The sequence below is a fragment of the Schistocerca nitens genome, chromosome 8, assembly GCF_023898315.1.
Source record: "Schistocerca nitens isolate TAMUIC-IGC-003100 chromosome 8, iqSchNite1.1, whole genome shotgun sequence".
NCBI classification, from domain to species: domain Eukaryota; kingdom Metazoa; phylum Arthropoda; class Insecta; order Orthoptera; family Acrididae; genus Schistocerca; species Schistocerca nitens.
The window spans coordinates 125,953,608-126,227,176 of NC_064621.1; the positions used below are offsets into that span (position 1 = coordinate 125,953,608).

At 42.9% G+C, this 273,569-nt stretch overlaps 1 protein-coding gene across 2 annotated transcripts; it reads left to right on the plus strand.

Moving 5' to 3' along the window:
• Nucleotides 1-43,205: 43,205 nt before the first annotated feature.
• LOC126198895 (acetylcholinesterase-like) lies at nt 43,206-229,650 on the plus strand. 2 transcript variants are annotated; one of them, XM_049935513.1, is made up of 11 exons: nt 43,206-43,306; nt 55,900-56,040; nt 82,112-82,228; nt 96,897-97,053; nt 111,121-111,306; nt 117,035-117,240; nt 145,007-145,172; nt 149,736-149,917; nt 185,821-185,956; nt 196,228-196,360; nt 228,607-229,647. In XM_049935513.1, the coding sequence occupies exons 1-11, from the start codon at nt 43,253-43,255 to the stop codon at nt 228,854-228,856; spliced, it is 1,728 nt and encodes a 575-aa protein (XP_049791470.1). In that variant the 5' UTR covers nt 43,206-43,252; the 3' UTR covers nt 228,857-229,647. The 2 variants fall into 2 exon arrangements, with proteins under 2 accessions (XP_049791470.1, XP_049791471.1); XM_049935514.1 differs by lacking the exon at nt 111,121-111,306 and having other exon boundaries at nt 228,607-229,650.
• The last annotated feature ends 43,919 nt before the right edge of the window (nt 229,651-273,569 follow it).

Sequence of the window (273,569 nt, forward strand, 5' to 3'; positions counted from 1 at the left end):
ACCTAACTAACCTAAGGACATCACACGTATCCGTGTGCGAGACAGGATTCGAACCTGCGACCGTAGCGGTCGCGCGGTTCCAGACTGTAGCGCCTAGAACCGCTCGGCCTCAACGGCCGGCTAAACTGGATATCTGGACTAATATCGTCACAAACGAGAATCGGATGCCTTGGCTATTGGAGACTTCGATAGATGCCAGCAGAAGAAATAAAATACCGAAAGGCTGCTTACAAGCATGATACCATGATGCAGCTTCATGGAAAATATTATCATTAAGTAAAATATAAATAAAAACGGTAAGTTGTGATGGTATCCCTGTCAATGCCAGAAATAAACTCGACAATTTCATTTCACGAACTTAATATTATTCGAAAGAACGAAGAAAGATGTGACTTAAATATCCCGTTGACAACTAGGACGTTCGCCCCATGTTCTGACTGGACAAGAATGACGTAGGGCACTGAGAATGCCCTTTCCGAAATAATCGTCCCAGTTTCTGTTATTATTTATACTGATAGCATACGAAGAGCATACAGTCTACATCCAGTACGACTACAGTGTTAACCACTGCGCCACCTACATGTGATAATATTAAAATTTTACTCAGCAAAAGTTAGTGTCTATTTTGCTAGACTCCAATGAGCTTTTGGATAGCTTCTGATTGTTTATAAAAACGTTAAATGTATCATACTTAATATAAATGTATCATACTTAATATAAAGGATTAGTGACTAACATTATTCGTGAGCAGATCAGTGAAATATGTGACTGAAATATACATGAATCAAAACTAAAAAAATGTCTTATATGCCCGGAAACAAATACAAAACAGACATTCTGCCCTTCGACAACTACCAGTCAGCTGTGATTGGAGGAGGCGCCCAGTGTAATTATCAATCACTGTACTCCATTCCGCCCTCCTCCTGAACGAAATAATCGTAAAAAAATAACTATGGGACACTATAATAAAGTTTTGACCTATGTAATAAATTAATGAACTCAATCTAACTGTTGTTGTTGTGGTCTTCAGTCCTGAGACTGGTTTGATGCAGCTCTCCATGCTACTATATCCTGTGCAAGTTTCTTCATCTCCCAGTACCTACTGCAGCCTACATCCTTCTGAATCTGCTTAGTGTATTCATCTCTTAATATAACTGTAGCAAGACGAATGAATTTTAGTTGAGCAGAACGCACTTTAATAGAGCAATGAAAAAATATAGGCATAACCTCGAACAATTCAACACTGGTGTACCTGAAACACACCTCTAATATTTCAGGAATAGTGAGTACATGTTAACGATCCGACTTGTAGCCAGTTCCGATGCAATGGGGGTTTCAAGTCAGTTTCTATGATTAAAGCAGTCAAGTATGTAACTGATCAAATACACGTCCACAGAATCCCGCACAGCGTCTCTTCAAGTAGCGACAGCGTGATGAGCTACCTCATTTCCTTCGAAATTCATACAACGAACGGGAAAACGTAATGTTCAAAATAGGGGATAATACTTGTGAGAGGAAAATTTAACTAAATTTAACAAGCGCAATTGTTAGATGAGTCAAAGGTAGCGTCTCTTAACATGCGAACATTTAATATTGGCAAGATAAAGGCTGTGTCAAATTCTACTTAGCTGTCATATACAGGGTCAATCACCTAAAACTAGCACGCAGATATTACAGAAATGGAAAATGCTACTGATGTGCTGTTTTCATAGAATGCATTAGTTGTCAGAGGCTCGTATTGTTAGCCGATCAACAGATTGCAATAATACTTAGAATCTATACTTTTTGAGCAAACATGCAATTCTTAAATGGAACAATGCCTATTAAGGCTAAAAGTTAAAAATTGGGTAAAGTACAGTGTTAGTGGTGGGTGTTGCAGGATTCTAGTGGTTGTTTACGGGATATATTTTGAAAAGTTCCCAAGCCGACACTTGTTCGCGTCGTTCTACCGGCGTAGTTGGTAGGTACAATGTTGTCATGTTAGCTTATAGAGTGCTTGTGTGTTCTCTGAGTACACTGCGATTTGCTAGTCAGTTAGTGTGTGACGGTCTAAGCAGTATGTTGTGAGTGGACGATGAGATTTACGAAAGCAGAAAAAGCCGAAGTGTTTATGGTGCATGGAGAGTGTAGGAATGTTGCAGTTCGTTCTTGTACGATGTATACAGCAAGATATCCCAATAGACGTCAACTATCTCGGCAGTTATTTATCAACCTCTTCAACCAGTTACGTGAACGTGGTAGCGTAACACCTAGACAACTAACAGAAGGAAACAAGAAACTTCAAAATGGCTGGTTCAAATGGCTCTGAGCACTATGGGACTCAACTTCTGAGGTCATTAGTCCCCTAGAACTTAGAACTAGTTAAACATAACTAACCTAAAGACATCACACACATCCATGCCCGAGGCAGGATTCGAACCTGCGACCGTAGCGGTCTCGCGGTTCCAGACTGCAGCGCCTAGAACCGCACGTCCACTTACGGCCGGCAAACTTCAAAAGAGGGGGAATGTAACGCTCTTGTTACTGATGCAGTTGATCGGCACGTTAGCTCCCACGCAATCGCACGAGGAAGTGGCATGAGTCTGCCAGATGTACTACACATTCTCAATCGACAGAGGTTCCATCACTATCACATCTCTCCCCATCAAGAGCTGCATGGAAACGGTGGTGAGGATCGTGTTAACTTCTGTACACGGGCACTGAGACAGGATACTCCAGACGTATCATGTATCTTGTATAGTGATGAAGCCACATTTACCAACAATGGGCAGGTAAACCGCCGGAACAAGCACTGTTGGTCTGTTGACTATCCCCATTGGTTTCGTCAGGAGGAACGTCATCGTCCATCGAGTGTAAACGTGTGGTGTGGGATAGTGAACCACCAGTTCATTGGACGTTTTTCATAGACGGAACACTGAAAGCGTACAAGTTCTGCAGCCTCCTAAGAGACCATCTTCCACGGATGCTAGAGGGCGTTCCTCTGCGGACTAGGATGAACCTGGGGTATTAACAAAATGGCTGTCCAGCCCATAGTGCAAGAAGTACCACAGCATGTCTTCACAAATTGTTTCCAAATCGTTGGATTGGACGCAGCGGACCTGTACCTTCGCCAGCCCATTCTCCGAATTTAACTCCTGTAGAGATTTTTTTTTTTTTTTTTTTTTTTTTTTTGTGGGGATGGCTGAAAGACGTTCTCTACAAGGACATAGCAGTTACTCCGATGATATGAAGCGACATATTACTGCAGCCTCTCGGACATCACTGCTGAAACGTTAGTACGTTTGCAGCAGTCGTTTCATACCAGACTGGAAGCGTGTATTGCCGCTGACAGTGGTCATTTCCAACACAGTCAGCGACGGTCAGTTGTCTCGTTACTGGTCAGACTCCACATGACTAGTGTATGCTCTTGTGTCGTTCAGGTATTATACAAGGGTCAGTTTGGGAACTTTTCAAAATACGGTATCTCATAGACGACTCGCATTAGAATCTTGCAACAAACACCACTGACATTCTAATGTACCCTACTTTTAGTTTTTTGACGTCAGTGTCTTGAAAGGAGGATATAAGATGAACATCAACAAAAGAAAAACGAGGATAATGGAATGTAGTCGAATTAAGTCGGGTGATGCTGAGGGAATTAGATTAGGAAATGAGAAACTTAAAGTAGTGAAGGAGTTTTGCTATTTGGGGAGTAAAATAACTGATGATGATCGAAGTAGAGGGGATATAAAATGAAGACTGGCAATGGCATGGAAAGCGTTTCTGAAGAAGAGAAATTTGTTAACATCGAGTATAGATTTAAGTGTCAGGAAGTCGTTTCTGAAAGTATTTGTATAGAATGTAGCCATGTATGGAAGTGAAACATGGACGATAAATAGTTTGGACAAGAAGAGAATAGAAGCTTTCGAAATGTGGTGCTACAGAAGAATGCTGAAGGTTAGATGGGTAGATCACATAACTAACGAGGAGGTATTCAATAGAATTGGGGAGAAGAGGAGTTTGTGGCACAACATGATAGGAAGGGACCGGTTGATAGGACATGTTCTGAGACATCAAGGGATCACCAATTTAGTATTGGAAGGCAGTGTGGAGGGTAAAAATCGTAGAGGGAGACCAAGAGATGAATACACTAAGCAGATTCAGAAGGATGTAGGTTGCAGTAAGTACTGGGAGATGAAGAAGCTTGCACAGGATAGAGTAGCATGGAGAGCGGCATCAAACCAGTCTCAGGACTGAAGACCACAACAACAACAACAACAGGTCTTTTTCATTTGAAAAAGTATTTTGGCACAAAAATACACTTTCTAAGTACTATTACAATCTGTTGATTGGCTAACAACACGAGCCCCTGACTAACAATCCATTCTGTGAAAGCCGCACATCAATAGCACTTTCCATTTCCGCAGTATTTACAGAGAAATTTTTAGGTGATTACCCCATATAGGATCAGACAAGTTAAATGAGGACTACTTAAGCTTAACATTACGTAAATAATACAGTGTTAAGGAAACAGAGAAACACATGACTTCAAAGCATTATAAATACATGTGATGTAAGACATAATACAAATCCCGTTCTATTTACAATACAAAATATTTAAAGAGCTAAACTGAATGGAAGCGGGAATGAAGTTGGTTTCTGTACCACCCTGTTGCGAACTGATTTTACCAACTGATCTCATGACACAAAGACTTACCAGCAACACGAAGAGTATAAGGCACTGATACCAATTTCGCTCCATATACACTCCTGGAAATGGAAAAAAGAACACATTGACACCGGTGTGTCAGACCCACCATACTTGCTCCGGACACTGCGAGAGGGCTGTACAAGCAATGGTTCAAATGGCTCTGAGCACTATGGGACTCAACTGCTGAGGTCGTTAGTCCCCTAGAACTTAGAACTAGTGAAACCTAACTAACCTAAGGACATCACAAACATCCATGCCCGAGGCAGGATTCGAACCTGCGACCGTAGCGGTCTTGCGGTTCCAGACTGCATGTACAAGCAATGATCACACGCACGGTACAGCGGACACACCAGGAACCGCGGTGTTGGCCGTCGAATGGCGCTACCTGCGCAGCATTTGTGCACCGCCGCCGTCAGTGTCAGCCAGTTTGCCGTGGCATACGGAGCTCCACCGCAGTCTTTAACACTGGTAGCATGCCGCGACAGCGTGGACGTGAACCGTATGTGCAGTTGACGGACTTTGAGCGAGGGCGTATAGTGGGCATGCGGGAGGCCGGGTGGACGTACCGCCGAATTGCTCAACACGTGGGGCGTGAGGTCTCCACAGTACATCGATGTTGTCGCCAGTGGTCGGCGGAAGGTGCACGTGCCCGTCGACCTGGGACCGGACCGCAGCGACGCACGGATGCACGCCAAGACCGTAGGATCCTACGCAGTGCCGTAGGGGACCGCACCGCCACTTCCCAGCAAATTAGGGACACTGTTGCTCCTGGGGTAACGGCGAGGACCATTCGCAACCGTCTCCATGAAGCTGGGCTACGGTCCCGCACACCGTTAGGCCGTCTTCCGCTCACGCCCCAACATCGTGCAGCCCGCCTCCAGTGGTGTCGCGACAGGCGTGAATGGAGGGACGAATGGAGACGTGTCGTCTTCAGCGATGAGAGTCGCTTCTGCCTTGGTGCCAATGATGGTCGTATGCGTGTTTGGCGCCGTGCAGGTGAGCGCCACAATCAGGACTGCATACGACCGAGGCACACAGGGCCAACACCCGGCATCATGGTGTGGGGAGCGATCTCCTACACTGGCCGTACACCACTGGTGATCGTCGAGGGGACACTGAATAGTGCAAGGTACATCCAAACCGTCATCGAACCCATCGTTCTACCATTCCTAGACCGGCAAGGGAACTTGCTGTTCCAACAGGACAATGCACGTCCGCATGTATCCCGTGCCACCCAACGTGCTCTAGAAGGTGTAAGTCAACTACCCTGGCCAGCAAGATCTCCGGATCTGTCCCCCATTGAGCATGTTTGGGACTGGATGAAGCGTCGTCTCACGCGGTCTGCACGTCCAGCACGAACGCTGGTCCAACTGAGGCGCCAGGTGGAAATGGCATGGCAAGCCGTTCCACAGGACTACATCCAGCATCTCTACGATCGTCTCCATGGGAGAATAGCAGCCTGCATTGCTGCGAAAGGTGGATATACACTGTACTAGTGCCGACATTGTGCATGCTCTGTTGCCTGTGTCTATGTGCCTGTGGTTCTGTCAGTGTGATCATGTGATGTATCTGACCCCAGGAATGTGTCAATAAAGTTTCCCCTTCCTGGGACAATGAATTCACGGTGTTCTTATTTCAATTTCCAGGAGTGTATCAGTAAAACTTAACACATGAAACGCATATCCCTCATGAGCGCTTAACAAACTCGCTTTGCTGATAGGCGAAAGTGGTTTCGTTGATCTGTTTGCTAGAATGTCATACTTCTCCCCTCCTCTTTCCTTATGATGTTATCAATGACATCATGCATTGTTACCAGATTCCCCCTCCCTCTTCTCTCTGACGCCACAGAAAAATTTCCCTGTGTGTAAAATGGTAGGAAGTTCAAAAATTCGTGGAATATTCAAATCAGCCCGATAGTGCTAGGGGAATTTCCTCCAATTGTATGATGTCACTAAATTATCCTAAGTTTAAAATGACAGGGAATTCAAAAAATCCAAGATGAAGCATTGTCCTGTCAGTCCAAAATACGACATATTCAAGATAGTGATCCAAGATAGCTGACCTGAAGATACTGTCAGAGTTTTGGGATTTGTCCAGCCCTATGATGTCACATTCCAAGATGGTAGGCTTGAGGATACTGGCACAGCCTACATGGTTGTGATTTTTCCATCTCAGTGGCACAACCTATATGGTTGCCATGTCACCTGCTTTCGAAATATAGAATCCAATTCTAAGAATTAATTGATAAGATATTCAAAAAGCATAGGTTTTCCCTGATGCTACAGTTCAGTTATGCTAAGTTGAAAACAGTATAGCCTGCGTGTTTTAATAATTCCCCCATCCGTCTTACACGTTTAATCACCCAGTTACAAGCCCACTCATGCAATTTAAATCATTTTCACTGAAGTATGGAACAAAAGACCTGACTTGTTCTAATTGAAGTCCACTTATCCTATGCTCATACATAATGTGTAAGCATTTACAACACTGTAGGAATATTAGGTCTTTATTTAAACCAAAATGCTAGAGAGTCTAATCCACAGGCACTGAAAACTCAGATCGTCACCTATTTATCACCTGTGAGGTCCATGTTACCAGCCACATCATACCACTGCATCAGCCGCTGCCTATGCTGCTGGCAGAGAGGTCCCCTCACATTTTGGTCTGATTATACAGTTACAGAATACAGTTTGCAGTTGATGTACTTTAACCACAGTTAACATAGGATATTTACATATCCTTGTGAGGCATAATAGCAAACAAAATACAATCTTCTGAATATTGCCATCAGCAGTGAAACTAAACCTTGCGTGGAGACAATGTATATAAACTAACAAACATAATGTGCACTCTAACCAGCATAAATAGTATGCTCTCACACACAAGGTGTGTAAACAATATAACTTGCTCATATAATATGCAAAACAAACTAGCTCACACAGATCGTGTACAATCTATCTTACGTAGACAATATATCTGTCAGGCAAACACACATGCTCTGTCATATACACTTACAGATACATAAATATATACTCCTAAGCAAATGCTATGATAAGCTGATCGTACAGTTCCACAAACATACACACATTTCCACTACATATACAACACAAACATACATGCTTATGCCATATCATTCAAGTGCGCATATTATAGAGTTCCAATACCAGCCACGCGAATGACACACTCCTCATCATGTCCTGAAGACAGAATCTTAACTGTGATACAGTATGCACTTCATGTCTTTGGTAATGAATACTGACTTGATGCACCATACGTGGAGGGAGCCAGCACCCTTGCTATGGCACTTCAAGCGATTTTCAACCACAGCTGCCACTCAGATTGCACACCACACATCCTTAGCATATCTAAGGGTATCACCTGCAACCATGCGGTACGCATACAACCCATCTGCATTGTCATTCGTCAAGCCAAAAACATTGTTGTCAGTCATCTTTATGCCATAAGGATTAACAGATTCATATCTAGATGTGTTGAAGGCATCGGAGTGTGGAGTTATTATTTCATATGGATTGAAACCCTTCACCCAATACAAAATGCTGTCTGTGACCCTATGAAATTACTTTGGGCGAGCAAAAGAACATTTTATAAGCTCCTACTGGAACAGGTATGTGTAGAATTTAGATAGGTGTAATATATATAGGGTGGTCCATTGATAGTGACCGGACCAAATATCTCACGAAATAAGCATCAAACGAAAAAACTACAAAGAACGAAAATTGTCTAGCTTGAAGGGGGCAACCAGATGTCGCTATGGTTGGCCCGCCAGATGGCGCTGCCATTGCTCAAACGGATATCAAATGCGTTTTTTAAATAGGTACCCCAATATTTATTACACATTCGTGTAGTGCGTAAAGAAATATGAACGTTTTAGTTGAACCACTTTTTTCGCTTTGTGATAGATGGCGCTGTAATAGTCACAAACGTATAAGCACGTGGTATCACGCAACATTCCGTCCGTGCTGACGGTATTTGCTTCGTGATACATTACCGTGTTAAAATGGACCGTTTACCAATTGCGGAAGAGGTCGATATCGTGTTGATAAATTTGCTATTGTGATCAAAATGCCCAACGGGCGTGTGCTATGTATGCTGTTCGGTATCCTGGACAACATCATCCAAATGTCCGGATAGTTATGTTATTTAAGGAAACGGAAGTGTTCAGCCACATGTGAAACGTCAACCACGACCTGCAACAAATGATGATGCCCAAGTAGGTGTTTTAGCTGCTGTCGCAGCTAAAGTGCACATCAGTAGCAGACAAATTGCGCGAGAATCGGGAATCTCAAAAACGTCGGTGTTGAGAATGCTACATCAACATCAATTGCACCCGTACCATATCTGTATGCACCAGGAACTGCATGGCGACGACTTTGAACGTCGTGTACAGTTCTGCCACTGGGCTCAAGAGAAATTACGGGACGAAGACAGATTTTTTGCACTCGTTCTATTTGGCGACGAAGCGTCATTCACCAACAGCGGTAACGTAAACCGGCATAATATGCACTATTGGGCAAAGGAAAATCCACGATGGCTGCGACAAGTGGAACATCAGCGATCTTGGCGGGTTAATGTATGGTGCGGAATTATAGGAGGAAGGATAATTGGCCCTCATTTTATCGATGGCAGTCTAAATGGTGCAATGTATGCTGATTTCCTACGTAATGTTCTACCGATGTTACTATAAGATGTTTCACTGCGTGACAGAATGATGGATGTCCGGCACATAGCTCGCGTGCGGATGAAGCGGTATTGAATAGCATATTTTCTGACAGGTGGATTGGTCGTCGAAGCACCTTACCATGGTGAACACGTTCACCACATCTGACGTCCCCGGATTTCTTTTTGTGGGAAAAGTTGAAGGATATTTGCTATCGTGATCCACCGACAACGCCTGACAGCATGCGTCTTCGCATTGTCAATGCATATGTGAACATTGCGGAAGGCGAACTACTCGGTGTTGAGAGGAATGTCGTTACACGTATTGCCAAATGCATTGAGGTTGACGGACATCATTTTGAGCATTTATTGCGTTAATGTGGTATTTACAGGTAATCACGCTGTAACAGCATGCTTTCTCAGACTGATAAGTTCACAGAGGTACATGTATCACATTGGAACAACCGAAATCAAATGTTCAGACGTACCTACGTTCTGTATTTTAATTTAAGAAACCTGCCTGTTACCACCTGTTCGTCTAAATTTTTTTCTTTATGTACTACAAGAATATGTAATAAAAAATGGGGGTTCTTATTTAAGAAAAAAGAACGCAGTGGATATCTGTTTGAACTATGGCAGCGCCATCTAGCAGGCCAACCATAACGCCATCTGGTTTCCCCCTTCAAGATGGACAAGTTTCATTCTTTGTAGTTTTTTCGTTTCACGCTTATTTCGTGAGATTTTTGGCCTGGTCACGATCAATGGACCACTCTGTATATACCTACATTGCCGGCCGGTGTGGCCGAGCGGTTCTAGGCGCTACAGTCTGGAACCGCGTGATCGCTACGGTCGCAGGTTCGAATCCTGCCTCGGACATGGATGTCTGTGGTGTCTTTCAGTTAGTTAGGTTTAAGTAGTTCTAAGTTCTAGGGGACTGATGACCTCAGAAATTAAGTCTTACAGTGCTCAGAGCCATTTTTCTTATACCTACATAAACAAGTAATGGGAACTCTACTTCATGACGTCCAGAATGACGAATTTTTTATTGAATACTGTGACTCATTTAAAATCTGACCTATTGACCTCAAAAAACTAAAAGTAGGGTAAATTAGAATGTCAGTGGTGTTTGTTGCAGTATTCTAGTGCGAGTCGTCTATGAGATATCGTATTTTGAAAAGTTCCCACACTGACCCTGGTACAGTACCTGTGGCAGACACACTAAAGAACATACAAGTGCACACACTAGTCGTGTGGAGTCTGACCAGTAACGAGACAATTGACTGTCACTGGTTGTGTTGAAAATGACCACTGTCAACGGCAATACACGCTTCCAGTCTGGTATCCTGGGGGATAAAGCTCCTCCAGTGGGTGACAAGGTGAATTTCGCAGTGGCCTCTAACATTCCACATAGTTTTCCTGAAACATGCATTACTCATATATATTTATAAAAAAATTTCTGAAATAAACACATCAGGAAACTTAACATGTGGTGTTTACATCAATGTATTCTTCAACTAGGGATGCTGATTGAATGAAACAGTGTGGGTGACTCTATGCAGTTTCAACGCTAACTTGAGGCATTGCTGAATATTTCGAAATATACTAACGCAAAAAATGATCGTAACACGAAGAAGATATTGCACAACATAAACAAAAGTCGGTCATCGTCCTACTATGAGGATGCAAATCAGGTTTTCTTAAATCCACGTTCGTGAGCGTTAGTTACCTTTGAGACTGCACATTGTGAATTGATGTTAGAGGATGCGTTTAAGGCTACAAAGACGCCATTGTCGACACCTCACTGAGTTTAAACGAGGTCGTGTAATAGGACTATGAGAAGCTGTATGTTCCTTCTACGATATTGTAGAGAAACTTGACAAGAATGTAGCCACTGTACATGGCTGCTGGCACCAGTTGTCACGAAAGTCTATGGCCGCAAGAAGACTAGGCTCTGGATGGCCACGTGGCAGTACCTAGAAAGAAGGCCACGTTGCACTACCTAAAAGGAAGACCATCGTGTTCGGTGTATGGCTCTGGCGGATTGTACTTCATCTGCATCAGCAATCTGAGCAGCAGTTGGCACCACACTAACACAACGAATTGTTAAAAATCGTTTACTTCAAGGACAGTTCAGAGCCAGATACCCTGTAGCATGTATTCCATTGACCCCAAACCACCACCATTTTCGACTTCGGTAGTGTCAAGCGAGAGTTCACTGGAGGGCAGTGTGGAGGTCTGTTGTGTTTTCTGATGAAAGCTGGTTCTGCCTCTGTGCCAGTGATGTCCATGTGCCGGTTAGGCGGAGGCCAGCTGAGGACCTGCAACCGACCTGGACTTATGCTCTGGGAATCGATTTCGTACAACAGCAGGAGCACTCTCATGGTTATAACTTGGACAGGATTTGTGATTGGTGTAAAGAATGGCAGCTAACTCTAAATATAGATAAATGTAAATTAATGCAGATAAATAGGAAAAAGAATCCTGTAATGTCTGAATACGCCATTAGTAGTGTAGCGCTTGACGCAGTCACGTCGATTAAATATTTGGGCGTAACATTGCAGAGCGACATGAAGTGGGACAAGCATGTAATGGCAGTTGTGGGGAAGGCGGATGTTCGTCTTGGTAGAATTTTGGGAAGATGTGGTTCATCTGTAAAGGAGACCGCTTATAGAACGCTGGTGCGACCTATTCTTAAGTACTGATCGAGCGTTCGGGATCCCTATCAGGTCGGATTGAGGGAGGACATAGAAGCATTTCAGAGGCGGGCTGCTAGATTTGTTACTGGTAGGTTTGATCATCACGCGAGTGTTAAGCAAATGCTTCAGGAACTCGGGTGGGAGTCTCTAGAGGAAAGGAGGCTTTCTTTTCGTGAATCACTACTGAGGAAATTTAGAGAACCAGCATTTGATGCTGACTGCAGTACAATTTTACTGCCGCCAACTTATATTTCGCGAAAAGACCACAAAGATAAGATAAGAGAGATTAGGGCTCGTACAGAGGCATATAGGCAGTCATTTTTCCCTCCCCTCGTTCTGTTTGGGATTTGAACACTGAGAGAAGATGCTAGTTGAGGTATGAGGTACCGTCCGCCACGCACCGTATGGTGGATTGCGGAGTATGTATGTAGATGTAGATGTAGATAACACGTACCCTGACTGAAAATGTGTTCGTCAGTCTGCTTATTCGACCTGTTGTGCTGCCATTCATGTGTAGACTGTGTGATCAAAAGTATCCGGACGCCTGTCTGAAATGACTTACAAGTTCGTGGTACCCTCCATCGGTAATGCTGGAATTCAATATGGTGTTGGCCCACCCTTAGCCTTGATGACAGCTTCCACTCTCGCTGGCAGGTACTGGAAGGTTTCTTGGCGAATGGCAGCCCATTCTTCACAGAGTGCCTCAGTGAGGAGAGGTATCTGTCAGTCGGTGAGGCCTGGCACGAAGTCGGCGTTCCGAAACATACCAAAGGTGTTCTACAGGATTCAGGCCAGGACTCCGTGGAGGCCATTCCATTACAGGGTTGTTGTCGTCGTGTAACCACTTCGCCACAGACCGTGCATTACGAACAGGTGCTCGATCGTGATGAAAGATTCAATCGCCATCCCCAAATTGCTCTTCAACAGTGGGAAGTAAGAAGGTGCTTAAACCATCAGTGTAGGCCTGTGCTGTGATAGCGCCACGCAAAACAACAAGGGGTGCAAGCCCCCTCAATGAAAAACACGACCACACCGTAACACCACCACCTCCGAATTTTAATGTTGGCGCGACACACGCTGGCAGATGACATTCACCGGGCATTCGCCATTCCCACACACTGCCACCGGATCGCCACATTGTGTACCGTGATTCGTCACTTCACACAACGTTTTTCCACTGTTCAATCGTCCAATTTTTACGCTCATTACACCAAGCGAGGCGTCGTTTGGCAATTACCAGAGAGATGTGTGGCTTATTAGCATCCGCTGGACCATGAAATCCAAGTTTTCTCTCCTCCTGCCTAACTATCATAGCATTTGCAATGGATCCTGATGCAGTTTGGAATTCCTGTGTGATGGTCTGGTTAGATATCTGCCTGTTAAACATTACGACCCTGTTCAACTGTCGACGGTCTCTGTCAGTCAACAGACGAGGTCGGCCTGTACGCTTTTGTGCTGTACGTGTAACTTCACGTTTCCACTTCACTATAACATCGGAAACAGTGGACCTAGGAGGGTGGATATCTCACTGACAAACGTATGACACAAGTGACAACCAATCACCTGACCACGTTCTAAGTCTGTGAATTCCGCGGAGAGCTCCATTCTGCTCCTTCACGATGTCTAATGACTACTGAGGTCGCTGATGTTGAGTAGCTGGCAGTAGGTGGCAGCACAATGCACTTAATACGAACACCGTATGTTTTTGGGGATGTCCGAATCCCAGAGGGTATTTTCCAACATCACAGGGAAACGCAGCTTGAGTGTGATGTAAATCCTCCTGATGCGTCAGTCGAGCAATTTTCTGTAGTGGCGTCTGCATGAATCTCATCAAGTCCAGTACGTTCAGCGTAACTTTTCTTGGTGATTCTCTTCGAAAACGAGATATATTTCTCTGTGCTGTCAGGCTGGAACAAACCTGGCTATTGGGTAGAGTGAAATCAGCAAGGGCTCTACACGGAAATGAGTCCCATACCCACATAAAGTGTGGATGAAAATAAGTGTGTGTCGATAGCGTTTGTAATTCACATTGTATTAATTGTGTGTATCAGGATCGAATTTGTTGATTAGTTGGCATCGATCACTATACAGTGTTTCAGCTGTATTAGATAATGTCTGCCCACAGACATGGCAATCAACTGCATTCTTGTAGAGTGTACTGTTTTCCTGGGTGTAAATCGTAGGAATGCATGTTCAGTAAACTTTCCTTCCAAGCTCTTCATACACAGAGATAACCATCTCGCACGATCATTTCAAATATAGGACGCAAAATGTGTACGACTAGTTTATTGCCACAAAACATATGTGCCGTTCTGTAAAAGTAATCTGTGAGACAGTGTCGTCACCCCTACATCCCACCACAGAAGCGAGAAGGCACTCAAATTTGGTGTGTATAGCAAATGGTGCTCGCTCCTTATAGAGAAATTTCTTAAACTTTAAGAATTTGGTCAGTGGACATTTATACATATACCAGGACTTGGGAAGTGCGTCCTAGCTGATACTGTACTAATTGAGTCCAGGCATCTAGGACAAATATTTCGTTTGTGTGGTGTGCATACCGTAAGACCTTCGGTACGCACACCATCAGATTATTTGACTTGTCGTTCTAACGAAGTAGGCGAGTGTCAGCAATATGTCTCGTGGTCTTATCGTGGCGTGTTTATCCTCTGCCGTTAGGTCAGACGATAGAAATGCCACTTGCACGCTTAGAGTAGCAGATTGACGGTGACCAACTTTGAACAGAACTTGATTAATTTTCACACACATTTATTAAAATAATAAAGGCATATATATTACGTAACTTGATTCTGGATGCTGTTTACAATTGACAATCTGAAGTTCCTTTGGTCTTGGTGCGTTAATCTTATTCTCACATATCGATGATACTTGACAAAGTGTCTATACATTTCTCTTCATGGCTATGTACAGGAATATGATAATATTATTAGGCGCAGACTGAAACTTGATTATAAACTAATGCAGACTAACGTAGACTGACTAATCGGAGGTCTGTACACTCGTTATAATACCTCGAGCGTTCAGATATCACTGCGCGAGTGTGATCCGCGAGGAGAAAAGGTTCTACGTTAGCAGCAATCTCATTGGCTGCGTTACATATTAATACACAGATCGGAGGAAGCAGAATTTGGTCCGTCTCTAAGGCAGCGCCATCTCGTAGTGCGGAGACGGACGAGCGCTGCACCTGCGCTGTTGTGCTTAGCGGGGCGCGCTCTAGTGGGAAAGTTGTGTACGCGCTGACTACGCGCTTAGAGTAGCAGATTGACGGTGACCAACTTTGAACAGAACTTGATTAATTTTCACACACATTTATTAAAATAATAAAGGCATATATATTACGTAACTTGATTCTGGATGCTGTTTACAACACAACACAACTGTTTACACAACAGTTTGTAACATGTTTTAATCATTAAGTGGAAAAGAAGGATGCTCATGTTTCTGACTCATGAGTAGCGTTGTTTCTCATCCCTGGATATTAACAACAAATCTGCCTGTGACACAATCTGTCTAGCAAATATGAAGAAGTGAAAAGATCCAGTAACTTTATACAAAACATTTCCAGCATTTTACTTGCATTCCTTCAGGCTGTCTGTATGAAATGATACGTAGGGATTCTCCCTCTCAAATTTACCTATGTCCTTAAGGCTCGTGGGGAATTCATCACCATCATATTTTTAATACTAATGAATATCCACTTAGTATTCATTGTAAGCTTTGTATGTTAGCCGACAAAGCAATATTGTCTATATTTTGGACATTAATAACGCTCTTCCTTGCCGCTACATGCTTTGGGAGAGGGATATCGGAAGACCGCCCATGTATTGGACCAAACGCAAGCACATAAATGTCCAAATACAGGACTCTCGTAAGATCATTTCCAGCATCACTTTCTTGGCATTCTGAGTCAGGCGTGTGATGGTTTCAGGATGAAGTCCTGACTCTCTCGGTAACTAAGCTGCCCCATAATTATTTCGGATTTATCATCTGCTTAATGCAACGGCGGCTTGGAGACACACTCCTTTGGTGGGAGAACAAACACGCAGCATGGTGTTGTACTACACTTAAATACGGCATACCGCAGATTGTTTAAGATCTTGGATATTTCCCTCTCCAAAATGGGCAGGCATGCACTTAGGAAAAGCGTAACGTCATGATGCCAAACCATATTACAGATGTAAGGAAAGAATATCCTTTCCACAAGTACACCGAAACATTTAGTATGGCAATTATGCATGGCATAAATGATCACCTTCCTCCTATCAGGATAGGCAGAGGCGCCTCCATCTGACCGATAGTTAATCATCACTAAAGCTATGGAGACTCCACCAGATTGTCCGAGTGTCAGTAATGGTGCTGCTGCTCGCAGTGGTCCAAGCGCTGGCGATGATGCCACAGGCAAACCAGGCAAAGCAGGCCTTGGCTCCAAAGCTGGCAGCTGCCGTAGTTCGGGCACGTCATGTGCTGCAGCCGCTGGCGATACCGATGGCATTGTCGACAGTGAACACCAAGGTGATGGTGTAGGCAATGGAAATAGCAGTTCCAATTCGTCCAACATTTCTGAAACAGCACAACAGTCTATTAGTATCGTGCGAAAAAATGTTACACATGAGTAGAGAGATAGACATATACTTACATAAAAATGCTAACTCGCGAAAATCAGTCATGCGTGCACAATCCTACTATTCCTTCTCTGGTATATTCGTTCATCATCTGTGACATTCGGTTGCCGATCATCGGCATCCAATAAACCACCATGAGATGGTGTCAATTGATACTCTGGGATGCAGCGATCCATAACGAAGAGTCTGCCCCGTGTTGGAGGTTTCTGGCTCAATAGAACAAACAAAGTAACAACTTGCACACATATATAGAGAGGCAAAAACATATATTACTTGCCATCTTCATCATTAAGCGCTGGAATGGTGCGGCCAACACCAGTATACTTTAAAACATCATTCCTCTGATACTGGAGAAGGCAAGAGCGGAGCTGTTCACACAACAACAACGACACAGGGTAAATGAAATGTGATAAATAGTCATTAACACAGATATGTATATATGACATCTTGAAAGGGTGTTGCCAACATCTCTACGCGCAGATTAATATTGGTGAAGCAACGTATGGTGTGGCCGGAAAAACCTTGAGATTTTGTGACCATATCCGCAGGGTTTTCCATAAAAATTATCACTATCTAATGTTCCTGAAACAGTAGCAGCCTATAAGCATCAAAAATTGACACTCACACGCACATACATATAAAAAATAACTGCTAATTACGTGCAAGATCCTTATCTGCACACATTCCGTATGTGTATTCATCTAAGAGGAGTGATTGGTTGTTATTATCATCGTCCCCCTTGATAAGACAACACTTGTTCTCACTGATGCTGCTGCTGCTCCCGTCTACCTTCATAATTATGCTGTTTCTGATGCTAACGACATACATGAATGCTATGAAGAAAATGAAGTGCAACATGCCCTACTGGCTGACCATACAAATCCGATGCAGACAATCAGCTGTGTGAGTTGGTTCAAATGGTTCAAATGGCTCTGAGCACTATGGGACGCAACATCTGAGGTCATCAGTCCCCTAGAACTTAGAGCTACTTAACCCTAACTAACCTAAGGACATCACACACATCCATGCCCGAGGCAGGATTCGAACTTGCGACCGTAGCGGTCGCGCGGTTCCAGACAGTAGCGCCTAGAACCGCTCGGCCACACCGGCAGGGTGTGTGAGTTGTTTTCAATCAGTAGCAGTTTAGCTTTCAGTGGGGACGGACTGAATTTGCTGCTGCCGCAGGCGAGGTGAAAGCATGTAACGTACATTTGTGAAATGGTAAGATAACGAAGGTTGTTTTTATAATAAAAATTATTTATTTGTCATGTAATTTAATAGTAGTTTTATATTATCTAATACCTTTTTCATCCTAAAGAGATGCAGAGAAGATATCCACATCTAGATACCTAACTCTGGCATTCTCGTAAATCTCATATATCCATAAGGTTGCCTATTTGTTTTAGGGGAGGGGAACAAACAGGGAAGTCGTCGGTTTCATCGGATTAGGGAAAGATGGGGAAGGAAGTCGGCCGTGCCCATTCAAAGCAGTCATCCCGACATTTGCATGAGGCGATTTAGGGAAATCACGGAAAACCTAAATCAGGATGGCCAGACGCGAGTTTGAACCCTCGTCCTCCCGAATGCGAGTCCAGTGTGCTAACCATTGCGCCGCCTCGTTCGGTATATCCATAAGGATTTATCACTACCTTTCAACGTAAACTGGCGAGTCAGTATGATCAAATATTCTTAGTGGTGGCACCACATCTTCAAAAGCTAGTCCAGTCATCGTACCAGTGAAATCCATGAAAATTTCGACTTAACCAACATGTACGTTTATGCGCTTTGATGTGTTTAACGTCTCAGAAAGGTTGTCTCGAAACGACTGTTGTAGAGAAAATCATGGCAGCTTGCTCATCGTCTGTAAAAGCAATGAAGGTGACTGACTTAAATACATATTGCCCATATTCATCGAGGAAGGTCCGGACATCAGTTACAATGTGCACAGTCTGAGGTGCCATTGTGAAATAGTTTAGTTATTATACTGCAGCTGTTAATCTATACAAACCTCTGAACAGCTCTAACAAGTAGCCTGTAGTTAATGATCATTTAGTGTTACTAATTTGATTGATGCTGTGCTTTCTGAGAAGTTTTTAGAGGCTTCAAAGTCAATATGGACGTCAAGCACCCCAGTCTTCACACTTTCATTCTAGTTTAAGAAATCTTTAACGACAGTTGTAGCTAACTACATAAATTCCTTTCGATTGACCAGGCAATGTCATAGAATGCTTGAAAATCGAGCTGTAAACATTATTAGCTCAATCTTGCTACAAATTGTCATAGCGCTAGAACTCCGATTTAAGGGAAACTTTTATATTTGTTAAATTACTGTATCCAGTTCACTCAAAGCACATTTCAGAATCATGTTCCGAGCAGCTCAAAATGCGAGTGTGGTAAGCCATGCGTATCTAATTGAACTGATGTGTTAATAATCCATAACTGTAGGGATGAACTTGAACGTAGGGAATATTCATATTTAAGGGTAACTGAATGCGAGAGACAAATATTTTTAAAAGTTGTAAGCATCCTTTGTCAGTTACAGTAACAAAAGGTATTTTTCATATCAATTTCTCAGGCACAATTTTGTTCTCTACTGGAATGACACCTACTCCCTCGTTATATGTATTAACATCCATTCCACATATTACTGAAATAAGTTCCTGGTTAATATTGTTACGTAGAAGAAGGTGTAACTAGATGACTGACGAACACTAACTTCACTTAACGAAGGCTTATTCAGCACTTGCACATACAAGGGCGCGGAGCGAACTGCCTCCGGTAAGAACACATACAGTACATATAAGGCTACAGAACATTCCAGTACAACGATTCTTGACATTCGTGGATACTTCTAGAATGTACTCGAACCGAATATAGAAATTAAGATTGTACAATCTAGGTGAGTTTTGAGCTCACGACCCTCCATGCAACAGTATAGTATCATAACCACTACACCACGGTGCTCTTCAGCTTCTTCTGCGACATTGCGCCCTCCTTAAGAAAACAGCGTCTCGGCGTTACGTCCTCCTAGTCCGGGAACGAATCATCGGTCCTGCCTACTCCGACTCCTGATGACTGATTCTCGCCCTGGCGGTGATCTTCTTAGAACTTCTTTTGCCGCTACACCCTTCGTCACCTTTCCGCTTGTTGCCTGTCGCTGAAGCTTCGAATTTACCCTGGATGGCAGGATCCTTATAGGGCTTCATTCGAAGGACGTGGACTGTATCTCTGATCTTTCTTCGTCTTGTGTCGGGGTCGAAATCTTCAACTTCATAAGTAACATCAGACAACTGTCATACAACCTTATAAAGTTCAAAGTAGCGCCTGAGGAGCTTCTCAGAGAGACCAACCTTCCGAACAGGAGTGAAGAACCATACGAGGTAACCAGGCTCGTAAACAACAGGGGGTGGCTCGCATCATACCTTCGGCGATTGTTTCCTTGAGCCTGTAGCGTGCGGAGTCGAGCTAACTACCGAGTATCCTTAGCTTTGGTTAACACCTGGCCGATATAGTCGTCGTCCACATCAGGAAGTAACGGAAACACAGTGTCCATCGTCGTAGTCACCTCAGGAAAACTGGCGTAAATCCTGTGGTGTCTTGTTTCGCCGTGTTGTAGGCAAACGTCACGAAAGGTAGCATCTCATCCCAGTTGCTCTACTCAACATTGACGAACATTGATAGCATGTCGGCCAAGGTCTGAAGAAGGCGGTCACTAAGCCCGTTAGTTTGCGGATGGTAGGTAGTCGTCATGAGATGAGTAATGTTGCACCGACGCTTTACCTCTGTCACAAGATTCGATTGAAAAACTTTCCCTCGATTCATAATTAACGACCTTGGGGCACCGTGTTTTAATACAATGTCTTCCAAAATGAATTTGGCCACCTCGGATGCTTCGGCTGTTTTCACGGGTTTTGTAATGGTATAGCGTGTCAGATAATCAGTGCAAGCAATAATCCACCTATTGCCATCAATCCCAACACTCTGGAAAGGCGTTGCGGCTGGTGGAATTGCTATGAGTCGGCCAGGTGATTTCTGAGGAACTGCCTTTCTCCTCTGGCACTCTCTACAGTGCGACACATAGTGACTGACACTCCTAAATAAACCTGGCCAGAAAAATCTCTTGCGGATTCTATCGTATGCCATAATAAATACTAAATGTCTGGCCTCAGGTGTGTCATGGATTTTCTTTAGAATTTCTAAGCGCATGTGTTTAGGAACCATAACCACCTCTTCCCAAACGGATCAAAGTTTTTCTTGCAAAGTAATCCATTAACTACCTTAAATTGTCCTTTCACATCCTCCGGTTTAAGGGAAGTATATTTTGGCGTCCTTCTTCTGCTCATCAGAGAGGTCTTCGAGTGCAGCGAGACAGTCACTATCTCCATCAAAGTCTTGATGGTCGTGCACAGGGTTTCTTGAGAGACAGTTGGCATCTTGGTGTTTTCTTCCACTTTTGTTGTACACTATTGTAATGTCATACTCTTGAAGACGTAATGCTCAACTGGCAAGTCGTCCTGTTGGATCCTTAAGACTTATCAGCCAGCAAAGTGGATGATGGTCTATAACAACTGTGAATGGCCTTCCATAAAGATACTGTTGAAATCTGCACATGGCCCAGATCACAGCAAGACATTCTCTTTCTGTAGTTGAGTAGGTTCTCTCGACTTTTGTAAGTGTCCTAGAAGTATGGGCTATAACCTTATCTTTTCCATCCGAAATTTGCACCAGAACATCACCGATCCCATACCCATTGGCATATGTGTGTAGTTCTGTAGGTGTTCTGTCATCATACAGACCAAGTACAGGGTCAGTCGTCAGAGATTTTCACAGTGCATCGAAAGAATCTTGTTGAGCACCATCCCAGACAAATTTAGCATCAGCTTTTAACAACTCTTGGAGTGGTCTGACTTTGACTGAAAAGTCTTTAATAAAACGACACTAATAAGAACATAATCCGAGGAAGCTTCTCACATCTCTAATACTTTTAGGAATAGGAAATTCCGTTATAGATCTCACCTTTTCTGGGTCTGGCCACACACATTCGTTTGACACAAGGTGTTGATTTCTTTTGCTCAAAGAGACACTTTCTTGGATTAAGTTTCAGTCCGAGACAAGAACGGCCCTCAGTCTTCTAAATAACAAAGACACATCGTCCATTTCAGATGATGTAGAAGATTATCCATCATCCGTTCAAAAGTTACTGGTGCATTACACAAACCAAACATCATTACCTTAAACCCATATAGGCCCTCAGGGGTGACGAATGCAGTTTTCTCACGACCAGCCTCATCTACTTTGATTTGTCAGTATCCCGAGTACATGTCCATGGTTGAGAAAGACTTAGCCCCCCTCAGACAATCTAGTGTATCGTCAATTCATGGAAGAGGGTAAACGTCCTTTTTAGTTATATTGTTAAGCTTCCTGTAATCAACACAAAAGCGACATCCTTCTTCCTGACGAGGACTACTAGTGACGACCATGGGCTCTGCGAAGGCTGAATGATGTCATTCTTCATCATTTTCTCTACCTCGTCGCGAATTATTCGACGTTCCATTGCTGACACATGGTATGCTCTTGGGCTTACTGGTTGATGGTCTCCAGTGCTAATTCGGTGCTCCACCATCGATTTGTATAATTTGCTCTTGGTTGGTTGGTTTGTTGTTTTGGGGAAGGAGACCAGACGGCGAGGTCATCGGTCTCATCGGATTAGGGAAGGACGGGGAAGGAAGTCGGCCGTGCCCTTTGAAAGGAACCATCCCGGCATTTGCCTGGAGCGATTTAGGGAAATCACGGAAAACCTAAATCAGGATGGCCGGACGCGGGATTGAACCGTCGTCCTCCCGAATGCGAGTCCAGTGTCTAACCACTGCGCCACCTCGCTCGGTCTAATTTGCTCTTCACCTGTGGATTGAAGCATTCAGAGAACTCTTCAAGGATGCAAGTAGCTTCTTTTGTTGTTCCTTAGTGAGATCTGGTGATAGTCGAGCAAGAAGACCTTGTCTCGTAGTGGTAGGGCTAATTTCGCCCACAGATTCGGCATGGTTGGTTTCTAAGATGATCAGCAGTTCTTTAGTTAACGGCTCAGCGTTTGCTACGAACATGCGTCTTAGAAGGATCCGCGGTTCTTGGCGACAGTTAACTGTCCACAATTCACCGAATTCGTTCTTCAATGAGACGACAGAGGCTAGGATGACCAAGTTATTCTTCAGTGGTATGCTTCTCTTACATTCCACTATAAGATCCATGGGTTGATGCATGGCACGACACGTGACAGTTACCTTTCTGGCGCTGACGGTAGGATTGATTACTTCATCCAGCACACATAGTCTCCACACACCCGGATGCTCATCTTCCTGTCCACAGTATCTCATCTCGTGTAGCATAATCTTCGAGCCACCACAATCTATAATTGCCTGAGAAGCTTTCAAAAAGTCCCATCCGAGAATGACGTCATGACTACACTCTCGTAAGACGATGAATTCTAAGGGCTGTGTATGGCCACTTATATCCACACGAATGGTACATCTTCCTGTAGGTTCTACATATTTGCCACTAGTCACCTTCAGCAGAGATGTTTTGCTGTCGACGAATACGGTTTTCTGCAACTGGCCACTTGTTTGGATCTTGGCCATCGTCACGAGAGAACCCAGAAGGATGTCTCATGTGGTGGCACACATTTGCTGCCATCGTAATGTCCTCTTCTTCTGTCTCCCATAGACTGCGATTTGTTGAATATGGCTCGAACTCGAGTTTCTCGCCAAGTAAAAGGTGGCTCTGTCGTGGCCTGATGGAAACCACTGTGTTGTCGATAAAGTGCGCTATCACAAGTTCCAATACCCAGTGTCTCCACCAGAATAATGTCATGTAGAAGGTGTAATTAGATGAATGACGAACACATACTTCATTTAACGAAGGTTTATTCAGCACTTGTACATACAAAGGTGAGGAGTGAACTGCCTCTGGCGAGAACATTCCAGTACAATGATTCTTGACATTTGTGGATACTTCTAGAATGTACTCGAACCGAATATAGAAATTCAAATGGTACAGTCCCGTTGAGTTTTGAACTCACGACCCTCCATGCAACAATTTAGTATCATAATCACTACAACACGGTGGTACTCAGCTTCTTATGCGACAATATTAACTAGAATACGCTTCATTTTCTTGCAGCATCCCATCAGCATCTCGAAAGGCACGCAAGCACTAAATCCCTTCTATTTGCCAGCTGATGCTGATTTCTCCATAAATGATCCTGCATTTTCCAAACCGTTAGGTCCGATTTTGACATTGAAACTTACGTTTTTAAGTTTGATGTGGTACCTACACTCTTAGTGTAATTAGCTGCAACATCGTTCAGCTCACATTTCCTAAATCAGGTTTAAAAATGTGTTGTATTTAATATGAGATGTTGCTGTAGGAGCATCATCCTCTTTAATGAATTTCCTTCCAAATATAGGAAACTGTTGCTTGCGATATTCAAAACATCTTGGTGTTAGATCAGCACCTAGATCTCATCATTGTTCTCAAAGTTCAGTGAAGCGAAAAAACTATCTGTGAGACGTATTCTTGATTGGTTTTTTGTTCATCATATTGGACTTGAGGGACGAAATTGTTCTTGGGTGGTTTCAAGCCTAATGATTGTCAACGCTACATGTTTCGGTTGTAAAGTAATGTGCTGTTGGCTGCGTGTGCTGGTTTTATCTCATACACCCATCCTTCTTCAAATGTAGCTATATAACGATTCCTCATGAAAGTCGATAAGACGATCGTTTTTATGCACAATCTTCAACTTGAGTTGATCTAGTGTCTAACAGTTAATAGGAGGTGACTGACGTTGCTTGACATCTCTACTACTTTATATCCTGGTGAGAATGCAGGGAGGAATCCATAAATTGTTTGAATCCATTTCTCTTTGAGAAATAAGTTTGACACATAACTGCCCTTGTCTCGAAGTGTGCTAACTGGAGGTGACTCGTAAAATTTATGCTGATCCTTTAGCAGAATTTGATCCTTTGAGAACCCTAACAGCTATCTTAATGAATTATCCTTTATAAAATCTGTGATCTTCTTAGCCCATTCTCATTTCCGTTTTAAGTGTACTGTCAGTCGCATATAATTCAAAACCTGGTACATCCTATTTCACATTTAAATCATCAAAGTCATATGGCTCATAGGGTTCTTGCACAACTTCACAGCTTCCCCAGTGACCATTGTAGTATTATCTACTGATATTACGAATAGTGTTGTACATTTCTAATTCAGTCATTTCAAAACTCCAGTCCCCTATGCTCTTTCGATTGGTGGAATGTACGTAACATTTGGCAGTGTGATCGACCTTTTAAAATCAAAGCATTTGACATTGGTGCTCAAGCCCAATTGATGAACTGATGCACTTGATTGCTTTCTTGTATATCTTCTGCTTGCTTCTAGCTTTCAGGATGGTTGTCCACAGAGGTAAGTACTGAAGTTTTAGCAGCACTGGAAATTGTAGAATACATAGTTACTGGTACATTAGCATTGCAATTCTGCTAATAGCTGCAAGAGTCCAACTGAATCAAAGTAATTGACGCTGCACTGACAGAAAAACTATTGAAACCCCAAAAAATTATTTAATGTAGTGTAATGAAATTACGGAAATATTTTTGTTTGGGTAGATATTTAAGCGGTTAACATTGCAAGATCTCAGGTTAATGCTTGAGATAAAGTATTGCGAATTTGAAATCCTGGTACATTACCAACCAGTGTAACCGCCAGAATGTTCACTGCGACAATGCAAATGGGCATGGATTGTATTGTACAGGTGCTGGATGTCAGTTTTTGGGATGGAGTTCATTGCCTATTGCGCTTGGTCGGTCTGTATAGTGACGGTTAATGCATTAGCTGGATGTGGATGATTCTGGAGTTGTCTTTCGGCGGTTTCACATATACGCTTGATTGCAGACAGATCTAGTGATCGAGCAGGTGAAGACTACATGCTTATGTTCTCTACAGCACGTTTGGTTACAACAGCGTTATGTAGGCGAGCGTTCTGTTCGAAAACATCCCACGGAATATTATTCATGAATGACAGAACAACGGGTCGAATCACCAGACTGACGTACACATTTGCAGTTGGGCGTGTAGGATAACCACGAGAGTGTGAAAGTATCTAACCAAAATTGTTTCCTTTTTAATTCATGGAAGTATCAATGATAAAATTGTTTCAATTTAATTATTCAACAAACCTGCATCTGACTGTGTCCGCGAACTTGTTTCTTGCACTCCTCCATTTTGCCAGTAATGAAACATGTATTTGACTCAGCAATCAAGTTTAAGAGAATAATGCCGTTTGTGCAATGGCATTAAGATGGTACTGAAAAATTAACTTTTGGCCCTGATGTTTACTTAATGAAATAATGCCAGTTGTGCAATGGCATAAAATTTGTTATTTGAAATAACTTTGCTCTGATAAATTCAGTTATACCAAAATCGACTTCAAACCATAAACAGCACATATAGAGTCTTCATTTTCTTAATGTTCTTGCATTTGGTGGGTAACTTTCCTTTACTACTCATTTTCATATTCAATACAAGCAAATGATGTGTATTATGATTCAGGCTGTTAGATTTAAACACAATGTTGATCTCAATATATATATATATATTGTTGAAATTTTAAGTCATACACAAAACCTTACATTTCCAACATTTTTGTAGCATGAATCACTCTTACAAAAAATTTTACAAAACGCTTACTGCGTCAAACCTTGGACATACAAATCCTAACTCTGAACATTATCTAAAAAAAAAAAAACATTTTGAAATCATTATACCGGGTGATCAAAAGTCTGTATAAATTTGAAAGCTGAATAAATCACGGAATAATGTAGATAGAGAGATACAAATTGACACACATGCTTGGAATGACATGGGGTTTTATTAGAACCAAAAAAATGTCCGACAGATTGCACTTCATCTGATCAGAATAGCAATAATTAGCATAACAAAGTAAGACAAAGCAAAGATGATGTTCTTTACAGGAAATGCACAATATTGCCACCATCATTCCTCAACAATAGCTGTAGTCGAGGAATAATGTTGTGAACAGCACTGTAAAGCATGTCCGGAGTTATGGTGAGGCATTGGCGTCGGATGTTGCCTTTCAGCATCCCTAGAGATGTCGGTCGATCACGATACACTTGCGACTTCAGGTAACCCCAAAACCAATAATCGCACGGACTGAGGTCTGGGGACCTGGGAGGCCAAGCATGACGAAAGTGGCGGCTGAGCACACGAACGTCACCAAACGACGCGCGCGAGAGATCTTTCACGCGTCTAGCAATATGGGGTGTTTTTTTTGTTCTAATAAAACCCCATTTCATTCCAAGCACGTGTGTCAATTTTTACCTCTCTACCTACATTATTCCGTGGTTTATTAAGTTTTCAAATTTACACTGACTTTTTGATCACTCGGTGTATCTTCTCTCATTTACGTGCTAAAGTTTGCTCAAGGTAACAGTGCAGCGAGCACGAGTCCTACCTTAAAGTTGTCACCACACGTCTGCTTCCTCTGGGCAACTAGCTGCGACTCACGAGTTTTTTACTACGCGCGCCTGGCTCTCTTAACCATCAAAGATCCTCCTACTCAACGATATTATACTCATTCCACCTTGCGGTTGGCAACTACCGACTTTATTTTCGGGATCCACCCTGATCAGACCTTAGCAAGTGACCCAGCTGTCATACGAAATCGAACCCCAGACCATAACTCCATTGTGTTCAGCAAACAGACAGGCTGGTTTCAGGCCAAAAAGTTGTCAACTTCTAACTAGCACATGGTAATCACTGGCTCCGAGGCACAACCAGGTTTTGTCAGAAAAAACAACAGACCTACACCATGCCCTCCAATAAGCTCTCACTTGGCATCACTGAAGTCCCATGTGGCAGGGGTTTTGTGTCAGTGGACTGCGCGCCACAGGGCGTCTGATTCGGAGCTCTCCTTCAAGTAACCCACTTTTAACAGTTTGTTGTGTGACTGTGGTATTAACTGCTGCCCAGATTGCTGCTGAAAATGAAGTATGATCCGTCAGAGCCATCCGCTGAACATGATGGTTTTACCTCTAGGTAGTGCCGTGTGGGCATCCAGAGCCCAGTCTTCTAGCGACCGTACGTTCTCATGACCACCACTGCCAGCAGTTGTGAACAGTGGCTATATTCCTGCCAAGTATTTTTTACAATATCGCAGGACAAATATCCAGCTCCTCGTACCCCTGTTACACAGACTCGTTCAAACTCAGTGTTTATAATGGGTCTTTATCGCCTTAAAGGCAATCCTTACTACCATCAACTTACTACGTCCAGTCTCGAAGATAATTAACGCTCAAATTGTTACAGCATGTATTTTAAGCTTTCTAATAGTGGTGCTACTAGCACCACTCTTATGCGACAGGTGCGAAATTGAATAGATATCATTCTCACATGTAGAAACAGGCCTACTTTCGTTCATGTTGCACAAATCCTTCTTCATGCTGCGATTTTTTTCTCTCACTGTATTTTGGGCTCGTTTTCTTTTCACATATGCGATCCAGCGAGTTCCAGGTTCTTCCTGAATTTCTAAATAAATCTCTTCAGTGCAGATGCACATCAGTCTCAATCTCTTACTACAATGGACGTGATGTCGCGAGTAATGAAGATAATAGAGAGGGGCACTTCATCAGTAGTGCGTGGATGAACTGACAATTTGGGTCTATCGGTGGGCGTGCTAGGATAGTCCATGCAATGACCACTGCGTCCAGATCGCTTAGTGGTCAGAGCAACTGCCTAGTAAGAACGAGACCCAGATTCGGATCCCAGTCTGGCACCAATTTCTAACTTTCTCCATTGATTTCATTCAATACCCACTTGCTACCAATGTCTCTAAATCCTTTGCGTCTTAATTCTTAATGGCGGCTAGATCAAGATCTGAAAGAACAGACACTGGGTATCAACAGGGTGGTCCATGGATAGTGACCGGGCCAAATATCTCACGAAATGAGCATCAAATGAAAAAACTACAAAGAACGAAACTCGTATAGCTTGAAGGGGGAAACCAGATGGCGCTATGGTTGGTTCAAATGGTTCAAATGGCTCTGAGCACTATAGGACTCAACTGCTGTGGTTATCAGTCCCCTAGAACTTAGAACTACTTAAACCTAACTAACCTAAGGACATCACACACATCCATGGCCGAGGCAGGATTCGAACCTGCGACCGTAGCAGTCGCACAGCTCCGGACTGCGCGCCCAGAACCGCGAGACCACCGCGGCCGGCTCGCTATGGTTGGCCCGCTAGATGGCGCTGCCATAGATCAAACGGATATCAACTCCGTTTTGTTCTAAATACGAACCCCCATTTTTATTACATATTCGTGTAGTACGTAAAGAAATATGAAAGTTTTTGTTGGACCACTTTTTTCGCTTTGTGATACATGGCGCTGCATCAGTCACAAACGTATAAGTACGTGGTATCACGTAACATTCCGCCAGTGAGGACGGTATTTGCTTCGTGATACATTACCCGTGTTAAAATGGACCGTTTACCAATTGCGGAAAAGGTCGATATCGTGTTAATGTATGGCTATTGTGATCAAAATGCCCAACGGGCGCGTGCTATGTATGCTGCTCGGTATCCTGGACGACATCATCCAAGTGTCCGGACCCTTCGCCGGATAGTTACGTTATTTAAGGAAACAGGAAGTGATCAGCCACATGTGAAACGTCAACCACGACCTGCAACGAATGATGATGCCCAAGTAGGTGTTCCAGCTGCTGTCGCGGCTAATCCGCACATCAGTAGCAGACAAATTGCGCGAGAATCGGGAATCTCAAAAACGTCAGTGTTGAGAATGCTACATCAACATCGATTGCACCCGTGCCATATTTCTATGCACCAGGAATTGCATGGCGACGACTTTGAACGCCGTGTACAGTTCTGCCACTGGGCATAAGAGAAATTATGGGACGATGACAGATTTTTTGCACGCGTTCTATTTAGTGACGAAGCGTCATTCACCAACAACGGTAACGTAAACCGGCATAATATGCACTATTGGGCAACGGAAAATCCACGATGGCTGCAACAAGTGGAACATTAGCGGCCTTGGCGGGTTAATGTATGGTGCGGCATTACGGGAGGAAGGATAATTGGCCCCCATTTTTATCGATGGCAATCTAAATGGTGCTATGTATGCTGATTTCCTACGTCATGTTCTATCGATGTTAGTACTTGATGTTTCACTGCACGACAGAATGGCGATGTACTTCCAACGTGATGGATGTCCGCCACGTAGCTCACATGAGGTTGAAGCGGTGTCGAATAGCATATATCATGACAGGTGGATTGGTCGTCGAAGCACCAGACCATGGTCCGCACGTTACCGGATCTGACGTTCCCGGATTTCTTTCTGTGGGGTAAGTTGAAGGATATTTGCTATCGTGATCCACCGACAACGTCTGACAACATGCGTCAGCGCATTGTCAATGCTTGTGCGAACATTACGGTAGGCGAACTACTCACTGTTGAGAGGAATGTCGTTACACGTATTGCCAAATGCATTCAGGTTGACGGACATCATTTTGAGCATTTATTGCATTATTGTGGTATTTACAGGTAATCGCGCTGTAACAGTATGCGTTCTCAGAAATGATAAGTTCACAAAGGTAAATGTATCACATTGCACCAACAGAAATAAAATGTTCAAACGTACCTACGTTCTGTATTTTAATTTTAAAAAAACCTACCTGTTACCAGCTGTTCGTCTAAAATTGTGTGGCATATGTTTGTGACTATTACACCGCCAGCTATCACAAAGCGAAAAAAGTGGTCCAACTAAAACATTCATATGTCTACGTACTACAGGAATATGTAATAAAAAATGGGGGTTCCTATTTGAGAAAAACGCAGTTGATATCTGTTGGACCTATTGCAGCACCATCTAGCGGGCCAACCATAGCGCCGTCTGGTTTCCCCCTTGAAGCTAGACAAGTTTTTTCGTTTGACGCTTATTTCGTGAGATATTTGGCCCAGTCACGATCAATGGACCACCCTGTATAAATCAGCTAAATTAAATTTCTGTTTGCATAGATCTATCATTTCAGTACGACTGTGTACTATATTTAAGAACTCATTATCATGAAAGTCAACTGGTTTCATTTGTATTTTTCGGTGCACAGTCCAGTTTCAGGCCAGTGATTTGCAGGAGGATAACAGTCCAGTTATAATAACTAAAAAGGTTAAAATACATCCACATTTCAGTTTTTATGTTTCAGTTCAAACATTCCGGTATATCTGCCTACATCTGAGAGACTGTGGTGTATTCCATATCGTTTCATTACCATCTTGAAATATCTATGATAAACCTCGCCACCACTATCTGTGTGAAGATTGTCTGGGTTGGAACTGGTTGCTGTCTGCAGTAATTGATCAAACACCTATGCTGCTGTCATCACCATCTTTGTTTTCACAGATAGCACCCACACAAATTACATTTAGCTCTCAGAGTACTGCTATTCTGTCTTTCTTATACACTTCTGTCTTACGTATATTTGTACATTCTTTGGTGAACAGTCGTCGAGTTTTGTAGTTTATAAAAATATCAGATTCAGTAAACCAGGTGTTCTTTCAAATTCTCCATCACTGATATGTATTGCATTAGCAGCTGAAGTTAGAGTACCCAGCATATGTAGTTTCTCCCTACTTACTCCATTGTTTTATCTGAATATTACTGTAATTTTTAATAAAATCTCCAATAGCTTCTTCAGAGTCGTTTGCCTTCGAGAGTTAGTTAATATATTCTGTAACTGGCCAAAAATTTTCCCTGAGTGACTTGTCTCTTTCCAAACACTCCAGCATCAGCAATCATAATTTCTCTTTGATAGCCCTGCTTGCTTTAACAACTTTGTTGACATGTTGTTGCGTAATAAGCAAACTTTGGATCAGTATCAACTTATACACAGTCAAATTTTCTTCTTCTCAATCATATCAATCCTTGCATTCTATTCACAGATTAATCTCAGAATGACCTGAAGACGAGTATTTGCTTCCTTGATATTTTTGCTCACTGCTTCAAGTCTAGTAGTATGGCATTTAATACTATAGTCGAAAGTGTGAATTTTTGCGTCAATGTACAGACAAATCTGCCTAGTGCTCTCTGACTAATTGTGGGTGGATTTACACACAAATTTGTCCAGAACATGTTGTATAATTATATTATTACCAACTTTTGGATCCTTGAGTGCTTGAACTCCTCTGTGTTGGCATAAACATAAGTATTTTCATATTTGATTTTGATTTACACTACCATATCATCAAATATCAACACAATATCTATATCGACATCCACATGCATACTTCACAAGCCACTGTATGGTGCATAGCGAAAGGTACTCCGTATCACTTCTACTCATTTTCTTTCCTGTTCCAATGGCAAATAGAATGAGAGAAAAATGACTGCTACATGCCTCCAGCTTATGATTTCATGCAGGAGGACACAGTAACATTCAGAGAATGTTTCCTATGTAATAGCAATATCTGGAAGTATGTATGTATGTCCTGTAGTGACTGGTACTTGGACTCTAATAGTGTTTTTGAAGAGACATATAGATTCTCAAAGAGAACACCTTCTCGCTATTTTTTTGTGGCATTCTCAGACCAGTCAGTTACCAAAACGTTTTGTGAAGTGGATGTTTCGCCTATCCACTTACGTTGAGGGCTGTACAACAACTCTGGCCTACATTGCCTTTTATAGGATCAAAAATGGAACATAGATGTGACACAAAAAATTCATTTATTTTTACATGAAGCTGGGGACACATACATACACACTAAGAATGCAATTCCGTACCTACATCAAGTATTGTAAACTCATACATAATTCCATGTATTGGCTGGCAACGCACATCGAAATATTGGATTAAATCTTCTTCCATGGAATTTGGTATTTACTGCTGAAACGGTAAGAAGTATGGAGGTAGGGGAGTTGAAGGTGCTGGTGGTTTTGCTGGACAAATTTAACTGCATCTCTTATTAATAGAAACTAAAACTGAACTTTACACATCACTGCATGAACAAATTCACGCTGACAGATCACAGCAATTAGATCACAGAATATGTTTATGACACTAGGCTGCAAGACAGCAAATCTTTACACCTATAACATATATGAAAACATATGCCTGTAATCTTTCATACACATTATATTAAAACAACGAATAACAAACTCAGGTATACACATATTTTCAAAACACAGTTATAGAGGAAACAAGATAACTAAGTCCAAATGAGCAATATTAAACCCCAAAGAATTAAGACAAATGTTTCAGCAAATTCTTTAAAGTGATTATCCACACAGATCTTTACATCAGAAGAGACATGGCATGTACATCAGTGCACTTTGGACATCTCAAGATACTTGCACACTCCGGCACAAATGGCGCACTAAAATTAACATGTTCACAGGAAAAGTCTACCTCAGAACATACACAGTATGCACACTAATTAACTTGAGACACATAGAAGTCTTCGCATCTAACCTAAGCAGGATAGTTCTTTGCAGCAATTAAACGCCTGGTTACAGGCAACATACATGACAGCTTGCACCTAACACGAATTTTAATAAACAGGAGCAAACGAGAGCGAAACTTAATATGCTATAACACGCCCCCCTGGCTTATATGAGAGGCCAACAAACTGACATATTCAGTTTAACAAGACACAAACTCACGTGCAGCAGGCAACACCAATACAACTCAGTGAACATTACTTAGAAGATTGCTAACCCCCTCCCCCCCCCCCCCCCCACAAAAAAAAAAAAGAAACATACTTGCAAAGCATAATGAGCGACAGCACAAGGTTTCTCATATACATGATCGACCAGTAACAGTCTCAGTGAGCACCGTTATATGTCCCCAGTGTTCTGTGCTCCATACACAAAGCAGCTAGAAAATGGGAAGCCCACAGCTTATAGCTATTGCTGATGAATCCAAGCGTCCATCCAGACACAATATTCAGTACACGGCATTGAGATAACGATAGACCAACAGCATGCTCCCGATGCCTATTACTCCACGACATCCACGCTCGCCCTGTCCTCCGTGCGTGACACCAAGAAGTGGCAGACAGACAAATAGCCTGCACTCGATGAGCAGAGCACAAAAATCTCCAGCATGCTCAGCGATCGCGGCCACAAATTCAATAAACAGGCCAGCCGCTACTTGAGGCACTGCCGCTTACCATGTGCTTCCTCCCTCATTCCCAGGCACGCTCGTGAATGAGACCGTTCACCAGCCAACGCTACTCGACTTCCACCTCGGCCACAGATCACCAGCGGCACACAACACTCACAGCAAACCACTGTCAGAGAAGCTCTGGTCCGTTCAGTCATAAAAGGTCTAGGAAGACATAAACATAAGGCTTCCAGAGCGGTCTCTGTTCCAGTGCATGCTGTAGGTGCAACTGCTTTAAGGGGCTCCGGAACGCCCTATACTTGCAATGTTAAAATAACGCTCGTAAATTACATCTTTCCTCACAAAGTATTTGAGGTAGGAAGTTGAACCTTTTACAGATTATTTATTGGAATATGGGCTACAACTTAACACAGGGATTTTACAAAATTTTAGTTCAGTTATTAAAGATGATTTTTTTTTCAATTGTAATGAAAATTCACAACATTTTTTGAAATTTTTTATTTATATATTCAAAAATATACAGTGTTTTGGAAAAAGGCTGTGTTAAAATATGCAGAAGGTACTGTGCAACATTTACTGAAAGTTTGAAACAAATATGTTTGGAAGATCCTTAGAAAACATGTAATTAGTATGAGAAAATAAAAGTTTTGGGAATCGAGCGACAAAGATTGGATTAACTTTTTAGTGCATTCCGCCGGCCGAAGTGGCCGTGCGGTTAAAGGCGCTGCAGTCTGGAACCGCAAGACTGCTACGGTCGCAGGTTCGAATCCTGCCTCGGGCATGGGTGTTTGTGATGTCCTTAGGTTAGTTAGGTTTAACTAGTTCTAAGTTCTAGGGGACTAATGACCTCAGCAGTTGAGTCCCATAGTGCTCAGAGCCATTTGAACCATTTTTTTAGTGCATTCCAGGTCCATAGGATGGATTATCTTCATCCTCTGCAAACTCCTCCTCCAGCTTCCTCTTGTTCCTCCTCCTGTTTACTCTTGCTTGTATTTCTAGACTCTTTACAGCCCTGTCTGCAGCCCGAAGGCGTTCCTTGTCTAAAGCAAGCATCGCTCGTACCATGTTAGAACCTATCTTCATTCCCATATTTCTAAATACCTTTGGCTTTCCAACATTTCTCCTTTTCTTAAAAGCCTTCAGAGGATTTCTAATAACTTTACTTTTACTCATTATTATACTTCAACAAAACAGAGACTCAAGAAACAGAATTAGTTACGAATATTTTCGAGATAACGACGGAGTAAATAAACATGAAACAATCGACAATCACACCAGCGATATACACTCCTGGAAATGGAAAAAAGAACACATTGACACCTGTGTGTCAGACCCACCATACTTGCTCCGGACACTGCGAGAGGGCTGTACAAGCAATGATCACACGCACGGCACAGCGGACACACCAGGAACCGCGGTGTTGGCCGTCGAATGGCGCTAGCTGCGCAGCATTTGTGCACCGCCGCCGTCAGTGTCAGCCAGTTTGCCGTGGCATACGGAGCTCCATCGCAGTCTTTAACACTGGTAGCATGCCGCGACAGCGTGGACGTGAACCGTATGTGCAGTTGACGGACTTTGAGCGAGGGCGTATAGTGGGCATGCGGGAGGCCGGGTGGACGTACCGCCGAATTGCTCAACACGTGGGGCGTGAGGTCTCCACAGTACATCGATGTTGTCGCCAGTGGTCGGCGGAAGGTGCACGTGCCCGTCGACCCGGGACCGGACCGCAGCGACGCACGGATGCACGCCAACACCGTAGGATCCTACGCAGTGCCGTAGGGGACCGCACCGCCACTTCCCAGCAAATTAGGGACACTGTTGCTCCTGGGATATCGGCGAGGACCATTCGCAACCGTCTCCATGAAGCTGGGCTACGGTCCCGCACACCGTTAGGCCGTCTTCCGCTCACGCCCCAACATCGTGCAGCCCGCCTCCAGTGGTGTCGCGACAGGCGTGAATGGAGGGACGAATGGAGACGTGTCGTCTGCAGCGATAAGAGTCGCTTCTGCCTTGGTGCCAATGATGGTCGTATGCGTGGCTGGCGCCGTGCAGGTGAGCGCCACAATCAGGACTGCATACAACCGAGGCACACAGGGCCAACACCCGGCATCATGGTGTGGGGAGCGATCTCCTACACTGGCCGTACACCACTGGTGATCGTCGAGGGGACACTGAATAGTGCACGGTACATCCAAACCCTCATCGAACCCATCGTTCTACCATTCCTAGACCGGCAAGGGAACTTGCTGTTCCAACAGGACAATGCACGTCCGCATGTATCCCGTGCCACCCAACATGCTCTAGAAGGTGTAAGTCAACTACCCTGGCCAGCAAGATCTCCGGATCTGTCCCCCATTGAGCATGTTTGGGACTGGATGAAGCGTCGTCTCACGCGGTCTGCACGTCCAGCACGAACGCTGGTCCAACTGAGGCGCCAGGTGGAAATGGCATGGCAAGCCGTTCCACAGGACTACATCCAGCATCTCTACGATCGTCTCCATGGGAGAATAGCAGCCTGCATTGCTGCGAAAGGTGGATATACACTGTACTAGTGCAGACATTGTGCATGCTCTGTTGCCTGTGTCTATGTGCCTGTGGTTCTGTCAGTGTGATCATGTGATGTATCTGACCCCAGGAATGTGTCAATAAAGTTTCCCCTTCCCGGGACAATGAATTCACGGTGTTCTTATTTCAATTTCCAGGAGTGTATATTGAACCATCACAGGTTAGCCACAACACATACTTTATCTCACATCACTAAAATGTACCTGATGAACACGGACGTTAATAATAACACCATTTGACAGCAGTTTAACAGCGCCACAGTGGGTCACGCCCATTTAGAACACATTTCAAAAAAAATTTTAAAATAGTTGTAGTCTTCAGAATTGAATAAATTATATATCTATTAAAAGGTAATAGTCTGCAGATTCAGAAAACGCAAAAAAGTAAAAATTGAACTTTTCATGATTTTGAGCCTTTCCGGAGCCCCTTAAACAACCCTGGCCGGCCGGGGTGGCCAAGCGGTTAAAGGCGCTACAGTCTGGAACCGCGCGACCGCTACGGTCGCAGGTTCGAATCCTGCCTCGGGCATGGCTGTGTGTGATGTCCTTAGGTTAGTTAGGTTTAAGTAGTTCTAAGTTCTAGGGGACTGATGACCTTAGAAGTTAAGTCCCATAGTGCTCAGAGCCATTTGAACCATTAAACAACCCTGTTGGAAGAACATCCGCAACTGAGCATTATAGCAAAATATCGCTTCAGTTGTAAATTATTTTTACACGACCGGTTTCGGACTGTTATAAGCCCATCCTCGGGTGTCGTAGCTGTGCTGTGGTCCCTGAGCGCTGTGTGTACCAGGCGCGGTGTGCTGCCAATGAGCATAGAACTGTTCTGCGCTCATAGGCAGCACACAAGCTTCCAAGTGCATTCACCGCGATGTCACCAAACACGGATGCGACCATCATGATGCGTAAACAGAACCTGGATTCATCCGAAAAAATGACGTTTTGCCATTTGTGCACCCAGGTTCGTCGTTGAGTACACCATCGCAGGCGCTCCTGTCTGTGATGCAGCGTCGAGGGTAAACGCAGCCATGGTCTCCGACCTCATAGTCCATGCTGCTGCAAACGTCGTCGAAGTGTTCGTGCAGATGGTTGCTGTCTTGCAAACGTCCCCATATGTTGATTGAGGGATCGAGACGTGGCTGCACGATCCGTTACAGCCATGCGGACAAGATGCATGTCATCTCGACTGCTAGTGATACGAGGCCATTGGGATCCAGCACGACGTTCCGTATTACCTTCCTGAACCCACCGATTCCATACTCTACTAACAGTCATTGGATCTCGACCAACGCGGGCAGCAATGTCGCGATACGATAAACCGCAATCGCGATAGGCTACAATCCGATTTTTATCAAAGTCGGAAACGTGATGGTACGCATTTCTCCTGCTTACACGAGGCAACACAACAACATTTCACCAGGCAACGCCGGTCAACTGCTGTTTGTATATCAGAAATCGGTTGGAAACTTTGCTCATGTCAGCACGTTGTAGGTGTCGCCACCGGCGCCAACCTTGTGTGAATGCTCTGAAAAGCTAATCATTTGCACATCGCAGCATCTTCTTCCTGTCGGTTAAATTTCGCGTCTTTAGCACGTCATCGTCGTGGTGTAGCAATTTTAATGGCCAGTAGTGTATTTGTTACTCAGGTAACATCCAACGACGAGTCCACGTTCGATGTCACTGAGCTCTCCCGACTGACCCATTCTGCTGATACTGCTGACAATGGTCGTCAGCACGTTTCATACTGGAACATCCGCTTTTTGTGACATCTAGTAGTCAATTACACACTACATAGGAGTTTCTGGATACTTATGATCAGACAGTGTAATAACAGTCCTTCTTGGTTCTGTAGACAGTCCAAACAGAGGGTACAATGAGCACTTAAGTTCTCGGGCACAGTCACATACAGTCACTTACTTGATATGTCCTGAAGCCTTTGAATCACGCCACTTGATACAGTATCTGACTGCAGCTTGTTGTACGGTTTCTCCCTTTTAGTACTCGCTCTGGATTGATCTTGTACGCTTATGGTGACGTTGCTCTGCTTTGGACTCCTTTTTCTAGCTACCAACTCATGGCGTGAACTTGCTCGTTAGCAACCACTTACATCTGCCACCTGTTCCACCATTTCGTGCTATGTGATAGTGAATTTCTGCTGCATATGATTAGCAGAATAGTAAATTAGTGAAAGAATAGAATGAATTCATTAGTCATCGTTTTTTTATCGTCTTGGAGATGTCGTTAACTGGGACTCCTGAATAGAACAGCTACCATTGCACACCGTTTGAAGTTCACTAAAGGCCAACATCTTGCGACGTACTCCGCAGCTTTGTGATCTCTGGTATGCCTGACACACTGTAGGAAAGAATGCATATTTAGTGTGTGCTAATCTGTCGTAAATTCATAAATTCGTCGTGATACTCTGTGCGAAACTTACTGACTGATAGTATGTCCATTGGCTGATTCCACTCTCAATTTTATCAGTTTTATGCGTCAGCTATTGTTCTCAAGAAACCTAGTAGTGAGCCTATTGAACCTTTGAAGTTCACTGTCTCTTGTGTTGTTCTCATCTCTGTTTCAAACTATTAACAGTTGCATTTAGCTCAAATCCTTTTACAAATCCTTTTATGTCTGCACTTGAATCGTCAATGTTGCCTAGGAGCCGGGACGTATTACCACAACTTCGTCACTCCCTAGATTCTGTCTATTATTTACCTGACATGTAGCTATGCTGTTGCATGTTTCCAGACCGATCAGTGCTGTACTCCGCTTCCACGTGCTCGGGTCTACTGGTAGAAAGTAGTCTGCTTTTAATTTAGATGAATGTTCTTTTAGAGTTAGAGTGAAAAAGATAACATCTCAACCTCAGATGATGCAGTGATGTGCATCCTGCTTATTCATATGCAATTGTCAGGAGAAAAATTAGACAGATATGGACATAGAGGAATGACCTGGACTCCTGGTAGCGTCGAAAATTGTACAACAATCTGTAAAACGACTTAGTCAGTGAAATAACAACACATTTCTTAAGGAGGTCTTAAATCGCTGAATGAGTCAAAGTAGTAAATGGTATTCCGTTTTTTCTGTTTTTTTTTGTGACATATGCAATCTAATGAATTGCCTACTCCCCAGAACATCTAAACTGACAACCTCACATTCTTTGGATTTTTGGATTTCCAAATTGCTTCAGACAATGTATCCCACATAAAAACGCCGCTAAATCTAGGATTTTGTGTTTTCTGACTAGTTTAAACAGATCTATTTTTGTAAATGGTCCATCTGATAGTATCGTTATGAGCTTTTTTGTGTTTTTGTACCATATTGTGTTTTGAACTTCTTTTAATTGCTTCTCAGCATTTTGGGCATTCTTTACTTCTTGAGTTATGGCAGCAGCTGGCCTCGCTAATGAACTGACGACCAAGAGCTCAGAAAATGCAGGGATCAGAAAAGGAACTATTCCGCCGGTTGTCTGTGGTACTGGCAAAATCCTGGGTGTTTAAACACATTTTTCCTTCTTCTTTTCTGCCTCAAGGTACTTTTCGCCACTGTCACTTCTGATTCAGTGCAATCTTTTGAATATCTCATAGGTTTTTTCGTCTTCTTTAGTGTGCGATGACCTGCATTCATTATTTGCTTGAGGGTTAATTCAACCCCCTGTTTAAGTGTGACATGCACTGCCTTTTCGAGCACAAATGCAGCATTACGTTTTCAGATACCAATATCCCTTCTTCAATGTATCTGTCTAGCCTTATCAGCTAATACACTCCTGGAAATTGAAATAAGAACACCGTGAATTCATTGTCCCAGGAAGGGGAAACTTTATTGACACATTCCCGGGGTCAGATACATCACATGATCACACTGACAGAACCACAGGCACATAGACACAGGCAACAGAGCATGCACAATGTCGGCACTAGTACAGTGTATATCCACCTTTCGCAGCAATGCAGGCTGCTATTCTCCCATGGAGACGATCGTAGAGATGCTGGATGTAGTCCTGTGGAACGGCTTGCCATGCCATTTCCACCTGGCGCCTCAGTTGGACCAGCGTTCGTGCTGGACGTGCAGACCGCGTGAGACGACGCTTCATCCAGTCCCAAACATGCTCAATGGGGTACAGATCCGGAGATCTTGCTGGCCAGGGTAGTTGACTTACACCTTCTAGAGCACGTTGGGTGGCACGGGATACATGCGGACGTGCATTGTCCTGTTGGAACAGCAAGTTCCCTTGCCGGTCTAGGAATGGTAGAACGATGGGTTCGATGACGGTTTGGATGTACCGTGCACTATTCAGTGTCCCCTCGACGATCACCAGTGCTGTACGGCCAGTGTAGGAGATCGCTCCCCACACCATGATGCCGGGTGTTGGCCCTGTGTGCCTCGGTCGTATGCAGTCCTGATTGTGGCGCTCACCTGCACGGCGCCAAACACGCATACGACCATCATTGGCACCAAGGCAGACGCGACTCTCATCGCTGAAGACGACACGTCTCCATTCGTCCCTCCATTCACGCCTGTCGCGACACCACTGGAGGCGGGCTGCACGATGTTGGGGCGTGGGCGGAAGACGGCCTAACGGTGTGCGGGACCGTAGCCCAGCTTCATGGAGACGGTTGCGAATGGTCCTCGCCGATACCCCAGGAGCAACAGTGTCCCTAATTTGCTGGGAAGTGGCGGTGCGGTCCCTACGGCACTGCGTAGGATCCTACGGTGTTGGCGTGCATCCGTGCGTCGCTGTGGTCCGGTCCCAGGTCGACGGGCACGTGCACCTTCCGCCGACCACCGGCGACAACATCGATGTACTGTGGAGACCTCACGCCCCACGTGTTGAGCAATTCGGCGGTACGTCCACCCGGCCTCCCGCATGCCCACTATACGCCCTCGCTCAAAGTCCGTCAACTGCACATACGGTTCACGTCCACGCTGTCGCGGCATGCTACCAGTGTTAAAGACTGCGATGGAGCTCCGTATGCCACGGCAAACTGGCTGACACTGACGGCGGCGGTGCACAAATGCTGCGCAGCTAGCGCCATTCGACGGCCAATACCGCGGTTCCTGGTGTGTCCGCTGTGCCGTGCGTGTGATCATTGCTTGTACAGCCCTCTCGCAGTGTCCGGAGCAAGTATGGTGGGTCTGACACACCGGTGTCAATGTGTCCTTTTTTCCATTTCCAGGAGTGTATTTGGTCTGCAGTGCCGTGAGCTTTATTTGTAATGTAAGCGATGTTGTTCTTCTTGTGCGCTTTATCTAGGATATTAATTCCCCTATCACCACGAGCTAGGCACTGTTTCTGTTTCGTTACAGGTCCACAAAAATTGTATCCAGGGCTATGAAGTCTGAAAGATAGATTCTCAAGAACAACGCCTCCACGTCTGTTGATATATTTCCTAGCACTCATGCCATGTTACTGCGTAGTTTGAGGTTTGTGATTCTGATTATATAGCAAATTGTGAGTGCTCACGCTTTGATGAGAAGCCAAGTCATTTTATCAGTCCCCTGTTCCCTGAATGTGGTATGACGCGTTCTACAAGGAACGCATTTGTTTCAGAGCTTTTCCGTAATTCCTCCATGAAAAAAAAAACTTGCTGCAATTTCTTCAGAGTCACTGTCTTTAAAAGTATTCTCATGTTTGTGTGCTGCACCTTGAAAACAGTGAATATATCTGTTGACGAGTTCGGTAGCACGTCATCTTCGTGGTGTAGCAATTTTAATGGCCAGTAGTGTAGATGTTAATCCTGAACCCGCGGGTCGACATGGTTCAAATGATAACAGTTTCTGTAGAACATCCTAATGTACATGTCCTATGAATGTGAACGCCCTGTCTATAGTGTTTTAAGGTACTCTGTTTTTCCTGGACAAATTTCTTCCTCAGATTAAGACCTATGTTTGATACTACCAGAACAGGAACTTTGTTTTTTCCTGTGTTAGTCTGCTTTTTATGCCGTCCTTGCTTCGTCCGCCAGTGGCTTTTTGCTTCCAAGGCAGCAGATTCTTAATTTTACCTATTTCATGATCACCACTTTTGATGTTCTAGGTATTCTGTTTTCTTCGGCTTCTAATTAATTTCGTCTTTCTTTTGTTTACTGTCAATCCATATTCTGTACTTATCAAACTGATCATTCTAATCAACAGATCCTTTAATTCTTCTTTACCTTCACTGAGAATAGCAAATGTCAACAGCGAATCTTGTCACTGATAGCTTTTAATCCCAAATTTTACTCCCACCCTTGAATATTGCTTATATTTCATTTCTTGCTTCTCCGATGTATAGATTAAAAAAAAAAAACATCCCTGTCTTATGCTCTTTTTAATCCGAACGCTTATTTGTTAGTCTTACTGTGCAGTTGTTTACTCTTGGTTCTTTCGCTGTAGCTCACTCCAATTTTTTCTCAGAACTCCCCAGGCAACGCTAAATAATGGTCACAGAGTTAGGTGCCAACAGGAAAGTTAACCATAGCACATTTCGCATAGAGTAATGACTTAAGTACTAAGTTTGAATCATACTACTGGATATTCATACTTGTATTTGCATACTCACTCTGCACACCGAGAAAAAAATAATGCGATTCATGTTTCTAAGGAGTTTGTTGCGCAACATTCTAGAGTAACTCTTGAAGTGCTCTTGCTGCGTTATACACAACACAATCACATATACGGCACGTTATTCTTCATCGCATTTTGAGAGGAGAGATAACGAACTTCGGCCCAAATGCGAGTTATCTGCGGTACTCGTCCAGAGAAGCGCGTGACCGCAGGGACTGTGCAAAGATAGTCCGACATGTTCGCACGCTTCGCATTATCCTGTCTCTTGGCTGTATTTTCCGTCTGTGCGGTAAGTGCCAGATCCATCAGAGATGACTTTGGTGCAATAAGTATATCCAGGAGAGGAAGGTTTTTCATTAAATTTGCGTCTTAAATCAAATTACTGACATACAAAATACATTCCACGCGTAACTGGTTGAAGTATCACTTTGAAAGGTAGAATTTTAGAGTTTCGTACTTCGTCGGGCAATTGGATACCGCAATGGAACGTGGTTTTGTGAGGTGTTAGGTGTAACTCTGTTCTTCTTTCAGACAAGTAGCCTCTTCGTCAGCAGATATGGCCCCAAATTTTGTGTATTCTATAAAAAAAAGTCTTTTCTTGAAGTTTTGTCTATGGTTTCAATACTTTGTTTGAAAATTGATCGAATTATCACATTTAAATAATTTATAAGGGAATAGTTGTGCCGCTTCTTTACTAAAAACTATGTAGCTCACAGTTCCTCTCCTTTGAGGTACAACTGTAGACTTGGACGACCCCTACCAGAATAGCCGGCCGAAGTGGCCGTGCGGTTAAAGGCGCTGCAGTCTGGAACCGCAAGACCGCTACGGTCGCAGGTTCGAATCCTGCCTCGGGCATGGATGTTTGTGATGTCCTTAGGTTAGTTAGGTTTAACTAGTTCTAAGTTCTAGGGGACTAATGACCTCAGCAGTTGAGTCCCATAGTGCTCAGAGCCATTTGAACCTACCAGAATATGATGGATCAAATATGAACCCGACGATGATCGTGGTTTGGTGGTTAAAGCGACCGTGCATTTATAACCCACTTACGACTATGACCAAAATAAGTAAAATATTTCTGATAGAAAAGTAAATTTCAGTTGAGCTATTAATACACAAAGTGTTACACGATTTTTAAAAACGTTGTAAATAAAAACCTAAAGAAATTGGTAAAATTTAAAACAAAAGTAAAATGATGAAAGGGTAAAAATTGTAAGGCAGTGATGTGATTCTTCAATTCCTCCAGGCGTATTTTATGACGAAATAAATCTCGGGTGAACAGCCTGGTATGAATATGCATAGGACACAATATTTCTGCAATCGACCACGTTGCCACCATCAGGTGCGCTGATGTACTGACCGGCGGTAAAAGCTGGAGGGGGATTGTCCTATATATACGTGGCACCGGCCCACCGCCGGTCAGTACATCGGCGCACCTGATGATGGCAACGTGGTCGATTGCCGAAATATTGTGTCCTATGCACACTCATATCAGGCTGCTCACCCTAGATTTATTTCGTTGTAAGGCAGTGATTTGATAGTTATGGACTGTTGATCAGTGACTGAAAAAAGTGTGAAGCAGCCGCAGTGATGCGGATTATAGTATCCTGTCTAAGAATTTGGATGAGAGCCTAAGCCGCACACTACATATACCGGGGTGTTCCACAGTTTCTATTGCAGGCCTCTAGGGGCAGTTGAGTGGATTTAGTAGATAAAGTTTTGACCAGACATCCATGGTTGGAAATGTACCATATGGGTATAAAATAAGTTTGAATAGTAGATCACTTCAAAATATGCTGCTTTAAGGTCCACAAACAGCAGAGACAACGAGATGAGACAAGTGTGCTCTACAGGAGCCCATGGCATTGTCAACGTTTCGAGTAACCGTCATTGGATTTTATTCAACTTCTCGTAGCCCCCGGCTGCTGTGGCCGAGCGGCTCTAGGCGCTTCAGTCTGGAACCGCGCTCCTGCTCCGGTCACAGGCTCGAATCCTGCCTCGCGCAAGGATGTGTGTGATGTCGTTAGGTTAGTTAGGTTTAACTAGTTCTAAGTCTACGGAACTGATGACCTCAGATATTAAGTCCCATAGTGCTCAGAGCCATTTGATTTTTTTTTCGGAGCCTTCTAGTTGCGAACGTACAGGTTTCTAACTGCTGTTGTTGTAGTCGGACGAGGATGGTGCGTGATGTCATAAGCAGACAGAGACTGACGACGGTGACTTCTTCTCAGTTTGATTAAGTACCGTGAATCGGAATTCTCGAAAGTGATCCAGTTTTCAAAATTATTTTATTTCCAGTTAATACTTTTCCGGTTATGGGTACCTTAACTTTTATCTACAACCACTAGAAGCCTGTAACAGAGTTTGTGAAACACGCTAAATACATGACTGGCCATTAAAATTGCTACACCAAGAAGAAATACAGATGATAAACGGGTATACATTGGACATGAGTTTACATTTTCACTCAGTTTGGGTGCATAGATCCTGAGAAATCAGTACCCAGAACAACCACCTCTGGCCGTAATAACGGCCTTGATACGCCTGGGCATTGAGTCAAACAGAGTTTGGATGGCGTGTACAGGTCCATGCAGCTTGAACATGATACCACAGTTCATCAAGAGTAGTGACTGGCGTCTTGTGACGAACCAGTTGCTCAACCACCATTGACCAGACGTTTTGAATTAGTGAGAGATCTGGAGAATGTGGTGGCCAGGGCAGTAGTCGAACATTTTCTGAATCCAGAAAGGCCCGTACTGGAGCTGCAACATGCGGTCGTGCATTGTCTTGCTGAAATGTAGGGTTTCGCAGGGATCGAATGAAGGGTAGAGCCACGGGTCGTAACACATCTGAAATATAAAGTCCACCGTTCAAAGTGCCGTCAATGCGAACAAGAGGTGACCGAGACGTGTAACCAGTGGCACCCCATACCATCACGCCGGGTGATACGACAGTATGGCGATGACGAATACGCGGTTCCAATATGCGTTCACCGCGATGTCGCCAAACACGGATGCGACCATCATGATGCTGTAAACAGAACCTGTATTCATCCGAAACAATGACGTTTTGCCATTCGTGCACCCAGGTTCGTCGTTGAGTACACCGTCGCAGGCGCTCCTGTCTGAGATGCAGCGTCAAGGGTAACCGCAGCCATGGTCTCCGAGCTGATAGTCCATGCTGCTGAAAACGTCGTCGAAGTGTTCGTGCAGATGGTTGTTGTCTTGCAAACGTCCCCATCTGTTGACTCATGGATCGAGACGTGGCTGCACGATTCGTTACAGCCATGCGAATAAGATGCCTTTCACCTCGGCTATTAGTGATACGAGGCCGTTGGGATCCAGACCGGCGTTCCGTATTATCCTCCTTAACCCACCGATTCCATATTCTGCTAACAGACATTTGATCTCGACCAACGCGAGCAGCAATGTCGCGATACGATAAGCCGCAATCGCGATAGGGTACAATCCGACCTTTATCAAAGTCGCAAACGTGATGGTACGCATTTCTCCTCCTAACACGAGGCATCACAATAACGTATCACCAGGCAACGCCGGTCAACTGCTGTTTGTGTATGAAAAATCGGTTGGAAACTTTCGTCATGTCAACACGTTGTAGGTGTCGCCACCGGCGCCAACCTTGTGTGAATGCTCTGAAAAGCTAATCATTTGCATATCCCAGCATCTTCTTTCTGTCGGTTAAATTTCGCGTCTGTAGCACGTCATCTTCTTGGTGCAGAATTTTGATGGCCAGTAGTGTATATTATATCCCCATACTTAACTTGCACGTTGTTGTCCTCATAAGAAACTTCTCTATATTCTTACCTAAAATGGGTGGAAGTTCGTTTCCAAGCGAAAATACTGTCCGGTTTTCGGGACAAATTGAATCGGCTATAATTTTGCGCGCCGAGAGTAGACCGACGCAACCTGCAGTGCCATCGACTAATGAAACTCAAAGCAAGAGGATGACAACCGCAAAGAGGCTGTAAACCAGAGCAGCAATCCGTGCAGGCCTCACGCCATACCCCTCGGATTTCCCAGGCGCCACAGCCGAGCAGAATTCTAACGAATACGGCGGCAGTGAACAAGTAGTTCTTGTGTACTGCTCCGTAAGGTAAGGTGAGCTAACGATTGGTGCTGCAGCTAATGTCGTAGGAAGCTGGACAGGAGCACAAATGATCAGCGAACAAGTAAATACATGAAACAGAAGCCTTACTGGTAGCTTTCTCCAAGCGTACGAAGACATTTTACAAATGAACACGTAGCAGGTAAGTCCAGCGAATGCAATAGCAACAAGGACGAACGATGGTGTTAGAGCTGCAACTAGGCAACGTCTGTGTAGCATCAGGCAACGAAGTGGCTCCGAGTGTGAGTGACCTGTGGGGCTGCCACCAGCTGCCCTACACCAAAGCAGCAGGGGCTAATGGTACAGAGCCATTGGGGGGGGGGGGGGGGGGGGCGGGGGGGCGGGCGTGGGTTCAGCGGGCGTGCTCCATCGGGTCTGCCAGATCCCGCAAGATTGCTATCGCCGTCTGATGGAAACTTGCAGTTCCACTGCCAACTTTAAGATGTCGGTAGGGTCGTATCAATCTGTGATACCACAGTTATAGTGTATTGGGAATTCACCTCACTATGGTATTATGTGTTGAACGCTAGTGTGTGTCTCGAGTGTCGTCAGTTAGCATCGTCGAGCCAGTTTCAGAGTACTCTTCTCAGGCTGACGAATGGAATAGGTTCTTACTGTGCATCGAAAGTAAAGTGCTTAGAAGTGTTCAGTGTACTACTATATGTTACAGTACTGGCTTCAAAGTATTCGTATTTACTGATTCTGAACTGTTCATCCACAGCAGTAGGGTGGACTTGTCTTACCATCCTTACATCGCAGCAAGGTCATTTGGGGCTTGAAACCGCTTCCCGCAACTTTTGACATGCTATTGTTCTTTGGCTAAAGAGCTTTACGGACAGTTCTCAGACGATGTTTTCCCCCTCCTGTAACTTTATTCGTTGAGTTCAACAGCTGTTATTCCTAATATATAACACTACTGGCCATCAAAATTGCTACACCACGAAGGTAAGGTGCTAGAACCACGAAATTTAACCGACAGGAAGAAGACGCTGCGATATGCAAATGATTAGCTTTTCAGAGCATTCACACAAGGTTGGCGCCGGTGGCGACACCTACAACGTGCTGACATGAAGAAAATTTCCAACTAATTTCTCATACACAAACAGCAGTTGACCGGCGTTGTCTGGTGAAATGTTGTTGTGATGCCTCGTGTAAGGAGGAGAAATGCGTACCATCACGTTTCCGACTTTGATAAAGGTCGGATTGTAGCCTATTGCGATTTTGGATTATCGTATCGCGACATTTCTGCTCGCGATGGTCGAGATCCAATGACTGTTAGCAGAATATGGAATCGGTGGGTTCAGGAGGGTAATACGGAACGCCGTACTGGATCCCAACGGCCTCGTATCACTATAAGTGACAGGCATCTTATCCGCATGGCTGTAACGGATCGTGCAGCCACGTCTCGATCCCTGAATCAACAGACGGGGACGTTTGCAAGACAAGAACCATCTGCACGAACAGTTCAACGACGTTTGCATAAGCATGGACTATCAGCTCGGAGATCATAGCTGCGGTTACCCCTGACGCTGCATCACAGACAGGAGCGCCGGCTATTGTGTACTTAACGACGTACCTCTATGCACGAATGGCGAAACATCATTTTTACGGATGAATCCAGGTTCTGTTTACAGCATCGAGATGGTCGCATCCGTGTTTGCCGACATCGCGGTGAACGCACATTGGAAGCGTGTATTCGTCATCGCCATACTGGCGTATCACTCGGCGTGATGGTATGGGGTGCCATTGGTTACACGTCTCGGTCACCTCTTGTTCGCATTGACGGCACTTTGAACAGTGGACGTTAAATTTCAGATGTGTTACGACCCGTGGCTCTACCCTTCATTCGATCCCTGCGAAACCCTACATTTCAGCAAGACAATGTACGACCGCATGTTGCCGGTTCTGTACGGGCCTTTCTGGATACAGAATATGTTCGACTACTGCCCTGGCCAGCACATTCTCCAGATTTCTCACCAATTGTCTGATCAATGGTGGCCGAGCAACTGGCTCGTCACAATACGCCAGTCACTACTCTTGATCAACTGTGGTATCGTGTTGGAACTGTATGGGCAGCTGTACCTGTACATGCCATCCAAGCTCTATTTGACTCAATGCCCAGGCGTATCAAGACCGTTATGACGGCCAAAGGTGGTTGTTCAGGGTACTGCTTTCTCAGGATCTATGCGTGAAAATGTAATCACATGGCAGTTCTAGTTTAATATATTTGTGCAATGAATACCCGTTCATCATCTGCATTTCTTCTTGGTGTAGTAATTTTAATGGCCAGTAGTGTAATTCCGTTCTCTTTCGGCACTTTAAAGCTACTGTATTTGCACTTGACAGATGGTATGTATCAACTGCTGTATCAGTTCGCAGCGTTTCCTGTGTATTTCATTTATTACCTGTTTATACCTCTGTAATTAAGTTTAGTCTCTTGTTATAGGAATTTTCATTTAACTGTTTTTTTTTTTTATTTTGCGCTGTGCTACGGGCCCCTTGGGTGGTGACCGCTGCGCTGTTTGCACGTAGCGGTGTAATCACTTGACGAGTGTTGCCTTTGCAAGACAACTTTTACTTATTTGACTTGAGCACTGCGGCTCATACAGTTTTGTTACCTCTCCATGCAATGTGAACCTATGTAAGTACTAGCAGTTTGCTTTTAATACTTGTTGTGCTAGTTAAGGTTTCTGAAACGTTTGTTTTTCTCCTATGTTGATAATTTTTTTCATAGGTAACTCTACTTATTCTGATGCAGATACCCTTAGTCAGTATCGAAACCAGGTGAATGCAGTAAACTTTGTGCAACGGATTGGCTGTTTTTGCCCGTTGAAACTTAAATACGGTTACTGAGCGCCAGACATGTTCAAGGCTGATTATATTTACCACCGTAAGTGACTGATTAGGATAACTGCGTAACATGTTGATGCAGAAGACGTAAACCTTCCGACAAAAATTGGGTCTCATGACTCTACTCCAGGGACAGATGACAGATGAGCCCCATGCCACACTGTATTAATTGAATTCTCCACATATGATGCATAATCGAAGGAAATCTACTATGATGTCGACTAGAGCCCCCAAATCTACAGTTCGATGAGAGCGCAGATAGAGGGAACATACTGCATACTGTTAGCTCCTAAAGGGAAAGAGTAGAAGAACCGTATGTAGCATTTAAAAATATGGCAGTACCTTTAGCTTTCACCACTGATGACGTCCTTTCTACGTTTATTTGCCCACGTTGATCTTCCACTAAAGGAATCATTTGATCGGTGAGGTTCTCCTGCCCTTCCGCCTAGGGGGGATCCTGCGACGGTGATAGCTTAGTTGAGGGTCTGGATGGTTCTGGCAGGGATACTTGCTTTCCCTGGTCTTTGCAACGTAACAGTTAGAACCGTAAAACATAAATGGATCTACCTCTTATGACAGGTTTTGAGATCTTTTATCTGCGTCTGCGTCTTCTCCGAAGGAGACAGTGGAACTTTCCTGACACTGGCAATGCTTGCATGTTTCCTTGAGTCTGTCTGTTATCTGTCAGAAGCTCTATTATGCTGTTGCCCACGATCTCTACGCTTTTCTAGATGTAGAGAGATGATTCTTTTCGAAGCTGCGGACTTCTCTTTTTATGTTTGAGTATAGTAACATATCACACACCGGCAATTTTTAGTTTATGTCATTGAAAAATAGATATTAAATTCCTCAACGTGCACGAAAACCGTCACATCTGTATCTAGCAATTGTGTCCACGTCAGGGCAGTTTGTTGTAGGCTACTTCATGATTCGCCACGGCGAGAACAGTATCACTACTATCTGCTCCTGGCAAGTGTGCGTGCCGGCCGAAGTGGCCGTGCGGTTAAAGGCGCTGCAGTCTGGAACCGCGAGACCGCTACGGTCGCAGGTTCGAATCCTGCCTCGGGCATGGATGTTTGTGATGTCCTTAGGTTAGTTAGGTTTAACTAGTTCTAAGTTCTAGGGGACTAATGACCACAGCAGTTGAGTCCCATAGTGCTCAGAGCCATTTGAACCAAGTGTGCGTCGGTCATTCAAGAATAGCGGCGCATTCTAAATTGGACACTTTTCATGTATAAAACAAATTGAATGTAGTTTTTAACATCATTGATTATTACAAGTGTGTGTCTATACAGTGTTTGTATCGTACATTACAGTGTCCTGCTGTTTTGTCGATTACAGTTATTGTAGATATTACGAATTTCGTGCCTTGCAGCATACAAGAAAAAAAAAAGCAATTTCTACTATAAAGATGGGTCATGCAGACTTCAGTCTCTCGGCGAAAAGCATTCCTACATTATATAAGCACATTTATGATTCTATGTTTTCGTAAATTGTGTTCTTTAAATTGTATCTAATTGATGGTCCTTATTAAATTATAATTTTGCATCTTGCGTTTTTCTAATAACTTGTTTTTCATTTTCAGTCCTAACTTAAGTACTAAATTTTGCCTGATGGAGGTTCGAATGTCGTACTGTATTACACTAAACATATATATATATATATATATATATATATATATATATATATATATATATGGTTGGCCCGCTGGATGCCGCTGCCATAGGTCATAGGTCAAACGGATATCAACTAGGGTTTTTTTTAAATAGGAACCCCCATTTTTTATTACATATTCGAGTAGTACGTAAAGAAATATGAATGCTTTAGTTGGACCACTTTTTTCGCTTTGTGATAGCTGGCGTTGTAATAGTCACAAACATATGCCACACAATTTTAGACGAACAGCTGGTAACAGGTAGGTTTTTTTAAAGTTAAAATACAGACCGTAGGTACGTTTCAACATTTTATTTCGCTTGTTCCAATGTGATACATGTACCTTTGTGAACTTATCATTTCTGAGAACGCATGCTGTTACAGCGTGATTACCTGTAAATACCACATTAATGCAATAAATACTCAAAAAGATGTCCGTCAACCTCAATGCATTTGGCAATACGTGTAACGACATTCCTTTCAGCGGCGAGTAGTTCGCCTTCCGTAATGTTCGCACAAGCATTGACAATGCGCTGACGCATGTTGTCAGGCGTCGTCGGTGGATCACGATAGCAAATATCCTTCAACTTTCCCCACAGAAAGAAATCCGGAGACGTCAGATCCGGTGAACGTGCGGACCATGGTATGGTGATTCGACGACCAATCCACCTGTCATGAAATATAGTATTCAACACCGCTTCAACCGCACGCGAGCTATGTGGCGGACATCCATCATGTTGGAAGTATATCGCCATTCTGTCATACAGTGAAACATCTTGTAGTAACATCGGTAGAACATTACGTAGGAAATCAGCATACATTGCATCTTTTAGATTGCCATCGATAAAATGGGGGCAATAATCCTTCATCCCACAATGCAGCACCATACATTAACCCGCCAAGGTCGCTGATGTTCCACTTGTCGCAGCCATCGTAGATTTTCCGTTGCCCAATAGGGCATACTATGCCGGTTTACGTTACCGCTGTTGGTGAATGACGCTTCGTCGCTAAATAGAACGCGAGCAAAAAATCTGTCATCGTCCCGTAATTTCTCTTGTGCTCAGTGGCAGAACTGTACACGACGTTCAAAGTCGTCGCCATGCAATTCCTGGTGCATAGAAATATGGCACGGGTGGAATCGATGTTTATGTAGCATTCTCAACACCGACGTTTTAGAGATACCCGATTCTCGCGCAATTTGTCTACTACTGATGTGCGCATTAGCCACGACAGCAGCTAGAACACCTACTTGGGCATCATTATTCGTTGCAGGTCGTGGTTCTGTTTCACATGTGGCTGAACATTTCCTGTTTCCTTAAATAACGTAACTATCCGGCGAGCGGTCCGGACACTTGAATGATGTCGTCCAGGATACCGAGCATCATACATAGCACACGCCTGTTGGTCATTTTGATCACAATAGCCATACGTCAACACGATATCGACATTTTCCTCAATTGGTAAACGGTCCATTTTAACACTGGTAATGTAGCACGAATCAAATACCGTCCGCACTGGCAGAATGTTACGTGATGCCACGTACTTATACGTTTGTGACTATTACAGCGCCATCTATCACAAAGCGAAAATAGTGGTATAACTAAAACATTCATATTTCTTTACGTACTACACGAATATGTAAAAAAAGTTGGGGTTCATATTTAGAACAAAACGCCTTTGATACCCGTTTGACCTATGGCAGTACCATCCAGCGAGCCAACCATAGCGCCATCTGGTTTCCCCCTTCAAGCTACAGGGTGAGTCACCTAACGTTACCGCTGGATATATTTCGTAAACCACATCAAATACTGACGAACCGATTCCACAGACCGAACGTGAGGAGAGCGGCTATTGTAACTGGTTAATACAAAACATAAAAAAATGCACGGAAGTATGTTTTTTTAACACAAACCTACGTTTTTTTTAAATGGAACCACGTTGGTATTGTTAGCATTGTAAAATGTTAATTACATCAGGAGACATTGTAACCTTAAGTTGACGCTTGAGTACCACTCCTCCGCTGTTCGATCGTGTGTATCGGAGAGCACCGAATTACGTAGGGATCCAAAGGGAACGATGATGGACCTTAGGTACAGAAGAGACTGGAACAGCACATTACGTCCACATGCTAACACCTTTTTATTGGTCTTTTTCACTGACGCACATGTACATTACCATGAGGGGTGAGGTACACGTACACACGTGGTTTCCGTTTTCAATTACGGAGTGGAATAGAGTGTGTCCCGACATGTCAGGCCAATAGATGTTCAATGTGGTGGCCATCATTTGCTGCATACAATTGCAATCTCTGGCGTAATGAATGTCGTACACGCCGCAGTACATCTGGTGTAATGTCGCCGCAGGCTGCCACAATACGTTGTTTCATATCCTCTGGGGTTGTAGGCACATCACGGTACACATTCTCCTTTAACGTACCCCACAGAAAGAAGTCCAGAGGTATAACATCAGGAGAACGGGCTGGCCAATTTATACGTCCTCCACGTCCTATGAAACGCCCGTCGAACGTGTACCTCACCCCTCATGGTAATGTACATGTGCGTCAGTGAAAAAGACCAATAAAAAGGTGTTAGCATGTGGACGTAATGTGCTGTTCCAGTCTCTTCTGTACCTAAGGTCCATCACCGTTCCCTTTGGATCCCTACGTAATTCGTTGCTCTCCGATACACACGATCGAACAGCGGAGGAGTGGTACTCAAGCGTCAACTTTAGGTTACAATATCTCCGGATGTAATTAACATTTTACAATGCAACAAACGGCACTGATTACGTATTTGTTTATATGTTCAGATGTGCTAACAAAACTAACGTGGTTCCATCTAAAAAAACTTAGGTTTGTGTTAAAAAACATACTTCCGTGCATTTTTTTATGGTTTGTATTAACCAATTACACTAGCCCCTCTCCTCACGTTCGCTCTGTGGAATCGATTCGTCAGTATTTGATGTGGTTTACGAAATATATCCAGCGGTAATGTTAGGTGACTCACCCTATATATATATATATATATATATATATATATATATATATATATATATATATATATATATATATATATATATATACGAAAAACAACTTAAAGAACTAATTAGTACCTAATAATGCTTCACATTCGACGAGAAAAGAACTACATGTCCATATTACCTTCTATACAATATAATGGAATTTACTGCCAAAAATACTTACTTGAAATTTAAAGGAAAGCTCAGACTATTTCAGTATTGCATTTGCGAGTTGTATCACCGTTCTTGTCGCGATGCGATATGTTCTGTTAGTCTTTCTTGAACCTTCCTTTAAACCAAATTTTCTGGATTCATAGTTAGATGCGGTCACAGTCTTGAAGATGGCAGCTAACAGCAACTTTGACTAAACTTCAATTACTAAAGTAACCAGACAGTCAGTTGCAGGAAATTTATTTATCTAAACTCGTTTTTGATACTACTTTGGACATCTTCTTCAAAAGCACATGTAATGCCAACAAATGACATCATGTTGGCTGGTTTCTTTGTTAACTGAGGCCTCTGACTTTATTATATGCTACACTGTGGGACGCCCATCCTACCAGGAAGAACTCAATGGATCCATCTCGTTCCCATGAGAAGTCGTGAGAATCAGAAGTTGAATCAAGCAGAATTTGGCATATTTTAGCAATTTTTCGACAACTAAGATGTGGCATATACTCCAGAGGTTGCCCACTAACGACTGTTTCGCTTCAACAGTCATCACCCCCGTCATGCAGTACATCGTAATGTTGTGAGGTTTGCCCTTATACTGGTTTTTCAAGATTCTCATTCGCTGTGACACACAACGTACCAACGCCTTGCAGTACGTTGGTGGCTGAGCGCGCCCAGAGCTTGCGGTCGCGGCGGACTGATGAAGCTCACCAGTCCCAGTTCAACTGTCCTTTGCTCGCTGGACCAGTAGGCTACACAACCAATGAAGACGTAACTCTCTGAGATTTTCACCGTTTGGCATGACCCAGGAAGGATGAGTGGTTTATGAAATTCTGTGTACGTGGCGAGCATCACGTGCATTGCTGCCAATACACCGATGATGTGTTTAATAATTGGGACCTGGGCATAAAAATGGTGAAGTGTACTTAAAATAAGGCAGGTTCTGCTGTACACGCTTGCAGATTGCGCAGTTTGGCTTCGCAACAGCAACAGATCTAGTACTTCGTCTTGCCATTCATTTCAGGACAGTTCTCGCATACAATCAACGAAAACTTTGTTTCTTTGCAGCAAGACAATAGGACCACCGTTTCACTGTCATCTGGTCTGCAGATTGTTGGCTTAAAGACGACAACCGTGAGGGGAGTCCCATACTTCAGTTTTCGTGGGATTCCTTACGCCGTTCCTCCGACTGGAAAATTGCGCTACACGGTAAGTTCATGAATGTAAGCTGCAATTTCTCTGAGATCCACTGGTAAACCAATATATTATGAACAGCCTGCTTAAAAGCATGTTCCTCTACCTTTGTAATGCAATAGAGCAAGGATTCAGCGTACCATGGATTCGACAAGTCATTGGTAGGTTTTGGAGCTATGTGGCATCAGATATCTGCGCACAGACCAAGTTAATCCCGTAAGTGCGGGCCGGTGGTTTCATCGGGTACAAATCAACCAAATTTGGTAGCTGAAGCATCAATTACTACGCTTCTTAAACCAGTGTAGTACAGTTCTGGCCTTCTGACACGGACACTTGTCCTCCTGGAAGATGCGTTCGTCATTGGGGAAGACATGACGCGTAAAGACATGAAAGTGGTCCACAATAATGTTCACAATAGTTCGTACCTGTCATGGTGCCTACGACTACTACCAAGTCCTCGTGGAAGCCCAGCTGACTGTCTCCCATAGCATAATACTGACCCAAACAGTCCGCGTCCGTGCAGTGGATGCTTTGAGTAGCTGTTCGCCTTAATGACATCGTATCTGGACATGATCGTCGACATGATATAGCAAGACACATCATTCCTCCAACCAGGGTTCAAGTTTCCGTTGATCCACGGTCCAGCCTCGATAAGATGCGTTCGTCATTGGGGAAAACATGAAGCGTAAAGACATGAAAGTGGTCCACAATAATGTTCACAATAGTTCGTACCTGTCATGGTGCCTACGACTACTACCAAGACCTCGTGGAAGCCCAGCTGACTGTCTCCCATAGCATAATACTGACCCCAACAGTCCGCGTCCGTGCAGTGGATGCTTTGAGTAGCTGTTCGCCTTAATGACGTCGTATCTGGGCATGATCATCGACATGGTATAGAAAGACACATGATTCCTCCAACCAGGGTTCAAGTTTCCGTTGATCCACGGTCCAGCCTCGATAACCCCGTGACCAATGCTGTCGTAATTGGCGATGTCGTTTCATCAAGTTTGAAAATGTTGAGGTCGGCTGCAGTGAAGCCAGATGTTCATCTCTAGTAGATCGAGGCTGGCGGCCGAGTGTTCAATGCGTTACACCACAAAACCGCTGGTCTGTGTTCGAGTCTTCGTCGTAGCACTTTTATTCGACATTTTTTCAGTGTATCTGATAATTATCTTTTGCCTTTTCTGGAGTAAAACTCGGGAGCTATGATTAATAATGAAATACGTATATCTTATTATGAATTGACAGTTATTTGCATCATGATACAAGATGCACTAGATAAAGCTTTATAGATAATGATACTTAACTGACCTGCATTGTGAAACAGATACCACCTAAATGTACCTTTCTTTGCGAACCGTGTGACATTTACTTTTTGACACATGTAAGGAATTTCATCGCTCAACTTCAAAATCATGGAATGCACAGTAGAGCAGAGAATTACAAGATAGGGCAGAAGTAGTGGAACACAGAGAGAACTGGGGCAGTTGTAATTTATTCAAGATAACGGCTCTCCCTGGGGGGGTCCTCCCTCCTCCCTTTTTGTAGATGTGTGCAAATGACATTGTTGAAATCACCACCTCTATTCCTTCCCCCTCCCCCACTTACCCACCGCTCCCTCCCCATTTCTCCTTCCTGCCCCTCTTATGAACTGGTGAAAAAAAGATGCAGTCTCTGCTGAGCTACTTGAGAGGAAGAATGGCACTTACTCTCTTTATTTATTTACTTTACTTATTTTGAGGGAGTTATCCGAATTGTGGATATTCCTACACGTGCCTCCACTCACCCCACATGTGAATTGGTGGGGAAAAAGACTGTATTGAGCTACCAGACTGAGGGAAGAAAATGGGAGGTAAATTCGAGCAACATATTGTTTATTTATTTAAACATTAATTAATTAAATGGTGGGAAATGTTGGGTTGTGGTTCTATTTATTTGGGCAGTAAAACTGGCACTCTCTCATGACATCACAGAATAAATGGGTAGCTGGCACAATAGCAATATTAAAAATGACAGGAAATAGTACATTTGCACTACCCTATCAAATTAACTATTTAACAATTTACAGGAGAGAAGATAGGTAAAAGAGATCTGGAAGGTGTAAGTCAAACAGATCGCTTAAAACACTCACCACCGCCTTATCATGATTCATTTTCATGATAAAATATATATGAGTACTTCAACATTTGAGAATCACACACACGCATTCACACATACAGTTTGCAAATTAAGTAATTAAACTCTCACCACAAAGTAGCGCTAAATACATCAAAAGTCTTGCATATACCAGCGTTTGTGAACACAAGCGCCCTCCGCCACACGCTGTCCGGCTCACCACCACCACAACTTTCCCACTTTACATTAAACATACGTGGGGAAAAAAACCTTCCTATCGCACACACACGTGATCACGAAGCATCGACTGCAGGAGCCTGGGGGGCTACAGCCGCTTTGGCTGGGAGACTACTAGAGGTTTGCACACGTGTTGGCCACACCAGCAGCTGCTCGTGCATCTCACGTTATCCACATACTGGCCGTGCCAGGCGCACAGAGGCCGGAGAGAGTGTCACGGTGACTACCCAGCCGTCAACCGATCAATTTACATGGGGGTAATAATCTTCCAGCATATTGAATCCATCTTGAATCTTCTCAGATTTCCATGTAAAAATTCGGAGATTAAATACGAGTCCGCTTCTGTCGCCGCTAAGCCAGCATACTGGTTAGTTTGCTATTCAGCCACGAAGAGGGCACTGTGATCACCGCCGTTAGGTCTTGTCCCCGTGGCTGCAGGCAAGAGCCAACAGGTCATAGCCTTTCTTTATAACTGCCAGTAGCGAGAGGCTGAGCCGTGGCTTCCAGTCACCCAAAGCATCGTGACCACTCCTGCCACTGGCTGCGAATGGGCATGCCTAAACCCCACCACACTTAAGACAGGTGCAGATTGGACATGTAGTTCTAACTGCAATTCCATCTCGATATTGACTCTCCAGTTTAAAAATATCTCCTTTAAACTATCCTAAATGAAAATCACACATCTCGAATTTCTCATACGAAGTGTAGATTCCTCATTTTTATACGAGTTATTTTCAAAGACAGAAGAAACTGGAGGATACGCACGTTTCCACGTCGCTGAGGTATCGTTACTTGTGAAAATCCTCTACAATAGTACAGCATAGGCTATATTTCCTCTCAGTACTCTTTCATCAGCTAAAATATTTGTTCTTGTCAGCTTAATATGTTACAACCTGCATCGCAGGACTATAATATTAAACGCATTTTTGACTCTTGCCCTACTTGTGTCACAGGAAGCCACGTTTTTGACTCTTGACAGAGTACTATCAGCGTGCCCTACTTGTGTCACAGGATGCCACGTTACATTCGAAATATCCTAAGGTAGCTAAATGCTTGGTCACCTGCGAAATCTCTTAAGAAAACCAAAGAGCAGCATAGAGGAGTAGGAAATATCATTTTCACACGATCACTTCATAAATAAGGTAACGTAGTTAATTTGTTTATGATTGCCATCTCTCCCTGTGTAGGTGAGCGATTGAAATTTCCTTAAAAGACCTCACTGCAACGAAAACACGTCTGATTCTGCTCCAACTCGCGAATCACAGCTGTGATACTGTTGCCCTCACTTCCACCAATCCAGCAGCGCGTCATTGATATCAAGTTGATTGACTAATTAATTAAATTAATCATGAGAGTCCCTTTGCAAGATGAGAATCTTTTTCCTGCAGTTGTATTACACTCGCCAGGTAATCATTAGAGACGCTTCTTTGACATCTCTGGGAGCTTCCCACAGGCTAGGTAGTCACTTCCTCTGATGCCAAAACTGGTGGTAACATTCGTTATGTAGCATGTAGATGTTGTGGTCTTCAGTCCTGAGACTGGTTTGATGCAGCTCTCCATGCTACTCTATCCTCTGCAAGCTTCTTCATCTCCCAGTACCTACTGCAACCTACATCCTTCTGAATCTGCTTAGTGTATTGATCTCTTGGTCTCCCTCTACGATTTTTACCCTCCACGCTGCCCTCCAATGCTAAATTTGTGATCCCTTGATGCCTCAGAACATGTCCTACCAACCGATCCCTTCTTCTAGTCAAGTCGTGCCACAAACTTCTCTTCTCCCCAATCCTATTCAATACCTCCTCATTAGTTACGTGATCTACCCACCTTATCTTCAGCATTCTTCTGTAGCACCACATTTCGAAAGCTTCTATTCTCTTCTTGTCCAAACTGGTTATCGTCCATGTTTCACTTCCATACATGGCTACACTCCATACAAATACTTTCAGTAACGACTTCCTGACACTTAAATCTATACTCTATGTTAACAAATTTCTCTTCTTCAGAAACGATTTCCTTGCCATTGCCAGTCTACATTTTATATCCTCTCTACTTCGACCATCATCAGTTATTTTACTCCCTGAATAGCAAAACTCCTTTACTACTTTAAGTGTCTCATTTCCTAATCTAATCCCCTCAGCATCACCCGATTTAATTTGACTACATTCCATTATCCTCGTTTTGCTTTTGTTGATGTTCATCTTATATCCTCCTTTCAAGACACTGTCCATTCCGTTCAACTGCTCTTCCAAGTCCTTTACTGTCTCTGACAGAATTACAATGTCATCGGCGAACCTCAAAGTTTTTACTTCTTCTCCATGAATTTTAATACCTACTCCGAAATTTTTCTTTTGTTTCCTTTACTGCTTGCTCAATATACAGATTGAATAACATCGGGGAGAGGCTACAACCCTGTCTCACTCCTTTCCCAACCACTGCTTCCCTTTCATGCCCCTCGACTCTTATAACTGCCATCTGGTTTCTGTACAAATTGTAAATAGCCTTTCGCTCCTTGTATTTTACCCCTGCCACCTTCAGAATTTGAAAGAGAGTATTCCAGTTAACGTTGTCAAAAGCCTTCTCTAAGTCTACAAATGCTAGAAACGTAGGTTTGCCTTTTCTTAATCTTTCTTCTAAGATAAGTCGTAAGGTCAGTATTGCCTCACGTGTTCCAACATTTCTACGGAATCCAAACTGATCTTCCCCGAAGTCCGCTTCTACCAGTTTTTCCATTCGTCTGTAAAGAACACGCGTTAATATTTTGCAGCTGTGACTTATTAAACTGATAGTTCGGTAATTTTCACATCTGTCAACACCTGCTTTCTTTGGGATTGGAATTATTATATTCTTCTTGACGTCTGTGGGTATTTCGCCTGTCTCATACATCTTTCTCACCAGATGGTAGAGCTTTGTCATGACTGGCTCTCCCAAGGCCATCAGCAGTTCTAATGGAATGTTGTCCACTCCCGGGGCCTTGTTTCGACTCAGGTCCCTCAGTGCTCCGTCAAACTCTTCACGCAGTATCTTATCTCCCATTTCATCTTCATCTACATCCTCTTCCATTTCCATAATATTGTCCTCAAGTACATCGCCCTTGTCAAGCATGTAGATATCCAATACCAATTATGTTCTCTCTGTTATTTGCCTTGAAGTCGCTTAGAATTCCACTATTCTGCCCATAAACTAATCCTGCTGAGATGTCAGACTGTGGGGGCAGCCAGATGCTTCACTCTCCTCTACACCATGATGCCTCCACCCCCATCCCCTCCTCCGCCTCCAGGTCGCATGCTAACAGTTGCCACCACTGTCACCGGGTTGCAGACCTCTGCGCACACATTAGGGCTGTATCATTCCTGGCCTACAAGCCACGTCTCACCTTGGACAACTGTAAATGACTCCGGACTCAAAAAAGTTGTCCTATCCTTCTCAGAAGAATTGGATGCTTAAACGTCGCTGACCGTAAATACCAAGATATTGAACAATATGCTTCCAATCCTCCCACCTGCAATCCGAAACATTGTCAGATGTGATTTTGAAATATGCTGGAAAGGTAGACCCATTGCGCAAAAGCAGAATATCTGTTCGCTGACGACCCCATCCCAAATGTGTGTGATCCCTGGGCGTCTCTGAGAATACAGCTCGGAAGAAACTTTCCTATTGGTTCTCGCCAAACTAGTGGATGGATGCTTCGAGAACTAAGATAGGAAACCCTGGAGGGGAGGTGATGTTCTATTGAGAACATTTCTAGAACCGACATTTGAAGGTGACTACAGAGGATTCTACTGTCACCAATATACATTCCGTAAGATATGAGAAATTAGTGCTCGTATGTAGGTATATAGACAGTCTTTGTTCCCTTGCTTTATTTGGACTGGAATAGGAAAGGAAATGACTATTAGTGGGACAGGGTACTCTCCCGCACGAACCGTACGATGGCTTGGCAAGTATGCATACAGATGTAAATGTAAATATACGCTACCTATGAAGATGTCGTTTCAACTATTTATAGGCACACAAGACTGACGGATGAATTTGTCTCTTATTTATCGAGAAAATAAGAGACGAAACTTTTGCTACCGATTGTTTCTAGTTGAAAATCTTCGTATTAGCCACTAATTCTCTCAGTGCAGTCACTTTGCGAGATTTATGTGAGAGGCCCACAAGACTTCGAAACGTTATACAGTTCACTTCTAAACTCCCCTTTCCTGCCTAATTCTCACGAATCTTCCAGTCTTCGATATATAGCATTTGATTTCCACGAGTAACAGATGTCCACCACGTCCTCCCGCTAAGTAAGAAACCCCTACTAATTCTCTCGAAACCCCATGACGTTCCGACAGCACTATTCCGTTAGATAGAAGGCTGTCTAGTTCACCACCAGGCACTAACTAGATAGAGTTCTATCACAACAAGAAAAATAGCACACTAAGGTACAAGAGGAAAATCGCAGCCATGTTGGATGTAGGCGGACTCCACAAAGAAATTCAGAAGAATAACACCTACAACTCATTGATATTGTATGGTTCCCTATAAATATCCCCCTGTACATGTCATAATATTCCTTGTCGTATTCCTATGGTTACTACATCAGAAATACGATAGTTTAATGGGGTCAGAGTCTTCGTTGCTAGCATAGTTTTTAGTGAGAAATACATCACCTTTTTTCAGATGGAGCATACCTCCGTAATACGAATCCAACAGTATCACAGAGCTTCCAGTACGCTATCCATTGAATGATTTAAATTCGTGCAACAGCCTTCCACGCGTATTTCACAACTACAGGGGGGGGATTTGGGACTCAATCACAGCATTGCTCAATTTTTACCGATCATGACACTGTATTCTGTCTAGAGCAAAGTATATCGAAACGGGTAGTACTCATAAGCGCAATGCTAGTTCTTTATTTAAAAGCACACCCACTAGTTACGAGCTTATCCAACTACTGTACATCGCGAACCAATTACCCACCAAGAACAAACAGAACAAATCAGGGTCAATGTTTCCTCCAGCAAGAGCAGTCGCCTTGGTACTTTCTACACCTCCATCTGAATTGTAGTGCAACAATCCGTATTGTGACATACTGATGGGATTCGTGGGCACTCGTCTCCTACATCATTACATCTTAGTAGGCGGATCACATCCTCCTTAAAAATCCATGCAGATGAGTTTGAGCCTGACATACTCTTCCGAATTAGCTCACCGACCTGTCAGTTGTTAGTGTTTGGATAGCTTCCCTTAAAATTCTGGCAAATGAAACCGAACCCGACATTTGCATCCTACTTCAGTTCGCCCCAGCTGCTTACTACTAGGCGTTTTACGGCAGTTAACGGTTCCAGTGACAATTATGACTAAAACAAATACACTGCAAGCGGATGTTATGCGCATGGTAGAGGGCACGTCTCACCTATATTAACGATTACTCAGCTATCCCAGTCTCACATGCTGATCGAGTAAAACATTGACTTTACACTTCCATATACACTCCTGGAAATGGAAAAATGAACACATTGACACCGGTGTGTCAGACCCACCATACTTGCTCCGGACACTGCGAGAGGGCTGTACAAGCAATGATCACACGCACGGCACAGCGGACACACCAGGACCCGCGGTGTTGGCCGTCGAATGGCGCTAGCTGCGCAGCATTTGTGCACCGCCGCCGTCAGTGTCAGCCAGTTTGCCGTGGCATACGGAGCTCCATCGCAGTCTTTAACACTGGTAGCATGCCGCGACAGCGTGGACGTGAACCGTATGTGCAGTTGACGGACTTTGAGCGAGGGCGTATAGTGGGCATGCGGGAGGCCGGGTGGACGTACCGCCGAATTGCTCAACACGTGGGGCGTGAGGTCTCCACAGTACATCGATGTTGTCGCCAGTGGTCGGCGGAAGGTGCACGTGCCCGTCGACCTGGAACCGGACCGCAGTAACGCACGGATGCACGCCAAGACCGTAGGATCCTACGCAGTGCCGTAGGGGACCGCACCGCCACTTCCCAGCAAATTAGGGACACTGTTGCTCCTGGGGTATCGGCGAGGACCATTCGCAACCGTCTCCATGAAGCTGGGCTACGGTCCCGCACACCGTTAGGCCGTCTTCCGCTCACGCCCCAACATCGTGCAGCCCGCCTCCAGTGGTGTCGCGACAGGCGTGAATGGAGGGACGAATGGAGACGTGTCGTCTTCAGCGATGAGAGTCGCTTCTGCCTTGGTGCCAATGATGGTCGTATGCGTGTTTGGCGCCGTGCAGGTGAGCGCCACAATCAGGACTGCATACGACCGAGGCACACAGGGCCAACACCCGGCATCATGGTGTGGGGAGCGATCTCCTACACTGGCCGTACACCACTGGTGATCGTCGAGGGGACACTGAATAGTGCACGGTACATCCAAACCGTCATCGAACCCATCGTTCTACCATTCCTAGACCGGCAAGGGAACTTGCTGTTCCAACAGGACAATGCACGTCCGCATGTATCCCGTGCCACCCAACGTGCTCTAGAAGGTGTAAGTCAACTACCCTGGCCAGCAAGATCTCCGGATCTGTCCCCCATTGAGCATGTTTGGGACTGGATGAAGCGTCGTCTCACGCGGTCTGCACGTCCAGCACGAACGCTGGTCCAACCGCGGCGCCAGGTGGAAATGGCATGGTAAGCCGTTCCACAGGACTACATCCAGCATCTCTACGATCGTCTCCATGGGAGAATAGCAGCCTGCATTGCTGCGAAAGGTGGATATACACTGTACTAGTGCCGACATTGTGCATGCTCTGTTGCCTGTGTCTATGTGCCTGTGGTTCTGTCAGTGTGATCATGTGATGTATGTGACCCCAGGAATGTGTCAATAAAGTTTCCCCTTCCTGGGACAATGAATTCACGGTGTTCTTATTTGAATTTCCAGGAGTGTAGTTCATACATTAGGAAAACAAGCTTCTTCTACCACCATTTCCAATTACATCAGCAGTGTAACGTCTTACACTAAAGTAATACGATGCATGGCAGGAGGCAGCACTCAGATTTTCTTTTTCTTCTTGCAACACACCACAACACAAAATCTAGTAGTTACTAGTACATGTAGCAAAGCATTTGCTACCGAATCATATGGAACTTTATAGCACACATCTTAACAATAGTGCTCTGCTGGGGGGATGAAATTATGTTTTTTTTAACCCCATGGAAGACAGCATACGTTGACAGAATGATAGTATTGTATGCCAGTTCCATGTTTCGACAAAGATCAGGGGATGTTAAGATCACAGCGTAATCGCGGCTATCATATTAAGAGCAGATCTAAGTGTGATTGATCTATGAAAACACAAGAAAAGAACGCATTTTTACGATAATGCTTTATGCTGCACAATGTGTGTTAACGAAGTATAAAAAGTACATCATAAAACAACAGTATATCTTACAGCGTCGTTGCCTTCATCAAAAATGTTCTTACCGTAGGTAATACAGGTCTCTGACACACAGCACATCAAGTAAGGGTAGCTCCACATTTAACACGAGCAGCGATATGCCTGCACGGAAAGAATACTACTTTCACGTCTTCTTCGAAGCAGATTTTACACAGGTGAGCATTGTCAGAAACTCTCACAATCACATGGTGTTCTGTTGGTGCTTTCAGGAGATTTAACGGAGTTTAACATCAGCTGCAACTAATTTTTTGCGTCTCTCTTCTGACAGATATTTCTCACAAAACCCTTACCCCTCACAAAACGCACAAACAAGCGCATAGGAAACCACACAACATGTTCAAGCCCTGGGATATTCGTTTCATCCCAATATTTCAACCCTCCAGCCACAACGGAAATACGCGGCTTCTTCTCCATCACCAACAACCAAAGAATCCAGCTTAGTTTCTCAGGACGTTGCTTAATTGCTAATGACCAATCTTCGAAAGACGCCAGTCTCACACAGTATATTCTGTATTTAGGGTGAGCTAACCTAGTCTCCCAAACGTCACACCTTGAACTGCTTAACGATACTGATTCAAGAGATGAATGTGATTGTATCTCCATTCAGCACAGATTACAAGTGCTGTGCTAGATAAACAGTTCGACCCACCGACATATATCCCCAACACCCTCAGACATCCACTATGTTACAGAGCGACAAGCTTTCAGAGCTCACTTTATATACATCCAACACTAAAGATCGAAGACGCTGACACTTCGGCTCGTGCGACCATGAAATCACTACTGGCCACATATTCAAAATTTGCTTGTAAATGTAGTACAGTTGACTAAACATAGCGCAACTGCGCTATTTTTCTGCATGTATGTATTTCAGTTTCACATGGAAAGGCTCCCTAAGCCTACTCCGGACCTACCATTGGTGAATCCACATTCAGACATCATCCCAAGCCGGCCGGTGTGGCCGTGCGGTTCTAGGCGCTTCAGTCTGGAACCGCGTGACCGCTACGGTCGCAGGTTCGAATCCTGCCTCGGGCATGGATGTGTGTGATGTCCTTAGGTTAGTTAGGTTTAAGTAGTTCTAAGTTCTAGGGGACTGATGACCGTAGATGTTAAGTCCCATAGTGCTCAGAGCCATTTGAACCATCATCCCAAACACATTGTCTGTAGATCCATCTTCGAACCCCATCCCAAACATAACACGTGGTGAATCCACTTATGAGCTCTACCACGATTCTGTCCTGAACTTACCGTTTACCATGGAGGCCCCCAAGTGAAGACAATACACGTACATGTAGAAAAATAGCGCATTTGCGCTAAGTGTTCACAAAATCATTTCGTACCTCTTCAGGGTACTATTGTTAACATCTGTGCTGTAGAATTCCATCTGATCCTATAACAAGTGCTTTTCGACGTGTACACACAACTAAGCTAGTAGCGATTAGATTCTGTATTGGGGTTTATTGCAGGGAGAAAAAGAAAATATGAGTGCTGCCTATGACCATGCATAATATTACTTTAGTATAAAGCCTTACACAGTAGATGTAACCGGAATTGGTGATTGATGGTGCTGGATGGAAGGATGATGTCATGTATCATTACTTTAATAGGGGGAGTCTACACACTGTAGAGACATTGTAGCATATTCCACTATCAGAAGGAGAAACTGGTATGGATGTAGAGGGAATATGAAAAAAATCATCTAAAGCAGAACGGATTATGCTGAAATGGACCATCACCCGTATTATTGCAGTGGTCTTCTACGAACGACTACTAGTTTATGGATTCAGATAATCAGAAGGGAAATGTGTGGCTACATAATGTTTGGGAGAAACATTTATATCTTCGTCCGCTAAAAAGAAACTGGTTTTTAAGCTCTGATTTATAGCTACGGAAATGGACTGATTGAGTGTGATCCTGTCTAAATGCTAGCGATACGGAATTACATTTCAAAAATCCGTATGGGATGTATTTGGTGCGGCAGGTTGTAGTTTCAGTGGAACATTTGTTAATTATAGATGGGAGTAACCTACACAGCGTCACTGTATTTATACAGCTCTGACAGCTGTTTGGGACCAATGTTACATGCATCTGATTCCAATGCACCATAGGATTACTGGGCATTTTTTCTTTAGGAAGATTACATTTCCAAATAATATTGGAGTCTGTAGGCATGTATATGACATGGAACACTCCAGTTTCAATGTAACATTTGTTAGTGACGCGAGGGAGTACCACATACAGTGTCACTGTCCTTAAATAACTCTGATGGGCGTTTGGAGATTAAATTACACACATCGCATTCCATCGCCCTGCTGGATTACTTGCTAAGAAAATTACTTTTCAAAATCAAATGGGGACGCATATGCGCCACAGAAGACTGTATTTTTAATAGCACATTTGTTAATGTTGGAGGGAGCATCATGCACAACATTACTGTATTTAAATAGCACTGAGTGACGTTTGGAAACTGTGCGACAGTATTTCGCAAATAACTGTGTTTGCATGCTTTGAATTCCACAATTATTGCATGCCAAATCTGTTGGAGTAGATATACCATCTTGCAGTGAATTTTCATTGATCCTAATTGAGTGACTGAAATCACTAACAGCACATCCCCATCTCAGTGCTCCCACTATCTTAAGCAAAACAATACCACAGATCTATTCTCGCTCCACTGCAGCAAATAGCACTTCCTGCAGACCATGCGTGTTCACGGCACTTTGGTGGTTTGGAAATACGTCCTGTGATGACTCTCAAGCTGTTAATTTTAACGTAGCAACACCAAGCACAATGAATATTGATGCAATAATACTGCTACTTTGATAAAGAAGGGAGTGCCGAGACAGCCGTCAACTGCTCCTCGACAAATATGTCAGTATGCTGCATAGATACCTCCATCTTCTTACCTCACTTCATATTCTCAGATTTCACTATAACTTTGAGGTCATCGTCAGTTGCTGTATCAATAGTGATACACGTAGACCCGTTTGTGATTAATAGATACATACTGGTGATCAGTAACGTCTATAAGACAGCTCCACGCTGCGTAGTCTCTATGAGTCTTGTGAGCCAGATATGTTCATGTTACGTGGCTGATCTGTGAAGCAGAAGCATCATATGGATGCTGCTAGGATCGTATATGTTGGCATATTCCATTTGAATGCGTGATGGAAAAAAAATTTCTGGAATTTTTCCCGGAAACGTAGCGGTTGTGATTACGATATGTATCGAAGTATACAGGGTGTTACGAAAAGGTACGGCCAAACTTTCAGGAAACATTCCTCACACACAAATAAAGAAAAGATATTATGTGGACATGTGTCCGAAAACGATTAATTTCCATGTTAGAGCTCATTTTAGTTTCGTCAGTATGTACTGTACTTACTCGATTCACCGCCAGTTGGCCCAATCGAAGGAAGGTAATGTTGACTTCGGTGCTTGTGCTGACATGCGACTCATTGCTCTACAGTATTAGCATCAAGCACATCAGTACGTAGCATCAACAGGTTAGTGTTCATCACGAACGTGGTTTTGCAGTCAGTGCAATGTTTACAAATGCAGAGTTGGCAGATGCCCATTTGATGTATGGATTAGCACGGGGCAATAGCCGTGGCACGGTACGTTTGTATCGAGAAAGATTCCCAGAACAAAGGTGTCCCGACAGGAAGACGTTCGAAGCAATTGATCGGCGTCTTAGGGAGCACGGAACATTCCAGCCTATGACTCGCGACTGGGGAAGACCTAGAACGACGAGGACACCTCCAATGGACGAGGCAATTCTTCGTGCAGTTGACGATAACCCTAATGTCAGCCGGTTCTAGTCGCGCAGTCCGGAACCGGCGACTGCTACGGTCGCCGGTTCGAATCCTTCCTTGGGCATGGATGTGTGTGATGTCCTTAGGTTAGTTAGGTTTAAGTAGTTCTAAGTTCTAGGGGACTGATGACCACAGTAGTTAAGTCCCATAGTGCTCCGAGCCATTTTTGAACCTAATGTCAGCGTCAGAGAAGTTGCTGCTTTTACAAGGTAGCGTTGACCACGTCACTGTATGGAGAGTGCTACGGGAGAATCGATCTGTTGTAGGATTTTAGAACACCTTTTTTGCTCGCGTATCATGTCATTTCTGGAAACCCAGAATCTACTCTGTAGGAATCAACATTGATTCCAGAAACAGCGGTCGTGTGAGACGCAACTCGCTTCATTTGTTCATGAGACCCAGAAAATATTAGATACAGATTCCCAGGTAGATGCCATTTTCCTTCACTTCCGGAAGGCGTTCGATAAAGTTCCGCACTGTCGCCTGACAAACAAAGCAAGAGCCTACGGAGTATCAGACCAGCTGTGTGGCTGGATTGAAGAGTTTTTAGCAAACAGAATACAGCATGTTATTCTCGATGGAGAGAAGTCTACAGACGTTAAAGTAACCACTGGCGAGCCACAGGGGAGTGTTATGGGACCATTGCTTTTCACAATATGTATAAATTACCTAATAGATAGTGTCGGAAGTTCCGTGCGGCTTTTCGCGGATGATGCTGTATTATACAGAGAAGTTGCAGCACTAGAAAATTGCAGCGAAATGCAGGAAGATCTGCAGCGCATAGGCACTTGGTGCAGGGAGTGGCAACTGACCCTTAACATAGAAAAATGTAATGTACTGCAAATACATAGAAAGAAGGATCCTTTATTGTATGGTTATATGATAGCGGAACAAACACTGGGAGCAGTTACTTCTGTAAAATATCTGGGAGTATGCGTACGGAACGATTTGAAGTGGAATGATCATATAAAATTAATTGTTGGCAAGGCGGGTGCCAGGTTGAGATTCATTGGGAGAGTTCTTAGAAAATGTAGTCCATCAACAAAGGAGGCGACTTACAAAACACTCGTTCGACCTATACTTGAGTATTGCTCATCAGTGTGGGATCCGTACCAGGTCGGGCTGAGAGAGGAGATAGAGAAGATCCAAAGAAGAGCGGCGCGTTTCGCACAGGGTTAATTGGTAACCGTGATAGCGTTACGGAGATGTTTAGCAAACTCAAGTGGCAGACTCTGCAAGAGAGGCGCTCTGCATCGCGGTGTAGCTTGCTGTCCAGGTTTCAAGAGGGTGCGTTTCTGGACGAGGTATCGAATATATTGCTTCCGCCTACTTATACCTCCCGAGGAGATCACTAATGTAAAATTAGAGAGATTCGAGTGCGCACTGAGGCTTTCCGGCAGTCATTCTTCTCGCGAACCATACGCGACTGGAACAGGAAAGGGAGCTAATGACAGTGGCATGTAAAGTGCCCTCCGCCACACACCGTTGTGTGGCTTGCGGAGTATAAATGCAGATGTAGATGTAGAACAGCACACGGAGGTAAAAACATGAGCAGTGCCGTGATTAAGTGGCGAATCTCCCCCTACTCTTGTAGTAGCAGTGAATTATGCGTGGAGGTGTGAAGCTGTTGCTGCTATGTAAATGATTCAATTGATGGTGTATTTGAAGCTTTGTGACACTGTTAGAATCGTACAATGTAGGTATGCTACATGTGAATACGATAGGATTCGGCAGCTAATGAAACAGTGCTGTCGGAATGTGATGGTATTTCGAATAATTAGCAAGAGTCTGTGACCTGGCGGGGGACCTCTATTACTCGTTGAAATCAGGTGGTTTCAAATGTCATATATCGAAGACTGAAAGATCGTGAGAACATGGCAGGTAAGCGATACTCTCATGAAACGAGAGTTGAGAGGTGATTTCTATAGCGCTTATTCTGCGTGTTGTGGACAAACATATTACAGTCTCTAACATACGACTTCCGAAGTGACTGTAGTGGGAAAATAAGGGGCTAATACAAAAATTTTCACCGGAAACAATCAGTAGCACAAGTTGCGTCCTTTGTTTTGTCGGTACATAAGAGACAACATCCTTTTATGAGTTTTCTGTGCCTATTAATGGATGGACCGACATATTAATTGGTAAGGTAAATTTACACCTACATCTGTTCTCGTACTTGATTAGCCATTGTGTGGTGCGTGGCGGAGGGTTCTCTGTACCGCTATTAGTCATTTCCTTTCCTATTCCGCTCCAAATAGTGCGACAGAAAAAAGACTATCTGTTTGCCTCCATATGAGCACTAATTTCTCATAGTGTATCTTTCTGGTCCTTACGGGCTGGTATTTTCCTTTTGTTCACTGGGTCTACTTTTCTGGCATACTTCGAAAATACATCTCGGAACCTTTCGGTTTGCAATTGGGAGGACTGGAAGCATATTGTTCAACATCTTGGTATTTATCCCCAGCGACATTTAAGTGCCCAGTCCTTCTGAGAAAAACTGTACAATTTTTGTGAGCCTGGAATCATTGACAGATGTTCTGCACAGGGAGCGGTGGCTTGTTGGCTGGGAGCGGTATAGCCCCGACGTGTGGGCGGAGGTGTGCGACACAGTGGCAGTGGTTGCAACTGCTCGCAAGCGATCCGGTGGCGGCAATGGGGATGTGGGTGGAGGTATTGTGGCGGTGGAGGAGAGAGTGAAACATCCTACTGCCCCCATAGACCGACGGGTCTCAACAGAATTAGTTCGAGAGCAGTACACTGAAATTGTAAGTGCTTACTTCCACCAGCAAGACAAAGCAACCGACTAACAAATCGTAAGTAGCATTGTACATCTTCAGTTATTCGACAATGGTTACTACCTATTTTGGCATCATATCAGTGACATATAGACAGGTGGGTGGAAGCGAGGGCAAGAGTATCACAGACTTCGTTCACGAATTGGAGCAGCAACTAGGTGGTTTTCGTTGCAGCGAAATCTTTTAACAGTCTCCCGCCTACGCAGGGAAAGATGGCCATCGTAATAAAATCACCTATATTATCGAATTTATACAGTGATGGTTGGTATTAACATGATAATACAACTCCTCTGTCCTGCTCTTTGGCTAACCTAAGAGATTTCGTAAGTGCCGAGGCATTTGGTTACCTTAAGAGAGTTCGAAAGTGACGAGGTATTCTGTGACGGAGGTAGAGTATTTACTTAGCACTCCGTAATGCGCCAAAAATGAGTTAATTATTCTAGTCTTGTGATGTAGAGCGAAAAAGTATAAAGCTGGTAAGGACAGATCTTTTTACTTGATGATGGAATACTTGGAAGAAATATAACCTGTGCTATACTGCAATAGAGAATTTTCACAACAAGTAACGATACTTTAGCGCTGTCTTTGAAAATAAAACGTATAAAAGGGAGGAATCTACATTCCGCACGAGAAATTCGAGATGTATGGACAACAAAATTCACATTTTGGAATGGGTGAAGTGGATTTTTAAACTGCATAGTCAGTATCGGGGGTGGAAGTGTAGCAAGAATACTTTTGAGAAAATGTTTGAAGGTTCTGAGGAAGGTAGAATGAGGCAGCTGATACCCTACTTTTTCGTCACTCTTTCTAATAAGCAGGAAGAAATTTGCATTTTTTGTGCTCCGATAGGAGCATTTTTCCGCTGGTTTTGATATCGTCTTGTGCTATCTTCTATAGATTCTGTGTCTCATACTTCGAAGAATGGCACTGAATTTCCCTTCAGTCTTTTCTTGTAGATAAACGATAGGTGGCAGGGGCAACATACAGGGAGCGAAAAGCTATTTACAATTTGTACAGAAACCAGATGGTAGTTATGAGAGTCGAGGGACATGAAAAGGAAGCTGTGGTTGGGAAGGGAGTGAGGCAGGGTTGGAGCCTCTCCCCGATGTTGTTCAATCTGTATATTGAGCAAGCAGTAAAGGAAACAAAACAAAAAATTCGGAGTAGGTATTAAAATCCATGGAGAAGAAATAAAAACCTTAAGGTTCGCCGATGACATTGTAATTCTGTCAGAGACAGCAAAGGACCTGCAAGAGCAACTGAACGGAATGGACAGTGTCTTGAAAGGAGGATATAAGATGAACATCAACAAAAGCAAAACGGGGATAATGGTATGTAGTCTATTTAGGTCGGGTGATGCTGAGGGAATTCGATTAGGAAATGAGACACTTAAAGTAGTAAAGGAGTTCTGCTATTTGGGGAGCAAAATAACTGATGATGGTCGAAGTAGAGAGGATATAAAATGTAGACTGGCAATGGCAAGGAAAGTGTTTCTGAAGAAGAGAAATTTGTTAACATCGAGTATAGATTTAAGTGTCAGGAAGTCATTTCTGAAAGTATTTGTATGGAGTGTAGGCCTGTATGGAAGTGAAACGTGGATCATAAATAGTTTAGACAAGAAGACAATAGAAGCTTTCGAAATGTGGTGCTACAGAAGAATGCTGAAGATTAGATGGGTAGATCACATAACTAATGAGGAGGTATTAAATAGAATTGGGGAGAAGAGGAGCTTATGGCACAACTTGACTAGAAGAAGGGATCGGTTGGTAGGACACGTTCTGAGGCATCAAGGGATCACCAGTTTAGTATTGGAGGGCAGCGTGGAGGGTAAAAATCGTAGAGGGAGACCAAGGGATGAACACACTAAACAGATGCAGACGGATGTAGGTTGCCGTAGGTACTGGGAGATGAAGAAGCTTGCACAGGATGGAGTAGCATGGAGAGCTGCATCAAACCAGTCTCAGGACTGAAGACCACAACAACAACAAACGATAGCCTGTAGGTCATGAGAGCCTCACTTTGCAGTTCAGATGTCCCGACAGAAGCCTGACACGGAAGCAGATCCCCGTTGTGGAATGTGAAGTACACACCTTCCGAACAATGTCGAATAATTTCTATCGATTGTATTTAACCTGACTTTTATAAGATGAGATTGCCCGTCACTAATATAAGATCAGTGGTGCAACTTCCACACAATTCTTCATTCACAATATAATGAATAGATAGTACAGTGTTCTAAAAGTAGCAGTGAGAAACATGTTCGTTAGTACGTCTTTGCCTCCCAGTACCGATAGTATCGCTGGTATGTGGGGAAAGCAATCTTTATCTGTGATTGATGTGCAGCTGAGAGTTTGACCACAAGAACGCCGGTCGGAAACGGGAGATACGTTTAGCGCAGCACATGTGGAGGAAACTCAGATAGAAGTATTGCTCAAACGCTGTACCGAGTAAACCACTGGGAATAAAATTGATGATCGAAAGAAAACAGTTATTTCTATTCATTTTACATTGCGAAACAATCTCATAGAAACGCTCGTAAGGTTTGCAAGTTTTATCACATATTCTTCTAAAATCTTCGTCGTTATATACAAGCTTACTTCTTTGTGTAATATATTACGCTACACCTCACATAATTTTGCTGTAAGATTTTTCCGCATTACGTACTTTCATTCGACAGAACGCTCTCCATTAAACATTAATTGTATTAGTACCTAGAAGATTATACAAGTATTGCTGTATAAACATTTACGTCTCTAGTAGTCAGCAAAACCTCAGGCAAGTTTGTAGGCTAATTCACATTGTAGTTAACGTTTTTATAAATTTACTGATTCCTGTCGACAATTGAAGTGTTCTCTATCTCTTCGCAGGGGTGATATGGTGTATCCATCGGACGTATTTAAAACTAATGTTGCATATAGCGTTCGATATTAATTTTTAGTCTCGAAATAATTGCAGATTATTTTATAGACTATGTAGAGTGCTACTGTAGCCATGGGATCCTTGGCTGTTACTAATCTAGATTATATCCCTTAAGCTTCTTGTGTAAGTCTGACAAGGATCTATCACAGCGCTCTTGTCCCTGATGCAGTGTACTTTTCTCCTAGACAGTCATCCTTATCATTACCTTGAGTATGGTTATGTGAATCCTTGTTTGCGCAACGATAACAAGTTATGACCGTGGTTAGTTACTTATCTGTATACATCTCTGTGAGTGACACGCTTAACAAGCCAAGCCCTTAAATTCTGCTCTGCGGGTTAGAAAAGACTCATTATCTTATTTGCTGTTCATCCTTGCGGTCTTTTACACGATCTCACATAGGACACCATGGTGCAGTCTTGATATAAATAGGACGCTCATAAAACAGAGAAAGATCTTTTACTCGCTAACGGCAATGTGTGTAGGGAAATGGAGAGGCAAGGTTTCCAGTCGATAACGCTTCACAATGTATAAGAAACTTGTAGCGTGTACACGGACATCTAGAGAAAATGACGATGGTGGTAAATAAGAGACTAATTGGTTTTGGTTTCAAGTGTTTAAACCAGGCATATTTCGTTTTATTTCAACCAAACCGGCTGGACTTTCGTAAGGCCCGAATATCCTTTAAAAAATAAGAATAGAAAAGGGTAAATACCTCAGTTCCAATCATATGAGTTGATGGAAGATGACGTTTTTATTGTCCTATCGACGTCTAAGTATCTTTTCCACAAAGTCTCCCTATCAATATAAGAAAATTACGTACTCCTCTGTGTTGTAGACTATTAGCTGCCGAAACCTCGTTTCAAAACTTTGTTCCTTTCATTTAATATAAATGGAGTCACGTTGTAAGTGACTCGTCCTGTGTATGATTTTCGAATGAGAGGTGCGTATCTTTCTGTTTCGATAGTGGCTGTGCATTAGGCTGAACACGTAACCGTAAACTGTCAAGCTAGTTTCTATGGCCGCTGTTTCATGTGACGTCTGCAGCACGTAGCTCACGTCGTACGATGTTTTGTGCACGTAGGAAGCAGGCACTCCAGATGTCAAAATTATACAGACGATAGTGCACCTCAGGCTCAGTACTTTGAAATAAGGAGCCATTGGTGCAAATGATTGTTTCAGGCGATAGGAGGTCTTGAATAAGTATTGCTTTGGAGGCCCTCGTTTGGAACCTGCTCATCTCTCTGCATCGGTTCTCTTCGTGTAGTTTTGCTGTTTCTGTAAGCGGAATCAGTATGTACAGTACGTGTTATCCATATGGAAAGAAAGATGGGAAAATGTTTGTGGAATTGCTAAGTTCGTTATGTGTGCTCCCACTTCATGTGGACTTCAGACTGTGTTTCAGAGAATTTACTAACAAACAAAAAACTGACCACTCATTAAAGAGATAACCAATAGTATAAATTTAATTACAGAACAAAATCCAATTCAATGGCTCTGAGCACTATGGGACTTAACAGCTATGGTCACCAGTCCCCTAGAGCTTAGAACTACTTAAACCTAACTAACCTAAGGACATCACACAACACCCAGTCATCACGAGGCAGAGAAAATCCCTGACCCCGCCGGGAATCGAACCCGGGAACCCGCGCGCGGGAAGCGAGAACGCTACCGCACGACCACGAGCTGCGGACTTACAGAACAAAATCATTTCCGTTTTGAGAAGAAATATTACTTAAATTATGGTTTCCCAGTGAGCTCTCCAGTATCAGGAATATGTTCATAAAACATTTACAACGAAATCATTGCTTAATAACCACAAAAAGACTATAATATTTTCATCTGGTACACACCTGTTGACGATGTAACATGTCTGGCTGGTAAACTTAAAACAGACAAGCTCCATGCAAACATAAGTAGGATATAGAACAACTTTCAAACCACTACAGGCAAAGGAAGACCAAAAAATGTTCATTTCCTGGACACAACAATAATTAGCAATGATGGCAATCACAAGTTTGATATTTACAGACGACCAACAACAACAGGCACAAAATCAGCCACAAAACCATAAGCTAGCAGCTCTCCAACGCAGGACACACAGACTGAATGAAATCCCACATAACGCACAAAAACATGGAAGACAGGTGGAAACAATTCCACAAATAAACCAAACCAATGGACATAGCTCCCATATTGCACTAAAACTCGATAACAGGACCCAGATTCAAATAAAGTTAAAAGATAACATGGAAAAGATAAGAGAACCACAAAAGACAAAAGTCCACAAGGATCACGAATACTGCAGTACACACAGTCACAGAGAACAGAACCACCGATTGAAAGATAGATCAATATCATTATATAAATTATCATACACACGCAGATCGTCACACAGGTTATTAAATGAACTGAAGAAATAATTACGAGGGTTGGAACTTAAATAGGGGCAACTATTTATTCACAACCGATACAAAAGAGTTACGTGTTTGCACCTGTTACTGTCCTTCAAAGTAGTCACCAGCGTTGTGTAGAACCCGTTGCCAGTGATGTGGATGGCGTAGTATTCCGTTAGCAGAGCCTGTTCTGTTGATGGTGCGAATGGGACGGCCTACTGCCTGTCGAATCTCTGAAACAGTTCTGAAGCGAATGCTACAAGTGGTTCCTTCATCTTCGGAATCAAATCAAAGTCACAAGGGCGTACGTCCGGGGAGTATGGTGGATGGTACAGTACTTCCCAGTCCCAACGACCAAACAGAGCAGCCACAGCTTGGGCTGTATGCGCCCCCGCATTGTTCTGCAAAATAATGGGTGGGTTGCGCAGAATGTGTCGCCGCTTCTTTCGCAAAGCTGGCCGCAGGTGATGCTCCAAAAACGAACATTAATACTATGCATTGACGGTCTGCCGTGGAGTAACGCAACCCAAGCAACATATACAGTGTCTATAATAATTAATAGTGAAAAATGATGCATTTGCCATTATCTCACAAACGGCTCGTTTGCGAATCTTATTTTATTCGAATATTTTGCTTTTGTTGTATATTTTCACCCATGTCAGTATTCAGTATTAATTACGATACATCCTACACATTCCAGTGAGTGTGTGATCAGTATATCTGGGAACGACAAGCACAAATTATAAAACACATAAGAAATAACGTATAAGAAGCTGAACGAATGAAAATCGACCTTCAACCTTTTCTGTGCCTCTGAAAACGATTGTCCATCAAGCACCAATCCTGCAACAAGGTAAAATTTTATAATAAAGAAATATAACAAAAAGCTGCTAAATATACAGGGAACTTCCATTTACAAGAGGCCTTTAAATGAATAAGAAAGCAATTAACTATCAAATTAATATAAGTAATAACTTAGTCTCCATGTAAGCCAGAGAGACAACATAAAAACCACGAGAAATAGAACAAAGCTATATCAAACTATAGCTCATACAATCTCACCAACACCGCCATCACCTCCTCCATACTTACATAAAAATAAAGCACAGACTACTATAAAACCAATATTATCAGTTTCCAGAATGAGATTTTCACTCTGCAGCTGAGTGTGCGCTGATATGAAACTTCCTGGCAGATTAAAACTGTGTGCCGGACCGAGAATCGAACTCGGGACCTTTGCCTTTCGTGGGCAAGTGCTCTATCAACTGAGCTACCCAAGCACGACTCACGGCCCGTCCTCACGGCTTTACTTCCGCCAGTACCTCGTCTCCTACCTTCCAAACTTTACAGAAGCCCTCCTGCGAACCTTGCAGAACTAGCACTCCTGAAAGAAAGTTCCCACTGTCCAAATTCCCCACCTTACCCAATGCGCCCCTCCCGCTAAAACACATAAACACCAAACAAATGAAATAAAGGAACCGTGTACTCCCAGCATTATGCATCGAAAGGCTACAGAGTAACGGTAGTCAGCAGTTGGTAATACTACAGACAGTATACACACAAACAAACTAAAAGTTTTAGAAATACCTTCGTGAAAAGGAAGTATAGATGTGAAACGTGTATGCAGGTGTCAAGAATAGGACATCGTGAACTGTACAGAACAACCAAGTAATAATTCCATAGTGGTGCATATAATTAAAAAGGACTATACTAATCGTAAACGGAACAAAAATCTGTTGAAAGCCTAGCGTAACATGTGCTGAGAAACTTGCTGTTAAAGTACATATAGCTCAAAAATGGCTCTGAGCACTATGGGACTCAACTGCTGTGGTCATAAGTCCCCTAGAACTTAGAACTACTTAAACCTAACTAACCTAAGGACAGCACACAACACCCAGCCATCACGAGGCAGAGAAAATCCCTGACCCCGCCGGGAATCGAACCCGGGAACCCGGGCGTGGGAAGCGAGAACGCTACCGCACGACCACGAGATGCGGGCGTACATATAGCCAAACAACTATAATGTAATAACATATTTTGAACTGTTTCATAACATACATAATATTTAAATATAGTGAGAAAACCAATATGTAAAACAGGTTGCTGGAGATGCATAGAAAACAAAAGCAGAGAAACATGTTTGGCAACAAAACTGAAAGCCTTCTAAAATACTCATACTGTACTTCACAGTAAAAATTGTTGTTGAACTCATATTAATTTTGACCAGTTATAGTCCTGAGAATGATTGCCATTTCTTCAATTTATGTGTTTGGTGGATTCCCTTGCTTATTCCATTTTTGATGATGTTGATTCATATACTGGTTTTTAAGAATACACTGACGTGATATCAAATGACATAAGGCTTTCTTTCTACGCCTGGAATTTCTATGTCTTGATCCTCCTATTTTAACCCTGAAATTTTCTAGGTTTTGTTGTTTTCAAATATGTGCATCTTACATAGCATTGTGTGTGTGTGTGTGTGTGTATGTGTTTATATATATATATATATATATATATATATATATATATATATATATATATATATATATATATATGTGTGTGTGTGTGTGTGTGTGTGTGTGTGCATGCTCGGTGAAGTTATAGGGTGCAGCATTTCTAAAATTATTGACTGGTCTTAGAGGAATATTTTATCTCTTTTTATGAACGTGTTTTTGATGTTTTTTAGTGTTCGTTGAATGATATTCTGGTATCTTACAGTTGGATCATTGGTCATCTTGGTAACGTAGTTATCAATCAAGAAACCCAGGATTTTGTATATTTACCCCTTTTCTTTCACGACCATCATTACATTATTATTATCTGCTTTTGTTAGTATACATTTGTGTTATTTTAGTGGCTGTTGTACCTTCTTGCATGGTCTTCAAGTATTCTGCTTTCGTTTCTTTTGATTATTCGTTTCATTTCTGCAACAACTCATTTTGTTGTCATGTTTCCATTAAAATTTGGTGTGCTGAGCCTTTCTTTTCCTTTAGATTGTGTTCATATTCCGTTAATTAATATATATATATATATATATATGTATATGTGTGTGTGTGTGTGTGTGTGTGTGTGTGTGTGTGTGTGTGTGTTCCCTTGTATGGCGAGATTTATGTTAGGCGTCGATTCTGTCATGGATATCATGTGATTCATTCTTGACTTTTTTATGATTGTGTTGAGCTTTTTGCTTTGTTTTTCCTGTTTTTGTTACAATTCCACTTACGGTTGTGTGCCTTTACTCTTTCTGTTATTTCGCCATGTTAACTGATATTTCCCAGAATTTAGTCTTCAAATACCGTTGATACTATAGCTTCAAAACAAGACATTGATTGTGTCGAAATTTTTTATTAGTGTCAGAGATGGAGTTCATACACTATTAAGGTAGTAATAAGGAACGACGGAAGATACATAAATGTATGAAAAAATAGTCTTTGGGTGAGTTATGATGCACTTATTTCCGACCAACCTAACCAGGCCCCAGTTTAAGTCTCCTTCGAAAACATGTAGAAATGTTTGCAACATGTTTTCCACACAAACTAAGAAAACATGTGGACAAGATAATAAAGAGTAAAACACAAAGAATATTTTACCAACATATTTCTTTAAGAAATGGCAATTACATATTTTCTATGGAATGAGATAGTATGAGATTTGGTAGATTCAAGTTACCTGTTATACCATGTTGCGATTGTCCAGCGTGTGATAGCTGAAGAAAACTGTGTATGAAGCTACCAAAATATTGACAAAAAGTTATCATACTGAACCTAAATTCATAGTATGAAGCTGTTCTTTTAGATATCCTAAGACGACACAATTGTATGTGAGACACTTGTCAAGCTAGGAGCGCTGAATGTCGACACAGACAGACGTACATACGCCACAGTGATTCAGCGTCTTACAAACACTACGAATAACGCTACACGGGCCGTTAGCGCTACACATGATATTGTTTGAAATTTTATGCTGTGATGCTCCGCTACCTTCTTGTCGCTACATACGATCCACTCTGTCTATTACGTTCACGCATACGTCTCCACCGTAACATTAGGCCCTGCAAGAATCAAAATATCGCTGTACGGTAAACATATTTTTCGGAGTCTCAGAATTGTTCTGTGTTAGAATTCACTCACAAGCTGAAACTGCACCCTTGGATGTCGACGAGACATAAAAAAAGCACTAGCTTTCACTTCACCACTCAACTTGACTGCTCTGCTGTAGTTGCGTTTGGCTTTTGTTGAACCAAAAGGCCGCTGCAAGGTTTACGACTAAATCAATTAACTTATTACTGTTATACATTCTTCACGCTTCGAGTCATGCGAACAAATCTAGTGTACAGTTTTATGTCAGTACGCCTCGTGATTCAGTTTCTTCTGTTTACGGTAATGCTCTGTGTGATTTCTGCAGGATCCCATCCCTTACTCGTCTAATGGCAGCGTGGAGGCACTGGAAGACGCGCCGCACTGCGCCCAAGAGAGCGGCGGAAAGGAGGACTGCCTCTACCTCAACGTCTACACACGGCAGGTCAGTGCCCTTGACGAATCTCTGACAGCATAGTGTTTAGTTCAACATTTTCGTTCAAAGCACGTGAATGGTGTTATTTGCTAAGTGGTGAGTGCTGAAATCGAAAATGTTTGTTTTTGGCTTTTGAGCTGAATTTTCTTGAGACACACTACTCTCTTCCTATAGAAATCCTCACTAACGTTGCATATTACTTACTCTTCTGTATCTTAACTTAAATATTCTGCAGATTTAATTGTCAAAAAATAATCGCAACACATACAAGCAATTACCACATATGACTTTCAGTTCTGAAATCTACCTCCAAGAAATGAAGGTGGTTTGGCAGCGCTGCCGATGAGTTTTGCTTAAGCCGTCAGCACACGGGCCGTGCTGTCGGACGTTAACGTTGAGTGTGCCAAGTTCAACGTGCTGCTGAACGCTCAGGAACGATGCGACTTGTGCATACGGTACGTGGGCCCCAACGTGGTACACGCGTTCACAACGCACTCCTGTGGCAATTGAGGGATGTTTCTAGTTCGTAAATCACACAGTATACTCAACGGGCGCGCGTAAAATTCCCACGTTAGCTGCATTAAAACGCACATTTCCTCCATCGTCCACGAAAAGGAAAGTACCATGTCCAATCAATAAGGACACAGGTTTACAAAAGTTCCATTACAAACAGTGCGTTACAAATTTGGAATACTTCTGCGCGTAAGATAAACATTATTTCATCATTCCCACATTTTAGTAAAGCCCCAAGGTCAGTCTTACTTGATCACTGTTCCTACCCAGTAGCAGAATCTTTGCAACATGTAAATTACGAAGCGTAAAAGAAAAAGGAGCAAAATATATTTATACAAGTAGCGCAAGCTGTCTTGTAGATTAAGCCCATCGAACAAAGTCACCTTCAAAAAAGGTGAACTGATATTTACATAACATCAAATATTATAGTATAGACTTATATTAAACTAATAATAAAGTATCAGAACCTAATGAAAACGCGAATGTTAGGAAAAAAAGAACTTGTAAGACTCAAGACGCGAACCACAACCCCACCATTCAATTCTTTACAGGATAGTGACGCTACTCATCACGCTGAACCAACATCCCGCCTGTACAATCTAATCATATTATGTTACCTGTTACTGAAAACCTTAATCTTAGATATGTTACTAATTGAAATTTAATTATAAAAAATTGTACGAAGAACAGTGCGTTTTGGGTGGATCGTCAGTGTGTCGCTGCCTTCAAATAGCCTACTCTCATAATACGGAAGTTACAATAATTCTTTTGCCACGAATATGATGTTTCCCATTATTTTACCGTAACGAATCACACAGTTAACAACGGGTTTTCCAGTGATTCTGAATTTGCTGGTGCTCAGAAAGGGCATATATACATGTAGGCTTGAAATGAATGCCATTATGGCGCCTCACAACTCTGTACTGAAGGGAGATGGCGTGCTTGTGGCGTAGGTGGCGTTGTGCCATCTCATTGGTCAACGTTCAGACGCTCTCTCAGAATATCTGACATGCCAGATACCGCTCTACACGTTCGGAAAGACTCCCGAGCGTGCTATTCCACGCTATGACGTCAGAAACTCGGCACGCTCAACGCTCGACGTTCGGATGCACGGTCCGTGTGCCGACGGCTTTAAAAACGTATTATCACGTTTCCACTTGCATATCAGCAGCAAGAGTTCGCAGAATTGTTACAAGTAACTGGCTGCTGTGCTAAATTCGTAAAGGTTTGTTTTAACTCAGAAGAAGAAACGCCTTGTAACTGTGTAAATAGCGCAAATTTATTTTATTATATCTGTGGTAGTTAACTCTGAAATCGCAAAAAACAGGAACATCATCTCTCGTAAAAAGGTGCTACTAACTTCATTTCGTTCTAAGGTTTGTTACTTGGACTATAAATGGGCCATCCCCCTCTCCTCCCTCACCCATGTCCAATAATAAGGGTGATAATGTGCTACACCCCCTGCACGATTTAGAGGGAATCAATGGACAACACAACGCACTTTTGTCGAAAACAAGGAAAACTGTGAGATACCGTAATTTACTATCTGCTATCAGATCTGTACATCACAGTGAAGAATTTCCGATACTAGCTCCTACTGAGAATGTGACAGTTAGGCGAAAGCAGTGACCAAACGTCGAAGAGGGCAAAGGAGATGTGCGTGACGTCCTTACGTTTCAACACCACTGTGAATCAGATGGCTCACACTTCTTGTCTCAATGATCTTGTTTGTGTTCAAACACTGTCGAAGCTGCGGGATGAGCTCTTAGGTTACTGATTAAAATGATGGAACCTGCTTCTTCAGAGTTCACTGTAACATCCATGCTGTGTTTCTTCTGAATACTTCTCCAAGAAAGGTGCCGTAGTTCTTTGTAATGTCAGTTATGGAGATTCTTGACCATGATGAGTGGTGCTTTTTCATAGAATTCCTTTATAGTCAGAAAACGGTACTTCTCCACAGTGGGATCAAGTTTCTTTCTATTCCGATTGTCTTTCGCTTAATGTACAAGAAACATGAGAACTTTAAACAGCTGTTCACACTTATTCAGACTGCGAAGTACAGACGGGGTGTATATGAAACTCTGAAAGTAACTGCAATTCTTCTCGAGATTAAACTTGAGTATACAAAGCACTGCTGCATTCTATAAAAACCAATAGTAGAAAAATCACTGATATGAGAAAATATTGCTTGCTCGAAATTATCTACTCACTGGACTCTCGTTAACTCCAAAAATGTATATCTAACTCTGCTGCGCATTAAAATTGGGTCTCCTCAAAACAAAACTCGACAAAACTTCACGCGGATTCATGAACTTGCGAGAGAAGATTTCATAGGTCACTGATGCAAAAATAAAGGAAAGAGTATTTATAATAGCCTAAATTATGGAATAATGTCTGATTATTTATTTCTTGATATGTTGAGTAAAATAATGAGTTGAGTTGAGATAATGGCATGACTGATTTTCAGAAGTGTCTGCCAAAACTTTTTAGGCAAACTTAGGGCAAAGAACTATTGCGATATTGTACAATAACTATTGAGATAATACCACCTTATGGGATCTCAAATGTCACTTAAACTACATTTCTTGAATGTTAATTTGTATTTCTTGCCGGACAAACTTGGCGCCGTTAGTGACGAACATGGAGAACTGTTCCACCAGAACATCTCAAACTGAAAAGCGTTATCGAGGCAATTGGAGCACCACAATTTTGTCCGGTAAATGCTTGTCCTTACAAAATGACGTTCGTGTAGCAAAGAATAACAGGAAGTCAGGAAGGAAACATTTTTAGGTATGATTCTTTTCTTTACTTGTACGTTACTCGTTTCTTAGATTCCTTTACGTAATGCCAGTGCTTTTTTTTTCTGTTTGCATTTGGAAGCCTTGTTGCGAGAGTGTCTCATTTTGTTGGATACATGTAATACGTATGTTGTCTAAACAAATCCATTATTTCGGAAAACTGAGGCCGATACACAAATTGTGAAATTAGATCCTGATTCAAGAGCGAATTATATTCCAAAATGTGTTTATATTGTTCTTGTAAATAAAATAAAAACAGATTTTTTATAGTTGATCTTTGAGCATTTGACGGCGAATTGAAGGGAATTTCTTGCTTGAACTGGCTACACGTATGTTCATTCAATCATTCAAAAACTTTAATAATAGCACACACATTTTGGGGTGGCGACTTTTCGGATAACTTCAGAAGTAGTGAAATTTTGAGCATCTGATTCTACAATAACGGCGGATTCACAGGCCGTCAGGTGATAACGTTGGTTCGTAAGTATCATCTAGGCGCATTATATATAGTAGGGAGGACTGCTTCGCTTCTGAACGCCTCCCGTTTTCCGCCAGAAGCTGTGCGGGGATTGAAATACTCAGCTTCGATGAAGTGTCGTTGTTCACAAAGGTTCCTCTTTCAGAGTCATTATTTCTCATTGGCAAAACCTTCGTTAAAGAGATTTCAGCTTTGTTTGAACATGTCTTCACCTTGACATATCTTTTATTCAATAACGAACTTTATGAACAGACTGACGGTGTCGCCATGGGTAATCTTTTGTCGACCTTGATGGGCAAATGCTTTATGGAGGACTTTGAGGAAGAGGCGCTGAAATCTGCTAGCTTGAAGCCCACAGTATTTTTGAGGTATGTTGATGATACATTCGTAGAGTGGCCCCACGGTGAAGATAAATTAAAAAGAATTTTTAAATCATCTGAATTCTATCCATAGACAAAATCAGTTCAAAATGGAAATCAAAAAAGAAGGATGCCTTCAATTTTTGGATGTTTTGGTATGACGCAAAGATGATGGCACTTTGGGACATGCTGTATATCGGAAACCGACCAGAACAGATTACCATTTGCGTGCAAATAGCTGCTATAAGCCTTCACACTCTCTGAGCACTATGGGACTTAACATCTATGGTCATCATTCCCCTGGAACTTAGAACTACTTAAACGTTACTAACTTAAGGATATCACACAACACCCAGTCATCACGAGGCAGAGAAAATCCCTGACACCGCCGGGAATCGAACCCGGGAACCCGGGCGCGGCAAGCTAGTACGCTACCGCACGACCACGAGCTGCGGACTGTTTTCATAACTCTGTTACACAGATTACAGGTCATTTCTGACGAGAACAGTCTAGAGGACGAGCTTCTACATTTGAGAAGAGTTTTGAAGCCAATGGATATTCTCAACAGTAGATATGTAAGAGACATGAATGAAACCAACAGTGGGCATAAGGAATGCTGAAGAAGACACGGAAAGTTTTAAATCCATAGCTTTTCTAACATACATGGGAAGCCTATCGTCAAAAACGGGACTGATCCTCAGAAGATACAAAGTGAAAATGATTTTTCACCCTCCGCCAAAGACAGCAGCACTCCTGGGTTCCGTTAAAGATGATTTGGTGCTTCGGAAGCCTGGCGTTTACAAGATTCCTTGTGAGTATGGCCGTTCATACATCGGAGTGCATGAAAGATGCTCGGAGCACCGCAGGTACACCTGGCTCTTACAACCTAATAAATCGGCGGTGATAGCACTGTGTTAACATTGGGCATTGAATTGTGTACGATAAAGTCAAAAGTTTAGCTTCCACTACATCTTTCTGCGACTCAACAGTGAAAGAAGCAATTGAAGCTCCGTTGGCAACGAATTTAATTAATAGATATAGCGGCTTCAGCATGGACAATTCATGGAATCCGGCACTTTCTGTAATAAACTCACAAAGTTGTCGCAACGGTGCATCTCGCAGTGATACATTGATACCACTGTGCGCAGCCATAGATCTGATTTCATGCATGTGTTGTACCTCTTTGCCGCCGATCAACGTCCCTGGCACCTTGCATACCTGTGGCCGCATGCGCAGTGACGCGGTCCGCAAGTTTAAATAAACGGGGCAAGTGCCGGAGCGTCAGTCACCTCGCCACTCTCTGAAGATGGCTGGACGGTATACAGCCGAAATATCAGAAGATAAAGTGAAATTTATGCGGCTGCACGCCCGAAATTTTATGAAACAGAAAAATTACCAGTAATTCGACGCGCATATCGCCGAAGTGGCGTCAAATCGAGAGACTCGCACCCGGCGAACGGCCTTCCCGTCGGGAGGGCCTCGTCACACGACATTTAAATTTTACCAATAATGCTATGGAACAATGAATCGGTCCGTTATAAAAGAGTCTTTCCTCAGAACTACTGAAAAAATTATCCGAAAGATAAGACATAGAAAGTGCTAGGCCTAGAATGTAAATGCCACAAAATTACTCATACATCTGCACAGTTTCTGGATACCACTTCTTCTGTTGACTCTCAAGACAGTCTGGACAGAAGTGGAAGACAGAGGCCAATTTCATCCCGAACAAGATTAAAGAATAGGTCGAATGTAAAGTGGTTCAGTATCCAGGGACAATACGTCGGGCAAACTGCCCAGAAATGTGTAAAACGGTTTAAATGAAGTAGTAAGAAGGCAGTGGTACCAACCTGAGACTGTTGCCCATTTGTATGTAGTAATATGACCTATTTTGAAAACGGTTTATGGCCTCTTCGTTAATACCCTTCATTTATTTATGCCAACTTCTTTGTTTACCTTTTTTGTTCGTGTATTGTAAAATTATATAACTTGCTTTGTTTTACGCAAAACAATATCTTAATATATTATAATAAAATCTAGACCATAAGGCTGCTCTAATAATAAAGTGATACACTGTACTATTTCCAGCTCCTACGGCTAACCTTCGAGATTTGGAGCAAGTTATGGCATGTTTGACGCTAACGCTCACTTCGAAGAAAGGAAGAAATATATAGTCCTATGTTCCGTCGACGAAGTGGTCTTAAAGAAGGAGTACAAGCTCATATAAGACAAAAATATGGGAGAAAGTCTACTGTACTGTTTTTGAAGGAACAATGTCAACATAAGCCTGAATCAACTAACGGAAACCACAAAAAAACTAAACCTGCTTGTTTGTATAGGGCTTTGAACTCTTCTTCTACGGAATTTGATGACCTAATCACTGTTCCACTTGGCTTAATGTTGACTGAGAGATATGTGAGGGCACTGTAATATCTGAAGAAAGCGATTTACAGGATATGATAAGACAGTAGTCGTTCGACCAGCTACTAAGATAGCCGATACCTCTGGGAACTCCACATTGTAATCTCGCGACTGTTGACTCCTTTCTGAACGTCGAGTGGCAATCGAAAATTAGAAGACGTCATTAATGAGCAACCGTAGACGATAGTTACTTCTTCCTCACAGCACGTCGTATCAGTTGGGAAAAGAAAGGAAGGATGAACAGTGTGAGCCCAAATCGCCCTCAATCGGCCACACGAATATTACAGTTATGTATATGGTTTGTATCCCATTAACAACGCAATAATGTGTAGAGTGAATGTCTTTGATGGTCATGATTTACTGCTAACTCAGAAAACCCATACGGTTATATCTACATAGATCGAGAAACATTAACTTACCGTGTATTTGTGTGTTGTATATGTCCATTATCGTGAAGTCATGCGTATGGTGTAGGCAGGAATCAGCAGAGGTAGATGAAAGGCTCTCCGAATCATTAGAAATGATTAATGTGTGTGGGATTACAATGTAAAAAAGTCTCGATAATTAGTACTCCGTTAAGGTGGCAGACAATTATAAACCCGAAATCAGGTAATGTGATAGAGGCAAGAAGCAGCGGCGCTAACAACGTGTTTGCGAGATGTTCCCCGGCACAGAGAAAATGTTGCTAATAGAAGACACCTGCCCGTCATCGAAATTAATCCGTATTGCACCTGGTCACGAATCGAAAGCACCTCAAAACTGCTAACAAGGAAACAAAGTGGTCATGTATGTGACTGGACTATTAAGACCATTATGTAAGCATGTCTTGTAATGCACGAGGTGTGACAAAGGTAGAATGGTACAGTACGTACTGCAATACGAGAATAAGCATGTTACAGATAGGGAAAGAATATTGTATGATGTGTTGAACATGGTACCTGTATCTCAGGAACTGACCGCTTGATATGGAACTGTATTCATTAGGGAAACTGACAAAAGTGGGAGAGGGGATCTAGAGGACATTGTATGAAGGATAGCAAAGGCAAAGGAGGCAGAAACCGACAAGACAAGAGTAGAAATGTAATTGAAGATGGGGGTGGGGGGGGGGGGGGGTTGGAGGGAACGAGGAGGAATCACATACAGGTATTACGGCAGAATGGCAATAGATGGAACCTCAGTAACCCTAGACAGTTTATGTCGGTGCCTTGATGATATCGAAGGAAAACAAATGCAGTGATGGCCTGAAAACTGATAAGTAAATTGGACATCATAAAAACAAACAATTCCTTCATGACATTCATTCGAAAAAACGATTTCCATTTTCAATAGGCCTGTCAGAGATGGGACTAAACAAAAGCTGTTTGTATTGTATGACATTCCTTGTATCACTTAAGAATGTAAGACGCTATAAAATGCTAAATTTGGTGGGAAAATAAGTTTCGACGAGAGCAAATATCACATCATAGAATCAGTACATAGAGTACGTAGGAGATGAGGGAGCAAGAGTGTCCCTGAGGGTTTTCACAGGATTACAAGATTCTTTCGTTGATACCGGCACGAGATGTTCAGATATGAAGTAGCTAGTACAAAAATATTAAGAGCCAAGATTAATGTACTGGTGTAATATTAATTTTTTTAAAAAAAACCTGTGTCCCCAGCAGATTTTCAATCTCCAATCATTTATTCAGGTTAGTTTCTCGTAAAACTTAGCGTCAGAGAGAGAGAGGGGCATGCTAGACCATGACCGAATCCGTTGCTACAGAGAGTGTTAATGTGTTCCACCGCCAAGCTGGATGTGGTTTCTCGACAGTTTTCTTCTAGAATACCTTTCATATGAGAGTATACCCAGAAATACAGTACACAAGATTGACAGAGACATGGCGCACGTAGCTTAAATGCCTTAGAAAGCCTAACAACTTTTATTGTAACTGACGTTTGAAGCACCTGAAACTGCACTCAGCCATAGATTTAAAATAAAGAATAAAGTGTCATCCTGCCCACCATTCTCTGACACAGCCACACCTGGTGTGGACTTTGATTAACAGATGTATTAGGATTTGTTTGATCATCATCTAGAGCGTATAAATTTTTCAGAAACCATTTGATCCCAGAGAATTTTACTTCGCTATCCACAACAACCCACGCCGCCTAATTAAAACTCAAAAATATCTTACACTAACAGTCGATCAAAAATTAAGATGAAACCCTCGTCTACCGATGCTAAAAAAGAAAGAAAAGCCCAAAACAGACTGACACTACTAACCGACGAATATGGGTGTTACATATAGAACCCTCAACCGTCACAACCTTACCTACGCTAATGTAACATCAGCTTCCACTCCTCCCAAGACTTATTGCTTCAATCAAATCCTGGAACGGCATGTACTCCGCCTCGTATCTTTTACAGCCCATAAAGTTCCCATACCTCCTGAAACAACAGAACACCTTCGCCTATATCTCCATAAATTTGAGTCCCAACATCCTGCCGTCCCTCACATCCATGAAAGCTCTGGTTTACTGCTGCACCTCTATCAACACATCCCACCTTTCCCTCCATCAGCAAACACTCCATGACCCTTCCCAGCATAACTCAGTCGCCTTTCCTTCTCAGACGAAGAACTCATCCCTGAAACCTACCATTCCCTTCAACCACAACCTACCATACCCATCCCAAATGAAGTCTAGAACAAACCCTATGCTCGTCTAGTTCACATCCCACTCATCTTCTATCACACACATTGAAAACATCAGTTCCTTCCCACACAGACACCCCACATCCTTTACCACACAACATCATCTCCAGTGCTTTCTACATCACAAGCCCTAGCCACAGTTCCGAGGAACCTCATCATATCATCTTCATAATAAAAAGATTGTACATCACAACATCATCATTTTGTCATAAACACCCTTCCTTTAAACTTATAAATTAGTGTATATTAAATTCGACACAATCCATCTTAAATGCTGGACGAGCGATTCTGAAGATAAGTGTTCTCGTTGTTTAGCATATACAACAAACCCATGTGAGAACTTAATATACAGTTACACGTTTCCTTAGTCAGGCTCCTTCTTCTCGCTGTCTGCGTTCTACTCTTCACACACTCTCACTTAAAAAAGCACAAAACAGACGTAAAATCAAAACAATTAAAGATATTTGGACATCAGGTCCTCGAGTTACTTTAATGCAAAAGCCCAAAAGTAATAATCATACTTCGGTTTTGGATCTTTAGGTAACGCATATAAAATCTTTAGAAAGCGAACAGCAACAGATCTGATTGTTAACGAGTCATGCCACCAGCATATTTATGAAGAAGTGGCCTTCAGAAGTTTAGTGTACCAGTGAGCTCAGCAGATTAATTGAATTAAACGCTGTTAAACATGGTGCAGTAACCAGTGGATATGATATAAGTATCGCGAACCGACTTATCTACAGGAGGAGAGGAACGAGCTAAGTATAAAATGATCGTTGCTGTACAATGTAATCGGAAAATATTAGAAAAATTTGTGAACATATTTAAAACATTCAATGTCCAGTAGGCATTCAGAGTAAAAACAGTTCGAAGTAGTTTAAAGCATCAGACTGGGAGCAAGATAAGTAAATCAGAACAAATGGTTGTATATCAAATAGAGTGTACATCCTGTAACACGAAATATATAGGGCAGGCGGGAACATAATTTACGATTAGGTATAGAGAGTACTACGACGCCTTCAGACTGGGCAGTCGTGGTAAATCGCTGACAGCCTAACTTATACCCTACTAATACGTTTTATGCAATCCGCATCATCTTCAAATACCATGCATGTTTTCATATTCTCTCACTCACTAGGCGCAAAATATTAGTACTACACAAAAAATGAACAGGACATTTATATAGTAAATTTAATACAGTTAAATTTTGTACTTGGATACATTTTCACAAAAGAATCAAAAAATAATCAACCTATTAAAGATTTTGGACGCAAAGTTCTTGTCTTATTTTAAAATAAAGAAGCCGTAGTTTTCGAATTATTCAAGAAATACGTGCAAAAGTGACCTTATAACGCGTTTTTCTTGAATAACTCGAAAACCGTGGCCTCGAGCGAAAACGTATCCCAGTACAAAATCTAACAACGTTAAATTTCCTACAGAAAAGTCCTGTTCATTTTTTTTTCTGTATGGACAAACAGTTTGTGCGTAGTGAGAAAGACAATATGAGATTCTTGCAAGTGGTATTAGAAGGCGTTGTGGGCTGCATAAAACCCAGCGGAAGGGGCAGCTGAATCACACCGTGAATGAGGATTTAGAGGTGATGAACTTAAAGAAAAAAAGGAATAACTTCTTCTACTTGAAAAACTCAAAATTGCAATTCACCAGATATATTTGATAATGTACAAACAGAAGAGAACAGTAACGCTCTCTTCCGCAGGTTTACTGATCTTTTTTGAGAACAGCGGTAATATGATAGGCCTATATGTAGGCAATTTGAATATACAGGGTGGTCCATTGATAGTGACCGGGCCAAATATCTCACGAAATAAGCATCAAACGAAAAAAATACAAAGAATGAAACTCGTCTAGCTTGAAGGGGGAAACCAGATGGCGATATGGTTGGCCCGCTATATGGCGCTGCCATAGGTCAAACGGATATCAACTTCGGTTTTTTAAATAAGAACCCCCATTTTTATTACATATTCGTGTAGTACGTAAAGAATTGTGAATGTTTTAGTTGGACCACTTTTTCCGCTTTGTGATAGATGGCACTGTAATAGTCGCAAACCCGTAAGTACGTGGTATCACGTAACATCCCGCCAATGCGGACGGTATTTGCTTCGTGATACATTACCCGTGTTAAAATGGACCGTTTACCAATGGCGGAAAAGGTCGATATCGTGTTGATGTATGGCTATTGTGATCAAAATGACCAACGGGCGTGTGCTATGTATGCTGCTCGGTATCCTGGACGACATCATCCAAGTGTCCGGACCGTACGCCGGATAGTGAGGTTTTTTAAGGAAACAGAAAGTGTTCAGAAACATCTGAAACGACAACCACGACCTTGCAACAAATGGTGATGCCCAAGTAGGTGTTTTAGCTGCTGTCGCGGCTAATCCGCACATCAGTAGCAGACAAATTGCGCGAGAATCGGGAATATCAAAAACGTCGGTGTTGGAATGCTACATCAACGTCGATTGCACTCGTACCATATTACTATGCACCAGGAATTGCATGGCGACGACTTTGAACGTCGTGTACAGTTCTGCCACTGGGCACAAGAGAAATTACGGGACGATGACAGATTTTTTGCACGCGTTCTATTTAGCGACTAAGCGTCATTCAGCAACAGCGGTAACGTAAACCTGCCTAATATGCACTATTGGGCAACGGAAAATCCACGATGGCTGCGACAAGTGGAACATCAGCGACCTTGGCGGGTTAATGTATGGTGCCGCATTATGGGCAATCTAAATGTATGCTGATTTCCTACTTAATGTTCTACCGATGTTACTACAAGATGTTTCACTGCATGACAGAATGGCGATGTACCAACATGATGGATGTCTGCCACATAGCTCGCGGGCGTTGAAGCGGTGTTGAATACCATATATCATGACAGGTGGATTGGTCGTCGAAGCACCACACCATGGCCTGCACGTTCACCAGATCTGAAATCCCCGGATTTCTTTCTGTGGGGAAAGTTGAAGGATATTTGCTATCGTGATCCACCGACAACGCCTGACAACATGCGTCAGCGCATTGTCAATGCATGTGCGAACATTATGGAAAGCGAACTACTCGCTATTGAGAGGAATGTCGTTACACGTATATCCAAATGCATCGAGGTTGACGGACATCATTTTGAGCATTTGTTGCATTAATGTGGTATTTACAGGTAATCACGCTGTAACATCATGCGTTCTCAGAAATGATAAGTTCACAAAGGTACATATATCATATTGGAACAACCAAAATAAAATGTTCAAACGTACCTACGTTCTGTATTTTAATTTAAAAAACTACCTGTTACCAACTGTTCGTCTAAAATTGTGAGCCATATTTTTGTGACTATTACAGCGCCATCTATCACAAAGTGAAAAATGTGGTCCAACGAAAACATTAGTTAGTTTAAGTTAGAGTAAGTAGTACTTAAGCCTAGGGACTGATGACCTCAGCAGTTTGGTCCCACAGTCCTTACCACAAATTTCCAAATTTGAATATATACTATTGGTATGTTGTTTTCTTCAAGTCCTCTGAGATTTCTCTGGAATACAGTGGGATGATTGATGACTCAGTGGAGTTACTTGGCCAGCGCATGGATAGGAGCGAGTGTGAATTGCAGCAGATGTAACTGGTGGTCAATTATGTGAAAGGAGCACGTTGTTGGTTAACGGCCGGTAGAATAGAGAAGCGAAACAAAGGATCAGCTGTTGCCAGTTTTAAAATAAGACAAGAAATTTATGTCCGAAATCTTTATTTGTTTTTGTTTTGATTATTTTGTGATTCTTAAGAGCTTTTGTGTGAAGGGTAGAATACAAACACCCAGATGACTTCAGCGTAACTGTGGATTACATTCCTCACATTTGTGGGTCGTAAGCTAAATAACGATAACTATTGTATGTAAAGCTTTAGACTGTGAGTAATACCCCTTACATTTTTGTGCTGTAGGCTAAATAATGATGGCGGTTGTATGTGAAGTTTTAAAATTATACAATAAAAAGGTCATAAGGCAGCAAATTAGGCGATGTCTGCCCTCATGTACGAGGGTCACTCCAAAAGAAATGCACACTATTTTTTTTAAATCCATCTTTTATTCCACATGTTTGAAAGTTTTGCAGTGTGTAGATACATCCTTTCTCCACATAATTTCCATCCCTCTCAACTGCCTTACTCCATCTTGGAACCAGCGCCCGTATACCCGCACGGTAAAATTCTGGACTTTCCTGTTGGAGGCACTGTTTGGCAGCGTGCACAAGGGAGTCATCATCTTCAGACGTTGTTCCACGAAGAGAGTCTTTCCGTTTCCCAAAGAGATGATAGTAACATGGAGCCAGGTCAGGACTGTAAGGCGGTTGTTTCAGTGTTGTCCATCCGAGTTTTGTGATCGCTTCCAAGGTTTTTTTGACTGACATGTGATCGTGCATTGTCGTGCAACAGCAAAACATCCTGCTTTTGCCGATGTGGTCGAACACGACTCAGTCGAGCTTGAAGTTTCTTCAGTATCGTCACATAAGCATCAGAATTTATGGTGGTTCCACTTGGCATGATGTCCTTCGGAATCGAAAATCCCCGTAGCCATAACTTTTCCAGCAGAAGTGTGGTTTTGAATTTTTTTTTCTTGGGTGAATTTGCATGATGCCTCTCCATTGATTGCCTCTTCGTCTCTGGTGAAAAATGATGGAGCCATGTTTCATCACCTGTCACAATTCTTCCAATGAATTCATCTCCACCATTCTCGTACTGTTCCAAAAGTTCGCTGCATACCGTTTTTCTTGTTTCTTTGTGAGCCACTGTCAACTTCCTGGGAAGCCACCTGGCACAAACCTTTTTTAACGCCAACACTTTCAGTATTCTGCAAACACTTCCTTCCCCTATCCCAACGTAGCGTGACAATTCGTTCACTGTGATGCATCTGTCAGCAGTTACCAATTCGTTAACTCTCCGCATATTGTCTGGAGTGTTTGCAGTACGAGCCCTGCCGCTGAGAGGACAATCCTCAATATTGCCATGCACACTTTCATCACGTAACCTGCTTGCCCACCGACTAACTGTACTGCGATCGACAGCAGCATCTCCATACACCTTTTCAACATTTTGTGCATGTTTCCCACTGTCTCGTATTCACAGCACAGGAATTCTATGACAGCACGTTGCTTCTGACGAACGTAAGTGTAGCAGCCATTCTGAAGACATGCTGTGACGGCGCCACTCTCAGGAACAGGTTGAACTAAGTTTGAAAACAAGTGGGAAAGTTTCACACATGCAGAATGAAAACTGTATTTTTACAAAAATAGTGTGCATTTCTTTTGGAGTGACCCTCGTAGTAAGGGAATATAAAAAACATTTAAATAATAATAATAGCAATAATAATAATAATGAAAAATATATGTCTGTCACATTGTAATACCACAGCTCGACGGGTCGGAGGGAGGTGCTGCTGTAATGGTGTATCTCCATGGGGGTGCACTCACCAGCGGTTCTGGAGATTCGACTGTCTACGGTCCTGATTTCTTCCTCGAAGTGGACGGTATCGTCTTCATCACCCTCAACTACAGACTCGGCGCAATAGGTAAGTACCTATGAAACATTTCTTACGTCATGCAGTTTAACTTAGTTACAATATTCAACGATCATTGCGCGTTGGGTGTGTTTTCTTCAAAATTTCGCAAGCAAGAATCCCCATGTCTTCGAATATTTTCACTTTATTCAAAATATGGAGAATATTGATATTAACATCCATACTTCAAAATACTGATTTTCACTAGCTGCGACATAGTCGTTTAATATAAACAGTGATCCAGGTACTGTCAAATGTTTTTCTATTCCAGTCTTTGATCACAATATTAAGTCCTTCGACAATGACCGGTTTTAGGCAGTAATGACCATCTTCATTACTATAAATTGTACAACAGATCTGAAGATGGTCATTACTGACTGAAACCGGTCATCGTCATCGTCGAAGGACTTCATATTGTGATCAAAGACTGGAATAAAAAATATTTGTACTGACTTTCTGTAGTCGGATAGGGCTCAAATTATGCCTTACTAATATTTCTTGTTGTCACTGTATGTTTTATGTACCTGATGTTCAGTTGCTTGAGCAAGGGGTATATCTACAATCTACATCCACATCTTTACTCCACAAGCCAATTTACTATCTTTTCCGCCTTTCATGTCCCAAAACTCCGAATAACATCTAATTTCTCTAATTTTCTTGTCAGTATCCCATCGCCAGACGTATGTGGGAAAGGTAATGTATTGTCCGATCCATCTTGCGACGTACGCACTCGGAACTTCAACAGTAAACCTCTCTGCGATGCACAGCATACCTCTTGCAACGTATGCCATTGGAGTTTGTTGAGCATCCCCATACCGCTCTCCAACCGACTAAATGATGCCATGTCAAAACACGCCGCTCTTCGTTGGAACTTCTCGTCTATTGATCCTACTCGGTAAGACAACCAGACTGATCAACAGAACAGAAGAATTCCAATGAACGTTTTATCAACCACTTCTTCCACGGGTGAATTACATTGACTTAAGATTCATCTACATCTACGTGGATACTCTGCAAATCATATTTAAGTACCTGGCAGATGGTTAATCGAACCACTTTTACAATTCTCTATTATTCCAATCTCGTATAGTGCGCGGAATGAACGAACACCTATATCTTTCCGTACGAGCTCTTATTTCCCTTATTTTATCGTGGTGATCGTTCCTCCCTATGTAGGTCGGTGTCAAAAAAATATTTTCGGATTGGGAGGAGAAAGTTGGTGATTGGAATTTCGTGAGAAGATTCAGTCGCAACGAAAAACGTCTTTCTTTTAACGATTTTCAGCCCAAATTCTGTATCATTTCTGTGTCTCTCTCTCCCATATTTCGCGATAACACAAAATGTGCTGCCTTTCTTTGAGCTTTTTCGATATACTCCGTCAATCCCATCTGGTAAGCATTCCACAACGCGCAACAGCATTCTAAAAGTGGACGGACAAGCGTAGTGTAGGCAGTCTAATTAGTAGGTCTGTTACATTTTCTAAGTGTCCTGCCAATAAAACGCAGTCTTTGGTTAGCCTTCCCCACAACATTTTTTTTTTGTGTTCCTTCCAGTTTAAGTTGTTCGTAATTGTAATACCTAGGTATTTAGTTGAATTTACGACTTTTAGATTAGAGTGATATATCGCGTAACCGAAGTTTAATGAGTTCCTTTTAGCACTCATCTGGATGACCTCACACTTTTCGTTATTTAGGGTCAACTACCACTTTTCGCACCATTCAGATATTTTCCTAAATCGTTTTGCAGTTTTTTTATCTTCTGATGACTTTATTAGTCGATAAACGTCAGCGTCATCCTCAAACAACCAAAGACGACTGCTCAGATTGTCTCCTAAATCTTTTATATAGACAAGGAACAGCAAAGGGCCTGTAACACTACCTTGGGGAACGCTAGAAATCACTTCTGTTTTACACGATGACTTTGCGTCAATTACTATGAACTGTGACCTCTCTGACAGGAAATCACAAATCCAGTCACAAAAAAATGGTTCAAATGGCTCTGAGCACTATGGGACTCAACTGCTGAGGTCATTAGTCCCCTAGAACTTAGAACTAGTTAAACCTAACTAATCTAAGGACATCACAAACATCCATGCCCGAGGCAGGATTCGAACCTGCGACCGTAGCGGTCTTGCGGTTCCAGACTGCAGCGCCTTTAACCGCACGGCCACTTCGGCCGGCAATCCAGTCACACAACTGAGACAATATTCCATGAGCACGCAATTTCCATACGAGCCGCTTGTGTAGTACAGTGTCAAAAGCCTTCCGGAAATCCAGAAATACGGAATCGATCTGAAATCCCTTGTCAATAGCACTCCCAATGAATCTGAATCTGGTATCTGATTCTCCTTCTGTCTATTTGGTCACTCCACATTAAGTCGTTCCGGATGGTTACTTTTGCGACGCATTAAATTTGGCGCCATTAGCGTAACCGAACAGCAGTGGTTCTCTTCGCCTACTTGCATGTTTTTCCGTTTAGGCTCCACTGGCAATCCCTGCGCCAAACTTCGATCCTCTGCAAGTCCTACTGAATTTCGCTACGGACTTCTGGCGTTATAACCTTCCTATAAACAACGGCATCGTTCTCGAGTATCCTCATAAAGCTTCGAATGTTATCCACTAGATCATTAACATTAACTGCTGTAAGCGGTCCTATAACTCTCCCTCGTGATACATCCCGTGCGGTATCCGTTGAACCGTTTAGCATACTCGTAACGTGGTACAGATCCGATCACTAGATCCCTGGTGATCTACGGGAACTGGAAGCTCCGTATAAGATCATGCGAATTTAAGACAAACAGTGTCATGCAATGAATAACGTCTTCTTAAATCAAAATTAGTAGGAATTGATCTATATTAACGACATAGGAGCCAATCTGAGTAGCCGTCTTAGATTGTTTGCAGATTGTTTGTGAAGTTATTCACATGAGTACTAAAAGAAATCAGCTAAATTTCGATTACGCTATAAGTCACACAAATCTGAAAGCTGTAAATTCAACTAAATACTTAGGGATTACGATTACAAATAACCTAAATTGGAAAGATCACATAGATAATATTGTGGGTAGAGCAAACCAAAGACTGAGGTTCATTGGCAGAACACTTAGAAAGTGCAACAGGTCTACTAAACAGACTGCTTACACTACGCTTGTCCGCCCTATTCTGGAGTACTGCTATGCGGTGTGGCATCCGCTTCAGGTGGGACTGATGGATGACATCGCAAAGTACAAAGAAGGGCAGCTCGTTTTGTGTTATCGCGAAATAGGGAGATAATGTCACAGACATGATACGTGAATTGGAATGGCAATCATTAAAACAAAGGCGTTTTTCGTTGCAACGGAATCTTCTCATGAAATTTCAATCAGCAGTTTTCTCGTCCGATTGCGAAAACATTCTACTGGAACCCACCTACACAGGGAGAGATGATCATCACGATAAAATAAGAGAAATCGGGGCTCGCACAGAAAAATTTAAGTGCTCGTTTTTCCCGCATGCCGTTCGAGAGTGCAATGGTAGAGAGATAGCTTGAAGGTGGTTCTTTGAACCCTCTGCCAGGCACTTTATTGTGGATAGCAGAGTAATCACGTAGATGTAGATGAGTTGTGCATGAAAGTACGCGTACCGCACATCACATGGATATACAGGGTGAACATTAATAAAACCTACAACCTCCGGGAACGGATTCCTGACTGGAAATGTAGGAAGAAATGTCTTACGGACAAGTACCCGGAAACGCATCGTTGCCACCGTTGATGGCACTGACGAATGACAGTTCCTCTGACCGAATGCCGTGTGTTCCTCGCGTGTTGGAGGTGACAGGGATAGTAGCGATTGTCATGCAGGATACACATAATCGTACTTTGGTTTGCACCATGTTGGCTGGCCACTCGCCTGGACCTTCTTCTATTGTTATTCTCAGTATTCTGTAGAACCCAGTCCTCCAGATCTTGTGTACACACTTTCTGCAGACTACTGGCATAGTCGTCTGTCTGAAAGAGCCCTTGATCACACTTCTTCTTCTTCTTTTGCTGGTGCCTTGTTCCGCGGTTTCGCAGGGTCGGCACGGTTAGGAACGGATTTGGCAGGGTTAGTTTTAAGGGGTGGCCAGATGCCCTTCCTGCCGCCACCCCGTACCTCCCGGGACAGAATTAGTGTACTCCAGCTGTCTGCGTCTAGTGTAATCCATGTCTGCGAGTCATGTAACTGAGGTGGAACGTGGGGACCAGCCCGGTATTCACCTAGTGGGATGTGGAAAACCGCCTAAAAACCACATCCTGGCTGACGGCTGACCAACACACCGGCGGACGTCGGTAAGCCGCCGGGCGGATTCGATCCAGGACCGGTGTGCTTACCCGAGCCCAGGAAGCAGTACGTATCTGTGAGAGCCGTGCGGCCTCTCGACTGTTTCCATCTGCTTGACCGAACACAGGCACCATCTCGGTTTGTTCCAGTCATGAATTCCGGACCATTCTGCTGCTTAAAGTATGCTGCGACGATCCCACTGCCTGCAACAGACGAGGAACACTGACCACTTTGTCTGAGGAACTGTCATTCGTCAGCGCCATCCATCGTGGCAACGGTGCATTTCTTGGCACATGTCCATAGGACAATTTTATTCTATTCCCAGTGAGGAATCCGTCCCTGCAGTTTGTCGGTTTTATTAACCTTAACGCTATATTTCCGATTAATCGCGAAATGGAAACCACTGTGATAATCAGAAATATTTCATCTGCAACAGTTAGCTACAGCTTCCAACCACTGCTCTACATAGTCACCACTCCGACTTAGACATTTGTCGTACCGTTGTACCAATTTTACAATACCGTCGTCATAGGAGGCAGCCGCCTGTTTTCTCGCCAATTCTCTGCGCTCATCTGCACCTCGTTGTCCGTGCGAAAATGTTGTCTTCATAGCCAGTAGTTATTGTGAGCAGAGATGAAACACAGAGGGAGCCAATTACGGGCTGCAGTGCAGGTGATCAAACACTTCCCATCGAAGACGCTGGAAGCGCATTTTCATCGCCCCTGCAGATTGCGACCGAGAATTGTCACGAAGTAGGAACCGTGTGACAGTTCTGTTATGTGGGCTGCATAGCATCAGGCGAAATCTCTCACCAGGACCTCATACTTGGCCGGAGACACTATTTTCTGCGCGTCTTTGTGTGTTCGCCATACGCTCAGAACTGAAAAGTGGGAAGTGGTCCAACCGACAGAGACGATATAAAATGTAGACTGGCAATGAAGAAGAAAATTTTGTTAACATCGAGTATACATTTAAATGTCAGGAAGTCGTTTCTGAAAGTATTTGTATGGGGTGTAGCCATGTATGGAAGTGAAACGTGGACGATAAATAGTTTAGACAAGATGAGAATAGAAGCTTTAGAAATGTGGTGCTACAAAATAATGCTGAAGATTAGATGGGTAGATCACATAACTAATGAGGGGGTATTGAATAGAATTGGGGAAAAGAGGAGTTTGTGGCACAACTTGAGTAGAAGAAGGAATCTGTTGGTAGGACATGTTCTGAGGCACCAAGGGATCACAAATTTAGCTTTGGAGGGCAGCGTGGAGGGTAAAAATAGTAGAGGGAGACCAAGAGATGAATACACTAAGCAGATTCAGAAGGATGTAGGTTGCAGTAAGTACTGGGAGATGAAGAAGCTTGCACAGGATAGAGTAGCATGGAGAGCTGCATCAAACCAGTCTCAGGACAGAAGACCACAACAACAACAACATCATTTAGGCACTGAAATGAATCAGTGGTAACAGGTGAAAATTTCTGACACACTGCGACCCAGATCCGGATCTCCCTTAAGGGCCTCGGCCATCCGAGATCGCTTTCCAGGTGATTCCAATTCCCAGCCTATTACTCGATACTGGAGTAGCGTCAAATACCTGTGATCCCCTTACTCACCATTTCGAACGCTCGCAAGAGATCTGGTTTTCTTCGGATATTCCCGTTACAGACTTCTAGCGCTTGTAGAGGGAAGTCAGTACATAATATTCTGGAACTCATGTCCGGAAATGTACTGTTTTCGTGCTACAGCAGTTTGAAAACAAGTTTGCTAAGTAGGTATTCAACAGTGTAGTCATGGTGGGGGTGGTTAGCAGGATCGGCTACAGTCGTTTGTTGTCTATCCTATCTCTCTGACCTGGTTCGAGCCTCATTCATGTATCTGTGAGTGTCAGAGCAACATGGCTGAGTATACGTTGCCAGAACACACCGAGATGATCTTTCTGAAAAATGGTGGAGTTCATGGTAATGGAGGACTGCTCGTCATCTTTATCAAGATTGTTCTCCACAACGTCTGACTCCATCGCATACCTTCTTCGACACAATTACGCTACGGCTTTGAGAAAGGTTACCTTTACCGTCAGCAGGCGTGACTGTGGTCTTCCAGAGAGTCACCACACACCCGAATTGGAAGCGACCACGAATTGGAAGCGACCATATTGCATCATGTTGAATAGAACCCGTCAAAGAGTCCACGAGCAATTTCTTTGGCTATTGATGAGTGTAATTTTAAAACAAATGGTGTACTGGGTCACTCCTAATCAATTACTTGTAGAAATAGTCGTGTTACCAACATGTTTTCAAGTGGTTGTAGAAAGTACACGGTGCATTTCAGGATATGCGTTCCAGTTCAAAATATTATCTACTCACCCCCCTGTACAAGTTCCTAGAAGTTTTGAAACGTCCCCTATGAAAAGTTATGAATGACTGCGCTTGTAAACTTCTACGTTATTTGACTTTCAAACAGCTAAGCAAAACTGAACGTACTCAGACATTTCTCTCTTTACTTATTCTGATCATCACTAAACTGACACACAATATTTTTAGCGCAACGTAGTCTGATTTTCAATAATCCCTACAAAAGAATGGCACTGACTAACAATAACCTATACCTTTCATGAATCACTTACTTCACAAAAATCTTCGTTACTCGAACTACTGCAGTGCAGCGAGCGCCAGTACTGCCAGCTAAATAAAAGATTCTAACTACTGAAGGCACTAACTACTAATAGGCATAGTTCGCAAATGAAAGATTTTGATAGAGAATAAACAATGTATTTACCTTAATAGTGTTCAAAAGTCATCATATATATATATATATATATATATATATATATATATATATATATATATATATATATATACACACACTGCTGGCCACCGTAAATGCAACACCAAGAAAGACAAGAGGTAGCACAACAAGATTTATTTTGTAGATAACATGTTGACCAAGTATCAGATGATTACGTGTACAGACGTCTGTGACATGTGGTTCCTGCCAGAATCAGTAGCCAGAGTAGCCGCCATTGTTGGAGATCAGCGCTGCCACACGTCTCGGCATTGAGTCAAAGAGACGTTGGATGTGTTTCTGGGGTACAGCAGCCCAAGCAGCTTCCACACGTTGCCAAAGACCATCTGGTGTGGCAGCTGGGGATGTAATCTGGGTCACTCGTTGAGCAGCCATGGACCACATGTTTTCTATCGGCGAAAGATCCGGAGAGCGAGCCGGCCAGGGAAGCAATTCAATCTGGTTATTGACGAAGAACCTTTGGACAATGCGTGCCACGTGTGGTCGCGCATTATCCTGTTGAAATATGGCTGTGGCCGAGCCCTGAAGGTAAGGAAGGACAACTGGCTCCAGCACCTCGGATATGTAGCGCCGGCTATTTAAAGTACCGGCAATGCGTACTAGAGGCGTGCGAGAGTAATATCCAATACCGCCCCATACCATAATACCCGGTGCAAGACCAGTGTGGCGGTGCATAATGCAGCTGTCCAGCATCCTCTCTCCACGGTGTCTCCACACTCGAATCCGACCATCGTGGTGCTGCAGACAGAAGCGTGCCTCGTCAATAAAGACAACGTCATTCCATTCTGCCCGCATCTCGTGGTCGTGCGGTAGCGTTCTCGCTTCCCACGCCCGGGTTCCCGGGTTCGATTCCCGGCGGGGTCAGGGATTTTCTCTGCCTCGTGATGGCTGGGTGTTGTGTGCTGTCCTTAGGTTAGTTAGGTTTAAGTAGTTCTAAGTTCTAGGGGACTGATGACCGTAGCTGTTAAGTCCCATAGTGCTCAGAGCCATTTGAACCATTCCATTCTGCTGTCCACATCCGTCGGTCATCACACCATTGGCGACGGAGACGTCTGTGGTTCTGCGTCAATGGTAGACGAAGCAATGGACGTCTTGCGGACAGACCACTCTGCTGTAAACGGCGTCGAATGGTACGCGCAGACACTGGATGATGCGTTACAGACGCAATGTGCTGTGCTATGGTTCGGGATGTCACTGAGCGATCCGTCACTGCCATGCGCACAATTTGCCTATCAGCACGTGCAGTGGTGCACCGAGGTGAACGCGATCGACCATGTCGGTCCGTCGTACCCTCCTGCATCCAACGGTCACATATCCGCATTACAGTTGTTTGGTTTCGTCCAACACGACTAGCGATTTCTCTGTATGATAATCCACAATCTCGGTAAGCCACTATCCTTCCCCTGTCGAACTCGGATACTTGATCAAAAGATGTTCGCTGTTTTCTACGAGGCATAACTGATCGTCTTGTGAAACAACCACAAGGTAAACACACGTGCCGAACGTACACTCGTCGAAATCGCCAAGCCTTAAATGGCGCTATGAGGTGGCGCCACAGGCGCGCGTGATGTGCGTCTGCGCTGAAATTCTAATCAGTTGCATATCTCATCGCTGCAAACCCATGGTGTAAATTTCACTTGATTCGGATGCTTCCTTCAGGGTGTTGCATTTACGGTGGCCAGCAGTATATATATATACCAGTTCATGACATCCATCTTTACAAATTTCCTTTTTCTGGCGGACACACGTCCAGATCGTTCGCTTGTAGTAACCTCTCAAAACTCTGGCATCTCTCTCTCCACATCCACCATTGCTGGTGGCTCACCTCCAACTGCCCAACGCTACGCGCTGTTCACATCCAGCTGCCCAACACTACACAAGCGGATATTCCAACAACGAGTACAACCAGCCACAGACTGCACACAGAACAGTCAGTGATTTTCATTCACAGCGCTACGTGGCGTTACCAACATAAAAACCTAAACAGCCTACTTACAGTTGCAACGGGTTTCCGATCACCCCGACAGTAAAATAAAACTTACCCACAAAGTACTTCATGCACCTTATGATGGACAACGAAACTTACATCATCCACACCCAGGGCCTATCTTGTTGTTGTTGTTGTGGTCTTCAGTCCAGAGACTGGTTTGACGCAGCTCTCCATGCTACTCTATCCTGTGCAAGCTTCTACATCTCCCAGTACCTACTGCAACCCACATCCTTCTGAATCTGTTTAGTGTATTCATCTCTTGGTCTCCCTCTACGATTTTTACCCTCCGCGTTGCCCCCCAATACTAAATTGGTGACCCCTTGATGCCTCAGAATATGTCCTACCAACCGATCCCTTCTTCTAGTCAAGTTGTGCCATAAACTCAACTTCTCCCCAATTCTATTTAATACCTCCTCATTAGTTATGTGATCTACCCATCTAAACGTCAGCATTCTTCTGTAGCGCCACATTTCGAAAGATTCTGTTCTCTTCTTGTCTAAACTATTTATTGTCCACGTTTCACTTCCATACATGGCTACACTCCATACAAATGCATCTATACTCGATGTTAACAAATTTCTCGTCTTCAGAAACGCCTTCCTTGCCATTGTCAGTCTACATTTTATATCCTCTCTACTTCGACAATTTATTTTGCTCCTCAAATAGCAAAACTCATTTACTACCTTAAGCGTCTCATTTCCTAATCTAATACCCTCAGCATCACCCGATTTAATTCGACTACATTCCATTATCCTCGTTTTGTTTTTGTTGATGTTCATCTTATATCCTCCTTTCAAGACACAGTCCATTCCGTTTAGCTGTTTTTCCAGGTTCTTTGCTGTCTCTGACAGAATTACAATATCATCGGCGAACCTCCAAGTTTTAATTTCCTATCTTAAGGCTCATGAAATATATTCCGGATCTGTTTCATTTTGCATATTTTGTACGTAATCCCCCTTCCTTATCCAGAGAAGTAGTCCCTATCGTATGTTCCTCGACTTCTCAGAACAACCGCTACTACTGTATACAACACACTGATCAGCCACAACATTACGACCACCTTCCTTGATATGAATACCGCCAGCGACGAGTCGAAACATGGAAGCAATGACGCCTTGTTAGGACACTGGAGGGAGTTGGCACCACATCTGCACATACAAGTCAGCAACTTCTAGTAAATTCTGGGGAGGGGGCGATGAGCTATGACGCCTCATTCAGGCATGTCTCAGAAGTGTTAGATCAGGTTCAGATCTGGCGACTTGGGGGACAGCTCATCAATTGGAAATCGTCACTGAGTTCCCCGAACTACTTCATCATGTCCCTAGCCTTGTGACACGGAGTTGTAAAATGCTGCTGTCGGGAAATATGATCGTCATAAAGGGGTGTACGTGGTCTGCAACGTTGTCCGATACCCCTTGGCCGTCACGGGGCCTTGCACGAGCTCTCCTGGACCCATGAATGCCCACGTGAGTGTTCCCCAGAACGTAAAGGAGCCGCCATCAGCTTATCTCCGTCTCGCAGTAAAGGCATCAAGGATCTGTTCCCCTGGAAGACGACGGAATCGCGCCCTCCCATAAGCATTCACCAGACGATGCAACGCTGTGCCATTACGCAAACCTCCAGTGCCGATGGTCACTTGTCCATTTCAGTCGTAGTTGCCGATGTCGTGTTAACATTGGCACACTTAATGGGTTTTCGGCTGCAGAGGCCCATCGATGGGGGGGGGGGGGGGGGGGGGGGTGTTCAGCGCACTGCGTGTTCAGATGCACTTGTTCTTTGCCAGCATTAAAATCTGATATTAGTTCCGCTGTAGTTCGCCGCCAGTCCTGTTTTACCAATCTGCCCAGCCTACTACATCCGACATGTGTAATGAGGGGTGGCAGCCAATCCCACAACGTCTGGACGTGGTTTCACGTTGGTTTCACCACGTTTTGTAGACACGCACCACAGCACCCTTAAAACACCCGGCAGGTCATACAGTTTCCGAAATGCTCGAGTCGAGCCTCTGGGTCACCGCAATTTGCCCCTGGTCAAACTCAGATAGAACGCGCGCCTTCCCCATGCTACGCACGGACACCACGCTGATACTACACTACTGGCCATTACAATTGCTACACCACGAAGATGACGTGCTACAGACGCGAAATTTAACCGACAGGAAGAAGACGCTGTGATATGCAAATGATTAGCTTTTCAGAGCATTCACACAAGATTGGCGCCGGCGGCGACACCTACAACGTGCTGAAATGAGGAAAGTTTCCAACCGATTTCTCATACACAAACAGCTGTTGACCGGCGTTGCCTGGTGAAACGTTATTGTAATGCCTCGTGTAAGGAGGAGATATGCGTACCATCACGTTTCCGACTGATAAAGGTCGGATTGTAGCCTATCGCGATTGCGGTTTATCGTATCGCGACCTTGCTGCTTGCGTTGGTCGAGATCCAATGACTGTTAGCAGAATATGGAATCGGAGGGCTCAGGAGGGTAATACGGAATGCCGTGCTGGATCCCAACGGCCTCGTATCACTAGCAGTCGAGTTGACAGACATCTTATCCGCATGGCTATAACGGATCGTGCAGCCACTTCTCGATCCCTGAGTCAACAGATGGGGACGTTTGCAAGACAACAACCGTCTGCACGAATAGTTCGACGACGTATGCAGCAGCATGGACTATCAGCTCGGAGACCATGGCTCCGGTGCACTTTAGGCTGCATCGGAGACAGGAGCGTCTCCGATGGTGTACTCAACGACGAACCTGGGTGCACGAATGGCAAAACGTCATTTTTTCGAATGAATCGAGTTTACAGCATCATGATGGTCGCATCCGTGTTTGGCGACATAGCGGTGAACGCACATTGGAAGCGTGTATTCGTCATCGCCATACTGGCGTATCACCCGGCGTGATGGTATGGGGTGCCATTGGTTACACGTCTCGGTCACCTCTTGTTCGCATTGACTGCACTTTGAACAGTGAACGTTACACTTCATTCGATCCCTGCGAAACCCTACATTCCAGCAGGATAATGCACGACCGCATGTTGCAGGTCCTGTACGGGCCTTTCTCGATCCAGAAAATGTTCGACAGCTGACCTGGCCAGCACATTCTCCAGATTCTCACCAGTTGAAAACGACTGGCTCGTCACAATACGCCAGTCACTGCTCTTGATGAACTAAAAATGACTCTGAGCACTATGCGACTTAACTTCTGAGGTCATTAGTCGCCTAGAACTTAGAACTAATTAAACCTAACTAACCTAAGAACATCACACACATCCATGCCCGAGGCACGATTCGAACCTGCGACCGTAGCGGTCACGCGGTTCCAGACTGAAGCGCCTTTAACCGCACGGCCACACCGGCCGGCTCTTGATGAACTGTGGTATCGTGTTGAAGCTGCCTGGGCAGCTGTACCTGTGCACGCCATCCAAACTCTGTTTGACTCAATGTCAAGACCGTTATTACGGCCACAGGTGGTTGTTCTGAGTACTGATTTCTCAGGATCTATGCACCCAAACTGCGTGAAAATGGAATCACATGTCAGTTCTAGTATAATACATTTGTCCAACGAATACCCGTTTATTATCTGTGTTTCTTCTTGGTGTAGCAATTTTAATGGCCAGTAGTGTACATGCACCGTGCACGTGTCTGACTAGCAGTGATTCCTCGCCAGGTGACGCTGCTATCGCGTCCGTGGTTTAACTGGTTTATGTGGATAATAGGTCTGTGGTCATAATGTCCCGGCTGGTGGTGGTGTAGAGACAGACAGCGGAGTAGCTCCTGTTCTTGGGGATTAAGAAGCCGCTTCAGCTGTAGTTGTCTTTTTTACTATCAGATCAGAACCTGTTTCGTGACACTGAAAACCACATCCTCATGTGACATGTAACTAACGACGGGAGGAAGATAGTGGCGGTCGAGATTTAATATCTTTATTGCAGATCGATTTCAGGTACTGTCTATTTATCTGTGAAACCGACGTTCGTTATCTGTAACGTCAAGTGGCATCATGTGCCGTTTATGAATCATCATGACTTCGAGGAAACGCACTTAACATAGCTACATGCCGGTCCGTGTGGCCGAGCGGTTCTAGGCGCTTCAGTCTGGAACCGCGCGACCGCCACTTTCGCAGGTTCGAATCCTGCCTCGGGCATGGATGTGTGTGGTGTCCTTAGGTTAGTTAGGTTTAAGTAGTTCTAAGTTCTAGGGGACTGATGACCTCAAAAAATGGTTCAAATTGCTCTGAGCACTATGGGACTTAACATCTATGGTCATCAGTCCTCTAGAACTTAGAACTACTTAAATCTAACTAACCAAAGGACATCACACAACACCCAGTCGATGACCTCAGATGTTAAGTCCCATAGTGCTCAGAGCCATTTGAACCATTTTTGAACCTTCAGCTTATAGAATGATTGCTTGGGAAATGTTTCTTTTATACAGCGATTCGGGTGCAACAGTAATGGTTTCGTGCAGTTTTTTGAGTGCAGTGTGCTTACGCCTTCTAGTGTTTGTTCAATTTTTGTGGTGTAAGTACCCTCAATGATGTCAGTACCGACTGAGATACGTTGTGACCATCCTCGTAACAATCGCCTCGGACAACTTTCCTCCTAGGCGGACAGCCAAAACAGGAATTACTCAATTTGGATCCTCATCTGGAGTGTGTTGCCTAAAATTTCATTTGGCTTGGTTTCAGCAGTCTTACCTTTTCCTCTCTGCGACAGACTTCACTTTCGCTTCACTTATCGGGTCAATACAGCAAGCGTAACTTTCTTACTGCTTTGGAAGTAGAGGAACATTCATAACGGCCAATAAATGTTCTGTCTTCTAAGTGTCCTCATAAGAAGACTAATGACGCTGTTTCTTGTGTATCAAGTGACGCGCGTTCCTTGCAATTGAGTATCTCGCTACTGCCTGCCTTGTTGGGCGCATATCTCTCTAGCTGCAGCTAATACTGTGAGGGTGTTTGACGCTTCTGCCCTGCACGGCAGGTTTCTTGAGCACCCAGGATTCCGTCATCCGAGGCAACTACGGCTTCAAGGACCAGATCGTCGCCCTGCGGTGGGTGCAGGAGAACATCGCGGCCTTCGGCGGGGATCCCGCCAGAGTGACGATGATTGGGGAGAGTGCGGGCAGCGCGTCCACCTCCCTGCACCTGATGTCGCCTCTCTCTGCAGGTAATCAGTACGTCCACACTCCTTTCCAACATACCGTCAGATCCCGCTTATAATTAGCAGGTGACCAGCTCGTAGTCGACGGGCTAAAAAGACGCGTACAATAGCAACATTCAGAGGAAAGCTGAAACAGCTTTTTAAGCTATATGGCTTGTAAACGAGCCCTCACTATCCTACTCCTAGGCCCGCTCTGTTGGTCGTGTGGTCTAACGCACAGCTTTCCTGGCGGGAAACAGCGCCGGTCCCCGGATCGAAGCCGCCCGGCGGATTTGCGTCGAGGTCCGGTGAGCCGGCCAGTCTGTGGATGGTTTTTGGGCGGTTTACCACCTGCCTCGGCAAATGCGGGCTGGTTCCCATTATTCCGCCTCAGCTACACTATGTCGGCGATTGCTGCGCAAACACGTTCTCCACGTATGCGTACATCACCATGACTCTACCACGCAAACATAGGGGTTACACTCGTCTTGTGTGAGACGTTCCCTGGAGGGGGGGGGGGGGGGGGGAATCCACAGGGGGCCGAACCGCACACTAACCCTGGGTTCGGTGTGGGGCGGCGGAGGGGTGGGCTGCGGCAGTCGTCGTGGGATTGTGGACCGCTGCGGCTGCGGCGGGGACGGAGCCTCTCCATCATTTCTAGGTCCCCGGTTAACATAACATAACCCTACTCCCCTCCTGACAGTGTCTAAAACATGAAATTCATTTCCTACAACAGGCGTTATTGGCGCTTTTCTTCACAATGACAATGAACTACTACAGATGTAATGATAGATCAAGAATGGAAGGGGCTAGCCCAACTCCACGTAAATAAGAATCGCCTACTGACTCAGTAAAATTGGAAAGGTCCGCAGAAAGATAAACAATGAAGCTCGCACTATTGACAGGATAAAATGACACTGAAATACGCGTACCTAAAGACTGCAAAGTTGCGCAGGTCACTCCATCCGATGAATTACAGACCCATACCACTGTCGATTTCCAGTATTTTCGAACATATACAGTATTTGATCGGTATGAATTACCTCACCGGGAAAACAATCTGTTGACACACCGTCAGCACAGATTAAGAAAATGTCGTTCATGTGGAACACCGCAAGGGGATCTCAGATTTATTTCATATTTCCAGATTCCCGAAAGGCTTTTGATACCGATCCTCACAAGTGGCTTCTAATCAGATTGCCTAGCCACGGACTATCGTTTAAATTGTGTAATTGCATTCGCGATTTTCTGTGAGAAAGGCGACAGTTCGTAGTAGCTTAAGGAAAGTCATCTAGTTAAACGGAAGTGATACCTGGCGTTCCCCAAGCAATCTTTATAAATGATTTAGAAGACACTCTGAGCAAACATCTTAGATTGCTTGCAGATGATGCCGTCATTCACCGTCTAGTACAATCATCAGAAAATCAAAACCAATTGCAAAATTATTCAGACAAAAAGAGGCAATTAACCCTAAGTAACGAAAGTGTAACGTCATCCACATGAGTACTAAAGGGAATCCCTTAAATTTCGGTTACACCACAAATCTAAAGGATGTCAATTCAATTAAATACCTAGGAATTACACTTACGAAGAACTTAAATTGGAACCTACACATAGATAATATACGATGCAATATGGGATCGTCACCAGATAGAATTGACGGAGGACGTGGAAAAGGTACAAATAAGTGCAGCTTCTTTTGTGTTTCGTGAAATAGGGGAGAGAGTTAACGGATATGATACATGAGTTTGGGTGGCAATCGTTGAAACACAAGACGTTTTTCGTTGCGCCGAGATCTGTTCACTAAATTTCAATCACCAACTTGCTCCTCCGAATATTTTATTGGCTCCCAACCACATAGGGAGAGGCGATCATTGAAATAAAATAAAAGAATCAGAGCTCATACGGAAAGATTTAAACATTCGTTTTTACCGCGCGCTCTTCGAAAAGTGGAACGGCAGAGAGATAAGAGTGAACGGCATTTAAAGTTTTCATGTAAAATATTCATGTAAATGTAGATAAAAAGTGCCTAGGAACAAGATAGTTATTTCCGCACCGGGGGACAATAATAGGTCACTCAAGAAAGACAACGCTTAAGTTATTTGGGTACACAAAATGAAAGTATAAAACACGTAATTGAGGTCGAGCAAGATATGTACTGTATTGGGATGGCACATGACATTCGAATGTGGCAGATTACCTTAGCGGCGGCACGGGGGCGTCGCTAGTCCGGATGCTTTAGTAAATAAAAATTCGCGACCGTAAACCTGGAATGATCTGACAGTCGCAGTTGGGTAACAACAAGGTCATTAAGTGAAACTTCCTGGCTGATTAAAACTGTGTGCCGGACCGAGACTCGAAATCAGGACCGCTGTAGAGTAAACATTTCATTCTAAGGTCATTAACTGCTCTCCCAGTTAACCGACAACGTTTTATCGATCTTCTAGCACCTGTAGCACTCAGTTAAACAGTCTCAACATGGCACCTAAAGAGTAGGACCAAATGGTCTGTAAGGATGGCTGTACGAGCTATCGAAAATACGTCTTTATGGCTGAAGAACTCTGAGCTCAATCAGGCCTCTTGCTGTGGGCTTATTTAAAATCTCCTGTTTCGAAGAAAACAGTCGACTGCACTGCTTTTTACAGCCCTTCTAACTCTGTTCATTTGCACACTTTTGAGCAAGGTGATTACTAACGTTAGGTTAGTAGAGACTGACTTATTCCAACGGCAAGAACCACTCCTTTGGTGCCTCTGGTGTATCCATACGCGAAGGACCGTTCAAATTCAGACCCTTACAACGTAAAACGCCATCTTGGTGAAAATTACTAACTTCTGAGTTAATTCCAATTATGGTCAGCAAAAATTCTGGACAATACCTCTATTCTGGTGCACTGTTACTGTCATTCGGTACCTTGTCCCCATTGGCAATGCACATAAAATCACGAATCAGATTAAAATCAAAATTAATTATTTCATATAGGACTGTCATTGATATGCTCAGAGACTTGTTAATCTCGAATTAATCTAATGATGATGTGCTGATAATGATTTGCTGCCCTTGGACGGTGTGGCACCACCATTGTATGTTCAGGTTTTCGTGGAGTACTGCATAATGTGCAATTATGTCTGCTCTGCTCGCTTTTGGGATGAATCGTAAGACTGGATGCGCAGCCCTGCCACTCGTCTTATAAACGCGCTACCAACACAGCCGCAGCAAATTCACTCGGTTGCCAGAGATGCACACTACTGTCACGCCCCCCTGTAACCAACCGACACCGTGCCACACGTTCTGCTTTATAAACGCTAGGCACTGACGACAGCGATGCTGTACCGTTGCCTTTGAGACCTGTTCCACATTTTATTCAAGTTTAAACAGCTATCACGATTAGGCAAATCGTTCATCACAAGGATTTTGATGGCTTCCTGAATCACCTAGTTGAAGAGGGATAACGCAGACATCAGCTCATCAACATTTCAATTTCGTAACAATCACTATCACGTCCTCAACTCCTGCATGTCCTATCAGTTTACTTGTTCTTCTGTCCCTTTTTGGTATGGCCAGAACGCTTCTTTTCATTGCTCGAATGGAGTCTGTCCATCTTTGAACAGTTTGCACATTCAGTGTCAATGTTTCACTTCTTTATCTTACTCTGGCGGTTTACCGTGGTTACAGACGCTCTTGAAGACGCATAGCGAATTCCAAATCAACTCGAAGACCACTCCTATTTATTCACAAAGCCTCCATCCACTTGTTCTTTTCACCTATCCTAAGTATGTTCATTTTTCCACTATTCTTATAACTTTAACAGTAATTTTTAGTTATAGGGAAAGTTGAAGAGTTTATATATGCAGGGAAACTGGAAACAACAACACTTAAATACGTAAACAAGAAATGGATTGCAGTTCATTTGGTAAGCTGAATGCACGATTTAGATTTAAATTTCTAAAATGTATTAAAAAAAACGTCTTACTGTGTTGGCACATCCAGTTCCTGGAAATTATCAATTAAAGTTACGCAGGCAGTAATATTAACATGTGTACTCGCAAAGTTTTCAGAATTCATCGAATTGGACATAGTTACTTCCTAAAATTAAAAGTTATAAGTTGAAAAAAAAATAATATACACTTCTGGCCATTAAAATTACTACACCACGAAGATGACGTGCTACAGACGCGAAATTTAACTGACACGAAGAAGATGCTGTGATATGCAAATGATTAGCTTTTCAGAGCATTCACACAAGTTTGGCACCGGTGGCGACACCTACAACGTACTGACATGAGGAAAGTTTCCAACCGATTTCTCATACACAAACAGCAGTTGACCGGCGTTGCCTGGTGAAACGTTGTAGTGATGCCTCGTGTAAGGAAAAAATTGGTTCAAATGGCTCTGAGCACTATGGGACTTAACTTCTGAGGTCATCAGTCCCCTAGAACTTAGAACTACTTAAACCTAACCTAAGGACATCACACAACCATGCCCGAGGCAGGAGTCGAACATGCGCCTAGAACCGCTCGGCCACCCCGGCCGGGTCCTCGTGTAAGGAGGAGAAATGCGTACTATCACGTTTCCGACTTTGATAAAGGTCGGATTGTAGCCTATCGCGATTGCGGTTTATCGTATCGCGACATTGCTGCTCGCGTTGGTCGAGATCCAATGACTGTGGGTTCAGGAGGGTAATACGGAACGCCACGCTGGATCCCAACGGCCTCGTATCACTAGCTGTCGAGATGAGAGACATCTTATCCACATGGCTGTAACGGGTCGTGCAGCCACGTCTCGATCCCTGGTCAACACATGGGGTCCTTTGCGAGACAACAACAATCTCCACGAACAGTTAGAGGACGTTTACAGCAGCATGGACTATCAGCTCGGAGACCATGGCTGCGGTTACCCTTGACGATGCATCACACACAGAAGCGCCTGCGATGGTGTACTCAACGACGAACCTGGGTGCACGAATGGCAAAACGTCATTTTTTCGGACGAATCCAGGTTCTGTTTACAGCATCATAATGGTCGCATCCGTGTTTGGTGAGATTGCGATGAACGCACATTGGAAGCGTGTATTCGTCATCGCCATACTGGCGTATCACACGGCGTGATGGTATGGGGTGCCGATGGTTACAAGTCTCGGACACCTCTTGTTCGCATTGCCGGCACTTTGAACAGTGGACGTTACATTTCAGATGTGTCACGACCCGTGGCTCTGCCCTTCATTCGATCCCTTCGAAACCCTACATTTCAGCAGGATAATGCACGACCGCATGTTGCAGGTCCTGTACGGGCATTTCTGGAGACAGAAAATGTTCGACTGCTGCCCTGGCCAGCAAATTCTCCAGATCTCTCACCAATTGAAAACGTCTGGTCAATGGTGGCCGAGCAACTGGCTCGTCACAATACGCCAGTCACAACTCTTGATGAACTATGGTATCGTGTTGAAGCTGCATGGGCAGCTGTACCTGTACACCCCATCGAAGCTCTGTTTCACTCAATGTCCAGGCGTATCAAGGCCGTTATTACGGCCAGAGGTGGTTGTTCTGGGTACTGATTTCTCAGGATCTATGCACCCAAATTGCGTGAAAATGTAATCACACGTCAGTTCTAGTATAATATATTTGTCCAATGAATAATCGTTTATCATCTGCATTTCTTCTTGGTGTTGCAATTTTAATGGCCACTAGTGTAGTTTCATGGTAACATAGCTTTGTGATCGCGATAAATGAGAGAATGTGGCAGTCCTGGTGGTCCTTAGGTCTGTTCCAGAGGGCCATCATGCAGTCGAGCAGCGCCCTTGGTCCGCGGGGAGTGGCCACGACAGCCCGGGACAGAGCCTTCCGGTTGGCGGCCTCCATTGGCTACCGGGGCGACAATGGGTCCTCAGAAGAACTTTTGGCCTTCCTACGGGACGCAGACGTTGCTGACCTTGTCAGAGATGATGACCGTGCTCTCTCGGATGAGGTAAGTCGCGGATCACTACGTTGCTAGCCAATAAATTTGCAGCACCGACAACGATAACAAATTGCGAAATTTTTTATTTGTTATACCTACGCATTACAAAGTTTGTAAGTGGGTTAGGGGTATATAGGGTGTATTAGTACACAGAGCTGCCACGTTTGGCAGCGTAAACAGCTCTCACGCAGCTGGGCATCGAGTTGAACAGGGCCTGGATGGCAGTTATCTACGTCACTCGTCACTCAGTCGTAGTGGTTTGTGAGCGGTGGCTTACTAGTTTCTCGGCTCCCTTTGATCACATATTTTCATTTGGTGAAAAATCTGGGGAATGTGCTCGCCTGGGTAACAATCTCTGTATTGAGGTAGGCCAGAACGGTACAGGCAACATTCACTCTTGCGTTATCTTGTTGTAAAGTAATATCACGGAAACCTCGAAGGTAGGCCAGGGCCTTAACACGTCTCAAATGTAACAGCTGCTGTCCAGATTATCGGTTACGGGAGCAAGTGGTGATAGTTTCGTGTACTCTATAGCACCTCATACCATCACACGATGGGCCTGTTGACGATGAATGACGTTTGGCAACGCTCGGTCACTCCAGTGCGTCCACACACAGATATGTGCATCACAATGCTGCACACAGACACTAGACTCGTCTGAAAAGACGACGTAATGTTACCTCAGTGTCGAGAGCGGTCGTCGGTTCGTACCCTGTTACCGTGTCAAGTGGACTGACAGTCAGTAGTGTGGCTGTAGGCTGGCTCTTAGGATAAATAAAAGGGTGGAACCGACTGACTGAGTTAACTTTGTAGCAGTATCCATTTACTGATAACAGAAAAAGAAATGTAATTTGATTTACAGTGATTTGCACTACTTAGGCTCGTGAAAATATTAGGCCGAAACAAAAAATGATGACAATGACAGAATAACAGTTGATTAAATATCTGCACTGTCTTCGATATTGCAACATTAAGCGTTCATAGATAGCCTTACTCCAAAATTCAAGACCTAACAAGACGCTTATTAAATTTTTAATTTAAATTCAGCACTGTTTTCAGTATTATAGCATAGGGGACAAACTGGTACACCAAAGTCAGAAGGGGAATTGAACCGAGAGCATCAGTATTCGCTTTGTGTATAATCAACGAATAAAGAAGAATTTTAACCAATTAAGGAGAATAATTACAACAAAGACAATAATTAGGGATGACGCTTCTCTTGGCAGGAGCCCAAATATTTCCAATCAGAATAGCGGCGTCACTTAAGTGTTGGTACTGGAACCTCAGTCCACAAGTAAACACGCACCTAAGGAAAAGTCACAGGCTATCCTGAAACAACGGAATGTTAACAACAGGAAACTAGTACTAGTTTAACAAAAATGGTTCAAATGGCTCTGAGCACTATGGGACTTAACTTCTAGGGTCATCAGTCTCCTAGAACTTAGAACTACTTAAACTTAACTAACCTAAGGACATCACACACATCCATGCCCGAGGCAGGATTCGAACCTGCGACCGTAGCAGTCGCACGCTTCCGGACTGTAGCGCCTAGAACCGCTCGGCCAACCAGGCCGACCCTAGTTTAACAAACCAACTGCTCGTCAACCATGTGCCATTCCACAAGGCTTCAGTTATAAAATAATTATCGAACAGTTATTGAACAACATCAAAATGTCCGTCCAATTCAAAGACGCTGAAGATAATCGTAAAACCTTTTTGAATAGATGAACAGTCTTGGCTGCAGAACAGGATTCATTATTTTATATTTTGCCAATAACGCGTTTCGCCTTGTTTAAGATACACTATGTGATCAAAAGTATCCGGACACCTGGCTGAAAATGACTTACAATTTCGTGGCGCCCTCCATCGGTAATCCTGGAATTCAATATCGTGTTGGCCCACCCTTAGCCCTGATGACAGCTTCCACTCTCGCAGGCATACGTTCAATCAGGTGGTGGAAAGTTTCTTGGGGAATGGCAGCCCATTCTTTTCGTAGTGCTATACTGAGGAGAGGTATCGATTTCGGTCGGTGAGGCCTATCACGAAGTCGGCGTTCCAAAACATCCGAAGGTGTTCTATAGCACTCAGGTCAGGACTCTGTACAGGCCAGTCCAGCACAGGGATGTTATTGTCGTGTAACCCCTGCGCCACAGGCCGTGCATTATGAACAGGTTTTCGATCGTGCTGAAAGATGCAATCGCCATCCCCGAATTGCTCTTCAACAGTGGGAAGCAAGAATGTGCTTAAACCATCAATGTAGGCCTGTGCTGTGATAGTGCCACGCAAAACAACAAGATGTGCAAGTCCCCTCCATGAAAAACAAAACACCACCGCCCTCCGAATTTTACTGCTGGCAATACACATGCTGGCAGATGACGTTCACCAAGCATTCGTCGTACGCACACCCTGCCCGTGGATCGCCACATTGTGTACCGTGATTCGTCACTCTACGCAACATTCCACTGTTCAGTCGTCCAATGTTTACGTTCATTACACCAAGGGAGGCGTCGTTTGGCATTTATCGGCGCGATGTGTAGCTTATGAGCAGACGCTCGACTATGAAATCCAAGTTTTCTCACCTCCCGCCTAACTTGCAGTGGATCCTGATGCAGTTTGGAATTCCTGAGTGATGGTCTGGATAGAAGTCTGACTATTACACATTACGACTCTCTTCAACTGTTGGAGGTTTCTGTCAGTGAACAGACAAGGTCGGCCTGTATGGTTTTGTGCTGCACCTGTCCCTTCACGTTTCCATTTCACTATCATATCGGAAACAGTGGACCTAGGGATGTTCAGGAGTGTGGAAATCTTGCGTACAGATGTATGGATCAGGTGACACCCAATCACCTAACCACGCTTGAAGTACGTCAGTTCCGCGGAGAGACCCATTCTGTTCTCTCACGATAACAAATGACTACTGAGGTCGCTGGCAGTAGGTGGCAGCACAATGCACCTAATACGAAAAACGTGTGTTTTTGTGGGTGTCCGGATACTTTTGATCACATAGTGTAGTTCTGTTTGACTGGCACAACAGGCGTTAAATACATAGGCTGCCGTCCATGAAAATGTCTTAGAAGGCAATCACCATTGTCAATATCGTAAGAACTATGTGTGGTGCCCTGGTATAAAATAGTGTTGAGTATATGGGAAGTCACGTTTCAAATACATATAAGACCTCAGTAGATACTTAAACAAGGCGAAATGCAATATTGACAAAATATAAAATAATAAAGCATCTTTTGCAGCCAAAACTATTTATCTCTTGAAAATATTTATCGCTGATTGATATATCACCCCGCCATGAATTGGAAAATGTTTTAATCATACAACAATCAGGCAAAGTCCGTCGTCGCATACAACTCTAGGACAGAATATTTAGTCAAGTCCTCTCGGCGCACGATATCTGAATAGCAACTAGAAAATGATGCTATACCCACACCAAGACACAATACTTCTTTCAGTCAGGTGCATACATGGATTTAATCCATGCTTCATACCTGAGTAGACGCACGATAGTCACTGCACAGTAGTCACTGCACCGCCTCCAAGCCCCATACAACTGAAAGGAATGGAAAAAGGTCTTCCTGAGAGAGCAAACAACCCGTTTCGTCTCAGGGCACCGATCAGCAACCATCTCACGCCTTTCCATGTTCTGTCCGCCACCACATAAACACTTCCGCTTCCAGAGAGGGAAGGGACAAACGACTATGAAGTATAGCCAACATACGTCTGCTAATACCAACCTAGGCATCTGTGTCATAGATGGCATAGTGGCGCCCCAAGATTCGTCACACTGTCCATGTACGTATTTGTTTTGCTGCAAACAGACGCAATTGCTGACACACGGTACAGTCCACACCAGGCACCAGCTCCATGGGAGTGACAAAACTTGCTAGGTTCTGTGGTAAGAGTTGTCGGAATATTTTAATGGTCATTTCAGTCTTGACCCTTCTGAGAGTGAGTGGACAACTAGAGAACATACGAACTGTGCCGCCTGCATGCGCGCATTTTACTGCTAAAATAGCATACATGTCTGGAACAGTGTAAATGGGTCATTATTGATATTACTGTTTCACATTAAACCGCCATTATTGTGCTTGTGACATTGACGTAGGTGTTCACATCCTTGTGTTGCTATGCGTGACTGAATGCGTGTGAGTGTTTTCTTTCGCAAAATATAGCTTACAGAAGATCGAATTAAATATTTATTCCTTTGTTCTTAAATTAATAGAATCATTTTTGAAAAGTTTTCTATATACCTGTCTTCTTCTCTTAGTTGTAAGGAAGATGACTAGAGGCCTGATAATTCTTGCAGAATTACATTGCGACAACGACGATGATTATGATGAATCTCTGAGGTTTCTCTGATCTTAAACGTAATACGCTTTTAAAAAAAGTGAATACGAAACATGTTCAGATATTATCACCACTCTTGTTGTTGAAATGGTCACTGTGAATAATGGTTCCTTTTTTTGATCTGAAAGGTAAAATCAAATAAAATGAGCAGCCATTTAGCCAAAGGAGCCCTGCTAAAAAACACGATATTATTACCACACATTCACCTGGAGCTAGGGCAACCAAGTGTTCAGATGTGCAAAAGCAGGATACAACGATAAAACTAGTTTAGAATATATTGTATAGTGCAACAATAATATAGTGAAAATTACAAAAGTCAAATAGTGGTGTATTTGGTATTTACGTATTATGTATGTGATATGAAATGAAGAAATTTGTCCATTAATTTTAGTCATGTTGACCACCACAGCTGATACTGTTAGTCTATTGTTTGCTGTTTGAGAATTTCTTACTCTTATAATAAAATAAAAAAATAAAAACATGGAACCATATTCTCCTACAGAATATCTGACGAGTGAATATTAACTCACTTCATTTCGAAAGCATTGCTGTTTATGCATTATTTGCCTAAAAAGCCAAAGAAATTTGGAATCACAGGTGGTTGCTAAAGTAGACCATAGAAATTTCTATTTGCACGCATTTCAGGGGTACGCAAAAATGCAGTCTGGCGGTTTGTTCAGGCAGTCTAATCGTCTTTCAGGTGTTCTTAAACATCTTGTTACTCACGTAAAAGATTTGAATGGGTAAAGGTCAGAATGGTACAAATAGCATAAAGGTTATTCCAAGAAAAACGACCTTAAACGTTTCAATGTTAATATAAAGTTACAGATTACACAAAATGAAATAAGAAATTTCACAATTTTTTCACTTAAAGTACATACAGAAGGTAAGTAGCTAAATGTCCAGGGTGTAAGGCATCACTGCTTAAAAAAATTAATAAACTTCGCTTGTACCATTATGACTTCAAAATGTCTTCATAGAACGTCACTTGTATCACTGTGCTTCTAATGAATACATCCTTCCACTTACTCACTTTCATTCATTTGCTGACTTTCACAATTATCAGGGTGGCATTCTTCATTACTTGATTGTGCAGAATCATTTGGCTGGGAGATGTACTGCGAATGTATGAAACATATTGTTGAGCTCTACCGTGATACAAGGATGGTTAAAAAGTCCTGGTCGGATCCGAGTTCTGTGTTGCTAATAGATTCTCGTAGGAGTTATAGTACACTGCAGGAATAAACTGTAGCAACGACATCAACTCATCAATTTTTTTTCTTTCTGCAAACGTACTGGTCGATATTGAAGAGGTGGACGATGTTCAAGTATGATATCAGGCCTACATGGACACTCAAGGTTTAATTTTCGAAATTTTATGTCTTCATTCAACTTTTCTTGAAGAAGAAATCCCTCCGTTCATCTTTTCCGAACTGCACCTATCTCATTGTCAACCAGTTAACCTTTTGCTTCTCAGTGTCTATTTTTCTATTGATCAGAAGTTCTGCAATTGGTTCCATAGATAGAAGACCATCTTTAATCATTTTATGCACATGAAATGTCGTCCTGGCATTTTTACAAGCTTCATCCAACTCGTTTGGTACAAGTATAAATTGAGTTTTCTTTTTCTTCCTCTCGATGTGAGAAAAATCAGCAGTAGTGTCAAGGTAAGTATGACGAGGCATGAGAAACTTATGATCAATAGTTTCAGTATGTGTATAGCGATTATTTGATTTCTGTTTCGCCCACCACAGCTATCACTGAAGGCAATAATATGTTTAATTTCAGATGGAAAGGAATTTACATACTACAGTAAGCATGATCTATTTCGGAAGGGGAATGTGAAGCTATATACTCAGACTACGAGTATATACATACGAAAGTGTGATCTGGGTTACAGTTATTATTCCAAGATTAAATGTCAACACGGTTCTCTCTTGTTGTACATAACACAAGGCGTTAGCGTTGGAGTTGGCCATGCTTTTTTAAAATCGGAAGTAATTACATGTGTTGAGCCTCTTGCTTGATCGTCTCTTCTTAGTTGAAGCTCTCTCTCAAGCATTAGACTGTTTCTTCTAATGCCGTCTACCTCCGCTTTGATTAAATTTTCTTATCTGTCACAATTATTGCAGTTGTCACTTATTAGGTTATAGAATAACAGATTAAATTCAGAAATGAACATCTTACGGTAAATGCAGGTCTTCACTGGCAAAAGATTTTCTTCTTCACACTTATCAGTATAAAGCTTATACGTTTTTGAGATATATAACTCCAGTGACATGTACACTCCTGGAAATTGAAATAAGAACACCGTGAATTCATTGTCCCAGGAAGGGGAAACTTTATTGACACATTCCTGGGGTCAGATACATCACATGATCACACTGACAGAACCACAGGCACATAGACACAGGCAACAGAGCATGCACAATGTCGGCACTAGTACAGTGTATATCCACCTTTCGCAGCAATGCAGGCTGCTATTCTCCCATGGAGACGATCGTAGAGATGCTGGATGTAGTCCTGTGGAACGGCTTGCCATGCCATTTCCACCTGGCGCCTCAGTTGGACCAGCGTTCGTGCTGGACGTGCAGACCGCGTGAGACGACGCTTCATCCAGTCCCAAACATGCTCAATGGGGGACGATCCGGAGATCTTGCTGGCCAGGGTAGTTGACTTACACCTTCTAGAGCACGTTGGGTGGCACGGGATACATGCGGACGTGCATTATCCTGTTGGAACAGCAAGTTCCCTTGCCGGTCTAGGAATGGTAGAACGATGGGTTCGATGACGGTTTGGATGTACCGTGCACTATTCAGTGTCCCCTCGACGATCACCAGTGGTGTACGGCCAGTGTAGGAGATCGCTCCCCACACCATGATGCCGGGTGTTGGCCCTGTGTGCCTCGGTCGTATGCAGTCCTGATTGTGGCGCTCACCTGCACGGCGCCAAACACGCATACGACCATCATTGGCACCAAGGCAGAAGCGACTCTCATCGCTGAAGACGACACGTCTCCATTCGTCCCTCCATTCACGCCTGTCGCGACACCACTGGAGGCGGGCTGCACGATGTTGGGGCGTGAGCGGAAGACGGCCTAACGGTGTGCGGGACCGTAGCCCAGCTTCATGGAGACGGTTGCGAATGGTCCTCGCCGATACCCCAGGAGCAACAGTGTCCCTAATTTGCTGGGAAGTGGCGGTGCGGTCCCCTACGGCACTGCGTAGGATCCTACGGTCTTGGCGTGCATCCGTGCGTCGCTGCGGTCCGGTCCCAGGTCGACGGGCACGTGCACCTTCCGCCGACCACTGGCGACAATATCGATGTACTGTGGAGACCTCACGCCCAACGTGTTGAGCAATTCGGCGGTACGTCCACCCGGCCTCCCGCATGCCCACTATACGCCCTCGCTCAAAGTCCGTCAACTGCACATACGGTTCACGTCCACGCTGTCGCGGCATGCTACCAGTGTTAAAGACTGCGATGCCACGGCAAACTGGCTGACACTGACGGCGGCGGTGCACAAATGCTGCGCAGCTAGCGCCATTCGACGGCCAACATCGCGGTTCCTGGTGCGTCCGCTGTGCCGTGCGTGTGATCATTGCTTGTACAGCCCTCTCGCAGTGTCCGGAGCAAGTATGGTGGGTCTGACACACCGGTGTCAATGTGTTCTTTTTTCCATTTCCAGGAGTGTATTTCCTGTTAGGGTTATGTTTACGTGAATAGTGACTTGTGTAATAAGTTACGCTTTTTACTCAGTCGCTTATGGTTCTGAGCATGTTTATCACGTTTGTCAACAGGAGATATGCTTACCATTCTTGGTTTGGTTAATGCAGATGTGGTAAACCGACTATTGCTTATAGGTCCTAGTTAGTGCCTTAAGGAAGAACCCCTTACACACTCGCTTACCATCCAGATTAATCACAGTAATTTGTGTTTTTGACTTCCTACTATTTAGTTTCGAGTTGGTACGATAGATGAAACACATGTCACTATGAAGGGCGTTTGTTGCTGCAAAGAACCAGTTTTCCAATACTACTCATGGATAATTCGTCTTTCTTATAAGAATGGCGGCTGGTCCTGGCGGAGGTTCGAGTCCTCCCTCGGGCGTGGGTGTGTATGTTTGTCCTTAGGATGATTTAGGTTAAGTAGTGTGTAAGCTTAGGGACTGATAACCTTAGCAGTTAAGTCCCATAAGATTTCACACTTATTTGAACATTTTTTTCTTATAAGAATGTCTTTTATTCATATCGGCAGGTACGTTGAAATGGCTGAATGACTCTCCCACTCATAACATTTCCTCCTGTAGATGTATTTTCTTGTACAAGAGTCCTTAGCGTTTTCCGTTATTCACTTTCCAGGACTCCACATTTCTGTTTCTTCTTCTTGGAACAATGTTTCCTCCAGTTTCTGCATGACGTGCTTCTAAGCAAAATGTTTCAGCTGTAGTTTGCATTTTGCCATTCTTATGTTTTGTTTGTCGGTTGCTGTTATCTTCGTTTTCATCTTGAGATGATGCGTCTGGGTAGAAGACATACTACATAGGGCCGATATAAAGCGAAAATCAGCATAAAAATCTAGAATGAGATTTTCACTCTGCAGCGGAGTGTGCGCCGATATTAAATTTCCTGGCAGATTGAATCTGTGTGCCCGACCGAGACTCGAACTCGGACCCTTGCCTTTCGCGGGCAAGTGCTCTACCAACTGAGCTACCGAAGCACGACTCACGCCCGGTACTCACTCCTTTCTTTCAGGAGTGTTAGTTCTGCAAGGTTCGCAGGAGAACTTCTGTAAAGTTTGGAAGGTAGGAGACGAGGTACTGGCAGAAGTAAAGCTGTGAGTACCGGGCGTGAGTCGTGCTTCGGTAGCTCAGTTGGTAGAGCACTTGCCCGCGAAAGGCAAAGGTCCCGAGTTCGAGTCTCGGTCGGGCACACAGTTTTAATCTGCCAGGAAATTTAATATAAAAATCTGTTTCACATATAAAATTCACTTCACAATCATGTCATTTTGGCGAATGTAAGTGCTTCAAGTGAATGTCAGCGTACCTTAAAAATGTTACGCATATCAGTAACACACCAGTGTAAGTGACAATATTTTCGTGACAATATTTTTCATGAGGAGCATAATTTTTGTTGGTAAGATGGAGACGTTATCACGCTAATATAAAGTGTGGTAGTGAACTAAAAAATAGTTCATGTCATTTTCATCTTCCTCAAAAGTCATTAATAATTTGGGAACATAACGTTACGCAATTGCTAAAACGTTAGACAAAAGGCATTCCCTTTAATTACCTTGATCAGGAACATTACTTCATCTGCGACTGAATAATTATCTGATAAATCTTCGTCAATCGTTTCTGAACAGCACTGAATATCTTGAAAGGTAGAATTACTCACTTTTTTACGAGAATCCGTTAATAATTGAGAACTTAACCCGTCTTTCTTGGGAGCGTCAACCATGTGTAGCTTGTACCATACTGACATTGGCTATCCGTTTTGATTCTTTAAATGTCATTATACCACATGCCGCTAGATGGCAGAAGTTAACGGGTGACAGTATCTTTCTGCTACTAAAGTGTATCCCTTCGTTCAGGTTCTGAAGTGCACTTTACTTACTTTTTCAAAAAATGTTACTTACACCGTAGTGGTTTTCTCCCATTCATTTGTGACAATCATAACCACTCGCCAGAATATTGATCTTTGTTGTTATTTTTAGCGAGAGTGTTACCACAGTCTAACATAGCAATCATGCCACGTCCCTATTTTGTTACCTACTGCGATTGCAGCGCACCATGCAGCCACGAAGTTATATTGTTGAGTTTGTCATGATCTTAATGAAAGCGAACGCGAATCGTAATTGTTCACATTGATCTGTAAAATGGTTTTTACAAACTGGAGCATTTGTAGGACAATAAACTGCAGTGACAACAACAAGAAGATGCCACATTTGTATTTTTTTAGGTTTCCTAACGATCCTAGGAAGTGTGAACCGCTAGATTGCAGAACCGTTTATTTAAGATTTTCTTGCAACCTAGAAAAATTTACGGTATTGGAGAATGCCGTGTCCTTTAAGAAAAAAAAATGCTATTAAACAGCAGGAGGCTTGATATTTTGCAGAAAGGCATCGTCCATCTACTCAAAAACAATACCAGTCAAATCAGTGAATGCGGAACATAGGTAACGTGTGTGGGATGCAATATCTCCGTTATTCAACGTAGCCGATAAGCTACCACAACTGTAACTAAAACAAAAACCTAACAGACGAGAAAATAAAAGAACAAAAGCAATAAAAGTGTTACTAACTAAAAACCTCAGCTGCCGACAGGTGTTGTTGATACGCGAGGGCTGTCCAGAAAGTAAGTTACGATCGGTCGCGAAATGGAAACGACTATGAAAATCCGATAAAGCTTTGCAAAGATGTGTTGGGCAGTGTCTCTAGTATGACTCTAGGTAGAATTATGTCGGTCTTTTCATTCCTGAGCTCTTAGTGAGCGCGTAAAGATGTTATAGAAAATAGTGTCTCCTGCCAAGTACGAGGGCCTGGTGAGAATTTTCCCCTGAAGCTATGCAACCAACATTACATAACTGTCGTGCGGTTTCTTCTTCAAGACAATTCTCAGCCTCATTCTGCAGGGGCAATGAAGATGTTCCTGCATCGTTTCAATTGAAAATGTTTGGTTACCAACAATACAGCCCGTAATTGTCTCCCACTGAGTTTCATCTCTGCTCAAACGAACCGCTGGCTATGAAGACAACATTTTGGCACAGACAACGAGCTTTAGGCCAGCGTAGAGAATTGGCGGAAAGCACTGGCGGCTGCCTTCTATGATGAGGGTATTGGAAAGTTGGTACAACGCTACGACGAATGTCTGAGTCAGAACGGCGACTACATAGAGAAGTAGCTGAAAGGTGTAGCTAACTGTTACAAATGAAACATTTCTGATTTTCACTGTGATTTTCATTTCGTGATCAATCGTAACTTACTTTCTGGACAGCCCTCGTACCTCGATGTGGACAGCTGAAAATGTGTGCCCCGACCGGGAATCGAACCCGGGATCTCCTGCTTACATGGCGACGCTCTATCCATCTTTTTTTTTTTTTTAGAAAGTCCCTTAATAAAATGGAACTACCAAACAAATAAAAAAAACCCTAAGTGCCACCGCCACTTTTCATCCTATAACAAAAAAATCTGGTCCACTTCAGGCGTTGGCTCCTGACTAAACCTACTCCAGAGAGCTACCTATATACCAGGGGAAATATGAGAAGTCAAGGTTAGGGCTAGCCTTACAAACAAAACAAAATCTTCCTTTTTCTGAATTTTATTTTTATTGTTTTTATTTTGATTTTTATTTTTACTTGTGTGTGTGTGTGTGTGTTGTGTTGTGTGTGTGTGTGTGTGTGTGTGTGTGTGTGTGTGTAATTGATCAGAGGCCTTCTGCGCCTCGCTGGTAATATGTTGAGTCACGTCTTCTCGAAATTGATGTGTCCATCTGAGCCACTGAGGACATAGATGAATAGCGTGACTGCAGGGACTTATCCCTTGCACGCTTCCCGTGAGACTCACATTCCCAACTGTCCACAATTCTACATATGTATTGTACCTTATAGACATTTGCCCACTCACTCATTACTCGCGCACGCTTAGGCGATTCCCGTAAGAGTTGGGCAACCTGTGGGCATTCGCACAGACGAAGGTCAATGGCTGGGTAGCCTTTTAAGTAATGAGTGAGTGGGCAAATGTCTATAAGGTACAATACATATGTAGAATCTCACGGGAAGCGCTATTCATCTGTGTCCTCGGTGGCTCAGATGGATAGAGCGTCTGCCATGTAAGCAGGAGATCCCGGTTTCGAATCCCGGACGGGGCACACATTTTCAGCTGTCCACATCGAGGTATATCAACAAAACCTGTCAGCAGCTGAGGTTTTTAGTTAGTCATCATTTATTCCAGGGAAAAGCGGCACGGTCATCAACAGTAACTGTTCTTTCGAGAACAAGTTACTGTCTTCGTATATATAATAAAAGTGTTTCCCAACATAAAAGAAACCAGTTCCACAATTGTTGCTGCATTTGAGGCACAAACGGAAAGAATCTTCAACATATTCGCTTTTGGAACAAAGTAATTACGTTTACAAAAACAAATATGCGTTAGAAAGTCGAGTTAAGCGCAAGACTGTGCGAAACATTAAGCACCCTAAAAAATGTTACGTGTCATTAAAAGTGCCTGTCATAATACGAACAGACAAAAAAGAAATATATTTCCCTTATGCGTGAAATATGTGTTTATATTTTCTCCTTTTTAGTGGAGTACTCTGCAATTATAAACATATTCGAAAGTATTTCATCAAAATTAAGTTGTAGTTTATGTCACTGAACGAAGGAGAGTCGGCTGTTTTTACATATGTTTCATGATCATTCATATCGGCTGTTAATTTAATGTTGTTTAGAACGCAAAAATTTAGAAACTATTCCGCTAATTAACTAGAAAAATAATTAAAAACTGACTTTAATTTTACGGCTGCTTTCTCACCGCTTGATGTGCTAGTGTCGCACCAACTCTCAGATGACAGCAGTTTTCACAGCAGTAAGCGTCGCGACGTATGTGTTAGACTGTGGAATTACGCAAAAATAAACGTGAAATACCTGCTGAGCTCCTGCCCAATAACCACAGATATGAGTGTAGAATTCACTACGTTTTTGACTGAACAAAATTTTCCATTTCGTGACCACAGAGGTACATGCTGGCAGAAATGAAAGGAAATTTTTGCAGCTGATAAAGACTGTTATCTAACTGTGACGCTGTGCTAAGGAAAATTTTGATCACACTAAAACTGGTTCCTTGGTTTTACGAGACAAATGTGTTGTGCACTGCAAGGAAGTCATAGCGTTTAGTTGTAATATAACCATACAACGTAACGTCAACGTAAATGAAGATACATATGCCCATAAAAATATGTGACTTTCTACAACTGCACTAAGGGAGGATTGGATAAATGAGGACATTTATGCAGCAAGTAAAGCGTTGGGCCCAAAACAAGCACACGGCCCCTTAATGTGTTCTAATCTTTAAATGTCTGCGCATTGAACGTCTGTGTCATTTACAAAATGAACTCTAGTAAATATACGCAAAGAATAATATTTCTCAAGGAGACTAAATCTAATATAACATAGAAAACGTTGTCAGGAAACTGCTAATAGCCATGTATCGAATATTATTAGGGTGAATGAAGTTGTTTCTGATGGGCAGAGAAACGGAATTACCTACTTAGCAGCAGTAGGAGGAGCAAAAAACACGAGGAGAACTGCGTCAACATTCTACACCCACACAGCTACTATACAAATCATACTGAAGTGCCTGGCAGAGGGTTCATCAAACCAGCTTCACACTGTAGAAAATGAAGAGACATCTTCCCTACACAGGTGTTAACCAGTGTTCACCATAGTGTGGTACTTTCGAAGGAAGTGTGTTTGAAATGCTTTCCAAAGTTATATGCACCAAATGCTTAGTGAACTGAAGTATATTAATGTAACAAAACGTTTTGTACTACAATGCTGAAATACTGTTTGCGTACTAAGTTAGATTTTCTTTATTTTGTACTTAATAATTTCAGTATTATTAAATATTTACAAGTAAATGTTGTTTGTACTTAAGGAATCGACAGTTTTTATAATTATTTCGTTTTCATCATTGACCTATAATTGTTCTGAGTGACTACAATAAACAAACTCTTACATAAAATTTCTTTTTCTTTGTAGAAATGTGATTTAAAATACATACACAAAACTGAAACATCAACGTCCAATTTGAGGACGTGTCTGACGACGTGATAGAAGAAGAAACGAGAGTCGACATGGAAGATGTAGGGGATCTAGTCGAAATGTCACGATAGCCAGGAGCTAGGTAGTGGAGTGGTGGGGGACTGGGTAATTAATAAACACATAATAATTTAAAATACATTTATCACAGACTAAATTTCCTGTAGGATAAACCGGATGTTAACTTCACATTTAATTGATCCACAGTGGACTTAAACAAGTGAGTATTTCAGAAGAAAACTCTGTCGCAACTTCTCATTTAAGCCTTGAAACACTCAATTAGTTTTAAACTCCAGAAAATTACTGTGGCTACAAATAAAGAGCTCTTACTGTGACAAAGTTTATAGTATAACTGCAAGAAAGTAACTAAGTTAAAAATTAAGTAAAACCTTACACAGGATTTTATTAAATGTATTACCTTTTGACCCACTTAAAGACATAAATTTTACACGTACGTAATGCTGCACGTTGTCTCAAGAATTACAGTAATAGCACACTTAGGCAGCACGCCCAGAGCTAGTGGGCGTAGCTACTGTCATCTGTTGACGGAATTTAAGGATTGATTGTAATAAGGGGCCACTGAGCCATGTCATACATAGCGCTCGTCAGCCGTCCGTAGAAGCTTCAGGATTCACAAGCACAATTATTAAGCTAGATGAAACACATGAAAGCAATATAAGCATTGGATCAGAACAAATTAAATCAAAAAGGAAACCCTTCAAATATCCACAAATAACGAAAATTTAACCACTTGGACTCTAGCAACTGTCGTGCTGATGGAGGAACCGGTGACTCAAAAAGAAAAGAAAATGTACCGACTCGACTCATAACAACCCTTTGAATGTATCAACGGCTGCGACCACTATCTTACACATTTATGTAATTATTTAACCACTCAGTCACCACACTTGCCCGTGCTCAGCACAATTCAGTTACTTTGCATGTCTCAGGACAATTGTTATCACAGCCCTGATAACTACACTCATCTCGTTCTCACATTCTCCACACTATCTCCTTAAAAACAAAAAAAAAACAAAAAAAAAAAATACGGTGGCAGAAAATGACAGCGCGATAAGACTGGTAGATTTCTCCATAAGACTAACTGCTTCCCGGTGAAATTTATCAGAGCTCACCAGTAAACGAAGGAACTCTCCAAAACAAGCACACAAATCAAACCAAATTCACAGGATTTTCGTGATCCAGGTGAGAAGCTACCATCGCACTTTCGTGATAGCAATCACAACACAAAAAACAAAAAGAAAATAACATCTTCCATACAATCCCCTTTCTAGGTAACATTTCATATCAGATTGCCAATGTCTTCAAACGAAAAGGCATAAGCATATCCTTTACAACAGACAACAAATGGTTCAAATGGCTCTGAGCACTATGGGACTCAACATCTTAGGTCATAAGTCCCCTAGAACTTAGAACTACTTAAACCTAACTAACCTAAGGACATCACACACACCCATGCCCGAGGCAGGATTCGAACCTGCGACCGTAGCAGTCGCGCGGTACCGGACTGCGCGCCAAGAACCGCGAGACCACCGCGGCCGGCAACAGACAACAAGATTGGACAGAAGTTACCCCACAACATTGGCACACGAAACCCATTTCATCACACAGGTGTGTACAAAATTGAATGTTTGGACTGTGACTGCTTCTCCATAGGCCAGACAGGTAGATCATTTGAGATTAGATTCAAGGAACACATGGCAGCACTAAAAAACAAAAAATACCACACATCAGCAATAGCTACCCACCTATATGAAACAAAACACCATGTTAACAACACAAGTATTAGCATCCTACACATCCAACCAAAAGGCAGAACACTAGACATCCTCGAAATACTCCAAATATACAAACACCAAACGAAACAAGCAGAATCCATCTTAAATGACAAAAATGACAATGAAACTTCCTGGCAGATTAAAACTGTGTGCCCGACCGAGACTCGAACTCGGGACCTTTGCCTTTCGCAGGAGAGCTTCTGTAAAGTTTGGAAGGTAGGAGACGAGATACTGGCAGAAGTAAAGCTGTGAGACCGGGCGTGAGTCGTGCTTCGGTAGCTCAGTTGGTAGAGCTCTTGCCCGCGAAAGGCAAAGGTCCCGAGTTCGAGTCTCGGTCGGGCACACAGTTTTAATCTGCCAGGAAGTTTTACGACAGCGAAAGGAATTGTAACCACTGAAGGTACTCTAGTTTACTTGTTTTATATTTACCATTAGATATCAGTTTAATTTTTTGTCAAAAGTAATCCTAAACCATGTTCTGAAATAGTGTCTTGTTTCTCCATTAGGCAGTGCCACAAGTTCCTACAAAAAATCGTAACACAACACACACACAAATTTCATACTAACTAATGTAAATCCATCCGATGACGGAGGTTTACCTTTGAAACGCGTCGTGGAAATAAATAAAACGGTGACTGGTAACAGTAAACTTGTTGTTTCATTTAATGTCAGTAACAGTCACGGTAAAGCCTAACCTAAAAATGTTCGCATTTAAAAATAAAGAGCTAGTTGTGTTTCGTAGGAGGATAGGGAACAGCAAAGGGCCTATAACACTACCTTGGGGAGCGCCAGAAATCACTGTTTTACTAGATGACTTTCCGTCAATTACAACGAACTGTGACCTCTCTGACAGGAAATCACAGATCCAGTCACATAACTGAGACGATATTCGATAAGCACGCAACTTCACTACGAGCTGCTTGTGTGGTACAGTGTCAAAAGCCTTCCGGAAATCCAGAAATACGGAATCGATCTGAAATCCCTTGTCAATAGCACTCAGCACTTTATTTGAATAAAGAGCTAGTTTTGTTTCACAAGAACGATGTTTTCTAAATCCATGTTGTCAATAGACCGTTTTCTTCGAAGTAATTCATAATGTTCGAACACAATATACGTTCCAAAATCCTGCTGCATAACGACGTTAACGATATGGGCCTGTAATTTAGTGGATTACTCCTACTACCTTTCTTGAATATTGGTGTTACCTGTGCAACTTACCAGTCTTTGGGTATGGATCGTTCGTCGAACGAATGGTTGTATATGATTGTTAAGTATGGAACTAATGCATCAGCATACTCCGAAAGAATCCTAATTGGTATACAGTCTGGACCAGAAGACTTGATTTTATTAAGTGATTTAAGTTGATTCACTACTCCGAGGATATTTACTTCTTCGTTACTCGTGTTGGCAGCTGTTCTCGATTCGAATTCTGGAATATTTACTTCGTCTTTGTGATGGCATTTCGGAAGGCTGTGTTTAGTAACTCTGCTTTGGCAGCACTGTCTTCGATAGTATCTCCATTAACTATCGCGCAGAGAAGGCATTGATTGTTTCTTGCCGCTAACATACTTCACATACGACCAGAATCTCTTTGCATTTTCTGCCAGGTTTCGTGACAAAGTTTCGTTGTGGAAACGGTTATAGGCGTCTCGCATTGAACTCCGCGCTAAGTTTCGAGCTTTTGTAAAGGATCGCCAAAAATGGTTCAAATGGCTCTGAGGTCATCAGTCCCCTAGAACTTAGAACTACTTAAACCTAACCAACCTAAGGACATCACACACATCCATGCCCGAGGCAGGATTCGAAGCTGCGACCGTAGCGGTCGCGCGGTTCCAGACTGTGGCGCCTAGAACCGCTCGGCCACCCCGGCCGGCTAAAGGATCGCCAATCTTGGGGATTTTGCGTCTGTTCAAATTTGGCATGTTTGTTTCGTTATTTCTGCAACAGTGTTCTATTCCGTTTTGTGTACCAAGGAGGATCAGCTCCGTCGTTTGTTAATTTATTTGGTATAAACCTCTCAATTGCTGCCGATACTATTTCTTTGAATTCAAGCCACATCTGGTCTACACTTATATTATTAATTCGGAGAGAGTGGAGATTGTCTCTCAGGAAGGCATCAAGCGAATTTTTATCTGCTTTTTTGAATAGGTATATTTTCCGCTTATTTTTCGAGAATTTGGGGATTACAATATTCAATCTCGCTACGACAACCCTGTGTTCACTAATCCCTGAATCGGTTTTGATGATCGTTATTAACTCAGGATTCTTTGTTGCTAAGAGGTCAAGTGTCTTTCCACAACCGTTTACTATTCCCATCGACTCATGAACTAACTGCTCGAAATAGTTTTCAGAGAATGAGTTTAGCACAATTTCGGATGATATTTTATGTGTACCTCCGGAATTGAACATGTATTTTCGCAAACATATCGAGTGTAAATTAAAGTCACCACCAACTATTATCGTATGAATCGGGTACGTGTTTGAAATCAAACTCAAGTTCTCTTTGAACCTTTCAGCTGTTGTATCATCTGAATTGGGAGGTCGGTAAAATGATCGAATTATTATTCTATTCCGGTTGCCAAAAATGACCTCTGCCCATACTAACTCACATAAAGTATCTGCTTCAATTTCAAGACAAGTTAAACTACTACTGACAGCAACAATCACACCACCGCCAACTGTGTCCTTTTGGAACACCGTTAGGTTGTTCGCAAAAATTTCGACTGAGCTTATATCCGGCTTTAGCCAGCTTTCAGTGCCTATAACGATTTGAGAATCAGTGCTTTCTATCAGCGCTTGGAGCTCTGGTACTTTCCCAACACAGCTACAACAATTTACAACTGTTATACCAATGGTTCCCATATCTACTTTCTCCCTGTGTTCAGCCAGCACCCTTTGTGACTGAAGCCCTTCTTGAGTTTTCCCGAGACCCTCTAACCTAAAAAACCACCAAGTCCACGCTACAGAGTCCCTGCTACCGGTTTAGCCGCCTCCTGCGTATAGTAGACGCCTGACCTATTCAGCGGAACCCGAAACCCAACCACCCTTTGGCGCAACTCGAGGAATCTGCAGCATACACGGTCGCAGAATCGTCTTTTGATTCAAACCCTCCACTCGGCTATGTACCAGAGGTCCGCAATCGGTCCTGTCGACTATGCTGAAAATGGTCAGCTCTGCTTTCATCCTGCAAGCAAGACTGGCAGCCTTTACCAGTTCTGTTAGCCGCCCGAAACCAGAGAGAATCTCTTCTGATCCAAAGTGACACACATAATTTATACAGACGTGAGCCACCACCTGCAGCTGTCTGCACTCTGTGCTCTTCATGGCATCCGGGTGGACCCTTTCCACATCTGGAATGACTCCACCCGGTATGCACACGGAGTGCACATTGGTTTTCTTACCCTTCTTGTCAGTCAAGTCCCTAAGGGGCCCTATAACGCGCCTAACGTTGGAGCTCCCAACTACCAATAATCCCACCCTCTGTGATTGCCCGGATCTTGCAGGCTGAGTGTCAGCGACATTGTCAGCCACACAGCACGTGGAACCTGTTTGTCAGACCAACCGGGGAGGCCTTACGTGCGGTCGCCTGGGAAGTCTTTCACCGCCTGCTTCGCCCTGAGGCTACCTCCTACTCGACCACAGGTGAGGGATCAGTGCCGGTGCTGGGTTGGCCACCGGCGAAGACAGATCGGAGGACTCGGACGTGCTGGACGTCCGTTGGATCTCCACAGCCGGCCCACAACAGTGGTGCCCATCCACTACAGCCTCAGACTGTGTAACCGAAGCCATCACAGCCTGAAGCTGAGAGCGAAGTGTCACCAACTCAGCTCGCATCCGCACACAACACTCGAACTCCCTATCCATACTAAAGACCGTAGAAAACTGAACTATGCAGATAAATGGACTATCTGTACGTGCTGCGCAACTCTACTGTAGGCCCTGACGAAAACATAAGAACTGTGTCTAATAATACGCATATTCAAAAACCTAACTACCAAAGCACTCAGGTGAAACTAAATAATTCGCCCCTGATTAGGAACTTGTAATATGTCACAAAATCGGTTTACTTTCCGACGCAAACGTAAACGCGAGAACAGTGGCTATTAGATATTAAATTTACATGCAGAAACTCAAGAAACTAAACTATTAAAGCACACACATCATATAATAAAATTCGCTCCTGGTTAGGAACTCGTTAATGTCACAAAAGCGGTTACTTCCCTATTGCTGCGTCTGTCTCGATCGGCTACTATTACTGCCTTACATAAAAATTGTGTAATCTAAATGGTATTTTCTCCGTCAAAACAAGCAGCCGAACTAGTAAAATTAACTAACACAAGCGTGCCTCAGTGGCGGACAGGATGTTTTCGTGATGCTGAAAGTGACTTCACGGGAAGATGATGAAGGGAAGATATATCAACTAGAGATCGAAAATACTGGTCCGGAAACCACTTAGCCAGACAATAATTACAATTTGCATTGAAATGCTGGGGATAGTGAAATTCTAACAATACTCGTACACAATTTCTTCCACATTATTCAACGTGGATCTTCGTCAACCCGGCCATTTTTTCACGCTTGCCCCCTAGCACAAGAAGTCATATTCACAACAGTTGTTCAAGTTGACATTCAAAGATTCCCCGTAGGCATCAGATTGTCATACAAAGCCACAGGCAGCGAGAATTTGTACCAGGAAATCTTCTTCAGTAGCAACATGTGTGTCGCACTCAAGGTGGTGGTGATTAGTGTTTAACGTCCCGTCGACAACGAGGTCATTAGAGACGGAGCGCAAGCTCGGGTTACGGAAGGATGTGGAAGGAAATCGGCCGTGCCCTTTCAAAGGAACCATCCCGGCATTTGCCTGAAACGATTTTAGGGAAATCACGGAAACCTAAATCAGGATGGCCGGAGACGGGATTGAACCGTCGTCCTCCCGAATGCGAGTCCAGTGTGCTAACCACTGCGCCACCTCGCTCGGTATCGCACTCAAGGCCTCGCATGATACCACAAGAAGATATCAAGTAGGGTCAGATTAGATGAACGTGCTGGCTCTCCTCTCACCATCCACCATTCAGAGTACATCTGACGTAGGTGCTGAGCTGCATTACGTGGGACTCCATCGAGTTGGAACAACTAAAGTGCATGAACATTGACAGAGGTATATTCCAACAATGTGTGGAAACTACATACGCAGAACATCGACCACAGAACGCTCCAACACCCTGTAACGACACGAACCTTGGCAGATGGGCTCAGAGCCGTAAAGTGGGCCACTTACAGCAATACTCACACCCAGAGTTGCTCAATGGGCGTCACCGGCAGACCTTGACACTTTGTCGACGCGGTATAAGGCACTTTTTCAGCCACAAAGAGACCGTTTCCACGCAAAGAAATACTGGCCCTCCAGACAGGCTCAGCATGGGTGGAAACAGCGAATCATAGTGTCGTCATAGGGGTCATAGTGGTGCTGTCCACCGTGAGGTCGCTGCCACTCTTCCGTCATCCTGACCGGACCGCCTGCCAAGCGATCCAGACACCGCCTGATGGGTCGAGGGGTGAAATGAGGCCCTCCCGACAACGGACCCACTGGGGCTGTCGCCAGGTCAGGCGCCGCCTGTCTGCAGCTGATCCGAGGTTCGCTCCCTGAACAACTACGCCCGTCATTTGCCACGGCGAAGAAGAACTCAGCGTCCCACACTCAGCCGGCCATGTCAGCCTGCCGCGTCAGCCATGATGTTGCTCAGCCACGTCTGGGCTGTTTACAACGCCTGGACCGCGCTATTCCGGGACCGCGCTAAGCGTAACTGTGGTCAAATACAACACTTCGCTGCTGTGTGGTCTGTGGGTCGACGTCAACCTTCCAGCTCCGCCTGAAGTAGGCTTGAGTTGTACTACGAACTGCCGGGTGTAATAAAGGGATTATATAGCCTCGGAGGGGCTTCTGATCCACTCCATCATCCTCCACAAAGATATTCCCACACTCTACAAACCCTTGGTTCAACACACTGCAGAAATCCCTTCAACCACCGTCGTTATGGAAGCGTAATAGGCGTTCGAGATAAGTAAGGGAACTTACAAGGAACAGCAAAATACGGCCAGACTGCAAGACAATAGTTTGTCGTTAAGAGTAAAATGGTTCAAATGGCTCTGAGCACTATGCGACTTAACTTCTGAGGTCATCAGTTCCCTTAGAACTAATTAAACCTAACTAACCTCAGGACATCACATACATCCATGCCCGAGGCAGGATTTGAACCTGCGACCGTAGCGGTCGCGCGGTTCCAGACTGTAGCGCCTAGAACCGCTCGGCCTTTCCCGCCGGCTGTTAAGAGGACCCTAGATTATATGAAGGGAAATATGCCACAGCATATCGACCCCCAAGCTTTGGCATTTCTCACATCAGCCAGATTCAAAACAAACAAGATCATAAGCAGGGAAACATTAATCCAGGAATATCATATCGAAATCGGATTCTGTAAAGGGAAGTTTTGAGTGTGGGCTACTGACTGCGGGTTAGTAGCTCAGCATTGCACACGGAAGACAAGGTTCCGAGTTTGTGTCTGATTCCAGCACACTGTTTTTATCTCTACAGTTGTTTAAAAAAATGTTTTTAAACTAGCTCACCCACAATTCACCGCGATACCTTGGAAACGACAACCGTATACGTTGAAGTGGTTCAGTACTAATAACAGTTACGATACATTGGAGCCAGAGAGCCAGACGTCCAACCATAGCTGTGGAAGGAGTATTACAGCTGCACAAAACCTGCTGCCGAACGTAAGAACACTGACTTGGTGCAGAAAATTGCTAGGGAACCAGATGTACGAACGTGAAACACTGCATTAATTTGCACGATCAAGGAAGGAATCTGTCTCAAACTGATTATTGTGGACTGAGTCTGATTGATTAGGTTCTCAGACGTGATAAGAAAATATTCAGCCTTTTGACCCAAGAGGTAAACATGTCCGGATAACTGTGCAGCATGTTAGAGTGCGGCTTCTGGGATGAGGAGATCCACTGGCCCCAGATCGAATCCTGCCAGCAGATTAACGACGAGGGTCGGTGTGCCAGGCAGCCAGGATGTGGTTTTTAGGCGGTTCCCCACATAATAATAGGTGAATATCGGGCTGGTAGCCAAGTCCCGCCTCAGTTACACGATTCTCAAACACTGCCAGCAGACTGTTGGAGTACACATGACGTGTCCCGGGGGATGACAGGGTGGCTATAGGAATGAAATCCGGCCACCTCTTAAACTCACCACGCCACATCCGTTAATGATCGTGCCAACACTGCGCCTAAGCAGGACAAAGGCACAAGAGAAAGAGAAACAGGAAACCTTAGACAAGCGGTATGGTAGAAGAATTTCAAGTTGTTGACGAAAAATGTGAGACCCAGATATTCTGCAAAAGGGTAGCAACAGACAAAGAATTACGACATATGGCAGCGAGTGAAACGTAAATACTCCCGACTCCTGACGAGTTTGTGCCATAAAAGCACGCGCATCGAACGAAATTCTGAATATGGACTTTTTTTTGGGTTCTTGTCTAAAGAAGATTTTGGATAACAATACATGTTTGTAATGTTCGAAGAAATCTCTGGCTTTCAACCAGTCGCTGTCAACTACACTCCACGATATTTTAGCTGAAACATGCTAGTCATCCTCAGGTGAGTTCTCGGAGATTGACTAATATTTGTATTAGTGGATGGATTTGGCGAGAATATGAGTCTGTACCTAAATGAACAATTGTGATTATCTGCTGCCGACCACTGAACGGTCACTTCCAAAGTGGTGCTATGGACACGGGTTTTAAAGCTATGAACGTTACTGCAGAGTGATGGTGGCAGCAAGGAGAAACAGACTGCATAGTGATTAGAGGTGTATATACAGGTTGATCAGTTGATCGTGACCGGGCCAAATATCTCACGAAATAAGCGTCAAACGAAAACCTACAAAGATCGAAACTTGTCTAGCTTGAAGGGGGAAACCAGATGGCGCTATGGTTCGACCGCTAGATAGCGCTGCCATAGGTCAAACGGATATCAACTGCGTTTTTTTTTTAATAGGAACCCCCATTTTTATTACGTATTCGTGTAGTACATAAAGAAATATGAATGTTTTAGTTGGACCACTTTTTTAGCTTTGTGGGAGGAGGGATAATTGCCCCCCCATTTTATCGATGGCAGTCTAAATGGTGCAATGTATACTGATTTCCTACGTAATGTTCTAACGATGTTACAACATGATGTTTCACTGCATGACAACATGGCGACGTACTTCCAACATGATGGATGTCCGGCACATAGCTCGCTTGATGGCGCTGTAATAGTCACAAACATATGGCTCACAATTTTAGACGAACAGTTGCTAACAGGTAGGTTTTTTAAAATTAAAATACAGAACGTAGGTACGTTTGAACATTTTATTTAGGCTGTTCTAGTGTGATACATGTACCTTTGTGGACTTATCATTCCTGAGAACGCATGCTGTTACAGTGTGATTACCAATAAATACCACATTACTGCAATAAATGCTCAAAATGATGTCCGTCAACCTCAGTGCATTTGGCAATACGTGTAACGACATTCCTCTCAGCAGCGAGTAGTTCGCCTTCCGTAATGTTCGCACATGCACTGACAATGCGTTCACGCATGTTGTCAGGCGATGTCGGTGGATCACGATAGCAAATATCCTTCAACTTTCCCCACAGAAGGAAATCCGGGGACGTCAGATCCGGTGAACGTGCGGGACATGGTATGGTGTTTCGACGACCGATCCACCTGTCATGAAATATGCTATTCAATACCGCTTCAACCGCACGCGAGCTAAGTGCCGGACATCCATCATGTTGGAAGTACGTCGCCATGTTGTCATGCAGCGAAACATAATGTTGTAACATCGGTAGAACATTACGTAGGAAATCAGCATACATTGCACCATTTAGATTGCCATCGATAAAATGGGAGGCAATTATCCTTCCTCCCACAATGCCGCACCATACATTAACCCGCCAAGGTCGCTGATGTTCCACTTGTCGCAGCCATCGTGGATTTTCCGTTGCCCAATAGTGCATATTATGCCGATTTACGTTACCGCTGTTGGTGAATGACGCTTCGTCGCTAAATAGAACGCGTGCAAAAATCTGTCATCGTCCCGTAATTTCTCTTGTGCCCAGTGGCACGACGTTCAAATTCGTCGCCACGTAATTCCTGGTGCATTGAAATATGGTACGTGCGCAATCGATGTTGCTGTAGCATTCTCAACACCGACGTTTTTGAGATTCCCGACTCTAGAGCAATTTGTCTGCTGCTGATGTGCGGATTAGCCGCGACAGCAGCCAAAACACCTACTTGGGCATCATCATTTGTAGCAGGTCGTGGTTGACGTTTAAAATGTGACTGAAAACTTCCTGTTTCCTTAAATAACGTAACTATCCGGCGAACGACCCGGACACTTGGATGATGTCGTCCAGGATACCGAGCAGCATACATAGCACACGCGCGTTGGGAATTTTCGTCACAATAGCCATACATCAACAAGATATCGACCATTTCCGCAATTGGTAAACAGCCCATTTTAACACAGGTAATGTATCACGAACAAATACCGTCCGCACTGGCGGAATGTTACGTGATACCACGTACTTATAAGTTTGTGACTATTACAGCGCCATCTATCACAAAGCGAAAAAAGTGGTCCAACTAAAACATTCTTATTTCTTTACGTTCAACACGAATATGTAATAAAAATGGGGGTTCCTATTTTAAAAAAAACACAGTTGATTTCCGTTTGACCTATGGCAGCGCCATCTAGCGGGCCAACCATAGCACCATCTGGTTTCCCCCTTCAAGCTAGACGAGTTTCGTTCTCTGTATTTTTTTCGTTTGATGCTTACTTCGTGAGATATTTGGCCCGGTCACTATCAATGGACCATCCTGTATACCAGGTGGATCTGGGGATGGGAGTGGCAGCCACAAAATCTATCATTACACAGTAAAAAGAAACTGAACATCCTTGTAGCAGTCAGAGGTAAGTTTATTCCGGAACTCAAATCATACGACTGTGACGTGCCTTCCCTCACGATTAAATGTTTAAATACACCCTATGGAAAAGTTTCTGACGCGGGTGAAGAGGATAGGTAGACACATTTTCTAATATCCTGCCTCACTGGCGATATGTAGACAGACTCGGTGAATAGCGGCGACACTATTTGTACAGCGCGTAGTTCCGCCTTCGGAAGCTGCGAATCCAGGCGTCGCGGCAAAACGTCTATTGGGAAAGGCTGTTCGCTGTCTATAGAAGAAAAGTACCCACCCCAGCGAGTTTATCGGCAGCTCGAATCTCGTCGTCTAGGCTTCCGTTAAACTGATTCTCAAATGTACCCTAAGGAAAAAGAAAAAGAACTACTGATCATGAAGGTATTATCTGAATGAGACGGAAACCGTATGATGTATTGTACTCGCACATGTACAAACATACAAATGATTACAGTTTCCTAAAAACTGGATAATTTATTCAAGGAAAAAAGCTTCACAAATAGAGCTAATCAATAATCTGGTCCTTACGCAATGAGTTATTCGGCTTGGCACTGATTCATAGGTTGGTTGGATGTCCTCCTGAGGAATATTAAGGCAAACTCTGTCCAAATGGCGCGTTAGATCGTTAACTCCCAAGTTGTTTGTAGGGTCCTCCCCGTTCTCATTTCGGGAGAGATCGTGTGACCTTGCTGGCTAACTACGATTTAGTAAGCATGAAGACAAGCAGTAAAGATTCTCGTCCTGTGCGAGGGGGTATTATTTTGCTGAAATGTAACTCCAGAATGACATGCCACGAAGGGTAACAAAACAGCGTGTAGAATACCGTTGGCGTACAGCTGTGCTCCAAGTGTGCAGAGGATAACGACCAAAGGCGTCCTGCTATGAAAAGAAATTTACACTCCAGACTATTGCTCCCGTTTGTCGGGCCATATGGCGCTCGACAGTCAGGTTGGTATTCCACCACTGTCCAGGTCATCTTCAGACACGTCTTCGCTGGTCGTCGCGGCTCAGTTCCACACGCATCGCTGAAGACAATTCTACCCTGGTCAACAAGATTCTCCCCAATTCAGAACGTATGGAGCATTATAGGCAGTACCCTCTAACCAGCTCGGAATTTTAGCACGAAAGTTGGACAAAATGCGGCATGATATCCTTCAGAAGGACACCCGACAATTCTGTCAATCAGTGCCAAGGCGAATAACTGAATGCTTAGGGGCGAGGGCTGGGCCAATGCGTTATTGACTTGTAACGCTCTTTCTCTTGAATAAATCGTACAGTTTTTCTGAAATCGTAAACATTTCTTTGTCTGTATATGTATGTCACATCCACGTTCTTTTTTGTGTACAATAGTTATGTCACTTTCATGCCTTTTCAATGGAAAAAGTATACAGCCAACCTACTGGATAAGTTTACTGCAATCGGTTGACTGTATGCTTTATAATATTGAAAATCTGTTTACGGTTGCTGCTTCAGCTATGTTTAAAACTGTCGTTCTTATGTACCTAGACCATTTTGGAACTCGGTTTGATTGAGTGTTGTTGGGAAAGACAATTCCGACTTTGAGTCACTTGTACTTATCTGGGCTCAGGTAAAGTGCAGTCTTGACGTTCACTTCCTACAATACTCTCGGCCGTCGACTTAGCATCCAATTTGCTTTTCCACACGCGACGTTGTTCGCAGCAGTGACCTTCGTTCTCAGGATACGGTAAGAAATTTTGATCAGGGTAGTATACCTCTGAATCTCATTCAGAATGTCCGTCTTCTGTGTTCCAGGACAAGAAACGGTTCAGCACATTTGCTTTCCTAGCCGTCGTAGAGGAGGAATGGGAAGGAGCTTTCATCACGGACACGCCAACTGGAATCCTGGAAAGCGGACACGTCAACCGTGTGCCGCTCCTCGCGGGCTTTAATTCTGCCGAGGGTCTGGCCACCGTTAACGGTCAGTACTTATTCCCGTTATCATCGTGCTGCTGATTCATATATTGCGGACAGTGCAATGGTTAACAGGATATGTGCAATTTATGGAGTCCTACTGCATCACCTATACAGGGTGTTCCAGCTATCTTGTCCACCCAAAACATCTCTGGAGCAATAACAGCTATTGGAAAACAACTTTCACCGGTATCAATGTAGAGCTGGGGCCCTTGAATGTACATATTTGGAAACATTCTAAAACGAAAGCATATATGTTTTTTAACACAAACTTATATTTTTTAAATGGACCTCCTATATTTTTTCTTCGGCAATCCATATCATGACAAAGCACATACACAATGGCGTTGATTGCATCGCAATATTCCCATTACATCCCGAGATATTGAGACGCGAAGTTGACGCTTGAACACCCGACATGCGCTGCTAGCGCACGTCCTGAGGCTCAGGCGTGAACCCCATGCTGCCCGTAATCGCGATGTGATTGACATGTGTAATCACACCTCCATACTTATCAAGAGGGCCGAAACGAATAATACGGTCTGCTGCAATCAACTCTCATAAGCACATAATGGTTTCCCTCTTGCGCGTTTTACGTATCTACGTACACAATATGAACCAGTACCGATCGGTGTACACCCGTCAGGTTGTCTTATTTGTCCTGCACACCCAAAATAAGGTTTATCTAATGCGTTATGTGACCCATTGTGCCTGTCGCGCAGGGCCTGGCTCTACCTAGTCAAGTGTCCAACGCAGTTCCCACTACTGCCACAGTTACCACTTCACCTTGTTTATGATTTGCGACCCATGCGAACTCCTGCACTCCACCACCCTCCGAGCATCCCATTTGTTGTTGCTTTGGCGTGCAGTACACCGCTTGCCAGTGTAGTCGTGCATCAGAGTAATCTAGTGACGGCACGGAGGTAGTACACATTGTGAATAAACGTTGTGTTGTGGGACTTATACTGTACAGTATAATGTACACACATGAAGATATGGTAGAAATGCTGCTGATCTATGGAGAATGTACGTTGACGGGAAATACGTTATGAGATTGCTTGTTTGTTGATAGTACTGTTAGCGAACATTATGATTATTAAGTTAATACGTCTGTTTTCTACCCTACTCTACACACTTGTACTGTACCCCGTTGTAGGTGGACCAAATGCTGTTCAGGCAGAACGACTGTACAGAAGACGATTCCCTGACAAGCCATCGCCTTCGCGCCGGATGTTTGGTCGTCTCACATCTCGTCTACGTGAAACGGGAAGCTTAAATCCAAGACCCCGACATCGTCCTAGAACACGCACGGATGAACGTGCTGAAGTTGCTGTGCTCGCTACCATAGCTGTGAATCCTCAAATCAGCAAACGTCAAATTGAACGTGGTGTGTCGAAATCAAGTGCACAGCGTATTCTTAAACGTCATAAATTTCATCCTTACCATGTTCATTTACACCAGGATCTTCATGGAAATGACTTCCGCAATAGGGTAACATTTTGTCGGTGGGCTCAGCAAAAACTTCTGACTAATCCAAATTTTTTTGCAGATGTTCTCTTTACCGACGAGGCATCATTCTCCAACAAAGGAATTGTCAATATGAGGAATTTGCATTATTGGTCCGCAGACAATCCAAAATGGCTCCGTCAGGTAGAGCATCAACGTCCGTGGAAAGTTAATGTTTGGTGTGGGATTATTGGAGATACCATTATCAGACCTTTCTTTATAAATGGCAGACAATACTCCAGGTTTATACGACACAATCTTCCTGTTCTCTTGGACACCGTACCTCTGAACCGGAGAATGGTCATGTGGTATCAGCATGACGGATGCCCTGCACATAACGCCTTACGAGCCCGACGACTTCTGAACCGTAAGTTCCCTGGTAGGTGAATTGGACGAGGTGGCCCAGTTAGGTGGCCTGCCCGATCTCCGGACCTTACACCGCAGGATTATTTTATTTTGGGAGCAATGAAGGATGCTGTTTACCAACATGAACCAACAACACCAGGGGACATGAAGCAACGCATTATTGATGCTTTTACAGCCATCAAAGAGGAAACAGTAGCACGAAGTAGGGCATCCTTCATCCGCAGAGTGACCCTATGTATGCAAGCCAATGGTCATCACTTTGAGCATGATATGTGAACGCTATGTTTAGTATGTAGTGCTGGTATCACAGTGGAAGTTTCTACAAAGCGCCATTTTACCCAGTGATGTTAAGAAACATTTGTTTGCAACAATTTGTCATTTAACGCATTAGATAAACATAACATTGATAATTATGTGATAATAAAACTAATTGGTTAAACATATTTACATTCATCTTCTATGTCCTACCTGAACTTCCCAAATCAAAACATTTTTTCCTAAACAACGGTAAAACTTTTAGTCCACTTGCTCGTTTCACTAAAACCATCAACATGAATTTTACTATTACGAGTGAATGATTAACTGTCACTTGTGCTACATCTACAGTAAAGTAAAGTTTTAACGTTGAACGGCATTACCTTTTTAGTAACGGATTAACGATAAGCGAAGTTAACTTTGTGACCAATGGTGCGGTACACAGATATGTTACAGAACCGCATCACCCCTATCCTATGGGATAAATACCTGCTGGAATGTACGACGTTATTGCAGGATGGCAGCAGACCGTATTATTCGTTTCGGACCTCTTGATAAGTATGGAAGTGTGATTCCACATGTCAATCACATGGCGATTACGGGCAGCATAGCCGTTATTGTTCCAGAGATATTTTGGGTGGACAAGATATCTGGGACACCCTGTATATTCTACAGATTCCTTAAAATCTGTCCTAGTTATTAATTCACAAATATTTGTGGGACATACTGTATATTGATAACTCTATGACGGAAATCCTACTAGCTACAACGTGACGTGCTGTTTTTCCGTGAGACACTTTGCAACATGATGAAAGAAATTCACGCAAAATATGTTCTAACGTGTGCTGCCTCTTCAATAAGAGTAATTTTGACGCTTCCCATTTTAAACCCTGATGCTGATCTTGATTGCTCCAAAGCCCAACAGACCATAACCAATTCGAGGTTCACCTTTAAACTTGCCCATGACAGTGTACTTACAACGTACATTATCCAAACAAATGAGACGCATAGTTCATAAAAAGTTAAGATCCATCTGATAGCACTGTTATCCTCACTATAGAGAGAAAGAATTGGAGGGCCTCTGAATGAAATAGTCAGTCTGATGAGCGTAGGATATGGGCTGTGGGTAAATCGGAAAAGAACGAAGGTAGTGAGTAGTCGCTGAAATGAGATAAGTGGTAAGCTGAACCTCAAATTTGGGGGAAACGTCGTTTATTAAGTGGTGGAATTCTGCTACCTTGGAAGCAAACGACCCATGACGGGTGAAGAAAGGAGGCTATAAAAAGCAGGCTAGTACCGGCAAAGAGGACTTTCCTCGATAAAGTAAGTCGGCTAGCGTCAAACATAGCCTTCATTTGAGGAAGAAATTTCTGAGAACGCAGCTCTGTAGCATAGCATTGAACAGAAGTGAATCAAGGTCTCTGGGAATAGCGACAAAGAATAGAATATAAGCTTCATAGCTGTGGTGTTACTGAATATGTAAATGAGTCTAAGAACGTTTCAGTTCATCGCTGATTCATTTTTACTACCTTTCAATGTTTTCGTTATTTAACAGGATTTATAAGACAAGAATTGAGAAACGTACCTGCAGGATAGTTAGGCAAGGAATATGTGTAACACACTGACAACAAAAAGGGCTAGGATGACTGGATGTGTGTTGAGACCTCATTGAATAATTTCCATGGTAGTAGAAGACGGAGCTGTAGAGGGTAAAAACTGTAGGGGAAGTTAAAGACTGGAATACTTCCAAGAAATAATTCCTGATGTTGGTCGTAAGTGGTACTCTGTACTCGAGGAGATTTGCAGAGAAGCGGAAGTTGTGGTTAGCTGCATCAAACCAGTCAGAAAGATCTTCCCTCTCCTACCCCAAAAAAAGTTCTCCTGGGCTTTCTGGTACACTAAATCTACTAGCTAAACTTGAGAAATTATGCCTCCACTATACAGCTGTAAACCCTAACTATACTCGCCTTTATTTCAACCAATCTCCTCTGGTTATAATATGTCCACATTGGACCAGACTCATCTTGCAGATAATAAAAAAAAAGCTTCCAAAATTGGAATATATATATGAAATACACTGTAATAGTACGTTATATTTCATCTCGACTTTGATGCAGATGATTGCAATCTAATCATCAAACTATTTCACCTACTCCCACTAGTAAAAGACAGTTTCTCAGTGTTAGAATGATCCTTGTGCTTTATGGTATTGTATAATTTTCGAGCCGCGCGGGATTAGGCGAGCAGTCTGAGGCGCTGCTGTCATGGACTGCGTGGCTGGTCCCGGCGGAGGTTCGAGTCCTCCCTCGGGCATGGGTGTGTGTGTTTGTCCGTAGGATAATTTAGGTTATGTAGTGTGTAAGCTTACGGACTGATGACCTTAGCAGTTAAGTCCCATAAGATATAAGATTTCACACACATTTTAGAACACATGATTTTCCAGCAAAAAACATGTTCTTGGACGAGGAGACGATCGCAGCTTTCGACGCCAGCTTTGTCGATACGATCAGCTTGGACGTCACCGCAGGCGATGAGCAGTACCGCCAGGAGGCCGCACTGAAGATACGCGATTTCTACTTTGGTGGTGTCCCAATCGACAGTGAGGACTTCAACCGTCTTGTTCAAGTGAGTAAAACACGGAGCGTTCACTTAATGAGCACGTTATCGGAAGTATTTCTTATCAACATTCATGTTGTCACACACGGCACAGTCACATTAATATGACGACCGCCTACGTTCGACGTAAGCGCATAATGACCACCCACAAACGGCAGGCGGCAGTATTGCCAATGGAGGTCATGCAAAGCGTGTCTGGGTGACGGATAAATAGTGCAATAACTGTCGTAATGCGGAAACCGAGCGATTTATTTGACGTCCAAAAGGGCATGATCATTGGCTTTCGGACCAAGGGTGGATGTGTTTCAGAAACGACTAAGTTTGTTAACTGTTCACGTGACGCCGTGGTTAAAGTATAGCGTGCATGGCAGAATGACGCTATCCAAAACCGGCACAGACGCAGTTGTGGTGCACCACGATCCATACATGACAGGGGTGAACGGCGGCTGCGCAGATGTGCAACTATTGGGCAACTGCCATCCAGGTGAACCAAGGGGCTACCAACAGTGACTCTTCAAGGACAGTTCAGTTAACATTGCTACATATGGTCCTTCACAGCAGGCTCTTGGTCCGTCCACCCATGCTGACAGCTGGTCATCGGCAACGAAGGCTGGAATTTGCACACTAAAACCGCAACTGCAAGTTCACTAAGTGACGACAGGTGGTCCAGATGAATCACAATTTTCGGTGTGACACGTCGGAGAGCAAACACTCTGCAACAGTCGTTGGAAGGTTCAAGGTCGAAGGAGGGAGCCTTACGGTCTGGGAAATGTTTTCGTAGAATTCCCTGAGTGATCTCGTCATCCTGGAAGACACACAGTGGATCAACACAAATGTGGATCTATCCTTGGGTGTCTTGTACGCCCCGACACGCAGTTTGTTTTTCCTCGGTGCAGGGGCAAGTATCAGCAGGACAGTGCAACGTGTCACACAGCTCGCAGTGTGCGTGCGTGGTTCAAAGAGCACCAGGGTAAGTTCAGCGCACTCCTCTGGCCACCAAACTCCCTGCCTTTAAATGTAATCGACAATCTGTGGGATCAGCTCGATCGCCCTGTTTGCGCTATGGATCCGCAACCGAGATATCTGGCGCAGCTGGCCTCGGCCCTGAAGTCGACGTGGCTGCACATCTACATCTACATCTATATCTACATCCATATTCCGCAAGCCACCTAACGGTGTGTGGCGGAGGGTACCTTGAGTACCTCTATCGGTTCTCCCTTCTATTCCAGTCTCGTATTGTTCGTGGGAAGAGAGACTGTCGGTATGCCTCTGTGTGGGCTCTAATCTCTCTGATTTTATCCTCATGGTCTCTTCGCGAGATATACGTAGGAGGGAGCAATATACTGCTTGACTCCTCGGTGAAGGTATGTTCTCGAAACTTCAACAAAAGCCCATACCGAGCTACTGAGCGTCTCTCTTGCAGAGTCTTCCACTGGAGTTTATCTATCATCTCCGAAACGCTTTCTCGATTACTAAATGATACTCTAACGAAGCGCGTTGCTCTCCGTTGGATCTTCTCCATCTCTTCTATCAACTCTATCTGGTACGGATCCCACACCGGTGAGCAGTACTCAAGCAGTGGGCGAACAAGTGTACTGTAACCTACCTCATTTTGTTTTTGGACTGCATTTCCTTCCAGAACCTAGTTCTCTCTCTTCTTCCTCGTGTGCACTGCAAAAGGTGATTATTCAGGCTTCTGACATGTGGTCATATTAATGTCACAGGACATTGTAACAAAGCTCTCATGAGACCGTTGTTCAATGGATTTTTCATAAAGAAAATTAGCAGACGATTTTCTGTTGCTTTCGGTCTGCTGTTTCCACATTCCACTCTGCACTTTCTGTGTGTATCGCTTCAGTTTTCTTGTAGCTTCGTGGAGACCTTTTGTCATTTGCAACACTTTCTGTAGCAAAAGAAACAGCCGAGCGCGTTACGGCGCCGCTTCGGGCAATCGAGGAGATGTGCCAGACCAGGATTGTATCCGTCTCGCAGATTAAGGACGAGAGCTGGTGAGCTGACCAACCCGGATGTGGTTTTTAGGCGGTTTCCCACATCCATCTAGGCAAATACCAGATTGGTACCCACGTCCTGTCTCAAATTCATTCTACGCAAATATTTAGAAAACGTTCCCACACTTGAACAATTTAGTCTAGGCGCAGACAGACGTGATACATAGATCACATCCAGTGGGGATTTGTGGTGTCAGGAAGGTTAACTGGCCACCAACTGCCACTAACGTTGTCGCAACTCATACAACAATGTCGACCCCGTACACAAACGGGAAAATGCAAGTGGGAAGATGGAAAAGAACAGGATTCTACAACAAGTAAGTTAAGGTGCTCTGCAGTTTTGCTGTGAAGGTTTGGCCAAAAAGGGCTTTGAATTGCTATTCGAGTAACAAAAAGTTAATTGTATTTATGTGACGCAAAATTGTCGTAAACAGTTCTTACCACCACTTGGGTGTCGAACACTCAGTGTATTCCAGTACAGTTACATGTTTTGATTGTATTTACTCTGATAAGCTAACTGCTTTTCGTAATTAACATTTGCTAGGACGGGTTTTGACCTGTACTATAATTGTCACCTATCACACGGAAACGTTGTAAAATTATCCCCTCCAAAATACGCACACAGAAACATGATTACATAAAATAATAAAAGGTAAATTTACTGAATCATTTTCTTATAAAATTTATTTCAGTGATCTCATGTATATGAGACACTGGTTCACAAAGCAACAACATCAGTAATAGAAACATAGCAGTCAGCAGAAAATACAGAAATTCATTCATGCATTCGTATCAGCACAAATACACTTCATTCACATGATGATAATAATACAGTATTGAACGCACTTAATGGTGATCAAAATTAACAACGTCCAACCACATAACTGCAGTGTAGCGGCCGTGCAAGCTTTCGGGTGCAGTGCAGTATGATTCCGATTAATATTTTGTGCCATCACACATGTAAGAAAGTTTCTAATATCTTATTCCTTAGATACGCACTTTAACTATGTGGTTAATGATGGTTCATCCATTCTGCTATTGTTGTTGTTGTGGTCTTCAGTCCTGAGACTGGTTTGATGCAGCTCTCTTTTTCTGTCAAATTCTTCACGCAGTATCGTATCTCCCATTTCATCTTCATCTACATCCTCTTCCATTTCCATAATATTGTCCTCAAGTACATCGCCCTTGTATAGACCCTCTATATACTCCTTCCACCTTTCTGCTTTCCCTTCTTTGCTTAGAACTGGGTTGCCATTTCTGCTATTATCAACGCCGATAACAGTTTTCAGTCAGGGAGAAAATACAGGTAATTCACATGGAACCACAAAGTTAATGTTCACTGCCATCACTATATTCTGAACGTATAAGAAGTTATTGAGGGATCAATTTGCAGACTGAGCAGATCCTCACTGAAATACAGCGTCCCACTGACATAATACTGTCAGCTGTTGTGTTAGTCGCTTCAGTCCGGAACCGCGCACCCGTGTGTGTGTGTGTGTGTGTGTGTGTGTGTGTGTGTGTGTGTGTTTGTGTGTGTGTGCTGGCCGCGGTGGCCGTGCGGTTGTAGTCGCTTCAGTCCGGAACCGCGTGACTGCTACGGTCGCAGGTTCGAATCCTGTATCGGGCAAGGAAGTGTGTGATGTCCTTACGTTAGTTAGGTTTAAGTAGCTTCTAAGTCTAGGGGTCTGATGACTTCAGATGTTAAGTCCCATAATGCTTAGAGCCATTTGAACAATTTTTTTGTTGTGTAGTAGGAAATGCAATCGGCGCCTCCAGTTTCGTCAGTACGTGAATCCTTCTCGTTTAGTCGACTTGGACGCCGTGCAGTACCGGCATCTTCCACGTACAAATTATCCTCTAGATATTGCTTATCAATGAACATCCAGCAGTAAATCACACGTCCACGCACGTCCAAGCCTAGTTCAGAACCTCTACTCTGTTATGGAGCGCCAGGTCTTTCTTCACACATAACAAATAGTAATACGCAAGTACGAGACTGCCTGATTGAGCACTCGCCAAAATATGCGTTTTTCACGAAGAGTTTTGAGCCTTGCGAACCCCAGTTTTCTGTCGTGTACATCGAATATCAGCCCCCCTTTGCATGTCTTTGCCTGTTGCCTAGGAACGAGACCACGCAGTTCTTCGTGGTGTGGAGCCATGGATGGTCGCGCTCTGACAAGGGGAGGCCACAACGTTTGGAACGTGGATTTACTGTAAACTTCGTTTACTCGTAGTACTCTATGAGGACAACAAAATGTGTAAACAGTAGCGCGTACTTCTCAAGCGTTACTGAGAAAATCGCAAGATAATGTCGGTCGTCAAATATATATTTGTGCGTAGCCATTTTTACCATGAAGTGGCGGCAGCCGAGTGGTGCCGGAACGGTAGCTCAGCGTGTTCTGTCAGAACGTTAGCTGCCCTTTTTAATAAAAAAAAAACTGAGCCAACTGATCAACGAATAAACTGAACGGGTGTCATCGGACGTCCACCCTGAACAAATTCAACGAACAATGTAGAATAAAATGAAACAAACAAACAAATGGTTGGCGTTCAAGCCCCGTAATCGCTGGATCGCTGGATCGAGTTCCGTTCGTCAGTTTTTTATTTTTTTTTTATTTTCAACACAGTTATTTTACAAGTGATGTAATGGGATGAAATACGCGTAATCGGATGAACTGTTATTAAATTTACATTGTTATTTGGCAGTCTACTAATTTTTATTATCACAAATAATATAATATTCATAACTATCGACTAGTAAACGACCAGATGCATAAAGTGATACTGAAAATGTATGCTTGTCCGTGTCTTCAGGATTGTTCGTATTTAATCGAAAGAGAACGATAAATTGCTCCTCGGGAGACGTTATTAAAATACACTCGATACTGCATAACGAATTATCAGCGCCGATTTTTAAGGAAATACTGCGTTATGAATGGTTTGCTTCCAAACTATCGTCTGAAAGAGAAGTTTTTGAAAATGTTAGCGAGATTTGTTTTTCCACGGAAAACTTCAAAATACCTTGCGTATGTGGAAACATAGCATTTATTCATTGCAGCTGGTGCCGTTTAATTTTATGTTTTCCATGTTTTTTACGAAAAGTACCATCCTGCAACTTGTAATGTCGAAAGCGACGATTAATTGTACATGTTTCGAAAGTCGTCTGTGCAGGTGACAAGTAGTTGCGGGCTCCTTCCAGATATAAGGGATTTCTCAAATCACGGACAAGCATACATTTTCAGTATCACTTTATGCGTTTAGTCGTTTACTAGGCCCGCCCGAGTGGCCGTGCGGTTCTAGGCGCTGCAGTCTGGAACCGAGCGACCGCTACGGTCGCAGGTTCAAATCCTGCCTCGGGCATAGATGTTGTGATGTCTTTAGGTTAGTTACGTTTAATAAGTTCTAGGCGACTGATGACCTCAGAAGTTAAGTCGCATAGTGCTCAGAACCATTTGAACCATTTTCGTTTACTAGTCGATAGTTATGAATATTATATTATTTGTAATAATAAAAATCAGTAGACTGCCAAATAACATTGTAAATTTAACAAAAGTTCATCTGATTACACGTATTTTTCCCATTATATCGATTGTAATATAAATAGTAAAGAAAATAACTGTGTAGAAAATTAAAAAAAAGCAGACGAACGGGACTCGATGCAGTGGTTACAGGGCTTGAACGCTAACCACTTTCTTTTTTTTGCAACAGTTTAGCACCTTTTTTATTTTTATTTTCTCTATCCATCTTTCTTTTATTTTTTATTTTAAAGTTTTTTTTTCTTTTTAGTGCGCGACGCTTACCGTTACGCAACTTTTCTTTTCTTCATAGGAAGGAAAGTAAACATTTGCTCCAATTTGTAATGAGAATAGAATGAACAAAGTATATATCATTTCTAGGCTGCCGTTGCGCAATATAAGAATTGAAATGTCTTCTTGAGTTTTTTTTGGGGGGGTGGTGGTGGGGGGGGGGGGTGGGGGGAGTAGTAAACAGAAATTTTTATGGTGCACAAAAGACTATCACTTCATAGTTGAAGGAATGTTGCTCCGCTGCTCTGCGAGAGAAGGGAAATGTGAAAACGAAATGGGAAAGAAAAAATGCCTTCTGCATTGGTGAGCATCTGAATAGTATCGTAAAATTCCGACAAGAACAAAAGTCCCAGGAAGCAAATAGGATTCATACATACAGGTCACTGGCAAACTCTGCTATCCGAAATATTGTATTTGAAGCATTTAACCGTTAACTATGATTTTCAGCATATTTCCAAATATCCTCCTGTAGTCACAATGTTGGCTCATTTTAAAGTGTTTAATTTCTATGTAAGAATAATAGTCGAGGAAAGTAGCATGCCTATTCTGCATAATAAACGATGCTGTGTGGCCCATGATCCACGTTGCAGCGTTGTTTTTTGCTCGTGGATATCTCAGTTTTTGTGGCTGAATGATCTCTAAAAGGTCTACACCACAGTGCGTCGTACGGTCTATCACCGACAATCGTTGACGAAGAAATGTAGTAATTTCTTCTGCATGTCCGTACGTGAACCTGTGAAGAAGCGTATCGACTCTTCCGCATGCGTCACAGTTGGGCGTTGGATGAAGGCCTATTTTGTGTAGCTTTTCATTCGTTGCTACTTTATCAAATGATGCAAATGGCTCTGAGCACTATGGGACTTAACATCTTAGGTCATCAGTCCCCTAGAACTTAGAACTACTTAAACCTAACTAACCTAAGGACATCACACACATCCACGCCCGAGGCAGTATTCGAACCTGCGACCGTAGCAGCCCCGCGGTTCCGGACTGCAGCGCTAGAACCGCACGGTCACCGCGGCCGGCGCTACTTTATCGTTGACTGTTAGATACCAGTCGGCTATGACGCGTGACGGTAACACGTCGCTGTGCACATTCCGCCATACTATACTCCAATGTGTATGTGGATGTTTTTCTTCGAGACGATTCCTGTGGTTTGTTGTCATGAGAAGGCCATAAAGCTTCCTGTTCGTCAGGCTTCCGTTATCGACGATGTTGTGTCGAATGTAGCTCATTTCCATGTAGTACAGTCGCACATGTCGGTAAGAAAGTGGAATGCCGGCGATATTAACGGGTGGGTCAAGGCTATGAGGCTTCCAGCGCTGAATGAGGTTTGTGATGATACTAGTCCTCCGGGTACGAAACTCCTTCCCGATGCGATTTAGGAGCAGGGTGACACATTTTTTTGTGTACTTTAAGGAGGTTAAGGCCACCTTTGAACGAAGGTAAGGTTAAGGTATCGAATTGAACTTTGAAAATGTGCTCCCTAAAAAGAAACGCTTGTTGTATACTCTTGGCTAGATGGTCGGAGATTGGAAGAATTTGCGCCAAATAATTCATCTTGCTCGTAATGGCGATCTCGATGGTCTTAACTTTCTGTAGTATGTTCAAGTCACGGTCGGAGTGAAGTATCAAAGCAGCACGTAATTTATTAATCATGTGTGACCAGTTTTTCGTCAGGAATTTGTCTGGTTTGGCCCCAAAGGTAACACCAAGGGTTGTGTGATAATCCTTGACCTTGCACCAGGTAACATGGGATATGTCTCCGATACCGCCACCGATCTGCAAAGCTGTGGTTTTAATTCTATTTAGTATTGCTCCTGAAAGAAATGTAAATGTTTGTAAAAGAGTTTCCGCTGACAGAAGTTGTTGCGATGATGACACAGTTACGCATATATCGTCAGCATATGCAATGCATGGGATAGTGACTGACTCGACGCTAATCCCGATCCCGCTATGCGCTAAGTTGTTCAGTAGCGGCTCTACTGCAATGGCGTACAAAATCATTGACAGAGGACATCCTTGGCGGATGGATTGCTCAAAGGAAACTTCTTTTGTAAAATGGCCATTAATGAGAATCCGTGAAGAGGCGTTTGTAGTAAGTTTGCGAATTAATTCTATGAGATGAGGTCCAAATCCTAGTTTCTTCATGCTTTTAACGAGGAAGTCATGACGTACACGGTCATAAGCCTTCTTCAAAATCTAGAAAGATCAGAGCGCCCTGTCCTTTGGTTTCAGCATATGAACAGATGATGTCCCTCAAATCGCAGGCAGCTGAGATTGCACTTCGGCCTTGCACTGCTCTGTACTGGTAACTGCCCAAAACCTTGTACATAACGGTTTGCATCCTTAGCTTAATCGATCTGGTGATGATTTTGAAATCGGCGTTCAGGAGTGTGATGGGTCGCATGTTTTCGACCTTCCTGCTGTTCCCTTTTTTCGGTAAGGGCAGGATGATACCTTCCGTAAATGCCTTGGGTATGACTTCCAGGTGCCAGAGTTCATTCGCTATCTCGAGGAGTGTCGGACCGAGGAGGTTCCAGTAACGCTGGTAAAACTCAGCGCTGAGACCGTCGGGTCCCGGTGACTTCCCTTTCTTTGCACTGTGGACCGCCAGTCGGATTTCGTCCTCTGTGGAAAGAGATTCCAGATTTGCATTATCCTGTTGTGATAAGCGACATCTCAAGGTCCTAAGAAAATCGTCGCACGAGTGTTCATCAACGGATTGCTTCTTGTAAAGTTGACTGTAAATAGTCGTAGACGTGCGAGATGATGTCACGTTGTTTCTTGATGGCATTCTCAGCGTCATCAACGACGGCTTCAATCAACATGGCTTTACACCGTTTCGTCGTTCTCAGGATGTGGTACAGAGAGGCCCGTTCTTCGGCGGCAACGTCCTTGGTGTGGGCTCGCACGATGATGCCTTGCATTCGTTGGCGTTGTATCGCCGTGATTTTCGCTTTATATCGTTTGATCTTTACGTCGATATCGCGAGAAGGATTGTTAGTGCGACTGTACAGTTCTCTCAAACAGCGATAATAAAATTCAATATTCTGTTTCTGCCAAAAGCTTTTTTGTCGGGCTTAGCTCATGAGGGTGAGGCGTAATTTAGGCTTAGCACACTGAATCCACCACTGGAGAACGCTATCGTAACGACGTCGTTGCCGCTGGAGCTGTTGCCACGTTATGTTCACCTCCTCTTCAAGTTGGGCATCCTGCAGAAGGCTGACATTCAATTTCCAGTAGCCTTTCCCGCGGTATATTTGGTGGCGTTGTAGGTTAAGGTAACACTGATATGCACAATGGTCGGAGATGTTGACAGGAGCTATGTCACAGTTCACAGTGTGTCGCTGGAGGGCATCGGACACATAGATCCTATCCAGCCGACTGGCAGAATGACTGGTTACGAAGTTGTACGCTACCCGTATTAGGAGTTTGGTCTCTGTCGTTAAGCACACAATTGAAGTCACCACCGAGGATGAGATGTGCACGATAAGCGCTAAGAAGAATGGGAACCTCGTTTTTATAAAATTTTCAACGATCTCTCTTATGAGTGCTACCTGAGGGGGCGTACACGTTAACAATCTGCACCCCATTCACTCGAAGAGAAATGCCACGACCACTAGGCAGCCGCTGCACATCCGTAAATGGTATACCGTCGCGCAGAAGTATGGCAGTGCCTACAGCATCCTGGAGATTGATGTTATCAATGAGAACGTAAGCGGGCACTTCTAAGACTGTGACTACCTCCTGTAGGAGAGCAATGTCAACGCTGGTACTATAGAAGAAATCAGTTAGCGAACGGACTTTCACCGCACTTTGAATTCTATTGACGTTAAGTGTGGTAACGTTGTAGGTTTGGCTATCGCACATGATGGTTCAGAGGACAATGAGCTCTGATTGTTGGATCGTCCTTCTCGACGGCTTTGAACCAAACTCGTTGGGAACGTCTGGAGTACGAAACGAAATGTCAAAACCAATAACGGGTCAGGGAGTGGAAATGTCGCAGCGGGATGGATATGCGCGAGAGCAGCTACTGCTGCATCTCCTCGTTCTGCTGCCACCACGGCTCACTGCTGTCGGGGTACTTCGCGGTGCGCGGGCCGCCCTGCCCGCCACCGCCGGCTGAGTCTGTCAACGTGGTCGCGTCCGCCTGGCCACCACGCGGGGCTGCGACTGACGTCACCGAGTTCCTGCGGGAGCGCTGCTGCAGCTGCTCGCTGCTCTGCTCGCTCTTCCTCTTAGACGTTACAGTGCTCTGTTCCCTCTCAGCGCTCAGTAGTGCCTTCAGGTGTTTGGTCTGTTCACGAATGCGTTCTTGCCTCGCGGTGTCCTCGCAGCGCACGGAACAAGAAGATTGAGGTTCAGTCTCGCTGCCACTTTCTGACATGTGTACGGGTCTCAAATCATCCGACTTTTCCTCTTTGCTACTATTCCCTTTGCTTCTCCTTCGGCGGCCTTTCTTCGTTTCTGCTGCAGTCTCTACCGATAGGGGTGGTTCAGGCAAACTGATCTGCACCCGCTCCTGTATCTCACACGGCTTAGTTTCAGAGGTGGCTGGCGCATCGTCGGTATCCAGCGGTAACTACCCCGGTGAGGATGATGGTGCCGAATCGACGTCCGTCCTACCGCGAATGTCTTTGGCACTGCAGTCCACCTGAACTGGCATCTCCGCCTCGCTAACACGTTCCGGCTGCCGGGGTGGTGGTACAGTCCCCGCGACTACCTCACTCAATAGCGGAACAAGCTTTTCACTACCGTCTGCAGGACGTTCCCGTGGAAGTTGAAATGGACGTCGACGTGTACAGTTCATCCGCAGATGTTCTGTTGAATGGCAGATCGAACAGGTAGGGGGTTGTCCAATGTAAGTTACCTGTACACGACAGCCGCCAATGGCAACATACGAAGGTATGTGCTTTTTTAAGTCTACACGTACACTTCGCACCCCGCTGTTAACTTGGTAGCGATATGCACTCGACCATTTTTAATTTGAAACTGACAAAACAGCGCCGTACAGTGTCAGAGAACGTGCAATCAGGTCATTAGGGCACTCGGGTGGCACATTAAATACCTGACGGTTCTCACTCCGTATCCCGATGGCACGATTTAGACATTACTAATACTGCCATCATTATGACGAAATGGTCTCACACCAGCATGCTCCTCAACGAATTTCTCATAAGTGTCACTCGAAATAAATTTGATAAATAACGAGTACTGCACAAAGTCCAACTGGAACGTGTCGACTATATCTTCAGGCAATTTCAGATCCTCAAAGATCCACTCATGAATTTCAAAAGCCGTCGGTCGCAAGGCAGCGCGATCGAAAACACACTGAACGCTGTTCGCTCTGTTAATTGTCGACATCTTACTTACAACAGTTATACAGAAAGAAACGTTAACAGCGCTCGCACTCGCTGCTCAGCTCTCCACCTCAGCACTGCTCGCGACGTAAACACTGGCCCCGCGCTACCGCCCGTCACCGCGCGATGTGCACTGGCCGAGTGCCGGAACACGACTGACGATCACTCGGCTGCCATCGCTTCATGCTAAAAATGACCACGCACAGGTATTTATTTGACGACCCAAATTATCTTGCGATTTTCTCACAAGGGAACCTCCCCATCACACCCCCCTCAGATTTAGTTATAAGTTGGCACAGTGGATAGACCTTAAAAAACTGAACACAGATCAATCGAGAAAACAGGAAGAAGTTGTGTGCAACTACGAAAAAATAAGCAAAATATACAAACTGAGTAGTCCATGCGCAAGACAGGCAATATCAAGGTTGAGCTGAGCTCGGAAGCGCCGTGGTCCCGTGGTTAGCGTGAGCAGCTGCAGAACAGGAGGTCCTTGGTTCAAGTCGTCCCTCCAGTGAAAAGTTTAATTTTTTTGTTTTCAGTTTATGTGACAAACTCTTATGTTTTCATCACTTTTTTGGGAGTGATTATCACATCCACAAGAAAACCGAAATCGGGTAAGGTAGAAGAATCTTTTTACCCATTCGCCAAGTGTACAAGTTAGGTGGGTCAATAACATATTCCTGTCATGTGACGCACATGCCGTCACCAGTGTCGTATAGAATATATCAGACGCGTTGTCCTGTGGAGGAATCGGTTGACCTATGACCTTGCGATCAAATGTTTTCGGTTCCCATTGGAGAGGCACGTCCTTTCGTCTACTAATCGCACGGTTTACCGGTGCGGTCGCAAAACACAGACACTAAACTTATTACAGTGAACAGAGTCGTCAATGAACAGATCATAACTTTGCGAAAATATAGAAAGTAAACTTTTCACTGGACGGAAGACTTGAACCAAGGACCTGACGCTCCGCAGCTGCCCACGCTAACCACGAGACCACGGCCCTCCTGAGCCCTAGTAACCTTAATGTTGCCTATCTTGCGCATGGACTACTCAGTTTGTATATTTTGCTTATTTTTTCATAGTTCCACACAACTTCTTCCTGTTTTTTCGATTGATCTGTGTTCAGTTTTTCAAGGCGTATCCAGTGTGCCAACTTATATCTAAATCTGAGGGGGGTGCGATGGGGAGGTTCCATTGTCAGTAACGCTTGAGAATTACGCGCTACTGCTTACACATTTTGTTGTCCTCATGGAGTACTACGAGTGTACGAAGTTCGCAGTAAATCCGCGTTCCAAACGTCGTGGCCTCCCCTTGTGACTTCAGGCGGTGCGCTGGCTGGCTTACGGAGGCAGCTGAATAACTGACTGACTGGAAGCTCTCGGTACTGCTGGTGAGCTATGTTGGCCGCGGCGTGTTTTCTCTGGTTGTACACAGCTGAGTGCGGAGGAAGTGGCTGCCTGTAATCGCGTTTGCTGCTGTCAGTCTGTGATCTGGTCTTGATCAGCCCTGTGACTTAAACTCCTATGGCGCTAACCGCACGATGGAATTATCTTGATTTTTAAAAATGGTACAAATGTTAATTGCAAGTGTCAGTTTTGCCGTTATATGAAGATTTCCGCCTGTTCCTCAAAGTTTCTTACTTTCCCGTTTTTCGGTTAGGGTTTTCTTGTGCTATCTGACCGTAGTGTGTGGCCGCTTAAATCGTGAAATGTTTTTCTGCTGTACTTGTCGGAACCATGCATCGTGAGTCGTTTTGTGGCAATGCAAAAAATTTTAATATCAGTTTAAGAGCACCGAGTAATCAGCTATCATGATTCATGTAACGTTCCGATGTCTTTTAAGATTATTTGTGTGATGTGTCTTCCGGAAGTAACTTGTTTTTAATTGTCATGTTTAGGTCACCTGTAAAGTGCACCATACCCGCAATCGTTGTATGCTATGATAGGTCTGTTGTTCGGTGTGTAGCAGTGTGATGTTCTGTTGCTTGATGTCGGCCAATAGTACCTAAGTGAGCGGCGGTTTTCTATTCCAGGCGCGCCGCCAAGCTGGCTGGTACTTGGGCTGTGTCCGCAGCTCGTGGTCGTGCGGTAGCGTTCTCGCTTCCCACGCCCGGGTTCCCGGGTTCGATTCCCGGCGGGGTCAGGGATTTACTCTGCCTCGTGATGACTGGGTGTTGTGTGATGTCCTTAGGTTAGTTAGGTTTAAGTAGTTCTAAGTTCTAGGGGACTGATGACCATAGCTGTTAAGTCCCATAGTGCTCAGAACCATTTGAACTTGGGCTGTTTGCGTGTAGGACGTGTTAATGTTGTAATGCCCGTCAGTAGTACCCCAATAGGCGGCTTCGATTTCAGGAGTGCCGACAAGCTGGTACGTGCACGTTTGCGCGTAGGACGCATCATTTCTCTTTCTATTTTCTGTTTTTATTCTCCCATTCCGTTTAATGCTTCTACAGAACAGTTGTTACATCCTGTGTAGGACATTTCGAACGCTGGCGCTTATTTATTAAAATTTCATTAGTGTGGAGTGCGTACTGTAAGACCTTCGGTACCCACACCATCAGATTATTTGACTTGTCGCTCTAACGAAGTAGGCGAGTGTCAGCAATTTGTCTCGTGGTCTTATCGTGGCGTGTTTATTTTCTGCCGTAAGGTCAGACGACAGAAAGGCCACTTGCACGCTTAGAGTAGCAGATTGACGGTGACCATCTTTAAACAGAACTTGATTAATTTTCACACACATTTATTAAAATAATAAAAATCATAGATGTTACGTAACTTGATTCTGGATGCTGTTTACAATGAACAATCTGAAGTTCCTTTGTCTTGGTACGTTAATCTTATTCTCACATATCTCTGATACTTGACAAAGTGACTATTCATTTGTCTTCATGGCTATGTACAGGAATATGATAATCTTATTAGGCGCAGACTGAAACTTGACTGTAGACTGGTACAGACAAATGCAGACTGACTAATCGGATGTCTGTACACTCGTTATAATACCTCGCGCGTTCTGGTATCACTGCACGAGTGTGATCCGCGAGGAGAAATGGTTCTATGTTAGCAGCAATCTCATTGGCTGCGTTACATATTAATACGCGGATCGGCGGAAGCAGAATTTGGTCCGTCTCTAAGACAGCGCCATCTCGTAGAGCGGAGACGCACGAGCGCTGCGCCTGCGCTGTTGTGCTTAGCGGGGCGCGCTCTAGTGGGAAAGTTGTGTACACGCTGACTACGCGAAACTATGTATACAACAATTAGCTAAATCTGCTTCTTTTGGTTTTCACCCTGTTTTATACGCTTTTTATGTGATACCTAAGCGTATGTAAGTGACAATTGTATTAGTTAAGTTTATTATGTTGTAGCAATACTAAGAATCACGAGCAGATTGCACGTGTATGATATTATATCTTGCCTATGCCCAGTTAATCCTATCCATGTTTGAGACCTGTGGGTCACCCGGCAACATTCGATTCGCCGGGAAAATTTAAGGTCTCACAAGGCAAGATTCGGTTACGATTGGGGACAGGGCCGTAATGAATTACTATTGGTTGGCTTTTATTTTAATCACACACAATTTATTTGAAATCAGCAACAAATTAAAATAATGGCAATAATTTAAGAATTGTTTCACGGCTATGGGCCTTAATGGCAATAAATTAAGAATTTATTAAACCTGCTGCAACGTACAATTACAGTTACTAAAATATAAAACACAAGTGACCAAGGTCTTAAAGCTCGCTGCAAAAATACAATTGCCAAATTAAAATTTTAAGACAAGTAACGACACTCACAGCTGAAGGCCTTAACGGCAATAAATTAAGAATTGTTTAACTTGTTGCAACTTACAAACTGCAGTTATTAAAATGTTGAACACAAATCACCGAGGTCTTAAAGGTTAACTCCTAAAATACAATTGCCACATTAGAATTTTAAGACAACTAGCGACTGTCACCGCTGAAGGCCTTTAACGCCAAGAATGGCGATTGTTAAAAAAAATTAACAAACATACTGTCAAACAGCAATGCAATAGCAAAAGTTAATTTAAAAGACAGGCAACAGATCACCAAACAGGTGAGACAAAATGATAGTAAACTTGGTAGCACAACTGTTTAAACTTCCTGTAACGCCAAGAATGGCAATTATATTAAAAAAATTGAAACATACAATAAAACCAGCAAATATAATAACAAGGTTAATTCAAAAGGACAGGAAACTGATCACCAAACAGGTGAGATAAATGATGGTAAATTGGTAGTACAATAATAAAATAATAACACAGTAATAAAACACAAGGGCTAGTCACAGACGGTGCTCCAGGAATCGACCTCTGAGTAGGTCAGGCCAAAACCACTTTCGCGAGAGATGAGAAAGGCAGCCAAGAGTTGTATTCACTTAACAAGAAATTAACTCAGACTAGTGGCAGTCTAACGAATGACTAATGATAATCTGCTGAAGCTACATAACGTCCGATAACCAATTCAACGATGGAACACCACGCCAAAGCCAGAACCGGCGGTCGGCACTACGTCTCAGAATGCTGTGTCTAGAGCGTCCGAAAGGAGAAAGAAACCACTACTACCAGAGGAGAAGAAACACCAACCGACCTACAAATCAAGGAAACTGTCAAAACTACACGCCTTACCGGACAGCAGCGGCAAGGGGAGGAAACATGCAAATTGGTTCAAATGGCTCTGAGCACTATGGGACTTAACTGCTGTGGTCATCAGTCCCCTAGAACAAAACTACTTAAACCTAACTAATCTAAAGACATCACAGACATCCATGCCCGAAGCAGGATTCGAACCTGCGACCGTAGCGGTCACGCGGGTCCAGACTGTAGCGCCTAGAACTGCTCGGCCACTCCGGCCGGCGAGGAAACACACTGCCATTGCATACACTAGCCTCCAGGGCAGGTCACTGGGGCGTTAGCGGCCACAAGGCAAGAAAAATATCGCTGGTTGAAACAAATAGTAACACACAGAATGCTGCAATTAGTAACAAGAGGTAGACGAAAGCTAATTACATCCGCCTTCCCCAAGCACTCCACTCGAAGCTCTTTGTCTCGGCGACACTGCGAGCAGTAGCACGAGCCCATGTCACTGGAGAATCGTGAAATCTCACAGTGGTGGAGGTATCACTGCTAAGATTAAAATCCACTCAAAACTTGTTGGATCCAGTTGACGACTAGGTCGTGTACCCTCGCGACCACAGTCCTTCCATCCAGCAGTGCATGCGTGCCGCCAGCGGTCCCGGCTTGTTCCCGCACTGCCCTCTTGGTTCCTCCGGAGTCCCCAAACTAATTCCTCATTCACACGACCCGGAAGATCAACGACGTCCCCCAAAGGTAGGGCCACAGTTACTTCATATCGATAAGACTGCTGCTGTCACTAGCGGACAGGCAACGGTTTTGAAACTAAGTGGCGCCAGTCAACACGAGAAGAATACCAATAACTGCAGCCATGTCAACTACACGATACAGTCTGGCCTCCAACAGAGGACAGAAACCTATAACAGCACCAACGCGAGCCGCAGCATGGCGATGTGCTTGAAACCACTGAATCGTTAGGTATATTAGTTCATTGATTTGCGTAGCTTGCTAGCAGAGTAATTTTTTTGTGAATGTTTATTTTACTTTGTCCATTTTGATTAAGTTGTTGCTTGTGTTTTTACTTCGCCAAGTTTGTCTGTTCTGTTTGTTTCTAGTGTATGCTTTTAGTTGTTCCTATTTGTAATATTCTAAGCTTTCTCGATTTCTGTCATCAGTGTTTCATGAATTTTATTATTCATGGGTATTTATTTTTAATTCTAAAGCGTTGCATTTTACTGCTAAACTTTTACATTTCGATTGGGCTATATTGATGTAAAGATTTTACATTCAGATTGGGTCATGCATAATTGTAATAATTTTAACTGATTTTTCTAGTAGTGATTAAAGTGTAAACTATGCAACTGCATTGTCTCAGTAACTGCTAGTAACATGTACATCAAAATAATTTATGTCGGAAGTTATTTATTGTAATCTCGCACGATATTTCTGATGCCTTTTCACTTACAGTTCAAGCCAAAATGGCAAATTAGAAAAATTATGTACATCTTTGCCATTCAGCACAAATAGCTTTTAAATTTTGGGTGCTTCACCCCATTGTACTTGAAGGTCAATAAGTTTGTTGTGCTGCATTGTCATTTTCTGGCTTACCACTGAAGCGGATATTCGAGGGTTAAGTATATATTAACGTGTTTTCTTCTCTTGACTTTAATTGTTATTTGCACTACCGACCTGTACTTGAGCTTACTCATGTGTATTGCATTCGTATTTGCTACCATTTAACTGGACCGAATATTCGAGGGTTAAGTATATACTAACGTGTTTTCTTCTCTTGACTTTAATTGTTATTTGCACTACCGACCTGTACTTGAGCTTACTCATGTGTATTGCATTCCTATTTGCTACCATTTAACTGGACCGAATATTCGAGGCTTAAGTATATACTAACGTGTTTTCTTCTCTTGACTTTAATTGTTATTTGCACTACCGACCTGTACTTAAGCTTACTCACGTGTATTGCATTCGTATTTGTTACCATTTAACTGGACCGTGTTAGAATAAAGATCGTTTGCCTAAAATTGTTTATATTCTCCGACCCAGTAACTTTCCGTTCCCCGACACGCTCCCTGCCGTCACAATTTCTATACAAAGGTTTACAGTTTGCTTCCATATTCTCATGACAAGCGAACTATATTTACGTAGACGTCAAATAAAATGTAAACAGACCAATTTACAGTAGAATAATTTTACGTATTTGCAGACAGACTTCATTATTTAAGCCTTAAGAAAAAATTATATGAATTCTACATAAGATTTGTCTTCTACGTTACTACAGAAACTGTACACAGGGTGCCCGAAATTTTTAGGATGAACATCACACAGGGAGAAGACGCTCTTAAACTAGCCGTAATGACCTCCGTCCTCTAGCTGGTCGATGAGACTGAAATTCACGACAGAGAAAATTGCCAGACTAGGCCTCGTCATTTATCTCACGTACAGGATCTTCTCCAAAATGCTGCAATAGAATGTGCCGAAGTCGGTGCAGAACCTACATATCTGCCAGCCTGTTCTGTTCCCTAGCCGGAGCGCGGAGATGTCAACATCCCACCCCAAATTCTCGTTGTAGTTCCCATTGCAGGAGATTCAGCAACCGCTACGAGCTATACGCCATCCTAAATTTATGGGTATTGTGGTGGAAGACGCTGTGAGTGATCTCACAGAGCCCATATTGGTCGTGGAGCAACTATGCTACTCGTATTATCTCTACTCTATATTATCATACTTGAGCTACTGAAAAGAATAAACTGAAGATGTGAGTGTGGATTATGTGGTGTGGGGGCACAACGTAGAGTGGGTAGTGAGAGGTGGTGAGAGGAATTCCTTCCAGTATGCAGCAAACTCTATTATACTGAGAGTAGAAAAACTGAGGACTCAACTCAAAAAAATAACAAAAAACGTTATTAACATCGAAAGGAAATACTTCCTTACGTTACGTAAAATGACACACTACTGGCCATTAAAATTGCTACACCAAGAAGAAGTGCAGATGATAAACGGGTATTCATTGGACAAATATTGGACATGGCGTGTACAGGTACAGCTGCCCATGCAGCTTCAACACGATACTACAGTTCATCAAGAGTAGTGACTGGCGTATTGTGATGAGCCAGTTGCTCGGCCACCATTGACCAAACGCTTCCAATTGGCGAGAGATCTGGAGAATGTGCTGGCCAGGGCAGTAGTCGAACATTTACTGTATCCAGAAAGTCCCGTACAGGACCTGCAACACGCGGTCGTGCATTATCCTGTTGAAATGTAGCGTTTCATAGGGATCGAATGAAGGGTAGAGCCACGGGTCGTAACACATCTGAAATGTAACGTCCACTGTTCGAAGTGCCGGCAATGCGAACAAGAGGTGACCGAAACGTATAACCGATGGCACCCCATACCATACGCCAGTATGGCGATGACGAATACACGCTTCCAATGTGCGTTCACCGCGATGTCGCCAAACACGGATGTGACCATCCTGAACAGAACCTGGATTCATCCGAAAAAATGACTTTTTGCCATTCGTGCACCCAGGTTCGTCGTTGAGTACACATCGCAGGCGCTCCTGTCTGTGATGCAGCGTCAAGGGTAACCGCAGCCATGGTCTCAGAGCAGATAGTTCAAGCTGCTGCAAACGTCGTTGACCTGTTCGTGTAGAAGGTTGTTGTCTTGCAAACGTCCCAATCTGTTGACTGAGGGATCGAGACGTGGCTGCACGATCCGTTACAGCCATGGGGATAAATGCCTGTCATCTGGACTGCAAGTGATACAAGGCCGTTGGGATCCAGCACGGCATTCCGTATTACCCTCCTGAACCCACCGATTCCATATTCTGCTAAAAGTCACTGAATGTCGACCAAAGCGAGCAGCAGTGTCGCGATACGATGAACCGCAATCTCGATAGGCTACAATCCGTCCTTCATCAAAGTCGGAAACGTGATGGTACGCATTTCTCCTCATTACACGAGGCATCACAACAACGTTTCACCAGGCAACGCCGGTCATATTCTGTTTGTGTATGAGAAATTGGTTGGAAACTTCCCTCATGTCAGCACGTTGTAGGTGTCGCCACCGGCGCCAACCTTGTGTGAATGCTCTGAAACGCTAATCATTTGCATATCACAGCATCTTCTTCCTGTCGGTTAAAATCTGTCTGTAGCACGTCATCTTCGTGGTGTACCAATTTCAATGGCCAGTAGTGTATTTATTTCGCCACAAACCGTCGGTTTTTAAGCGATCTGCATGTGATAACTGAATATTGCAAACACAGATGACATGAGTGCGATTTACACAGGTATTATTAACTAAGAAGTTATACATGACACCAGACTGATGACAAATACAGTGTGTACACTTTTTTCGAGCATAAATAATTATTTTAAAAAAAAAGAAAACAAAAAAAACATGTTTATTTGGAGATACATTTAACAGCTGATGAAAAATAAAACTGAATTTAAAATTTAAATTCAATATTGCTAACTAAAACGTAATTTAACAGAGGGGCAAAGGAAAATTGAGTTTAGTGTCATATCTTTGTTGATTTGCAGTATTTCCAATAGGGTCATGGGAAATGGGAGATACGATACTGGGTGAAGTGTTTGACAGAGCACTGATAGACTTGAGTCGAAACAAGGCCCCGGGAGTAGACAACAGTCCATTAGAACTACTGACGGCTTTGGGAGAACCAGTCCTGACAAAACTCTACCATCTAGTGAGCAACATGTATGAGACAGGCGACATACCGTCATACTTCAAGAAGAATATAATAATTCCAATCTCAAAGAAAGCAGGTGTTGACAGATGTGAAAATTATCGAGCTATCAGATTAATAAGTCACGGATGCAAAATACTAACGCGAATTCTTTACAGACGAATGGAAAAACTGGTAGAAGCCGACCTCGGGGAAGATCAGTTTGGATTCCGTAGAAATGTTGGAACACTTAGAAGAAAGATTAAGGAAAGACAAACCTACGTTTCTAGCATTTGTAGACTTAGAGAAAGCTTTTGACAATGTTGGCTGGAATACTCTCTTTCAAATTCTGAAGCTGGCAGGGGTAAAATACAGGGAGCGAAAGGCTATTTACAATTTGTACAGAAACCAGACGGCAGTTGCAAGAGTCGAGAGGCATGAAAGGGAAGCAGTGGTTGGGAAGGGAGTGAGACAGGGTTGTAGCCTCTCCCCGATGTTATTCAATCTGTATATTGAGCAAGCAGTGAAGGAAACAAAAGAAAAATTCGGAGTAGGTATTAAAAACCATGGAGAAGAAATAAAAACTTTGAGGTTCGCCGATGACATTGTAATTCTATCAGAGACAGCAAAGGACTTGGAAGAGCAGTTGAACGGAATGGACAGTGTCATGAAAGGAGGGTATAAGATGAACATCAACAAAAGCAAAACGAGGATAATGGACTGTAGTCGAATTAAATCGGATGATGCTGAGGGAATCAGATTAGGAAATGAGACACTTAAAGTAGTAAAGCAGTTTTGCTATTTGGGTAGCAAAATAACTGATGATGGTCGAAGTAGAGAGGATATAAAATGTAGACTGGCAATGGCATTAAAGCGTTTCTGAAGAAGAGAAATTTGTTAACATCGAGTATAGATTTATGTGTCAGGAAGTCGTTTCTGAAAGTATTTGTATGGAGTATAGCCATGTATGGAAGTGAAACATGGACGATAAATAGTTTGGACAAGGAGAGAATAGAAGCTTTCGAAATGTGGTGCTACAGAAGAATGCTAAAGATTGGGTGGGTAGATCACATAACTAATGAGGGGGTATTGAATAGAATTGGGGAGAAGAGGAGTTCGTGGCACAACTTGACAAGAAGAAGGGACCGGTTGGTAGGACATGTTCTGAGGCATCTGGGGATCACAAATTTAGCATTGGAGTGCAGAGTAGAGAGTAAAAATCGTAGAGGGAGACCAACAGATGAATACACTAAACAGATTCAGAAGGATGTAGGTTGCAGTAAGTACTGCGAGAGGAAGAAGCTTGCACAGAATAGAGCAGCATGGAGAGCTGCATCACACCAGTTTCAGGACTGAAGAATACAACAACAACAACACATCTTTTTGCTTCTGTTAACAGAATATAAAACTTCACATTCTACGTCATATGAATGGTGTTCTGTTAAAAGATAATCAGCAAATGTTGAATCGTTCCTTCTAAATATCCATATCCTATCATGTTCAGATAACCTAATTGCCACAGCTCTGCCTGACTGACCGATATATTCTTTTCCACAGTGCTTGCATGTGATTTTATACACCCCATTCGGCGCCAGAGGTTGCAGTTTGTCTTCACTATTGAATAAAAATTTTGGTATGCTATTGGTATCATTAAATGTAGGTCGGTAGTTGCGAGACATTGCCCTTTTTTGCAATGTTATGTGAAGATGTGCCACTATGTTTTTGTAACTACTGACTGGTTCCTTTTGGTAAGGGTATACAAATGGCGTACTTTCGCAAATTTTTCTGTATTACGTTATCAGTCAGGACAGAGTTGTAGGCATTACTGGAAGCGATGTATTTGTGGGTCAGTAGTTCTGTTTGAAAGACAGATTCAGATAATGGAATAGATATGAGGCGATACGTCATAGAACAGAAAGCTGTGTCTTGGTGGCTGTGTCGGTTGCAGGAGCTTCCAGGAACTACTGTACTTGTAGTTATAGTTTTGTAAGTGCTAAATAAGTATCTCTTGTCCTAAAATCTATATTAAAGTCCAATTGATTTATAGAAGAGCCTCCCAGCTTCAGTGTGAATTGAATGTTCTTATTTTGGGAGTTAAATGTTGTAGTAATGTATCCATCGTGTGGTACCAGTCCCTAAATACAGCATGTCGTGCCACACCTCTAAAGCAGTGCTTCATTTTACATTTCAGTGGCTCTTTATATAAGAAATTTTGTTCAAAATTGCCCATGAAAGTTTCAGATAGTATATTAGTAAGAGTCGAGCCCATAGGTACGCCGTCAAACTGCTTATAATAAGTATTCTGACGCCGTAAATAATACTGTTTTATGCTCATTTGAGTAGCAACGATTATGTCATGTAATTCTGCAGGATTTACTTTGAATTGTGCAAAATATCTGTTAATGTGTTTCTACACTCATCGGTGGGAACATTTGCAGGCAAGCTAGAGACATCAAAATATACTGATTCAGAACTGGGTGTGACTTGTATAAAATTTTATCAACAAGAGCTACGGAATTTTTGATACAGAACTTAGCTCTGAAATTAGTTTTCCTTTTAAGATGTAAGCTAGCTCTTTCACCATGAAATAACAAGGAGCAGAAAGGAATGAAACTACTGAGCGACTGCAATACCACCTTTATGTAATTTAAGTAAGCCATTGGATTTATATCAACACGCATGCAGCTGTTGGTTTTAGATGTAAAACCTTTGAATGATTTTATGGTGGTTTTTACTTCTTCAATAAAAGCTGCATTTGGATCTTTGTATATATCGAAAGTCGGAACTGTTAATGAACTGGTTCACTTTAATAACGTAAACACTGTTGTTCAAAGGAACTAAGCTATTTCATTTGCCGGCTTTGGAATCGATACATTGTCGGAGACTATTTTCTTCTTAAACGTATTTAACGTACTAATTTCACTGCTTGAGAGTGCATCACTACCAGTAGCAGCACTTTTTAAATCGTGGGCGATTAAACGTAGTCGAGAGCAGATTCGTGACAAGCATAATTTTCAGAACAATAGAAGCGTTTCCTCTCTAATACTGTCATGTTGTGCCAAGCGCCGACACGAAATTCAGTTGTTATAAAGCGTGCTAACGAAGTGAAGTCAACCGTCATGTACAGGAGATTACAGGAACAGAAGCTAACGATCACACAACATATTTGGTTCAACGGATAATGTTTACTACAGAACGTTAATCACGCAGCATATTTCGTTCAACAGGTAATGTTTACGTCGGAAAGTTACGCCAAAATACGTCAGCATTAAAACATATTTACTTCACCAGATGCAATGAAGGCTATCAAGAAAATGTAGATCAGAGAAGAAATCCGAAACTGTTTCAGAATCCGTGATAACGTTGAGCTCACATCTAAAATTTTGGCATAAACTTATTACATCCGTCACACATCTGTGCGAGTTTGGTAGCTCTCATCACCACGTGCGCGAAGACGTAAATTAAATTCTCTACCATGAGTATAAAAGATAAAACGAAAAACTGTTGCAGTTACCAAAAGATAAATCGTCGACAACACCCGTTCACAGACGACAGCTTGCTGATCGGAGCTTATCGAATATAGCAATTCTTACGAACGAGGTCACAGTGTTAGATAAAGGTATCCAATACTACGTTACTATAAATAACTGAAGCAATATCGGAGATTTGCCGTAGCTATGTTAATTGAGATACTGTCTCAGGGCTTTTCACACACGTAGAAAAGCTCAAAAAGTTTTTAACGTAATACAAGTGCTCCACATGTGGCCCCCTACTGATTCTGCAGATGTCCAGTGAATAATCAAGTCCTTCCAACATTCGGCGCAGCATGTCCCTGTCACTGTGTTCAAAAGCAGTGTTACTTCCAGCTTACAGTCCTGGTAGGTTTGCTGGTGGAGAAGGCGCAAACGCCGAATCTTTCATCTACATCTACTACATCTACATACATACTCCGCAATCCACCATACGGTGCGTGACGGAGGGTACCTCGTACCACAACTATCATCTTCTCTCCCTGTTCCACTCCCTAACAGAACGAGGGAAAAATGACTGCCTATATGCCTCTGTACGAGCCCTAATCTCACTTATCAGATCTTTTTGGTCTTTCGGCGAAATGTAAGTTGGCGGCAGTAAAACTGTACTGCAGTCAGCGTCAAATGCTGGTTCTCTAAATTTCCTCAGTAGCGATTCACGAAAAGAACGCCTCCTTTCCTCTACAGACTCCCACCCGAGTTCCTGAAGCATTTCCGTAACACTCGCGTAATGATCAAACCTACTAGTAACAAATCTAGCAGCCCGCCTCTGAATTGCTTCTAAGTCCTCCCTCAATCCGACCTGATAGGGATCCCAAACGCTCGAGCAGTACTCAAGAATAGGTCGTATTAGTGTTTTATAGGCGGTATCCTTTACAGATGAACCACATCTTCCAAAAATTCTACCAATGAACCGAAGACGACTATCCGCCTTCCCCACAACTGCTATTACATGCTTGTCCCACTTCATATCGCTCTGCAATGTTACGCCCAAATATTTAATCGACGTGACTGTGTCAAGCGCTACACTCCTAACGGAGTCCAGATGAGATTTTCACTCTGCAGCGGAGTGTGCGCTGATATGAAACCTCCTGGCAGATTACAACTGTGTGCCTGACCGAGACTCGAACTCGAGACCTTTGCCTTTCGCGGGCAAGTGCTCTACCATCTGAGCTACCGAAGCGCGACTCACGCCCGGTACTCACAGCTTTACTTCTGCCAGTATCTCGTCTCCTACCTTCCAAACTTTACAGAAGCTCTCCTGCGAACCTTGCAGAACTAGCGCTCATGAAAGAAAGGATATAGCGGAGACATGGCTTAGCCACAGCCTGGGGGATGTTTCCAGAATGAGATTTTCACTCTGCAGCGGAGTGTGCGCTGATATGAAACTTCCTGGCAGATTAAAACTGTGTGCCCGAGCGAGACTCGAACTCGGGACCTTTGCCTTTCGCGGGCAAGTGCTCTACCATCTGAGCTACCGAAGCACGACTCACGCCCGGTACTCACAGCTTTACTTCTGCCAGTATCTCGTCTCCTACCTTCCAAACTTTACAGAAGCTCTCCTGCGAACCTTTCAGAACTAGCACTCCTGAAAGAAAGGATATAGCGGAGACATGGCTTTACTGGCAGAAGTAAGGCTGTGAGTACCGGGCGTGAGTCGTGCTTCGGTAGCTCAGATGGTAAAGCACTTGCCCGCGAAAGGCAAAGGTCCCGAGTTCGAGTCTCGCTCAGGCACACAGTTTTAATCTGCCAGGAAGTTTCATATCAGCGCACACTCCGCTGCAGAGTGAAAATCTCATTCTGGAAACATCCCCCAGGCTGTGGCTAAGCCATGTCTCCGCTATATACTTTCTTTCATGAGTGCTAGTTCTGCAAGGTTCGCAGGAGAGCTTCTGTAAAGTTTGGAAGGTAGGAGACGAGATACTGGCAGAAGTAAAGCTGTGAGTACCGGGCGTGAGTCGTGCTTCGGTAGCTCAGATGGTAGAGCACTTGCCCGCGAAAGGCAAAGGTCTCGAGTTCGAGTCTCGCTCGGGCACACAGTTTTAATCTGCCAGGAAGTTTCATATCAGCGCACACTCCGCTGCAGAGTGAAAATCTCATTCTGGAAACATCCCCCAGGCTGTGGCTAAGCCATGTCTCCGCTATATCCTTTCTTTCATGAGTGCTAGTTCTGCAAGGTTCGCAGGAGAGCTTCTGTAAAGTTTGGAAGGTAGGAGACGAGATACTGGCAGAAGTAAAGCTGTGAGTACCGGGCGTGAGTCGTGCTTCGGTAGCTCAGATGGTAGAGCACTTGCCCGCGAAAGGCAAAGGTCTCGAGTTCGAGTCTCGCTCGGGCACACAGTTTTAATCTGCCAGGAAGTTTCATACTAACGGAGTATTCAGACATTAGAGGATTCTTTTTCCTATTCATCTGCATTAATTTGCATTTATCTATATTTAGAGTTAGCTGCCATTTCACATAACATCATACAAAAAAATTGCGTGGGGTTAGGTCGAGGAAAATTGGAACACATGACATGAATTGCTGATCATCAAGCCCAACACTACCTATCCATCAGTTGTCAATTTCCAGTTTAGTAATCATCAACACCACGATGGAGGTGGGTTGAAGCACCATCCTGTTATTAGAAGAAGTGCACATTGTGAGCCTCCGCTGTGGCACGAGCACCGGACTAGTTTAATGGCAGGAAGACCACCCGGGTATAGAGGCTGAAAGCAGCGAGCTAGGTTGAGCTATAATAAAATGGGAAGGAGACTGCGTGGGTAAGAGAGATAAGTGCGCACCACTAGCCCAGAAACAAATGTTCCATCTCGAAAACCATTCGGATCGGGGCATACGTCCACATTAAGTTTTTTGCTTCAAGTGAGCGTGCCTGTCATGTTCGTGAATTCTGACCATTCCTCCAGGAACATCTTGTATTTTAATATCTGAAACACCCGACGTGTTTAAGTCATACTGAAACACTCTGGACTCAAGAGGATTGCTTCCTGAGAACCAGAAGTTAAGAGTTCTACATAATATATTCAATTAGTAGATAATATCTAGAAAGTCACGTTTTATTGAAAATTTGAAAACGTATTTAGAAAAGTATGATTTGTTTTACGATCTGGACTACGTGTTGTACATCATAACAGTATGCCTTTTAAAATGTGTTTTTATGAAAATAAATAAATTTAAAAAAAATCAGCTGTCTTCATAAAACTCAGTTGCCATCTACGTCAGGTTAGGTAATGGTTGTCCTGCTCCAAACGTTTTGAGACTGCAGCGTGGGTCACAGTTGTTCCGCAACAACGTCTAAAGTTGATGATCTTATTTATCTCGATTTTTTCTTCATTTGTTGTCCAGTGAATGAACTGAGAGGAACGCAATATTTTCATATAATCAAGTCGACATCGTTCAAGATAAATTTGGGATAAAGCAGATTTATTATCACATACCACATTGATGATAATAATTAGCTTACCAATAACAAGTTTCACTACTTTTTTACACAGCAGGTCAGCAGTCTACACTTCAAATAGTCTAACTCTCTAAATGTTAGCTACTGCATTAACGCAACTCTTACTCGTGGAATACCCAACGCTGACCTCTAAATACAAATTGCTGACATTATAGAACTTTTACAAGAACCATCAACCTTGCAGTTGGTGGGGAGGCTTGCGTGCCTCAGCGAAACAGATAGCCGTACCATAGGTGCAACCACAACGGAGGGGTATCTGTTGAGAGGCCAGACAAACGTGTGGTACCTGAAGAGGGGCAGCAGCCTTTTCAGTAGTTGCAGGGGCAGCAGTCTGGATGATTGACTGATCTGGCCTTGTAACACTAACCAAAACGGCCTTGCTGTGCTGGTACTGCGAACGGCTGAAAGCAAGGGGAAACTACAGCCGTAATTTTTCCCGACGGCATGCAGCTTTACTGTATGATTAAATGATGATGGCGTCCTCTTGGGTAAAATATTCCGGAGGTAAAATAGTCCCCCATTCGGATCTCCGGGCGGGGACTACTCAAGAAGACGTCGTTATCAGGAGAAAGAAAACTGGCGTTCTATGGATCGGAGCGTGGAATGTCAGATCCCTTAATCGGGCAGGTAGGTTAGAAAATTTAAAAAGGGAAATGGGTAGGTTAAAGTTAGTTATAGTGGGAATTAGTGAAGTTCGGTGGCAGGAGGAACAAGACTTTTGGTCAGGTGAATACAGGGTTATAAATACAAAGTCAAATAGGGGTAATGCAGGAGTAGGTTTAATAATGAATAGGAAAACAGGAATGCGAGTAAGCTACTACAAACAGCATAGTGAACGCACTATTGTGGCCAAGATAGACACGAAGCCCACGCCTACTACAGAAGTACAAGTTTGTATGCCAACTAGCTCTGCAGATGATGAAGAAATTGAAGAAATGTATGATGAAATAAAAGAAATTATTCAGATAGTGAAGGGAGACGAAAATTTAATATTCATGGGTGACTGGAATTCGGTAGTAGGAAAAGGGAGAGAAGGAAACGCAGTAGGTGAATATGGGTTGGGGCTAAGAAATGAAAGAGGAAGCCGCCTGATAGAATTTTGCACAGAGCACAACTTAATCATAGCTAACACTTGGTTCAAGAATCATAAAAGAAGGTTGTATGCATGGAAGCAGCCTGGAGATACTGACAGGTTACAGGTAGATTACATAATGGTAAGACAGAGATTTAGGAACCAGGTTTTAAATTGTAAGACATTTCCATTGGCAGATGTGGACTCTGATCACAATCTATTGGTTATGAACTGTAGATTAAAACTGAAGAAACTGCAAAAAGGTGGGAATTTAAGGAGATGGGACCTGGATAAACTGAAAGAACCACAGGTTGTACAGAGTTTCAGGGAGAGCATATGAGAACAATTGACAGGAATGGGGGAAACAAATACAGTAGAAGAAGAATGGGTAGCTTTAGAGATGAAGTAGTGAAGGCAGCAGAGGATCAAGTAGGTAAAAAGACGAGGGCTATTAGAAATTCTTGCGTGACAGAAGAAATACAGAATTTAATTGATGAAAGGAGAAAATATAAAAAAGCAGTAAATGAATCAGGCAAAAAGGAATACAAACGTCTCAAAAATGAGATCGACAGGAAGTGCAAAATGGATAAGCAGAGATGGCTAAATGTAAGGATGTAGAGACTTATCTCACTAGGGGTAAGATAGATACTGCCTACAGGAAAATTAAAGAGACCTTTGGAGAAAAGAGAACAACTTGTATGAATATCAAGAGCTCAGATGGAAACCCAGTTCTAAGCAAAGAATGGAAAGCAGAAAGGTGGAGGTAGTATACAGAGGGCCTATACAAGGACAATGCACTTGAGGACAATATTATGGAAATGGAAGAGGATGTAGATGAAGATGAAATGGGAGATACGATACTACGTGAAGAGTTTGACAGAGCACTGAAAGACCTAAGTCGAAACAAGGCCCCCGGAGTAGACAGCATTCCATTGGAACTACTGACGGCCTTGGGAGAGCCAGTCCTAACAAAACTCTACCATCTGGTGAGCAAGATGTATGAGACAGGCGAAATACCCTTAGACTTCAAGAGGAATTCCAATACCAAAGAAAGCCGGTGTTGACAGATGTGAAAATTACCGAACTATCAGTTTAATAAGTCACGGATGCAAAATACTAACGCGTATTCTCTACAAACGAATGGAAAAACTGGTAGAAGCCGACCTCGGGGAAGATCAGTTTGGATTCCGTAGAAATATTGGAACACGTGAAGCAATACTGACCCTTTGACTTATCTTAGAAGCTAGATTTCTAGCATTTGTAGACTCAGAGGAAGCTTTTGACAATGTTGACTGGAATACTCTCTTTCAAATTCTGAAGGTGGCAGGGGTAAAATACAGGGAACGAAAGGCTATTTACAATTTGTACAGAAACCAGATGGCAGTTATAAGAGTCGAGGGGCATGAAAGGGAAGCAGTGGTTGGAAAGGGAGTGAGACAGGGTTGTAGCCTCTCCCCGATGTTATTCAATCTGTATATTGAGCAAGCAGTGAAGGAAACAAAAGAAAAATTCGGGGTAGGTATTAAAAACCATGGAGAAGAAATAAAAACTTTGAGGTTCGCCGATGACATTGTAATTCTATCAGAGACAGCAAAGGACTTGGAATAGCAGTTGAACGGAATGGACAGTGTCATGAAAGGAGGGTATAAGATGAACATCAACAAAAGCAAAACGAGGATAATGGAATGTAGTCGAATTAAGTCGGGTGATGCTGAGGGAATTAGATTAGGGAATGAGACACTTCAATTAGTAAAGGAGTTTTGCTACTTGGGGAGCAAAATAACTGATGATGGTCTAAGTAGAGAGGATATAAAATGTAGACTGGCAATGGCAAGGAAAGCGTTTCTGAAGAAGAGAAATTTGTTAACATCGAGTATAGATTTAAGTGTCAGGAAGTCGTTTCTGAAAGTATTTGTATGGAGCGTAGCCATGTATGGAAGTGAAACATGGACGATAACTAGTTTGGACAAGAAGAGATGAGAAGCTTTCGAAATGTGGTGCTACAGAAGAATGCTGAAGATTAGATGGGTAGATCATATAACTAATGAGGAGGTATTGAATAGGATTGGGGAGAAGAGAAGTTTGTGGCACAACTTGACTAGAAGAAGGGATCGGTTGGTAGGACATGTTCTGAGGCATCAAGGGATCACCAGTTTAGTATTGGAGGGCAGCGTGGAGGGTAAAAATCGTAGAGGGAGACCAAGAGATTAATACACTAAACAGATTCAGAAGGATGTAGGTTGCAGTAGGTACTGGAAGATGAAGAAGCTTGCACAGGATAGAGTAGCATGGAGAGCTGCATCAAACCAGTCTCAGAACCGAAGGCCACAACAACAACACGTGCAATACTCGACGCAGAGTGTATCTTGCGGCCGAATAAATGTAGGAACTTAATGAATCTTCAACCAGTTCTGACGGTGGCATTGTTCGTGGCCTCTATGTAAAGACTCACATAGGAATGGTTTTACGAAATGTGAAAATACGACGCAGTTACAGTAACAACATAAAAGAAAATAGTGACGAGAAATACATATTCAAATCAGGCAATACATATTTTTTTAAATAGTTTTACTATTAAGTTCTGTTTTTTTGGAGCAGATTTTTAGACTCGCTGTTTTCTCCTCATGTTTTAGCACAGCCCACCAATATTTTTATCGAAAATCATATTATATAATCGAAATATTTCATTAACACATTTCGGTAGTAAAGGCATCGTAAATTCTTGAACACAGAAAAAATTGCGGTTCAAGATGGTAACAATGGACTTTTGAAGGATTTTCATTCCAGTATTTTTAAATACTAGTTCCAACGTTTTTAAATACTAATATTTTCGTAATTACAAAACTTAGAAAAAAGGCACAGTGTTCTTTACACAGAATGAAAAGAGATCTATCAAATGTCGTAGGTCAGACCTAAAACAGTTATTAGCTGGATCGGGTTTTTAAGGGTATGTGCTTTCCATTAGTCTTCAGTATTGAATATTTCGTTTAAAAAGTTTTCTACACGACATAATTATTCTATTATCGTTAGCCGCATGTAGGTTATATACTGAATAATAACATTTAGAAAATTACAGGTCAACAAAGAATATTAATAGTTTATTCGTATGTCGGTCTGTCCAGTTCCAAAACGAAATAAGAAACGAATGAAAACAGTATTTAATTTACGTGCTGTATCAGGCAATGTGGAATTTTACATCTTGCTATGTTTCAGTATACCTACGATTTGATGCGTTCACATGTTGGTATAGAGATGTATTTGTCGACGTCGACAGGCGATTAGAAGAGAGGCCATTCACTGTTGCTGCGCAGACATTTCATGATAATCCATTCAGTGATAGCGACATGAACCACACTGGGCTGCCTTCTGCTTACTGCGAATAGTCCCAGCACTATGGCATCGTGCTACTTGGCATGTTTTGCATTAAACTTACTGCCTGAGAAAACATTAATTTGGTAAAGTCAGGTGGTTGGAGCAGAGCAACATGTGGAAGATTCGCAGTGGTGAATGTAATTCACCTTACAATGTCTTCAGTGCAACATTTGTTTCCTTCCACCTTCTCTAGCGCAGGGAGACGGACCTGGCGGTGTTGTAGATCGCTTTCAAAAGTAAAAGGAAGGAAATTCGGTTTAACGACCCATCGACATCAAGGTCATTAAAGATAGAGGACGCCACGCAGACCGAACGCGCGGTTTGAGGTGCCATGTCACGGACTGAGCGGGCCCTCCCGCCGGAGGTTCGAGTCCTCCCTCGAGAAAGGGTGTGTGTGTTGCTCTTAGCATAAGTTAGTTCAAAGTAGTGTGTAAGTCTAGGGACCGATGACCTCAGCAGTTCGGTCCCTTAAGAATTCACACACATTTTAGAGATGAAGTTCGGATTGTGTCTGGGATGGGAAAGGAAATCGGCCGTGCCCTTTCAAAGGAACCATCCCGACATTTGCCTGGAGCGATTTAGGGAAATCACGGAAAACCTAAATGAGGATGGCTGGACGCAAGTTTGAACCGTCGTCCTCCCGAATGCGAATGCAGTGCGCTAATGACTACGCCACCTCACTCGGCCTTTCGAACGTAGAAAACTGTATCTGGTCAAAGCGATAGCAGTTGGGTGTTTCAGATAGGATGTCTTAAGTGCATCTCACACATCAGGCACATGTTGCCCCACTCGTCGATATTCTTGTCTCAGAATAATTGCCTTAACTCTTCGCATTGTGCATGGATGTTATTTCTATTCCACACTCTAACCGTTAGGCTATTAATTGTGGCCACTGTCCCATGCAGTTCGTTGAGGCCTCATTATTACCTCGTCAGCTGTCTGTGAAGTGGCCGTTTATTGCAGCAATACGTCCACAATCAACTGTGTACTGGTGTTTAGCTGTGTATGATTCTGTGTCAGGGTTGCTCCGAGGCGGGATAGTCAGGGAGTCAACACCCTGGCTGAGTAGCACCAGTTTGCTGGACCCGGGACTTGGATACCAGAGCAGGAGTGTGGCTGGTGCTGAAAGCCTGCAGCTGGGCGATCAGTAGAAAGCCGCCAAGACTAGGGTGGTCTTGGTGCTAGAAGATGGTTTAGTGGTGACAGTGGCCCAAACTCGTGGTGGCTATTGGCTGACCCACATTAGTCTAATGCCTTGCATAGTCCTCTCATTCTGGTAGGTGCTGCCGGATTATGAATACCTCTGCCAGAATTGAAAGTTATTTATACTGGTTAGTGGTTCATTTGTTGTCGCCAGATGACGGGGGAGTCGATACCCTGTGTGCGTGGCACCAGTCTGCTGGATCTGGGACTTCGAGACCAGGGAGGAGTTTTATCTGCCCCCCCCCCCCCCCCCCTAGCAGCAGAAATCTCGTTAGCTTACCGCACAAAGTATTAGCCACCCCCAGAAAGCACTCACTGGTCGCTTTGGAGCAAAGTAGATTTCGCGTGAACCTCCACCACTGTTTTAGGTCGTGCCAGTGAAGTGGTGTGTATGTACCAATTGGTTATGTGGTATTGGGTTGACGGCTGTGCAGCACATAGTGCACAGCGTACTCAAGATTGTCTCCAGCTACTGTTTCCTAATCGTTGCAGTAGACGAAGGATACCTGCATGAAATTGTCCGGGGTGAAGGGCCACTTCTGTGTGGACAGGGTGTGGTAGTGAGTCGTGGCCAGGGTACAGGCCGTTGGCAGCTCAGGAGAACAACATCATAAAGTTAAATATTTCATTAAGATTCATGCTAGTACATTCACAGAGCTGCAGCGCGGCGGCCACACCCCTTTTATCACCTACCATGGTTTACTCATGGTGTGCAGTCGTGGCTAGCTGTCAGTCAGGAGGCCACTCGTGGAGTCCGTGCCCAGGAACACTGACGTCCAGAAGCCTGCTGAGCAGTACGTGCCTCAGTTAGGTGCAACGAGGCTGCTCGCAGAAAACGCCAGCGCTGTGGAAGTCTGCTCGAATTCCTGTACGGGATGACAGCCCACAGTTGAGGAACTACGCGATCAAAGGCACGAGTCGCCATGTCGCCCTCACCAGCATAGGAGGGCGCCTGTTGTAATGCCCCAGACACTATCGGCTGCCACCAGGGCAGGATGCTGTTGAGGGTCTGGAGTCGGCCCACCGGAGCTAGAAGATGGTCCAGTGGTGGGAGAGGCCCAAACTCGTGGTGGCTGCTTCCTGACCCATAGCACTCTGGTGTCTGGCGTATGTGCTCTCGTTGTAGCAGGTGTCGGTCGACTGTGAGTTCCTCTACGAGGATTGAAAACTGTTTAGCATTTCATTTGTTGTCCTGATGAACTGCTTCCAGCCACATACAGAATACAAATCCGTAACTTGGCAGTCCCACGAGAGCCCCGTCTTTGCGATAATGAGACGGGATTTCGGTGCTCAGCCTGGCTCGCTTTTCATTCTTTAAACAGTCCTGTTGCTGCAACCAGTATTCCGACACCTGAGTACCCGCTCGCTGCTAATGGCTTCTTCAACTGCTGCGGCTGCTGCGCCACCATTGTCCACAGTAACTCCCAAATAATAGTGACGCCGCTACATGTATCATCACCAGCCTCTTCAGCAAATTTGATCCAATCCATTTTTTCTCTGAGGAAAGTTAAAAGAGCGTGTTCCCAAGGACGTACCAACTTCACCATATCATATGAAACGACAGTTATTTTTGCTTGTAATGAAATTTCTGATGGTATGTTGCGGCATCGGCATCAGTCTTTATTTGGTAGGAATGAGGCTTGTATTGAAGCTGCAGCTGCTGGTCGGTATCATGGACACCACCTTTGAAGGCCAGTTCTTCTCCTCCTCCAGAACCCATATCATTTGTTTATTCACTCCTTCGGTTAAGTTAGCAGTGACGTGTGAAGCAGACAATTGACAGTATTTACAATTTTGAAAGTGCGATTGCTCCTGGACTACTTATACTTGAATCCTGAAAAAAACATCATTGACGCCTTATTGTACAACAGCTTCAATTTGGTTACCTCACTGGCCATTTTTCAGTTACAAAATGTTGAATTAAAACGTTCATTTAAAAAATACACATGCTAGTGATTACGAAAATCTGTATGTCGATTACAATTGTGCGCCATTGGTTTCACTTCACTCCTGTGAAAACAGCACATCAATGGCTCCTTCCATTTTAGAAGTGTATGCGGCACAGGTTTTACGTTATTCACCCTGTGCATTACAGACTCAGTGAACCATTATTTTTGCAAGTACCCAACTCGCTGCGATACACACTTATCACTAAATTTGAGTCAGATTACAGGAAGTGCCACAGTTCTCCATACACACAGAGTAACGTTTTGATACTTACATTTTTTCCTCTACATTCAATCGCTCTCTTCACTAATGGTTCAGAAGAACTTGGCATCAATTACTTCAGCCTACGTGTTACCTATCTTAATCTGTTTCGTGGGTTTCAAGGTCTTTTTATTCCTTATTACCGCATACCATGCCTCTCACATTCGTCTGTCATTCCTGTTTCGACGGGCATTCCCCTGTCATTCAACTTTACTCTCAATGCACTGTGTAGATTCGTCTGTCCCTCTCCAGAGTATCAGGTCACTAAAAATGCAGACCGATGACCATCGCCGGCCGTTGTGACCGAGCGGTTCTAAGCACTTCAGTCTGGAACCGCGCGACCGCTACGGTCGCAGGTTCGAATCCTGCCTCGGGCATGGATGTGTGTGATGTCCTTAGGTTAGTTAGGTTTAAGTAGTTCTGAGTTCTAGGGGACTGATGACCTCCGATGTTAACTCCCATAGTGCTCAGAGCCATTTGAACCAGTATTGTTTCGCTTCTCTGTTATAATGAATTACTTTTACATTCCCTGTTGTGCACTTTTTATTTCAAATTCCCTTTATTATTTCATTACAAGTGTAATTTTATCTTCGCAGCTAATCAGCGACCTCTACTACAACGAACCTGTCGACATGACTGTACGTTTACTGGTCAATGAATCTGCTGACGTTCCTGTTTACGAATATAAATTCTCATACAAAGGCGAAAACAGCGCATTTCCACAATACGAAGGTAAGATTTAGTACAGTGTATACTGTATAATGATAAGGGACACTATACGCTACTTTGTATCTCATAATTGAAATGAATAAAACGGCAAGATGAACATTTCTCAGACTAGCAGTGAAATTGTCAAAAATGCATCAACGTTTCACTTTTAGTCACTTTGTACATCTCTGTGCTATGTCCGGTGTCAGTCCAGCGAGTAGATCTTTTGACGGTCTGCCAAATACCCAAATCGCGGCTACCGTGAAGCCTTTAGACGTACTGCCCGAACTGTGCTTAGTGCAAAGAATGATGCATCAATTCGTAAATTAAAATGATCCATTCCTCCCATTCATAAATTTGTGAATAGTTTTACCGTAGCAATGAAACTTTCTCTCCTTGCGAAATTCGGTAGCTTCTCGCCCTCTTCGCCCAAAAAATTTCCTTGAATTTCCTTACAAAAATATTCAGTTTGCTTTCCATTGCAAAAAAAAAAAAAAATCTATAGCTATAATCTTTACACCATACGAGACCTACTTCAAGATTTTCCACTGTGTTCACTGCTATTTCGTTTGTGTCGTGAAGTCGTAACTCAGCGTCCTCAGGACGTTGAAAAATGCACGCTGGACATTAATTGGGTTACTTTTGATCTGGATGTGAAATACACTCCTGGAAATTTAAATAAGAACACCGTGAATTCATTGTCCCGGGAAGGGGAAACTTTATTGACACATTCCTGGGGTCAGATACATCACATGATCACACTGACAGAACCACAGGCACATGGACACAGGCAACAGAGCATGCACAATGTCGGCACTAGTACAGTGTATATCCACCTTTCGCAGCAATGCAGGCTGCTATTCTCCCATGGAGACGATCGTAGAGATGCTGGATGTAGTCCTGTGGAACGGCTTGCCATGCCATTTCCACCTGTCGCCTCAGTTGGACCAGCGTTCGTGCTGGACGTGCAGACCGCGTGAGACGACGCTTCATCCAGTCCCAGACATGCTCAATGGGGGACAGATCCGGAGATCTTGCTGGCCAGGGTAGTTGACTTACACCTTCTAGAGCACGTTGGGTGGCACGGGATACATGCGGACGTGCATTGTCCTGTTGGAACAGCAAGTTCCCTTGCCGGTCTAGGAATGGTAGAACGATGGGTTCGATGACGGTTTGGTTGTACCGTGCACTATTCAGTGTCCCCTCGACGATCAGCAGTGGTGTACGGCCAGTGTAGGAGATCGCTCCCCACACCATGATGCCGGGTGTTGGCCCTGTGTGCCTCTGTCGTATGCAGTCCTGATTGTGGCGCTCACCTGCACGGCGCCAAACACGCATACGACCATCATTGGCACCAAGGCAGAAGCGACTTTCATCGCTGAAGACGACACGTCTCCATTCGTCCCTCCATTCACGCCTGTCGCGACACCACTGGAGGCTGGCTGCACGATGTTGGGGCGTGAGCGGAAGACGGCCTAACGGTGTGCGGGACCGTAGCCCAGCTTCATGGAGACGGTTTCGAATGGTCCTCGCCGATACCCCAGGAGCAACAGTGTCCCTAATTTGCTGGGAAGTGGCGGTGCGGTCCCCTACGGCACTGCGTAGGATCCTACGGTCTTGGCGTGCATCCGTGCGTCGCTGCGGTCCGGTCCCAGGTCGACGGGCATGTGCACCTTCCGCCGACCACTGGCGACAACATCGATGTACTGTGGAGACCTCACGCCCCACGTGTTGAGCAATTCGGCGGTACGTCCACCCGGCCTCCCGCATGCCCACTATACGCCCTCGCTCAAAGTCCGTCAACTGCACATACGGTTCACGTCCACGCTGTCGCGGCATGCTACCAGTGTTAAAGACTGCGATGGAGCTCCGTATGCCACGGCAAACTGGCTGACACTGACGGCGGCGGTGCACAAATGCTGCGCAGCTAGCGCCATTCGACGGCCAACACCGCGGTTCCTGGTGTGTCCGCTGTGCCGTGCGTGTGATCATTGCTTGTACAGCCCTCTCGCAGTGTCCGGAGCAAGTATGGTGGGTCTGACACACCGGTGTCAATGTGTTCTTTTTTCATTTCCAGGAGTGTATTTGCGTATTTGGTAGCCACGTCTCACAACGCTTTTTCATATATAATTCTTGTATTCTTCCTTGTGATATGCGTAAAGCGTCAGCTGTTTCATACACATTCAATCGCCGACTGTCCGATGCCGTGTTGCAAACTTTCTCTACGCTGTGATCTGTGATTGCAGTATTTTGATGTCTGTGTTATGGACGATATTCGAGAGAAGTAAAATCACTTCCGAAAAATGCCGCTCGTTCTCTAGCTTGCTGAAAATAGAGGAGCAGCCTCCTTCCAAACATTCGCCTTCTTTTGGCGAATTTCTGATTGCGGAACATCGTCCAAAACCAAGAATTTTTTGACGGTACGGTATTCCAACTCATCCATTCGAACAATACTCGAATATAATGAGACCACTTCAAAAACTCTATAAAAGTTATTTATCACATGAGTTTGCTACGTTATTGCACAGCATTTGCCAATACAACAAGAACAGAACTTTGCTCCAGGCATAGATGAAGACATTTTCATTTTGAAACTTACTGGGAGATCAGAACTGTGTGCCTGAGAGAGATTTGAACATGGGCTTCTTGTCTTTCGCGGGACAGTAATCTTCCGGCTGAGCCAAGCAAGCGTGACTCATGAGCCGCTCAGTGGTGGTACACTGAATCAGTAAAAACAGAATATTTAAACAAAAAGGATTCGGTATGCATCAGGAAGTAAGGTGTTGAAAGAAACTCGCTAAACGCTACTGTGATGGATGCATATGCCCCAACAATCGGGTGATCTAACGCAAATCCTACTCTGCACTGCGTCCGAAGTTACCCATCTAATCAAGCAAACGAACGTACCGACTCAACAAAGTATTCGATAAGTTCTGAAAATGCTCTAAATACCGTTATGTCATGCCTTGCAATACAAACCAGAAAACAGGCAACAGCGCTGGATGTGACAATGAACAACAGATACTGACTTCAGTTCTACTTAAGTCTAATCCAACCGTAATGCCGTCTTGAAACACATGTCGATGCCGATTGTTAACTTCCATCTAGACCCTTCTTTCTGCGTTAAAACTAAAAGTTCCAAGAGTGCGGTGCTTTCATTCTGATCGGCCGCAAAAATGTTCAAATGTGTGTGAAATGTTATGTGACTTAACTGCTAAGGTCATCAGTCCCTAAGCTTACACACTACTTAACCTAACTTATCCTAAGTACAAACACACACACCCATGCCCGAGGGAGGACTCGAACCTCCGCTGGCACTAGCCGCACAGTCCATGACTGCAGCGCCCTAGACCGCTCAGCTAATCCCGCGCGGCTGATCGGCCGCCGGAGCTGCCTCACCAAAGTGTTTTCTTCCTTAGATACTCCTAATAAGTCAGTTAATGACAGTCATGCATTCAGAGATCGATTGCTCGGTATATAATTTAGCTTTCCAGAGTGTCTGCGATTTAGAATACGTGAAAGAAAATCAGTACTGAAAGTTTGATTTTGACAGACAACTTTAAAGCTTTCTTCTTGGTAAATGCTTTTTAATGTAAACTTTAAACACCAGCTGAATGGTGACTTCCTCACTCTCTGACGTGATGTGACGCCTACTTGTTAATATCAGATGACAAGATTGTATAAAATTGGTATCACTGAACAGAGCCCTCAGAGCAGATCATTCACTTGAAAATAGTTTTAAATGTTATATCGAGAAGACGGAATCACCAAAATATCATTCTGGATGTGCGTAAAAATAACTATAACAAAGCGCAAACTAGGGCGGGGAAAGATAGGACGTGTCCCTTTTATCAACGGAACCACATCGTCATTAAAATTAAACTGTTTTCGGAAACCACAGAAAACTTTAATTTGAAAGGGCGAACGTGAAATCAAACATGGTCCTCCTGTGAGAAGAGTCTTTTGTAGAGAGATAAACGAGCTAATTCGGAAAGCATGCAAGTCATTATCAGCTGTAGCCAAACTTTCTGAAAACAAAATGGACTATGCTTAGAATTAACAGGAATAAAACACCGTTGGGAAAAGTCTTGAAGACCCAACGGTACTGGCCGGTCGCCGTGTCAACATAATGCGAAAAGAAACAGCTCAATGGGCAGATCAATTGAAGACGTAGGTACAAGGCAGTTAACTGGGAAGAAACTATGGGTAACAGAAAAAATACTTCAGCTGATCGAAGGAAGTACAAAGAGGTTCAGGGAAATTCAGAAATACAAGTCAGTTGGGAATGAAATAAACAGGAAGTGCAGGGAAGCTAAGCCGAATTGGCTGCATAAAAAATGTGAAGAAATCGAAAAAGAAATGGTTGTCTGAAAGAGTGACTCGGCATACAGAAAAGTCAAAATAACCTTCGGTGAATTTAAAATGCGGATGGTAACAATAAGAGTGCAATGGTAATCGCACTGTTAAACGCGGAAGAGAGAGCGGTTAGGTGGAGAGAGTACATTGAATGCCTCTATGAGGGGGACGACTTGTCTGATGACGTGATACAAGAAGAAACAAGAGTCGATACAGAATAGAAAGTGAAACCAGTATAGGGCAAAAGGGGTAGATAACATTCCATCATAATTCCTAAAATCATTGGGGAAAATGGCAAGAAAACGACTATTCACGTTGGTGTGTAGCACGTATGAGTCTGGCGATATACTGTCTGACTTTCGGGAAAACATCATCCTACTGTTCAAGCTATACATCGAAAAAGCAAATATGGGAATAAAAGAAAGGTTCAAGACAGGAATTGAAATTCAAGATGAAAAATTATTAAGATTCGCTGATGGTATTGTTGTCCTCAGTGAAAGTGAAGAAGAATTACATGATATGCTGAATGTAATGAACAGTCTAATGAGTACAGATTATGGATTGACAGTAAATCGAAGAAAGACGAAAGCAAAAAAAAATGGTTCAAATGGCTCTGAGCACTATGGGACTCAACTGCTGAGGTCATTAGTCCCCTAGAACTTAGAACTAGTTAAACCTAACTAACCTAAGGACATCACACACATCCATGCCCGAGGCAGGATTCGAACCTGCGACCGTAGCGGTCTTGCGGTTCCAGACTGCAGCGCCTTTAACCGCACGGCCACTTCGGCCGGCAAAGACGAAAGCAATGGGTAGTACTAGAATAGCGAGAAACTTAATATTAGTACTAACAGCTACCTAGGCAGCAAAATAACCCATGATGGACGGAGCAGGGAGAATATCAAAAGCACTGGCAAAAAGGGAATTCCTGGGCAAGAGAAGTCCAGTAGTATCAAACATAGGCCTTAGTCTGAAGAAGAAATTTCTGGGAATGTCCGTTTGGAGCACAGAATTGTATTATAGTGAAACATGGACTGTGGGAAAGCCGGAACAGAGGAGAATCGAAGCATTTGAGATGTGGTCCTACAGACGATCGTTGAAAATTAGGTGCACTGATAACAGAAGGAATGAGGAGATTCTGCGCAAAACCGGAGAGAACGGGAATATACGAAAAACACTGACAAGAAGAAGGGACAGGGTGATAGAACATCTGTTAAGACATTAGGGGATAACTTCAATGGTGGTAGAGTGGGCTGTAGAGGTTAAAAACTATGGAGAAAGATAGGGATTGAAATAAGTCCAGCAAACAATTGAGGACGTAGGTCGCAAGTCTACTCTGAGATGAAGAGGTTAGCACAGGAGATGTATTTGTGGCGGTCCGCATCAAACCAGTCACAAGACCGATGTGTCAAAAAAAAAAAAAAAAAAAAAAAAAAAACCTAAGAACAGGGGACGGGACTGGAGTTATCTGCTAGTGAGCACAGCATGAAACTACGGAGCGTAGTTAAACTGCTTAGCCGACAAGTAACTCACAACAGTGCTACAGTGCTACTGGTATTAATAGCAGAACAATGGCAACGATAAGCAACGCAAAAATTGCATTACATCCACAGCAACAGTTGTCGAAGTTGACATTTCATGGGAAAGGAACCCAAGGAATTTCACAGAGTGAGAAAGAAGTGGCAGATGAAATATTAGCGTTTCTGCAAGATGAGTCTGTGGAATGTGTGGGGTTAGTATATGTTTGACTGTGTGGACAATGTACATGGGAATACAATGATAACGATATGTGTTTAACAAGTGGAAGTGATATTAAAATAGTTAAAATAGGTGTCGAGCCACGTAGCTCATCATCATTGTCGGACAAGGAGCCACAAACCCAGTCTCCAGTGAAACGTAGTATAGGACAACCGTTGCCCAAGGGGCGCGTACTAAACGTAATTACATACCTGGAAGATCAGCCGTAGTATGATAAGAAAACAATTACGAACAGATTTAGAATACGTCTGTAGAAGAATTATAGTATCTGTTGAATGGAATGAACGGTTTAATGAGTTTAGACTATGGACTGACAGCAAATCGTAGAAAGTCTAAAGTAATGAAAAGAAGTAGAAATGAGAATAGCGAGAAACTTAACATTATGCTTGTCGGTCACGAAGTAGATGATATTAAGAAAACGTTATGCATATAAAATTGCGCACGATGGATTGCAGCGATTTCAAGGGAAGCAGTCGATGGCTGCATAACTTTATAAAGTGCTACAGAATTGGAAGACCTAAGCTAAAGAAATTTCACACATAGCGTCAACCTGACGACACACAGCAAACTGGGGAATCGGACCGAAAAATTGTAGATGATGTAAACAAACTTATCCCAGCGTTCAGTGAGGGATTTGTTTTCAGCTCCGACCAATCGGGATTTGAACAGGAAATGCGTATGAAAGGAACCCTGGAAATCTGGCGTACCAAGAAAGTCGTTTCAAGATCAGCTAAAATCAATGCCTTAACGCGTTCATATACTAGTATGCCGATGTTAATCTGCTTGGTAAATTGCTGGAAGTTTATTTATTGTCCTACGAGAAGTTGGAGGTGCTCTACCTCTTAAAGAATTTTTCTCGAGTGCGTGATCTTGCAGGTGCAGCAAGCACAGCAAGCAAAAGGGGGAAATGGACGTAAGAGAACCGCAACTATGGTATGAGCACTGCTTTTAGCCACTAGCTGGCCAGAATAACTTGCTTTTTCCTGATTTCTGGTCTATGTATAAAAAACCATAATCCCTTAGAAATTGTGTGACACTGCAGTCATACAACCAGGAATCACTGGACAAATTGAACTACTGGATGTTTCTATCTTTTTCCGTGCGTATGAATCATATCATTGCACCATCTCCAGCTACGCCTTAAAGGATAGCCAGTTTCACGATAAGCTCCTCGATAAACTGTTTCGCATGCGATTGCATGCCGTCACATCCCATTTCTCACCACTCCGTTACAGGAATATGATTCTATACGCATTCTTTCAGAGTGGATGCCTAGCTGAACGCACTGGCGGATACAGAAAAAATTCAAAGAGGGGGTGCGTTATGATATCTTATGCTACCTTTACTTTTACCATAATAAAAAAATGATACCTACTGTGAAAGCGACAAATCAATATGTACCTTACGACGTATAACATAAGGGCGAGTTTCCAATGATGACGTCACCTGGCAATTTATCCGTATGTATTACAAGTTAGGTATAGGAAACTATTGTTACATTTTCAGTAATAATATTGTTACGAGTCTCCTAACAATATTTTTACTGAGAAATTACTGTGAGTTACTATTATTAATACTTCACAATCAACTAATCACTCTCACTGTTGACTACTCTTCACGCTTGCACTTGCTACCGATAGGATTTTTTACTACCGGGCGAGGTGGCGCAGTGGTTAGCACACTGGACTCGCATTCGGGAGAAAGACAGTCAATCCCGCGTCCGGCCATCCTGATTTAGGTTTTCGGTGATTTCCCTAAATCGCTTCAGGTAAATTCCGGCATGGTACCTTTGAAAGGGCACGGCTTCCTTCCCTACCCCTAATCCAATGAGACCGATGACCTCGCTGTTTGGTCTCTTCCCCAAACAACCCAACCCCAATCCAACTTATTCATTCTTCAGTCTTAATACACTATTGGCCATTATAATTGCTACACCACGAAGATGATGTGCTACAGACGCGAAATTTAACCGACAGGAAGAAGATGCTGTGATATGCAAATGATTAGCTTTTCAGAGCATTCACACAACGTTGGCGCCGGTGGCGACACCTACAACGTGCTGACATGAGGAAAGTTTCCAACCGCTTCATCATACATAAACAGCTGTTGACCAGCGTTGCCTGGTGAAACGTTGTTGTGATGTCTCGTGTAAGGAGGAGAAATGCGTACATCACGTTTCCGACTTTGGTAAAGGACGGATTGTAGCCTATCGCGATTGCGGTTTATCGTATCGCGACATTGCTGCTCGCGTTGGTCGAGATCCAATGACTGTTAGCAGAATATGGAATCGGAGGGCTCAGGAGGCTAATATGGAACGCTGTGCTGGATCCCAACGGCCTCGTATCACTAGCAGTCGAGGTGACAGGCATTTATCCGCATGACTGTAACGGATCGTGCAACCACGTCTCGATCCCTGAGTCAACAGAGGGGGACATCTGCAAGACAACAACCATCTGCACGAACAGTTCGACGACGTTTGCAGCAGCATGGACTATCAGCTCGGAGACCATGGCTGCGGTTAACCTTGACGCTGCATCACAGACAGGAGCGCCTGCGATGGCGTACTCAACGACGAAACTGGGCGCACAAATGGCAAAACGTCATTTTTTCGGATGCATCCAGGTTCCGTTTACAGCATCATGATGGTCGCATCCGTGTTTGGCGACATCGCGGTGAGCGCACATTGGAAGCGTGTATTCGTCATCGCCACACTGGCGCATCACCCGGCGTGATGGTATGGTGTGCCATTGGTTACACGTCTCGGTCACCTCTTGTTCGTATTGACGGCACTTTGAACAGTGGACGTTACATTTCAGATGTGTTAAGACCCGTGGCTCTACCGTTCATTCGATCCCTGCGAAACCCTACATTTCAGCAGGACAATGCACGACCGCAAGTTGTAGGTCCTGTACGGGCCTTTCTGGATACAGAAAGTGTTCGACTGCTACCCTGGCCAGCACATTCTCCAGATCTCTCACCAACTGAAAACGTCTGGTCAATGGTGGCCGAGCAACAGATATGCGGATAAGATGTCTGTCTAGTGATACTTGGCCGTTGGGATCCAGCACGGCGTTCCGTATTACCCTTCTGAACCCATCGATTCCATATTCTGCTAACAGTCATTGGATCTCGACCAACGCAAGCAGCAATGTTGCGATACGATAAACCGCATTCGCGATAGGCTACAATCCGACCTTTATCAAAGTCGGAAACGTGATGATACGCTTTTCTCCTCCTTACACGAGACATCACAACAACGTTTCACCAGGTAACGCCGGTCAACTGCTGTTTGTGTATGAGAAATCGGTTGGAAACGTTCCTCATGTCAGAACGTTGTAGGTGTCGCCACCGGCTCAAAACGTGTGTGAATGCTCTGAAAAGCTAATCATTTGCATATCACAGCACCTTCTTCCTGTCGGTTAAACTTCGCGTTTGTAGCACGTCATCTTCGTGGTGTAGCAATTTTAATGGCCAGTAGTGTATTGTGCTACCCTGTAGTGTATTGTTGAAGAAACGGCTAGAACGTGTCAATGCAAACGAACTTCTACTTCTCCATGACAACTTAAGGCATCGCACAAGCCTGCGGACCCGATAGGAGCTCATAAAACTTCATTGGACTGTTCTTCCTCGTCCACCCTACAGCCAGGGTCTCGCACCTTCTGACTTCCATCTGTTTGGTCCAACGGAGGATGCACTCCGCGGGAAGCAGTACGTGGATGATTGGAAAGTTATTGATTCAGCAAGACATTGGCTCCGACTTCGACCAATAGAGTGCTACCACGCGAGCAAGCAGGCTCTCCCAGTCAGGTGGTGTTAGACCGTCGCATCGAAAGGTTTTTTAGCCAATAGAATGGATAATAATGTGGCATATTGGAATCCTCAATAAAACCAACATGCTTTAAGATAAAAATGTCTTGCATTACATATTGAACGCCCCTAGTAATTTTTTTCCAGAGAGGACAGGAGTTGTAAGTAGTGGAAAAATCGGTAGCTAAGCTAAAGGGAACTGTGGAACTCAGGTCCCTACCTCAATCTGTGGAACTGGGACCTGAAATTACACACCCATTACCAAGAACAGTGAATCGAGCGTCTTTACACCAACATGTAATGTGCCACACGACTCGTGCACATTACTTCAATGTGAAAACCGACGTATGCTATAATATTGTGTTGTATTGCAGGTGTTACGCATGCAGATGAACTGAAGCTGCTATTCTACATTCCAAAGATGAAACAAAACCTGACAGAAACTTCCGAAGAGGACATCACGAGAAGAAAGATGATTGACCTTTGGACAAATTTTGCTAAATCTGGGTAAGTTATGGATGCTCTTTATCCTGCAGTTCGCTTCTGCACTTACGTGGAAAACAAATCAAACTGCCCCATGCAGATTAAAATTTCTCCTTCTTTGCCTTATTTCTTTTTTTTTTACTTTCTCTATATATTTCTTTGCCTCCATCTCAGGTAAGTTCTGTAAGTCAGTTAGTACTACACTGAATGACTGATCTTGGTGTTCTGTACCTTATGTATGTTTCAACTAATTTACAATGACAATACATCTATTAGCGGAAATATTGTTCCCTGCTAAAGATTACACACACATACATACACACACACACACACAAATCATATCACATACATAAAAGAAGAATTACGGAGACTGATGAATGATAATCACGGATTTTAATGTGAAACTAAGGCAAAAACTATAAAATTATTCATCATTGGAAATCTTCGATAATGATACTACGTTAGTAGAATTTGCCGATTAAGAATGTGTTTGTCCACAGAACATTCTTTCAGAATAAAACAAATAGAAAATGGACTTCGCATCGACCAAATACAAATAAAAATGAAACTCAATAGCATTATCCAACAATAAAGTGATTGTACATGAAGTGACGATGCTAAATTGCTTCAGAATTTCAAGCGACCCTATTCTAGTAAGATTCATAATGAAAAGAAGCGCGTAACTAGGAAGAAATACCAATCGAGCAGCAAGTCACAAAAGCAAATGATGAAAATTTATTTATAAGTATAGAATTATTCCAGATCAAACGAAGTAACATCTTCAAAATCTCAGAAAATGAAGAGAAACTAAAACGGTACTCATGTAGACAAACAGCAAAAGATGCAGATATATAACGAAGTCAAAGGAAAACTAAACCTCAAAACGAATTCAGTAACCATTAAACACACGACGAGACTTTCGAGTACATGAGAATAGAAACGTAGAATATACATATCTAAACAAAATTACTCCGAAAAATTTCCGCGAGGATGTGAAAAGGTACAATGAAGACCTTATGAGAGAAGCGACTGAGAGCAGTGAGAATATGAAAAAAAAAAAAAAAACTTTGTTCATTCCATTCTTTCTTTAAATGTGCTTATAGTTCACAAATTAAATAGAATCACAGATATTTATTATTGATTATAATGAGTTTTCCAAAATAATACAAGATGTGGTGTACGAAGGAAGAAAATGCTCTGGGAGTCGGTGCGGTTCAGTATTAGTGATTAAAGAAAAATTATACCACAGAAAATTCTAAAATATGTTATACAATGTCTGCGAAAAAGACAGTTCTCAAAAAAAGGGACAACTTTTAATTATCCTGGCTTACTAGAAACGAAATAGTTTACACGTAAAAGCGAAAAGCATATCTACCTCCTCTTTCAAGGTAGTCAATATAATCATTAAGAACTGTGTAGAAAAATTGTTGGATTTTAATCAAGCAAAGGAACAAACTTTCATTGGAATAGGGATGTTATACAGGGTGTTACAAAAAGATACGGCCAAACTTTCAGGAAACATTCCCCACACACAAATAAAGAAAAGATGTTATGTGGACATGTGTCCGAAATCGCTTAATTTCCATGTTAGAGCTCATTTTAGTTTCGTCAGTATGTACTGTACTTCCTCGATTCACCGCCAGTTGGCCCAATTGAAGGAAGGTAATGTTGACTTCGGTGCTTGTGTTGACATGCGACTCATTGCTCTACAGTACTAGCATCAAGCACCTCAGTACGTACCATCAACAGGTTAGTGTTAATCACTAACGTGGTTTTGCAGTCAGTGCAATGTTTACAAATGCACAGTTGGCAGATGCCCATTTGATGTATGGATTAGCACGGGGCAATAGCCGTGGCGCGGTACGTTTGTATCGAGACAGATTTCCAGAACGAAGGTGTCCCGACAGGAAGACGTTCGAAGCAATTGATCGGCATCTTAGGGAGCACGGAACATTCCAGCCTATGACTCGCAACTGGGGAAGACCTAGGACGACGAGGACACCTGCAATGGACGAGGCAATTCTTCGTGCAGTTGGCGATAACCCTAATGTCAGCGTCAGAGAAGTTGCTGCTGTACAAGAAACGTTGACTACGTCACTGTATGGAGAATGCTACGGGAGAACCAGTTGTTTCCGTACCATGTACAGCGTGTGCAGGCACTATCAGCAGCTGATTGGCCTCCACGGGTACACTTCTGCGAATGGTTCATCCAACAATGTGTCAATCCTCATTTCAGTGCAAATGTTCTCTTTACGGATGAGGCTTCATTCCAACGTGATCAAATTGTAAATTTTCACAATCAACGTGTGTGGGCTGACGAGAATCCGCACGCAATTGTGCAATCACGTCATCAACACAGATTTTCTGTGAACGTTTGGACAGGCATTGTTGGTGATGTCTTGATTGGGCCCCATGTTCTTCCACCTACGCTCAATGGAGCACGTTAAAATGATTTCATACGGGATACTCTACCTGTACTGCTAGAACATGTGCCTTTACAAGTACGACACAACATGTGGTTCATGCACGATGGAGCTCCTGCACATTTCAGTCGAAGTGTTCGTACGCTTCTCAACAACAGATTCGGTGACCGATGGATTGGTAGAGAAGGACCAATTCCAGGGCCTCCACGCTCTCCTGACCTCAACCCTCTGGACTTTCATTTATGGGGGCATTTGAAAGCTCTTGTCTACGCAACCCCGGTACCAAATGTAGAGACTCTTCGTGCTCGTATTGTGGACGGCTGTGATACAATACGCCATTCTCCAGGGCTGCATTAGCGCATCAGAGATTCCATGCGACGGAGGATGGATGCATGTATCCTCGCTAACGGAGGACATTTTGAATATTTCCTGTAACAAAGTGTTTGAAGTCACGCTGGTACGTTCTGTTGCTGTGTGTTTCCATTCCATGATTAATGTGATTTGAAGAGAAGTAATAAAATGAGCTCTAACATGGAAAGTAAGCGTTTCCGGACACATGTCCACATAACATATTTTCTTTCATTGTGTGTGAGGAATGTTTCCTGAAAGTTTGGCCGTACCTTTTTGTAACACCCTGTAGAAAAGAGCAATGAATTTCCATTCTACTCCAACTTCAGAGATACTGAGAAAGATTTTGACTCACTATCACTGAAACCTTATGGAACAAGATGTTGATTCAACCTATATTAGTATATCGGAGAATACTGCTCTGTCAACTAGAATGCAAACTCCCGAATTTAAAGATAAGTCAGACAAACAGATTCCACAACACAAAACCATTCGCAGTAAGTCTAAAAGAAGTTTTCAGACATCCAAACGGCGTAAAAGAAGAATGATTATGTGCTAATGGAACATATATTGACCATATCCACTTTTCTGGAAACACTGCGTACTGTTTGTCTCTAGAGCAGAAAGTTTCATAAGCGCTTAGAAGAACTTAGGAGAGAAAGTTTCCAAGTAGACCTAAAAGTCCGTTACAAGAACACTCAAGTATGTTATAGTGAACTAGCTAAAAGAAAGCTGCACTAAGTTGAGAAGTGATACACCCACTTGATGACTTGAGATAGTTGATAAAATCGATTGGGAGCACAGTGAAATACATTTACCTGTATGCGTAAATTCAAGTCATCTCCTTGCGTTCGTCTGTATGTGTGAGGTAATCCCAGGAACTTCTGTGGGGATTTGGATCTTTTGATATTAAACTGATATGCTGATTAATTAAATTTACCAGTTAAACCACCCCTCCTCCTCCACGTAACCTATTGTTCTGCTAAGTGGTTTATGTCCCCCTGGGATTGATTTATGACCCCCTGCGGATACTCCATCCTTCTAAGAAATCCCTCACCACTCCCCCTTCTCCTACCCTCCCTCTGGGAAAGGTACTCTTTTTGTCACCTTTCTACTACAGTTCTGAGCAACTTTTCTCCCTCCTGAGAAATCCCCTCAGCACTTATGTCCCTTTCCTCACTTCCCCCCTCCCCACCACCCTCCCCTCCCTCATCTGGAAATTAGCAGAAAAAAGACTCAGTGCCCCCTTCTCCTACCCTCCCTCTGGGAAAGGTACACTTTTTGTCACCTCTTTCTACTACAGTCCTGAGCAACTTTTCTCCCTCCTGGGAAATCCCCTCAGCACTTATTTCCCTTTCCTCACTTCCCCCCCCCCTCCACCCTCCCCTCCTTCATCTGGAAATTAGCAGGAAAAAGACTCACTCTGTGCCGAGCTGCTAGAGAGGAAGGATCTCTCAACACCAAATTCAAATCAATGTCATTTACACTGCAGAGTACATAGTAATATATTGTTCATTTATGAAATTCACTTTGCGTATTCTTTGTATAATATGTTTGCAGGAGATATGACTCCTCCCCTTCTCTCCCTCACTTGCCAATTGGTGAGAAAAAGACCCTGTCTGTGCTGATCTGACTGACTGAGAGGACACGAAATGGCCAGTAAATTCAAACAACGTATTATTTATTTCTGTAAACATTAATTTAATTAATTAATTAAATTGGTGGGAAATGTTAGGCTGTGGTCTCTTTATTTGGGCGGGAAAAATAGCCCACTCTCTTGACTTCACAAATGTGATATCGAAAATGTCAGGAAAGAGTCCTATCAAACTAAGTGGTTAACAATTTACAGGAGACAAAGTAGGTAAAAAAGCTCTGGAAGTTATAAGTAAAATATATCGTTTAAACCATTCACCATCACCTTCTTGTTAATAAAAAACACATTTTCAACGCTTAAGATTCACACACAGAAATTTTACAAATTAAGTAATTAAATTTGCGCCACAGATACATAGTAGCACTAAATATGTCCGACGTCTCGCTGCCCATAAACTACAAGACACACGCGATCGCTAACACAGCCCAGTGCATAGTGAAGTATTCAGAACACAACTGCCCAGAGGGTGCCGCGGCAGGCGCAAGCTGTTTTTCTTGTGACCACCTAGCCGGCCAGGCCGTGACTTAATCAACCTGAGAAAAGCGTGATACCTACCGGATGTCGGCTTTCTTGGATCTCGTGGCCCTGGAAAATGCATCAGATGGCGGCATCCCTTTGAAATTTGATACCTGGGAAATACATATTCGTTTGTGGTCTCGGAACACGCGCACATCTCAAGCGGTTGCCGTCAAGGAAAGCAGAGGATGGCGGCATCCCTTTGATGTTCGATACCTGAGAAATTCGCACCAAACCACGTCCGCTCTCTCTCAAGTGGTTACTTCCTGTATAACAGCTGCATCTCAAACCCATCGACCAAGTGTTCTCCCCCACCTCCTCTCTTCCGCTTCCCCTACCCTCTCTCGCCTGTGAATTGACGAGATAATGACTCAGTCGGCGCTGAGCTGCTGCATGGTGCTAATTTCTCCACCTCTGCCAATCTTTGAATACTCTCACCCACTTTCTTACCATTCCATAAGTCCTAATATTTCGCCGTAAACTGCACAGATCTCACGATGAATATTTTTAGGCCTTTATCACTAAGAAATCTTATAACAGGCCATACTTCACAGTCGGTGGGACTCACGATTATCGGAGGCATATTAAACACTCAGTACACAACGTGAACAAGAAAGAATCAGACTGTAATGGCGTCAGTGCGTAGATTAAGGTAGACGTTTTCATGTAAAAATAAAATTATTGAGATATCTTAGCAGGTCTTTTTTTAAATTTCAAAACGGTGCTTACTTAAAAAACACACCTCGTATTATGTTTCCCTGTATAGGTGGGAGATTGAAATTTCATTAAAAGGTCTCACAGCAACGAAAAACCGCCTGATATCCGCCCCAACTCGCAAATCATACCTGTGGCACTGTCGTGCCCGGTGGCACGTCATTGGTATTAAATTGACTGATCACAAGAGTCCCTTGGCATGGTGAATAATTTTTGTTTCTTCCTGCAGTCTGGTTACACTTGCCAGGTAATTCAAATGGGAATCCCTGGAGGGAAGGTGATGTTCTTTTCGAGGAGCTATTGTGAGCCTACATCTGAAGCTGACTGCGGAAAGACTCTGCTGCCGCCAACTTACATTTCGCGCAAGGACTCCGAAGATAAGATACCACAGAAAAGCGCTCACAAGAAGGCATATAGATAGTCTTTCTTCCATTGCTCTATTTGCGTGTCGAATAGGAAAGGAAATGGCTATTAGTGGTACAGGGAATCCTATACCACGCACGGTACGATAGCTTGTGATGTATAATATAGATGTAGATGCAGATTTAGTTTCCCTATTAAGATGTAAGTCCGTCCATTTATAGATACGCAAAACTCACGGAAGAATGCTGTCTCTTATTTACCGAGAACTTTCGCTGCAGATTGTTCCTCAATAAAAAAAACCTTCATGCTAGCCTCTAACTTTTCCATTGAAGTCACTTAGCGAGACATGTGTGAAACGCTATAACATATTTTCCCACAACGCTTAGGAGAAGTGGTATAGAACTCATCTACATCTACATTTATACTCCGCAAGCCACCCAACGGTGTGTGGCGGAGGGCACTTTACGTGCCACTGTCATTACCTCCCTTTTCTGTTCCAGTCGCGTATGGTTCGCGGGAATAACGACTGTCTGAAAGCCTCCGTGCGTGCTCGAATCTCTCTAATTTTACATTCGTGATCTCCTCGGGAGGTATAAGTAGGGGGAAGCAATATATTCGATACCTATTCCAGAAACGCACCCTCTCGAAACCTGGCGAGCAAGCTACAACGCGATGCAGAGCGCCTCTCTTGCAGAGTCTGCCACTTGAGTTTGTTAAACATCTCCGTAACGCTATCACGGTTACCAAATAACCCTGTGACGAAACGCGCCGCTCTTCTTTGGATCTTCTCTATCTCCTCCGTCAACCCGATCTGGCACGGATCCCACACTGATAAGCAATACTCAAGTATAGGTCGAACAAGTGTTTTGTAAGCCACCTCCTTTGTTGATGGACTACATTTTCTAAGGACTCTCCAAATGAATCTCAACCTGGTACCCGCCTTACTAACAATTAATTTTATATGATCATTCCACTTCAAATCGTTCCGCACGCATACTCCCAGATATTTTACAGAAGTAACTGCTACCAGTGTTTGTTCCGCTATCATATAATCATACAATAAAGGATCCTTCTTTCTATGTATTCGCAATACATTACATTTGTCTATGTTAAGGGTCAGTTGCCACTCCCTGCACCAAGTGCCTATCCGCTGCAGATCTTCCTGCATTTCGCTACAATTTTCTAGTGCTGCAACTTCTCTGTATACTACAGCATCATCCGCGAAAAGCCGCATGGAACTTCTGACACTATCTACTAGGTCATTCATTTCTTTTTTTTTAATATTTATGAATTTGGCCAGCTATGGACCGCATACAACTTAAGACTTATGGTGTTTCTTTTTCTTCCGTTCTTCCCAGTACTTCTTCATTTTCTCGCCAACTGCTCGTCTCTGCTCATCTGTCCCCACTCTCTTGGGTCGAGGTTTTGGCGCATCTTCTTCATAGTTTGCGTTTTCTATAAGTAGCCAAAAGTTATTCCTGTCACGTATTATTTCTTCTGTAACACCTATTTTGTTGGCGTCTTTCTTTACTGCTTCTATCCATCCTACAGTTTTTTTCAGCTTACTAACGTAATTAAAAATTTTCTTTGTATTCCGTGTTCCTTCCATTCTTTTTAAATGTCCATAAAATTTTAGCCGTCTCTTCCTCATTGTATCTGTGATCTTTTCTGAATTTTTGTATAGGTCTTCATTTCTCCTTTTAATCCACCTATTTTCCTTGTTTTTCTCAGGACCTAGAATTTTTCTTAATATTTTTCTCTCTCTTTTTTCTAGTTCTCTTAATTCGCCTTTCTTATTCAATGTTAGGCACTCTGATCCATATGTTGCTTGTGTCCTAATAACTGAATTATAATGTTTAATCTTTGCTTGTATGGATATTGATTTCTTATTGTAGTAGTTTTGTGTTAATTTATAGGTCATTCATATATATTGTGAAAAGCAATGGTCCCATAACACTCCCCTGCGGCACGCCAGAGGTTACTTTAACGTCTGTAGACGTCTCTCTATTGAGAACAACATGCTGTGTTCTGTTTGCTAAAAACTCTTCAATCCAGCCACACAGCTGGTCTGATATTCCGTAGGCTCTTACTTTGTTTATCAGGCGACAGTGCGGAACTGTATCGAACGCCTTCCGGAAGTCAAGGAAAATAGCATCTACCTAGGAGCCTGTATCTAATATGTTCTGGGTCTCATGAACAAATAAAGCGAGTTGGGTCTCACACAATCGCTGTTTCCGGAATCCATGTTGATTCCTACAGAGTATATTCTGGGTTTCCAAAAACGACATGATACTCGAGCAAAAAATATGTTCTAAAATTCTACAACAGATCGACGTCAGAGATACTCACATTCTCGCTTACTCACCATACTCTCACGAGTCTTTCAGCCATTGATATATAACATCTGAGTACACTTAATTTTTATAAGAGTTGTCCTCCACCAAGGAATAGACTCCTGCTAATTCTTTCGAATTCCCATCACGCTTCGACAGCACTGTTTCATTAGCTAGAAAGCTATATATTCGCCCACCCATCACTGACTAGGTACGGAGCTATCACAACGAGGAAAATAGCGCATAATTTTTTTTTCGCACTAGTTCTTTATCCCTACCTATTTAACTCGTTCCTTTATAAAACCGTATTATCTTCTCTCCGGCGGTTAGAAGAAGCGGTAAAGAGTTTCCATATTAGCGCGAATCTTCCGGTCTTCGAACATGAGACGTATGTGACAGAGAGTAATATGTTTACTCACAACGATTAGATGAAGTGGTAAAGAGATCACCTCTCAGCGTCGCTTTTGCCAGAATATCGCTTACTCACCATATTCACACGAATCTTCCAGTCTTCGATATGTAGCGATATACACCCCCAGCCGAACCACAGACCCCTGCTAATTCGAATTCCCATCACGTTGCGACAGCAGTTTTCCGTTAATTAAAAGGCTTTCTAGCCCTATACCCGTCACTGGCTATGTAGAGAGCTATCACAACGAGAAGAAACAGTACACTAACGTTCATGGAGAAATTCACCACTATCCGGATGTTTGCCACCAGATATTTCGTACGATTCGTACTGTTTCTAGTGATTTGTAATCAATGACGTAATATACGACTAGTAGCTCTCTTCTTCTATTTTAGACGCAACAGTTACATTTATCTACATTCAGCTCCAAAGCACACCAATCCTCTAAACCTTTGCGTATCACTATAACTCACCGGTGTCGCAACCGTGCTTTAGACAAGTGACTACATCTAAATACGTATTCTGCAAACCACTGTACTGTACGTTCCTTTTCCAGTCATATACGTAATAATCAAGTGAACATGAACGTCTGTTTGCTTCTGTATACACCCTAATCTTCTATAATGATTGCTACGCCAGATATAGGAGTTTTTAATGACCAATGAAGCCTTACTACTTCACCTTTACTATGCGAGCACTGCACAAGGAAAATCTGATACATCTGCAATTCATCAATATCGAATGCTTGGTTATAAATATGTGAATTTAATTTTTTTTTAAAAACTGCCCGAAGCTCCGTTGTTAACTTCACGGGGAATAATTTGAACGATACGTTGATCTCTGTATCGGGTAAAGGACACAATTCTGAATCTACGTGAAGTGCACTACCTTTGATAATTATGTATGTGGTGTTGTGGAAACTGTATGACGCCTTCCTATGGATCCTGCCGAAGAAATAAGAAGGGAAACTCCCCGTGCTCTGTAGAAAGCTCCTCCCCAACGCAGTAATATAACCTCTGAAGAAAGGGGTGCACTACGAAACCTCCGAGAGGATCCCGACATAGTGATGCTGAAGGCGAATTAAGGTAGCTCAACTGTTTTGTTGCCTCGTAGTTTGTCTTTGGCCTGCTTCGTGATACTGTGTACGGGAAGATTGAACAAAATCTTAAAAAAAACACGTATGCAACGGAAGAGTGAACAGTCCTTAACTCTTCCTCGTTATCTCCAGAGATCATCAAGCGGCTGTATGGACTTCCGAAAGTGCACAAAGAAGGCCTTCCTTTACGACCTATAGTAAGCAATATTGACACCCCCACGCATGATTTAGTCAAACATCTTGCTTTCTTGCTCAGACCATTGGTTTGCAAATGTCCACACGAAACTCAGTCAATTTCAACAACACACTGGGGACTCTACCCTAAAGTAGCTCGGATCTTTCAGTGCGTTTTGATATAGTATCTCTTTTTACCAAGGTATCTCTTGGTGATTTCTTGGCAATAAGTGGTAAATAGTTTCAGTCGGACATCACTGCTTTGTTTCGGCACACTCTTCCATCGACCTATGTTTCGTTCAACCAAAAATATTTTGGAAAGATTGACGGCATCGCCATGGGCAGCCCCTTGTCTTCCCTGGTGGCTAACTTTTTTACGAAAGATTTTGAGGAAAGTGCACTTGAATCAGTGGTTTTAAACCGTTTTTTGGAGGTACGTGGATGATACTTTCATCGTGTGGTCCCACGGAGAAGATAAGTTAACGGATTTTTTACATCATCTTAACTCCATTCATGAGAACATTCGATTTATTATGGAATTAGAGAAAGATGATTGTTACCATTCCTGGATATTTTGGGACATTCCGTTTATCGTAAGCCCACTCACACTGATTTTTACTTGCACTCTTCAAGTTGCCATCACCCATCCCAAACCATGATAGTGCTTAAAATCCCATGCAATATCGGATGTAGATAGTTTGCCTAAAGAGCTTGCACCTTTAAGGACAGTGTTCAGAGACAATGGATACTCGATCAGGCTAATTAATATGGCATTCTCAGCTAAAACCAAGAACCGAGAAGCGGATAAAGAGGAGAACGCGCCAGCAAAGCCCCTAGCTTTTGTTCCCCTCGTTGGAAATATTTCCTTCAAAAATAGCAAGAATCCTCAGTAATTTTCAGGCGAAAGTGATTTTCCGCCCGCCATCTAAGATTTCAGACGTGCTGGGATCAGTGAAGGATAATTTGTTATTACGGAAGGTGAGAATTTACAAAATACCTTGCCTGTTCGGTATGGTCTATATGGGGCAAACAATACGCACAGTGGAAGAATGTTGCACAGAACAAAAACGTTGCACTTGCCAGCAAGTCTGCGTCTGCAAAACATTATATCTCCAACAGACATTCAAAGTAGTATGACAAAACATTAATTTTGGCCACAGCAACATCTTTTTGGAAGTCCATTGTAAAAGAATCCGTTGAAACAGACATCGCGGAAAATCTAACGAACCCTAACAGCGGATACCATTTGGATAACGCGTGGAATCCCGTCAACATCAAAGATTTGGTACAGAAGAAGACGCCAGAATACTCCGATGACCGCTGCGAGCGGGAACGCCGAAGACAGCTGATCCGTGCAGTTCCACCAGCGAGAGCGCTTCTGCCGGGCTGTGTGATCTGTCACCGTGACTGACGCATGCTTGGCAACGCTATACAGGGTGAGTCACCTAACGTTACCGCTGGATATATTTCGTAAACCACATCAAATACTGACGAACCGATTCCACAGACCGAACGTGAGGAGAGGGGCTAGTGTAATTGTTTAATACAAACCATACAAAAATGCACGAAAGTATGTTTTTTAACACAAACATACGTTTTTTTAAATAGAACCCCGTTAGTTTTGTTAGCACATCTGAAGATATAAACAAATACGTAATCAGTGCCGTTTGTTGCATTGCAAAATGTTAATTACATCCGGAGATATTGTAACCTAAAGTTGACGCTTGAGTACCACTCCTCCACTGTTCGATCGTGTGTATCGGAGAGCACTGCAACATACATCTCGTTTCTACAGAATGATCTGCCAACGTTGTTCGAAAATGTCCCACTGGAAACGCGTCGACGTATGTGGTATCAGCATGATGGTGCACCTGCACATTCCGCAATTAACACTAGGCTGACCCTTGACAGGATGTTCGACGGGCGTATCAGAGGACGTGGAGGACGCATAAATTGGCCAGCCCGTTCTCCTGATCTTACACATCTGGACTTCTTTCTGTGGAGTACGTTAAAGGAGAATGTGTACCGTGATGTGCCTACAACCCCAGAGGATATGAAACAACGTATTGTGGCAGCCTGCGGCGACATTACACCAGATGTACTGCGGCGTGTACGACATTCATTACGCCAGAGATTGCAATTGTGTGCAGCAAACGATGGCCACCACATTGAACATCTATTGGCCTGACATGTCGGGACACACTCTATTCCACTCCGTAATTGAAAACGGAAACCACTTGTGTACGTGTACCTCACCCCTCATGGTAATGTACATGTGCGTCAGTGAAAAAGACCAATAAAAAGGTGTTAGCGTGTGGACGTAATGTGCTGTTCCAGTCTCTTCTGTACCTAAGGTACATCGCCGTTTCCTTTGGATCCCTACGTAATTCGGTGCTCTCCGATACACACGATCGAACAGCGGAGGAGTGGTACTCAAGCGTCAACTTTAGGTTACAATATCTCCGGATGTAATTAACATTTTACAATGCAACAAACGGCACTGATTACGTATTTGTTTATATCTTCAGATGTGCTAACAAAACTAACGTGGTTTCATTTAAAAAACGTTGGTTTGTGTTAAAAAACATACTTCCGTGCATTTTTGTATGGTTTGTATTAGCCAATTACACTAGCCCCTCTCCTCACGTTCGGTCTGTGGAATCGGTTCGTCAGTATTTGATGTGGTTTACGAAATTTATCCAGCGGTAACGTTAGATGACTCACCCTGTATAAGGCGGAGCGGAGAACGTTTTTGTCAGTGTCCGATAGCTCACCTGATGATGACTGGCAGTTGTCCAGTCGAAATATTGTGGAGTGAAGTTTACGACGATCGGCTGCAATCCTGAAATCTCTATGAACATGGTTACAAATATGTCCCTTTACGTGTCCGAAGCTCCTCCATCGTATTTCTAAGATTACTGCGTTAGAAATACGACAGCGCAATGGTACCAGAGTCTCCGTTGACGCATAATGTTTCGTGAGAAATAAATCTCCGCCGGCCGGAGGGGCCGTGCGGTTCTAGGCGCTACAGTCTGGAGCCGAGCGACCACTACGGTCGCAGGTTCGAATCCTGCCTCGGGCATGGATGTGTGTGATGTCCTTAGATTAGTTAGGTTTAATTAGTTCTAAGTTCTAGGTGACTGATGACCTCAGACGTTAAGTCCCATAGTGCTCAGAGCCATTTGAACCATTTTTTAACCAAATCACCTTTTCTTCAGATGGAGCATACTTCCATCATACGTATCTAAGAGTATCACAGTGCTTCCAACACATTACCCATTGAAGCACTTACATTTGATGCAACAGCCTCAACTCATAACTCGGATCTACTGCAAAAGCAGGAGGATATTCGGAAATTAATCACAACATTGCTTATTTCTTAATCCACGTGCTGTTTGATAGTGGACCGACCATGATACTTTATCCCGCGTAGAGAAGAGTATATCCACATGGGTAGTACGCACATATGTAGTGCAGTTATTTATTTAGAGGCAAACCCAGTACGTAGACGCTTATACAACTATCATATTTCGAGAAACAACAAGCAAACACAAGTCGGACCAAATCAATGTCAGTGTTTCCTCCAGCAGCAGCAGTCATCATACTACTACTTACACTTCGATCGGAAGTGTAGTACCACAGTCTCTAGAAGATATACCAACGGGGTTGGCAGTCATTCGCCTTCTACACCGTCACTTCTTAGTGACTGGATCACACGCCCGTTAAAAATCTATGAAAATGAATTTGAGTCTGACGTATTCTTCTGCTTTAGTTCACCGACTTGTCACTTCCTAGATTTGGGATTGCTTCACTTAAGATTCCTTCAAATGAATCGGAACTGAGACATGCATTCTACTTCAGCTCGTTCCAGACGCTCACTGCTAAGCATTTTACGGCAGTTAACTATTCCAACGACAGTATACGGGATTTCTAGTGCTATTAATGGGCTGTAGATTTAGTTACGTTCAGGTTAACAACCAGCTCCATCACAGGTCTTCCCGTCTCCTTGCAGACAACTCCACCACCTACGAAAATCCCACATCTAAAGCAAATACACTACAAGCGGCTGTACGGTACATCGCACCATCATTATCGATTATTCCTTTATCCTAACCACACACACTAACCAAGTACAAAATTGCCTATATACTTCCGTACATGCCGTAAACCATTACTATGTTTCCTGGAGAAACACGTCGTTTTTCCCAGAGATTTTCTTTCCGTTACATACTCGAATGTAGTATGTTAACCTATACGATTCTATAAACATCTACATGTTGCTATTTCTTCGCTGATCACTCGCATAACACGAACATACACAGGTTCACAGAATTGGTAGTGGGCGACTGTGTAGTGCCGAGCTGTCGAATTAACGTTACTATTCACCAGTACGTATCATTTAACCACAAATAGGTTTACACGTGTTAAGGTCGGGATAGCTGCTGAAATGGGCTCAAAGTTATCGTGATAATTTAGAATGTACAGTGAGGTACGAAGGTGGGGCTCTTTCAAATAGAGTAGAAGAAATTTTGCGCCATACACACGTATATATCGAGGGACAGTTGAAGGCTAAATCCGACACATTCTGTCTCAGCGTTATGGATGTCCTTCTGAAGCAGTAAAGTGCTGTGAACACACATAGTTCGCAGGAAGTTGTATGTGCTGTGGTGGAAAGAGATTAGATCTACGGTGTTGTTTTGCTTAAAATAGTAGGGCACTGAGATGGAAATGTGCTGGTAGTGATTTCGGTCACTCAATAATTGTAAGCTCAACAAATGTTCATTGCAAGATCGTATACCTATCCCAGCAGGCTTTGCATGCAACAAATGTAGAATTCAAAGGATGCAAAAGAGAGTTGTTTTTGCGAAATTCCGTCTCGTAGTTTCCAAACACCAGTCTGCCCTATTTAAGTACGGTGATGCTGTGTTTGTGGTACACCCTCCCATAGTACACCCTCCCACCATTAACAAATGTTCCTTTAAAACTAGAGTCTTCCATGCTATACACTTGTATATAGAATCCATCCTGATTTCAAACTGTAATCTGCTGACGATGAAAACCCAGCAAATCCAGCGAAGCTATGAAATCAGCAGTCTGTAACATAGTTACCAAACGTCTATCAGGGCTATTTAAGTAAGGTGATGGTGTGTGTGTTACTCCTACTCACCATTAACAAATGTCCCATTAAACCTACGCTCTTCATGTCTTCTAAATGCAATTTGCTTATGAGGAAAAAAATACCCAGTAACCCAACTGCACAATGGAATGAGACGCGTGTAACCTAATCACCAAACGTCTTTCGGGGATATTTGATTACAGTAATGTGTGTAGGGTACTCCCTTCCATAATTAACAAATGTTTCTTTAAAACTACAGTCTTCCGCACCATGTACATCCCATACTGATTTTTCAAATTTACTTCCGTATCAATAGCGGTTAGAGAGGTTCAGACTCAAACATAAATGAGAGTTTAGAAACAAGGATTCTTTTAGAGAAGGAAGATAGAAACGTTTCTTCCAAACGTTCTGTAGACGCACGTATCCTTTCTGATTATCCGAATCCATAAGCTAGTAACCATCAATAGAAAGCCATTGTAATAGCGCAGGCTGATGATCCATTTCAACGTCATCCAGCTCTGCTTTAGATCGAATCTTTATATTTCCGTTGCATCCATGCCAACTTTCTAATATACACCATGCTCCTGACTCTGGAATATGGTACAGTGTCTTTAGAATGCATACCTATTAAGGCACTGACATATAACATCATGCCTTCATCTGCCTACATTATGAAACCAGGCACTTTCAACCACCAATTCCGATTATATGTACTGTTTAATGACTTATACTAAATTGATATGACTCACAATCGTAAGTAGCACTGAGATTCTCTTATCCATCATGAAATACTCCCCAATGCAGAATCTAGTCGCTACTAATTTATTGGGGTGTACATGTCTGAAAGCACTTGTTACTGGATCATACGGAACTCAGTAGCAGAGATCTTAACAATAGTACTTTGCTATGGGGAGAAATGATGCTTTTTAACAGCTTACGTTGGCCGAACGATGGTATTGTATTCAGTTCCATGCTTTGACACTAAAAACTCACGATTCTTTAAAAGAGGTCAGGAGATGTTAAGATCACTGCGTCATGACAGCTGTCATATTGAGAGCAGACAAGAAAAGCAAGCGTTTTAACGATAATGATTTTTTCTTCGTAATTTTTATTAACAAAGTATAAAAAACACATTATAAAATAATAGTATCTCTTGTATCCTTACCTTCGTCAACAATGTTGCTACGGTAGCTAGAACAGGTTTCTGACATACGGAGCATGAGGAAAGGGTAGGTTTACATTTAACGCAGGCAGCAATGTCTCTGCAGGGAAACTACAGCGCTCCCACTTCTTTCTGGAAGCAGAATTTACACAGATGAGCATTTTCAGAAGATCTCACAGTCACGTGGTGTTCTGATATCGCTTGCAGAAGACTGTTTGTATTAGTTGCAACCTTTGCAGTAATTTTACATCTCTTTTCTGACAGATATTATCAACAAACCCTTACCCCTCGCAAGGAGTATAAACAGGCATTTGGAAAAAACATGCAGCCTGTTCAGTCCGGGGGTTATTCGTTTGATCCTAATATTTCAACCCTCCACCACAATGGAAACACACGGCTACATCTCCATCACCTCTATTAAAGAATCTAGCTTCACTTAGTCTGTCAGCACATTGTTCAATAGCTTAAAGATGCCAGCCTCGGATCATATGTTCCGTATTTCGTGCAAGCTAATCTGATCTCCCACACATCACACCTTGAAAGGCATAATGATGCTGACGCATGAGGTTGGTGTACCTCCATTCTGCACAGATTACAAGCATCATTGTGTTCAAATAGCCCCATCAGATGGCTGGAGATCAGATTACGCACATCTCATTCCATTGTACCGCTGGATTACTGGATATTTCTTTCATCATTAACAAATTACATATAGAAAACATGAGAGCGTAGTTTTGACGTCACATTTGCTAACGGTGGGTGGAAGTACTATACACAGCATCACCTTACTTAAATAGCCCTGACAGACGTTTGGTAACTATGTTACAGACAGCTGATTCCATAGCTTCGCTGGATTTGCTGGGTTTTCATCTTAAGCAGATTACATTTCCAAATCAGGATGGGCTCTATATACAAGTATATAGCATGGAAGACTCTAGTTTTAAAGGAACATTTGTTAATGGTGGTAGGGTGTGCCACACACATCATCACTATACTTAAATAGCGCTGACTGGTGTTTGGAAGCAATGAGACAGTATTTGGCAAAGGACTCTCTTTGGTATGCTTTGAATTCTACATCTGTTGTATGCAAAGCCTGCTGAAATAGGTATACGATCTTGCAACGAACTTTCGTTGATCTTAAAATGATTGAGTGACCGAAATCACGAACAGCACATCTTCACCTCAATGCCCTCACTATCTTACGCAAAACAACACCATAGATCTACTCTCTCTCCACCACAGCACATACCACATCCTGCGTTCACAGCACTTTACTGCTTCAGAAGGACAGCCATAACGCCGAGACAGAATGTGTCGTACTTAGCCGTCAACTGTCCCTCGATATATACGTGTGTATCGCGCACAGCTTCTTCCACTCTATTTGAAAGAGCTCCACCTTCGTACCTCACTGTACATTCTAAATTATCACGATAATTTTGAGCCCATTGTCAGCTGCTATCCCGACATTAACACGCGTAAACCCATTTGTGGTTAAATGATACGTACTGGTGAATAGTAACGTTAACTCGACAGCTCGACACTACATAGTCGCCCTCTACCAATCCTGTGAGCCTACATATGTTCGTGTTACGCGACTGATCTGCGAAGAAAAAGCATCATGTAGGTGTTTCTAGAATCGTATAGGGTAACATACTACATTCGACTACGTGATGGATAAAAAAATCTCTGGGAATAACGACGTAATTCTCCGGGGAACATAGGGGTAGATTAAGGTATATATGGAAGTATATAGGCAATTTTGTACTTGATCGTCGTGTGTGGTTGGAGTATACGGGTAATCGATAATAATGGCGCGATGTACCCTCCAACATGCACTGTACAGCCGCTTGCAGTGTATTTACTGTATTTGTTTTATACACTCCTGGAAATTGAAATAAGAACACCGTGAATTCATTGTCCCAGGAAGGGGAAACTTTATTGACACATTCCTGGGGTCAGATACATCACATGATCACACTGACAGAACCACAGGCACATAGACACAGGCAACAGAGCATGCACAATGTCGGCACTAGTACAGTGTATATCCACCTTTCGCAGCAATGCAGGCTGCTATTCTCCCATGGAGACGATCGTAGAGATGCTGGATGTAGTCCTGCGGAACGGCTTGCCATGCCATTTCCACCTGGCGCCTCAGTTGGACCAGCGTTCGTGCTGGACGTGCAGACCGCGTGAGACGACGCTTCATCCAGTCCCAAACATGCTCAATGGGGGACAGATCCGGAGATCTTGCTGGCCAGGGTAGTTGACTTACACCTTCTAGAGCATGTTGGGTGGCACGGGATACATGCGGACGTGCATTGTCCTGTTGGAACAGCAAGTTCCCTTGCCGGTCTAGGAATGGTAGAACGATGGGTTCGATGACGGTTTGGATGTACCGTGCACTATTCAGTGTCCCCTCGACGATCACCAGTGGTGTACGGCCAGTGTAGGAGATCGCTCCCCACACCATGATGCCGGGTGTTGGCCCTGTGTGCCTCGGTCGTATGCAGTCCTGATTGTGGCGCTCACCTGCACGGCGCCAAACACGCATACGACCATCATTGGCACCAAGGCAGAAGCGACTCTCATCGCTGAAGACGACACGTCTCCATTCGTCCCTCCATCCACGCCTGTCGCGACACCACTGGAGGCGGGCTGCACGATGTTGGGGCGTGAGCGGAAGACGGCCTAACGGTGTGCGGGACCGTAGCCCAGCTTCATGGAGACGCTTGCGAATGGTCCTCGCCGATACCCCAGGAGCAACAGTGTTCCTAATTTGCTGGGAAGTGGCGGTGCGGTCCCCTACGGCACTGCGTAGGATCCTACGGTCTTGGCGTGCATCCGTGCGTCGCTGCGGTCCGGTCCCAGGTCGACGGGCACGTGCACCTTCCGCCGACCACTGGCGACAACATCGATGTACTGTGGAGACCTCACGCCCCACGTGTTGAGCAATTCGGCGGTACGTCCACCCGGCCTCCCGCATGCCCACTATACGCCCTCGCTCAAAGTCCGTCAACTGCACATACGGTTCACGTCCACGCTGTCGCGGCATGCTACCAGTGTTAAAGACTGCGATGGAGCTCCGTATGCCACGGCAAACTGGCTGACACTGACGGCGGCGGTGCACAAATGCTGCGCAGCTAGCGCCATTCGACGGCCAACACCGCGGTTCCTGGTGTGTCCGCTGTGCCGTGCGTGTGATCATTGCTTGTACAGCCCTCTCGCAGTGTCCGGAGCAAGTATGGTGGGTCTGACACACCGGTGTCAATGTGTTCTTTTTTCCATTTCCAGGAGTGTATGTGAGATGTTCGTAGGTGACGGAGTTGTCTGCAACCAGGCAGAAAGAACGGTGGTGGAGCTGGTTGTTGACCTGAACGGTCCGCCTCATTTGCTCGAATTTTAAGGAAAGCAATCCAAACGCTAGGACGTGACAAGGTGGTGCGCTAAAGTAGAAGAATACATCAGGATAAAATTCATTTGCTTAGATTTTTCAGGGGAGTGTGATCCACCCATTAAGAAATGACGGTGTAAAAGGCGATTGACTGCAAACCCCGGTGTATATCTCCTGGAGACTGTGGCACTACAATTCCGATCGAAGTGTAAGAAGTAGTAAGGTGACTGCTGTTGCAGGAAGAAGCATTGAAATTGATTTGGTCCTGCCTGTACTTGTTTGTTGTCTCTCGAAGTATGATAGTTGAATAAGCGTCTAAGTACTGGGTTTGCTTCTAAATAAATGACTGCACTACGTATGCGCATGGAATAAAGTATCATGGTCAGTCCACTATCGAACAGCGCGTAGGAGTAAAAAATGAGCAATGCTGTGATTAAGTTCTGAATATCCTCCTACTTGTGCAGTAGCTCCGCGTTATAAGTAAAGTTGTGAGGCTATTCCAACAAATGCAAATGCTTCAATGGACAGTGTGATGGAAGCTCTGTGATACTGTTATTACAGGAGGTATTCTCACCGTGAAGAAAAAGTGATTTATTTCTCATGAAATATTATGCGTCAATGGAGAATCTGACACCGTTACTCTGTCGTAATTCTAGCGCAGTAATCACAGAAATGCGATAAAAGAGAATAGAATACGTACAGGGACATTTTTTAAGCAATCATTCGATATCGATGAATTGCAGATGTATCAGATTTTCTTTGTTCAGTCCTAGTAGAATAAAGGTGAAGCAGTAAGGCTTTATTGGTCATTAAAAAACGTATATCTGGCGTAAAGGTCTTAGAGGATATTTTAGGAGATAAGCAGAAGATACAGATACGCTATTGTAATTGATCACTATGTATGTGACTGGAAAAAGAACGAAGAAATCGATAATATTGTTACGACGACATACTCCACACCGTGCAGTGGTTTGCAGAATACGTATTTAGATATGGCTCCTGTCTACAGCACGGTTGCGACACCGATGTATGATAGCGTTTTCCAGAGGATTGTGGATATGTGTGCGTTGATGCTGAATGTAGATAAATGCAGTTATTGCGTCTAAAATAGCCGAAGAGACATGCTACTGTTCTACTACGACTATTTTCTACAAATCTCTGGAAGCAGTACCAATAGTAAGAAATATATGGTTGCGAGCATCCGCATGATGGTGTATTTTCCTCTCAGCGCTAGTGTACTATTTTTTCTCATTGTGATATCTCTGTACACGGGTAGTGACGGGTAGAGATCTATACAGCCTTGTAAGTAACGAAAACCTGCTGTAGCAACGAGGTGTGACTTCATGAGAATTAGCACGGATCTGTGATTTCGCTGGGGTAAATATCGGTACATCTCGAAGACCGGAATATTCGTGTGAATATGGAGGGTAAGCGATATTCTGGCAAAAGGGAAGCTGAGAGGTGATCTCTTTACCGCTTCTTCTAATCGTTGTGAGCAAACATATTACTATCTCCCACATACGTGTCGTGTAGTGACTGCAATTAGAAAATTTGTGGCTATACTTCGACTGATCGAGGAAGTATAAAAATATTCATGGAAACAAGGTAATACGGCAATGTAAATAGCTTAGGAAGGAGATAAGTATTAAGTGCAGAGTAGCCACGGTGATACGGCTACGGGAAAAATTTGTGATGTGCTGTTTTTTCTCGTTGCGACAGCTCCCTACCTTGTCGGTGATGGGTGGGGGACTATACAGCCCTTAACTAATGAAACAGTGCTGTTGGAGCGTGATGGGATTTCGAGAGAATTAGCAGGAGTCTGTCTGTAACTTACCGAGGTACAACTCTTACTTGCAAAAATTAAGTGGATACAAACGTTATATATCAGTGACTGGAATATGCGTAAGAACAAGACGGGTAAGCGAGACTGTGAGTTGACACATGAGCTACATACCCCTTCTTCTAAGTGTTGTGGGCAAACATTATAGCATCTCACATACGTCGCGCGAAGTGATTGCAATGGGAAAATTAGAGGCTAATACGATGGTTTTTACTGAGAGAAAATCTGCAGCAAAAGTTCTGTCTTTCATTTTCTCGGTAAATAAGAGAGAACGTTCTTCCATGAGTTTTGTGTGTCTATAAATGGACGGACTGGTAGAATAAATTTACATCTACGTCTATATGCATCGTACGATGTGTGGCAGAGGGTACTCTGTAGCACTAACAATCATTTGCTTTCCTATTCCCCTCGCAAATGGCGTGATGGAGAAAAAGACTTTCTCTATGCCTCTATACTAGCGCTAATTTCTCGTATCTTACCTTCGTTGCCCCTACGCGAAACGTACGTATGTTGACGTTAGAATCCTTCTGCAGTCATCTTCAAATGTCGGTTCTCAATAGTAATCGTCGAAAAGAACATCGCCTTCCCGATAGGTATTCCCATTTGAGGTACCCGTCGAGTGCAATCCGATTGCAGGAAGAAAAAAATTACTCACCATGCAAAGGGATTCTCATGATCAATTTAATTAATTAGTCAGTCAATTTGATATCAATGACGTGGCGCTAGGCAGTTGAAAGTGAGAATTAGATTGCCCCTGATATGATTCGCGAGTTGGAGCGGTAATCAGGCTGTTTTTGGTTGATGTGAGATCTTTTAATAGAATTTCTACCTCCCAGCTACGCAGGGAGAGATGGACATAGTAATAAAAACAACTAAATTAAGATGATATGTAGCGTTAACCTCATATTTACAACTCTTCTGTGCAACTGTTTGATGACTTACCAGATTTCGTTGGTGACGAAGTAACGTAAGTATCCGGACACTTGGATGATGTCGTCCAGGATACCGAGCAGCATACATAGCACACGCCCGTCGGGCATTTTAATCACAATAGCCATACATCAACACGATATCGACCTTTTCCGCAATTGGTAAACGGTCCATTTTAACACAGGTAATGTATCACGAAGCAAATACCGTCTCCACTGGCGGAATGTTACATGATACCACACATACGTTTGTGACTGTTAGAGCTCCATCTATTACCAAGCGAAAAAAGTGGTCCAACTAAAACATTCATATTTCTTTACAAACTACACGTATATGTGATATAAAACGGGCGTTCCTATTTTAAAAAACGCAGTTGATATCCGTTTGACCTATGGCAGTGCCATATAGCGGGCCAACCACAGCGCCATCTGGTTTTCCCCTTCAAGCTATATGAATTTCTTCTATGTAGTTTTTTCGTTTGATTCTTATTTCGAGAGAAATTTTGCCCGGTCACTATCAATGGACCACCATGTATATGTAGTAGCACTGGTAGCATTAAGTAACTATAGCCAGATTGCTTAACTGGTGTAGTGTATTTTTTTTTTGGGGGGGGGGGGGGCACGAATAAAAATCAGACAACAACGATAAGAAAGTGAATGCCATCACCTTCATATAACTATGACTTACGTGATGTAGGCGGCTCGCGCCAGGTAAACTGTGGGGAGGCACCGACGTTATGTATTCCATATGCAAATGGCGTTTGGCGTGACATGCCATGGCAGTGATGGGAGCACATCGTGATCCAAGCAGTATGAGTACAGCCAATGTAAATACCGTACGCGAATCGTGGGGGGGATGTCAAGTAGTAAAGGGTACAGCTACCAGCCGCAAGGGAAGTTTACTGCAGGTCTAGATGTCCGTCACTGTGTGGCCATTTTCAATTCTGTAAATGTTTCAATATGTATCGGAGGCTGACTGAGGTGGCACAAAAAAAAAAAAAAAAAAGCGCACAAGAGCTATATGTTTACCTTCTGTTAGAGCACTGCTCTTGTGAAGCTTAGCTTGCACTGTGGTGCATTGCTGAGATTCATTACTACAATTCTTTGTCGTGGATCGTTTAAGGCTTCTTCGCTGTACCTCGCAAAAAATCGTTTCCACATCTAGGTTTGATTCAAGGAAAGCAGAAATCTGTAAGATGAGTCATCTGCGGCGCTGCTGAAAGAACGTACTATACAAGTATGTAAACGAATCACAGTTGCTGAAATACTTTTTCGGAAAATCGTTTTACTGGAAGCATAAAATTAAAACCCCAGGTTTTTTGGATTCGGATGTTTTTGGCTATGGAATTGTTCTTAAACGATTGCCGGGAAACATTGGTTAGAATATTAGATTATTTAAAATTGTAACTCTCATATCCCAGTCTGATGATGAGGTGGCTATCCTTTCGTTATTGGTCGTATGAGTATCGCCCTCTATTCGAAAATTTTCAGTGAATTAGGACGGCGAATCGCGCCTGGTAATCTGAGGTAAGCACAAATTGTCGTGATTTTGCGAAATGCGTTCCTCAACCATCTGAGGAATTATTTTGAAATATCGTGTATTCATACGCAAGAAATTTATGAATTCCATTGAAGAATATCGTGCCCATGTCTTTATGATCTTCAAAATTCCTAAATCTCTTTCTCACCAGTGGAGGTTTGTTTACCAGTCTCCTGTATAATTTGAAAGTGTCCAGTCAAATAATGTATATCACTCCACCACGCAGAGGATCGTGTTCGCACCCATGTTTGACTCTCGGAAACCAGAAAGCTGAAAGCTGAGTCATCTGCTGTGCTGCTGTAAAACTTCCTTATATAAATGAAATAAAGCTGCATCCCATGCTACGTTTACTCGTTGCATGAATAAGTGAAAAACACAGGTGTTGGACTCACATACTTTTTCTTTATGCACTTGTTCTGAAACGATAGAAATCAATTGGATGTCAAATAACTTACGGGTTTCCTGCCGGGTGACGTCGTCGACCACCACCGATATTTCGACAGGAGCACACACTGCCATTCTCAAGGCGCAACTGCAAGGAGGAAGCAATCTGCAAGGGCATTTAATACCTCAGTTCACAGAGGAGAAAAACAAGGAAGATACCACACACAGAGCAAGTAACCGCAAAGTCGATACCCAACCAAAGATAACCAACGTAATAAATATCGATAGTGACTATTAATCAACAGGTGAGGTAGCACTAATTCTGTCCCTCTGATGAGAGACACAGCCGTATTCCAAGCAGCATTTAAACAAAATCCACCATCTCTGCTTATAAGGTCGCTTGATAGTTTGATTTCAACAGCTTCCGTAATAACACTATCCCAATAGCTGGACGTGCAAGCCAGAATCTCCATGCTGTTGTATTCCATAGGATGACCGGTGTCAAGGCAATGTTCTGCAATAGCGAATTTGCTCGGCTGTTGTAATCGTGGGTGACGCTTATGTTCAATACACTGGTCTTCCACAGTCCTGATTGTCTGACCAATATATGCATGCCACAACTGCAAGCAATACGATAGACACCAGCCTTATGCAAACCAAGATCATCTTTTACGGACGCCAACAGGGCCTTAATCTTAGAAGGTGGTCGGAAAACACATTTCACATCATATTTCCGCAAAATACGTCAATCCTGTTGAAAATGCTTCCTACGTAAGGCAAAAAGGCCGTAGACTTAGGTGCCACTTCGTTGCTATCGCCACTCACCCGTTGCACAGAAGGCTGATAGGGCAACGCACGTTTGATCTGCCTCTTACTACAACCATTCTGATGAAAGGTGACTTCGAGATGTGAGAGCTCAGCTGCCAAACTTTCAGGGTCTGAGATGACGTGGGCCCTGTGAACCAAGATATGAAGTACTCCTTCACGCTGAGTTGGATGGTGACAACTATCAACTCGCAGATACAAGTCAGTGTGAGTAGGCTTCCTATAAACAGAATGTCCCAACGTACCATCAGTCTTCCTTCTGACCAACACACAAAGGAAGGGAAGGCATACATTCTTTTCCACCTCCATAGTGAACTGAATATTCGAGTGGATTGAATTCAACTGTTCCAAAAACCGGTTTCAATTCTCACTACCATGAGGCCAAACAACAAAAGTATCGTCTACATAACTGAAAAAACACGCAGGTTTCAAGGTCGCTGACTCCAATGCACGTTCCTCAAAGTCCTCCATAAACAAATTGGTCAGAATAGGTGACAATGGGCTTCCCATTGCAACTCCATCAGTCTGTCAGTAGTACTGACCATTGAATAAAAAGTAAGTGGAAGTCAGCACATGTCGAAACAAATTTGTAAACTCGACACCAAACTTAACCTCATTTAGCTGCAACGAATCAGAGAGCGGAACGCTAGTGAAAAGAGAAACCACATCAAAAAACGGAGGGACAGAATTAGTGCTACCTCACCTGTTGATTAATAGTCACTATCGATATTTATGATGTTGGTTACCTTTGGTTTGGTGTCGACTCTGCGCTTGCTTGTTCTGAGTGTGATATCTTCCTTGTTTTTCTCCTCTGTGAACCGAGGTATTAAATTCCCTTGCACATTGCTTCCTCCTTGCAGTTGTGCCTTGAGAATGGCAGGGTGTGTTCCTGTCGAAATATCGGCGGTGGTCGACGACGTCACCCGGCAGCAAACTCATAAGTTATTTGAACATTCAGTTCGCTGGGAAAAGATGAGGTCTCAAATTGGGTGTCACTTAGAGGACTTGTATGTCCCCTAGCCAGTTTATCCAACTGGGAAAGGATGGCTATAGTGTTATGTGTAAACCGAGTGACGTTTCGTTTATGGCGAATCTACACATCATTGCATACACAGAATGTTGAATGAAGTGTCGAATACTTTAAGATGTGAAAATAAGTCCAGTAAACGTGGGCCCTGAAACGCATACTTTCCTGGGTAAACACATGCTTATAGGAAGGGCTGATCGACGCTTGGTTGCGGATATTAGCACAGTCGTTGCATTGTCACTGCGTCAAAAGTGTCGGCAGGGTATTATGATGTTTCACTCACAATACTCCACCTATCATTAGGTGGTCTGCTGTCATTTGTGTGGTTCGAGACGTGTTGTAGGCTACGTTAGTTTTCGTCGTGTTTGTGTGCCTTACTGTACAGTACTGTCAACCCTGGGTACATACCTCGGTGTTTTACCGTGTTCCAAACGCCTTGTTTGTACATACCACTTGTTAGCACGGGAAGCGTACTACTCGACAAGTGAAATGGCGGATACGATATTCTGCTATGGTTTAGCAAATGGACATAGCCTGCGAGCCCGAGCCCTCTACGCTGAAAAATACCCACAGTGCAGAATGCCCTCAGATAAGCTGTTCGGTAGACTTTTTCGGCGTCTGAGAGACACAAGTACCCTTACACTTCGGAAGACTGACAGCAGAAAGCCCTGCACAGTCTGCACGCCTGACATGGAGGAGCGTGAGCTAGGTTCGGTGGAAGAAGCCTCTGGGACCAGTGTGCGACGATTGGCAGCAGCAGAAGGCGTGTCTCACTCTCTTATCTGGGGGGTACTTCATGAACACTTGCTGTACGCATACCATCTACAGCGTAAGGCCACAGGATCATCATGGCAGACAGAGGTTCTGCCAATGGCTGTTGTAGAACTGTGGCTCAGATCCACTGTTCACATCCAAGATTTTATTTACCAATGAGGCAGGATTCACAAGAGATGGTGTTGTGAATTTCTGTAACCAGCATGTATGAGCAGATATAAATCCCCAAGCAGTTCAGGAAAGAGGACAGCACACCAATTATCAATCAACGTATGAGCAAGTGTATTTGCCAATAGAGTAACAGGGTCACATATGCTACCGCAAAGGTTAACTAGGGCTCATTATCTGGACTTTCTCATTGATGTATTGCCTACCTTGCTGGAGGCTGTACCATTGCAGCAACGAATACAAATGTGGTTCGTGCATGATGGCGACCAGCTCACTTTTGTCGCAATGTGCGTGAACGTCTGACGCAGGCATTTCCAGACCGCTGGATTGGTTGTAGGGCCCCACATCTTGGCCTGCTCGTTCCCCAGACCTCAATCCCCTACACTTTTGGTTATGGGGACACTTGAAGGAATTGGTCTACGCCATGACAATCAACGATATGCAGGCACTACAAGGTGTACCAGCAGGTACATCAACAACTGGGTGTATTTCGAAGGGTGTGTCGTTCCATATGCTGGAGGGCAGAAAGGTGTATTGTCATGAATGGACGCCAGATTGAACACCTTCTGTAAACACGTGGGTACCACAGAAAGAATGCATTTCTGGGCCCATGTTTATTGGATTTAGGAAATGTGCGTTTCTGGGCCCTTATTTATTCAACTTATTCTTCTTGTTTGGATGAGTATTACCACCTCTCAAAAAATTCGACACTCTTTTTATCACCCTGTGTATAAATCACATAAAAAGATTTGACTCAGTGTATGTTGTAGTGAAAGTAGTGGGGCAAAGAAAATCCTGGCTCACTTTAGATACCAAATTGGTATACTTATTAATTAATTGATCACTTAAAATACCCCTCCCCTTCCCCTTAACCTACTATTCTGTTAAGTGGTTTATGTCTCTGTGGGATTAATTTATGGCCCCCTGGGTGTAAGCCATCCCTCTGAGAAACCCTCTACTGCCCTCCTTCCTTCACCACCCCTCTGGGAAAAGTACACTTTCTGTCATCCCTTCCCAATGCAGTTCAGTGCCAATTTCCCCTGTCCTGGGAAATCCCCACAGCACTCCTCTCCCTTCCCTCATTTGCCCCTCCCCTTCCTTTCATCCTCTTCTCCACCACCTGGAAATTGGCAGAAAAATACTCAGTGCTGAGCTGTTGGAGAGGAAGGATCTCATGACACAAAATTCGCATCAATGTTAATTACATTGCAGAGGACATAATAATATAATGTTTACCTATAAAATTCATTGTGCATATTCTTTATTAGATCAGTTTGTGGGAGACAGTGCACAAAATGGGCGGTAAATTAGAGCAATATATTGTTTAGTTATTTAAATTAATTAACAATTCATTGATTAATATTTAAATTAATTAATTAAATTGGTAGGAAATGCTGGGATGTGGTTCTCTTTATTTGAGCAGGAATAATAGCCCACTTCCTTGACATCACAAATGTGACATTAAAAATGATGGGAAATAGTCTATTTGCACTACACTATCAAATTAATTGTTTAACAATTCACAGCAGACAACATAGATAAAAAAGCTCTGGAAGATGTAAATCAAATAGATCGCTTAAACCACTCACCATATCTTACAATGCTTCTTCTTCATAGCAAAACATGTTTTCAGCGATTGCAGATCAATCACATATGTTTTGCAAATCAAGTAATTAAATATATCTTTGGTCTCGTATGCACTGATATTTCAGAACACAAGCACCCTCCTCCAAGTGCTGCCTGCAATCCACGCAAGACAATCGAATGTGAAGGCACCCCCATGCATACTGAGTTATACAATGATGAGCCAGAACATTACGACCACCAACATACTATCGATATTAATCCATTTAGGTGATAGCAGCGTCACCTGGTGGAGAAAGACTGCTAGTCAGACACATGCATGGTGCACGTAGTGTCAGTGGGTTTGCTCTCCATGTGTATAATGGGGAAGATGTGCGATCTATCAGAATTTGATTGAGGGCAGGTTGTGATGGCTCAGAGGCTTGGCACGAACATTTCGGAAACTGTGCTACTATTGAGTGTTCGGGGAATGGTGTTTTGAGTGTCTTCAGCATATGGTGAAACCACAACCAGATGGAGGGTTGGGGTGGGGGGTGGGGGGGGGGGTTGGGTAGCCACCCGTCAATACAGATGTCGGACATTGCAGACTGGACAGACTGATAAACAGCATAGGCGGCGAACTGTGATGGAACTAACATCAGACGTTAATGCTGGGCAGAGTACGAGTGTACCTGAACACACATTGCACCGAACACTCCCAGCCACGTTAACACGACTTCAGCAGCTATGACTGAAATGGGCACTACATGTTGGTGCCCTGGCAGAGAGTTGCATGGTCTGATGAATCCTGGTACCTTCTTCATCATGCCAATGGTAGGGCGCCAGTCAGTTGTCTTCCATTCCCCTTCTCCACTTCCGCTCCCCACCCCTCCCCCGTCAGAGAATTGGCTTGAGAAAGACTCAGACTATCCTGAGCTGGTGCATAACGTTGTGTATAGTTCTGCCACTGGGCAAAAGAGAAATTACGGAACGAAGACAGATTTTTTGCACGCGTTCTATTTAGTGACGAAGCGTCAGTCACCAACAGCGGTAACGTAAACTGGCATAATATGCATTACTGGGCAACGGAAAATCCACGATGGCTGCGACAAAAAAAAAAAAAAAAAAAGGTTCAAATGGCTCTGAGCACTATGGGACTTAACATCTGAGGTCATCAGTCCCCTAGAACTTAGAACTACTTAAACCTAACTAACCTAAGGACATCACACACATCCATGCCTGAGGCAGGATTCGAACCTGCGACCGTAGCGGTCGCGCGGCTGCGACAAGTGGAACATCAGCGACCTTGACCGGTTAATGTATGGTGCGGCATTATGGGAGGAAGGATAATTGGCCCCCATTTTATCGATGGAAATCTAAATGGTGCAATGTATGCTGATTTCCTACGTTATTTTCTACCGATGTTACTACAAGCTGTTTCACTGCATGACAGAATGGCGATGTACTTCTAACATGATGGATGTCCGGCACATAGCTCGCGTGCAGTTGAAGCGGTATGGAATAGCATATTTCATGACAGGTGGATTGGTCGTCGAAGCACCATACCATGGCCCGCACGTTCACCGGATCTGATGTCCCCGGATTTCTTTCTGTGGGGAAAGTTGAAGGATGTTTGCTATCGTGATCCACCGACAACGCCTGACAACACGCGTCAGCGCATTGTCAATGCATGTGCGAACATTACGGAAGGCGAACTACTCGCTGTTGAGAGGAATGTCGTTACACGTATTGCCAAATGCATTGAGGTTGACGGACATCATTTTGAGCAATTATTGCATTAATGTGGTATTTACAGGTAATCACGCTGTAACAGCTTGCGTTCTCAGAAATGATAAGTTCACAAAGGTACATGTATCACACTGGAACAACCTAAGTAAAATGTTCGAACGTACCTACGTTCTGTGTTTTAAGAAACCTACCTGTTTCCAACTGCTCCTCTAAAATTGTGAGTTATATGTTTGTGACTATTATAGCGCTGTCTACCACAAAGCGAAAAAAGTGGTCCAACTTAAGAATTCATATTTCTCTACGTATTACACGAAAATGCAATAAAAATGGGGGTTCCTATATAAAAAAACTCAGTTGATATCCGTCTGACCTACGGCAGTGCCATCTAGCGGGCCAACCATAGCGCCATCTGGTTTCCCCCTTCAAGCTAGACAAGTTTCGTTCTTTGTAGTTTTTTCGTTTGACGCTTATTTCGTGAGATATTTGTCCCGGTCACGATCAATGGACCACCCTGTATATCGTATTCCCATACGACAAAATTGTGTGGCATTCACGATGTGAAGTACGATCTGGCCAGTTGAGCATCAGTCCTTTCTACAGAAAAGATACATCTCATACAGGGAAATACGTGTAGACTACTTTCGGAGAAGAAGAAGAGTTCGAGAAAAACATTCTATATTATTGTATGTAGAATGTGGTTAACTTTAATTTCCATTTGAAATAAGTGTAATAAACCGTGTGGGGCATGGACCAAACATGTAATCTCTGAGCCAAGGGTCTGATACATTACGATCTAACGTACGCAGCCTACAAGTCGAATGCGCAACAAAGTTGTCTGTGGTAAAGTTTTTGAAATTAGTACCTATTACACTATCGAGCTGAAACGTCTTTTTATTGAATCAGTTTATCTTCTAATGATACAGCAGATCAAAATATTGAAAACTGACTAGCGATCTACAAATGGATACCCAGACTCAGTATCATGGAGTAATCTACACTTTGTACTTTGCATACAAAGGACTGCCCTTAAGATTTGACATTACAGCTTGGAGCTAGTAACCATTTGTTCATAAAAAATTATCTGTCTACTTGCTGTAAGCCAAGTTTTGTAATGTGAAAACAGATTTCATTAAATTCTTCAACAGAAAGCTGTAGAAAAATAATTACTGGAAAAATGGCTACCGCAACTGTCGTAGTTAAATCAATTGCTTTAAAATCAGGAACTCGTACAGAAAAGACGTAATTAATCATAACAAGTTCGCAGTCACAAAGCACTTACGAACTTATGCTTCCGAAGTTCTTGATACGTAACAAACTATACTGCAAGCATCTGTCCATACTCTCAATCGACAAAACTTTGGGAATATCATATTTTTTAACGCATATGACTAGGTGGACATGAATGAAACAAGCTTTTTACACAAGGACACACATACATCAACAATACAGGAGCGAGACGTATGGGAAAATACGTACAGCAATCTACAGTCTTTTTTCTAGATATGCCCGTGACTTTATACAATGAGCACACAGTAAGAATGATTTCTACAATAAATTCAGTAATTGTGTAGTTTTTAAAACCGTACGCGAACTCTCTCGCTTTCAAAACAACTGCAAAATGGCCACGTAAGATACTGGGCCAGCCTGGAACCGCTGTGAGTGCTGAATAACGTGCAAGAGCGTCTTGTTTATTCTCTATTTCTTTGGTACACACAGAAGAGAGAAAAAGAGCAGAGATAGCTGTATGCGTGTGACGTTTGTGACTGCAGGAACCCAACACCGAGCCCTGTGGACGGCGTGACGTGGCAGCCGTACGGAAGCGACGCCCAGCGCCACTACCTCATCATCGACACGACGCTCGTCGCCGCCAACGACGTCGACAGCGCAAGGATGGACTTTATGCACTCGGTCATGCACCCTCCTGCAGATGCGCCAGCAAGCACGTCGGCAGCACTGTACAAGAGGGACATAGCGGCTTTTATGCTGCAGTTCGTAATATTGCTGTGTATGTCGCATTAACATAAAGGCAAATGACATGAGGCTAATAATTTATGATTTAAGTCAATAATTTACGTTCAGTATCATCCGTGATTTTATATAGTAAATGTGAACCAATGTTTAATTATTGTCTATTGTCGACTAAAACTTCCTGATACTTTTTCCTCGTTAAAATATGTCACGAGAGATAATAGTTCTCCTTCCATGTTGCCTTTCACGGAGTTACCTGAAATATTTTTAAAATTGTTGATGACTTTCAACTATTAAAATTAAATTTGTCGTGCGACCAGTACGTAAGTTTGTTGACAGATGATGCTGCATCATTGGAATGTACAAAAAGCTGTGAAATGAACCCCAAAATAATATGCCAACATTGCATTAAACACGGAGAAAATAACCCCTGAATTACACGAAACACTGACATAAAAGCAGTCAGTTTAATAGCCTCATGCACTGAACATCCTTCAAACAAAAATGCATGAGGATATGGGAGTTACACGCACTCAAGTGTTCTTGCACGCCAAGGTGCGCTTATCACGAGGACGCGTATTGACTCGTCTTTTTGAACTGAAAGATGAGGTAAAATATTTACATACACAACTCTGGTGTAATATTGTACAATATATATTACTTATTTCACAACCCACTTTTCGGCTGTTAAGCCATCATTAGTTACAAAGATAAGTATATGGGGCAGTGAAATTTTGCTGGATAAAAGATTTTAAACTAGTGCATCTACAGAGTATCTCCATTTCCAGAGACGAAAATGTTAAGTTTAAGTTTAGGAATAAAACAAGAGGGATTATTTCAGGTTAAATGCGATGTAATATTATTTAACTAAGATAAAATACGTGACACAGTAACTAATGAACTATGTAGAAGATAGCAACAGTTGTTCATAGAATAAAAGAAATTGAACAATAAACTTTGGTGGCCTGGTCCAAAGGTTTGGCTGAACAGAGTCATCTTTTCTTCAATAGGTCTCAGATTCCGAACAGATAAAATATACTAGCGAGATTAAACAGGTAAGTGAAGCAGCTGTAATTACACAAAGTAAATTTTTTTAATACAACAAGAGAAATTATACTTACGGAAACAAAGCAAAATGGAGCCTGTCAGTGAGAGGGGTAATTTGAGTCATGGTTGGCTGGGATTGTGAGTAGTATTTGCAGTTATAAGTGGCGAGTAAGGAAACTGTGTCTGGTCATTCAGTACTAAGCTTGGGCTGCAGGTCATTTCCTTTAATTTTTCATTATATCAAGATTTCATCTTCCTTCCTTTATGAGTATGATGTAATAATGTTTCACCGTATAACTATGGCCTTTTTTGAGCAGGTGGTGTGCAAAAGAAGTGTCTCCTTTTTAAGTTTCTTCTGGCGCGGCAATATGCATCAGCTTGGAGGAACGCCACGGAAGTTGTTAACTAATGCATCAGTGATGCTTTAATCCACTGCCGCAAAGAAATCAGTACACCTGGAAAGACGACGTCGATTTTGATCCAATGGCATATGCCACAAGGGGAATGGTAGATGCACTGATAATGGTTTCAACGTCGTCCGCCAATAGATATCGTAGTGGGACAGCTACCAGAGCGCCAGCTGTGTCGAACCTTTAACAAGGGATGCTCACAGCCAGAGGGCTCATCTCGAGGCAAACGTGTGAAGCAAGCGGACAACCATGCCACGGAGACACACTCGCCCTTCCTACAGCCAGCTGAACGAGATTGTAAGGGGTCGGACTATGACCTTCCGAGTGGCAGGAGGGTCCTGTCGGAGAAATTCCAAACTAGTTGGACGTGCTGAAACAATTGCGCAACGATGCTGGAATTAGTGGTCATGTGAACATTCTCACACCCATGGACGAGGTTCTGGACGTCCACTCAGTATAGACGCCTGCCAGGATCGCCGTATTGCAAGGTGAGCTGTAACAGATCGTACAGCTACCACGGCACAGGTAAGGGGCTTGTAACACCCGAAGTGCCCTCACAAATACACTACTGGTCATTAAAATTGCGTCACCAAGAAGAAATGCAGATGATAAGCGGGTATTCATTGGACAAATATATTATACTAGAACTGACATGTGATTACATTTTCACGCAATTTGAGTGCTTAGATCCTGAGAAATCAGTACCCAGAACAACCACCTCTAGCCGTATTAACGGCCTTGATACGCCTGGCCAATAAGTCCAACAGAGCTTGGATGGCGTGTACAGGTACAGCTGCCCATGCAGCTTCAACACGATACCACAGTTCATTAAGAGTAGTGACTGGCGTATTGTCACGAGCCAGTTGCTCGGCCACCATTGACCAGACGTTTCCAATTGGTGAGAGATCTGGAGAATGTCCTGGCCAGGGCAGCAGTCGAACATTCTTTGTATCCAGAAAGGCCCGTACAGGACCTATAACATGCGGTCGTGCACTATCCTCCTGAAATGAAGTCTTTCGCAGGGGTCAAATGAAGGGTGGAGCCACGGATCGTAACACATCGGAAATGTAACGTCCACTGTTCAAAGTGCCGTCATTGCGAACAAGAGGTGACCGAGACGTGTAACCAATGCCACCCCATACCATCACGCCAGGTGATGCGGCAGTATTGCGATGACGAATACCCGCTTCCAATATGCGATCACCGTGATGTCGCCAAACACGGATGCGACCATCATGATGCTGTAAACAGAACCTGGATTCAATCGAATAAATGACGTTTTGCCATTCGTGCACCCAGGTTCGTCGTTGAGTACACCATCGCAGGCGCTCCTGTCTGTGATGCAGCGTCAAGGTTAACCGCAGCCATGGTCTCCGAGCTGATAGTCCATGCTACTGCAAACGTCGTCGAACTGATCGTGCAGATGGTTGTTCTGTTGAAACGACCCCATCTGTTGACTCAGGGATCGAGACGTGGCTACACGATCCGTTACAGCCATTCGGATAAGATGCCCGTCATCTCGACTGCTAGTGATACGAGGCTTGGGATCCAGTACGGCGTTCCGTATTACCCTCCTGAACCCGCCGATTCCATATTCTGCTAACAGTCATTGGATCTCGACCAACGCGAGCAGCAATGTCGCGATACGATAAACCGCAATCGCAATAGGCTGCAATCCGACCTTTATCAAAGTCGGAAACGTGATGGTACGCATTTCTCCTCCTTACACGAAGCATCACAACAACGTTTCACCAGGCAACACCGGTCAACTGCTGTTTGTGTATGAGAAATCGGTTGGAAACGTTCCTCATGTCAGCACGTTGTAGGTGTCGCCTCCCGCGCCAACCTTGTGTGAATGCTCTCAAAAGCTAATCATTTGTATATCACAGCATCTTCTTCCAATCGGTTAAATTTCGCGTCTGTAGCACGTCATCCTTGTGGTGTAGCAATTTTAATGGCCAGTAGTGTAATAAGGAATGTGGAACTATGGTATAAGCTGAACTCACTAATAGTTAAGAGGTCAGCTTATGAACTGCAAGCCTACATCGCTGAAAGACAACCAAGAAGAGGCGTTACATCGTGACATCGAGGCGCGTCACAGCAGAACACACACCTACAACAACCTTCTGGGAACAGTGAGGAGATGAGCCTCGGGGAGGACGAGGAAGGACTTCCTGTGACCTTGACAGCCATCTCCCAATCTCGACATTTCGGGTGGCAGTCCTTGTGAATCCTGAGTTGCATCCTAGCGCGCGAGGAGCTAGCCATCCAGACAAATGAGAGATACAACTTGGTTGTAATACCAAGTACAGTAGTGTAGTGAACAGTTGTGTAGTGTCGTACTGTGTAGTATAGTCTTGTAGTAGTATAGTCCAGAACTATAAATTAAAAATTAAAGATTCCTTGAGACATTTGAGTCTCTTTTTATTATCTACGATAATGATCGAAGCACAAATTCTAATTCATTTTGTCTGCTTCAGTCATTATTGTAGATAATAAAAAGAGACTCAAATGTCTGAGGGAATCATTTAATTGTAAGATCACCAAATGGTACAAGGATGTCCCATTGCGTCCAATGCTGGGGTGCTTGCCAATATCGGAGAGCCCTGGCAGTAGTGACAATATGTAAGGGAAAACTGAAGTTTGTGTTGGGGAGGCCACTCAGCTTAGGTAGTTCGAGCAGCAATGTTGACCATCGTCCTGCAGTGGTCTAATGGTTAGCATTTCTGCCTTGCAAGCAAGCCACAGCACAAATTTTAATTCATTTCGTCTGCTTCGATCAGTATGTATTCTTGTTAATTGAAGACACTGTCTCTCTAGCCTGATGTTCGAATTGTTTTTTCCCCTTTTAAAATTGTTATTATAAACATACGTGTAATGTGGTGCATCCCAAACTGTAAGTACAGGACGACACGTTGTCACTGATCTTGTGCTAATGGCAGTTACGAATAATTGCTACTAACATGATTTTATGGCAACGCTTTAACAGCTGTTCCTGTTCACCTTACACTAGATCAACATGTGAAGTTTCATTCCATTTTATATATAAATGATTAATTGATTGTTACTCTGTGTGTTCTACTGGCAAGGACAACTTTTCCTCTTAATTCCAGTACTAATGAGTGATCGTGTTTCCAGCTCTTTACCGCTACAACAACATTACTGGAGACATTGAATGATGCAAGACAAAAGATTACAAAAAACTCTAATACCTTCCCATTAACATATGACATCCTAACCTCTATTACAAATGATTGCCAATGCTTATGGATACTTACAAATAACATGGTTCAAATGGCTCTGAGCACTATGGGACTTATCTTCTGAGGTCATCAGTCACCTAGAACTTAAAACTAATTAAACCTAACTAACCTAAGGACATCACACACATCCATGCCCGAGGCAGGATTCGAACCTGTGACCGTAGCGGTCGCTTGGTTCCAGACTGTAGCGCCTAGAACCGCACGGCCACTCAGTCCGGCTTACAAATAACATGCACAACTTTAATGAACACATTGCAACGACGGTGGTTTCCCGTCAGTTAATTCTTTTGCTTCACTAAAGACTTTTCAAATTAAATACATGGCATGCTGTACCTAGTCCCTGGATCGTAATCCATAGGGGTGTTTTGACCTTAGAGAATAGCTAAATCGTGCCATAGGCGGTTGCACTACTTTCTTTCTTGTCTTCTTGGCTGCGGCTACTTGTGTAGCAGGCTCTGCTTCACTGTCAAGCCGAGGTGGCTCATAACCCTTATACGACTTTAACCTGTCAAAATGAACGATCGCTGTCCGTTCTGCTAACTGAATTTCTGCATTTACCGGCGATGTAAGCCGCATGATGGGGTATGGACCTTCATACATAGGAGTAAACTTCTTCGTCCTTCCCTTCTTCTGGATTGCGCAACATCACTAAATCTCCTACGTTGCACTCGGGCATTATTCCTCTCTCATTATTCCTTTTTAACTGCTGAGCCATAGCTTTTGCATTGTTTCCTCTCGCTTTCTTCCAAATAGCTTTTAAACGTCGTGCAAAACCTTTCACGTCTGTGGATCTAATCCCTGGGGGCAGTTTGTCAATCTCAAAAGGTGAATTCATGGGTCGGCCATATACTGCTTCATAGGGGGAGTATCCAGTGGCCTCATGGACACGGCTATTATATGTGACGTGACGTATTGGACGTACCTGTCCCAATCAGAATGATTTTTATTGATATAATAAGAAAGCATACGCGTAACTGTGCTGTGGACTTGCTCTAAGCGTCCATTAGCCTTAGGGTGAAACGAGGTCGTTCTCCACTTTTTGATTCGTAATAGTCGACAAATTTCAGTAAATAATGCTGACATAAAGTTCATGCCTTGATCTGTAAGTACAGCTTCAGGACTTCCATATGGTAACACCAAGTGGGTGACAAATGTGCGGGCTACAGTTTCTGCTAACATGTTCGGTATGGGGACAGGAATTAGGAATCTGGAAAAACGATCTATAATTGACAATATGTATCTGTTATTCTATGGACTCAAAGGGAAAGGAGTGACAATATCTGCTGCTACTAAGGCCCAGGGGCAAGTGGCTTCTGGCACTTGTAAATGTACCTTCGTTCGAGGCGGCAGTGACCTCCTAACGCAGGGCAAACAATTTTGTATATACTTTTGAACTGTCTGTCTTCCCAGAAATAACGGGCGGCTATTCGACAATTGGTGGCCCAAGGACCATTATGACACGCTTGCAGCCTATCATGACATGGTGCTATTATCTTAGGACGTAATTCTTTCGGGATTACTACTCGTTTACCCAGTGGGGTCTTTTGATACAAAATTCCATCTTAAGACAGAAAATTCGGGCAAAGTTTCATACCTCTGGCATTTAACATCTCTTTGCTGCGCTTCCCTCAATTCTTCAATAGAAATATCACTGGCAACAATCACTCTAACCTGCCGGCTTAAAGCATCGGCGTTTTGATGCAACTTGACCGTCTTATGTTTTACCTCGTATTCAAATTCGCTCAATTTTAAAGCCCAGTGAGCTAACCTGCTGCTGGGATCTTTCAAGCTTAGTATCCACTGTAATGTGGCGTGATCCATAATGACAGTAAACCTCCTCCCGTACAAACAGCATCGAAAGTAGGTTACACCAAACATGAGCGCTAAAAGTTCCTTCCCAGTCGTACTGTAATTGAGTTCCGCTTTGTTAAGCTGTCGAGACGCATAACCAGTTGGTCGCTCTTCTCCATCGATTTCTTGTGACAAAATGGTTCCTACGGCATAATCTGAGGCATCTATCAACAGAATAAATGGTTTTTCAAAATCTAGGTAGGCTAGTACAGGAGTTCTAGTCAAAACATGTCGAATTTGTTGCATCGCTTCATCACATTCCTTGGTCCAGGTGAAACTAACTCCTTTCCTCAATAGTTTAGTCACGGGCTTAGCAATGGTAGCATAATTGTTCACAAAACGTATATAGTAATTTGCAAGGCCTAAGAATGACTATAATTCTTTGGTACTTGTTGGTGTTGGAAATTCCTTTACTGCTGTGGTCAAAAGGGGATCCGGTTTGACAGCTTCCCATTATATGTCCTAAATATTGTACCTGCGATTGGGCAAAGGCACACTTCTCCAGTGTCACACTTAGGTGGGCTCCTTTCAATCTTTACAATACATCCCACAATCTCTCTGCATGTTCCTTTACGTTCTTAGAAAAAATGATGTCATCTAAATATACTAAACATGTCATGGGTTTCAGTCCGCACAACAACAAGTCTGCAAATCTTTGAAAAGTGGCGGGTGCATTCCTCAAACCAAATAGCATTCTTACACATTCATATAGTCCCGTAGGTACAACAAAAGCAAGAGGTGCAACAGGGATCTGATGATATCCAGAGCGCAAATCAAGGGTGGTAAAAAACCTACTGTTGCCCAGTCAGTCCAAGGTTTCATGCGTCTGGAGTAGTTAATCGGTTCACCGTCCTCGTATCTACACATAGACGATAGGTTTCCTCACCATTTACTGACTTCTTCGACGCGACGACCACGGGAGACGCCATGAGCTTGAGGAAGGCTGAATAATTCCTGTTGCTAACTGCTGCTGAATCGTATCTGAGACCACTGATTGCAAATGATACAGTAAACAATATGGCTTTTGCGCAATCGGCCCAGCTTCACCGGTTGGAATTTCGTGCTGAACAAAATCCGTAGCTGGTAGAAACTGCCTCTCTTCAAACAACCAAGAAAACTCCTCTAACACTGGCTGTAACATCTTTTCCTCCTCGATACATAAATTACTTAACTTCTCTGACAACTGATTCCGTAATGGCCATGCTACATAACGCACTTCTCTAACTATAAATTTCCTTTTCTTCCATTCCTTCTCGTCTTTACCTTTCGGTATTATAATATTTTTCACGCCAAAATTATCTATACTCACAGGTATTGCAAAATCTTTCTTTCTGGTCGATGAATACTTCTCCTAATATGAACTTGTTGATTATCTAACACATCGTTCTGGGTGAGTGGATCCACCAGAATGTTTGTCTTCGGCTGCCTCCGATTCTTGACATGTTGTTGTTGTTGTGGTCTTCAGTCCTGAGACTGGTTTGATGCAGCTCTCCAAGTTACTCTATCCTGTGCAAGGTTCTTCATCTGCCAGTACCTACTGCAACCTACATCCTTCTGAATCTGTTTGGTGTATTCATCTCTTGGTCTCCCTCTACGATTTTTACCCTCCTCGCTGCCCTCCAATACTAAATTGGTGATCCCTTGATGCCTCAGAATATGCCCTACCAACCGATCCCTTCTTCTAGTCAAGTTGTGCCACAAATTTATCTTCTCTCCAATTATATTCAATACCTCCTCATTAGTTACGTGATCTACCCATCTATCTTCACCATTCTTCTGTAGAACCACATTTCGAAAGCTTCTATTCTCTTCTTGATTCTTGACATATATCCCAAGAATTTTTCCACTTCCGGCTCTTATCCTTACAGGATCGGTAGTTCCTACCACCCGTATTCGCGGTTTTATGGGAGACTGTGAATGGCGCCTTACAGCTTCCTCACATCTGAAGGGTTGGTGCACTGCCGAAACGATGAATTGCGTCACCTAACTGCACAGTTTGCGTTTGATAATTCACTATCCCCTGATAATCGTGGGGGTATTCATTCCCTAATATGATGTCGAAATCGCGTTTCTTTAGCCACCTACTTCCATCTCCTGACTATAACTATTCTCATCTATTTGCACGTTCACCACACATGTACCTGCATGGACAATTGTTTCTTCTCCAAGACCACTAACATGAAATCGGGGTGGCTGCAGCACCCTTCGATCATTTTTATCTACAAATATACAAATTACACACTAACTTCTGCACCAGTATCAATTAGAATCTTAACTAAATTGTTCCCAACTATGCCGCTTACACTAATATGTTCCACCTCTCACCGGGGTTATTATTCAACACTACTGGCATTAAAATTGCTACACCACAAAGATGATGTGCTACAGACGCGAAATTTAGCCGACACGAAGAAGATGCTGTGATATGCAAATGATTAGCTTTTCAGAGCATTCACACAATGTTGGCGCCGGTGGCGACACCTACAACGTACTGACATGAGGACAGTTTCCAACCGATTCCTCATGCACAAACAGCAGTTGATCGGCGTTACATGGTGAAACGTTGTTGTGATACCTCGTGTAAAGAGGAGAAATGGGTACCATCACGGTTCCGACTTTGATAAAGGTCGGATTGTAGCCTATCGAGATTGCGGTTTATCGTATCGCAACATTGCTGCTCGCTTTGGTCGAGATCCAATGACTGTTAGCAGAATATGGAATCGGTGGGTTCAGGAGGGTAATACGGAACGCCGTACTGGATCCCAACGGCCTCGTATCACTAGCAGTCGAGATGACAGGCATCTTATCTACATTGCTGTAACGGATCGTGGAGCCGCGTCTCGATCCCTGAGTCAACAGATGGGGACGTTTGCAAGACAACAACCATCTGCAAGAACAGTTAGACGACGTTTGCAGCAGCATGGACTATCAGCTCGGAGACCATGGCTGCGGTTACCCTTGACGCCTCTTCACAGACAGGAGCGCCTCCGATGGTGTACTCAACGACGAACCTGGGTGCACGAATGGCAGAACGTCATTTTTTCGGATGAATCCAGATTCTGTTTACAGCATCATGATGGTCGCATCCGTGTTTGGCGACATCGCGGTGAACGCACACTGGAACCGTGTATTCGTCATCGCCATACTGGCGTATCACCCGGTGTTATGGTATGGGGTGCCATTCGTTACCCGTCTCGGCCACCTCTTGTTCGCATTGATGGCACTTTGAACAGTGGACGTTACATTTCAGATTTATTACGACCCGTGGCTCTACCCTTCATTCGATCTGCCCTGGCCAGCACATTCTCCAGATCTCACACCAATTGAAAACGTCTGGTCAATGGTGGCCGAGCAACTGGCTCGTGACAATACGCTCAGTCACTACTCTTGATGAACTGTGGTATCGTGTTGAAGCTGCATGGGCAGCTGTACCTGTACACGCCATCCAAGCTCTGTTTGACTCAATGCCCAGGCGTATCAATGCCGTTATTACGGCCAGAGGTGGTTGTTATGGGTACTGATTTCTCAGGATCTATGCACCCAAAATGCGTGAAAATGTGATCACATGTCAGTTCTAGTATAATATGTGGTCCAATGAATACCCGTTTATCATCTGCATTTCTTCTTGGTCTAGCAGTTTTAATGGCCAGTGGTGTAGTTGGGGTCAAGGGTGGATGGCGTAGCGTGCCCCCCGCTCATTTACCTGATTTGACCTCACGTTGCGGCGGTGACCGCGCATCTGATAAGAAAATAGCGACTTTGTTGGCCAAACATTATTGAGATGGCCTACAGTCTGCGGAATAGTGCAGAGAGGTGAGAGACAGCGCATTGCCGCCTGGTTAGGTCTCCCACAACGCTGAAAAATTACTTCCCTTTCTAATACTGGTAACGGCTCTGGCGGACGTGGTGTGGCAACACAGAAGTGCAATACATCTTCGCGTACTACTGCCAAATGAACAGCATCAAACAGAGAGGCTGGGGAGGCCGCTTTAACTTCTCCACCAATTCAGGGGTCGATACAGCGAATAAACACATCAATAGCATGAGTTTCTTCTTCCGAGTCCGAAATCCTATTCTCACTGGCGCTTCCGCCGAGCTTGTAGGTACGGCAAGATACGGCTTGTAAGCGATCTGCAAAAGCATCAAAATACTCGTTAGGCTTCTCCCTAAGAGTTGATAACTGATCTCAATACTATCCGATACCTCTGGTGTCGGAATAACGCGGGCCAAAACTTGAAAATCATGCGTATCACGCTATTCGTCCACTGTCTCTATGAACATTCTTGCTTTCCCTGTCAATTTCAATCTGGCTGCGTTGACCAATAGATAATCCAGCCGGGCACAAGTACAACTCACATCACGAATATTCTGTACGAACATAACCACATTTTCAGGGGACTTCCCAGAAAAGGTGGAAGTGAAAGAAGCATCAGGAAAATTGGTTGCACTTGCCATGTTAGTTGAGGTTGTGATAGTTGTATTAGTGACAAAATTAGGATTAGCTGTCACAGGTTGTACAGTTGTTACGGGTGTGGAGCTAGCCACAGGTGCAGAAGTTTGCATGCTGGTTTCGACCGTCTGTTTCAAGACACGGTTTCGCTCGATTAACTCTTGATTTTGTATGAATGATTGGTTCATTCTAGCATTGATAGCCTCGAGCGGGTCTTGTGGGGCAACTGCCTCTCCAGGAGTATCCCGTTCCATTGTTTGAGATCCTATCGTCTGGAATGTTTTCTAAATCAGGGGGCTCCAGTGACCATGAAATGAATATTAGAAAGAAAAGAGGGGCCACAAAATAATCTAGTCCAGTGGTGGACAGCCCACGATGTTAAGGTTTGAAGCGACGCTGCGACTTACGTTGAAGTTGAGTCGGCACTACTTGTTGGCAGCGGCGACAGCGTGATGAAGTGGCGGTCGGTAGGTTCGTCGGCGGCTGTCATAGATACAGGCTGGCTGCTACTGAACCTTCGGGCGGCGGATGTGTTGGTGGCTGATGATGGTGGCTCGCCCGGCACTCGGCTGCATCCCCCTCGTACGGCGGCGGAGGGCGCGATGACGTCCGTCTCACATCGCTGGTTTTCTCGGAGTCAAGTGGCTGCGCCACTGCAACGTGTGCCCGCTGTGTTTCTACTGACACAGCCATGTCCCGTGCAGTGCGAACGTGGCTGATGACTGGCACATTCTATACGCTCGAAATGCTCGGCGCTCAAATCGTAATGAAGTGGAAGCTTCCCGCCACGGCGGACCGCTCATTGTCCATAGAAAAGTGCTAATGATGTTATGGCATGGGGCTAGTGGCAAGTCGCTATGGGAACGAATTCCGATTCTGACACCAGTTTGTGCAGAAACGGCTCTGTTAGGAGCCGCTAAGGCGGTGGGAGTATGTGTCGAAAGAAGTTGTTCTGATACCCTTTCGTGAGATGAGGCCATTTATTGGCAGAAAAACCAACAGATGTAAATTCAAATTGGCAACATGAGTCAGGCCTGGGGATGCGAGGGTGAGCCAAGACGTAGTCGTGGCCGAAACACAGTTCGCAGCAAACTTAGGCGAAGTTAAAGAAAAGTGGTGGCTGCCATTTGGACAAGTCCGAATGGCGTGGCAGCAACAGAAACAAAGTTCTTGGCGCTGCAGCTCCGGGAAGGGAAGATGATGTTCACAGCTACCGGGCGCGCGGCAGAGAGAGAGCGTTGTCGGCCGACGGGCGGCAGGGTACCTCCAGGATGGCCACGCGATTTCCTCCGCCCTGGTTGGCCAGGAGGCAAGAAAACCACGGGGGTGGCATGGAGAGTTCTGAAGTGTGGCCTGGTCACCTTCGCCTAAGCGGCGTTACCTCGTCAGCATACAAGGGAGGCGCGCGATCGAGATTGCCCACTTCGGTGCTGACTTGCTGCTACCCGACCATGGGACGAGAAAATTACAGGCAGCTGAAGCTACTGGCTAATGCCTGACCACAGCAAGAAAATGACATAAACCTTTTGAAAGAAAATAAAGCTAGAATCCCCTACTATCTGGCTCAACCTTACATTAGTGCAATGATACACTATGAAGTGTATTGTGTTACACTCAGGAAACTGAAGAAACGACTTCAGCTTCTTGGTCGCCACAAAAATTCAAACGAACTTCTCCTTCTCCATGACAATCCAAGGCCTCACACAAGTCTGTGCACCAGAGAGAAGTGCACAAAACTTCACTGGACTGTTCCTCCTCATCCAGCCTACAGCCCAGATCTGACATCTTACAACTTCCATCTGTTTGGCCCAATGAAGGAAGCACTCTGCAGGAAGTACTACGTGGATGATGGTGATTACAGCAACGCGTTGGTTCCAACGTCGACCAGCAGAGTGGTACGATGCAGGCATACAGGCCCTCCCAGAGAAGTGGCATAAGGTCATCACACTGAATGGAAATTACATTGTAAAATAGTGTGTATTTGAATCCTGAATAAAACCAATCTGCTTTTAGAAGCAAGAAATTTGCAATACTTACTGAACGGCCCTTGTATATCACCAACATTGAATTTTAAAGTTTTCTCCCAAAGCCCTGAAAATCTGATAAATAATCTTACATATCAGCAAAAATAGAATTTATCTTGGAAATTTTAATTTTAATTTTAAATGTGACTGTGCTACACAACAACTGATTATTCTGTTTTTGTTTTATAAGTGGGGGTATGACAGCCACTGCATATGTAGGCACTAGATGTGTAAATGGATCTGAAACAACTGACCAAATATTTATCAACAAGAACAGATGTGAACATATCACGCCAGCCAATGTGGCCGAGTGGGTTTAGGCACAACAGTCTGGAACTGCGCGACTGCTACAGTCGCAGGTTCGAATCGTGCCTCGGGCATGGATGTGTGTGATGTCCTTAGGTTAGTTAGGTTTAAGTAGTTCTAAGTTCTAGGGGACTGATGACCTCAGATGTTAAGTCCCATAGTGCTCAGAGCCATTTTTTAACATATCACTGAAATAATACACAAAGGATTCTCTGATTGTAGAACAGTTATATTCTGCTTAACGCTATATCTAGTATGGATCAACTAGTCAGTGATAAATATGTAGGTTGGTAATTATTAATGAAGACTACATAATGACTCTTAACACATGATAAAATTTAATTTTTAGTAGGGATCAACTTTTGATGTAATTAAAATGTTTCAGACAATTCTTGCAAGTTAGAAGCGTTGTCATATCATTTCATTACCTGTTAAATAAGTCGAAATTAAAATTAAAACCAACACATAGGAACTCCAGGGAAGAATGGAACTGGCAGACACCCTCAGAAAGTTGAAACTATATCCAAGTAATATCATACTGAAACTGCATTTGAAGATTTCGAGAAAACTGCAAAGGAAATTTATAACTGGAGTTAGAAAACTTGATAATGTCTCATGTATCAGGAAAGGCAGTAAGGAAGTAAAATCTATATAGGAGGTAATGAACATAGAAAAATAAGAAAAAATACTTTATTATTAAAAGCGGATATAAAACTCTTATGAACCCAGTGCAGATAGCTAACATATTCAATAAACATTACATGAACAAAGCAATAAATGTATTTCAAACTAAATGTAATTCCACTGTGAGAACACAGCTCCACATTAACTAAAGGACCATATTTCTGTATCTTATAGTAACATTAGAGCTACAAAAAGCTATAAATAAAATTAATAATAAAATTTCATGTGGCTATAATTGGATTACAGAAAAAGCAATAAAATATAGAGTACATTTTGCCAAAGTTGTTTCGACTGTGCTACATACTTTCATTGTGAAATCGTTCCACATCCTCTGTACAGTCCTAATCTCTCCCCATGGGATAGCTATATTTATGAAGGTCTGAAGAAAGACATCCATAGCTGTCGATTTGCTTTGGATAAAGAGGCGGACACATGGGTACAATCATGTTTCTGTAGACAACCACATTTTCCCATGAAGGCATTGATCATCTTGTTTCACAGTGGAATACATATACACTCCTGGAAATGGAAAAAAGAACACATTGACACCGGTGTGTCAGACCCACCACACTTGCTCCGGACACTGCGAGAGGGCTGTACAAGCAATGATCACACGCACGGCACAGCGGACACACCAGAAACCGCGGTGTTGGCCGTCGAATGGCGCTAGCTGCGCAGCATTTGTGCACCGCCGCCGTCAGTGTCAGCCAGTTTGCCGTGGCATACGGAGCTCCATCGCAGTCTTTAACACTGGTAGCATGCCGCGACAGCGTGGACGTGAACCGTATGTGCAGTTGACGGACTTTGAGCGAGGGCGTATAGTGGGCATGCGGGAGGCCGGGTGGACGTACGCCGAATTGCTCAACACGTGGGGCGTGAGGTCTCCACAGTACATCGATGTTGTCGCCAGTGGTCGGCGGAAGGTGCACGTGCCCGTCGACCTGGGACCGGACCGCAGCGACGCACGGATGCACGCCAAGACCGTAGGATCCTACGCAGTGCCGTAGGGGACCGCACCGCCACTTCCCAGCAAATTAGGGACACTGTTGCTCCTGGGGTATCGGCGAGGACCATTCGCAACCGTCTCCATGAAGCTGGGCTACGGTCCCGCACACCGTTAGGCCGTCTTCCGCTCACGCCCCGACATCGTGCAGCCCGCCTCCAGTGGTGTCGCGACAGGCGTGAATGGAGGGACGAATGGAGACGTGTCGTCTTCAGCGATGAGAGTCGCTTCTGCCTTGGTGCCAATGATGGTTGTATGCGTGTTTGGCGCCGTGCAGGTGAGCGCCACAATCAGGACTGCATACGACCGAGGCACACAGGGCCAACACCCAGCATCATGGTGTGGGGAGCGATCTCCTACACTGGCCGTACACCACTGGTGATCGTCGAGGAGACACTGAATAGTGCACGGTACATCCAAACCGTCATCGAACCCATCGTTCTACCGTTCCTAGACCGGCAAGGGAACTTGCTGTTCCAACAGGACAATGCACGTCCGCATGTATCCCGTGCCACCCAATGTGCTCTAGAAGGTGTAAGTCAACTACCCTGGCCAGCAAGATCTCCGGATCTGTCCCCCATTGAGCATGTTTGGGACTGGATGAAGCGTCGTCTCACGCGGTCTGCACGTCCAGCACGAACGCTGGTCCAACTGAGGCGCCAGGTGGAAATGGCATGGCAAGCCGTTCCACAGGACTACATCCAGCGTCTCTACGATCGTCTCCATGGGAGAATAGCAGACTGCATTGCTGCGAAAGGTGGATATACACTGTACTAGTGCCGACATTGTGCATGCTCTGTTGCCTGTGTCGATGTGCCTGTGGTTCTGTCAGTGTGATCATGTGATGTATCTGACCCCAGGAATGTGTCAATAAAGTTTCCCCTTCCTGGGACAATGAATTCACGGTGTTCTTATTTCAATTTCCAGGAGTGTATGTTATATATAACAGTTATGGCTGTTAAATTTTAAATAATAAATTGCTTTTTTCCCTCCTCTCGTTTTCATTTTACTGTCTCTTCTAGACGGATGTCAAATTTTATGCCAAATTTTAGAGAAAGGTAGATCTCAATCTCCATAGCTTCCAAATACCTTTTAAAGAAAATGACAAAAATAAATTGAGTAATGCCTTCAAATTAGGCTTCATGGGATTAGTTTCTGCAAGATATGTCTCAAAAACATGTTATATCGTTGCAAATAAGAGATGCTTCTGATTACCATTAAACAGAAGTAACATTGTGAATAATTCCCTAAAAGTAGACTAAAAGCAATAGCTCATATGATTCAGTGAGATAAGATAATGTAAATTTAAGTATAATTTCTGGTATTAAAAGAGATTTCACTCAGTTCTAAGTTTTAGCCGAAAGTGTCTGTTCCGTTCCATTAGAACTAACTTTTACTATGTGAAAGCCTAGATTATGATAAACAAGAAGCTTTCCATATGAAGAACTTGATTAGATGTCTTTTACTTGTGCGTTACATACAAACCCCCACTCACCAATTCGCAAAATGTGTCATAAGTGACAGGCTCAAAACATTTTCAAATATCATTTCATTAATCCAGTAAACGATATTTAAAAATTAATAACAAATCAGTTATACTGTCAAAAGAGATAAGACTGCAGTATTGTAATTAAACATTAATAAAATGGAAAACAGTAGTTTCACTTCTGCCCTAACGTTTTGATAAATATATTTAACATATGATTGAGAAATTTTGATAAATTTCAGTTAACAAATATCAGTTGTACTGCAAGTGGTAGTTACATAAACATTATTATGTGATATTAAGGCATATACATTGTTAATAATGTTACTCTAATCCAAAAACTGTGCATGCTATCAAGTTTTTATATTGTATGCAACAGAAAATAAAATAAAACTACTGATGATAGTAAAACTTTTATGGGTATTAAACAAGACAATTATGTTTAATCAAGTGGAATCCTATTTCCACAATATTATATTGGAAAGACAATGCAGACAAAAAATGAGCTTCAACCACTTACCTACAGTTTTGTAACACGACAGAAAATTTATCTGCAGAAAACTGTTCACTAAATATTGTAAACATTAATTATAATCTTACTATTTTGCATGTCTACTGGGATGTATTAGAGAACCTTCAATTAGTGACGTGAATTACATAGAAGGTCACAACATGTAATGACATACCTGGATGATTCTCATTAAAACTAAGCTCACGATTTCTACCCATTCAGTAGAATTTCCCAACAGCCCAGTCTCGATTATCCACATTTTGTTCATTATTTCTGACGACAGTCATTACTTACATATAGCATTATGTACATGAGCGTTCGTTGTTTGTAATGTACTGATAAGATCACAATTCAAATGTGCCTTATAGGTCAAAAGATTACAAGATGATGCTCTTGTAATACTTAATGATTATAAAATTTGTTACGGTAAAGTTTCAATGTTTTTCTCAGTTGCAAACTGCTTATTTAATCCATATGTAATCAGTTTGTATATCACCACCAACTGTGTAACCCCACAGTAGCATATTTTACTTTCTCAAAAATCTGATATTATTGAAATCTTTCTTCCCTGTCCTATATTTCAATGTAGTGCTTTGTACCCCAATCATTTTAAAGAAATGAATGCAAATAATGGTACAAAGAATCCATAGCTGATGGCAGTTATTGTCTGAGAACAACTGTTGTTTAATGTGCTATTGAAAATATCAACAATTGAATTTTGATTTGATTTAAAACATTTTGAATTAGAGAAGAAAACTGGCTAAGCGCTGTAGATGAACAAATTTTGTTGAAATCTTTTCCACATCAGCACATCGTTGGGCTAACTAGCTCTGTAATTTCTAAGAAGTTATTAATAAAAATGTTTCTAAACAAAAACTCCACCCAAACAGGTCACGAAGGCCCAAGGGTACCGACCGGCAGCAGTGTTATCCTCAGCCCACAGGTGTCACTGGATGCAGATATGGAGGGGCATGTGGTCAGTGCACCACTCTCCTGACCATATGTCAGTTTACGAGAACAGAGCTGCTACTTCAGTTTGCCTCACAAGGGCTGAGTGCATCTCACTTGCCAACAGCACCCAAGTGCTAACCCAGCCTGACAGCGCTTAACTTTAATGATATTAAGGGATCTGGTGTTACCACTGTGACAAGGCCATTGGCTAATAAATATGCTTCATAGCTGTAATTATTCTGCTCAGTTCAATTGTGATTTTATCTTGCCTATAGCCTGAAATTCTCTTGCTAGAAAATATTTCATATACAAATAAAATACTTGTTTTATTAAATTTTGAATAGTAAGCATAGTTACATATCATCAACAATAATTTCTAAGAAGTTTGATTGTATTTATTGGCCGGCCGAAGTGGCCGTGCGATTCTAGGTGCTTCAGTCTGGAACCGCAAGACTGCTACAGTCGCAGGTTCGAATCCTGCCTCGGGCATGGATGTGTGTGATGTCCTTAGGTTAGTTAGGTTTAACTAGTTCTAAGTTCTAGGGGACTAATGACCTCAGAAGTTGAGTCCCATAGTGTCAGAGCCATTTTTTTGTATTTATTGTATCCGTGTAAAGTGGGGTGTATGCTTACTCTTTTCAACATACAAGTTTGGTCTTCCCTTAAAAGATACTTGAATCAGACTATTGTTTTTACAAACATTTTTATAGCTCAAATAAAATATCTTCATTATCAAAGGATGTCTATTGTGTGGGTGCCATTGCCACGCGGGATTAGCCGAGTGGTCTAAGGCTCTACAGTCATGGACTGTGCAGCTGGTCCCAGCAGAGGTTCGAGTCCTCCCTCAGGCATGGGTGTGTGTGTGTTTGTCCTTAGGATAATTTAGGTTAAGTAGTATGTAAGCTTAGCGACTGATGACCTTAGTAGTTAAGTCCCATAAGATTTCACACACATTTGAACATTTTTTTTTTTGGCTGCCATTACCGGTTACTCACATGTTCTATACCATGTATCCTGACTTGACCAGCAAGTCTCTGCCAACACTTACAGTGTAAATAATACAAGACCATGGAGATAGGCAAAGTCCTGTGGTTGCCTGATGCCTGGACCCTATCACTCACCTTGCTAAAAAGTTTGTTAAAAAGTTATTTTAATCAATGTATAATTTCCTCACTAACTAGCCCACTGAGAAGCTATTTTCAAATAATGACACAAATTTACAATTGTATACAAAACTTCACAATTGGAGTGTCATGCCCTGTCAATTTCATCCCACTATAGACCTAAAACATTATTTTTACAGTCTTTTGTATGAATTTATTTACTTATGCAGCTTATGACCTATCTTGTTTATTCCAGTTGGGTTAATATCAAGTGTCATTTGTAACTGCCTTACTTGATAACTGTTGAATGTGTCTCTAGAGTATACCTCACAGCCTTTAAAGTTAATGCCATTTGAAGGGCTTGCGTTTCAAGTGTTTAAATCTAGCTTTATTTTTTATATGACTATTGAGTCTGTGTACAGTGCATTGTTTCTGATAAAGGAAGAGTAACTGATTATTCTAACTGAAAGCTGCAGTGATAGCTCTCAAGGAAATGGTTTGATGTGCCCTATCAAAAGTAGACACAATTTGTTTTTATATTTGTAGCTAACATCAAATAAAGCCCACATGCAAAATTTTACCTAGTTTTATGAATTAGAATTTAATATAATTCATGATAAGAAAAACAAAAATTAAGTAACATAATATAATAGAGAATTACTGCAGAATTACTGCAAAAATAACACCTATTCACAATGTAAATGTGACAAGTACTATTTACAAAATCATTCAAACAATGATGATATTTCATCTACAATTTTAGTGATGAAATTGTATTTGACATTTATCTTTTCACTTAATAAACTTTGATCATTACGTATGAAATAAACATTAGAGCTCTACATGAGGGCATTTTATGAACTATTTTGTGTGATATTTTAATGTCTGTATAGAAATTTATTTTGACTTTGGATGGTTTAAACGATTTTGCAAGTTGACATAAGATGTTACCAAGGAAAGTCATAGACATGTATTTAGTTTCTTCTGCTATTGAGGAGTGTGTTATTGATGTTGATTACTGCTTCTTATTTTTCAATTAATTGTCAACTGTGAATTGGTCAACAGCATTGTTGTGGGTTATTGTTTCTAAAATGTTATGTTCTTTGGTTTTTACTTCGTGTTAACCATAAATTTTGTCTACACAGTTCAGTGTTGATCAAAAACGTTACTTTGTGTTTATTCGATGACATGCTGTGATGTTTTTAAACCTCACAAAGTCTAAATATGTTTGTGCACAAACAACAAAATACAAAACAAAACAGTTCATAACACTAACACAGCCACCCCACATTTTCACAAATTGGTAGATGTTATAATAACCTGTGGCAGATGCTCCTGTCACTACACAGATCACGCAGGAAGAAACTCTGAAATTCGATACACCCATCATAAAACTGTCATTCAATTAGAGACATTAAAACAAATCTCAATAACCTACACACTGCATACTAAAGAATAAACATGAATCTCCTGGAACAATTAGAGACTTTTATTCATAGCACTAAATTACACCATGCCATCTTAAATGAAACAACTGACTTAGCAAATAACCCATTTTTTGATAACTTCAAAGAATCCTTAAGCTTGAAAAAATAAACAAACCCTACATAGAAACTTAGACACACACACACACACACACACACACACAAAATTAATTCCCCATATATTGTACTTCAAAATGCATATAAAATTTAATGTTTCATTTAAAATACAAAAGAAACCTCAAGCAAAGCTCTAATAATTATTTAATGAGTGATGATCAACGTTTATTAAGTGAAAAGATAAAATCGGTACTAAAACTTGAAAGGTGGCTACACTGAGCCACAGCGCCAGAGATCGCGCTAGAGAGTATTGTTCCGCCGCCTCCACTGGCAGTGATTATTGAGAACTCGTAGTGGGCAGTGCTTGGGGAGAGCTCGTGGTAGTCAGTGCTGAGATGTCGTAGTGAGTAGTGTTTGTTGAGATGAGCAAGTAGGCAGTGCTTGCTGAGATGTGATACTGAAAAGTTCTTGTTGAGATGTGATAGTAGCGAGTCGGTGTGGAGAGATTGTAATGTCTAGAGTGCCTTTCATCAATATAAATTAAGGTAACAAACTACTTTTCTTTTCTTTCTCATTATTTCAATGTCCTGAATAATGCGTCATTACAGGTTCAGTCAACAAAGCATCTGGCTTGTGTTCTTGTATTAGAGTGTAATTCTGGTTTTCTTGAGTAATTATGGTATTTCTATTTTCTTTAATTAATTCAGTATAAATGATATTTAAAATTTCTTGTGTTATTGAAGAAGAACCGTGCCAGATGCGTACGTTGAGTCATACTTCCACACACAGAACAGTTATACTTGTGCTTTGGTTTCGTAGGTTTTATAGTTGCTGGGGACTTAATTAACTAATTGTGTTAATGAAAATTTCCATTTCATTCTTTGTTATTGTTCTATGCAGTCAGATAGCGTAATAATACTAGTCAGGGCCAACCGTTACGAGACTTCGTAACCGAACAGACAGCTACTGAAGCAAAAAATTAAAATTATTTGCATTCTATTTTAATTAAGCCCCATGCACGTGGCGACGAAGAGTACGAAGAGTACGAAGCCAAATTTTAGAGCGAAACTGTGATCCATTATCTGATATAACCTTATCAACATGACCAACTTCTTTAAGAAAATGTTTGATGAAAGCATTAGATACTGAACGAGCTGTTGCTTTGCGTAAAGGTGTAAAACACACATATTTTGATGTCAATTCCACTGCTACGAAAATGTACGCAAAACCATTAGTAGAACGAACCACTGGACCGAACAAATCGACTGCAGCCATTTCCTTTAATTTCGCTGGAATGATAGGAAACAACGGTGCTCTGTGAGAAACAGTTGGCGGCTTAGCCTTTTGACATAATTTGCATTTGGCAAGAACAGATCGAATACGTTTTTCCATATTACTGATTTAGCAATTTTCTCGTAATTTATGAAAGCATTTTCTGGGACCAAACTGCGCATAACTGAAGTGTGTAAACGAGGTGTGGCCAAATCATCCAATCTAACAAAGCGTCTAAGAAAATTACAGACACCAAGGAAACTACGAACATCACGTTTTGTGGAAGGAACAGCGTAATTACGAATAGCGTCTAGTTTCTCTGGATCGGGAAGAATACCTTCTGTAGAAATAATGTGACCGAGAAATTTCACCTGAGATCGACCAAATTCAGATTTTTCCAAGTTCACTGTAATGCCACTCTTGCAAAAATACGTAATAAGTAATCCAAAATTTTGTTGTGCTCACTCCAAGAACGTTTAGCAATACGAATATCGTCAACATATGAAGTAATATTGTCACGAAGATAATCAGTTAAAATTTCGTTTAAACTACGAATGAATGCTGCTGAAGGTACAGTAAGTCCAAATAATAATTTCCAAAGTCACTTTTGGGTAAAACAGTCAAATCCGGTTATTCTTTACCTACTGTCTAGATAGATGGATAGTAGAAGAGTTGTTTTTTTATAGATGCAAAGAATAGTATAAGAGTAGGCAGCGGTGCAGAAAACTAAAAGGGAAATAGCACCACTACAGCTCGGGGCCCTGTGAACGCTACGACACATATTCACTTAGTGTAGTGAATCCCCTGAGGACTTTAATAGCTGCACATAATTTCCAGTTTGTGACATTGTGGCACATCTGGCGGAAGTGCGTACGTAAATTGGTCTAACCATGTACATGGATGTATGTCATTCTTAGAATTACGAAAGATCTTAAATTTCCGAACAGTCAAAAAGTGTTTATAGTCAAAATTTTCTCCTCGTGGCGACAAAGGCCTACCGCGTCTGTCCCAGTCCGAATGTCGATTATTGTCAAGTTCGCGCGCCTGGCGCTCTCTTGTTGCATGAAACAAATTATTTTCTTCAAACCCCTCTGCTATCTGTGATTCCAAATTTCTTTTGCTGTCTTTTCCTACAATTTCCCCTTCAATTTGTTTGACTTGCATTCGTAATGACTCAATTTCCTTTTTAACGCGTTCATTAAATTTTCCCTGATTTTCAACATGTTTATTTATGTTCTGGTACGTTTCGGTTTCTGCAAATGGTAATGGAGCTGTATCATCTGAATCTCTCTCCCCATTTAAACTAAGACTTGTCGATTTATCTGTAATCTCCTCAACTCTTTCCGATAAGTCACCTATTTGTTCTTTCTGATTATTTACGTCTTCCGTAAGTGTCGCGACTCGGGTTTCGGTATTGTCACATTTGGTAGTTAACTGTTCATATTGTTGTGTTAGATTATTTAATCTGTCATTTGGAACGGATTCCTCGATTCTCTCTAATACTTCTTCCTTATCGTGTGCACGTTGTAAATTTAACTCTGAAAAATTTTGTACTATCACGCGATCTTTTTCTTCCCGTTCTCTGTCCTGTTCCTCATGTCTGATTTCTGTTGAAATTAAACTATTATTGTGAGCAATCAAAATCGGTTGTACTTCTTCTCTAATTTCTTTCTTTGATTCATCTTTCGTATTTTTGAAACATGTCCCTATTCGTGAGCATAACCGTGTTGTCATTGCTTCCATCTCAGTTCTAATTTCAGATCGTAACTGTGATCCCACTGTTTTTAATTCGGTTTTAATTGTTCCTATTTTTGAGCTTAACCGTGTTGTCATTGCTTCCATCTCAGTTCCAAATGTTTCTATTTGTGATCCCAAATTTAATATAGCACTCATCAACTGCGCCATCTCTTCTGTCGTTAATCTCGTATTCTGAGAATTTTTCGATTGTGAAAAATTTTGAACTGTTTCCGGCCTATTTTCCCGACTTATTAAATTGTTTTCAACTCCATTATTCATCATACTGTTGTCCTGTGTTGGCGAATTCGCCATGTCAACAATTTCGTCATTCTCACTGTCCATCATTTTTGCCTTTTTCATCGATCGCGTAATCATTTACAAAATGTACAAAACTCGTCACTATATGAAAATTACACACAATGACACTTTATCTCCAACAATACCATTCACACGAAATGTCTCCCTCAAACACGATTAATCGAACAATTGAAATAATTGCACTAATTGTCAAACCCGCAGACAAGACAACAGAAATGAAATTTTGCAAAAAAAAAACCATTAGAAGAATGACAATTACCAAATCTACATATGCAATATAGACTACAATTACTAAACTACAAATTACTACAACAATACTACTGTCTACTATTTTTACAATCAGAAGAATTCCAAGGGACGATCCGAAGCAGCGGTCGCCACGTGCATGGGGGCTTAATTAAAATAGAATGCAAATAATTTTAATTTTTTGCTTCAGTAGCTGTCTGTTCGGTTACGAAGTCTCGTAACGGTTGGCCCTGACTAGTATTATTACGCTATCTGACTGCATAGAACAATAACAAAGAATGAAATGGAAATTTTCATTAACACAATTAGTTAATTAAGTCCCCAGCAACTATAAAACCTACGAAACCAAAGCACAAGTATAACTGTTCTGTGTGTGGAAGTATGACTCAACGTACGCATCTGGCACGGTTCTTCTTCAATAACACAAGAAATTTTAAATATCATTTATACTGAACTAATTAAAGAAAATAGAAATACCATAATTACTCAAGAAAACCAGAATTACACTCTAATACAAGAACACAAGCCAGATGCTTTGTTGACTGAACCTTTAATGACGCATTATTCAGGACATTGAAATAATGAGAAAGAAAAGAAAAGTAGTTTGTTACCTTAATTTATATTGATGAAAGGCACTCTAGACATTACAATCTCTCCACACCGACTCGCTACTATCACATCTCAACAAGAACTTTTCAGTATCACATCTCAGCAAGCACTGCCTACTAGCTCATCTCAACAAACACTACTCACTACATCTCAGCACTGACTACCACGAGCTCTCCCCAAGCACTGCCCACTACGAGTTCTCAATAATCACTGCCAGTGGAGGCGGCGGAACAATACTCTCTAGCGCGATCTCTGGCGCTGTGGCTCAGTGTAGCCACCTTTCAAACTGTAGATGGAATATCATAATTGCTGGATAGATTTTGTAAATGATGCGTGTCAAATTTGCAATGTAAGTATATTTTATTTTTGCACATAATAGATTATATTTATATATAAGGCAGCAATAGCCGACCGCAACAGACGCAGCAGCAGATAAGTAACCGCATTTATCATTTACGAGTTCCTAACCAGGAGCAAATTTTATTATATCATCTGTGTGCTTTAATAGTTTAATTTCTTGAGTTTCAGCTTGTAAATTTAACATCTAATAGCCACAATTCTCGCGTTTTGGTTTGCATCGGAAAGTAAACCGATTTTGTGACATATTACAAGTTCCAAATCTAGGTCAAGTTATTTAGTTTCACCTGAGTGCTTCGGTAGTTAGGTTTTTGAATATCTGCATATTACTAGACACAGTTCCTGCATTTTCGTCATGTTCCACAGTAGAGTTGCGCAGCACGTGCTGATAGTCCGTTTATCTGCATAGTTTAGTTTTCCACGGTCTTTGGTATGTACAGGGATTGCAATTGTTGTGTGCAGGTGCGAGCCGAGTTGGTGACACTTCGCTCTCGGCTTCAGGCTGTGATGGCTTCATTTACACAGCTTGAGGCTGCAGTGGATGGGCACCACTGTTGTGGGCCAGCCGTGGGGTTCCAATGGACGTCCAGCGCGTCAGAGTCCTCCGATCGGTCCTCACCAGTGGCCAACCCAGTTACTGCTCACACTGGGACTGACCCCTCACCTGTGGTCAAGTGGGAGGTCGCCCCGAGGCGAAGGAGGTGACTAAATACTTCCTAGGCGGCCGCACACAAGGCCTCCCTGGTTTGTCTGACAAACAGGTTCCAGGTGCTGTCTGTGACTGGCACTGTTGCTGAGCCAGATGCTGTCGACTGTCCTGTTTCAGAGGAAACCACTCAGCCTGCAGGATCCGGGCAATTGCAGAGGGTGGGATTATTGGTAGTTGGGAGCTCCAGTTATGGGGCCCCTTAGGGACTTGGCTGACAAGAAGGGTAAGAAAACCAATGTGCACTCCGTGTGCATACTGGATGGAGTCATTCCAGATGTGGAAAGGGTCCTCCCAGATGCCATGAAGAGCACAGGGTGCAGCCAACTGCAGCTGGTGGCTCACGTCGGTACCAATGATGTGTGTCACTTTGGATCAGAAGAAATTCTCTCAGGAGCAGAGCTGACCATTTGCAGCATAGTCGGCAGGACCGATTGCGGACCTCTGGTACAGAGCCAAGTGGAAGGTGTGAATCAGAGACTCAGACAGTTCTGGGACCGTGTAGGCTGCAGATTCCTCGACTTGCGCCAAAGGGTGGCTGGGTTTCGGGTTCCGCTGAATAGGTCAGGTGTCCACTATACGCAGGAGGTGGCTACACGGGTAGCAGGGGCTGTGTGGCGTGGACTGGGCGGTTTTTTAGGTTAGAGTGTCTCGGGAAAACACAAGAAGGGCTTTAGTCACAAAGGGCGCAGGCTGAACACAGAAACCATTGATATAACAGTTGCAAATTGTCGTTGCTGTGTTGGGAAGATACCAGATGTCCAAGCGCTAATAGAAAGCACTGATGCTCAAATCGTTATAGGCACTGAAAGCTGGCTAAAGCCGGATATAAGCTCAGCCGAAATTTTTGCGAAGAACCTAACGGTGTTCCTAAAGGAAAGGCTAAACATGGTTGGCGTAGGCGTGTTTGTTGCTGTCAGAAGTAGTTTAACATCTGGCGAAATTGAAGTAGATACATCCTGTGAGTTAGTATGGGCAGAGGTCATTGTTGGCAACCGGAATAAAATAATAATTGGATCCTTTTACCGACCTCCCAAATCAGATTATACATTTGCTGAAAGCTTCAAGGAAAACTTGAGTTTGATTTCAAACACGTAGCCGAATCATACGATAATAGTTGGTGGTGACTTTAATTTACCCTCGATATGTTGGCAAAAATATATGTTTATTTCTGGAGGTACACATAAAATATTATCCGAAATTGTGCCAAACGCGTTCTCCGAAAATTATCTCGAGGGATTAGTTCATGAGCCCACGCGAATAGTAAACGGTTGTGAAAACAAACTTGAACTCTTAGCAACAAATAATCCTGAGTTAATAACGAGCATCAAAATCGATTCAGGGATTAGTGAACACAGGGCTGTCGTAGCAAAATTGAATATTGTAATCCCCATATTTTCGAAAAATTAGCGATAAATATACCTATTCAAAAAAGCAGATAATAATTCACTTGACGCCTCCCTGAGTGACAATCTCGATTCATTTCAAATTACTAAGTGTAGACCAAATGTGGCTTCAATTCAAAGTAATAGTAGCGGCAGCAATTGAGAGATTTATACCAAATAAATTAACAAACGACGGAGCTGATCCACCTTGGTACACAAAACGGGTTAGAACACTGTTGCAGAAGCAACGAAACAAACATGCCAAATCTAAACAGACGCAAAACCCCTAAGCTCGAAATTTAGCGCGGACTTCAATGCGAGATGCCTATTACAGTTTCCACAACGAAACTTTGTCTCGAAACCTGGCAGAAAATCGAAGGAGATTCTGGTCGTATGTGAAGTATGTTAGCGGCAAGACACAATCAATGCTTTCTCTGCGCGATAGCAATGGACATACTATCGAAGACAGTGCTGTCAAAGCAGAGTTACTAAACACAGACTTCTAAAATTCCTTCACAAAAGAAGACGAAGTAAATATTTCTGAATTCGAATCAAGAACAGTTGCAAACATGAGTAACGTAAAAATAGATATTCTCCAAGAAGTGAAGCAACTTAAATCACTTAACAAAAGCAAGTTTTCCTGTCCAGTCTGTGTACCAGTTAGGTTATTGCAATCGAGAACAGCTGCCAACATGAGTAACGTAGAAGTAAATATCCTCGGAGTAGTGAAGCAACTTAAATCACCTAATAAAAGCAAGTCTTCTGGTCCAGACTGTATACCAATTAGGTTCCTTTCGGAGTATGCTGATGCATTAGCTCCATACTTAACAATCATATACAACCGTTTGCTAGACAAAAGATCTATACCCAAAGACTGGAAAGTTGCACAGGTCACACCAATATTTAAGAAAGGTAGTAGGAGTAAGCCACTAAATTACAGTCCCATATCGTTAACGTCGATATGCAGCAGGATTTTAGAACATATATTGTGTTCGAACATAATGAATTACCTCCAAGAAAACAGTCTATTGACACACAGTCAACATGGGTTTAGAAAACATCGTTCTTGTGAAACACAACTAGCTCTTTATTCACATGAAGTGCAGAGTGGTATTGACAAGGGATTTCAGATCGATTCCGTATTTCTGGATTTCCGGAAGGCTTTTGACACTGTACCACACAAGCAGCTCGTAGGAAATTGCGTGCTTATGTAATATCGTCTCATTTATGTGACTGGATCTGTGATTTCCTGTCAGAGAGGTCACAGTTCGTTGCAATTGACGGAAAGTCATCGAGTAACACAGAAGTGATTTCTGGCGTTCCCCAAGGTAGTGTTATAGGCCCTTTGCTGTTCCTTATCAATATAAACGATTTGGGAGACAATCTGTGCACCCGTCTTCGGTTGTTTGCAGATGATGTCATTTATCGACTAATAAAGTAATCAGAAGATCAAAACAAACTGCAAAAAGATTTAGAAGAAATATCGAAATGGTGCGAAAAGTGGCAGTTGACCCTAAATAACGAAAAGTGTGAGGTCATTCACATGACTGCTAAATGGAACTCGTTAAACTTCGGTTTTACGATAAATCAGTCTAATCTAAAAGCCATTAATTCATCTAGACACCTAGTTATTACAATTACGAACAACGTAAACTGAAAGGAACACATAGAAAATGTTGTGGGGAAGGCTAACCAGAGACTGCGTTTTATTGGCAGAACACTTAGCAAATGTAACAGACCTACTAAGAAGACTGCCTACACTATGCATGTCCGTCCTCTTTTAGAATACTGTTGCGTGGTGTGGGATCCTTGGAATGACTGAGTACATCGAAAAAGTACAAAGAAAGGCAGCACGTTTTGTATTATCGCGAAATATGGGAGAGAGTGGCACAGAAATGACACAGGATTTGGGCTGGACATCATTAAAAAAAAGGCGTTTTTCGTTGTGACAGAATCTTGTCGCGAAATTGCAATCACCAACTTTCTCCTCCGAATGCGAAAATATTTTGTTGACACTGACTTACATAGGGAGGAACGATCACAAAGATAAAATAGGGGAAATCAGAGCTCGTACAGAAAGATATAGGTGTACATTCTTCTCGCACACTATACGAGATTGGAATAACAGAGAATTGTGAAGGTGGTTCGGTAAACCCTCTGCCAGACACTTAAATGTGATTTGTAGAGTATTCATGTAGATGTAGATGTAGATGTAGATCCATAATGTGCAAAAATAAAATGTATTTACATTGCAAATTTGACGGTTGTCATTTACAAAATCTATCAAGCAATTATATAATTAGCATCATCAATGTGTGAGTGATGACCGAGGAAAAACTCTGCTCCAGCACAAACGCTTTGAAAATAATTTCAGTCATTCCATTTGGGTTGTTCATGTTATGTAAAGCATGTGGAAGCTGTTACATGTGGCAAACTTTGTGAAGTGCTATAAAATTAATGCCACTGAAAAACATACATTATGCACTTACATGCATACCAAGAACAAAGTGATTTCCCTAAATCACTCCAGGCAACTGCCGGGGTGGTTCCTCTGAAAGGGCAAGGCCGACTTCCTTCCCCATCCTTCCCTAATCCGATGAGACCGATGACCACACTGGTCTCCTTCCCCAAAACAACCAACCAACCAACCAAGAACAAACGAAGACATACTAATAAGTGTAAGTAATGCATCTAAAGGCCTGCCAGCAAGGTCTGCGACCTTGAACCGAGGTGGGCTGGCCACGTCATTGTAATGCATGTTATTGCTTCGTGTCGGTCACACAAAGGACGATCTTGTCACCATGGTGACCGACGAGCCGCCGCAGGCAGCGCCAATCTGTCTCTAAATTCAGAATCGCTCCTGTGGTCGGCAGCTGTGCATGCATGCAAGTGCATGTTTGGCTGTGCTCTCACACTGACAGCTAAGCCAACAGCAGCGGGAGACAGCTCTGCCGTATCGGCGAGCATGCAATGCACGCAGGGGAAATCATGCAAATACAAAAACTTAGTAAATAGGTGAGCAAGAAGAACTTCTTGTATCTACATCTACGTCTACATCCATACTCCGCAAGCCACCTGACGGTGTGTGGCGGGGGGGTACCCTGAGTACCTCTATCGGTTCTCCCTTCTATTCCAGTCTCGTATTGTTCGTGGAAAGAAGGATTGTCGGTATGCTTCTGTGTGGGTTCTAATCTCTCTGATTTTATCCTCATGGTCTCTTCGCGAGATATACGTAGGAGGGAGCAATATACTGCTTGACTCTTCGGTGAAGGTATGTTCTCGAAACTTTAACAAAAGCTCGTACCGAGCTACTGAGCGTCTCTCCTGCAGAGTCTTCCACTGGAGTTTACCTATCATCTCCGTAACGCTTTTGCGATTATTAAATGATCCTGTAACGAAGCGCGCTGCTCTCTGTTGGATCTTCTCTATCTCTTCTATCAATCCTATCTGGTACGAATCCCACACTGTTGAGCAGTATTCAAGCAGTGGGCGAACAAGCGTACTGTAACCTACTTCCTTTGTTTTCGGATTGCATTTCCTTAGGATTCTTCCAATGAAACTCAGTCTGGCATCCGCTTTACCGACGATCAACTTTATATGATCATTCCATTTTAAATCACTCCTAATGTGTACTCCCAGATAATTTATGGAATTAACTGCTTCCAGTTGCTGACCTGCTATTTTGTAGTTAAATGATAAGGGAACTATCTTTCTATATATTCGCAGCGCACTACACTTGTCTACATTGAGACTCAATTGCCACTCCCTGCACCATGCGTCTATTCGCTGCAGATCCTCCTGCATTTCAGTACAATTTTCCATTGTTACAACCTCTTGATACAGGTGATGCAGATTACAAGAAAATTTAAAATGCTAAATGTTTCTGCAAAGATTTTAATTTTCACACATGCAATATGTTACATAAAATGAAATACAATATTAAGTGCTGGAAATCAGTTGGTGTGTATTATATCTCAAAGCATCTGAAAGATAACAAGTATGTAAGCAACCATGTGATGAAAATGGACAGCAATACGTATAAAATCGAAACTTCATACAAGCAAATTATGTGTCTCATTCAAACAAAAATTAATTTTCTAGATTAACACGGTGTTTCTTATCTCAAAACGAATTATTTCTATCCTTGTTTCTAACTATCGAGGATGTTATTCTATACACTTGTTTTATAACTCAGTTTAAAGTAATACCTTCCGTCTTATGAGAAATTGTATACTTAACATTTGCTGTCAGTGAAGAGTTTACCCATCCGCTAAAACTGAACAAAGCCCAGAAACAAACAGCAGCCCTATGAAATTCTCCATTGTGGCTGAGTTAGCCCTTCTGTTGATTATAATCTGTCACAGATTCTGCGAACAAAAATCCATGCCCAGTAGGTGGAATAAAGTACAGGTCACATTCATCTATAAGAAGGGTGGCAGTAGTGATCCTCAAAATTACCGTCCCATATCCTTCACGTAAATTTGTTTTGTAGTATCTTAGAACACATTCTGAGGTCAAACATAACGAGGTATCTTGAAGGGAATGACCTCCCACGCACCAACCAGCAGGAAACTGAAAACATCGATTTTGTAAAAAATGACTCACATTTTTCTCACATGATATACTGAAAGTCACAAATAAAATCAGTCATGTAGATGCAGTATATCTCGATTTCCGCAAAGTATTTGACTCAGTACCACACCTATTTTTACTATCAAAAGTGTGGGGTATCAAATGGAATTAGAGATTGGATTTACGAATTTTTGTTAGGGAGGATGCAGCACCCCATCTTCGATGGAGATTCACCAACAGATGTCAGCGTAGCTTCTGGTGTAGCCCAGGAAGTGTGTTGAGACCCTTGCTGTTCATTTTGTGCATTTATGACCTTACAGATAATATTAGTAATAACTTCAGATTTTTGCAGCTCAGGCAATTATCGATTGTGTAGTGTTGACCGAAACAATCGGCGTAAATATTCATTCAGATATTGCTAAGATATCAATGTGGTGCACACATTAGCAACTTCCTTTAAATGTTCAGAAGTATAAAATTGTGCCCTTCACAAAACGAAAAAATGTATCCCATCACTGCAATATCAATGACTCACAGATGGAATCACCCAACTTGTACAAATACATGGATGTTAACACTTTGTAGGGATATGAAATGGAACGAACACATAGGCTCAGTCATGAGTATTGGGCTTTGGTTTGTTGGTAGAATACTGGGGAAAAAATGGTTCAAATGGCTCTGAGCACTATGGGACTCAACTGCTGTGGTCATAAGTCCCCTAGAACTTAGAACTACTTAAACCTAACTAACCTAAGGACAGCACACAACACCCAGCCATCACGAGGCAGAGAAAATCCCTGACCCCGCCGGGAATCGAACCCGGGAACCCGGGCGTGGGAAGCGAGAACGCTACCGCAAGACCACGAGATGCGGGCAGTACTGGGGAAATGCAATCAGTCCACAAAGGCGATTGCTCACAAATCACTCATTTGACCCATACTAGAATATTGGTCGAGTGTGAGGAACCCATGCCCAACAGAACAAGGGATATTGAACATATAGGCTACATAGAAGAGCAGCACAAATGGTCACAGGTGCGTCTGACTTGCGGAAGAGTGTCGCTGAAATGTTGAAAGACGACTAATTACAGCACACACAGAGGCATTTAAACAATCATTTTTCCCACAATCCATACGTGAATAGAACGGGAAACGTCCCTCACTACTGGTACAACAGGACATACCCACTTCCACGCACCTCACAATGATTTGCAGAGTATAGATGTAGATGTAGACTTATATCTAGATACACAAAATAGAAATTAGATCTTAAACACAGTTTTGCAGAGGTGTCGCTTGGTTCTCTTTCCTTTAAAGGTATTTATTTATTCAAATGTAATATTGTAGTAGCCTACGAAACTGCCATTTACTGAAAATGTGTGTGTATGTGTGGTTTGAGGTTTTCGGGCGCTAAACAGCGTGGTCATCAGCGCCCAAACGCATAGAAACAGGAACACATGCGGTGAAGGGACGAAGACGGACAGTGAACAAGGAGAACGGCTAAAAGACACAGACCTGACGCAGTTCCAAATCCTCACATACAGAGGCAAAACAAGAGGAGAAGAAACGCACTAAAAAAGGAAAGGAAACACAAGGAAAAGAGAACAGAAATCGAAATGAAACAAGTAGGTAATCGTGACTGGCGGACCTCTTACCTAAAACCTGGGTGAGCCAGTCATCCAGCAGCACATTAAAATCCTCTCCCTAAAATCTGAGGCAACAAATTGGACACGACACAAAACCGTAAAACCTTAACCACAGTCGTTGCGTCGTCTTGCAAAATAGAGGGCAAATCCTGTGGCAAGAAAATGCAACATAGCTAGTTCTTCAGTTAACAGCGTTATGAGATACTATAGAGAATGCCTCTCTGGCTACGACAGGTCCAGCTCGATAATTGTTGTCACAGTTCAGATAACTTCTTATGCACTTGAGCAAAACGTATCACACTTTGATACAAACTTGCTTATGCGGTAGAATGCTCTACCAGAAGTGAAAATCCAGCTGTCTGGCTTTTGTTTATATTTGCCAGAAGAAAAACACCATTTACAACAAAATAAATGATACACAAACCACTGTAGACTTCCAAGTATTTTGACTGTGCTTATTTTAGTGTTACAGCTAATTTCGCGTCAGGTGTTATTGGAAACAAATACCTATTTGATGAATTCTTCCGAAAACCACCTTAGACCAGATCTAGGAAATAGTTAAACTGAGAAACATTTACCCCGAACAACTTACAGAACCTTGTCTTCGTTCAATAAATGGCGGCTGACAAGTGTCGTAAACGAAACTTTTGTCAAGTCTTGTCTTAAAGATAGGACATGTTTCAACTTTTCGATTATTCAACTGTTGGAGTAGAATGTCTTCGTCTTCATCATCATTTTCTTCCGGGAGTAAGTACAATAACAACTGGCGATCAATAATTTGAGAAAGGTGCGTGTATTTCCACGAAATGCTCACGACTGTGCTGCAGGCTACAGTACTTACCCATGGCGCGCAGACGCAGCGCGCTCGGCGCCAGCTCGCACAAATAAAGTACTGGAACGCCTATTTTCTCAATATTGTAGTGAGTTACGGCTTTCGTTCCAACCTTACCCTCAATTGGGGACGAGGGGCCTTCACAGCGCCCCAGATGTAAAAGCTGTCTTGTACGTCTGTGGTGAGCAGTGTATGCCATGATGTCATATGGGGACCAGCAAAAGTATTTTAAAAGGCTGTTGGAGGAAGTTTTGAATGAAACTGATAATGATTGCTATATGCCAGAGTTTGAAGATTTGAATGACAATGAAGAAGAAGAGCACTGTGAAGAAAGTGATCATGCAACTGCGAGTGATCAATCTGTGAAGATGCTATTCAAGAACACCAGACAAGTTTATGCTTGGTAAGGATAAAATAACTAAATGGATGAGTACAGCTAAGCATAATAATGCCAGAACCACGAAGCAAAATATAGCAACTCAGCTTCATGGTACCAAATTAATTGATAAAAACTGCCAAAAAACTAACACCAGTAGTTGAAGTAGTTTGCTTCATTTACAGTATTTTTTACAGAAAGTACTTCAGAAAAGTCATTTTTCTCGTGTACCTCTATCAGCCGCTCTGTGGAACCTGCTTTCTGTATGGCGTCCCTTGCCACTGAATGCTGCTGCCAACCGCCATCGAACGAACCACGTCAGCAGACCGCTTTCTATCTAGCCAGGCTGTAACTGATCTCATAATGTAAATAACTGTCACCATGTTTCCGTTTTACCTCTTGCCACAGCTACACGAACCCCACAATGCCGCAAACATGCAATAAATATGTACCAACTGATGATGAATTGCTAGGAGATTTCAACTGGCAATGGAGAATAAAAACCGAAGAATAAAACAAAAGGCGACTGGTTGCAATAATTTTCAGGAAATCTTTATTCATCACAGTCGCCGTGATTCACGTCCATAATGGATGAAAGTTACTGCACTGTAACTAATCCTATGGCTGATCTAATCACCAGCCAAGCACAAGATTCGATTATTGCACTGTTTGACAGTTTAACAGAGATAAAAAAATGATATGGCAAAAAATTTAATAAGCTGTTAAATCACTTACCACCTAAATTGTCATCAGAGATAACAACTAAATACATGTACTGTCTGATCAATTATCATCTAAATTGTCGTGATGTACCCACTGAAACGATGTCTGATATGTCAACTACATCTGATAAGTGGTCTTCTAAGATTTCATATGACGTTTCTACCAAACACAATGTAACGAAATTTCTGCTCAAATAATGAGTCTGGCTATGGATGTATATGATATAACAATACAATGTAATACTCTTGCAAGTGAAGTGGAAAATACTGAGGTAGCTGCATTAAAAACAGCAATTATCTGAGGAGCATACATTCATTGCAGAATTGGTCAACAAGTTGGAGCTAAAGTAGAAAATTTCACTACAAAGTAACAAAATTTTAAATTTCAATTACATTCACAACTAGGAAATTTTGACAAATGATATTCTGAAAGGCTTTCAAGTAAAGATAAATTTGTAAATGAATACTTTGATTCTGAACTGACACACATAGTTCAGTGATTTGTTAATGAGACACAGTCAGAAGGAGGTAATTCAGGAGAAGTTATTAATACAGAGTTAAAACAGTTAAACACAGCAATTGACAAAGATCTACCACAGTAGCGGGAGAATGTTGCATCACAGTTCTGTGAAATCTAGCAAGAGTTAGCGAAAGTAAGACAATGTTTAAATAATTCGTTGCCCACAGTTATTAGAAATGGTTCAAATGGCTCTGAGCACTATGGGACTTAACATCTGAGGTCATCAGTCCCCTAGAACTTAGAACTACTTAAACCTAACTAACCTAAGGACATCACGCACATCCATGCCCGAGGCAGGATTCCAACCTGCGACCATAGTGGTTGCGCGGTCCCAGACCGTAGCGCCTAGAATTGCTCCACCACTCCGGCCAGCACAGTTATTAGAGTAAATGTAAACATTAGTCCTATATCTTGTGGACAAGGGTACAGCAAGGATTTGAACCACAATGGCATGTCACCTGACCATGTATTGTATGGTATGGGGGCAGCACCACAACTGTCAGCTGTCTGAAAGCCTACTTAAACACGGACAGTTTCAAGTTTCATTCCTGAGAAAAAAGGTATACATCCTATCGTGTTCACTGAGGTTTTTAAAAATGTATTGTACACATCATGGGCTGAGAAACAAAGAATTCAGTAGATCACAGATTTAATAGAAGGGGAGCTGCTCTTTGGGCTACTGAGACAGCCGACAGTTGCAAGATTATGATCAATTTAAGTAAGCATTCTTGGCAAAGTGTTGGTTTGTATGTATGCAGGAGAGACTTAGGAAGGCGATATTTAACCTGGAGCCCCTTAACAGCAGGCAGCATAGCCTCAAAAACTATTTTGTAAAATATCTAAACAAGATATGGGAAGTAGCTGTATCCAATCAGGACATTCTCCATATTTTAAAAGCCAAACTGCCAATGGATCTCCAGGATGAACCAGTACAAGTACCAGAAATTGACCTTGATCACATGATGTCAGTCTTCGATTCTCAAATGATTCAAGAGTGAACAACCACAACAATAAGAGTGCAACACAATCTTCTCCACCTCCACATAGTGATACAACCACTGCAGCCAGAGAGATAATAGAATACACTATGTAATGGAGCCGGGACTGCCTCCCATACAAAATTTGCAGTAAAAGGATCATGGACAACCTGAATTCAACAAAAGAAAGTGAGACAACAAATGGTATTACTTAGGATATTATGGAAATGTAAATGGCCACCAAACTAACAATAACAACAACAGATGGGATTCTCCTACAGGCAGCCATGACCAACTGCAAATCTATAATCATAATAACAGTAATAAAATGCATGAGGCGCCAGTACATATCCATACTACTAAAGATGACTGTCGAACGCAAGACTTGATAGTAGATATAACTGAGGTGGTAGAAAAGCCATGCCACTCCAATATTGAGTCAACAAACTAGATTTGAGCACATTAAGCCTTTAAATGCTGACCACTGCATAGGTTGGTGGCAATGTAGGAACTCCAATAAGTATGCAACACTGTCGCCATTAAAATTGCTCACCACGAAGATGACGTGCTAAAGACGCGAAATTTAACCGACAGGAAGAAGATGCTGTGATATGCAAATGATTAGCTTTTCAGAGCATTCATACAAGGTTGGCGCCGATGGCGACACCTACAACGTACTGACATGAGGAAAGTTTTCAACCGATTTCTCATGCACAAACAGCAGTTCACCGGCATTGCCTGGTGAAACGTTGTTGTGATGCCTCGTGTAAGGAGGAGAAATGCGTACTATCACTTTTCCGACTTTGATAAAGGTCGGATTGTAGCCTATTGCGATTGCGGTTTATCGTATCGCGACATTGCTGCTCGCCTTGGTCGAGATCCAATGACTGTTAGCAGAATATGGAATCGGTGGGTTCAGGAGGGTAATACGGAATGCCATGCTGGATCCCAATGGCCTCGTGTCACTAGCAGTCGACAGGCATCTTATCTGCATGGCTGTAACGGATCGTGCAGCCACGTCTCAATCCCTGAGTCAACTGATGGGGATGTTTGCAAGACAACAACCATCTGCACGAACAGTTCGACGACGATTGCATCAGCATGGACTGTCAGCTCAGAGACCATGGCTGTGGTTACCCTTGACTCTGCATCACAGACAGGAGCGCCTGCGATGGTGTACTCATGACGAACCTGGGCGCACGAATGGTAAAACGTCATTTTTTCGGATTAATCCAGGTTCTGTTTACAGCATCATGATGGTCGCATCTGTGTTTGGCGACATCGCGGTGAACGCACATTGGAAGCATGTATTCGTCATCGCCATACTGGCGTATCACCTGGCGTGATGGTATGGGGTGCCATTGGTTAGGGGTGCCATTGGTTACATGTCTCGGTCACCTCTTGTTCGCATTGATGGCACTTTGAACAGTGGACCCATGGCTCTACCCCTCATTCGATCCCTGCGAAACCCTACATTTCAGCAGGATAATGCACGACCGCATGTTGCAGGTCCTGCACTGGCCTTTCTGGATACAGAAAATGTTCGACTGCTGCCCTGGCCAGCACATTCTCCAGATGAACTGTGGTATCATGTTGAAACTGCATGGGCAGCTGTACCTGTACATGCCATCCAAAATCTGTCTGACTCAATGCCCAGGCGTATCAAGGCCGTTATTAAGGCCAGAGGTGGTTGTTCTGGGTACTGATTTCTCGGGATCTATGCACCCAAATTGTGTGAAAATATAATCACATGTCAGTTGTAGTATAATATATTTGTCCAATGAATACCCGTTTTCATCTGCATTTGTTCTTCGTGTAGCAATTTTAATGGCCAGTAGTGTATGTTATAATGATGATACAGATATCAGGGTTGAATTAGCCACAGATCCATTTATATACAGTAAGAAAAGTAAAGAAATGTATAGTAGCTTGTATCTGTTATACATAAATTGGTAGGAGGTATACTGACTGCCATTTTGATTGATACAGTTGCTATAATAAGCATTATGTAAACAAATAGATACAATAAAATACACAAAGATGGAAAGATACCTAAGTATCCCATCCACAACTGTAGAACCATAAGAGCTGTTATTGTTAAATTGTGTAGTGTCAAGATACGTAAATAGTTAGAAGTAAGGCTGGGAAATGGGTTATAAAATGCCCATTCTTATTCACCAATGCACTGATAGTAGAACGTATTTTGGGCACTGACGTTTTATGAGAGAAGAACACAATAATATACTTCTCTTTAGGTAAAATCTATTTTAATGTGAATAGACAAAGGGTTATAATGTATCTGGTGAAGACAAGATTAAAAGTAAAGTAAAGATTAGAAGTAAAGTTCATTAAAACCAAGACAGCATCTATTTGTAGCACTTCTATATAAATTGATCAGGTTACAGGTATTGAGAACCAGATAATGATCAAAGTAATTGAGTCTACTATTATTGACTTGTCACAATGAACTGAGATGAAATTTTATTATTAACCTATGTGCATGTACTTAGTAAAAAACTTGGTATCATAAACACTTATCAGTATCATATGGAAGTCTGCCCCCATGAAGTTTATTGCTACAATATGTATTCCATCCCATGGTCTATGTTTTAATACTGAAGTAAAGTAGATGCTTAGTGGAATATAAGAAGCTTCTATGTTGCTCTACTGTAGTCTCCTATTAACTGTGCTAAAACGTGGTACCTTGGTTTCTGGTGCCTGGCCAATTAATAAGATTATATGATCCGTGCATGAAGTTGTTTGGAGAATTTGAATGAACAATCACATAAGTTTCTTGTGCTTAATTTTCTCACTAGCATTGATTTACAAAGTTTGTACTGGCAGGTAAGTCTCATCATGAAATTCTAGGAAACACACTGCCTTTACTTATAGTGGAGGAAGCTACAATTTCTATATATTGCCTTTTGGCTTAAATCTGAATTCAAGAGTATTTATAACTGTCTTAGGACCCAAACTGTTTGACCAAGTTACAATGTCTGTTGATGGTACAGAAATAGCTACTCACTCATGGGAATAACCTTTAGAAACTGTTAATAAAAACAGTAAATAAATTCTCAGATGCAGGAGTGACAGCTAACTTGCAAAAGTCTTAATTTATTTGGGAGAGGGTTAAGTTGATTGTTCGCATAATTATCTCTACTGGAATAACGCCTGGCCCAGATACTGCTAATGCCATTAGTAATTTCTCACGTCCTTGTACCAAGAAACAGCTTATATCGTTTTTTGGTTGACGCTCATTATTTCGTCGACTTGTACTCAATCAGCTTTTAAACAGCACAATCTTGCCATATCTTTTAAAGAAAAATGAACCTTCAGTCTAAATGAGTGACTGTGAGAATGATTTTAATACAATAAACAGGCCTTAGTAGATCTGACATGCGAGGATTTCTGTTTAGTTGATGTATGATGCTAAGGATTTCTGTTTAGTTACTGATGTATCATTTTTTGGACCAGGAGCTTGTCTATTTCAGATGCATAAAGAAGAAAGAAAACGAAATATTCCAGGCATAAGTTTTGCTAGATCTACCATATCTGAATGCAAACACTCATTCTCTGCTACTGAGTTAGAAACTTTAGCGGTGGTTTGGACCTTCAGAAAATTCAACTATTACATTTATAAAGGGAATATTAAAGACCATTATGTTTGAGCTTCTTTCTTAAGGCATGCAAATTACTGCACCCTCATTTAGTGTCCTGGTCTTTGTTCCTTCAGTAATACGAGACAGCTTTGTAGCAGACACACTTTCATGATTACCATAAGGTTTGTCAGAATACACAGAACTAACAGACTACTGAGAATTATCAGTATAAGATTGCAATTATAGGCAGTATTACTTAGACATGTCAGGAATACGGCTGATTTACAAATCACAGACAATCGTTAGCAGAAGGTAAAGATTCATTAGACGCACTGAAATAACAGTATATGATACAGAATGATGTTCTATTCTATAGACAGTGTCCTAATTCTGATACTTAGTGTGTTTGCATTCTTGCCGTAATCACGTATATGCACAATGCTAGAGGGCATTATGGGGCATATAAGTGAATACAGAAGATTAATATATATCATTATTTGCCAAATACGTGGAAATGAACACAACAACTCCTAAAACTGCCCTATTTGTCAAAAATCTAGACCCACCAATAAATTCTGTCACACAGAGTTAAATTCCATCGTACTGACGCAAGCACTTCCAATAGTCTGTAGGGATATTGCAGGATTCCTCCCCTCTGAAAAAGGTGGAGTTAAATATCTCAAAGCCTTATATGATATATTCACCAAGTATGTTAAGTTATATGGTACAAACCCCACAGCAGAAGCTCCCACTATCTAGAGAATACTAAACCATTACATCACAACAGTTGGCAAATATGCTGCACTGTAATCCAACAACACATCTGACTTTACTTGTTACACTTGGAAAATAGTTTTACATGAAGATGACATAAAACATATATTAATCTCACGTTCCATACAGAAGGAAATCCATGCAGAAGTGTCTACAGAGTGTTCAACAGATTCAACAGAATTTATGCATATGCAAGTAATCATGAAACGAAATGAATGGAGGATCTATAATTCTTCGAACAGGTAGTAAACAACCTTCCTCTACGTAACTCACACTTCACACCAGAAGCCCTCATAAGTAAACGCAAAGAGAAGGATGAATGGATAAATCCACTTCTACAATTATGCAGAGAAGAGTCTTTCTTGATGGAGAAGGTAAGGAAAGTATTAGTTACACTCACACAAAAGGCACAGTTACATGCTATGATAGGAAGCTACAACAGTTGCAAAAATACTAGGTGCAGGATTCACCTGAAGTCATCACTCCTGCAGAAGAGAAATTGTAAACAGTGACTTTTATAGACTGTTCTTTATAAGATTGAGATGAAACCTCCTGACGGAATTTCTCTTCTGGCATATCATAAGAGTGATAAGGTAAATGGATTTGAATAAGTATTTCCACAAATAACTGATTTTATTTTGTTATACGTAAGGGAAAATGCTATTATGTCACAGAAGCTAATATTCAGGTTCTCCCAAGAAGAGGCAGTAAACACTTAAGCGGATTTAGTTCTGATTACTTCTTTGCTATGCATCTTTAACCATTTGTCAATACATGTACATGTATGTCAATATATGTACATGTAAGTCAATAGTAGTTATAAGGATTATCAGTTAAGAGACACTGTAGCACTAGTCTGAGCATTAAATGAACAAATGCTCTATCAAAAACTAGATCAACAGGTTATGATGCTATGGGCGATGAAATATTGAGTTAAAAGTTACGTGAGGATTGTCACCATTCCTTTATATGTGCTTACAAGGGAATTATACCCTATGGAATCTTACTATATCTATGAACTGAGGAGTTAACAGATATTAACAAGTGAGTGTGGGCTGACCTTTCACAGTTCAAGCTGTGTATAGTAAAATTTGTTGTACTAAGCAATTAGATTGATGACTCACACTCATGTAAATATTTTTTGGTTCTTCTGAGACAACTCAGCGGCAAGACTCACCAATAAAAGGAGAAGTGACTTAACTATCTAGATTTACACATACTAAATATTACTAGTGTTACTCATATCAAAGCTATATTGATATGAGAATAAGAGAGTAAGCAGGCTTTGAATGAGTACCACACTTCAAGCTTTTCCGTGTTATATATTCTGTTCAGATTTGAGTATTGCTTCGTTCTATATCTTGTTTTTTTTAAAAGTCTGCTTGTGGTTTGATCTAACAATCTAAGCTAATGTTGAATTTTACCCAGTAATAGACAGTGTTGTCTATTCCTGTGTAATTATGTTGCATTTAAAGAAAAGTAGTAGATGAAGTCAGGGCATAATCCCAAAACGAAAGCTGATAAATGTCTGTAAATAAATCTAAATAATACCCAATAGTCAAGGTTCCTACAAAGTGAAATATGTATATATTTATTCTGTGAACGTGTATGTAACCTACGCATATTATATTGAAAACTTTGGTATCCAGGTGGGAAATCATGAGAGTATGGACTATGAATAATGTAATAATGAACTGAGTTAAAGTGAATACAACTTCAAAAGTTTTGTGTTGGTAAATACTACGGCAAATGGAACAGTGATTAACATGCACAATGTGAACGTTTAGTGGAACAGTCGAAGTAGTACTATGTGGGAGTGTGTTGTTGCGGACTACAAACTAAAGTGTTGGTGTACACTGTATGACGAATTCTACACTTACCTCGAGATGGACTTAGCCGCTCAATCACTACTTCTGGCATCATGAATAATAATGGAAATTTGACTCTGTGTGAGTTTTGGTTTCTTTTCATCCACACTACAAGAACTCAATGACAAATTACACCTCAAAAATGCGCAAGACCCAACAGAAAATTCAGCTGGTTCAACCACTCTGCATAGTGTGGCATGAGCTGTGATAGTCGACGCATCTATATGGCATGCTGTCATTATGGACTGGAACTATGTTTGAAACAATATGAACTTATTTAACAGAGCTACTCCCTTATAACGAACCATAATCATACAGAACAATGAGAAATGACCAAACCAGGCAATGCTCTAAAAGTAAAAAGTTTAAATATTTGCCTTGCTGAACATTGATCGATTTGATATAATAAATGTATATGTACTGTATATATGTAAAATTCGTTCTGCCTATATTTGTGCACTAACAAAAACTCTCTCCTAATATATCCCACATGGGTCACACACTATGTATTAATAATTATGTTGTACTGTTTCGTGTAAATGGAAAACGATGAGCTCACTGAGGTAACTTTGAGCTCCCAGGCAAATTGAACAGGTGCTTCCTGACTATTGTTCCAGTTGATGATGGTCTATCACGAGGCTGATGACAAGGTTGGATCCTAACACAATAGAATGATGTTGCCTGTGCCAGTCCCTTGGTTCTGGCTCTCCTAGCCACTGCATACAGCAACATCTATCTGCTCCTGAAGTCTTGCACCTCAAGAACTAGAACACCTATTGTCAATACTACAACAAATATCAATCATCCGTGAGTTCTGACTGCTCTGTGTTGTATCACTAACTTTATGTTATTTACGATTAGTGCAAAACTGAAAAACACCAAAATTACTAATGAAACATTTAAAGTATCTGAAGTAAACAAAAAACTTATAGAAAGAATTCCAACCACAAAGTGCAGGCATTGATTAAAATATATTTTCAACCACTAACTCTGATCAGTGATTCGAGTTTTTCTATACCTCAAAACAAGCAATCACTCTTATTGCTTGCTAAGGAAATGTCTGAAAGATGTTTAAACTAAAATATAATGACTATTTCATCTATTTAACAGATTATATCAGAAAACAACATTAGCTGCACAAAATTTGAAACAGTAATACAGTGATGGAACCTTGACAACCACCAATCAATAGTCACTTGTTGAACAATACATTTACACTGAAACTAACCTGTAGCAATATTACTGTAACCATATATATATATATATATATATATATATATATATATATATATATATATTCAGCATGTTTTCCATCACAAAATCTGATCTATTATACTGAACCCTTGAAGGACTATGACAAGGTCTGGAACAACTTGATATAGCCATTCAACTGCACTCTCTGGGGTAAGTTAGTTAGACATAGAATGGTATCAAAGCTACATATATATATATATATGAACTAATCTGTAGCTTTTATACCATTCTATAACTAACTTGCTACCATGAGATATATATATATATATATATATATATATATATAGCATGCTACTCAATTACATGACAGTCTTCGGACTCAGTAGGCAAAAGTCAATGGCATTATTACACTGTCATTTCATGCA

What these genes read in the sequence shown, in the direction of transcription:
- LOC126198895 (XM_049935513.1), top strand. Translation starts at nt 43,253, where the DNA reads ATGTTCGCACGCTTCGCATTATCCTGTCTCTTGGCTGTATTTTCCGTC. An exon ending in GGGTCTGGCCACCGTTAACG is followed by an intron (nt 145,173 to 149,735) that starts GTCAGTACTTAT and finishes ATGATTTTCCAG; the next exon opens with CAAAAAACATGTTCTTGGAC. An exon ending in ACAAATTTTGCTAAATCTGG is followed by an intron (nt 196,361 to 228,606) that starts GTAAGTTATGGA and finishes TTGTGACTGCAG; the next exon opens with GAACCCAACACCGAGCCCTG.